A 288,358-nucleotide genomic window follows, 5' to 3' on the forward strand; every position below is an offset into this window, starting at 1 on the left:
CCAAATTTATTTGAATTCATATAATTACTATCTATGGCAGTGGTCCTCAACCTTTTTTGTCCGGCAAGCCATGGAGGACCATGGTGGTGGACGAGCATCTGCCAAAATTCCGCCAACAAGCAGCAACGTTAATAGGCATCACCGCTGAAATGCCGCTGACAAGCGGTGTCATTCAGAGGTGTCGCCGCTGAAATACCACTGAAAATCAACAGCATTTCAATGGCGATGCTTCTGGATGATGCAGTTTGTCGGCGGCATTTCGGTGGATGCTTGTCCGCCAGTCAGTATGCGGGCGCACTTAGACGCCTCGGCGGGCACCATGATGCCCACGGGCACTGCATTGGGGACCCCTGGTCTATGGTGATAAGCATATACTCTCTTTGGCTGCTAACCACTGCGCTATCCTGAACAGAAGCCCACCTGTCCGTTTTTGTAAAATCCTGCATGCACATGGTGACAATTGCAGCCATCGAGAGCCAACAACTTTGTGGCAGAGTTAACCCCAGTTCAGCAGGTAAGTAACCCAGGATATAATTTTAGGCCGAGGTTTCACTGCTGAAACTGAGCATCATCTCAATTCTTGTGTCCACAATGGCCTGACTATTGGACAGTCCCATGGCATATGCATCAGGGTTCCTTTTCCTTTGTTACAGCACCAACAAACATCAGAGAACAAGACCTTTATCTCGGGCAACCTCTGAGGCGTCCAATACACTGAATCAAATCTTTCAGTGTATCCTGCGTAGCCTGAGATCCACAGAGGCGTTTCTAACATGATGTAATATTCTCTGCCACGGGCACACTTTCAAGGGCTGCAATAATTCTCCTTCCCTTGCCTTCACAAAGCACTCCATGCCAACGGACTACTACTTTTTTACAGTACACAGTGGACATGGGCCTGGGGAGTTTATGAAGCATTTCCAAGGTTCCCAGTAGCTCTGGGCCTCTGGCAGTCCTAGGGCATCCAAACTAAATTGATGTTAACAAATATTTTCATTCTAAATACTGCCACTCCACCGAGGGTCTCAGGTCATATTGCTTTAGCATTAGAAAAAGGACAAATCAAGCTCCCTTGACTTTTTCCCCCAAAGGCCATCATATTTTCTCCACGTTGCCCCCTCTTGGCAGATGCAAAACTAATAAGTCTACTTCTCAAATAAGCCCTGAGCATCTCCTGCAACAACCTGTTAGACGATGTTGAAGGATCATTTGTTCATAGCAGTGGTTTTCGACCTCTGGTCCAGCGAACTCCTGGGGGTCTGTGGACTATGTCTAAGGGGCCACAAAAGGTTGTTGTTACCAAAGAGCACTGGTTTTCAACCTGTGGTCCATGGACCTCTAGGGAGCTCTGCAGACTACCTCTAAGATTTCCAAAGGGTCCACATCTCGGTTCAGAATTTTTTAGGGGTCTGCAAATGAAACAAAAAGGTTGAAAACCACTGGTCTATAGGAAAAGGGCAATTTCTGTTTCAATACATTTTTTAAATGAGGATCTATAAAAAGCAAAGGATTAAGTCTCCATCTACATGGCTGTTTCATACCTGGGTATGCAGCTACTCAAAGTGTTATCAGAGCATGATCAGAGATGGCAGTTATATCAGTGGAGGAACCAACAACAGAATTTACCAAGACTGTTCAGGTCAAGAAGAAATCTACACAAGAACAGGACCATGTACCAGAGAAAAGTATAAACAGTCCCTCCCCATTGGATGTATGAGCCACCACACATATAGTCCCAAGTCTTTAACATGCAATTCCAGGGCCATTCCATGTTTGACTGGCTTATGGCCATGAGGGTGAGCTCTGTCCACAAAAGTATCAAACACTTCATTAATATCTCCAACAATCACTACAGGGTTATGGGTTCATATAATTTAGTAAAAAGCCTGTGATGAGTTGGATCACAGAACCCCCCCGGGAGCTGCCAATTGATGTGCCAAGACTACCTCGCTCCTGTTTTCCCTGCCAGGTCAGGACTCCAGCACCCTGTCTTGTTGAGCCAGATACTCCCGTCTGCTCCAACAAAGACCCAGGGTCTGAATTACTTGCCCCAAAGCTGCAGGTTTACCTGAAAACAGCTCACAGAAGTGTGTTTGTCTTTAGCACTCAGATGTCCAACTCCCAATGGGGTCTAAATGCAAATAAATCCGTTTTACACTGTATAAAGCTTATGCAGGGTAAACTCATAAATTGTTTGTCCTCTATAACACTGATAGAGAGATATGCACAGCTGTTTGCTCCCCCAGGTATTAATACATACTCTGAGTTTATTAATAAGTAAAAAGTGATTTTATTAAATACAGACAGTCAGATTTAAGTGGTTCCAAGTAGTAACAGACAGAACAAAGTAAGTTACCAAGCAAAATAAAATAAAATGCGCAAATCTATGTCTAATCAAACTGAATACAGATAAGATCCTCACCAGATCCAGAATGTTCCCTTTTACAGACTAATCTCCTTTTAGCCTGGGTCCAGCAATCACTCACATCCCCTGTAGTTACTGTTCTTTCTTTCAGTTTCCTTTAGGTATCCTGGGGGGATGGGAGGCTCCTTCTTTAGCCAGCTGAAGACCAAATGGAGGGGTCTCCCAGGGGTTTAAACAGACTTTCTCTTGTGGGTGGAGACCCCCTCCTCACTCTGTGTAGAATCCAGTCACAAAATGGAGATTTGGAACCACATGGGCAAGTCACATGCCCATGCATGACTCAGGACTTGCAGGCAGCAGCCATTACGCACATGCTACCTTGAATGTCCTCAGGTAGACTTCTTATGTGGATTGGAGTCTTCCAAGCTCTTTTGTCTGTTAAATGCTTCTTGATTGAGTACGTTCCTTTCCCAAGAAATGACCAAATGTTCCACGTAAGGCTACTTAGAAATCAAGCATTTTACAACCAATGTTCATAACTCTGAACACACAAATGGTGCCTGCATGCAACTAGGATGAACATAACCTTTACATAGATATGTTACATGGCATATGTAGCAAAACTCTATTCCAGTTATATCATACATACTTTTATAAGCACCCCCACCCCATAAAGCCTTATGGGGTACACTATCACAAAGCCTATGAAAGGTTTCAGGATAATTGAGGTTAGGCCCAAACATACTAATGATGATTAGTGAAGATATGTTTGTAGTGACTTTAAGGATTAAAAATCTGCCCTAATCATCTGAAATTGACGCAGAGACTGTTACTGCCAGCACTTTATGAATAAGTACAGCTACCCTCTGGATTTGGATGAGAAGCAGCAAGGCATCATTTTTCCTACCCAGTCACATTCTAATTTAGCAGCCTCAGAAGGGACCATCATGATCATCTAGTCTGACCTCCTGCACATCGCAGGCCACAGATCCTCACCCACCCACACCTGACCCCTAACCTCTGGCTGAGTTACTGAAGTCCTCAAATCATATGATTTAAAGACTTCAAGTTACAGAGAATCCACCATTTACTCTAGTTTAAACCTGAGAAGTGACCTGGGCTCCATGCTGCAGAGGAAGGCAAAAATTTCCAGGGTCTCTGCCAATCTGATCTAGGGGGAAATTCCTTCCAGACCCCAAATATGGTGATCAGTTAGACCCTGAGCATGTGGGCAAGACCCACCAGGTCCATGGGAAAGAATTCTCTGTACCACAGGTGCCGACTTTCCAAATTGCTGGGGGGTGCTCGACCCCCAGCTCCACCACAGGCTCTCCCCCACTCCACCCCTTCCTGTTCCCACCCCACCTCCACCTCTTCACGCCCAGTTCTGCCCCCACCCCATAGCGCACCACCCTGCATCCTCACTCCTCCGCCATCCCTCCCAGCCTCCCGCATGCTGCAAAACAACTGATTGTGGTAGGCGGGAGGCGAGGGGAGGGAAGAACGGGGTGCTGATCTGCAGGGCCCGCCACAGCTAATGGGGGGCTGCCGGTGGGTGCTCAGCATGCACTATTTTTCCCCCATGGATGCTCCAGCCCCAGAACACCCATGGAGTCAGCGCCTATGCGCTGTAGTAGCTCAGAGCCCTCCCCATCTAGTGTCCCATCACCAGCCATTGGAGCTATTTGCTGATAGAAGTCACAGATCAGCTACAGGCCATTGTAGGCTGTGTCACCATACCATTCCCTCCATAAACTTATCAAGCTCAGTCTTGAAGCCAGGTAGGTTTTTGCCCCCGCTGCTCCCCTGGCAACCCTCCTCAGAGTGTCTCCTGCAAAAGCAGACCCTCTGCCTTTGCTCTCTTTAGTAACAAGTAGACCTGTTGGGAGGGTTGAAGTTCTTTACATTCCAGAAAATAAAACTGAGATTCAGGCTGTTCTAAGAATTGTGAGGTGTGACCTTACAGAAGAGGTGATGGTAAGTCTGTCCTTTGCTCTGATGCAGTCATTCTCAAACAAAGGTGCGGAGCAGGGTTCAGGAGGAACATGGCTGGCATCAGACTCGCTACGGCCCAGAGTGGAAAGCCGAAGCCCCACTGCATGGGACTGCAACCTGGGGCCCTGAGCCCCACCACCAGGGGCTGAACTGAAGTCTGAGCAAGTTAGCTTTGTGGTGCCCTGTGGCGTGGGGCCCTGGGCAACTGCCCTGCTTGCTATATCCTAACACCGACCCCGGATTTTAGATGCAGAAGAACAGTTGTGTCACAGCTGGGCCGTGGTGGTGGGCCATAAACTCCAAAGGTCGTGGTAGGGGAAAATCATGATCCAGACCAGGAGCTCCACCAATACCTCCTATTTAAATTATATTTTCTAAGAGCTGTAAGCAGGGGAATGGTCCTGTTATTGTGAGGAACTCTCCTGACTTATACATTCCCCCAGTGGAACTGGCTAGTGAAGGGATCTGAGTCCTTGCTCCCACTCCCTTTACCCAGAGCCCTGCCTGACCTCGAGGGCTCCACTTCCTCCCTGCCGTGTGGCAGAGTCTTCATAACCCTGACAGGGCTGGGCCCAGGATTCCTGGGGGGCTCAACCCCCAACCTTGCTGTGGTCACTTAGGACAGGGGTTAGGGTGTGCCCACTCCAGGGTGCTCTCTTCACACTGGACGCTTCCCTGACCCCTTACATACAGTTCAAAGCAAATACAATTTATTAAACAGAAACCAAGAAAAGAAGGAAGAATGGCAAGCTTAGCGGAGAGACATAACCCCGCTCTGGGGGCACTGCAGCCAGCGTCTCTGGGGCACAAGGGAAGTTCAGTCTGTTCGCCCCCTGCCCAGGCCCTGGCTGTGCTGCAGGGACGCTGCGGGTTGGACACTTGCTCTGGCAGTGGCCACATGCCCTCAGGCTCTAGGTGGTAGGACCCTTCTTCCCAGCATTGCCTCCCCGCCTCCCATTGGGGTCACGACTCCCAAGTCTGGCCTGCAGGGTCTCTTGCCTGGGGGCATCTCCCTACAGAGGGCCCTCTGCCCCAGGTCCCCCTTGCTCTCCCCAGCTGCTCACTGCACCCAGCTCCGGCTCCTCTGCCTCCAGCCCTCCCTAGGCTGCTCCTTGGGCTCTGCTCCCAGCCTAGCTCTGCCCAGGCAGCTCCAGCTCACACAGAGGACCGGGACCCTGGACTCCTTCATTGGCCTCCCTGTCCTGTCAATCAGGCTGACCTGGAGCATTGGCCCCTCCCCACTGGCCTTGGGGACTGTCCCTATAGCTTGGTGCCCTGAATGAGACACATGTTGTGGGGATTATTTTCCCAGGGTCCCATGCCCCCCTCCCCGCCCTATATTAACTGACAGGGACGAAATCTAACTGCTCCCATAAATTGCACATTTCTGAGCCAAAGAACACAACAATCTAATTCAGCAAGTGATTCTTCTATTCAAATGCCATACTCCTTTCCCATGCACTTGTGGTTGAGTTAACAGAAAGTTTAGGATGGCAAAAAGGACTGGAGAAGTGCAGAGGGGAATACGTGGGTGGATGGAGCAACAAGGGGAAAGAGACTGGGGAAATAGAGGAGGGAGAGTAAGGGGAATGGGGGGATGGAATGAGAGGGGACAGGAGGGGAGTGGGGAAAGGGACAAGGGGGAGTGGAAATCACTGGTATGTGTAGCTCAGCATCTCGCCCTGGTCCTCTCTCCTGCATCGCTGGCCCACAGGGGGTATGGCCACATCGCTCAGCTCCTGTGCGGCTTTCTACAATGTCTTGAGGGGAGAAGAAGTGTTTCTCGCACTTCCAGCACTGGGAATGTCAAGTTGTCAGGCTCTGATGACCCCCAGCAGTGACACATGGTGACAATGCAAGGTCTCCCACTGGTACCAATTTTGATAAGCAGAATTGGAGCCCTCAAGTTGCCAGAGTAACCGCTGACGTGAGAGGAACCTCTCATGCTGCCTGTGAGACTTGAAACAGGTGGAAAAACTAAGCAGTCCTTGAAGACTGATGGAGCAACAGACTCATAAAAAAGAAGAAAGAAAGACACTACCATTCAGCACCTGCCTAAACTGGATAGATAGGACTGACGTGTGCAATTCTGTATGTACTGTGCAGTGTTTAAAATGGCAGCATGATTTTTAAAAGTATGTTTGCAGTGGAATCATAAATATTACCTCATACACTATAAATATGCCTCTACACACAAACAAATAATTACTGGCAGCAGAATACTACTGTCATCGGCGGGGGGAGGGAATAAAAATTAATGATTTTTAAAAGTAAGAACACCCCAGATTTTATTGAAATTCTATTTTTTTAAATAAACCTATTTAAAATTAAATTTGATGATATGACATGTTAAAACCTAAACTACTTATATTACAATAATTTAAAATAAATACAAAACCTAATATTAAGCGGTACGTTTGCTGCCAAGTTTTAAGGAAAGTTAAACCATTGAACAAGTGGAAGTCACTGTCCAATTGGGAGTTAAAAAAGCAGAAAAGCTTGTTTTCCTCTTCTAATATATAAATAAAAACTAGGTGCAAGAGGATGAGATCTACTAGTTCTAAAACCTTGAAGGACCTGGTAATCAGGAACAATCAGTTCAGTTAATCAACTACAGATAATACTCCTTTTGTTTAATAAATCAGCTAGTTTTAAATACAAAACATGTTTTGATAAACGTTGATAACCTTTTTTCCATGTATCCAGCACTTGAAAAGTAGTTTTATTTAATTAAAAATTTGTAAAATGCTCTTGTGCATTTTATTTAATCTGAATTTCCATCCAAATAGAATGTGACACAAATCACAAGTAAAAATTAATAATCATCTAGTAAATAAGGAATGTATCACTCACCTTTTTCTAAGCATCAAAAATGTAAAAATTGAGAATCTGAATAAATGTAAGTTAAGCTATATAATTACTTTAATAAATGTGTATAGTAACTTCCGGGTTAGCAAGAAACAGCACCACATTTGTGTAAAGGCTATGTTTAGTTACAAATAATATGATTTACTGGTTACCAACCAAGAAGAATCAACCTTTCTTTAGGAAAATAACTAAAAAAATATAAATGCAAAACACAATTAAAACTGATGAGTTAAATGAAGGTTTACTGCTTGCTGATTTAGCTCAGTGATTTAAACTGTTTTGATTTCAATTAGTCCACCCTGTCTGTCATCCTTACTGTTTAACTTTGAGAAGAGTGACTGCTACCCCCTAAGGTGCAAGGCATCTGCTCCTCACTTGTGATTCCATAAAAAACACACAGACTAGTGTTAAATGCCCTCCCATTCATTATAAGTTAGCCAAACTGTCTATATCCCACTGGTAAGTTTCACAGGAGTAAACACGTACCTATAGAATCTTGTGCATATTTACATTTAGGGTGTTATTTTTATCCAAGAATAATAATAAAAGGCATTAGCCCAGAACAATGAAAACTGAACCAATACTTCGGATTTTTTTAATTCAAAAAACTCCTATCCTTCAGCTTGTGAAGGAAAATGTGACGTCACAACAGATGTTGGTTATCCCTTAACTCGACTTGTCTCTGCAGAAGAAATGTACTGATGCCAGCTTTATAGGATTTATTTTTAAAAAACACCTGTCCCTTTTAGTAATACATTGTCATTGTATTTCTCGTCTGACCCTTTTAACCCATAACACAGAATTCTGCAATGCATGTGCCTCCACCACAATGTCATCAGCTGTATCCCGAGGGCAATTTCTGGTTAGCATTGTGAGGCTGCAGCCCCATTTCCAGCACGCAGCCTGATGGGAATTCTGCTGGTGTATTTCCATGCCAAAGCCTCAGACCACATCAACTTTCATTAAAGCTCAATGGCAAAGCAAAGAAGAAATATACACACTGTGAATGCACTTGCCTCTTTAAACAAATGCTCCTGCAATGATGTATGTTCTCTTGGAACAAATCAAATAAATACTGTATTCACCTCTACCTGCAAACCTGCAAACTCTAAAGCAATATGAGAAAAATCCCCTTTAAATCATTGAGAAGCACAGTGAAGCATTACCAGGAGCTCTAGGTTAACATGCTCCGCGTCTTTTACCCGCTAGTGGCAAGAGGCTGTCCTTCCAGACCTCTTACAAAGTCACAGTTCTCGTTAGCTAATTAAATTAAAATAAAACTCTACATTTGGTAATTTGTACTTGTACTTAAACAGAACTGTTTCAGCTTGACGGTTGCAGGGATGGGGACACACCACATTACTATATACAGTCAGTCTTCAAGCAAACATTGAACTCCAGCAACGAAGAGCCTGTATAAAAAAGCATGTTTGTTCCAGAACCAAACTTCACTGCTTGCCAGGAACAACATCTGAGTAATCCTTCAGTACTCCAGCCAAATGGTCATTGTGAGTCTTAAACCGCCGTTTCTTCTGAGAAGCAGGTTTCTTCCTCCTCTGAATAGGAGCCTAAAAGGAGAAGGGAACAGTACTCACAAGGCTGCCACCCAGGTGTACAAGGATCTGACATTCTTACAGAATCCAACATTATTCACTGAAGTCTGAAATGTTGCAGTAAAACAGTGCTCCGGTGGGGAAAGCAGCAGATTATTTCTAGAAATAAGTGACTGCACTTTCTCTCTCAACTTGTACAAAATGTTACTTGTTTTAAATATTTGCAGTGAGTACTGGGTGTACGGCATATTCCCCTCTGTTTTGAGCACCGTAGCAGAGTCAATATGCAAAATATACTGTACACTGCACAGAAAATATTACATATGCTCTATACATCAACACAATGTGTGGTCAGTGGCAATACTGATTATTTCCAACGAGTTTATATTTAACACCCCAGGGGACTGGTATGAACCTGTGGCAACAGCTATGTGGTGACAGGCACCAAAATATCGAGTGTGGAGATGAACAAAAACCAGGGACAAATTCTTTCTTCACTACCACATTAAAAATCATTCCATGGAAAGGTTGAGAGTCTGAGGTAGGACAGCAGAGCTGTAATACACTATATATGAATTAATGTCAAAAGTCTATTTTACGGTCAATGAGGCCTTTAAGGAGAGTTCATAGCTATGTTCTGATCTCCACACAAAAACACTGATATCTAATCCCCAGCCTTTGTGGTGGGGTTGACGACATGCTTTGTATCAATACTCAAGTTGGCTAGCTGGGAAAAAACCTTCTCCCCACCATTGTAACCGATTTCACCAACCCACAACTGGACAGTACAGTTTTTAGAAAAAGCAACTTGTAAAGCTGCAGTGACTTTTTACTGTTCCCCCTCCTCCTTGATGCCTTTTGGATTACACGAATCTAAACATGAACTCATAAAAGCTGCAAGAGGTCATAGTGCTATAGTGGAAATCTTTAGGTCCAGCCCCACATAAGCAAGAGTGAATATGCGCCATTCCATTTCACTGATTCTTTTCCATTGGAACGAATATCGTGGGAGCTCAGGAAAAGACCCATTTGAAAGGTTTGTGATTTATAACTCTTACTATTTTCTTTGGTCCAGCTTCCTGCATGGAAGAAATACCCTGTCGTTTCAGATACTCTTCTATTTTCTCCTCATCCATAGAATCCACAGGAATGCTCCTCCACAGCTTCTGAAATTCTAAAATGCCAAACAAAACACTCATTCCATAGTCTGGCGAATGATGCATAGGTAAAAAACCATTCCATTCATGGACAATATGAATATGCAAACCTCAACTGCCCAACACTCCTCCATATCATTCTATGACAACATAGATACCAGAAGTCTGATTGCAAACCACACTATCACAGAATGAGCACACAGCTAGCCACTCTGAAAATGCCAGCTGGATTTCTGAGAGAAAAGATGTTAAATTATTAAGGTCAGTTGAAACTGACATCTGTGCTGACTACACCCCAGAGCCTGGCTAGTGGGGAGCACTCTGCAGGCAACACAACATTTTAATATTAACTCAATAATGATTTTAGCCTTTTGCGTGGCACATATGCTGCTCTTTAGATCTTCAATGTGCTTTACAAACCTCAGTTCAAAATATCCTCATGACCCATTAACTCCAGCCAGAGACAGCAGCTTAATTTTCTGAGATTCGGCTGCCATCATCACAAGAGACTTGTCAGCCTCCTACTCTAATTTATTGAAGATTTGAGACATTTATTGCATCAATCTGCTGGATGATATTACCACTATAATATAAACAATGCCCTACAGTTAATGGATTTCTAAAGTCCTTCCTGTGTTAAAGAGAGAAAAGCTACCTAAGAACCGTGGAAGCAGGAAAAAAAGAACAGAGGAGCAAAGTCTTAATTGCAGCAGCTGTCATCCACACTGAAAACACTGTGCATCACTTCAAGTTTCATGGATTCTCTGGAATGCCTTATCCACGAAGCGACTGGTACAATCCCACCTCCCTTCATTCCATGGGCATTAAGTTAGATATACGCTGTCAGCAGGTTTTACTAACAAACCATAAATAAAACACAAGGCACACAATGCTGTGTAAGACTAGATTTTTTGAATTTCCACATACATTTAATATACAGTTGTCAAAACAACTGCAGCTCATATGTCCTCAAGAAGTTTTTTTACGCAGTATGGTTTAAAGCCCTGACGCTGGTAAACACCCACTGACATTACCTGCTTCAGACACACTGGCTCCATTAGCACTTACTTGGTTTAACTCCAGAACACAGTTGCTTTGGGAAAAAAAGGCTTATAGCACTTTATAAATTCAGTTACTGAAACATGAACATTTCTGTTAAAAGACTACATCACACGCTGCTCAGGATCAGTTTTCTTTCTTTTCCCCACCAATAAAAAAGGAACTACTTTAAGCTTTCCACAAAACGAAGATATGGAGTTTTAACAATACAAAATAACTGTTTCTGATCATGTCACCCGTGACGACTGGGCTGGTAGCATAATCAGCTTCATTTAAAGCAATCCTCCTTTTTGTCAGTGGGATGAAGAACCCCACCACAAATGGACTGGCTTTAACTTGAAAAAGTAAACTTTCACTCATTTCTTTCATGTATTTTTTTCAAAGCAGCAATCACTGTCATACTGGAGGCTGAAGCTGATGACTGTACTTATTACAGTCTTCACAAGAGGTACCTGCACCCCCCATCCCCCCAATTAATTAAAATTGAACTCCTCTCTCCCTTCTTTCCCAGACTGTAGGCGAGATCCAATGTCACTTATTTTTTGCAAGAATCACTTCCATAGTCTAGGTCCATCTCCTGGAAAGGGCCCTGTCTCCTATGTCTATGAGACTCTTCCACTGCTCGACACTGCTCCCACTACAGACTTCTAGGGGACACCACTGTTTACCCCTTTCCATTCTGAAAACTGACCCTTTACTCCTACCCTTTGTTTCGTATCTTTTAGCTGGTTATTGAGGACCTTCCCCCTTATCCCATGACTGCTTATTTTGCTTAAAAGCCTTTGCTGAGGGCCCTTGGTAAAGGCTTTCTGAAAGTCCAAGTATGCTATATCTGCTGGATCACCCTTCTTCACGTTTGTTGATCCCCCTCAAAGGATTGTAATAGATTGGTGAGACATGATTTCCCTTTACAAAAGCCATGTTAACTCTCCCGCAACAAATCTTGTTCATCTATATGTCTGACAACTCTGTTGAAACTAATTAGTTTCAATTAATTTGCCTGGTACTGAAGTTAGACTTAGCAACCTGTAATTGCAAGGATCACCTCTGGAGCATTTTTAAACAATTGGAGTCACATTAGCTATCCTCCAGTCATCTGGTACAGAAGCGGATTTAAGCGATAAGTTACATACCACACTTATTAGTTCTGTAATTTTATATTTGAGTTCCTACAGAACTCTTGGGTGAACACCATCTGGCCCTGACTTATTACTGCTTAATCTATCCATTTGTTCCAAACCCTCACTACTGACACCTCAGTGTGGGGACAGTTCCTCAGAAAACATGATCTCCTAATCCCCATAACTTAACCAGTGAGGATCACATGATGTCAGTAATGGGCACTCATTTCTGGAATTCATCAGAATTCTCAATACAAGCCTATTATGGCTGAGAATCCTACCTTTTTTAGAACATGAGGTAAGATGAGTCTCTGGATGTTTCCTGTTCGCCTGACAACTGGTACCTTGGCTAGTTGGTACCAGAAACTGGTATCATCAGGAAAGTGGCGCGGAATGATGTGAACAGGAAAGCAAAGTACTACTCTATAATTTGTGATAAACAATTTCCTCAAAGCACTTATTTCAATGATGTCCATATTCTAAGGTGATAGGCAATTAAGAAATGCATGTAATAAGTATATAGAATAAATTCCAGTTAAATACACGGAGAGCTTGGTTGTGGTATGCTATATTGCTTTTCGAGGCTATTCAGTACATGGTTGCATACATGTGGATCAACTGCTTTTATCATTTATGTGATACACACCCACACAGTCTATAGTCAAAATATTAAAACGTTTACATGAAAATGTAATATTATTTCTACAGTGCTTTATAATGAATACAAATCAGTTGTCTCCTTATTAGAGCTCACGTTGCATAGACAAGAGTACAAGTACACAGCCTACTAACGGTTGTGCCCAACGATGGATTCTGGGGTATAAGGGTGCCAGGGAGAGGAGGAACAGTTAATCTTTTCAAGAACAAAGTAAAAAATTAACACTGGAAAATAGACAACTTCTGATGTTCCAAAAATCGAAACAAAAAGTTGGTACCTATGGTTCATTTCTAACCATGATATTTCATGTCTTTATTTTTTTATACCCTGGTTATAACTTCATCCCCATCTTTGTAAAGCAGATGACCAACAAGAATATAAAATCAATTAGGAGTCAACCGTAAAACAAAAATGGACATTGCATGCAAATAGATAACAAATAAATGAATCTGCTTTTGCAGACCGGTTATGTAATATCCTGCAACTCCTTTTAAAACAACATTGCTTTAGAAAGCAAATTGCATACAGAGCTATTGTTCGAACTGGATATTTTCATCAGGCTGCATTTTTTCGTGTTTGTTTGCAGATGGACATTTGCACCAAAGCATCTCAGAATTATCTTGGAACTATTTAGGACAGTCAGCGTTCACAAGCATGCATTCTACTGCAAATAGCAGACACTAATGGATTTGTTTAGTTCTGAACTTACATGAGTAAAGCAGAGAATGAGTACACAGCTATCATCCTTCTCTAGGCCCATATACGCTAACAATTTGGATTTAGGGTGTCACCAAATGGATACAAGAAATATATTCATCGTCTAGTCAGGGAACAAGGAATCAATACACTGCCAGAAATTAAACTAAACACAACCAGACCTGAAAAAAGAAAGCCATGCTGTTTTACTGGTATAGAACCATCTTGCTCCCCAACTTTGCAACTTAGCTACCAGCTAACAACTGGAAACTGTGAGAGCAGAGTCAGATCTCAGGTGTTCTGGTTCTTGTAAAATTCAGGTTAAAATTGGCAAAACCTGAATAACTAGGTTTTTTAAAATCTGGAAATTTTTCAGAGGTTTTCAATAGTAAAAACAAAAATGAAGGGCCCTACCAATCCCACATGTATTTGCATTTTGAAACATATCAGCACTTTCAGTCTTGATAGAAACCTCTTCACAACTATTTAAGAAGAAAATCCCCCAAAGTACTAAAATCAATACCACCAACACTACACTCAAATGTGAAAGGATGTTATACAGGGGCAGCAATTTCTTAAATGTATTCAATTTCTTTAATAAGTGTATGACTATACTAGCATTTCAGCATTCATCCAGTCCATTGAGACCTGAGATCAAAGGAGAAGTGCTTTAACACCCTCCGCAAAAATGCAAATACTTAGCTTAGCTGCCTGCAGTGCCTGAAATGTGGCATTACTTTTAGAAACCTTTTTTTCCATATTTTAGAAAGAATTGATTAATTACCCAGGAAATTAAAAAGGAACATGTGCCGTCTCAACCTTCTCTGGTTAATCACATTCCCCGTTTTATGAAGGTCATTCCATAATACAAATTGCCCCAGGGTGGTACAGTGAAGAGGGTAATTTAGGTAAGAATTCTGCACCATCCCAAAACTGCAATAATTCACTAGTTTATCCAAACCACTAGGGAAAGTGATGTAGAAAAGCTTGTTCAAAACGTATTTGAAATCCTTCACTTCTATGGATGGTCTCTAACAAGCCATTGAGAACACAATGTCGATTCAAAATTGTAGAACATCCTTCTGTACAACGGTGCATCCAGGAGCACTGAGTCCACATTCCAGGATAAACTATTCAACAATAAACTATTCAAAAAGTTAATCACCTGCTAGCTCAGGCTGAGTATGCCAACATTTCAGGGTTCGGTTTGGTTTTTTGTTTATAACATCAAAGCTACTTACATGTAGATAAGTAGCTGGAATATGATGGTAAGCAGAGTGAAACCTGTCTTAAACCACCACGTATGCAAACAATTTTTGTTGATCCTTTAACAGATGTGGCTTTCCTAACACGGAGAAGAATTGTAGTCAATACACTTGAGGATACTTTGGGGCAGTCTCAGGCCAAGAGATTGCCCCAGGAAGAAGCACTCTCTTGTTCTGGTTTCACAGCATGATTGGCTAATAAGCGCTACTTGAATTAAAATGTCAGTTTGGTGATTTAAAAAAAATTATATTGCATAGATGGATCATAAAAGTCATAGATCAGACACTGTTCAGCCTCCCTCCCAGCCAGCCTAGAGTGGAGGGCAGGACAGACATGCCCTTTTCGTAGGAATGAAAATATGGGGTTATGCTGCCACCTGTGGATCAAACTTTGTACTACAACTTTATATAATCATAATTTCAGTACTGGTCCATTTATCATACATTTTTAACGCCTAATTGTCAGACATCATCACGGGATCTCAGTTAGTTTTAAACTATCTTCCCCCTAGCAGTTAAACAGCTTTTCTCAGGAAACATTACCACCACCCATTGGGAGGGTCAAGTGACCTAAAAAGGGGAATAACTGATCTTAGTAAAAAGTTTCTTTTGCAGAAAACTGCTCAGCCCATACATTTTTTAAAATGGTGTCCTCTGCTATATATCACTGTGAAGCATGGCCATGCCTTTGCTCTAGCCCAACGTACCAAATGTCTGGAACTTCTCTGTGGTGGAAAGAAGCGTTCAAGGTATTTAGAGCATAAGTAAAAGATTAGAAGGTTTTCTTTTTAGCAGCACCACGGTCACATCCAGCACAGGTTTAACAGTATTTCCAGCCCACCAGATGGAGAAAAGGAGAATTCTTCCAGGGGAACTGTATCCATTCCAATCAATTCTCCTTGAAACCAAGCCTCGTTTCCCTCACTCCCTTCTTAGGCAAGGAGCAACAGGCTCAGTTTAATACATGCATAGTTCTGTACACGTGGATAGGGTATAGGCCTGAGTGGGTGGAGGGAGTCACTCCCAAGTCTTTTCTCTAATTTCACAAATTCTAGCCCTCAAGCCCTCTACACGCATGAGTACAAGAATGAGATTCACAGAATTTAAGGCCAGAAGGGATCGTTAGTAAGGCTACAATTTAGTCACAGGGGTTGCGAAAGTCACAGAATCCATGACTTCCAGTGACCTCCATGACTTCAGCCTGCAGCAGATGGGAGTACCCCACTGCTCCTGACCGTCATAGGCAACAGGGGGACCCCCAGAGCTGCGGGTGGCAGGAGTACCCCGCAGCCCCCAGCTCCTGCAGGCGGCGGGGTCCCCTGCAGCTCCCAACCATGGATGGTCGGGGATCTTCAAGCTCCAACATCCAAATCCGCAGTGGGGGCCCTCAGAACTCCTACCACGTGCACAGCTGCCCCACTGCAGGCCATGTGGGGACCTGCAGATCCTCATTTTGTTACAGATATTTTTAATAAAAGTCACGGGCAGGTCATGGCTTCCATGAATTTTTCTTTATTGCCTGTGACCTGTCTATGACTTTTACTAAAAATATCTGTGACAAAAGCTTAGCCTTAATCAATAGATTATCTAGTCTGACCACCTGTATAATACAGGCCAGGGCAGAAAGTTTCACTGTTACTCCTGTAGTGAGCCCAGTAACTTGTGTTTGGCTAACGCACATCTTCTAGAAAGCCACTGAGTCTTGATTGCAAAAAAATCAAGAGACCACTGGGGTGGCTTGTTCTAATGGCTAATCACTGTTAAAATTTGTGCCTTGTGTCCAATTTGAATTTGTTCGGCTTGAATTTCTAGCTATCGGTTCTTGCTTTGTCTCTCTCTGCTAGATTAAAGAGCTATTTAGTACTCGATATTTTCTCCCAGGGAAGGTCACTTCACTGTAATTAAGTCACCTCTCAAGCTTGATAAACCAAACAAACTGAATTTTTCAAGTATCTCACTATGAGGCATTTTCTCCAGCCCTTGAATCATTTTTACTTTCTTCTCTGCACCCTTGCCAACTTTTCAACACCCCTTTTAAATGTGGACAATGTAAGCAATATTGGTCTCATCAACGCCTTATACAGAGGTTAAATCAGCTCCCTCCTCCTACTCATGGTCCCTTCTGCTTATATGTCCAAGGATCACATTAGCCCTTTTTGCCACAGCATGGCACTCTGAACTCATGTTGAGTTGCTTATCCACTATAATCATTTTCAGAGTCACTGCTTTCTAGGATACTGTCTCCTATTCCATAGGTAAGGCTTGAATTCCTTGATCCTAGATGTATAACTCTGCATTAAAATGCATTTAGTTTGAATGGGCCCAGCTTACTAAGCCTTCCAAATCACTCCATATTGACTGTCCTGCAGTGTTCCCTCTGATTTTTTCCACTCATGTGTGGAATGAATTTTGTTATGTGCACCAATATGGAGGTGATGTGACATGACCCCGTCACATAACGAAATTCAGGTGGTGGGGGTGGGGCCGAGGGGTTCGAAGTCTGGAAGGGAGCTCAGGGCTGGGGCAGAGGGCTTGGGTGCGAGGGATCCGGCTGGGAGTGTGGGCTTCGGGGTGGGGCCAGGGGATGAGGGGCTCAGGGCTGGGGCAGAGGGCTGGAGTGCGGGGCGGAGGGTGTGTGGGCTCTGGCTGGGGGTGCGGGCTCTGCGGTGGGGCTGGGTTGAGGGGCTAAGGGCTGGGGTGGAGGGCTCTGACTAGGGGTGTGGGATCTGGGGTGAGGCCAGGGATGAGGGGCTCAGGGCTGGGGCAGAGGGTTGGAGGGGTGAGGGCTCTGGGCTGGGGTGGAAGGTTTGGGTGCAGGGGGGGTGAGGGGTCTGGCAGGGGGAGCAGGCTCTGGGGTGGGGCCAGGGATGAGGGGTTCAAGGCTGGGGCAGAGGGTTTGGGTTTTTACGTTGGGGTCCCTAGTGTAAATGGGCTGCTGGGGTTTTCAGCACTGGGTCACACAGACAACATCTTTTGAAGAGGATTAGATGGCATGGTGCTCATTTTCAATTAGTGAACCATCTGCTCTAAGGTTTCCAACATTGCAACTAATGGTGGAGCTGAACAGTGCTAGCAATGGTGGGAAAAGAATTCCCTGTGGTAGACAAGGCTGAAAGGCCTGTATCTTTGCCTACCAGGCATAGTTTGGGTCGAAAATTTAAAGATAAAAAAAGGAAAACATGGAACTTAAATCTCAGACTCACTCACCAAAAGTTGGAGAGAGCTACAATTTTCTTATGTCTTAGGTGATGCAACTTCTTAAATCTCTTCCCAGAATAAAGCTATTGCTGAAAGTGTAAATGTACCCTGCAAGGAATCAATCTATAATATGCATTTTCACTTGCTGCATTCTCTTAAAATATCAATGAATGGCTCACTATACATTTACTCAACATATTTAACTTTTATTTATTGCTTTAATGGTCCTGTGAATAAATTAAATTCAAAGTTCAGTGTAAAACTGTTTTCATTTCTTCTAACTTAAGATGCTATCTTAGTCACTATTGTACTACATGCATAGCTCCTCTGAAGATAAATTTTCAACATAATTTAATTAATCTTCATCATCTGATGCAAATCTGACATGTAACTGTTTCTCCTGCTGTACCAGAAGAGACCTGAAGTTGCCAAGAGTAGAACAAATGCTATTTTGGCAATTGCTGCACGCACTGTTGTTGCAGCTGTGATGGTCCCAGGATATTAGAGGACAAGGTGGGTGAATTTCTGTTGGAGAGACACACAAGCTATCGAGCTTGCACAGAGCTCTGCTTCGTTATGGCAAGTACATCATCTGAAAGTACGCCTCTGCAAAGCCTCACCCCCCCTGCACCCAAACTTTGTGTGAACACCTTAGCATACAGTCTGTAATTACATGATCACACAGGACGCTGCCTCATTCAGTGCACAGAATGGAGACACACTTAGCCACTGGCTTTCACAGCTATTTGCCAGACAGCATAGGAATCCTCAGGAATCCTGGGTTCAATTCTGTATTCTGGAGAGGACTGTGCTCTAGCAGTTACTGTCCCTTCTGATCTCGGAGTCCCCCACCCCATCCCTCTTCCCTTATTCTGTCCCCCGCCCTCTGCTCTTCATGCCCAGCTCCTACCCCCCATTGCACAACTCTTGACTCTGCCCTCTCCTGCCTGTTTTCCCCGCTCCCTCTGCTCATACCCATGTCCCTAGGCCGTGGTTCCCCATTCCACTCTCCTAACAAGATCCATACTTTGGGGCTCATACGCTGCCCTGTTCTGTTCCATTTGTGCCTATCAGGTGGTGAAAAAGGAGCAGAAGCCATCCACAAGATTTTTGCTGAGGATTACAGAGTAAGTTACTATTTTCATATAAGAGTTCACTAGTATAGTATTATTATTATTTATTTGCATTACTGTAATGCATATGAGCCCCAGTCCTGGACCTGAACCCCATTTGTGCAAGGTGCTGTACAAGCCCAAAACAAAAAGACAGTCCCTATCCCAAAGAGCTTATATTCTAAGTATTCGACCTCTTCCATACAGTGATCCTGTGTGTCCACAGAAAAGCTCTGGGACCCTCCTCTCATCTGGCTGTAAGGAAAGAAGGATGGATGTGACCCTCCTGAAAACTGAGATTTGCTATCCAAGGCTGTGAGCCCACCTCATCATCTATTAGGTCAACTGATTTAACAAAACATGCAATTTGAGATAGACTGGGATTTATTTAGCATTTTGATTAATCGAGGTGTTTTAAGAGACCATAATACCTAAAAATTACTTATGTACAGGTGCTTAAAAAAAAAACAAATGAAATATACATGCAGATCAATTACAAGTAGAAAAGTTATAAAGAACACACCTACCTTCATCTACTGTAAACTGACAGCTCTTGTCGTTGTAGAAAAGGATTTTTTTCTTATCAGGACGAGTAATAAAGGTGATCTGGTCCCCTAAAGCCTCAAATGCAAAATGAAAAAAAGAAGTCAAAATACGAGTGTGTATTTCTGGTATTTCCATTTATAAAATGAACATAGTCCAATTTTCTGCTGTGTAAGTTAGCTAAGGAGCAGGGAAAAACCTTTAACATTATGTCTCGTAAGATGAACTCTTACTTTGCAGTGAAATATCAGTTTTGAAGGATTATTGTGGCATTAGATTGGCTTCAAAATATGCTTCTGTACCACTCTATCAAAATGTGCCAGGGTATTGAATGATGAGTACATTCCTCAGGAGTAAGCCGAGCATCATGGGTGCCTGGCAGAAAAAGGAGACTGAGATACCAATATGATTTTATTGGTCTCTATAAGATCTAGAGCTTAAGATTAAGCAGATCCATGTCTTATGGCTGATATTAAAACTAACAGAACTCAATTACAGAGTAGAACTGAGTACAAGCTTGGTGTGCTTACACGGGTGTCTTTTGATAAAAATAATACATCAGATAAAGTACTAAGAAACTGTATAAGACAATGTAACTATCTCATTCCCAGAAATTAAAAACAAACGTAGGAACTTTTAAAAGATTCAGTCCTGAGAAGGAAAGAATATCGCAACTTTTCACCCATGGTTCTGCAAGGGATGGTGACCTTCAAACCATTCCCCATCTCAACAGAGTGACCTTCCCCAAACTAATCCCAAGGTGAGACAGCTTTGGGTTTATGCATCACTTTGGAAAACTGTGGCTGGCAGCACGGAGGCAGGGCAGGTAGAGCCATTACTCCTCTTTCATACAGTAGAAAATACCACATTGTCTATCTCTCAGCTAGGGTGTATAAATTACATCCTTGCCTTCTGCTCCAAAGATTGTTGCCCCTTGGATGAATTTGACAACTACTATCCTAATGCACTTCAAACGCTAATGCAAATTTATTCGCTAATCTATTCTCTGCCAGACAAAAATGGCTTATGTCCAAACTAACAATACATGACTTCATGGATTTTATTAAGCATCTCCAAAGCACTGATTTTTTTCATTGCCTTAGTGTGTTTCACTTGGTAGAATTCCATATTCCCTATCTGACACTACAAAAGTTCTCTGATTGAATCAAATGGTTCCATTTAATTATAGCCATGAGAAGAATGGGATTCTGAGAGCATTTGCCAGGATGGATTTTTGCCACATACAAAGAAGCCATATAGGGAAGCTCAACAATATTTTCCCATATCCTCATTGCTCTTCAACCTGTCAAATGCTCACTGGTATATGGGATGCAAACATGTGAGACCATGAATGAGGGTGAGGAGGATATGCCAACGTGTAGGACAGTTCAAAGGATGAAGATGACGATATAAGTGGAAATGACATTGTGACGGGTTCCCCCCAGGGTGCCACTTGGAACTAGGGTACCACTGAGTCCGTCTGAGCCACCAGCCTGGGCTCCCTCTCTCACTGTGGTGCTGCGATAAGCTGCCACGCTCTCCAAGCCTGCTCTTTCACCAGCATACGCACAGGTAGGGACACACCCAGCTGAGCTTCACAGATGCTGAGATCAGCTCTGCATGGGAAGGCTCAGCTAAGACACCTCCAGTTGCTAAGTCACGTACGCCTCCTCTGGAGTGTAAACCCAAAATTATACCGTCTTGTGCTGCACAGGGAACTGTACAGCGAAAGCTCATAAAACTCACCCCTCTCTCAATCCAGAGAGAGATATGAAACAACTTTCCGCCCCAAGTTATAATTTCCACACACTGTATTTAGACAAAACACAAGCAAATTTATTAACTACAAAAGGACAGATTTTCAGTGATTGTAAGTGACAGTAAACAGATCAAAGCCGATTACCTTTGTAAATAAATAAAAAAGCAAACTGAGCTTAACATACTGGATAGGTAGGATACGAATTAGCAAATTCTCACCCTGAGCAATAAACAGGTTGGCAGATTCTTAAGGCACAAGAAACTTTGGCTTTCTCAGGTTTTCATACAAAGGCTAAAAATCCCTCCAGCCTGGGACCATCACTTCCCACAGTTCAGTCCTTGCCCCTCAGGTGTTTCCAGGTGTGTTGTTGTAGGGAGAGTGAGGTACCATCATGATGTCATTGTCCCCCTTTTTTTAACTTCTTCCCACTCGCTGGAAAACTCTTTTGCTGTGACCTGGATCAAACAGTTCCCACTGTGTCGTGCTACCTCTCAAAGTTTTCTATTGTACACAGTTCCTGGGATAATCCTTGTGCTTGTCTGCACGTCCTCAATCAGCCATTAACATTGTTTGGCCTGTTTACTGTCGTACCTGGCAGGCTGCTTGTGGGTATTTTCAACCTCACAACGTTTCAATAACAGATACATAGCCAAACTTCATAACTTCACATACAACGACAGCACGTACAATCCAATGAGATATTAATGTCTAGCAGATCAAGACTTTTAGAATGATACCTCACAAGGCCGACTTTGAACAAAACACAACATAATTACATGATAATGGTGAATACTGGGGTGCCAGGGTGTGTCAGACATTCTGGTAAAATGCTGAATACTGTATTATTGGTGATTTATCCATTTTATATTATTGTAGGCTTGATATGTCACTTGTCAATGTAGTTTTGGTAGAACACACAAAATTAGTAGCATTGAAAAAGCTTCAAAAAATCTGGAAAAGCCATTTCTATTATATTATGTAGTATTTAGATGACTGGAATGGTTTAATTATATATTATTCTTTAGATTTAGATTTGAAATAGATGTCCTTCTGATATCACAATGCTCCTTTCTGCTTACTAATGAACAATGTGTTAAATGAAAGTCACTTGAATTATGTTTTATTCAAGTTATTATATTAAAAAATCTTCATATTAAGAATTTTTTCAAAAGTTGACTGCTAGCAAAAAAACTCAGGCTTAATTCTATCGCAGAACCCCAGAGTTACGAACACCATGGGCATGTTTGTAACTCTGACTTCTGAACAAGATGTTTTGGTTGGTCCTTTAAAAGTTTACAACAGAATATTGACTTAATGCAGCTTTGAAGCTTTACTATGCAGAAGAAAAATGCTGCTTTTAACCATTTTAATTTAAACGAAACAAGCACAGAAATAGTTTCCTTATTTTGTCAAAAAAATAATTTTTAACACCCCCCCCTTTTTTTAGTAGTTTACGTTTAACACAATGCTTTTTGAGGGGGTCTCTGCTGCTGCCTGGTTGCATACTTCCTGTTTCAAATGAAGTGTGTGGTTGACTGATCAGTTTAACTCTGGTGTTTGTAACTCTGAGATTCTACTGTGCTACTAAGCTACTCTGCAGGAAGGCCCACCATAACTTTTTATCATCTGTTGACAGAACTATTCAAAATGCAGGAAGAGATTTTGCCCACGCAAACGGTACCCTATTTTTTTAGGGTTCAGCTCACAGACTACTGTGAAGGGAAAATTGTTTTAACTACTGACAGCTCATTGTGCAGCAATCGGTACTGACAGAGGCACAAATAAGGTCTTGTAAGAATCTCAGAGGCCACTGGGCCCTTGAAGAATGTAGGAAGTAGATTATCATTCATATTTTTCCATTCATGTTGCAATGGTGATCCAATGTCTAGTTTACCTATGTGCAAAGACATTCAAATCTTTGTTTGCTCTTTTGACTGGCCCTTCAAACTGTCCTCACGTGCTGGGAGTTTGGCCACTGACCTGTCCTTTTTGATTGCTAGAACCGAGGTGCAAGCAATTCAGGTCTCTGCGAGTCTCCTTTTCTTTCTAGCTCTGGTCATACAACACGGCTACCAACTTCCTTGATGCAGAGATTGTGGCTTGTCAATCACTCTCTGCCAATTTGGCAAGATTTTTGAAGTGGTAAGATCCCTCTGCTTTGGAAACAACAGATTCCTCCCCCCCACAGGAATGACACAAAGTTACATTCTGTTAACGTACATACATCAGGAAGTATGTTGAAGGAACCATGAGTGTATCACAAATTGCATGCACAGGTATAAAATGACACTTGTCAGCTATGCTGATAATGGCACTTGTTTCAATCCATGTTATCTGTGTGTTCCATTTTTAGAAAGTAGTTAACAACAAGGACTAAAACATCTGCATCAGCTGATCAATTACTATGGTGTATAGAATCATAGAACCATAGGGTTAGAAGGGACTGCCAGGGTCATCTAGTCTAATCTCTTCCAAGATGCAGGTTTGTCTGACACCAAGAGACCCAGAAGAAGTCACCTGGCACATACAGCATGCAGAAGCATCCTTGTGTCTGCAGCTTCTTGAGTGCTATACTGTACAAAGGTTCTTCAACACCTCCACCGGTGATGGACTTTGCTACTTCACCACTGGAAAAGCCTCCAGCAAGAACAAAATGTGCACTGGAAGTGCTCCCACACGCTCAGGTGCCTTTTGAACCATATCTTCAAACAGGAAATTTACAAGTGACTGCTTGTTGGATGCCACGTTTAGCATTTTTTTCCATGGAGGTTCAAGGCATCCACCAAACATCTGGTATTTTTTGCTTCCAACCTCAGAACATGCTGTAGGTCTTGCTGGAGCCGCAGGTATAACTAACAGTATGAACCAAAGACTGTGAACCAGAATTGGCCTGGCCTTGGCAAAATAGCAACGCACCAGGTATTAGTTAACACCAAGTAAGCACATTCCTGACCTAAGAGGGTGGTACAGGAACACCTAGAGTTTGCAAGCAATTGTGTAAACACATTCCTGGGAGAAGGTACAAGGTATACAGATTCCCTGTAAGATAAGGAGGGACTGACAGGATAATGGAAGTGGAGGTTTTGTTCCAACTAGCAGGTACAAGGTACAGGATAATAATGAAAAGCATATGGAATGTAACACGTAACTTGTTCGGACTAGTATATAAAAGGAGAAGTCATAGGAGGGGCATCTTTGTGCTGGTCTAGTGGACAGACCCCTGGTGTCCTGAATGAACTAATACCACTGTCAAGGGCGCACACTTTAGTGTATCTGTAGCTCCTATGGGGTGCTGGCACTGTGCCTTGTTGACAATAAACCTGGCTGAGCGCTTTCGCCACCGAATGGAGCCTGTGCCCTTTCTTATGAAGAACATGGAGGTCTCCTAGTGCAGCTGACATCGGAGCTACAAGAACAGTAACACTAGCAACATGAACAACATGGCAGCATTGGCATCATTCCACAGCATTACCACCACATGTCTCATACGGGTTTCTGCAGTTTTCCACAGTGTACTGTTGTCACATCTGTGGAAGACTGATTACGGAATTAGCTTTGTCAAATCTTTTCAGGATCTGCCTCAAGTACTCAGCAGACAACTCATCACATGTGAAATTTGTCTCCAGTCATCAATTGTTTAACAGTCATGGCATCTCTGAGGCATACTGTGCTTTCTTTGTTGCATGCTCTTAGCTCATGGATTTTTTCAACTTGAATTTCAAGATGATTCAGCTCTGTCTGTTCCTCTCATTGTTCCATCAACATGCAAGAAGGACCCAGGCACAGGTTCAACTGGGTGACTAAGAACAGTTACCACTGAAACATCATCTCTGCATCTTACTAAGTACAGAGCTCCGCGGAACACAATTTCTGGACTGATAGCTGCTGTGATTGTCCCTCCATTGCCAGACATAATTTTGGTCTTCTTGGCTATGTCAAGAAATATTTTGATGCCAGTTTCTTGACAAGGCTGAGGAAGCTACCTGAACCATCAGAATCAAAAATACCTCCGGCAAATCTCTATATTTGTTTTTCACCAACATCTGCTATTTTCAGTAGACTCCTGAACATCTGATGTTACATGCAGTCCAGTAGATACGTTGATAAGCACTTCTGGATCTGATTCAGGGTCAAATGGGTTTTGTCACATTGCTGATGACATTGTTGATAAGAGCTGTAACATGCTCTTCACCTGTCTTCAGTGCAGAGGTAAAATTTGTTTGTTGTCTTTGTCTTCACTATTTTTTATTAGGCCACTTTTCTCTCATAACTTTTGCATATTCATAATATGAAGCTGTGTACTGTCATCTCTAATACTAATATTGACCTGTGCATAAGTGTCACTGAATTAAAAATCTAGTTTCTAGAACATTTCAAAAGGCTAGTACTGCATGCATAGGCAATTACAAAATAAAACCTTCCACGAGGCAGACGAAATACTACATTGTATGTATACAAATTTATGAATGGAGAAGCATTACATTAGGAATTCATGTACATTTATATCAACGCATTATGTAGTACAAACTATGGGCATGCAATCCACTGCTGCTGGTGCACAACCTTCAGTGAGACTCATCTGGTCAGCAAATTTCAATTGAAAATATAGAAAACTATTATAATCACTTGTGAAACACTTTGACATTTAAGAATACATGAAGTGAAAACATTTCATGTTAGTATACTGAAAAACGCTGATATTCGCCATTTTCCCCACATGCTAAATAGCTTCATCATTTCTAAAACAATACTTGCATGAACAAAACCAATAAAATGTTTTTAATACTTTGTCATTTGGCAGCTTTGACCAATAAACACTATATTAAGGTGTTGTATGCAGTGTAGCTGTAGCATGTCAGTCCCAGGATATTAGAGAGACAAGGTGGGTGAGGTAATATCTTTAATTGAACCAACTTCAGCTGATGAGAGAGAGAAGCTTTCGAGCCACACAAAAGAAGAGCTCTGTGTAAGCTCAAAATTTTGTCTCTCTCACCAGCAGAAGTTGATCCAATAAAAAAGATACTCCCTGACGCACTCTGACTCTCTAATATTAAGGTGTTGAAATTAGCTTAAACAGTGAAAATTCATAGACTCATAGATTCTAGGGTCAGAAGGGACCAATGTGATCATCTAGTCCGACCCCCTGCACAAAGCAGGCCACAGAACCCTACCCATCCACTTCTATAACAAACCCCTAACCTATGTCTGAGTTATTGAAGTCTTCATAGCCCTGTTGCAGTGTTTCTGGAACTATGAAAAAATGATACTGTCTCATTTTGGGTACCATTATTTCACCTCGCCTACAGACTTACTGCACCACTTTCCAGGTCCACATCATAGCTCATCTACATGTACATAACAACATAAGCTTTCAAATGATATATGGATGTGGGCGTGTATAGGTGTGACAGTCTGTATCCCCATGTTCACCCTTTTTACAAGATTATGATGGATTTTGTACTACGTATGCCTTGTGAGGTGTCACTTGAAAGCTCATAATTTGCTGATCATTCCTGTCCTGGAAAATATGTGTGGAAACATTGTACATAAAGTTTTAAGATTCTACTGTATAACACTACTGAGATATGTTCCAAGTTTAGAAACGCAGCCACAAACCAGTTCCTCAGAGACAAAAGGCAAACCGATGCCTCAGCCAGGTGTCAACAAAATCAAATGAATTATCACCTGGTTAAGTGGACAGGCTTTGGCAGGAAAAAGGGTGCGAGAAAGAAAGAAACATTTTGGCAGAGAAAGAGCTCGAGGTTCCCTTCCCCACAGACCTTCTGTTTCCTGAACCTCAGCTGGAGAGGATTTTCAAAGAAAAAGAGAACAACAAGAAAAGGGGAACAGATGCCTCAAAATACCCCTCCCTTTCCCTCTGCCCCTGGCATCAACAACATCTGAAGGACAAGGAAATTAACTCTGAACTGGGGGAGGGGTCCTGGATGAAAGAAATCCAGCCAGTAAGACTGCTATAGCATGTGGTGAAAGAAACCTTTGCTTTGAATTTATTTAGCTTGTTAAATAATATATTAATTGCGTTTTATCTTTTATTTTCTTGTGACCAACTCTGACTTTTATGCCTCGTTACTTGTAATCACTTAAAATCTATCTTTCTGTAATTAACAGATTTGTTGTATTGTTTTATCTAAACCAGTGTGGGTTTGGGAAACTCCATCTGAGATCAGATTAGTGCACATCATTTTCTATTAACGAAATGACAGACTTTACATGAGCCGATATTGTCCATGAGGGTGCGCGGCAGAACAAGAGACACCTTTCTGGGGGGAAGTCTGGGAGTTTGCTGGTGTTGTCGATAGTGTAATTCATGGGTGGCTGGGAGTGATTTACATACTGGAGGCTGTGTAGGCAGACCAGGAGTGTTGCTCTCACAGAAAAGCAGTTTAAGAGGCACCCCAGGTTCAAGAATTGAGGGGACACAGCTGTTCAACAGTCCAGACTGTACCCTGGGTAATGTCACAGCTGGATACGTACCTTAAATTTTTTTTTTAAAAGGTTCTTTTTGGAGTATTGCCATATACTACCCGATCTCGCAATAGTGAAAGCTGTAACGAAGTGAGAATGAAAGAAACTATAGGGAAGCAGCAATGAGACTTAGACGGTAGCAGCAAAATGGACACCACGTCTGACAACTCTGACAAAGCGAAGATGAGCTGAACAAATTGAAAGGAGCAATGGGATTAAGTGCATAATGTCAGAACAGTGCACAACTAGAGAGTAGGAGACCAAAGAACGTATATAAATAGCAAACCACAGAAAAGTTGTGAAAGATGTGGTAACACACCAATTCACAGCTGGAAAAAAGTCCAGTAAAGGATGCAGTGTGTAAGGGATGCCACAAAACTGGACATTTTGCAATATTATACAGGTCACTAAGAATAGTGAAATCAAGAGAAGAGAAGAGAACAGTCAGTTAATAATAAGTTCACACTGGTGAGGGAAAGATCCTCAGTAGAACAGAAAACACCTAGGATGAATCTGGAGGGGGGAAACCTTTCATTTAAAATTGACACTAGAGCAGCAGTGAGTGCAATTCAAATAATAATAATAATAATAATAATATAAGCACTCCAAGGACACAGCCTGCAATAATTTAATCAGATTCTACACTACACAGGATGTTTGTGGCAATTTCCGTAGGAAACTGAAGAAAGGAAAAAGTTCTTCAACAAACAGCAGCTGTGACACAAGGGCTTTCATCTTCAGTGTGTTCTGATGTAACAAAGGCACTCCTGAGCCGGCAAGCACTTTGTCAGAAGTGAGGCCCTGCAGGAAACTGTTCAGAAGTGAGAATTCGCTCTGGAAGACTGAACAGACCCCCCAAAAGACTTGATCTTTAGAATACAGGCAGTATTTATAAGTAACTAATGAGATGACATATCAATATGTAGTTTTAAAGGATCTGAATTTTATTTTGAATTGTTCACTGATTTCAATTCTTCGGTTGACAACGTTTAACAATTTGAAAGACAGGGAGATGGGGAGTGGAGTTCAACTTGGTCCTCCACTTCCCAGAGAGCACTAGAAAATGTTGCAGGAGGAACTTAGTAAAATGGAGGACTTTTGGATAGGAGATTATTTTCTATTTCTCTGCTTAAGGACATTCAGACATTAACTAATCAGTCATCACAGCACTCTTAGGTGGTAGGAGGTAAAGCAGCACTATCTCATTTTACACACAAGGAAACTGAAACAGAGAGGCGGTTTGCCCAAGGCCACACAGTGAATCAGTGGCAAAAGTCTCTTGACTCCCAGTATTATGGTCACTCCTCCAGACCACACTGCTCTGATGCCAGAGGTGCTGAATATCCACAGTTCCCACTGATTTCAGCTGCCATCTGTTGAGAGTGCTCAGCACTTCAGAAAATAAGGACCCAGGTGTCTCAAGCAAGACACCTAGAAAATTAGGAACACACAATTAGTGGTCATGTGTGAAGTGTTTGGCGTAAGTGATTTGCCCACTAGGCCACAGGAATTCTGTGGCAGAGTCAGAGATGAGTCCAGTTCTCCAGGCGGACACTCGCTATCCTTTCTCTTCCTGCAACCCCCTGCCTTAGTCACTACACCTCTTCCAACTCCTATCCACAAACAAGGTAGGGGTCATACGAACAACTGCTTGCTTATCCACTACACAACCCTGACTCATGCTTAGGTTAGGCCCATCCTTTGCAAAGAATGAAGGAAGGTCCTGGGGAAAAAACAGTACGCAATCATGTAATTAAAGACTCTCTCATAATCCATATGCACATGGGAAGCAGTGAGGTTGCACAGGCCACCTTCATTTTGGCATTTTGAGTTTTGCAGCCTAAACATTTCTTTAACGTAAAGTTTTGTATGTACATTTCCTATGTATGTTTTTAAAAGGAACAAAAATTCTATTCTGTTTACTTCAGCATTGACTTCTAGCACTAGAACTAAAGGATTAACTACAATAGCTGGCATCAAGCTGTTACTTTCTATGGACCAGCTAATAGAGAACAATGCATAATACTGGATTAAGGAACCAGATTAAGCTAAATGAAAATAAACCATTATTAAACTAAAATAGGAGTGTCTACACACAAATTTGCACTGGGTCAGCTGAACCAATTTAAAAACACACTAAGGTAAATGGGTGCAAGTTTGTTTGTAGACAAGGCCTTAGTAACTAATCATGGGTCTGAGACTTAAAAAAGCTGATCTGAATTGAGTACTCAATTCCTATTGACCAGGATCAGGCTACATGGCAATACTAGGGTTGCCAACTCTGACTGAAGCTATTCCAAGAGATTTCCCCCGCAACATAATGTCATTTTCTTAAAATATCCTATTAAAATCTCCTGGACTGCTTTCAATAGTCACCGGGAGATGGATGCTGATTCTGGGAGACTCAAGGCCCATCCTGGAGGGTTGGCAACCCTACAATAGACAGGCAAGGCTATGGCATCATTTCTCCATTAATTTACCATCTTGATTTGATAATTTTTTTTTTACAATTTTTTATTACGTTTTCTAAACAAATACATAATAATTTAGAATTATGAATCATGAGCAACACTACCATAGTCCAGGATTCTTCCTGAGACTGCTAGTTCTTAAAAAAGATCTTCAAGAATCCTTATTTTTTAAAAAAAAAAGATTAAGATCACATATCAATATTTAAGCAAATGATAAATCATTTATCTACAATTTCCTGAGTTCAAGATTCAATGTATCTCCTATGAGTGAAGGGAGATGGGATTTTTAAATATTTAAATTTAACGCATAAGTGCCTTTTGTAATACTCAAGTTTACTTTTCTGTAACTTAGTACTTTAATGCGGTTTTTATTTTTGCAGTGATTAACATAGGCTTTGCACTTCACTGAGCCAAGCCTGCTTTTGTGAAAGTGAAGCAGTTACTGCTATGACAGTTTACCTGAGAACGGAGATAAGTCATTGCAGTATCTTGAAGTACAATTACAGTATGTGAAAAGATTGCTGATTCAGACATTTTTAAGACCAGAAGGGACCACTGTGAAGTTTGACCTCCTGTATAACACAGACCCACATGGCTTCCCTGAATTAATTCCTGCATAACCTAGAGCAGATCTTTTAGAAAAAATCCTGACTTGATTTTAAAATTTCCAGTGATGGAGAACAACAAATCTTTGTAAATTGTTCCCAAGGTTAATTATTCATGCTGTTAAACATTTGCCCCTTATTTCTAGTCTAAATGTGTCTAGATTCAACTTCCAGCCAATAGGTCTTGGTATATCCTTGGCTGCTAGATTGAAGAGACCTCTATTACCACCTTTCTGTTCCCCATGTAAGTACTTATACATTGTGAACAAGTCACCCCCAGCCTACTCTTTGATAAGGCAAATAGATTGAATTGTGAGTCACAAGTGTTACTTACTTTTATGGCTTTCTGTGCATTGGGCAGTCCTTCCTCAATATCTTCCAGAAGGATTCCTCCCAGTCCCCGCTGGTCATGCTTGTCCAAGAGTCTGAGCAGAGCCTTTTTATCTTTCAAATTGTACTTAGGTTTGAAAGCATATTTCCCATCTATAACTTCTATTTTGGGATTGCTGACTAGAGCCTGTAATAGGGACATAAGTTTTAAACTCGAGAAAAAACATGAATGTATATTTATATTTGACTAAACAAACTTGTCATCTGTCAATGACGGCACACCAGCAACATATTGTAGCTGACAATTAACAGGCTCGATTAGGAAGTGGACTTGGGATTCAGGATCTCAGATCCAGCACAGGCAGAATTCATCATGATGGTACTTTTTACTTTACAGGGGAGGGTTAAGCACTATTTATACAATGCACCTTAAGCTGGGAGATCCATAAAGACACTTGTGGCAGCTGTTTTAGAAAAAGCTGCACAGCTCCTTTTTGGAAGGAGATTAGAGAAATAAAAATACCAGGGGATACAAAAATATGAATTCTTCTGGACATAAAATGCAAACAAACTATTTACCCAACGTATTGCACTGATCTCATATTGAGGTTACAAATGTGAAAGACATTACCCTGGGATGAACAAATCTGTAGTCAGTCTTCCCCTGGTGTCAACCGGCACCAGCAGATGCAGAAGAAATTGAGAAGAGCAGACCTCCTGCACAGAAGAACTTTACCCATGATGGCAAATTCAGAGTGAAATTGAACAGGATTGCATGGACAATTGAAATGATAAAGATATGTTCCTGTTTCACAGCCAGTACCACAATGGAAGTTCTTCTAAAAGAGAGAGCAACCCTACTTAGTTTCTTCTGCAGCTGCCAGCCTGACCCTGAAAGGAGAAAGAGAAGAGACACAGAAAGAAGAAAGGAGGGAGAACACACAGTCATCATAAAAAAGTTAACTAACTTTGGTAGCCTACCAAATTCTCAAGAGATTACGTAAGCCACCAAAGCTTTAAAGTGAACTGCCATAATGTGCCTGTTAATAGCCTACTAGACTACCATGCTGTTGAGCCTTTGTTCACACTTTATTATCACTTACAAATGCAATAATAATTTAACAAAGTGTTTTCTTCTTAGTTTAGCATCTATGTGATAATGCTCTAATGGTGAAATCCTTGACAAAGCTGCCATTGACTTAATTGGGGCCAGGATTTTACCCTACAGGTGCACATATCTGGGATTTAGCAGGGGTATTAGTGCCAGTGGAATGTTGCAAAATACTTTTGTTATAGCCACACTACCTTTACTATATCTTGTCTTTTTAATCTAACTACTACATATACTGATTGTTTTCTTGCTATGTGTCTATGTCAGTTGGTATTACACAAAAATGTAAGTAACGTTTCACTCATAAATGAAGCAGCAGAAGAAAAGCAGATTACATTTAAAGACACCAGACTTCAACCATTGTGTTTTATGGAATTTTACTTTGCTAAAGCATACTGAAGGACCACAAAGACATTCATTCTCATCAAGTAAACAGTGTGTTATGAGGAGGAGGAAGGGGGCAACGTGGTTAAATACTCTATTTCCATAAAAGGGAAAAGTATATACAAAACAGTAACCTCCTAACACCCCACCCCCAAATCTTCTGCTACCACTCCATCCTTAGCTCATCAAAATATTATGAAAATTCTAAAGCTCTTAAATAACTGTGAATCTAGAGATATTATTTTAGCCCAACTGTTTTTCTTTGGTTAATATAAGATCTTCAAATGCTGGAGCAGTTTTACATTTAACATATACATTAAGATTCTTTGACAAGTATTGGCTCATTGTATTGCATCAGTAATGAATTAATTAACTTTATACCAAGATTTGTAAATGCTCTTCACGTGACTCCTTCTACAGTCTTTCACAATTTTAGAATCATTTCAGTTTCAGAGCTAGTATCACTACAGCACTGGGTTATTCTTGAGAAAGAATACAGGTAAAGAGGACACAGCATTTTTAGCAGAACAGTTATATTACAGAGTTTAATCATTAAGCAAATGTATATGAGTTGAGTTTTATTATTACTGGTCATTAGTTAGAGTCTGAAAATTTGTTTTCTTTACCTCACTCATTAACCATTGTTTCTGCCTGAGTCCAATATCTAAGTGTTGCGTTTCATCCAAAATTTCTTCTAGAGTTAATGGATGTGTATCACCACGCTGGTGTCGCGTCTGATAAAATAAATACAATCTATTAGAGTTCTGCAGGTACTTAATGAAAGTATGAACTCTATAGCAATTTATTAAGACTGGTAACATGTTATGGCAATCCCCACCGCCCAGAATTAGCTGTTTTAATTTAAAAGAAAAAAATCACGATGCACAGTATTTTAATAAATATTAATTCAAGGACTGGAATCTTCAACAGTTTTCTCTGGAAACCTACTAAGAAAATGAATCTACAACGTCTGTTATGATGAAACACAGCACTTTAAATGAAAGCTGATGACAGGAAATGAGTCAAATTATAAATTCAAGGATAGTTGACATTCCTAAACATATGGAAGAAATTAGCCCTGAAAGAGATTTTGATAAATGGTTCCTGAATCGTTGATCAGTTCTCATCTCTGGTTTACGTCAGCAGACTCTCAACCATCTTCTTACTTTTAAACTGAGCAAACATGAGCTGGAGTTACTGGGATACAAACATTGGGGAATCTTATAATGACAATTTTCATATTAATGACGTTTTTGGTATTAAACAAGTAGTTCTGTGTGTCTGATAAAAGTTCTTAATATTACTGCTACAATGGAAGGTCAGCTTATATAAATGTATCTGAAATGACAAGTGGATAAATATGTATAAACATTTCAGAAAAATTATACTTGAAATAAAATGACTATACCTTCATATAATTCACTATCTTAGCAAGGACTCCAAACTTGTAGCCAGAGCCTCCTGAAAGAGCTTTCAAGTTAAATGACCCATTGCTGTGGTCTGCAAAAGATGCAAAAGAACATTCTCAGAAACAGATTTTTAGTTTTGCACTCAACCCAGCTTCAATTATGCATCTCTTTTTGGTACTACAACCATAAATAAAAAGTATACATAGTTCATAAGTCAAGACCTGGGCACTTTCAGTTGGCTCTTTGTGAATGAAAATATGGTCTCTATGTAATTCTGTAAGTGCAGAAATGTTAAAATTTATGCTTTAAAGAGGAGGTAAGCAAAAATCAATACCAAAGAGGTACATTTTAATTCCTAGGCTTAATATCTCTCATTTGACTTTTTGTTGACACCAACTTTTAAACAACTATAGTTGTATTCACTGAATGTCATCTCCAGGCAAGCTCAAGGTTCCCACCCACCTACATGACTGAATGATGCCTATATGCCGTGACATTGTGAACCAGGAGTAGAAAATTTAATTTAAAATTGGGAGCAATCCAATACCAATTAAAATGCCCTTCTCTATTCCGATGTGGCTTCTAATCTGAGCTGCTTCAACCTAAAATCAATTGCAGTAGCAAACTCCACCAACTGTATGAGAATCAAATGCCACTGCTACTGGTTTCTATACATGAAACAATCCCTCAGGCATGCCTCTTCAGACCGATATTTGTTACCTTCTGACAATCTAGAGCCCATATACTGTCTATACTTTTCACATTTCCATTAACTTGGGGCACGGTGAAGCAAACTTCTGAACAATCTGAAAAAATGTTCCACCTTAGTTCATGAAGAATGAAACATATGAGCAATTTCCTGTTTATATGTAGCAGCTGCTAAGTGGCTGTTATGAAAAAAATTAATCACAGAGATAATATGATTAATGACTCCGCTACTGGAATGGAGAGTATGCTTATAAAATTTGTGGATGGTACTGAGCTGAGAGAGGTTCCTAGCACTTTGGAGGACAGGTTTAGAATTCAACACTACTCTGACAAATTGGAGAATTGGTCTGTATTCAACAAGATGAAACTCAATAACGACCAGTGCAAAGTACTTTATGTAAGAAGGAAAAATCAAATGCACACCGAAAAAATGGGGAATAACTAGCTAGATGGTAGTAAGGCTGAAAAGGATCTGGAGGGCATAGTGGAACACAATTTGAATATGAGTCAACAATGAGATGCAGTTGTGAAATCATTCTTGAGTGCACTAACAGGATTGTCAGGGATCAGACATGGAAGGTAATTGTCCCATTCTACTTGGCCCGGGTGAGGCCTCAACTGGAGCAATGCATCCAGTTCTGGGCACTACACTTTAGAAAAGGATAAACTGGAGAAAATATAGAGGAGAGCAACAAAAATGATAAAGTTTTAGAAAATCTGACCTATGTGGAAAGGTTAAAAAAACTGGGCATGTTTAGTCTTGAGAAAAGATGACCAACGGTGAATCTGATAACAGTCTTCAAATATGATAAGGGCTGCTATAAAGAGGAAGGTGATCAATTGTTCTCTGTGTCCACTGAAGGTAGGAGAAACAGTAATGGACTTAATCTGCAGAAAAGGAGATTTAGGTTAGATATTAGGAAAAACTTTCTAACTACAGGGGTAATTAAGCTCTGGAATAGGCTTCCAAGGGAGATGGTGGAATCCCTGGCAGTGGAGGTTTTTAAGAACAAGCTGGGCAAACACCTTTCAGGGATGGTCTAAGTCAGTGGTTCTCAACCTTTCTGGGATCGGGACCTGTCTGTAAATGTTTATGGCCTGTCGCGAACCAGTAAATAGTCTGGGGTGGAGGCTCTGGGGTGGTTTTGGTCAGTCAGCTGCTGCCCCCAGGGGAGGTTGGGTCCTGCAGTTCCTGTACTGTGGGGCTGGCTAGGCTCAGCTCTCTGCTCTGGGCATTGCAACCTCAGCCCCCCGTTATCAAGTCCAGTCCCTCAATTGGACTAAATTTGTGATAGTGGAGTTGTGACTTGCTCATGGGATTGCAGTGCTACTCAGATTTCCATCACCATGACAGCTGGGCCCATCCTGAGTGGCGCTGGGACCCTACAGGTTGCAATGCCTGGAGCAGTGAGGCGAGCCCCGCCGGCAGGAGATGCCATGTGACCCTTTGAAACATTCTGGCAATCCAGGTTTGGATCCTGACCCATGGTTTGAGAAACTCATGTCTAGGTTTATTTGCTCCTGCCATAGTATAGGGGGCTGGACTTAATAACGTCAGAACAAACACAAAATAAAAGAACTGTCTCTGCCCTAAGGAGCTTACAATCTAAGTATAGGACAGTTCTTGCAAAACTTTCCTCTTAACCATATCGGTCACATTATCTGTCACAAAATTAGTCACACAGGAATTGCAATCAAAAGGTCTGAGAAGGAATATCTCTCTAGCAATTGCTGTTAAATAGTCACATGAATGTGGCTGACCCAAGGTACCAGTGTTTGTCACACAGGTAAACATCTCTCTCAGCAGTTACCGTAGCATGCACAATAGTTTGTGAACATTACATTAAGCTTGTACATTAATATATATATTCACTAGTTTCTGAAAGTACTCAGTCTTCTTGTCTTATGCAAATGAATGTCTCATTTAACATATGAGCAAATGTCAGTCAGAAAAACAGAAATTAAAAATATCTATAGCAGAAGGTCCAAACTGAACAATTTTCACAGAGAGCTGGCTGGCCACATGACACTGGCTCTTCGTTTCCAGCTACTAAATTTAACCAAAGGCAGTTAAAATACATTAAATACTTTCTTATTACTTTTGTAAACAGTTGCTGCAGTTACCACAGAGAAGCAGCAAAATGTGATGATGAAAAAGAAAAAACGTTGTCCTCACAATTTTGAATGGGTCTTTCTATTGTAAATCATGTGCCTCATTATAAAAAATAATCTGAGAACCCTAATCTACAGAGAATTTCACCCAGTGATTCCTGAATATTAACAGATTGAACTATAGCACATCTCTTAGAAAGCCATCTAATCTTGATATAAAACTCCGAGTTAACACAACACCATTTTAATATTTTAAATAACTAGTCAATAACCATTTCTAACCACTTCACATGGCTGGAGTTACACGCTGCACATTTTGTGTGGAAGGAAAAGTCATCTGTGATGTGGATGAGAATATAGAAAAGGCAAACTTATAGGTTGCACCAGGTATATGAGAACTTAAACAGAAATTTCCAGTCTCTCTTATGGTTGGTTGCTGGTATATGCACTGAAGCAGCCTTAAGTGATTTTTAACACAATCTTTGCTTGACAAAATATAAATTAATAAACTGATATTCAGATTCTCTAAACACAGGGCACTTCAGAAAGGGACAGTCACCTCAGCTCTGTTATATAACCTACTGCTATATAACAGGCCTTAATTCACTCCAGCAAAGCCCTTCCCAAACTCAGAAATAGAACTTTAAGTGCTCCAAACAGGGTTAGATAACACACTGTTAAAATGCTGTTGCCCTGTCTCCACTAATGCTTTGACTGATGATTGCACAAATGAAGCACAGGAATGGCAGTTAGGAAAATTACTAGCGCAAACAATGCCTACGTGTCTCTAATGCTATTTCTGAAGATTTGGTTTCCAACTGGGAATTCTATTGTTAGTGGATACTTTTTTATAAGCCATAGCACACATCAACACTCTGCAAAACACATTTGCCCATAAGCACTATAAAAGCAGAAAATGGAAGCTTATTTTCTTACTAAAGTCAATCTGAACCCGGTTCTCAGCATCCAGACACTGAAAATCAATGTTTCCAGTTGGGTATCAAAAATTTAAGGCATTCAAGATCAACTATTATTTTGAAAGTCTTAGTCAGATTTTTTTTTTTTTACCCCCTACTTAAGGTACCACAACAGAGTACAACTAGCAACAACATATTCTGAGGATCTAGTCTAATACACTATTGTATTCTAGGAAATTTATTTGAGACTTTTGCTAAGGACCAAATATTCACAGTAAATTGGGAATAGACTCAGAAAGTGGGTTATCACATAAGTGGTAGACTGAGAGAAAATGTGTTATATTCACTGTGTTTAAATTTAGCATGCCCTTGCTTCTTTAAAGGGAACTGTAGATTAACTCAGTCTGCTAATACACCCACGCTATCCATCTTGGCATTTCTGAAGAGGCAGGAAGCATTTGGTGCACTGCCAGTTATGTACTAATTTTATTTGCAAGTTACTTTCTAAAAAGATTGTGAAATAAACATTCAAAATGGTCAGATTTAAAAAAAAGTATTTACTTTTTTTGTTTTTCATATATACTTTCCTTGACCCATTTGCTAATTATTGTAGAGACTTACATTGAAATCAGGGGCTTTGCTAAGGTTTGGCAAAAGCATAACACCATAAAAATGAACGTCATGTCAAAAATTCATAATCAGATTGTCATGTCATAACTCCAAGATTATGACTTCCCTGAAGAGTAAGCAGAAAGACATGGACCAAAGGAGGAAGCTGAAGTAATAGAAAATGTAACAGACACGATTAAATTGAATAATTGGTTTATATATTATTATTTATATCACAGACCTTACACAGTATAAATCCAGGGATAACAGAACAGGCCCTCTCCAGAAACTTCAGTTTAGACGTTGGAAAACAAAGTAACAAAAGCAAGCCGCTTTTATTTTGTATCAATAATTTTTTTTTTAAAAATACTTTCGATGAAGGAAATTTACTAAAGAAAAAAATCTTAATGGTTACAGACCTAAGAGATCAGTAAAACAAAAATTAGAGAGCACCTCTACCGCCACAACAGAAAATTTATGGTTAAGAAAACACATTATGTAACGGTTCTGTCCAAGAATTAAGTCAAAGGCAGCAATATTGTTTCCTACTAACCTGTTTAATCTACCAGATTGTGGCACATTTACAGTTTACCCTAAGTAAATATAATACTGAACAGAAACAGAAATCTGCAGATATTAACATTTCAGATGTCATGCTCTGACTCACTGTCTTCCACCTCAAAGCTAAAGCATGTTAACAACCACTGTATCACTAATATACCTCACCGTTAATAAGCTCACATGGTAAAAGAAAAAGATACGGGGTGGGGAGGGCGGGTTTATCATCCTATACAATACCATTTAAATTTATGAATGATTTACTCCTGGGGTAGTGGGGTTTGATGCAAATGAGCATAAAGGAAGTTGTCAGCAGCATTATGTTCTGGCCAATAGTAGCAAAGCTCCATTTTAGCTGTGCCATAGGCTGCACTAAAAAAAGAAAAAAAGAAAAAAAAAGAAAAACAGAGCAGACCAGAGCTCTTTCAGCATCCTTTCAGACAAGAGGTAGGTCTGTACCATTTTTTAAAATTGTCTTATGTTTATATTGATTATTGAAAGAAAATATATCTTTAGCTTAGAAAAGAACTTTATATAAAGCCTTTCTCCTATAAAAGCCAGCACGAATTTTCTTTGTGTTAAGCAGGATTTTACTCTCCTACAGTCCTTAATCTGCTACTATCAGACATGCACTTTTACCATCTGTGCATTAATGGAAAATTGATGACCACTCCATCTTACAAGAAACCCAACACATCCAAGCCAATGCGCAGTAAACAAAATGTATTTGATGTTTACTAACCAGCAGCTCATTTCTTGCAGCCTCACGTTCCATTTAGTTGATTCTGACTGTTTTTAAATAGATGCTAAAAATCATCTTTTTATTAAAAAAAAAAAATCTAATTCTGTAACAAAAACCAGAATGTTAGAGGGTGTATTTTTCAAATATAAACAATAAAGCAATCATTAAATTGCTTAAGAATAAGACTGTATACTGCCTAGCTAGGCTACAAATGTGTTCTAAAGAATTGGTTTGCTAGACTAGCATGAAAATCAACCTTATCACTTAACATATTACTGGGGTAAATATCAGAGTGTTAATCCATCTGCACAATGTACACAGACAGGTTAGAATCCATGAGAGATTTCTAGATACCATTACACAAAGATGTTTGTCCAGTTGTTTCTTATATGAGACTTCCTCAGCACTGCATTAAAATGAGTCATTTTGCCACTGCTCCTCTGAATACAATTTCAAGTAAGCTTACATTATCACAGCATCTAAAGAATGATTTTTAGATTAAAACCTATTATAGACATTATAGAATTAAATAAGTATTTAACTGCTACTAGATTTCGTTCATGCACAATACCTGCAACGCAGACTAATCAAATTGGCTCACTGTAAATTTTAAATATTCCTACTGCAATTAGAATTAAAATGCAACTGTGTCGAACCCGAGTTTCTATGACAATTTTCAAAGATGTGTCCTTTCTCACCTTATCAGTGCTGCAGTTAATTTTGATGGCTTAGCAATGAAGTTTATAGTCTTGTATTTCATGATTACAACAGTGTTGGCAGATGACTAAACAGCTGTCTTGGCTTTAATCACGTTTGGGGGATTATAGTCACTAGGGGAGAGCCAACACCTCTAGAACATTATCAAAATCAGCCTACAGCTAAATAACCGGACCATGCCCTAAATATGTTTATAAAGTAGAATTATCTGAAATTCTCTCTTCAATGGAGATATTTAATTTTCCTAGGCACTATTTAAGACAGGGTTGGGCAAATTACGGCCTGGGGGCCAAATCCGGCCCTTCAGATGTTTTAATCCAGCCTTGAAGCCCCTGCCAGGGAGTGGGGTCCGGGGCTTGCTCTGCGCGGCTCCTGGAAGCAGCAGCATGTCCCTCCTCTGGCTCCTATGCATAGGGGCAGCCAGGGGGTGCCATACACTGCCACCGCCACAAGCACTGCCCCATTGGCCAGCAAACAAGGCCAATGGGAGCTGCAGGGGCAGCACCTGCAGGTAGGGCAGCGTGCAGAGCCTCCTGTCAATGCCTCCACATAGGAGTCAGAGGAGGGACATGCCACTGCTTCTGGGAGCTGCCTGAGGTAAGTGGGACCCTCTCCGACACTTCAACCCCCTTGCCCCAGCCCTGATCCCCCTCCCGCCCTCCAAACCCCTCAGTTCCACCCTCCTGCACCCCAGAGCCCTCACCCCCTCCACCCATACCCCTGCCCCAGCCCAGAGCCCCTTCCCGCATCCTGAATTCATTTCTGGTCCCACCCCAGAACCCGCACCCCCAGTTGGAGCCCTCACCCCCTCCCACAATCCAACCCCCCAATTCCGTGAGCATTCATGGCCCACCATACAATTTCCATACCCAGATGTGGCCCTCGAGCCAAAAAGTTTGCCCATCCTGATTTAAGAAGTGCTAAGCACTATCTTCAAAACAGTTGGCATATCATAACTAAATCACTAGCTATCAGATATCAAAGGGGTTAAAAATATTGTCTTACAACTCATGTTACTAGAGTTTAAAAATTAATTATAGCTAAGACACTACCCAAATCGTGGGATGATCTTCAAATAATAGTGGCTGAGTTGTGGACAAGACATGGAAAATTGTGAAAAAGTAATAATGGACCTTTATTAATTGCAGTAATTTGGAAAAGCCACAGCAGACCTATTTGTTTAAGAAAAATTTGCTGGAACAATATAAACACTCAACTATTATGATATGCCTGTGATTTTATTTTATTTTATTTATTTTTTGATAACCAGACAATTTGGTGCAACTACAGGGCTGTAACCAGGACGGGGCAAGTGGGGCAGTTGTCCAGGTCACAAAGCTTGGGAGGGGTGCCCTGGAAAAATGGGACAGAAAAAATAAGGAAAGAAAGAGTAGAGAGTTGAGCCCTGCAGCAAGCATGGTATTGCCACCCTTACTTCTGCACTGCTGCTGCTGGCGGTGCTGCCTTCGGAGCTGGGACCTGGCCGGCAGCCGCTACTCTCTGGCCACCCAGATCTGAAGGCGGTTCCACTGCCAGCAGCAGCACAGAAGTAAGGGTGTCAATACTATACCTGCTACCGGCTCTATCCCCTACATACCGGCTGTTTCCTGTTTTATATTAATAATGGCCCAATTTTATTACTGGTAAATTCATAGACAAACTGTTTAAAATAGGTAACAATATGAAATTTAGGCTTTATCATTTTTCCTTTCAATTATCCATATATTTTGGTTTCCAATTTTGTAAACAAAATATCAGTGTTTTCTTTACAATTAGTATTTTCTGGTCATGTAGCATTTTGATTAAGTAAAGTTAAATAAAAGGTAACCAGGTAGACTTCTTAATAGGCTATGCCTTTATTTGTTAACTTATCTACAAAACAAAAATCACTTTATCTTAAGATTTTTGTAAAGAATTTCAACTTAAGTGAACAAAGTTGCCTCATGTTCAGTGTAGTTATACGCAGTACAAACATACATTTTTTACAATCAAACTGAGCATCTTTCCTTAATTAGCTATATAACTCTGATTTTAATTAATGTTACATCATATCCCATCCGCATGAGTATAACATGCAAAAGACTTCTAGCCTTTCTTACCTAACCTTCAGTCTTCCTGTACCAAGTTTGTGTAGCAAAATTTACATCTTAATTTACATACAAAAGAAAATATTAAGGCTGCACAGTCATGCTCTCGAGAGAAAATACTAGAATGAAGGTTGTCTGTGAGATTTTAATGTGGTGCCATTGTGCGTACTAGTTTAAAGAGAATTAAAGCCACTTTAATTTTGAATGAGGGTGTTCGCTGGGGGGGTTTAATGCAGTTTAACTAATCCATTTCAAATTCACACCTTTAGTTAATTCAGATTAATTTTCCTGGATGTCCCTGTGTAGACAAGCTCTTAACTATGGATTCACTCCGGGTCCTCTATACTATGCAAAAACTAAAATACTATACTATGACTGATGTTTAAAACTGTTCATAAGTCAGGAAATTCAGAGTTAAAAGAAATAAATGCTCTTTTTAAAAAAGGAAAAATGCACATTCCTCCCTTCTCTAGAGGTGATTGATACAATTAACTCATGCATGAGCAGAACCAGAACTCTTCAACTCACTTTTACAAATATTTGTTGGGATGTAAGGGTAGTATATCATGTTAATAACTGAAGTTCCTAAATAATTTTTTTGGTATTTAAAAATATATATTTCAATCCATCTTAAAGATATCCAAAGCAGCCCTTCGCCTGCTCCTCTGCAGATATGACTTAATTCATAGTATTCTAACAAGTACATTTGTCTTTTGTATTCTAAGGTGAGGGATGAGAGCAGAGTAAAATCTGTGCTTTAATCTCTCCCTTCCTCTTTTCATCATCTCTCTCAACTGAGCCCTCTCTCATTCTATCCTCAGAGGTGCTGGGAGACGTAACCCTTCCCCCCAATTTAAGAAAACACCAAGCCTCAGGGGGCTCCCTTTCCCATTTTAGTTCAGTCAGCAGCCAGTCCTTCAATACAATGTTGTTCTAGGCTCAGTTCCAGAAGTTCACGTATCTAAATCCTGCTGCCTCCTTAAAGCAAGGAAAGCAGTTAGACCAGCGCCAAGAAGTGGCAGAGCCAGGTCTTGCAGCTGAGGGAGAGGGAGGCGATGGGTCATTGGTGACGGGCTGGAGAGTGAGCCTGCCATGCACCACCTGGTGGGAGGAGCAGCACTCCTGCAGTGCCAGGCCTAGCTCCCACTCCAGGCGTAGCAACCTAACACATGGGGTCACAGTGACACTCAGCTGCTGCGTGCTGAACACTATGAAAATTTGGCCCTTAATGTGTCAGGAAGCTTGCGTGTTAATCGAAAGAGCAATATTAGTGCATACAGAGGAGGTGAGGACATTGTATTATAAACCTGGAGAGCAGATGAAAGTTCAACCTTGTTTTTGGAAACTCATTCTCCAAGACAGTCACAATTTCTAAATGTCCTGTAATTCCACTTAACCAAATTCAAATGACCCAGACAGCCTAGTTATCAAAACAACACTGTGTCCCCCACGTAGCCCTATGTCGGTTACATACCAACCGATTAACTAACATGAAGGCTGCGGGAACTGTGATGTGGAAGGATTTCCAAATAGGATGAGGAAAGGAGGGAGGGAAACGAAGGGAGGCAAAGGGGAGGGTAAGGGAGAGAAAAGGGGAAGGAAAGAAGACTGGAGAGGTGTTCTTTGAATGCTTCCCAACGCTGACAGCCTGGGCTCTGCAGACACCAATACAAATACCAAAGGGAACGGCCAGCTCCCTCCCCTAATGCTGACGGTGCTGGTAAGCACTAAAGCATAGGGTTAAAACAGGACAGAGGGTGGGGAGTAATAGGTGCTTATATAAGAAAGTCCCAAAAAACGGGACTGTCCCTTTAAAAATGGGGTATCTAGTCACCCTACTAAAGCAGCATTAACAAGGCTCTCTCTCTCTTCCACCCTCCTCTCTGCCTGCCTCCTTTCCTCATCCTACTCAGAAATCCTGCAGCTTAACATAGCACTTCCATTTATCCAAACGCACAGTTACCCAAAGGAATCAGATGGCCCCCAGACAATTCTGATGAATGGAACTGTACTGTGCTTAAAATCACAAATTCTCTCTCATAGAGCTGGAAGAGAAAAACCCTTACAAATGGAAGAACATAGAAGAATACCACACGTTAATCATTCCAGTCACTAGAAAGCACACATTAGTAACAGCACATGGGCCCCTCGTTTTGCTAGAAACGTCACATGCACAGAGCGGGTTTTCAAACCATTAAAAAACTAGAACATTTAAGAGTAACAAATAGAACATGTTTCTAAAATCATCCCATGCAGATGGAAATAATCTCTGTAAGACTGCTTCTTTGCATTAGCTTTGGAATAAGTATGAGATGCTCCTTAACTTTATTGAAACATGCTGCGGTGTATTAGTCTTGCAATAAAATATATTTCAAAAAGTCATCACACAGTCAAGCTGTGCATTCTGATCCAATATATTTTTTTAGTTAAAATAAAACAGAGAAACAGATTAATGCAGCTTCACTTCAAAGAGTATATACATGTCCAAAGCTCCCCAGTTCAAACAATATTCACTGCTTGCCACAGGAAATTAGCTGTCATTCTGAAAGTAAACTCTTCCAAATAGGGAAAATAATTTGAGTTCCAACATAGTTGGTAAAAGAAAAAAACGGACATTTCAGAAGCTAAAAACATCACCTTTGTTTCTCTGTTTGTTTTAGCCTATAGCTCTGCTGCAGTGAGCACAATAAAAGGACTCTCCAAGCATGGCAACCTTCAACAACAGTCACTGGAACGAGACTACGTCCCTTTTCCAATACCTTGGTTTTCAAGTGCAAAAGATTTACCCTTTCCATGATAACTGGAACACTGCCTGCTTTATTATTCTGGTTATATTTATCTTTACTGTCGTTTCTCTGGTGGCGTTGGCTTTCCTTTACGAGTTGCTTGACTGTTGCTGCTGTGTGAAAAATAAAACCATGAAAGACCTAGAGAATGAATCCAACCCAGTTAGAACCATGATGGGCAGCTTTAGAAAGAGAGAAACAGAAGTGGTGTAATAATGATTGATCACTAGAACTCACAGAAGAACCAACAAACAAAATGAAGCCTCTTGCATCTTATGAGCAAGTCATGTGCTTTTTGGGTCTTAACAATCATTATTAGCAACAATTATTCCACTTCTGGATGTGAACTTGAATGGCTAGCAAAATCTTTATGTGGCCCACCTGTTACAATGTTATGTGGGAAGAAAGTTTTTTGTTTTTAAATGAACTTTTGTCATCTATATTTGATTACTAGAGTAAATATTTGTTCATCTGAACAATTCACAATGTTGCTTAATTGGAGAAATACAGATCAATCTGATTGTCACCCTCACCCCTGCCACCTCATGTCTCCTCCTTGGTCTATAGGCTTCTCCCATATGTTTGCCTGCCACAGCCCCATGCAATACACCTTAATGTGAAAGGATACTTCTGTCCATGTGTGCCCAAAATCAGGAGAGGTGGGTTGGATTCCAGAAACTCCTTACCTATCAGCACCTCTCCTTTTGGGGGAAGTCTGCACAAAATTTACCCAAACAATAATAGTCTTCTTAAAAACAAGTTTATTAAAAGGAAAAAATGTCAGTAAAACAAAATAAATGGTTTTCATTACACATTGCATCTGAATATTTTGCAAAGCCCTGTGAGGTAGGCTCTCTTATTAGATTAAAAAAGAAAAATGTTTATTCCCAGAAAGCAAGTACCGCTCTAACCACTTCCACTTCCTGGAAGGACCTGACAGCTTCTCCCTGCAGTTCAGAGAAGTCCCACCCTATCCCTCACCCAAACTGCTTGTCAATCCCTAGATGTTAGAGGCTGTTATCACATCAGAGTGAGGTCACCTCAATATTTCTACAAAGGAGTGTTTAATCAAGAGTACTGTCTGGAGGCAAATAAATATCTTTTTACTCCCCATACAAGAAAATATCACCCAAGATATTCCCTCCCACATTTTCCTGTCTCCAAGTCCATAATTTCACAGATCATTACTGAGCTCCACCTCCCTCCCACACTTCTACCAGTCAAGGGGATTGACTCTTGAGTTACAGATCCACTGTTCTTGGCTACAGGGGTTAGAACACACTTTCATGCTGGATGTATCAAGTTTCTATATTAGGGCAAGCCTACATTACAAAATTAAGTTGACTTAAGTTACATTGACATGCAGCCACCACAGTAATTAAATCTCTTTTGTGTGTCCACACCACCTTCCTTTTGTCAGCAGTGTGCATCCTCACCAGGAGCGCTCACACTGATTTAACTATCAGGGTAGGGCATCGTGGGATGGCTTTTGAAAGGCAGGAACAGTCAATGTAAGCAACCCAGTATCAACAGTGAAAATGCATTGACTTAACTGCATTGACCTAAGCACTATTCCTCTCGCATAGGTGGAGTTATTAAGTCAGTGTAGTGGGCGAGTTACATCGGTGGGAGCTACATTTTAGTGTAGACGCTTACAGAGTTAGGTGAGTGTAAGCTGCCTTATGTCAACCTAACTCTGTAGTACAGACCAGGCCCCAGCTGTCCAGAGTTCGCACGACTTTGACTATTTTAGTCTCTCATCAATCTTTCCTTGCCATGAAATACATATTATTGACAGATCCAGGGACTATCTTGGGTAAAAGTGATCATGTCATGATAGACTTCATGATTCTAAGGAATGGTAGGAGGGAGAACAGCAGGAGGCAGACTTTAGCAAACTCAGGGAGTTAGTAAGATCAGTTCAAGAGAGTTGGCAGTATTTCACAGACATTATTAAGGGCACAAGAACCAACTATCCCACTGCGTAGAAAAGATGGAAAGTATGGCAAGAAACCATACTGACTTAACCTGGAGATCTTTAATGATCTGAAACTCAAAAAAGAGAACTAAAAAAGTGGAAACTAGGTCAAATTACAAAGAACGAATATAAACAATATAACACAAGTATGTAGGGACAAAATCAGAAAGATCAAGGCACAAAACGAGATTAAATGAGCTAGAGACATAAAGTGTAATAAGAAAACATTATACAAATACATTAGAAGCAAGAGGAAGACCAAGCACAGGGTAACTCCATGAAGGTGGGGTGTAGTGAGGTGAAGCAGCCTCCCCCTGAACTAGAGAGCAAGGGACCACTATATTCCTCCAGTGGGCAGACCTAAAACCTCCCCACTCCCCGTACTGGAAGTCCCAGGGTGGGACAGGAAATATAAAAGCAGAGCCCCAGAGCTCAGTTGGGGCTGGAACACAGGAGGAAGCAGACACCTCTTCCAGGATCCCGGATTAGCCCCCAAGTGGAGCCACATCCTGCAGTTGGAGAAGATGGACAAGTATCCCAAGGAACTTCCAGGACTGCTCTCAGATGAATACCCCGAAGAGCTGTGGGGACTATCAGCGGCCAAGGACACATAAGAACGGCCATACTGGGTCAGACCAAAGGTCCATCTAGCCCAGGAGCTTGTTTTCTGACAGTGGTCAATGCCAGGTGCCCCAAAAGAATGAACAGAACAGGTAAACATCAAGTGATCCATCCCCTGTCGCCCATTCCCAGGTTCTGGAAAACAAGAGGCCAGGGACACCATCCCTGCCCATCCTGGCTGATGGTCATTGATGGACCTATCCCCCATGAATGTATCTAGTTCTTTTCTGAACTCTATTATAGACTCAGCCTTCACAACATCCTCTGGCAAGGAGTTCCACAGATTGACTGTGCAGTGTGTTAAAAAGTACTTCCTTCAGTTTGTTTTAAACCTGCTGCCTATTAATTTCATTCAGTGGCCTCCAGTTATTTTGTTATGAGAAGGAGTAAATAACACTCCTTATTTACTTTCTCCATACTAGTCATGATTTTATAGACCTCTTATCATATCCCTCCTCAGTCACCTCCTTTTCAAGATGAAAAGTCCCAGTCTTATTAATCTCTCCTCAAATGGCGGCCGTTCCATACCCTTAATCATTTTTGTTGCCCTTTTCTGAACCTTTTCCAAGTCCAGTATATCTTTTTTGAGATGGGGCGATCACATCTGCACGCAGTATTCAAGATGTGGGCATACCATGGATTTATATAGAGGCAATATGATACTTTCTGTCTTATTATCTATCCCTTTCTGAATGATTTCCAACATTCTGTTCACTTTTTTGACTCCACTGCAGACAAGAGGCAGAGGACCTTTGGACTATGGAGCCCTACACCCAGACTGTGGTAGGACATAAGGGCCTAGAAAGAGGTCCAAGTCAAAGATGACCCCCAGGTTACAGGCTTGAGTGACAGGCATGACGGTGGTGTTGTCTCCAGTGATTGAGAAAGGAGGTAGTGAGGAGGACCTGGGGGGGGGGGGGAGTAATTAAGAGCTCTGTTTTAGCCACATTGAGCTTGAGTGGATAAAAAGACGTCCAAAACAACTGTTCACTCAGAAGTAAAATCAGACCAAATTCATTCCTTTTAGGACACACAGTAGCAGTACTGAACACTTCTGATACTGGCTGGGTCTGACACTGATATCAAAGATGAAATACCTTTCCATTGAGTTGCTTTGACCTAAATACCCAAAATATGGATAAGCGGTTAGGGTTCTTACACACACAAAATACATGGCTCAAATCCACAGAAGCAAGGAAATGAAAAATTATGCCCTTCAACAGAACACAACCTTTCTTCCCCCCCACCCACAGGCATACACTTTACTGTTAACAATACCACCCTACACTACAGACCACAACTTAAACTCTTTCCTGTTTTGCGCACACACTCCTTTCCCAGATTATATTTATCCAACATTAGTACTTGTGGATGTTTGGTATAGTAGCTGGTTATGCTGAGAGAGGGTAGGCTGGGGTAAAGGGGATGATGGAAGGCTGGCAGCCCTACTGGGGAAAAGTTAAGGTCCTGGTGTGTGGTGTAGGGTAGTTGTGGCGATGGTAAGGTGTGTGCCCCTTCCCCCAGTGGGTGTAACTGCTAATCCTTTGAGAATCTGGAGCATTTTACAGCTTCATTGCAAGCATCAACACTGACGGTGCCCAAGTCATCAGTGAAAGAGCGCTGGGGTGGCAATGTCAAAGCCACAGCTTTCTGGCCAACAGCAACATTCTCAGGGCACAAGAGTCCCCCGGAGGTGTCTGAAGGAGGGTTCAGAGGCACACTGCATTTTTCTTCCAGGCACAGGATGACATCTACAGCCAACTCTGATACTCTGCTTATTGTGGTCAATATCTAGGCAGATGGAGCATACTGTCATCTGTCACTAACATAGTTCTGCCAGACAGTCAGGTCTTGAAATCACTGAACAGTCTCTTTTTTCGGCAACAAAGATAGGGTGCATCAAGAAAAAACGGAAAATCAGTGAGAAAGACCGAGGCAGAAGCTGATAGACAAAAATGCACTCAGAAGGAAAAATTAGCAGCGGAGAGGCACACCAGAATGCTAGAGCACCAAAATAATCAATAATATGCTGCAGAACTGCATTGGAGCACTGGGGCAAAGGCCTTTGGCAACCTATCGAGTTGAATGTACAATACAGCTGTCCCCGGGCTCAGCCATACAGGTCACCAGGACCACATCACTTCTATTCACTGCTCTCTGTTAGCTCTTCACTGAACATGGAAGTCAGTTTAAAGATATCTGACATGCTCTGCCAAACTCTGCATGGAACTGGCCATAGCTACTGAGACACCATCTCTCTCTCTTTCCGATTCCAGTGAAACTATTGGCCAATACAGAGCAACTTGTGACCACAGGTTACAGAACCTCCCCAGGCTGATAGATCAAGACTTACTGCTAGACAAAACAAGAATGACCCTAACCACATTGCACACAAAGCAAAATATAAAACACAGTTCTTTCTCCAAGCTTACACCTTTTTATTAAAAAAAAAATCTTAGCTAGCCCATTGGCAAGGAAGGGAGAGAGAGATCACTTTGTTGCTGACATTACTCTTGGGAGACACTCAAGGCTTGTCTCTAGTATGGGAATGACAGCAGCACAGCTATGCAGCTGTAACCCCATGGTGTAGATGCACACTACACTGATGGAAGCGGTTTCCCCATTGCTGTATTATCTCTACCTCCCTGAGCGATGGAGTGAGGTCAACACAAGCGTTCTTCCGTTGACATACCCGCAGCTACACTGAGGGTTTCTATCAGCATAGCTATGGTGCTCAGGAGAGCAGTAGCTATGTCGATCTCAGTTTTAAGTGTAGATGAGACCTGAGATGGTACAGTGATAGGCACCAATATAGTAGACTCAATAAAAGGAAAGACAGGGTGGAAAGCTGAAAACACTGGAAAGCATGCAGTAAAAAGAGCAGGAGTGATGCACAACCATAGCACACCAGGAGCTTCTTCATGAAGCAGGGTCAAGCATAAACTGGATGCAAAGTTCAGAGGCCACCATTTACATCATCCAGAGGGTGGCATGTCACTTACAGTACAGGGCCTGATCCACACTCTACCTCCATCCTCTAGAGTCAAAATTCTTTAAGAGTTGTAGAAGTTCCTGCACTCTCACACTCAGGAGCTAAGACCCAAGTATAAGAATCCTAGAGGATCAGATCTTTGGAGAACGGCTCTGGCCACACAGGCAGTTTACTGAAAGACCAACCCAATAGGGTATGTGGACAGATGGAAAGAAACAGTCAGAGGAACTTGCACCAACCTGTGTTTTGTTTTGAGCCTGATGACCCACCCTGCTCTAGTTTGGCTTTTTTCTTTTTGGAAGATGTTGACTCAGACGAGGGTGCCGCACGCTTTTCTACAGCAGGAGTGGAGAGCGCTCGTTTTTTGAATAGCTCTCGTTCCTTTAGCAGGCTTGGATCCATAATTCTGTCATGAGAAAAAGGAACAGGGAAAATCAAAACCAAGGAGGTCAATGAGGTGAACAGAATTTTAGTATTTTATTATAAATTCCCTTATTTATGGAATTTACAAATGCCTCTTTTTGAGAGGTAATATATGGGAAAAGGGGCACTTTTAAAATACCATTTCAAACGTACCAAGACGTTATTCTCCAAAACAAGAATTGAAAAGCTAAACCATCAGTGCCTGATTTTCTGAGGTCATTCTTAGTAACTGTGTCTACAAATACGAAGAAAACAAAACAAAAACAGATAACGTCTATTAGTTAGACCTGGAATTTCAGGCTTTGCAAAAAACAAAGCTTTTTTCTAAATACAATATTAATAAAGACATTTTTGTGATCTTTGTAATTCAAATGAAACAAATTTTATTCGGGTCTGTTTACAATTCACATACAGTGTATTACTGTGTCACTGCAGGAGAAAAAACAAGACTGACTACAAACAAAAGTGAAAGTGACAAGTCTATTTTCACAACTCAGACTCAAGGAAATCCATAAAACAAGCATATGTGGTGAAAAGTTAATTAGATATTTTCACAATCCTGCTGTTTCAATAATCTCAATCATAACAATGGATGCTTAGATAAGGATACTAGTCTCTCCCAAGTGACCTCTGAGGCTAATTTTCCACTATAACTCTTCCCCTGATTTTTGCACTACTGCCTTCTCCTAACTTTGGGAAAACTGGGGTTCCTAAGTGCTATCACAAAACAAATAATGAACAACTAAACTAATTCACTACAAACTGAACCTCTTATTGCTAATCCTACAGGACTTCTGGCAGCAAGGTGTTTCAATCTTTTTGTTTCATTCTGGAACACCTGAAACAAATCAGCTGGGAGGAAGAATTTAAAAAGAAAACTCTGAATGATAATTGGGAATTGTTTACAAACACCTGACTAGCTGCCCCAAAAGCCAAAATTGCACAATTAAGGAAGGTGGCCATATTTGTTAAAAAACTGATCAGGTTTAGATGGGAGATAAGACAGCTATACCAAATAAAACAATAAAAGGGATAGTAATGAATATAAATCAGAAGTTAGGAAATGCAGAAAATTGATAAGGGAAGCGGAGGAACACAAGAAGAAATCTATGGCCAGCTGAGTTAAGGAGAAGATTTTTTTTTTTTTTTTTAATATTAGGAACGAAAGAATCCTAACTATGCTATTGGTCCATTACTAGAGGAACATAACATAAGAACAGCCGTAGTGGGTCAGACCAATGGTCCACCTAACCCAGTATCCTATTTTCTGATAGTCGCCAATGCCAGGTACTTCAGAGGAAATGAACAGAATACGGCAATTATTGAGCGATCCATCCCCTGTCATCCACTCCTATTTTCTCACAATCACAGCCTAGGGACACCCTGAGCATGGTGTTAGATCCCAGATCATCTTCGCTAATAGCCCTTGATGGACCTATCCTCCACGAACTTATCTAATTCTTTTTGGAATTATACTTTTGGCCCTCCCAGCATCTCCTGGCAAGGAGTTCCACGGATGGACTGTGTGAAGTAGTATTTCCATATGTTTGTTTTAAACTTAATTTCATCAAGTGATCCCTGATTTTTGTGCTACTGGAAAGAGTAAATAACACTTCCTTATTCACTTTCTCCACACCATTCATGATTTTACAGATCTCTGTGACATCCCCCTTCCCTTACTCATCTTTTCCAAGCTGAAAAGTCCCAGTCTTGTTAATCTCTCCTCATATGGAAGCTGTTCCATACCCTTAATAATTTTTGCTGTCCTTCTTTGTAACTTTTCCAATTCTGAGATATGACAACCAGAACTGCATGCAACTAACATTCAAGGTGTGGGTGTACCATGGATTTATACAGTGGCATTATATTTATGGTCTGATTCTCTTTCCTAATGGTTCCTAACATTGTTAGCTTTTTTGACTGCCGCTGCATATTGAGCAGATGTCTTCAGACAACTATGCACAATAACTCCAAGTATCAGAGGGGTAGCCGTGTAATCTAGATCTGTAAAAGCAGCAAAGAGTCTTGTGGCACCTTATAGACTAACAGACGTTTTGGAGCATGAGCTTTCGTGGGAGCTCATGCTCCAAAACGTCTGTTAGTCTATAAGGTGCCACAAGATTCTTTGCTGCTAGTAACTCCAAGATCTCCTTCTTGGGTGGTGATAGCTAATTTAGATCCCATCCTTTTGTACGTATAGGTGGGATTATGTTTTAAAATATGCAGAATTTTGTATTTTTCAACACTGAATTTCATCTGCCATTTTGTTACCCACTCACCCAGTTTTCTGAGTACCCTTTGTAACTCCTTGCAGTCTACTTTGGACTTAACTGGCCTGAGTTATTTAATATTGTATGCAGATTTTGCCTCCTTACAGTTTACCCCTTTTTCCAGATAACGTATGCATCTGTTGAACAGCACTGCTCCCTGTACAGATCCCAGACGAACATCACTATTTACCTCTCTCCACTGTGAAAACTGACAATTTATTTCTACCGTTTGTTTCCTGTCTTTTAACCAGTTACTGATCCATGAGAGAACCTTCCCTCTTTTCCCATTACTTCTTACTTTGCTTAAGAGCCTTTGGTGAGGGCCCTTGGCAAAGGCGTTCTAAAAGTCCAAGTACACTATATCCACTGGATCCCCCTTGTCCATGTTTGTTGATCCCCTCAAAGAATTCTAATAGATTAGCAAGCCTTGATTTCCCTTTACAAAAGTCATTTTGAATCTTCTACCACATATATGTTTATCTATGTTTCCGATAATACTGTTCTTTGCTATAGTTTCAACCAAATTGCCAGGTATTGACGTTAGTCTTACTGGTCTGTAATCATAGCTGCTGGAACCAGGATTGCTGCTGCAACCTCTGGCTTGAAGCGGTTTCTATTATATACAGGGTTTACAGTTTGGTTCAATGGCTCTCAGCATCCCCACTATACAGATTATTCCAGCATCCCTGCCTTTAATTGCCAGGACCACCTCTGGAGACTTTTTCAAAAATCAGCATCACATTAGCTATCTCCCAGTCATCTAGTTCAGAGGCTGATTTAAGTGATAGGTTACATACCACAATTGTTAGTTCTGCAGTTTCATACCTGAATTCTTTCAGAATTCTTGGGTGAATTCCATCTGGTACAGAGGCTGATTTAAATGACAGGTTACATATTACAGTTAGTAAATCTGCTATGTCCTATATGAGTTCTTTCAGAACTGTTCAGCTAATACCATCTGGTTCTGGTGACTTTTTACTGTTTATCAATTTGTTCCAAAACTTCCTCTACTGACCCCTCAGCCTGGGATAGTTCCTCAGATCTGTCACCTAAAAAGAACAGCTGAGGTGTGGGACTCTCCTTCACAACCTCTGTAGTGAAGACCAATGAGGAGAAGCTAAGTGAATTACTTGCAATGGCTTTATCTTCCTTGAGTGCTCCTTTGACACTTTTATTGTCCAGTTGCCCCACTGACTGTTTGGCAGGTTTTCTGCTTCTGATGTACTTAAATTGTGGCTGTTAGTTTTTGAGACCTTTGCTAGTTGTGCTAGTTGCTCTTCGTATTCTTTTTTTGGCCTGCCTAATTACACTTTTACACTTGACTGGCCAAAGTTTATGCTCCTTTTTATTGTCCTCATGAGGATTTGAATTCCAGTTGTTAAAGCATGCCTTTTTGCCTCTATTTCTTGTCCTTTGCTGTTTAGCTATAGTGGCAAGCTTTTGGTCCCCTTAGTATGTTTTGTTAATTTGGGGTATACATTTAATTTGAGCCTCTATTATGGTGACCATGAAAATGATAGAATTATCAATACTAATGCAAAGACAGACATGTTCAATAAATATTTCTGTTCTGTATGGGGGCAGGAAACAGATGTACAGTAGAACCTGAAGAGTTACAGACACCTCAGGAATGGAGAGGTTCTTTGTAACTCTGAAATGTTTGTAACTCTGAACAAAACATAGTTCTTTCAGAAGTTTACAACTGAACAATGACTTAATACAGCTTTGAATCTTTACAATGCAGAAGAAAAATGCTGCTTTCCCTTCATGTATTAGCAATTTCTCTTTAACACAGTACCGTACTGTACTTGCTCTTTATTTTTTTTGTTCTCTCCTGCTGCCTGATTGCATACTTCTGAATCCAAATGAGTTGTGTGTATCCGCAAAAAGAACAGTAGGACTTGTGACACCTCAGAGACTAACAAATTTATTTGAGCATAAGCTTTCGTGGGCTACAGCTTATGCTCAAATAAATTTGTTAGTCTCTAAGGTGTCACAAGTACTTCTACTCTTTTCACCAAATTTAGTGTAAAGGGAAAAATCTACTTTTCTTCAGGAAAATAACTAAAAACTACAAATGGAAAAGAATTAAAACTGATGATTTACATCAAGGTTTCCTGCTTACTGATTTAAATCGTTATTAAAGTGGGTAATTTAAATTTGCTCCGCTCCTAAGTAAGGCCTTTGGGGCACGGACTATTTTTAATTCAGTTTGTACAACATCTAGCACAATGGGCTCCTGGTCCATGACTAAGGCTCCTAAGCACTACGGGAATACAAATAATAAATAGCAATAAGTAAAATAGGCTCTAAAGCCTAAGTCTCACTGACTTTAGGAAGCAGCATCCACCCACTATGCATGTACCACTTACACCAGCCGAGGCCAACCTGAGCCTGAGAAATTTACCACTGTACATTGCCAAAGAGCCACAGTAATATGTCAGCTTCCTGCACCCAGCACCTCCCACTCACCGGCAGCCCTGCCAATCAGCACCTCCCGATCAGCTGTTTCCTGGCATGCAGCAAGGGCACAGCAAGCTCAGGGGAGGGGGCGGGAAGGGGCAGGGCCTGTCACAGAGCCAGGGGTTGAGCAGTGAGCAGCCCAAGGAGCCGCATATTAACTTCTGAAGAGCCACACGTTGGCCACCCCAACGTACACACTCACAGAATGTTTTTCAGTTTGCCTTCGCTTAACGAGAAAACAGTTTACAACCAAAGACAGTTACAGTCCATGCAACGGCCCCATTACAGGACCTTTACAACAAGCACAGGATATTTTACAACTATATTAGCAACTTACTATCTATAAGCTGCTTGGATTGCTTGTGGACGCAGACTGTGGTGGGTGTATGTGTGCGCCTCCCATCCTATGCCCATCTAGCTGTGTGTGTCTGTATGGAGGTGGGGAGGGTTTCCACGATTGCCTTGAAATGTATAGATGGAAAATGTTACTAGATATCCCAGTTGCAGTCTAAATCACCAAGACCCCCACAGGGCTCAAGATGTGAATAAGATGCAATATCATCACATAAGTTCCCTGACCTTACATTAGAGGCTACACAGGAGAGATAGGGATAAAAGCACTGAATACAGGTGGGGACTCCCTTCACTCTGTGCTTCATACTTTCCAGTGCTCATGGATATTTACAAAGGACACCATCAGTTTAATCACTTGTCTGAATTTTTATGTTCTTTCTATTATTGTTACAAACGCTCAATTAACAGAAAGAGAAGATTCTTTTTCTTCGCTTTATTTTTCAGAGTTTGGTTTACTTTGTGCATTGACAAGGTGTAAGCATCTAGTCCATCTGTCAGGTCCCCCTGGAGCATGTGGGGGTGTCTCATGTAGGACAAGGAACAAGAAATGTTTAAAATCCCAGCCACCACGACAGTAAGAAGGCCAAGGACTGGGTGAGGGCCTCGGGTAGGAACCACACACAATTGTCCACTAAGGTGATGTTTGAGTCATAGGTGGTTTGAAGTGGTTTCCATTACAGACAGGGTTTGCAGTTTAGATCAATGGCTCTCAGCACTCCCATTATAAAAATGACTACAGCAGGTCTGGTTTGGGTGACGCTTGGCAACAAGTAGCAAACCCATGAACCCTACTGTCTTCTGCAGTTAGAGCAGTAGAGACATGGCTACAGCAACAGGTTCGCAGAGAGCCCGTGGGCCCCATCCACTCCTTTGCAACTATGCTGGGACTGGTTATGCACAACAGCAAGACCCACGCCTGATGTCTGTGAGTAGGGGGGAAGGAAGGGGTCCCCTTGGGAACATACAGCTATGGGGACGGGGAAGGTCTTTGCTGGCCTACTCACCTCTATGTAAGAGAGAGGGGACAGGAGAGATCCACTTTGGGCCATGCAGGCCCGTGCAGCTCGGTGGGGGGGGAGGGAGGACAGACAGGGCCCCCCCCAGGCCCGTGCAGCTCGGTGGGGGGGGAGGGAGGACAGACAGGGCCCCCCCCCCAGGCCCGTGCAGCTCGGTGGGGGGGGGGGAGGACAGACAGGGCCCCCCCCCAGGCCCGTGCAGCTCGGTGGGGGGGGGAGGGAGGACAGACAGGGCCCCCCCCCAGGCCCGTGCAGCTCGGTGGGGGGGGAGGGAGGACAGACAGGGCCCCCCCCGGCCCGTGCAGCTCGGTGGGGGGGGAGGGAGGACAGACAGGGCCCCCCCCGGCCCGTGCAGCTCGGTGGGGGGGAGGGAGGACAGACAGGGCCTCCCCCCGCGGCCCATGCAGCTCGGTGGGGGGGAGGGAGGAAGGACAGACAGTCCCCCCCCGGCCCGTGCAGCTCGGTGGGGGGAGGGAGGACAGACAGGGCCCCCCCCGGCCTGTGCAGCTCGGTGGGGGGGAGGGAGGACAGACAGGGCCCCCCCGGCCCGTGCAGCTCGGTGGGGGGGGAGGGAGAACAGACAGGGCCTCCCCCCGCGGCCCATGCAGCTCGGTGGGGGGGAGGGAGGAAGGACAGACAGCCCCCCCCGGCCCGTGCAGCTCGGTGGGGGGGAGGGAGGACAGACAGGTGTCACCCCCCCCGGCCCGTGCAGCTCGGTGGGGGGGAGGGAGGACAGACAGGTGTCCCCCCCCAGGCCTGTGCAGCTCGGTGGGGGGGGGAGGACAGACAGGGCCCCCCCGGCCCGTGCAGCTCGGTGGGGGGGGAGTGAGGACAGACAGGGCCCCCCCCGGCCCGTGCAGCTCGGTGGGGGAGGGAGGACAGACAGGGCCCCCCCCAGGCCCGTGCAGCTCGGTGGGGGGGAGGGAGGACAGACAGGTGTCCCCCCCCAGGCCCGTGCAGCTCGGTGGGGGGGAGGGAGGACAGACAGGTGTCCCCCCCCAGGCCCGTGCAGCTCGGTGGGGGGGAGGGAGGACAGACAGGTGTCCCCCCCCAGGCCCGTGCAGCTCGGTGGGGGGGGGAGGACAGACAGGGCCCCCCCCGGCCCGTGCAGCTCGGTGGGGGGGGAGGGAGGACAGACAGGGCCCCCCCCGGCCCGTGAAGCTCGGTGGGGGAGGGAGGACAGACAGGGCCCCCCCCAGGCCCGTGAAGCTCGGTGGGGGGGGAGGACGGACAGGGCCTCCCCCCGCGGCCCGTGCAGCTCGGGGGGCAGGGAGGACAGACACGGCCTCCCCCCGCGGCCCGTGCAGCTCGGTGGGGGGGGAGGACAGACAGGGCCCCCCCCGGCCCGTGCAGCTCGGTTGGGGGGAGGGAGGACAGACAGGGCCCCCCCCGGCCCGTGCAGCTCGGTGGGGGAGGGAGGACGGACAGGGCCCCCCCAAGCCCGTGCAGCTCGGGGGGGGGGGTGATGTCCTCGCGCTCCCTGGCTGCCCCGCTCCAACCGCCCGGCTCGCGCACGAGAACTCACCCGCGAGCGAGGCCGCCCGACGCGCGGGACGGGCGGGCACCGGGGAGCAGGAAGCGACGCAGCAGGCGCCAATCACGGCTGCCGATCTCCTATTGGCCCAGCGGCGCCAGCCGCTCCTCCCGTCATGCCCCGCGCGGCCGTCGGCGAACCCGCGCCGCGCGCTGACGTACGGGCCCTTTGCCGCCGGAAGTGCGAGACTCGGTTACGATGGCAACGCAGGAGCGCGGGGCTGCGGAGGGGCGGACCCGGAACCCCGCCGCCGGCTCCCTAGGAGCGGTAGGTGCCAGTGGGCGCTGCCCGGGCTCCCGCGCCGGTGCTTCCTGAGGCGGCCCCCAGAGTCAGTTGGTGCCCGGTGCCCGCCGGGGTGAGTCCCGCGCTCTTACGGGGCTGGTGTGAGTTCTGCGCTTCGATTTCAGCAGCCGCGTGGGGAGTCAAACTGCCTCCAGAAGGGGAACAGCCTCCGTGTGACTGCGGGGAGGGGGGGCTGTCCCGCGGGGCACACGCGGAATTCCTGCCCCCGCGGCTTCCCTCGCGTCCCCACAGACAATGCCAGGGAAGCCACCAAAGTGGCCATGCCCCCGGCCCGGCAGTGCAGGGGCCAGAGCAGCCAGCGGAGAGGTAAATCACGGTGGGGAGGGGGCAGGGCATGTTCACGGGTACAGCTGGAAGAGCAGAGGGGCACTGCCCCCCCCCCCAGTAGAGGCATATGGAGTCACATGCCCCAGCCCCCCCCGTTTCTGTGAGCAGAGATGCAGGGTGGTGGAGAGCGGTGAGGATGCCATTCTGGCTCACTGACAGGGGCAGGATGTCAGCTCCTGGGTCCTCATGCTGGTTGTTATCCCCTTGTGTGTGTGCTGGGTACCCCGCATGGAAACCATCCTGTTTTCTGTACACTGGTGAATGCCTGTGGGGCAAAGGAGGGGGGGTGGGGGAAGAGGCAGTGGGGAAGGAAGGGGGTAGGAGGAGTGAGGGGAAGGGGATAGGGGAGGTTGCAGTGGGGAAGGTAAAGAGGCAATGGGGAGACAGGAAGCAGGAGCTTGGCATGCGGCACCCCTCAGTGGCAGCAGCAGCAGCTGGGACTCAACCATTAAGCAGGCCCATCGCATCCCCACCCCACTGAGCATCAACTAGCTGCATCTGGACCCCCACCCAACCCGACACTCCCACAGCAGCTTTACACCCCTGCTGAGCTCCTTCCCCCCATACCCAGACCCCCCTCTGCTGAGGCCCAACCACCTTCACCTGGGCCCTCCTACAGAGGCCCCTCTAAATCTGGACCTCCTAATGAGCCCCTGTGCATCCAGATTGCCCCCCAAAAAACTCTCTAGCCCCACACCTGGATCCCCCCCCAAACTAAGCTCCTCCACATGTGGATGCTGCTGGGCTAAGCCTGCCTGCCCACACCTGAAGCAACTGCTGTGGAGGGGCAGGGACCAGCGTGTTTCTGGAGCAAGCCTGACTCTTGCACTGTGTTAAGGCTGGGTGCAATGTCACCATCAAGTCCCTGTCCTGGGGGCAGGGGAGCTGCAGTGTCATCTGCCGCCTCCGTGCAGCCAGTAGCCTGTGATCCCGCACTGCCATGCTGGAGCCTCTGCATTTAATTATTAACAAATAAAACTTTCTGAATTTAAAAATGTGCAGAATTTTTAATTTTTTGGTGCAGAATGCTCTCAGGAGTAACTATGGGAGACATTAGCTGTGGAAGTTCCTTGAGTCACACACAGACAAAGGAGGATGAAGGTTGACTTTGTGGGAGTGGCTTATACTTTCTCTTAACTATTATAGTTAGAATTAGTTATCACAATTTTTTCACACTTGTCTGCTAGAGTGAAGAGGAACTGGTGTGCCAGGAAGCACAGATGCACGAAAGGATGCTGCTCTTTGTTTATTTCACTATAAGAGGTCTTTACCAGATAACATGATTTTGGTTTATTAGGCTGACACACTCCTCCCCCAGAACAGCATGGTACTGTATTGTTCCTTTGGGTGAGGTTTTGCTTTGCCCAATGCTATGAAACATTTTCCTGTATCATACTGTCTCTGATGGGTAACTAAACTTACTGCTGCAGGTGTATGCTGGCTGATTTTGACATTACATTTCAAATCAGAATTTTTAACTTTTATTGATCCCTAATTCAAAAAAATCCAACCCATGCTATCCATACATTTTAAAAATTGAAATTTCGTCTCATATAACTGATGCTTAGAATTACAAACAAGTCTGATTTCTCAAAAAAGGTAAATGAACAGGATTACAGAAATAAATCAACAATAAACTATGTATTGTAAGTACGTTATGCAGCATTTTATTACAAAAAACATACCACAGTGCATGTACAAAGTGCATAATGGCAATTAAAAAAAGTATCACATTTTTTCATATAATTTTTTCCAAATTCAACAGTAATATAGTGAATTCCATACAGTATATCTCACATCAGATATACCGCACAGTATTATCAGATCAAACCAGATCTAACATTAGTAGATGCAGAATGCTGAGCTGACATAATATGTATTAGCAGCAAGATAACACTTATTAATATGGTGACACTGAACCATCTGCAAGATCCCCCATATTCCACATTCTTCCATGCCTACTACCATCCTTAAAAAAAAAAAAAAAAAGCACTGTAAAAACTTAGCACCTGCATAATAAACTCAATGCCAACTGATGAAAATAAGGTTATGAAGGTGTTCATGGAGAAAGTAAATGCACAACAATAAGCAGCTGAGATGGTCTGGAAAGAACTTCACAGAAGTTACCATCTAAATGGAAAATTTGGGCAATAAATGGAATCTACTAATACAGCATCTCTCAAACGGGGGTCCATGGACCCTTGGGGATCCCTGAGAGAACTGCAGGGGGTCTGCGGGCCCTACTGATCAACTCCTCCCCCTCCAGAGGTACAGCAGGGCTAAGGCAGGCTCCCTGGCTCCATGCTTGTCCCAGATGTGGCTGGCATATCTGGCAGCCCTGGGAGGGGGGGAAGGGGAATGCCAACTCCACAGCTCCCATTGGCCAGGAACTGCAGCCAGTGGGAGCTACAGGGTGGCACCTGGGGCACAGGCAGCATGCAGAGACCCCTGCCCGCCCCCACACCTAGGTGACACTGCCAGAGAAATGCGCTGGTCACTTTTGGGAGCCACCGGAGGTAAGCACCACAGGCCAGAGCCTGCACCCTCGTCCCCTCCTTGACCCCTGCCCCAGCCCAGACCCCACATCCAACTCCCTGACAAAGCCCACACCCCCTCCTGCACCCCCCCGCCCCAGCCTGATGAAAGTGAGTGAGGGCGGGGGAGAGCAAGACAGAGAGGGAGAGGGGATGGAGTAAGTGGGAGGCAGGAAGGAGTGGGGCAGGGGTGAGGTCTTAAGGGAAGGAGTGGAGGCAGGGCAGGGCCTAGGGCTGAGTGGAGAGGCTTGAGAGGTCCCCAAAATTTTAAATCAAAATGGGGGTCCTCAGATTGCTGAAGTTTGAGAACCGCTGTACTAATATAATAAACTGACAGTAAAAATCTTGGAAAGTTTGATCCTAATAGTGAAAGTAGCAAACAGGCTCTATAAACAATATTAATATGACCTAATTTAACCCTTGGGTCAGTTCTTTATGTACTTGAACTCAAGATCTTGCTGCTTTATGTGGCTGCTCCCCGCACACTGACAAGTTGTTCCAGCCCAAGCTCAGTAATGGTTTCAACTGTGAACAAATGAACATGTCCTTCAGAATGCTAGTTGTCCTGGAAACTAAAAATAAACCATCTGTAATGTAGTGCTTGCAACTCCATTCTGAATGCCAGTAGAGCCAGAATGCTTATATTATATGCTCTCGCTGAGCTTCTTTAAAAAAGAAAGTTGTTGATATTTCCAAGTTCAACCAAAAAGACCTTTTTTTGCTCCCACTTTGGTTTTCTTCCCAGTAGTAATGGAAGAATCTGTTCCCTTTGAAGTTCCAAACCATCCTGGTAACTTCCTTTTTGCAGGCTGAGTCTGGAAGGAGATAAGTATAACATATACTTAAGGCTGTGAGTCGGCCATGGAAGTCACGGATTCCATGACTTTTCGTGACCTCTGCAGCGGCTGGTGCTGGCTCAGGGGCTGCCCGAGCCAGGCAGTCCCTGGGCCAGCAGCAGCAGTTTGGGTGTGGGGAGGGGGCTCAGGGGTTGCGGAGTCCAGGGGGCACTTACCTAAGGGTGAGGGGTTCCCCAGCTCCCACTGGCATGGCCACCCTGCAGCTCCTAGGTGGTGGAGGGGTCTCCAGCCACCCCCAGAGGGCCCACCTCCACAGCTCCCATTGGCTGCGGTTTCCAGCCAACGGGAGCTGTGGCAGCCGGCACTTGTGGCAGGAGCAGCAGAGCCCTCCCTGCCCTGACCCCTGCCACCTAGGAGCTGCAGGGACATGGAGCCAGGTAGGAAGCTCCTGCCAGCCCCGCCAATCCTCCCCACTGCCCAGCAAGGGTCCCGGGCTGCAGCTGCAGCCCCCACGCAGCACTAGCGGGGGGTCTGGGCCACACCCTCTGCCCCAGAGCACCCGAGGCCCCTCTCCCAAGTTTTAGTCACAGCAAGTACTTTTAGTAAAAGTCATGGACAGGTCACGGGCCTTGAATTTTTGTTTATGGTTTGTGACCTGTCCATGACTGTTACTAAAAATACCTGTGACTAAAACATAGCCTTACATATCATACACAATGTTACACAGTAATCATATGGACTATTCCGCTCCTCAACTGAACAATAAAAATCATGCTCATCTGGAGAAATGTAAATATATGTTACCTTACTGTAAGATTTAAAACACTCCTTATGAGGAAAAGGTGCACGTTTTTAAAACGACTCCAGTGAACATGAAGTACAGTTCACCACCAGAGCAACAATGGGCTGGCACATGCCAGTATCGCATACCAGCACCTCACTGAAGCTGTTAGGCTGTTCTTTAGAATCTCAGCTTTTGTTTAAAAAAAAAGGGGGGGGGAAGGGCAGTCTCTAGCTGTTATGATTGCAAAGAAAACCCAAAAATACGAATTCGTGTAACCGAGGCAGCAACATCTATGAGAGTCATCAGAGAACTTGGAACAATCCTCCTGCCCGACTCAGCTCAGTGAGGGGATAAGGCAGAGGGCCGGGGATGATGATTTAAATGCTGACATTCAGTATTTCTCTTTTGTCGTGACATGTGGAGGGGAGGGAGGGTTACAGATCTGTGCCATTTACTGTGAGTGACAGCTCCTTTTGGTGTCATGGGAGACCACCATGTACATTCCCCCTCTCAAACCCATGGAGACCGGCAGAGCCATAAGCATGTATACGCCCCACCAAAAAGAGTAACCAAGCCCAAGAGAGGGGTCAAAAGCTGCACAAAAGACAGTGAGCACATCTCATTTTGGTGATTCACGGGCAGGCCTTATTTTGTGTGTTGCCACCCATCCCCCACTCCCACTCCCCACCAGTTTGACCCTGTCCAATTAGAACAACGAGAAGCTGGGTAAGTTTTGGTTGTTGAGGTGTATAAGCTTGAGAAGGAAACAATGGTTTCTGCAGGTTAGGAATGACCGAAGTAATCAGAATGTGAGGTAAACCAGGCTTGGTGCCTGGATGCAGCATGCAGGGGCCTGGCTCTTGACTGCTCCTCACCATGCACTGGCTGCTAATAAAATTCTGGGTATGTTTCAGGCTCTCTCTCTTCTTCAAAGCCCTGAAATAGCTACAGCCCAATTATTACAGGAACCATCTCTCTCCATCCCCCATCTACCCTGCTATGGCGAAGTGGGAAAGCCCAGGTTTCATCATGTGAAAGCTGGACATTTAAGCAAACATTCCACCATTATGGCATAAAATTTCCACAAGTCAGGCAGAGTCACCTTCAGATTGTAAGGGGGAGGCTCTCCCTCACCCCACATGGGATGGGCAGAGCCCACTTCCCAAATTCCCCTGCCCCCAACAGCCTGGGCAAGGAATTCCTTTCCCTCCAACCCTCCCTCCCCCAAGCAACTTAGGCAGGGACTCCCCTACCCCACCCAGAGTGCCCGGACAGGGAATCCTCTCCCCAAGACCTCAAGTAGCTCACCCAGAGACCTTCTCCCTCCACAACCTCCTCAGCATCCCTCAGGAAGCTGGACAAGAACCCAACACCCAACTTCCCACAGGTCCAAGGAAGGATGCATCCTCTCAGCCCCATACTAGTCAGGGCAGGGGCCCACTACTCAATTCTACCTCAGTGCCTCACAGAGATCTAGGCAGTGACCTTCTCCACAAACCATCCTCACTCACACACCTGGCTCTCAGCTTCCTGAACGTGAACCCCAGCGACTCCCCGGGGGGAGCGAGCTGGGACTCTAGCCACCCTCTGTGGGATTTTGAAGCTTTCTCCCAAACGTGTGGGATAGGAATAGAAAAGATGGGCCCTTCTCCACTCACTGACTACATCAGCTCTAAAGCTGCCACACCCCCTGCCATGCACAGTGCTTCAACACTTAAATTACTCTGTATGTCCAAAGCACTGCACAAACCTCACTGACCATCAGCTAGTCAGGCTATATCCCCATTTACCGATGGAGAAACAGAATTAAAGCCATGTACCCTAGGCTAGCCCACCACTGTCCAGGTGTTAAACTGTGTCTACAGCAGGTTGCACGTAGCATTTGCAGGCACATCAACGAACGTGAGTTACCCGATTTTAAAAAGTACCTTTTTCCTAGTGGGAACAGACTCGCTGGAGGAATGTGGATAAGAAGAGAGGAGCTCTTCACTCTTAATCCTGTGTTCACTCCTCTAGACCAGTGTTTCTCAACATTTTTGGCACCAAGGACCAGCTTGCTGGCTTACTAAACAGCGTTAGGGAGCTCTCAGGGACCAGCACCCGTCTACGGAACAGTTGCTGAGAAATACTGCTCCAGATCACACTCCATCTCAAGGTGCTGACGCTGTACCATGAAGATGGACACAGTATAAGAACGAGAGAGAGAGATTAGGCAAGATGGGGTGAGACACTCCAGAACTCTAAGTGTGGCTTGGTTAAGGACAGAAAGTCTCCAGTGTGAGTGGGACTTGATAAAACCAAGAAAATACATTCACTGTAGTTAACTCTGGATTCTAAAGAACCTCATCCAAACCCTTATTTTGGGCAGGGAGTGGGAATTGTGATCCGAACTCCAGACTGCTAAGTGATTCAATGTTGGATCCAGATTGGGTTGGGCTGTCTTCCTGCTTGCAGAGTAAAATGATTTCTAATTGGCAGGACTAACAGCTATTCCTTTGCTAATGAGACCGGCTGGAACTGAAACAGCCATACCCAAAGCAGCACCACTAGCATGTTCTTAGAGGCACCACAAAGGCGAGGACAAAAAGAAAAGGATGATACACATGAAGAAAAGCAAAAAGACTTTAGGTGGATTGGGATCTGCATGCTTCCCTATCAAACTACGAGCCAAGACTGGAAACCCAGTATGCTCCCTGCTTTATAAGCTCAGGGTCTTATAAGATCTTTTATGAGATGCTAGATTGTGGCAGAGTATTACTGTATATAAATTGATGGAGTCTGGCATCTTTAGGGCAGAGAGGGAGACTCCTGATGGTTAAAAATAAAGGAAGACTAAAACGTTCTGCTAACCAAAGATACCACAATGCACCAACACTTCCCTATTTACATTTCTGTGGAGGTTAACACCAAGTATTGTAAGAAGTTCTATACAAACAAGACACTAGCAAGGCTAGTGAAGGGGGGATGGGCGGGTAAGCTTCCTACTCAGTGAAATCGGTACCACTGAAGTGACTGGATTTTAACTAATTTCTGCTTTCACAATAATTGTAAATAATCAGTGGCGGACAATACTTGGTGCACTGTTTTTAGAATGTTAACTCTTTGGGGCAGGAACTATTATATATTTGTACAGCACCTAGCACAATTGGACCCAACCTGGCTGAAGCCTTTAGGTCTTATCACATTATAAAAGAAACAACATTAATTACTATAGATCCGAGTTTAAACAGCATATTCTTACAAAAAGGATCAAGTATTTTAATGTATACAGAAACTGAATTAAGTACGCAACCAATATTCCTAAATGGTGAGAAGGTACTAAAGATAGTAAGTGACAGCTTACAAGTCTGTTTGGTTTGTTAGCCTCACAGTAGATTTTTTTCTAACATGTAAGATCTTATATAGGGAACTTGCCTTATCTTCTGAATAGGCACTCCCAGTGCAACATTACAGCAAAAGAGCTAACGCAATCCTTGGATGCATAAACAAGGGGAGCAGTGAGGAGGAGTAGGGAGGGGATTTTGACCTCTGTAAATGGTATTAGTGAGCCTGAAACTGGATACTTTGTGCAATCTTGGTGTTCATATTTTTAAAAGGATGTTGAAAAATTGGAGAAAGTGTAGAAGGGAGCCACAAAAATGATTTGGAGTAAATCGCTTACCGTGAGAGACTTGAAGAGCTTAATCTGTCTAGTTTGAGAGAGACAAGCTTGATTACAAAGCATAATTACCTCACAGGGGAAAAAAATAGTAAGTTGTATGGGTATGTCTACATAGCAAAGACAAACCCGCAGCTGGCCCATGCCAGCCGACTCAGCTCACGGGGCTCAGGCTGCAGCGCTGTTTCATTGCTGTCTAGACTTCTGGGCTCGGGCCCAAGCTCTAGGACCCTGCAAGGCATAACTAAGGGTATGTCTACACTACAGGCCAGATCGGCGGGCAGCGAACGATCCAGCGGGGGTCGATTTATCACGACTAGTCTAGACGCGATAAATCGACCCCCAAGCACTCTCCCGTGTACTCCTGTACTCCACCTCGGCGAGAGGTGCAGGCAGAGTCGATGGGGGAGTGGCAGCAGTCGACTCACCGCGGTGAAGACACCACAGTAAGTCGATCAAAGTATATCAACTTCAGCTACGTTATTCATGTAGCTGAAGTTGTGTAACTTAGATCAATAGCCCCCCCCCCCCCCCCCCCAGTGTAGACCAGGCCTAAAATTATGGATCAGAGCGCTACCTTTGATTGGGAGTCACTGAACAGTTCCTCTTCAACACGATCCAGGGGAGGCTGATTCCAGGAGGCTAAACGAAGGGAGGTTTGATGGCTTGGTACATCCCGTTCTGCATTTGAGGGTTGTTTGTCGTCCATCTTGCTGCTCTTTACAAGCTTCCCATTTTAGAAGAATAAAACACGGTCAGTTAAAAAAATCTTTCCACTTACAATATTAAGATTCAAAATCCAAACAATTAATATTGCATACATAGAAAAGTTCTTTATTTTGAAAATACGCTTACATTATAGTAAGAGAGGATATATAGTGTCTTCTACTTAATTAGACCACTCAGAACATCAGGAAATGGAGCACTGTTATTTTAAACACAAGATGCTGAAACGTATATTTCAACAGCCTTGTTGGTAGGCCTGAGAAGCATGAGGCACTGTATCCCACAGCAATTCTGGAGCCTTTAAATATTTGGTGGTGACTCAAAACTGCTTATTGCTCAGAGGTGTTCTTTCCAGCAAAGGGGTTAGTTAATATATAGAGCTGGACTGAGATGTTTCTATCCACTAATGTTTTTGTACAGTACCTATCACCCTATTATTTAAGTGCTGGGAAATTTCAGCCCAAAATAAAGTTGTTCAGAAAGATATGAACATCAAAAATAGAGTGTTGGAATAGATAGGGTGTTGGGAATTGGTCCTGCTTTGAGCAGGGGGTTGGACTAGATGACTTCCTGAGGTCCCTTCCAACCCTGATATCCTATGATTCTGTGATTACCCATCTCACTCACTACCAGCAAAACTATCACGAATTATAATATAAAGACACAGATTTACCCAAGATAAAGAATCCATATGTTGATGATCTTGTTTCGCTCCTTCCCTGGACACAAACTTATGTGTGTGTGTGGTTGGCTTCACTGAATTCCCCTTTAAAAGCAATAACACATGTGAGATTGGTACTAGCGGGACACTGGGTTACTAGAACTAGCATCTCTTCCAAAGGCACTGAACTTGGCCCTAGGTCATAAATGAACTGGAGCTCAGTTCTCTCATCTTGTTAAAAAATACTATGGTTAATTTATTGTGACTGTTAAAATGCATCATGCCAATAATTTCCCATCACCGGATCTGCTGTATCAGCTACAACTAGAAGTACATTTCTGCATAAATGAAATCTACAGATCTGGCCTGGAAGCAACTTCAGAAAACAAGGGCAGCCTCAGAAGGGAAAGAGGAAGGAAAGCAGGAAACCAGCACAGCTAAGTGGCAAGACTCCAGAGGGTAACAGAGACAAAAGGATACACTTCTGGAAACAGACAGAACCCTGGCAAAGCCAGTAAAATGGATTGAGAGCTTAGGGGTGTTAAGATGAAATCCCCAGCAAGAGGCAATTAAAGAAACTCTGCAGTAGTTATGGGGTGACAGGCAAAGTATTGTCATGGATCAAAAACTGGCTAAGAGACAAGAAATGAAAAGTAGGAATAAATGGTGAAGGTTCATCAGCAAAAGGTTGAGAGTGGGAACCTGAAGGCTCCATATTGGATCCCATGTTCTTTAATATATTTATTATTTAGAAAAGGTGAGAGCAGAAAGATGGCAAAGTTAGCAGATGATACAAAATTATTTAATTTAATGATGACTGGACCAAAATTCATCTTTTTTCAGCACAACCTGGAAAACATTTGGCCTTATTTGATCTCTGGCGAAAGCCTCCACTTTTACTAGCATAGTTATTCTGTTTTCAGAGCAACACAACTCCCCTGCTCATGTAATTCTAATGCCACAGTGACAGCATAGACATTCGTATCCATGTAGATATAAACAGCCCTTCAGCTGCAATCTCACAATGATACATTCCCTTCAGGAGCTGGAATGTTGGGGATCATTAGGAAAGGGATAGATGATAAGACAGAAAATATGTTGCCTCCATATAAATTCATGGTAAGCCCACATCTTGAATACTGCGTGCAGAGCTGGTCTTCCCATCTCTAAAAAGGTATATTGGAATTGGAAAAGGTACAGAAAAGGGCAACAAACATGATTAGGGATATGGAACAGCTTTTGTATGAAGAGAGATTAATAAAAAAGACAGTTACTCACCTTTGTAACTGTTGTTCTTCGAGATGTGTTGCTCATATCCATTCCAGTTAGGTGTGTGCGTGCCGCGTGCACGTTCGTCGGAGAAACTTTTACCCTAGCAACCCAGGCGGATCGGCTGGGCACCTCCTGGAGTGGCGCCGCTATGGCGCCCAATATATATCCCAGCCGACCCGGCCACCCTTCAGTTCCTTCTTGCCGGCTACTCCGACAGTGGGGAAGGAGGGTGGGTTTGGAATGGATATGAGCAACACATCTCGAAGAACAACAGTTACAAAGCTGAGTAACCGTCTTTTCTTCTTCGAGTGATTGCTCATATCCATTCCAGTTAGGTGATTCCCAAGCCTTACCTAGGCGGTGGGGTCGGAGTGAGATGTGGCGGTACTTAGAACTGCTACGCCAAAGGCCACATCATCTCTTGATTGTCGGACTAGTGCATAGTGTGTGGTGAATGTGTGGACCGATGACCAGGTCGCTGCACGGCATATCTCCTGGATGGGCACGTACGCCAGGAAGGCTGCCGACGATGCCTGAGCTCTCGTGGAATGTGCCGTGAGGTGGCCAGCGGGGACACGAGCTAGATCGTAGCGTGCGTGAATGCATGCAGTCACCCAGGAGGAAATCCTCTGAGAGGAGATTGGTAGACCCCTCCGTTCTGCGACCGCCACAAACAGTTGAGGGGACTTCCGGAACGGCTTTGTTCGCTCAATGTAGAAAGCGAGCGCTCTGCGTACATCTAAGGAGTGTAGCTGCTGGTCCCTCCGAGAAGAGTGGGGCTTCGGGAAGAAGACCGAGAGGAAGATGTCCTGGTTGGTATGGAAGGCAGACACAACCTTAGGGAGGAACGCCGGGTGGGGTCGCAGGTGTACTTTGTCCTTATGGAAGACGGTGTAGGGAGGGTCCACTGTGAGAGCTCTCAGCTCGGAGACCCGTCTGGCCGATGTAATGGCCACCAAGAAGGCCGTCTTCCATGACAGGTACGTGAGCGAGCAAGTCACCAGTGGCTCAAATGGTGGGAGCGTGAGCCTGTTTAGGACCAAATTAAGGTCCCAGGTAGGAGCAGGGCGGCGTATGGGGGGGTAGAGACGCTCCAGGCCTTTAACAAATCTAGCGACTAGGAGAATACGGAGCGGCCCCCCTCTTCTGGTCGAAAGGCGGATATGGCCGCTAAGTGCACCTTTAAGGAGGATGTCGCAAGGCACTGCTGCTTAAGGTACCAGAGGTAGTCTAGGACCGTGGGAATCGGGGCCTGCGTAGGGTTGACACTGAGTAGCACACTAGCAAGAGAAGCGCTTCCACTTGGCCTTGTACGTTGAGCAAGTGGAAGGCTTCCTGCTGTTAAGGAGGATATGCTGGACCGGTGTGGAGCAGCTGAGCTCCGCCGTGTTCAGCCATGCAGGAGCCACGCCGTGAGGTGTAGGGTTCGTAGATCCGGGTGACGGAGCCTGCCGTGATCCTGCGTGATCAGGTCTGGGTGGAGAGGGAGGGGATTGGGGGGTCCACAGACAGGTCCAGCAAGGCGGTGAACCAGTGCTGTCTGGGCCACGCAGGTGCGATCAGGATTAGATGCGCTTTGTCCCTGCGTAGTTTCAACAGGACTTTGTGCACCAGAGGGAACGGAGGGAAGGCATACAATAGGTGGTGGGTCCATGGCAGGAAGAATGTGTCCGTGATTGACCTGGGAGAGAGACCTTGAAAGGAGCAAAACTCCTGGCACTTCCTGTTGGACTTGGTCGCGAAGAGGTCTATGCGTGGAAATCCCCACCTCTGGAAAATGGAATGGATGACATCCGGTCTGATCGACCATTCGTGGCATAGGAAGGATCAGCTGAGTCTGTCCGCCAGTGTGTTCCTGACCCCTGGGAAGAAGGATGCCACCAGATCTATCGACTGGGCTATGCAGAAGTCCCAGAGTCGAATGGCTTCCTGACATAGGGGAGACGAACGGGTTCCCCCCTGTTTGTTGATGTAGTACATGGCCGTTGTGTTGTCCCTGAGTACGGAAACACAACGGCCGTGCAGACGTTGTTGAAACGCCTGGTAGGCGAGGCGGACTGCCCTCAACTCCCGGACATTTATGTGGAGTGACAGCTCTTCGGACGACCAGAGGCCGTAGGTAGGTGCCCTAGGTGGGCCCCCCACCCCAGGGATGATGCATCGGTTGTTAGAGTCATCGACGGTGGCTGTGGATGGAACGGCTTCCCCGCGCATACTAAGGATGGGGTCAGCCACCAGTCGAGGGAGCGGAGAGGGTCGGAGGGGACCGTCACCAATACATCTAGGTGGTCCCTGCCCGGGCGGAATACCGAATGAAGCCACGTTTGGAAGGGCCTCATTCGGAGCCTGGCATACTTCGTCACGTAAGTACATGCGGCCATATGCCCCAGTAGTGTGAGGCAGGTGCGAGCTGAGGTGATTGTGGAGGCCTGCAAGCTCCGTATGAGCAAGACGATAGTCTGGAAGCGGGGCTGAGGTAAGTAAGCCCTGGCTTGAGTAGAGTCCAGGGTCGCGCCTATGAAGTCCAACCTCTGTGTGGGAACCAGGGTGGATTTCTCGGCATTGAGAAGCAGGCCTAGCTGGGAGAAGAGGTCCGTAACCACCTCGACATGTTGCCGCACCTGCGACTGGGAGGACCCCTTTAGGAGCCAGTCATCGAGGTACGGAAACACGTGGATTTTCCGCCGACGGAGGTGGGCGGCCACAACGGCCATGCATTTGGTAAACACCCTCGGGGCCGTGGAGAGGCCGAAGGGTAGAACTGCGAATTGGAAGTGCTGATGTCTGACCGTGAAGCAAAGGTACTTCCTGTGTGGTGGAAAGATGGAAATATGGAAGTACGCGTCCTTCATGTCGAGGGCGGCATACCAGACTCCAGGATCCAGGGATGGGATAATGGTTCCCAGGGAGATCATGCGGAACTTCAACTTGAGCATCCATTTGTTGAGGCCCCGCAGGTCTAGGATGGGTCTGAGACCTCCCTTGGACTTGGGGATCAGAAAATATCGGGAGTAGAACCCCTTTCCTCTCTCGTCTAGAGGTACCTCCTCTATAGCTCCTGCTGTGAGGAGAGAACAAACCTCCTGCAGGAGGGTTTGCTCGTGAGAGGGGTCCCTGAAGAGGGACTGGGAAGGGGGGCGGGAAGGGGGTGAGGAAGCAAATTGTAGGTGGTATCCTTGCTTCACCGTGCGTAGCACCCAACGGTCTGAAGTCAACTGGGACCACGCCAGGAGGAAGTGGGAGAGGCGGCTGAAGAAGGTAGGGGAAGGATCCTGTCTTGGGGCTGGTACGCCGTCCCCGGGCGCACCTTCAAAAGCCGGACTTGGAGCCCGGTGGTGCCTTGGAGGGCCCCTGGTTTTGGCCTCCCTGGGAGCCGGATTGGCGTCTGCGGCCCCCCCAGCCACGCCGTCTACTGAAGTCCTGCCTCTGGTGGGGTGGGAAGTATGGGCGTCGTGTTTGGGGCCTGAAGGGTCTACGCTGGGTGGAAGGTGTATGCATCCCCAGCGAGCGTATGATGACTCGATTGTCCTTCAGGTTTTGCAATTTGGAGTCCGTTTTGTCCGAGAACAAACCCTTCCCGTCAAAGGTTAAGTCCTGGACGGTATATTGTAGTTCCAGGGGTAGAGTGGAGGCCTGAAGCCAGGAAATGCGCCTCGTTGTGATTGCCGAGGCCAAGGTTCTGGCTGCTGAGTCAGCCGCGTCGAGGGAGGCCTGTAGAGAGGTCCTGGCCACCTTCTTACCCTCCTCCAGGAACGCATTAAATTCCTGGCGTGAGTCCTGGGGTAGAAGCTCAGAGAACTTACCCACCTCCACCCATATATTATAGTTATAACGGCCCAATAGGGCCTGTTGGTTGGCCACATGGAGTTGCAAGGCCCCAGCTGAGTACACCTTGCGACCCATGAGGTCCATTCCCCTAGCTTCCTTGGCTTTGGGGGCCGGTGCCTGCTGGCCGTGCCGTTCCCTGTTGTTGACAGACTGGACAACTAGGGAGGAGGGCGGACGTATAGGTACTCGTACCCCCAAGAGGGTACCATGTACTTCCTTTCCACTCCCTTAGCCATCGGCGGAATGGAGGCTGGCGATTGCCAAAGGTTATCGGCGGTGGACTGGATAGTCTTGATGAATGGGAGGGCTACTCGGGTAGGTGCGTCCGCAGAGAGGATGCTCACTACCGGGTCCTCAACCTCTGGGACCTCCTCCACAGGTAGGCTGATGTTAAGGGCCACTCTACGGAGGAGGTCCTGGTGGGCCCTGAGGTCTATCGGTGGGGGCCCTGACACTGAAGACCCAGCCACGGCCTCATCTGGCGAGAAGGAGGAGGAGGATACTCCGGGGATGAGGGCATCCTGTGTGGGCTCCTGCTCCTGGACTGGTTCCTGTTCCAGTTGACCTGGGGAGTCTGGTGGCGGCTGTTTATCCGACTCAACCACGGGGGGACGGGAAACAGTGGCCTCTGGTACCCGATGTTCTGAGGTAGCAGAACGGGTCTGGGGCACGGGGCCACCCTGGGTCTGATGATATGCCCAGGGTGTCCAAAAACCCCACTGTTGGGAACCCACGTCCTGCGGGCGGGGGTCCTGGAACACTCCCAGCGGTACCTTGGGATCCTGGTCCCGTTCGTAGTAGCTACCCGCCTGGGAGGATGCCGACGTGCCTCTGGACGGCCATGGTGGAGCAGCGAAAGTTGGAGCCGAGGTTCCGACAGACCTTACACCTCTGGGTTGTGGTGACCGGTGTCGGTATTGGTGACGATGCCGAGAGCGAGACCGGGACCTGCGACCGGCTCGGTGCCGGGAAGTCGACCGAGATCTCGAGTCTCTCTGTCTCTATCTGCTCCTGGAGGTGCGGCACCCACCGCGGTGCCGTGAGCTGGAGCGGTACCGCGAGTACCGGGTTGACGCTCGAGACGTTGACCGGTGCCGGGAGCCTGACCGGTGCCGGGAGCGTGAGTGGTACCGGGGCGATCGGTGCTGGGAGCCTGAACGCTGCCGAGGTGATCGGTGCCGGGAGCCTGACAGGTGCCGAGGTGATCGGTGCGAGGAGTCTGACCGGTGCCGAGATCGAGATCGCCGTCGAGAGTATGAGCGACGCCTCGATGCAGAGCGTCCACGGGACCGCAATCTGGAGCGGTGCCGGTCTGCTATGCTGACCGGAGCTGGTCTGGTTAGGGCCGGTTTGCCCACTGAGTGTAGTACCCGCACCAGCGGTGCCGGGGGTAAGGGCGGTGGCGCATCGGTGATTGCGATCAGATCCCTCGCTGCGGCAAACGTCTCCAGGGTAGATGGCGAAGCAGGCTCTACCGCGGTGGGCACCGGGGAGCCGCCAGGTGCCAGACTCGATGGCCCTCGTGGGGTCGGAGTCAACGGTACCGGCTTAGACAGTGCCGCGGCAGGTATTGGTGCCGGGCGGTCCGTCTTTGGCGCAGGCTCTGACTGCGAGGCAGCTGCTGACGGGATGATCTGCGCCTTCACCGTCTTCAACCTCGGGGAGAGGGAGCGGCTCGGAGCCGATTTTGGCGCCGGCGGAGGCCGGTGCCATGAGTCCTTGGTGGCAGCACTCGGTGCCGTGGCGGTGCGCTTGCTTACCGGCTGACTTGTGCTCGGTGCCGAGGGTGGAGGTGTCAGGGCCGCTTCCATAAGGAGCTGTCTTAATCTAATGTCTCGCTCCTTCTTGGTTCTCGGCTTGAAAGACTTGCAGATTGAGCACTTAGCCGATAAGTGCGACTCCCCGAGGCACTTCAAGCAGGAGTCATGGGGGTCTCCAACTGGCATAGGCTTGTGACAAGCCGAGCACTGCTTGAAACCCGATGAGCCGGGCATGAGCTCCGGCTCCCGGTACGGGGAAGGGGGGGGGTCCCCGATCCCCTCAAACTATAACTAATAACTACACTATTAACACTAACTAACTAACTGACTAAATAATTATATATATATATATACAACAATTAACTATAACTACTATATAACAACGATAGCGAAAAGAGCTGCTAGGGAGTGTGGAGGTCTGCGAAGCCGCGCTCCACAGTTCCAACGACCGACACGGGCGGTAAGAAGGAACTGAAGGGTGGCCGGGTCGGCTGGGATATATATTGGGCGCCATAGGGGCGCCACTCCAGGGGGCGCCCAGCCGACCCGCCTGGGTTGCTAGGGTAAAAGTTTCTCCGACAAACGTGCATGCGGCGCGCACACACCTAACTGGAATGGATATGAGCAATCACTCGAAGAAGAACCTGGACTGTTCAGCTTGGAAAAGAGATGACTAAGAGGGGAAATGATCGAGGTCTATAAAATCATGATTGGTGGGGAGAAAGTAAATCAGGAAGAGTTATTTATGCCTTCTCATAGCACAGGAACTAGGGATCACCAAATAAAATAAATAAGCATCAGGTTTAAAACAAAGAAAAGGAAGTATTTCTTCACACATCACACAGTCAACCTGTGGAACTCTTTGCCAGAGGATGTTGTGAAGGCCAAGACTGTAACAGAGTTCAAAAAAATAATTAGATAAGTTCAAGGAGGATCATTCCATCAATGGCTATTAGCCAGGATGGGCAGGGATGATGTCCCTAACCTCTGTTTGCCAGAAGTTGGGAATGGGCGACAGGAGATGGATTACTTGATGATTCCCTGTTCTGTTCATTCCCTCTGAAGCACCTGGCATTGGCCACTGTCAGAGGACTGGATACTGGACTAGAAGGACCCTTGGTCTGACCCAGTATGGCCGTTCTTATGAGTGACCTGTCAGGTAGCGCTTTTGAAATCTGCTGCCCAGGGGGCACACTGTCCAGAAGTCCACCTTGCTCCTAAATGCCTGGCACAGTCTTCAATCTATCTATCTTAGGCATTCATACGGCTCCATCTCTGAGCACTTCACAATCTTTAACGTGTTTACCCACACAACCCCCCTGTGAGGCAGGGCATTATCCCTACTGTACGATGGGGAACTGAGGCACAGAGAGCCTGAGTGACTTGGCTGAGGTGCCACAGGAAGTCTGAACAAGGTTCTCATAATTCCACAGAGGAGTAGGTAGTGTCTGAACAGTGCAAGAAGAGACACTTCTGAGCATTCATATCATTTACCCACAGGACAGGAAAGCACATGGGATCACAAAAGCTTCCCCCTCTCCACTTGAAGCTCAGAACAGCCCTTCTCATGGAAAACACAGGAGCAACCTGGCTGAGAGCAGGAAAAGTTCCAGGATATTCCTCCTGCACAACTCCCACATACCTTTCCGGAGGAGATAGGGAATGGGGGAGGGAGAACAAGCTTACCCCTGCTGTAGAACAAGCAGGGAGCTCTCCTCCCCAGGCTTGTGGACACCAGGGGATCTGCACCACGCACAGACCACATGCATGGGATTCCTGACCTCTGAGAATCATCTGTACCACCACCTGAATGGAGCTGTGTGGCAAGGAGCTCCCCCATGCAGCTTTCCATGGAACACATGCTGCAGAGAATGGAGGGGCGCAGGGCAAAGTTAGCGCAGGCTTAGGCCTACTCCACACCACAAAAGTTTTTTTCCTCTCTCCTGCTGATGATAGCTCATCTCAATTGATTGGCCTCTTACAGCTGGTATGGCTACTTCAACCTTTTCATGTTCTCTGCATGTATAAATATCTCCTGTCTGTGTGTTCCATTCTATGCATCCGATGAAGTGGGTTTTAGCCCACGAAAGCTTATGCTGAAATAAATTTGTTAGTCTCTAAGGTGCCACAAGTACTCCTGTTCTTTTTACCAGCAATTCCGTTACCTGCCCCTATGCTGAGCACCACATAGCAGTCAGTGTAGACTAGAACTCACAGTGGGAGAGTCTGCAGTACAAGCCTTAAGCTACCTTCTTTTTGGCCAGTTCCCTTGCAGGGCTTGCATGGAAAGAAGAGGATGATGGACAACCCTAAACCCAGTCCAACCTCTCCCCACCCACAGGTCCTTAGCCCCACCGACAGCTCTGCACGATATCTGAAGAAGGGAGGGACTGTGCTGCAGTTCTCCCCTTTCCACTGAGGAAAAAGGTGTCAGCCAAGAAGGGTCCCCTCCCCCTCCACCTGTGAGTCTTGGGGACATCATCTGGCCCAACGTGCCTTGAAATTAAAACATGAGGGATCACTCCCAGAGATGATGGGGGAGACCAGGCTCCATTTGCCGCTCAGAAACTGCCAATTTGGTTGCCATCCAATGTCAGTTAAGATCTATGTACCTTAGACACCCATACTTTCAAGACCAGACCAAATCACAGAGCAAATAAACAGCTATCAGGTGGCACAAACTTACAGGCACTTCCAATGTTGCCCAGAGCTGTATGTGTTTTTTAGGAATACACTTACATTCTGTGGTGTGTCTGGAATCTTAAACATGCTATTTTTAGAGGTTTCTCCTATACAAAGCTGATTTCAGTGATTAACAACAGGTTGAAAACTTGAATTGTGATAAAAATGTAGCTAATTCCATTGGTACCTGATGTATAAGAAGTTAATCAGAACACCACTTAAAGGCATTATAAAAAGCACCTGAAATCAAACATTACGATGTCTCTATGAAATAGATGTTCTTTTTGCAGAAGCAGACTGGTTTACAACTTGGTTTACTAACCTCTGTTTCCATCCGCGACGTTCCTTCCTTGCTCTTCTGGGCTGGCCCCATGCTGGCCGGCAGCCCTTCACACTCAGCTGAGAGGCTTTTCTTGCCTGAGTCACACGCTTGGCCCAGCTGCCCATTTCCACATCCTTTCTCCAGCAGTGCAATTGCCATTCGGATCAGGTACAGCTCAATATTCGCAGGGACCAGTGCTCTAATCGCTGTCATTCTGCTTACATCTTGGAAGGAAAAAATTATATATATTTTAATAAATTCCCCAAGTTCCTGAAGTGCTTCTCCAAATCAGAGCTCCAGGAGCACTCTGTTGAGCTTTGGGGAAGGAAGGTTCAACATCAACAGCCAGTGAATTTTCCCCTCATTAAAGCGCAGCATATTTTACAGCATGGAATGGGTTAAACAATACAATAAAATACAGTTCACAGCGTGAACTTCATCAGAAAGGAAAACATTAGCCCAATCAGCAAATCCTGACCTCACTTACAGCCGTGCAATCCCACTGCAGTCAAATCTGGTCCAACAAGCCATTAGCACTCTTCTCCCCAACTTTCCTTCCCCTACTCCAGCCAGTTGCTGTACTTTAAAGGCAGCTAGGCTCTTCTACAGCTTTCCTCTTATTTTAAGACACTGCATCGACAATTCACTTTCTTAGCGAAGAGGAGCACTGTAGGAGTCTGTCCACCTATGATTGGTAGTAGATGGAGCCAGGGGCTCATGGTAGACAAATCATTTCGAACTCCTCTCTCCCGCTGATCCAGCTGTTTTTCAGCAGCACTGGTCAGTGCAACCCTGGCTTTCTGTCCAACTGAAACTGGAGTTCTCCGAGCACCCAGTTGAGTTTATGCCATTGAAAGTGAGTTGAAGGTGTCTGGATAGCCCTCTAACTGCTCCTAAAAGGGTTTCTGGGCTCATTGAAAAGCAGGAGCGTAAAGGGGTCTGGACATTTCAGAGAAACTAAAACTGACCAAAAGCTAAAAGGACACTTTCATAAAAAAATAAAGAAAAAATATGTCTCCAGTATTTCCTCCTCACAGCCTAAGAATGTGTACCTATAAGTTGGTGCTTAAAAAGGTGGTGTGGCATTTTCGTTGTTTTATGTAAACAAATCATATTCAAAAAGGACCATGTCCAATCACAGTATCAACTTTAACAATAAATGCTAGCCACAAATGTCTATTATTTCTTCATTTTTATCCAGAACAGTGGTCATTGATGTCACTGTCGATCACATACCCTAATGTCATGGCCACCTCCCCATCTCAATCTCCTCCCCCAACTCTCCCTTGCCCCTCTAATCATTACACACCATAAGGTGGCGCTGGTACCTTTCATGAGCAATTTCATAGATTCACAGAGTTTAAGGTCAGAAGGGACCATTGTGATCATCTAGTCTGGCCCCCTGTAGAGCAGATCTTTTATTAAAAATATGCCATCCTAATTTAAAGACTCCAAGCGATGGAGTATCCACCACACCCCTTGGCACATTGCTCCATCCACTGATTGCCCTCACTGTTAAAGGTTGCATCTTCTTTCTAGTCTGAAAAGTGTTTATCATTTAACAACTGCTCACACTCTGCTATCTAGAAATAAAGTGATGCACAGAACACAGATGAATCATCCCTGGGAAATACTGACAATATTCTTCATTTTACTTAAAAGGGACAAAAGTAGTTTACATCCAAAACCTTACAGAAAAGCTTAACAAGTGTTCTCCTGATTTTTGTCGTTAAGTGGAAGTAGATTTGTTGCAGAACTTGTTGAACAGAGTGCGGCAGTCCAAACACCACACATTGAGTTAGCACATGGAAACAAAGGAACAACGGACTATAAACGTAGCAGCCAGGTGTCACGGTCCCAGCTGAATTAAATGCACAGAGTTAAACACTCCACCCTGTGGAAGTCATTCAGATTTGATGGGGCTATCTGTTGGACAGATAAGAAACTTATCTTGACAGTGCTGATTAACAGGTACAATCTGAATTGCTTCTGGGCCCACAAGCCCTAGAAAGTGGCATATGATCACTGACCTACCTATAGGTCAGCTTAGAGTAAAAAGTCCAAAAATAATGCAGCCCAGCTCTACAGCAGGGAATTGCTGAGCTGGTGAGAATGAGCATTCAGACTCCCAGAAACTCCTCTGCTCATTCTAAGCACCTCCTAAGCGTTCCTCTGCGAATGTCAGTGACTCATTATGGCCCCGATAGGTTGGGGGCGTGGAAAGAAGAGAAGACCCAGAGCGTTCTTCCTTAATTTTTACTGTGTAACGCTGACAGACCCCGGTCGGTCGTTGGCAGGTGGGATTGAACCAGGGACCTCCGGAGCTTCGTGCATGAGCCTTTACAGCATGGGTTAAAAGCCAACTGGCTCTTAGCTAAGGCTGTAGAGCAGACTCATTTTTAGCTCTCTCTCTCTCTCTCTCTCTCTCTCTCTCTCTAAGTGATCTCGGTGGCACTAGATGGGACAGAACCCCACACCCAGGAGGTGTGGGGGTTACAACTGTAATTGGTGTCCTTTTAAACAGAATGAAGATCATCTCTATCTAATATGGCAAATATTGATGATCTGGGTTCTATCTCTAGCTCTGCTAGAAGTGACAAATGTAACATCTCCATTACCTCGCCTGCAATATGGAGGGATGAAAAGCTGCTTCCTTCTGATGGGAAAACAATCTCAGAGATGACATGACTCACCCAAGGCCAAACAGTAGATCAGTGGAAAAGCTGAAAATCGAAACCCTGCTTTGGGGCTACCAATTGTGAGCTTAAATCACTAAATCAGGTGCCCATCTAACATTTATCAGAATTCTGATAAGTTTTAAAATGCAGGTAGCAACCTATTTATTAGTTTACTTGTCTGGTTCTCTTTGTCACCCAGTATCTTAAATGACCCAGGTTTGCAATCAGAGGAAATTCAAGATATTTTCAAGGATTCACTTGGCATGCTGCTGGTGCCTAAGCATAACTATTCACTGGGGCCAATGTTTTCAAACTCAGAGGCTGAAGTTAGGTACCTAAATATGGACACAGTTAAAAAATTATGTCTGGATCTTTTTACATATTGTTGAGACACCAATCTTGTGTATGCACTCAACTCAGAAGTTCTTAAAGAAAACTTCCCTCTTCCTCTCTTTCATGGCTTGAGGCTGTAGCTTTCCATGCACCCTTATCTCCCATTGGCTTCACACCTGAGGGGGAATGCCCTTTGCCCTGCCATGCTCAGTTTGGCTCAGGAATGGGTCCTCAGAGTGATGAATTCTCACCAAAGGAACAAACAGGATACACAATGACTGTCATTGAGACCTTCAGTCTAGAGCTGTGCTTCTCACCTGAGTTGATGGGAGGGTTTTGGATGATATCAGTAATAACCTTCTGAACTTCAGGAGTCAGACCCGCTCGTTCTAAGTCGATTGGATAGCCAGCTTTCATGGCTTGGGATAAATGAGAGCCGACCACAGAGAGAGGCAGAGACCTGCTTTCACTTATACTCTTCTGGGGAAACAATGAGAGAAGAGATCTGAAGTGGTAAAAGTATATGAGATCTAACAACAAAAGAACCAAAGCCCTCTTTGAATCCCAGCACTGACTCTTCACTTTCTCTATTATTTCAAACATAACCTTCTACTCTTCACTTTCAATGCCTTTCACAGCCTATTCCCACTTACCTTTCATCTTTCATTCAGTATCAAAAGGTTGGCTCCTACCTCCAGTTGGCCCATGGCTCCATCCTGTATCACCCACTTGCTAAATGTTCAAACTAGCACCTTGGTGCTTTCTCCCACGCTGTCCCGCATGCCTGGGAGGAGCTCCCCATAAACATCTGCAAAACCAACTCCTTATCCTGCTTCAAAACCTTCCTTAGGCTTGGTCTAAACTGCACACTTACTTCACTATAACTGTCACTCAGGGATGTGAAAAATTCATACCGCTAAGCAACATAGTTATACCGTCCTTAACTCCCCAAGTAGGCAGCGCTATATCATTGAGACAGCTTCTCCTGCTGACATAGCTCCCGCCTCTCGCAGAGATGGAGCTATGAAGCCGATGGGAAAGCTCTCTCCCATTAGCTTACAGCGTCTTCACCAGACATGCTACAGCAGCAAAGCTGCATCTGTGCTGCTGCGCTGATGTACATTTGTAGCGTAGACCTGCCCTCAAAAGTCTCCTTTGCTGTGATGCCTACAAAAAACATGACAGTGGTTAGGCTACTGGTGTGTTGCGACCACTGCCTGTAATGTCTTGATGTTTTCCTGTACTCTCCCTGCCTGTCTGTATTCATCTGTTGTTTCTTCTTTTATGCTTAGATTGCTCTGAGAGGCTCTTTAGAGCAGGGATTGTCTTTTTGTTCTGTTTGTACAGCCCCTAACACAGTGGAGTCCTGGTCTGTGACTGGGGCTCCGAGGCACCATGGTAATACAAATAATAAATGATAATGCATGGTGCTGCTGCTGCTTCACAAACCAACCGCAAGAACAGGAGACCACACAACAAGAACTCCAAACCACATCACAAGGCACATTTTTCTGATCTTTTTCAGACACTGAATCCAATCTGTGAAGAGGTTTCATTTCGAAAGATTATTTCTGGCTTGGAGAGCAACTTCTCAATGTGACCCTGAAATCCCATGCGTAGAAAGGATTCTGCTCCGCATTCAAATGTCTAAGGGGACAGAACCCAGAGCTCCATCCTTTAGCAGTGGCCACAGGACTGCTCCAGACTCGCTACTAAACTGTCATGGGGCTGGAGCAAAAAGAGACAATGAGCTGTGGCCAGGACCTACATGCTATGCTGGGCCACTGCATCTCCATGGTTTGTGCTCTACCTCTGGTCTGCTTACAATCGCCCCTACACTGCTACAGAGACAGCCACCACCAAGCTCCACTCTGCTACCTGGAAGAAACAGATCAATCCCTGAGCATGGCAGTCTGCACCATGCAAAGGGAATCATATTTTCACCACATATGGGGCCTTCTACAGCTATTTCTGGGGCTACAGGACTTCACTGGTGATGGAGAGACAGTTTAATGACAATCTAGTAGCTGTAACTGTATAATCAGCTCAGCTCACTTGTAACGTTCGGTTTGTTAAAGCCCAAAACGTCCCTCAATAAAGCAGCCAATTATCTACACCTTAACTGCAAGAGATCAGTAAACGCAGCAACCCTCGCTGAGTCCTAATGTCATTGTTGGCACCACCAGAATAGAAATGATAACAAACAAAGTGTTTCAAGTTCTTTCAGGTGGACTCCATTACCCCAATCTTAGGGCAACCTCTTTGATTTTACAGGATAGATTTAAAATTAATTATTTTCCCTGAAAGAATTAGGCTTTATGTTTCTTTTATTGACTTTCCACCAGACAATACACACAGGGGAAATGCAATAATCATGGTTATTTGATCCTGGGCATCAAATTACCTAGCACTAATTGTTCTATTGCTTCTCGTTAATTAGTCCTTGGGCATTTTAATTTAGCGACTATCTGACAAGGTTCACTCAGACACTCTTGGGAGGGACAAGAGAAATTTGAAGCTATTTCAGCATCATACTAACTGATCAACGAGTGATAAAAAGTGAAAAGCTTAACAAAAAAGATATAAAAGCAATGGATTATGGAACACTCCTTCGACAGGCACAAAGCAACATGCCTATTTCTCCCTGTGTGTTATGGCTCTCCGCCTATACAACAAATTAATAAAGAGTTCAATGCAAGCCCCATGTTAAGGTCACGTTATGATTAGGAAATGAAGGTTGGCTATTTGTAAGTGGAGTTCTTTGAGACAGACTCTTGCATGTTCACTCCTGTGATGCACTGACTGGGAGCAGCCAGGACGGTGCCACCTTCTACCAGCAGTGCATGTCAGCACACATCCCTCCGTCCCCCCCAGCATTGGGGCGCGTTCTGTGGATGCAGCTATAAAAGGGGGGCTTGGCGCTACTGCCCTCTCAGTTCCTTCCAACTACTACAGTGGAATATACCAAGTAACAGTGACATTAGGACACCGCAGGAGCGAGGAATGCAGGTGGGGAGTGTGAATATGCAGAGTACACCTCAAAGAATTCCGATTACAAACACCCAACCTTCACTACTACTTTGAGTGTCCTCTGCACATTCCCACTCTTGGGATAGTTAGCCAAGCAGTACTGTAAATAAGGAAGAAGGGAGCGGAGTTTTAATTAAATAATGACTGAAGCACCACTCTGCCAAACTGTGCTTCAGAGCTGGATGCCAGATCCAATGCATAACGTCTTGTAAAAGTGTGACTTGAACTGCATGGAGCAGCCCTGCATATTTCAATATGAGGAATATGTTTGGAGACTGCTACAGATGTACCTGTCCTTCTAGTAGAATGGGTTCTAAGAGGAACAGAAGGAGCAAGGGAAGCTTTTTTGGTAACATTCCTCAATACAAAGGCTAATCCATCTGGATAGGGACTGTGCTGAAATGGCCTGACCCTTAGGAGTACCAGGTAATATAAGCTAAGAGCGCTCTTGTAAGCAATGTAATCTAGACTCCCCTTTATGCCAATTAGGTTTAGGAAAAAAATGCAGGTAAAGTTCTCCTCTGATTGATACGGAACTCTGAGACTGCCTTTGGAAGGAATTTAGGATGTGGTCTAAGATCACTTTATCTTTATGAAAAGTACTCTGGGGAGGGTAGTCTGCCATGAATGCATACAACTCACTAATTCTTCTAGCGGAAGAAACTGCTGTTATGAAAAGCTGTTTTTATAGAAAGATGAAACAGCAAACAATCCCATACAGCAGGGTAGGCAACCTATGGCACACGTGCCAAAGGCGGCACACAATCTGATTTTCAGCGGCACTCACACTGCCTGGGCCTGGCTACTGGCCTGGGGGCTCTGCATTTTAATTTAATTTTAAATGACGTTTCTTAACATTTAAAAAACCTTATTTACTTTACATACAACAAAAGTTTAGTTATATATTATAGACTTATAGAAATAGATCTTCTAAAAACTTTAAAATGTATGACCTGCACGCGAAACCTTAAATTAAAGTGAATAAATAAAGACTCGGCACACCACTTCTGAAAGGTTGTTGACCCCTGCCGTAGAGGCTCAAACACGGAAGATACAGGTTATATTACTACTACATTCAAATTCCATGGAGGGACTGGGTCACGAACTGGGGGATACAGATTCAATAAACTTTTTAAAAAGTTTTTCACTAGACTGTATGAGAAGGTGGCTTTAATCTTTCCATGAGTATAGACTGCTGCTATTGCTGATAGATGCATTTTAATCAAGAGAAACAAACCCATTGTTTTTAAGTGTACCAAGTGTTCCAAAACCAGTCGTGAAAGGGCTGAATCTGGGTCAACATTCCTATCCGCTGCCCAAATAATTAATCTTCTCCATTTAAACTCTTAACTTCTCTCTGTCCTTGCGCCATCTGCCCACCCCTTGTATGCATTACAGAGATGTGCCTACGTGCTGAGCAGACCTCCAAATCTTCTCTCCTGGATAGAAGAACTACACTTGGGTTGATGCCTGGGGACCTCTCTCTGCTGCAAGGGCAGATTTGCCCTTAAATGCACAAAAGGTCATTCCAAATCACGGTTGCTAGAACTGTGCAAATGGAGTATTTTGTGCACTACCAACTCCCAAGTTCCTGTCTTAGCAATGTGAATAACATGGCTGAGATCCGGGTGCAGAAACAGTCACAGCTTTGGAAGTCTTAATCAGAAAGTTGCACTGATATTTAGTCTTTCAGTTTTGCACTGAATTTTCCTGTGGGGCTTTTTCCAGGCCATTCGACTCTTATATGGAGGTACAATGCAAAGGGTTTGATTTTTTATATCCAGAACAAGGACATGGTATTCACCAGCCCGGGGCTCACTGGCAGTGTAGGTAGAATTTAAGAGAACAGCAGCAACTAACTCAGTCTGGCCCTCAAGTCTTATGTTTTAACAAGTTTGCAATCTCCATACACACAATATTCCCACCCCCTATTTTAGACAACCAGCATGGCCACATCCCCACCAATGGGAAATAACTTACCAAAGACTGGTTCTTCTCATGGAAAAGCATGTATGTTATGAGCTGTGACTGTGGAAGGGGGCTGCACCCACCTCTCTTCTGGAGGGCTGCCGGCTGCTTTTCCCTAGATCCGCAAGTAGGGAACGTGTCTGTCTGTAAGGCGACAAACAACAGTTAACAGGAATAATGCCCAAGAAATCATCCTGTCTGGTCATCTGCTCTGGAATTGGAAATGGAAGAGCTAGCTAGACTTTGAGCAAACTAAACTGTACAGTCAGACTGTGTTCCACACATAAACAGTAGAACAGTCCCAAGACGGGTGCTTATAATTCATATGCACATGCACACACAGGTGTGCTGAAGCAAGCTATGGGATAGTCTGTGTAACATACCTGAGAGGGTCCCAAAATAACTGGTGTCTGGACTGACACACACCAGATTGGTTTGTGAGTTTCTGAATTATAATCATAGAATAGCAGGGTTGGAAGGGACCTCAGGAGGTCATCTAGTCCAACCCCCTGCTCAAAGTAGGACCAATCCCCAGACAGATTTTTGCTCCAGATGCCTAAATCGCCCCCTCAAGGATTGAACTCACAACCTTGCGTTTGGCAGGCCACTGCTCAAACCACTGAGCTATCCCTCCCGCCACTGCACTGTTCAAAGAGTTTGATACACTCTGTATTACAGTATAATCTTTTATTTTTAAATAAATACGTGTTTTTGTGTGTTCTAAGTTAAGACTTTTTTAAAAAACTTGACAAGACTCCTTCTCCCAACCTCCTGCCACACACACACGGTTCTGCCTCATAGAAGGGGCGAACACAGCCTGCATCCCAGCAACCTGATCTGTGAAGCAGAGAGAAAACTCCTCATGACAGTGAGAAAAACTCATCTCTAACCAACCACAGACAATTCAGCAGGCACTCTTCCTGCCTGGACGTATCTTCTGGTTGGGACTCTACAGACGCTAGAATGGAGAAGAAGAATCTTTTCACCTCTAGGGTAGCATAAGAGTGCAAAAACTCAGAATGTGATTTCTGCCACTGGCAGCACAGAAGCTCCCCTGTGCTTTGTCTGTTGCCACAATGATCAGTGAAGAAAGCACACTGGGACGAGGTGCCACCATATGGATAGTAATGGACAGAATAATATCTAGCACTTTTCACCATTAGATCCCCAAAGCACTTCACAAAGGACGTCAGTATCATTATCCTCATTTTACAGTTGACAAAACTGAGGCATGGAGCAGTGAAATGACTTGTCCAAAGTCACAGCAGATCAGCAACAGAGCTGGGAACAGACCTCTGACCTCTCAAATCTAAGTCCAGCACTCTGTCTACTAGGCCAGAAGAAGGGAATCATAAGGTTCATTGAGAGTATTGAAAGAGTGGGTCCACTGGCCAAAGTATCCTTCAGAACAGTCAGGTCCACCATCTCCCAGGATGGACCAATAAAATGGGAAGCAAAGGTGAGTCTTGCCCTCAAACCAGGCCAGGCAATAGTCTGACCATGACAAAGGCCAATTCCATATGTCTCAGTCTTCAACCCCAACCCAAATATCAAATCTGAGATGTAGCCAACTTTGTGTGCTGAGTCAGAAACATCTGAAACAGTCCCATGGTTGTCATGGCAGCAATGAGATAATGGACCCATCCAGACCAGTTATTTTTTGAAAAAGATATTCAAGACACTGAGGACAATCACCTCAGTGGCTGAAGCACCAAACCAGACAGGAATTAAATCAGCTCAGCAAGGAAACCTGAGTGAAGAAAGACAGCATGTACACCAGCACAAGCTAGGACCTAGGACTCAAGAGGGACACTGACAGCAGTTCAGTGATGGTGTTTGTGTCTGTGTCTGTGTGTGTGTGGAGGGGAACCACCTACATTTAAGATCAGATGCGAACAGCACAGCCCCAGGACTTCTGCAGTCCTCCCTATAATTAAAAATATCCATTTCTTTCCGCTACAGATTTGCCAGCCACTATGTTTAGGACCACATCCTGCAGTCTGCCTTTACTGGAAGTTTTGCCTGAGTGAATAACTGCAGGCTCTGGTCCACGTTTACACCACAAATCAATACCATTTAAAAAAAATAAAAAACAACCAATGGCTAACAAAACCCATTTTGCTTGTTTTCAAATATGAACCATTGAAAGTCAAGAGCTGGAATGCTGATTTCATATAAACCAAGCCACTTTGAAGAAGAGCATTGATGACAAAAGAGCTCAGTCTGCAATTCACCATGAATCCTAAAAAACAGGCTGCATAGTTACTAGCTATTTTAGGAAAAACTAGATGCTTGCCACACACTATTTTAGTGAGTTTATATATGATTTCTAAAAGAATGGAAAGCAAGCTTGGGGAACTGGTGAATAATCAGGCCTCCTCTAGGTGTAACAAGATGTGTGCATTGATGCCATATTCTGAAGATTTCATTCCCAGAACTGGCTGGCTAGGAACTACAACATTGGTGTACCCAAGCACAGACTAATTTCTAACCTCTCCACTGCTGCCATCTGGCCTTCCTTCTTGGGGAAGTAACAGTGAGGTTCCTTTCTTTGTTACCAGCAAAAGAAACCTTGTTGTGGGGCTCATCTTACAGCAGGTATTATTGTTCCACAGCTGCCAGGAGGAGGAGGGGGATTAGGCCAAGTGTTTACTTTCTAGTCCCTTCATCAGATAGAGAGATCAAGCCAAGCCTTGAATTGCTGAGGCCTACATGGGATTTAGATGAGAGTCCCCGCCACCTTAGGGATGAGGGTCTCAACACCCCAGGGTTTTGCTTGTTCTCCAGGCCAGCCACGGCCGTTAATCTGTTCCACAGGTATTTATATAGAACCTATCCAGTATCATTATGCACTGTGTAACCTGGAACTTCTGGATCAAAATGATTTCCACTGCATATGTGAAGAAATGAACAGCTACAGGCATAGGTGCTGGAACAAGAGGTGCTGTGACACCCCCTGGATTGATATGGTTTCCCCCATACACAGGGTTTACAGTTTGGTTCAATGGCTCTCAGCACCCCCACTGTACACATTGTTCCAGCACTCCTGGCCACAGAGAAGCTTGTAGTCATGACATGCCAAGCCCAGGGTGTGGGAGATCAAGCTTACCCACTAATCCCAGTAGCCATTTGTCAGTTACTCAAGGAGTGATGAAGATAGCCCCTTGAGTAACCTACTGGATGCTTAGCTATGATCTACATGAGACAGTCGTACCTCAGGAGGGCACCTACTTCACCACAGATAGATTGGGTAAGAGAAAGGAAGAATCCTTAATAAGAGATGGGAGAAAGAACATGGGAAACAGGAGAACATGAAGGGAAAAACAAGGGCATGAAGAAATGAAAGGAGAGGAGTTGATTTGTATTTTGAAAACTTCTTAAGAAACCTGTTTAGAAGCACACTTTCTCTGGTCTACTCGTCATCCTCCACACTGCCAACCAAACGAGCTGGATGCCACTACCCAGGCCCAGCAGTTTCTTGCTGCAGGGGAAGCACAATCAGCCCTGAGGAGGAGTGAGAGGAGAGCTTTGCTCAATATCAGCAACTTGAGGTGATTCAGGAGGACTGTTCACAGGTTACAAGAAGAGTCCTGTCCTATAACTGGAGGAAGGACCGGGACCATGCCAGAAAGACTGAAAAATGGGACTTGTAAATCCCAAGGTGAGGTAGATCATAAATAAGGAAGAAGCAGAAGACCTTGCTGAGGGAAAAATCTTACCGCCAGATTATTTTCATGGCAAAACTCCTTGACATCATCCAGGAGAGGAACCAACATGGCAGATTTTGCTTCAGATACGCCATCAATTCTCTTCACATTTTCAACTGTCGTAGGCCTATTTCGCATAGAACAAGAACAGAATGGAGAGTTACCGGGCTTTGCTGGTTTATGTTTTGGAACATGGAGTGTAGGACAGAACAGGAATGACAATCCCCACTTTAACCACAGATTACACTGACAGGTGATTACTCTGCCATCACAGCACTGTCTGCATTTTAGTCATGTTATTTTTCTAAGTTCTTATAAAAAGGTCTGTGGAGGAAGTGTGTAGCTTTTTGCTAGTGCTTAATATTTTTTGGCACATACATTAGTTCTTAGTTGCAAAATAATGTATTTTTTTTTATGTTCTGTCATGGAAAACTGGCTATAAACTGGGCTTCGACCACTTGCAGGAGTCAAAAAGGGATTCCCTCCACAATGTATTCTGGGTTTTCTGATTTTATCTTCTTCCTATGAAGCGTCAGAGATGGCCACGGCTGGAGGCAGGACACTGGACAGGGAAGACCAGGGCTCTGTGGTGGCACCAAGCATTCAGTCTCTCAGGGCTCGGCTGGCTGGTTCTTGCTCACATACTCAGCGTCCAACTGATCACCATGTGTGGGGTCAGGGAAGACTCTTCTCCAGGTCAGATTGGCAGGGACCTTGGGGAGTTTTCACCTTCCTCTGCAGTGTGTGAGTCTGAGAGTCACTTGCCCGGGTCATCTGGGTAAATCTCATTTATCGTTTCCCTGCCATGCAGGGACCTCAGGCACTTGTGCACCTCGGTCCCTCCTGTTCTCTCCCGGTGACACATTACAGCCTTGTCTCCTATGGACTGTAAATCTTTAGTATAATTTTTGATTGTTGGGTTTGGTGAGAGGGTGGTAGGTGAAATTGGTGGCTTGTGATATACAGGAGTTCTGACCAGATGATCTGGAAGTCCCTCCTGGCTTTAAACTCTTGTGTGTTTGTTTACACAGCATAATAAACCTGTCTGTGTTACCTGCATCTGCAGACTCAGTGTTTCCAAGCCTGCACTTGAGTGTCCATACTGCACAGAAAACCCAAGCCTCACACCTGTGCTGGCACATCCATACTACACTACGCAGACCCAATCACAACTTCAGCTTCTGTAGGTGAATATCATCCTAACCTAGGTTCCTCGTGCCCTCACCAGCTATGGCCACTCTATTGATTGGATCATAGTGCATTATGGGAGCACTTGTCTGTCTATCCCGCAGGAATTGAGCAGAAGTGTTTTGATGGTTTTTGCCTACAAACATATCCAGTTGAGCCATTTTGTGTCTGCACGCTCCCAGCAGCTGGCGCCATCAACATGGATCTCGACCCCGTGAAAGAACTTCTCCACCTCATGCTGTCAGTCCTATTTAGGGACATAGGCAGGGCACCTATGACTTTGCGTTAGGCAACACACTGCAGACCCAGTTGCAGTTGTTATATGCTGGGTTGTCTTCCAATACTTGCTTTTATAGTGGGGAATTATGTAAGGAAGCTCATTTCTTCTCTCTTTATCTTTCTGGAGACTTTTACTGTAACACCCTGATTATTCATTTGTAGTACAGAAGTGCACAGAGTCCCTGGTCAGGTGACGGGGTAAGAGACAGTCTCTGTCCTGAAGATCATACAATCCAAATGAAGACAAATGCAACAAGCTAATAAAACGAACAAGCAGAGGGTGCAGGGAAGGAAGGGTTGAGCAGGGTACACTGCTGCTTGCCCTGCACCCCATCCCCTCTCCAGCCAACCGGAAAGGCATGGTTACAAAGGCTGGATACAAGCAAAATTTGCAGGTTTTAGTTTTTTTCCCAAAGCTACAAGCAAGGGGCATATCTGATGCCCAGGCCCCTGCTGACCACCTGCCTAGTCTTTACCACTTGGCAATTTACCATATGCAGCTTGGTAGAAGTGGGTTGTGAAGAAGGAAGCTACTCTACAGCTAAGTTCAGGGAGAGGCTTCATGCATAAGTAGTGACTTGGAAGAAAGCATGAATTTGCTCGTGGGAGAAGCTGATAAATGGACTACGAAGGCAGACATCACAACATCACTGGCGATGGTAAAGGTTGCATGACAAGATACTTCAGAAACAAGTATTGTAACAGAGTAATTCATACATGCTGCCAAATTTCACCTGTACAGCTAAACCAACATAAGCAATAACTGCAGTGCTGTTCTATCTGCATAACACCTGAGTTCACAGAGCTCCATACGCATGTTGAATGGAAGTAGCTACAATATCCTTGGTGCTAATAAAAATGCTAATAAACTTTACATATACATTTTCAGAACTTATGTGATCACAAAATTCAGACACACACAGCAGAAGCATTGAGTTTGAGGAGTTCATCCTGCACCTCTTGATAGTAACAGTCTACCAAAATGAGAACCCATTAAAGTTTTTCTTCAAAATTCAGTCAGATTAATATTTCGGCTGATGCAGAAAGTTACTGAACTGGAAGCATGTGGAAAAACAGAATTCCTCAATATGTTCATGTACAACACCTAAAATTTATGGCACATGAGAAGTAATGCATCCTCCAGAGGTCCCTTCCAACCCTGATATTCTATGATCATCATTTTCTGTTACTAACGTGGCTTGAAGGAATGAGGATAAGACTTCAGAACATCTTTGGACTTATGTGTAGTTTTCAAGCTGAAGACTTTACCTTATCTTGGCCATGTCCACCAGTATTTTATTAGTTGCCAACACAGCCGGAGGAATATCCTTCTCACTGGCTAGCTTCTGTCTGGCTGCCAGCAGCTTGCCATATAGAACAGTCTGTAAAGAACAAAGCCAAAGTATGAATACATGTAAGGCATAATTTTAAAGAACACTTTAAGTCAAGGACTTAAACGTGATTCAAGTATGGGAAGAAAACTTCTACATGAGAAAGCAAACTAAAGACCCAAAATAAAACAGATAAGCAGTCAGAATCTAAAGCGGGGTCCCCAACGCGGTACCCGCAGGCGAATGCGCCTGCATCCCTGCTGGCAGTCGAACATCCGCCGAAATGCTGCCGAAATTCAGCGGCATTTCGGTGGATGCTCGACTGCCACCACAGTCCTTCGTCTAGCACCTGCCAGACGAAAAGTTTGGGGACCACTGATCTAAACCATATCCATACATAATGTTTAATTATCATCAAGGACTCCAGTTCTAGGCACCTTCCTAAAGTTTACTGTAACAGCTGAAAAATCCAGTTTAATAACAGTTTCTCTGGTTGACACTTTGGAGGGACGAGGAATGGTCTCTAGGATTGTGTTAGATGTACCCAAGCACAATTTAAATGCATTTCTTACACAAGCAGATACCCCTTCTGTTTAATAGACTTACGTGCAGTTCCTTCTCTCTGGATGAAACAGCAGGTTCTGGGGACTTCAGTTTGATTGGTGATGGCACCAAGTCACTACTAAATTAAAAAAAAAAAAAATGATATTGATATTCCTGTTAGATCAATGTATCAATTCATTTTGCACCAGCTCTGCTCTGCTGAGATTGGTTGGTTTGGGAGTCCTAGTGTATATGAGTCAACCAGACCTGTGGTCTCAGCCAGTTTAGTGGCTATTTGCATTAAAACACATCTGCACAGACACTGGGAGTTACCCTGGTATAACTACAGCAATATAATTAGACCACTATAGCTATGCTGCTACATTTCTCCATTTACACCATGTCTACACTGCACACCTTACAACAGCGCAGCTAGGCCATTACAGCCATGCCGTTGTGAGGAGCGCAGAAACAAATGATTCTCGCATTTTATATTATCCTGACCCATCCAAAAAATGTATCACATTTCCAAGTTTTCAAAAAATAGAAACTAAGCAAAAACCAAGTGACCAGCAGAGCAATCTGGAATAAATAAAAGTTATTTATAGCCTGGTTTTTAATTAATGTTTGTTATGTTTATTGTTCTTGCATTTGGATTTAAAATATCAACAAATGAAAAAGTATCTTAATTTTAGACCCCCCTAACATGCCCCTAAAATCAAACCCAAAACAGACTTATTTAACTGTGCATTTAAAAAGGCTCATGGACTTGAGCAGAAAACAATGCCTGTTAAATTTTTTGCATGCTATAAATGTTCAGTTACTGGTTCAGTTCAGGTAATCAGCAATAGAAGTATTTTACAGTCACTTTTTTAAAACTAATGTGGGATGCCTTAAAGAGCCATTTAACACACTGTAACCCTACCTACTTCAGCGCATAACCTAACTTACATTTTGTGACATTTTAGCACGTCAAGTGAGGCAAAATTAAAAGTGTTCACCCTAATTCACCTATCAAAATTATTTGCATTCGTAATGCTGTTTTACTAGACTTTCAGACGGACAGATTATACAATGTTTCTTAAAGGTTAAATGAAGTCTGGCACTCGTAGAGCACTTACTTTCACACTAATGATTTAAGACATTGAAACGAAAAGTTAAGTTTACACCAAACACAGACTTACTTTCTTCTCTGATAGTTGCTCTATAGAACCACCTTCACAACACAGGAAAGAACGAATAAGTAGAGAAAGAGATATGAGTAGAAATAATTTAGTCAATTCTACCTTTCATTTGAGACACTGCCTCTTGCAGAAATTTTACTTGCTCCTTGATAAGTAAACATTTCCTGCAAATATGTCTGTTTTAAAAATAAAAAAAAAATACCAAGTCAGAAAATCAAAGACAGTATCCACATTTTTCCCAATACAAATATTAACAGTAAAATATTCATTTATAATTTTATACCAATCTGTTTAAAAGATATTCAGTGAAGAAAGGGATCAACTTTTTTCAAAACACACTACAGTCTGTCGCATAACAAAAAATTCTTTCCTCTTGGTACCTGGTGTCCCTCTAGTACATTATTACAAAGATACACCAGACACGAGTAAAAAGCAGCTGTGTGTTACAGTATATTGATTCTCATTAGAAAAGAGATTTTAAAAGTTTCTAACCTTAGTCACAGTATAAGAGAAAATTGTAATAAAATAACAAATTTTAAAAAGACCGCCAATTGGAGATGGATGGCAGGAGAGAGATCACTTGATCATTACCTCTTAGATTCACTCCCTCTGGGGCACCTGGCATTGGCCACTGTCGGTAGACAGAATACTGGGCTAGATGGACCTTTGGTCTGACCTACTATGGCCGTTCTTATGTTCTTAATTTACAGAATCAATGAACATACACTTTAAATAAACAAGTCACTATGGTAAAATATATTCATGTTGAGAAAAACTGAGAAAATCTAAGAAATTTAGAAGTAAGGTTCCCTCTCAGCCCCTTGCACTAATGCAGGCATTGGAGTTTCACCCCATTTTCCGAAACCCCTTAGAAACTGTAGTGGTGGTCTTTATATTTAGTTTATGTTTAATTTAATCCCAGATAAATAACTTAATCCAGAGTTATGGCTGAGATTGCACTATACACAGTGTTACAGTTGTTTCTCATTCCCTCATTCCACGTCATCTGTAAACATTTAGGATTACAAAATCCTGAGGAAGGGATTGTGATTTTCCATGTCTTTTGTGAAGTAGGTAGTGCATATTTGGGTGTTAATACTACACTTCACCTTCACACATTAATGTGTTCAGTGTACCAATTATTTTGTTCACCACACAACTATCATACAAACGATTTGTAAATCCTACATTCTGTACTGCTTTACTGTCCATCTTAAGCTTTCAAATATGTGGAGAAGACTTTATAGCTAGATATACTGATCTATTAGCTCACTTGCCCGTCACTAAAAAGAATAATGAAGTGGCTGATGAGTAATATATTTCTCAAATACAGACCTGTTTCTCTGGTGTCAGCTTTATTAACCTCGTATCTGGTGAACGTTGTCCCGCAACTGAAGTTACATGTCTATTGCTGTAAGAAAACGAATTCAAATGTATTCAAAACATATACAAAAAAATCACTCTTTCATGAAGGCTGACATTTCAAAATACACCTTGAGAGAGGATGGTTTCAGAATACAAAGAGCAAAGAAAGGTTACTGGAGTTCTTTGCAATTTGTGGCCCACCAAAGATTTTTTGCTAGCTGCATCCATTGGTCCACATTTGCGCCCTTCTCCTCGTGCTCCAAACGGAGACATAGATGGTGGCATGGGCTGAACACCTCTCCAGTTACCTTTCTACTGCAAATAGCCCTTGCAGAAGGCTCCGCAGCAGAGGGGAAGGAGGGTGTGTAGTGGAACAGATAGGGACCACACACCTTGAAGAACCTGTTACTGTATGAGGTAAATTACCCTCTTTCATCAAGTGATGGTCCCTATGTGCATTCCACGCTGGGTGACTCACAAGCAGGATTCACTGAGAATAGTGCGAGGAACTCTGCTGTAACATCAGCTGGAGGATTACTCTGCTGAAGGAGGCATCAGCTATAGAAGCTTGCACTGAGGGTAATGAGCAGAACCCCAACTTTCAGCTTTACAGATCTCCAGGAGAGGGACATCCTTAAGTAAAGCTACCAATGTAGCTTTGGTCCTGGTTGAGTGGGCCCCCACATCTTGTTGGGGAGAGGTAGCCATTAATTCATAACACATCAGGATGCAGCCCAAAAGTCTCTGAGGAGAGATCGTTTCACCCTCACATGCTCTGTGAAGGATAGTCTTGGGAAAGTTTAAAGGATTTAGTCCTTCGCAGGTAGAATGCAAAGGCCCAATGAGCATCCACAGAGTGAAGTTTTCTATCCTCACTGGTGGCATACAGCTTTGGAAAGATCAGTAAGTGAATGGTCTGATTTAGATGGAATTCCAAGACTACTCCGGGGGTGAATTTTGGGTGTAATCTCAAGGAAACACCTATGGAAGAAGATCGTGTACAGTGGATCGGCCATAAGGGCCACCACTTCACCTACTCCTCTAGCTGAGATGATGGCAACAAGAAAGGCAACCTTTATTGATAGGTGGACTAAGGAACATGAAGCTAAGGGCGCCTCCTTAGATGACACAAAGTACTACTTTTCTGCTGTTTCTGGAGCACGAGCACCAGTGGCCAGACTGTCTTGGCTGGTTGTAAGGGCTTGTCTACACCAGTGGCTCCAAACTTTTTTGATCACTCATCCCATCAGTAAAAAATTTTTGAGCACACACTCTCTGCTGTGCCAGCTCTACCATTTTTGCCTAAGCAAAAAAAGACAAAGACCAAAAAGGTGCTCCTCCTTCTGCACACCCCCAAGGATCCTCTTGCGCACCCACTTTGGAGACCACTGGTCTACACTACAGCTTATGTCGGTATAACTTATGTCATTCAGCGGAGTGAATAAGACACCCCCGAGCGACATAAGTTACACTGACCTAAGTCCCAATGTGGACAGCACTCAATTGGCGGGAGAGCTTCTTTCACCAAGATAGTGAACACCTCTCAAGGAGGTGGTTTTATTATGCCGATGAGACAGCTCTCACCTGTCGGCGTTGAGCATCTTCACCAGACACGCTACAACAGTGCAGCTCCACTATAGCGCTTCAACTGTGGACTAACCCTTAGATGGCATCATTAATGGGAAGTGCTGCCTAACTGGGGACCAGCTCTCCGGAGAACATCCAATCGTTTATGAGGGGTGTCCTGCACTTCCTCCAGAAGGAAGTATGTGTGTGACCCTCCTCAGAAGATTTTGAAATTCCTTGTCTGGGGAGGAAGATGACAATCCTGTTGGAGCTGGTGGTTCCACATGTTCAGGTTCCTCCTCTTCCTCCAATAGTTCTTGAGGAGGTTCATGATGTTCTCTGCATGGAGAGGGCTGTCTACACTCCCAGTGAGATCACAGAGATTTGTGATGTCACATATATGGATCCCATAGCCCCAGTAAGGCCAGTGTGACAGGTAATATGGAAACTGGGGTAGTCCCCAAGGAGGAGGGAACCATTGATACCAGTGATTCTCAGGAGTATAGTCCCTCTTATGCAAGCAAGACTGTGCCCAAGAGACACACCCCCTCCTCCCCCCAAACAAACAAAAACAAAAAACCTTAGTGCAGAAACCTCCTCCTTGGCGCAGTCTCCAGTAGCAGGATTCACATATTTATTCTCCCAGCATAAAAGTGACACATGCATAATATATATGAGTGTAGTTACCTTTGGGTGTGAGGTTTCCTTAGATATAGTTCTTCACTGGGCTGTAGCAGAAGCGTCCGACACAACTCATTCCTAGCTTTACAGAGCCAGTCTCTACCCTGTGGGATACAGACCAAGTCACTCAATTTTACATTCCCAAAAGAAACCTCTGACAGAAAGGTTTTACAACAAGATTACCTTCTTAGTAAGCTCACACAGAGTTGCAAATCTGCTTTGACCAGAAACTTCTTTAAGGAAACCTTCAATGATGAGCTGTCGGCCCAAAGCCTTCCACCAATTCTCTGGCCAGTCCTTTCCACTACCAAAGAGAGCGTGAGTTCGGTACTTGTCTGGGAGACGCTGGGAATTCTGAAATCATTCAAACATTTTGGTCAGACTTCTCAATTCCTAGAAAAACTACTCCACCATAACTAGTGAAGCACAGAAATAGCCACGCAGTCCTGTACCAATATAAACCATCATTACTAAAACGAGGAACTGAAAGCTGAAGAAGACTGAAAATGCCAGAACTATGGGAGAACCCGTCCAAAGATGAGAATATGTTTGGCAGGGTCATTTAATACCCATTAAAAATGGCTGAATTTGAAACTGTTGAATCTGAATCCTTCTCTTTGTTCGTTGTTAGAGCAAGGGCCACGCCAATGTACCTCACTGCTGTCACTTGGAGTAGTGACAGGGTACTTTCCTCTGTGCCTATTCATTCCACTTCGGGGCCTTCTGCCAAGACTGCCTAAGGACTGTGGCCACAATTTGCCTGTCTGATAGGATCCAGGGCCACCACACCCACTAGCATCTCCTGAACCCAGTACAGAGAAGATCCCCAATTCTGAAAGCACAAGGACCCAGGTTGCATCCCTCTTCCCTCCTCCTCTTGGTTGGACTGCAGAGAAGAGCCAGTCACAGACTCCAGCAGGTAGGGCAGAAGCAGCCAAAACAGAGACTGTTGCACTGGGGGGGGACAGAGTAAAATGAGGCCCAGCAGGGGCCACCAGCACCATTCTGGACCAAGAATGGTGCAGGGGAGATGCTACATGCACACACTTGGGGCACTAGACCCAGTGGCTGTGGCCTCAACAAGCCAGCAGCCAAACTGGGGATGGAGGAGGCAGGGTTTGTAGGCAGCGCAGCAGAAGAGAGGTTTAAGGAGGGTTTGAAGGTGGATAACGAGGTAGCTCTTTCCAAGCCTGATGGGCAGCATGGGAGGAAGCATGAAGGGGCTTGTTTGAAAACTTTGTCAACATCCTGATAGTGGATATGAGATAATAGGTCGGGATAATTGGGTGCGAAGGGCCGGGAAAGTGAAGATGTTCGATGTGTAGAGATGGGAGAGCCAGTGGAGGGATTCAAAGAGAGAAGTGACTTGATCAAAGTGATGGGCTAGGAAAACAATCCATGCAGCAGCATTCTCAATGTATCAAGACATGCAGGCAGTCTCCAGTAGCAGGATTCAAATATTTATCATGTAAGATGATGGCGTACCAGGTGTCTAGGGAGTAGCATCATTCCACTCTCCAGGAGACTGAGTCAAGGGCTAGTTGCGTGGAGGGCAGAATTAACAAAGGGGAGTATCACAGATTAAGGACTCTGTGGGTGACATGTGCCAGTTCCTGCACTAGAGACAGAAAAGGAAAAAGGCACCTCCTCCGGGATATGTCTGCTCCACGGTCATTCATGCCTTTGACATCCAAACAGAACTACTTCAACAAGCCTATGTGCATCTTGACTACCTTCAGCCATGGCAGACTGCATGCACATACCTGCTTATTTAGTGATCCCTGCCATATGCAGCACATCTCACCTGCGCTCTGCAAACTGTACTGTCCACCTACCTATTTGCTTCTGGGTACAATGCAAGGTGCTGACTTTTATCTACAAAAGCCCTCTAGGGTATGTGTTTCAGCTACCTCACAGACTCTCTCCCCGAGTGCAACATCTTCAGACAAAAGCATCAGAGTCCTGTGGCACCTTAAAGACTAACAGAAATACTGGAGCATCTTCAGACAGTTCAGATATTTGTGCTGTCCCCAGATTTGAATGCTGAGACACTGGAAGCAGAACAGTCTCAGTAGAGACAGAGTAGTTCTTCTGAGGGTAGACGTTTGGTCTATTGGTTATTTCAGTTTTTAAATGGTTATATATGTGCCCTGAAGGAAAACGGGGAACATTTTTATAAAAGTTAAGCAAACAAAAAAAATTCTGTAAATGCATTGATACATAAAATCACAGGACTATCAAACAACATGAGACACATTCCTGATTTCCCTATCTGTGAGAGAGACTGTATTCCAGGAGCAGCTTGCTCCATTAAGCACTCTGTCAAAAATGGAGAACTCACCTGTCCTAATCTGAGATTAGCCACAAAACAGATGAAAGCGGCCTTGCTTAAAGGCACATGTGCCGATTGAGGAGTGGAGTTCCAGTGGAACTCAAACACCAGACAGCAGAAGTCACAGAATCAGAGAAACTTCTGACTGAAAAGGACCTTGAACAATTTCTGGGGAAAAGGTAAATTGTGAATTGGGTAACTGCACAGAGCACCACATTTGTGTGATCCTGCTGAGATCACTGAAACATGTGCCTTATACTACTACTTGCTAGTCCTTCATATTGTCACACTGAGATACCTTCAGTCAATTCTTTTTTTCTTGCTGATTCTTGCTAGTTCTTTATCTCTTATATTTGATACAATTCATATGTATAAAATATATTGGAAATCTGGCTGCTGATCTGCAGATTCAAAATTTGTTTGCAAAACTGGAATGAAGCATAGATATTTATGTTCCTGATTTTGTTTCTGTAATGCCTTCATTTAAACTTTTTCATTTATGGATTTTTGAACTTTAAAAAGAATGGTCTTTTATTTACAGGTACTATACCATATAAATTATTCTCTAAAATATATATTGTAAGGATATGAAATGTGCAATACTTACTTTCAAGACGTGCTCACTGAAAACAATACTTGCATTTAAAATACATAAAAATGTGTAATACAATGAATTTTTCATCTAGTTTTACAAGATACTGCCATATAAATAGAACTAACAGTATTTCAACTGTAACTGGCTGAAACAATGACTAACATCTTAGATATTATTAAATATTAGAATTATGACTAAAAGGTATTCACAAAAAGATTTTGGAGCCTAGAGTATCTCACAAGAAAAAAGTACCCATGTTATTTCAGTTTATTAATGTGGTCATGTCCTAAATTTGCATATTTTTCTAGCAGTGGTGGTATAAAATTTCAGTCAAGGCAACTTCTTAATTTGAAGCTTCCCAGGAGGACTTGTTCAGTACCATATGCTGACTCAGTTTTCAAATAATAGGTGAAATCTGATCTCTCTTGTGACCCACCTGAAGTCTGTCTAGGAGCCCACCTGTACCTATTTGTTATGAAAAGACACTGCTAGGTTAAATAAAATCCAAGACAACACAATTCTTCATGAACTTCACACAAACTTTTTCAAGTATTTAGATACCTTATGGTGATATGGATGGGTTATTTCCTAGGATATTTTGCCTTATTACACAACTTGCAAAGTCTTATGAACACCTTTTACAAAAAAAAGAAACATTATAGACAGCAATTGAGCTGAAGTTTACAGCTGGAGATATTTTCATTACCATTTACACTGCCATTTGAGGCACCCTGCAATTTTCATATTATAAAGCCTTCTAACGTTAAAAAAACAAAACAAAACAAAAAACAAAAAACCCCCCGAGGCATGTAAACTGTGATCCAGATATTTCATTAAATATATCAGTGCCAAGTTTTTAACATGAGTTATTCCTAATAAAGGAAAAAAAATTAATCAAGAATTTAAACAAGTAATTTTCTTCCAAGCTAAGAACACACTCTTTTTCAAAATGTTTGTTTTGTGACTGTCTTCCTATTTCATTCTTCAGTGATTCTTTTCCCCATAATGTTTAAAAAGCCTTTACATGTAAAGATCTGTATAAATCATTCAGTGCACTTTGCTTCAACCCTACCCATCAGATTAAGTTAGCAAGACAAAAGTGCTCATTAACACAAGCATAATCTTCAACTCTACTCAATCATCAGTCAATAGGCTAATTTAGAGAACAGAATGATGTATTCTCCCTTCACTTTGAACAAACAGCCCCTTTTAGTGTTAAAGTTACACACCTGCATGGAGAGAGGAATACCTCCTCCCATTAGAAAACTATTTCAGTTGCTACAAACAATACAAAAGATTAAATTGCAGGTAAAATGTTCGCAGGTAGTGGAAAAGATTTGATAACCCCTCCAGTATTAGAGGTTACTTCCACCTGTTCAAAAGTTAACTACAAACAACCCAAAAAGAGACAGTCTAGAGGTTTAGAGGCAGCTCAATACACTGCTAAGTCCAGGATCTTAGTTTGGATCCAAGCTCTTAGGCCAGGAAGGGCTGGGAATGTTGAATGTTTAACTTTTAGAAAAAGGAGCCTAAAATTGTGACTTCTTTTGGACAGAGACCATCAACTCATTCTTTGTACACAGTAAGGGACCTGGTCTATAGACACTGCTGCAATACAAACAGCCCATCATAATAATAAAGAGCAGCTCCAGGGCTAACACACCAGTACTGTTAGTCTGTTCAGCCTCTCTCTAGAGGAAGGTGCACTACATCGTAAGACTGGCCTTTCCTGGGGTTGAGGAGAGAGGTACTATTAAGTGAAATGTGTGTATTGTTTCTGGGAGCAGGAAGGGGGGTGTTATCACAGGAATGCTCTCCCTCCACCCCGAAAATACGCAAGGAATTTTAACCACACTTACAGATCCTCGGAGAAACAAAACCGGAACTCTAGTTCCAAACTTCTCGTCTAAGGCCTTCACTGCAGACATCAGCTGGAACGCTTGGTGACCGAAGTCCTGCAAACTCTCTTCTGAGTCACTGTTAATAGTGCAGCGAAGAGTTCTAATATGCACAAGAAAACAAAGAGTAACTGCCAAGTGCTAAACACTCAGAAATAAGGGGTGTTATTGATTAAACTATAGTTAAAAATATAAAGCTTACGCTTGAATTAAAGCTTTTACATTTAATTATGCAATTAAATATACATTTAAATGCAAAAATCTAGTGTTCAAGATACAAAAGTCAAAATTCCATGAGGTAAAACTGCGTTGGCAACACTAACTTGTGCCTGAAGACTTGTAGCAGAGTTAGCACTGTGTGAACAACTCTTAACCCTTAACATCTTGAGTATTCTAGTATGCTACCCAACAGCTTTCAAGTTGCTTTTAAGCTACCTTTTGCATTTAACTACCATGGGGTTAGGGAAGTCCTGAGATACAAGTTTTATGTGGATTGCAGCCACAGTTCTCTTCAGGTACATGGGGGAAAAAAAAAACAGAAAAAATTAAAAGCAGGTCATTTGGTGGGAGTAGGGAGGGCTCTATCTCCCAAACAACCCCAAAATTAACACAAACTTAAGCCAAGATCTGTTACTGGCATTGAAATTTTAAAGCCAACGTGACTTTGCATGTAGGGCACAATGAAAAATCATCTCTAAAATAAAATTCTACTCTAATCATAACTACAGTGCAGCTAAGGGATTATCCCATAATTTGGGAACAGACAGGAAGCATGGCTGAACTGATTACTTTCTTCTGAGAGCAGCATAGTACATCCAGATTGATGGTTTTCAAACTTTTTTTCTGGCGACCCAGCTGAAGAAAATTGTTGATGCCTGCAACCCAACGGAGCTGGGGATGAGATGTTTGGGGTGTTGGGGTGAGGGCTGCGGAGTGGGGCTGGGAATGAGGGGTTTAGAGTGTGGGAGGGGACTCTGGGCTGGGGCACGGGATTGGGGTACACGAGGGGGTCAGTGCTCTCGGCTGGGGGTGCAGGCTCTGGGCTGGAGCGAGGGATGAGGGACTTGGGGTACAGGAAGAGGCTCTGGGGTTTTTTTGAGGGGGCTCAGGGCAGGGGCAGGAGATTGGGGTGCAGGCTTACCTCAGGTAGCTCCAGGTCAGCGGCACAGCACAGGGTGCTAAGGCAGGATTCCTGCCTGTCCTGGCACCGCGGATTGCTCTGTGCCCTGGAAGTGGCCAGCAGCAGGTCCGGCTCCTAGGCGGAGGTGCGCAAGCAGCTCCACATGGCCCTCGCCTGCAGGCACTGCCCCCCACAGCTCCCATGGGTCAGTTCCCAGACAATGGTAGTGTGGAGATGGTGCTCAGGGCAAGGGCAGCGTGCAGAACCCTGTGCTCCCACCCCCACCTAGGAGCCGGACCTGCTGCTGGCCACTTCTGGGGCACACCACGATGTCAGAACCAGTAGGGACTAGCCTGCTTTAGTCAGGAAGCACCACTGACAGGACTTTTAACAGCCCAGTCAGCGGCGCTGACTAGAGCCTTCGTGACCCAGTGCCTTACATTCTGCAACTCAGTACTGGGTCGCGACCTGCAGTTTGAAAACCACTGATCTACATGCCTTATACCAGAATTCTTACACTGCCAGGGAATACAGACACACAGTCTACTACAAGTTCAAGAATGAATGACATTTCTACTTCTACTGATGTTATTCAAACACGTAGTGGTCTTATCTCCCCTTGAACATATGTCCCATTAACGTTGATATTTGTTACATGCATGTGTCGAGTAGCAATAGGAGACTAAATCCCAAACAGCAGAGTTAAGAACACATTACTAGATGCCTAAAAAGCCACAGTCAAGGAAGAAGACTGTGCTGGTTAAAAAAAACACCTGGTTTATAGCAAATGGATGAAAGGGGAAGTTGACAGTAATGAATATAAATAAGAAATAGGAGTTGTAGAAAATTGAAAGGGAAGTAAAAAGCCATAAAGAGAAATGTATGTCCAGCAGTGTTAAGGACAATTAGAATATTTTTTTAAAATATATTTGGAAAAAAAAGAATCCTGAGAATGGTATTGGTCCTCTGCAAGATGGAAATGATAGAATTATGAGTAATGCAGAAAAGACGGAAGTGTTCAAAAATATTTCTGTTCTGTATTTGGTGAAGAAAACTGATGATTAGTCTAATCATATGGTGATTACACTACTCTTTTCACTCTACTAATGTCTCAGGAAGAAATTAGACATTTTAAATCACCAGGTCCAGATAACTCGCATGCAAGCATTTTAAAAGAGCTGGCTGAGGAGCTTGCTGGACCATTAATGTTGATTTTCAATAAGTCTCAGGGCACTGGGGAAGTTCCAGGAGACTGGAAGAAACCTAATGTTGTGCCACTTTTTTTTAAAAGGGTAAATGGGATGAGCTGGGTAATTATAGGCAAGTTGGTCTGACATCAATCCCAGGAAAGATAATGGAGTGACTGATAAAGGACTCAATTAATAAAGAGTTAAAGGAGGGTAATGTTGATTTGCATTAGTTACATGGATTTATGCAAAATAGGTCCTGCCAAACTAATTTAATGTCTTTTTTTGATGAGATTACAAGTTTGGTTGATAAAGGTAACAGTGTTGCTATAATAGTCTACTGTAAGGCGTGTGACCTGGCTCTGCATGACATTTTGATTAAAAATTTGAAAGATATAAAATTAACATGCCACATTAAATGGATTAACCACTGGCTAACTGATAGATCTCAAAATGTAAACAAACAGGGAATAGTCATTGGGCAGGTGTGTTTCCAGTGAGGTCCAACAGGGATCAGTTGTTGGCCCTATGCTAATTTAACATTTTTATCAGTGACCTGGAAGAAAACATAAAATCATCACTGATAAAGATGAAAAAAAAGTTGGGGGAGTGGTAAATAATCAAGACAAGTCACTGATACACAGTGACTTAAGATTGCTTTGTATCTTGGGCACAAGCAAACAATATGAGTTTTAATACGGCTAAATGTCAGTGCATACATCTAGGATCAAAGAATATAGGCCATACTAGCAGAATGGAGGACTCTATCCTGGGAAGCAGTGACTCTGAAAACGATTTGAGGGTTGTGGTGGATAATCAGCTGAACATGAGCTCCCTGTGTGATGCTGTGGCCAAAAGAGCTAATGTAATTCTGGGATGCATAAGCAGGTTAATCTTGCATAGGAGCAAACAGGTTATTTTACCACTCTATTTGGCACTGGTGTGACCACAGACGGAATCCTGTGTCTAGTTCTGGGGCCCACAATTCAGGAAGGATGTTGATAAATTGAAAAGGGTTCAGAGAAGAACCAGGAGAATGATTAAAGGATTAGAAAACCTGCCTTAGAGTGACAGAATCCAGGAGTAGAGTCTATTTAGCTTACCAAAGAGAAGGTTAAGGGGTGACTTGATCAGTCTATAAGTACCTACACGGGGGACCAATATTTAATACTGGGCTCTTCAATCCAGCAGAGAAAGGTATAACACAGTGGTTTTCAAACTTTTTGTATTGGTGGCCCCTTTTGCACAGCAAGCCTGTGAGTGTGCCCCCCACTTATGAATTAAAAACCGGGCCGGGGGGAGGTGGAATTTAATTTAATGGTGACTTGAGGCTGATAGCCCCATGGAGCTGACAGCTCGGGACCCCCATGAAACCACCTTGCGACTTCCTGAGGGGTCAGGACCCCCAGTTTGAGAACCCCTGGTATAACCTGATCCAATGACTGAAAATTGAAGCTAGACAAATTCAGACTGGAAATTGGGCATATATTTCTGACAGTGAGCGTAATTAACCACTGAAAACTTACCAAAGGTCATGGTAGATTCTCCATCACTGACTATTTTAAATCAAGATTTGAATGGTCTCCTAAAAGACCTGTTCTAGGAATCATTTTGTAGAAGTTCTATGGCCTGTGTTATACAGCAGGTTGGACTAGATGACCACAATGGTCACTCATGGCCATCAAATCTACGACAATCAAGCAGTATAAAAAAATTTGCTGGCACATGCAGCTTTTAATCTTTCTTCAGAATTAATTCTGTGAGGCAGATACCAAAGGTTAAAAAGAGGTGAAACGTAACATTTATTTTACATTTTTCGGGAGTATTACAATAAGTCATTAAAAAAAAAATGAAAACATTTTAATAGCAACAGTGATTTTTTGTTACAGACTTTACTACAATCTGAGATTTGGTGTGGTGCATACGCATTGCCTCCTGTCACACTCCAGTACCGAGATGATAAGCCTACAACAACAGACACTGCTGTTCAAACACAAAAGCAGATTTCAGGAGGCTTTTTGTATTGATCAGAATACTCTCAAACATAAATGCACAAAAAAACAGAATATTTTATTAGGAGAAATTACTGGTGTATTTATTTGCATTTGTCTTGTATGTTATAGGGAAGATAGATATTCTAAACACTGTAGTCTTTAGGGAGGAACGTTTACCTGGACCGGCAATTATCACAGCATTTTTCTGTTCCCATGATGCCAGAGGAGGCCTTCCGGAGTTGTTTGTCTTCAAAATGAGACAAGATGATTCTACTCATGGGAATATTGAGAATTAAATAAAAGAACAAGAATTTACACGTTAAATACATTGCAAAAAAACAATGAGTTGAAATCATCATCATTAATTGATTCACCTGGGAGCCAATTATTTGCACTTGATTTCACCAGAGACAAGGACGTTTGTTTTTAAAAAGTAAATCAGAAGTTCCTAATGTTGGTATTTAATTATGCAAAAGATAGTAAATATCACTTTTTAAAATGAAATTGCATTTTTGCAAAGCATTTAAGTTCTGCAGCTACATCTTCAGTTGTTACTGAACTGCAGTGGACAATACTAATTGCGTACTGTGGACTTATAGAAAATGTGCAGTAAAATATAATACTCACTTTCTCCTGCAGCTGTTTGAGTTAAGGTACTTCTCTATCTTTGCCGCCATCTTTAATTTGTATAGTCGGAATCCTTCATTACTTATCTCATTTAAAAGATATCTGCCGTTAAAACAAAAAACAAATAAGCTTAAACACTGCAAGTTTCTTTTTGAACTAATAGTGACAGCAAACTCACAGTACCTACCACAGTCAACTTATTTTACACACAGCAGTGGTTCTCAATTTGTAGTTGGACAGTGCTCCACAAAAAGTCTTTCCCTACAGCACAACACACTAAACCTTCAAGATCCCTGCAAGGGGAAGGGGGAGGCGGATGGAGATGGACATGAGAGAGACCTTTCTGTCATCTTCCTTTCTGTGAGTATCTTTGTAAGAGAAACACTGACATGTTATCATCAGTGGGAACTAGACTAAGGGACTGCAAGGATAGTGCACTGACTATCTAGAAGTCCAAGCCTGAACAGGTCAGTTTTAGGGAAAGACTGAATTCATGTTGCTTTTAAGTATGTGTTTTCCAAAATAACAACAGGTCCTGTACTTAGCATCCTGACCACTACCTTCCTTCACATCATGGACCCTTTCAGGGACACTGGATGGGACCAAACAGAGGACTGTTGGACGCACACTGTGTTTCTGAAAGATATCATTGCATAACGAATGTTTTCACATATATTAAATGAAGGTACCATATATCAAAACAACAGACTATCTTCGCTACCAGCAAACATTTTAAACCCACCCCCTCCTGCTCATTCATGATAGTAAATTTTGGCTACAGAATGAACAAGGTTCCTATGACTCCAGGCTGTTCCCAATACTATACCTGTTAAAAGTCATATCAGCTGTAGTCCAAAATACGTAACAAGAAGCAGGAAGACCATCACGGCCAGCCCTTCCAATCTCTTGGTAGTAGGATTCCATTTCCTTAGGGGCACCATAATGAATAACTCTCCGGATGTCTGCTTTATTGATACCCATTCCAAAGGCCACCGTAGCCACAATGCACTGGGAAATAATCATAACATACATGTTTAACTTAGCTGTAAAAATATGTCTAAACCTCTATTAATGCCAAAACAGTGTGTAATGACTTCTGTGCCACTGATTCAAATTCAGCCTAAAGTTTAGTAGCTTCAAATCACACTCGGCATCTATACCGCCGACATGAATTCAGTCAGGAGTCATGTATTGGTAGCAGCATAAGCACATCATTAATCACAGTCATAACGAGACAGAAGACTTAGAATGCTTAGAGCAGGGATGAGTAGTTCGGAACACTGGGTTCAACCACCAATAGAACAAGTCCCTGTAACTTTTGGTGATTGAGATTATCCCTATATAATACAGATACACACATTTTTACTCCTGAGGGCATTCTATGCCAAAAAAATTTAAAAAGTCTGTACACAGTAGTCTAAAATTCTTTAAGTTTTATTTGTCAATAAATAAATGCAGAGGCTCCAGCATGGCAGTGGGGAGCACAGGCCACTGGCTGCATGAAGGTAGGAGATCACCTTTCAGCCTCCCTACCCCCTACTCCCAGGACATGGATTCAGCAGTGAGGCTGCACCTGACTCCAACATAGCACAAGGCCTAGGCCTGTCCCAGAAACACCCTGGGGCCCTGCCCCTCTGTGCCAGGTACGGGGCAAGCAGCTCAACCAGGCAGGATACAAGTGTGGAGGGGCTCAGTGTAAGGGGATCCAGGTGTGGGGTGAAAGGATTTTGTGTGGGACAATCTGGGTGCAGGCTGCTCATTGGGGGGTTTAAGTGTGGGGGGGATCTGGATGCACACAGGCTCACTGGGGGAGTTCCAGATGCAGGGGCAATGGGACTCTGCCAGGGCTTCCAGGTGAAAGTGGCTGGGGCTCAGCGGAGAGGTCTGGGGGTCTCACTGAAGGGGTGGGCATCTGGGTGCAGCTAGTTGGCAGTTAGTGGCATGGGGGGTCTGGATATGGGTGCTTAGGGGGTGGGCATCAGGGTGGGGGTTTCAGTGCAGGGAGCTCAGTTGGGGTGGTTGGGGTGCACGGGTGGGGGCTCCAGATGCAGGGGCTGAGGTTCAATGGGGGTGAGGTTTGGGGTTGGAGGACTAGGATGGTTCTGGATGTACTGGGTGAGGTTTGGCGGGGGTGTCTGAGTATGAGAGGTTTGGATGCATGCGGGTTGGGTGTATGGGGGAGCAGCTCCCATGCAGTGACCCCTCCCCCATCTGAGAAGCGATGGCGGGAGGAACCAGGGGAAGATGTTGAGCTTCCTGAAGCTGAGGGAGGTTTCTGGGGGTGGGTCTGACATAGCCCCAGCCACTTGTTGCAGGGGAAGAGGAAGTCCCGTCCTCTCCTGCCTCCAGCCCAGCCAGGTCTAGCAGCTGATCTCGGCTCAGGGTAGGAGCCACTGGCTGGGGTGTCCTCAACCCTGCAGTGATTTACCTCTCCGCCAGCTGCTCCAGGTGCCTGAAAAAAGGTACCTGCACTGCTAGGGAGCAGTGTGTGACTGCTCTTGCAGCTTCCCTTTGCTTCCCTGTCAGAAAGTCATTTTTCTGTGGGGAAGCAAAGAAATCTGCGGGGGACATGAATTCTGCACACGCGCAGTGGCACAAAATTCCCCCAGGAATAACAAATACATGTTTGCAAAGCTCCTTCAGATCAGAGACCTAATAAAAATGACTTACAACTTTATATTTTCCTCTAAGAGCGAAAGAGAATCATCAGGACAAAGAGGTCGAAATACTAGAGGTCAATCTTTAAAAGCAGCAAGCTATACCTATTTCTTTGTGCACATGCGATACAGCAGTGATTTGGTAAGCGTAGTGAAAGCAAATTGATTGTTTATCACAGATTTCTGATCATTGTTGTACTAATTTAGATGTGATATACGGACTAAGGGTGTTAATATAAACCAGTTACTGTCTAACATTAAACAGTGTTAAACAAGGTCCATGACTTGGAATGCAAAGATCTCAGCTTGCTTGGCACCATGGCAAATAAACTATTAAAAAAAAAATCTTTTAAACCTTTTATGAAAGAGACAGAAACGGAAAAAAAGTTAAAGCATTTGAAATATAAAGTATTAAATAAGGTTTTCATGTTAACATCTCTTGTTCCCTTTCCATTCAGCTGTAGACAGTTTTTAGAAGGAAAACACCCTCCTCCCCACACTGTTTGACAGTCTCTTCGATACGATCAAAGGTAGCAATAACTGTACTTTGGGGGGAAAAAAGAGACGTTAGTTCAGATGGGCTGATGATGTCGCTGTTACTGCTGTTGTAAAAAATCTAATATTAGAAGGAACCTCCAGCCCTTCCTCGACAGTCTTAGATGGTATGAAAGATGGTAATAACTGCCATCCAAGCCAGTATTTGGGTTTCAGCGGGAGCTGGTGGTGTGGTGATATCATCTGGTTCCCTCCCTCTCTGGCCCATTCTCATCAGGATCAGAATGAGGAAGGCCCAGGGTCCCAGGAAACAATGGGGGTGGCAGCCATGATGGCGAAGCTTGTTCCAGTAGCTTCTGTCTGTTTTTCTTTTGATTTTTCATACTTTCTCGACAAAATCCCTTTCTTTTAAGGACTCATAAAGGGAGTAATGGGTGGAATAGCCCTTACCTTCATTATTTTATCTACCAATTAGGCCTAATATTTGACACATCAATTTGGACTCATTAACTCTCAGCTCCACATCTCTTAAGAAGCATAATTTCAAGACAGTTTTTGAATCATATCAATATGCCTTTTTGTTTAGACCAATTCAGTTACTGTGTCTCCCTGTTACACTTTTTTCTCCATCAACATGTTTTTCTAGGTTTTAGTAACATCTTATGAACTTTTACATACTTTTTACAATTGAGCTCATTTTGGATAAAGTTGTAGGCTCAACTCTCACAACAGCACACAAACGCAATAAGTCACAGAAGTTCCATTCATTAACCCAGAATAGTTCATGAGAAATTTTCTACAGCCTCCTAATGATTTCCCATGACAACATGAAGATCTTATTCTTGCAGAAATACATGGCATTTAAGTGAAATAATATTCCACTTAGGGATTAGTCAAAACCTGAAGATATAATATTATTTTCAATATAAGATAATGGATAGAAATGCATTTCCTGCTTTGCCTTTTTCCTAGAAAGACAAGAGAAAGAATATATGTGAATGAGGCCAAGCGTACACAGAGGAGCTTAGTATGGGGCCATTTAAAAATGCAACATTTACCCATCAAGCAGCTCAAAAGTAGAATGTTATAAAATGATGATATGGGGTACTCTTCATTTCCTGCGGCATTACTGTGATCTATGTGACAGAATGACTGCACGTCAGCAGTGAGAAAAGTCACTCCTAATTATACACTGTAGACTGTACAGCCAGCAAAGACTGAAGTATTTGAGGATGAAGTGTATGTTTAAGATCTTTATAGAGCAAATGAGGTTAACAAGACGGTCAGAAATTATGTCACTGCAGACAGACTGTGGAAGCCAAAGAATAGTTTCTTGCCCATAATGTCAAAGGTACAAAGTAAATTTGAAAGAGACTGATATTTCAAAATTCTCTCACTCTGTACACGTCAACAGAATAACTAACCCATTTCCTACAGAACATCATCCTGTAGTACGAATTTATACCTGAATTTCATCTCTCATGAACCTGTGATGAACATCTTTCCTTGCTTTGATTCCCATGCCAGCATGGTATGTGCCACAGGACAAGTTTAATTTCATCAGCTCAGCAGCTACTTGTTCAGTGGTCTTCCTTGAAGGGCAATACACGATAGTGGGTCCTTCAAACTCGTATGTAAAGCTAAGGAAAATAATAAACAATAAATCAACATGCTGTAAATGCTAAGGCGGCCACTTGCGAACCACACGTTCAACATCTGACTCAACAGACTAAGGGATGTCAGGCTGTAGATTTTGCAGCAAGTCTTCGTTATCCTGGGCATCAGCAGCTTCAAAATCTGCATTATTCTTCTCATTTATTTTTAATATGTTCTCTGTAGGGGGCAGATATCTAGCTGATTTAAATTGTCATCACTCCATAGCCTTCCATGCAGCTATGACAGTTAACACTAGCTAAGGATCTCTTCCTGGATTCTTAGCCAGGGTAAAAATCTTGTCAGATTCAAAAAAAGATAACACCTCTTCCATTTCTATAGTATTTGTTACCTGAAAGATTCTAAAGGTTTACCATCATCATATATTGCTGTCTCATTATAACTCTCCTGGGTGATGTTCTGACTAATGCACTTCTTGTGTGAATCACAGTACTAGTTTCAGCAAAAACAAACAATGAGGAGTCCTTGTGGCATCTTAGAGACTAACAAATTTATTTGGGCATAAGGCTTTCATGGGCTAAAACCCACTTCATTGGATGCATGGAGTGGAAAATACAGTAAGGTACAAATACACAGTGTATGAAAAGATGGAGTGGCCTTACCAAGTGTGTGTGTGCGGGGGGATGTCAGTGCTACTCTCATCTTTTCATATGCTGTGTATTTATACCCTACTGTATTTTCCACTCCATGTATCTAATGAAGTGTGTTTTAGCCTACAAAAGCTTTTGCCCAAATAAATCTGTTAGTCTCTAAGGTGCCATAAGGACTCCTCGTTGTTTTTGCTGATATAGACTAACACGGCTACCACTCTGTGACCTATTACTATTTTCAGATACACTTGCTGTGATTGAGGGTGCCAAGCTTTTTTAAAAAGAGAGTAAAACTTGTGGAAATCTTTTCTCCCTGGAAGGCAGCCTGTGGCCCACATCCCTCAATTCACTCCCCTTCTCTACACCAGGCATGCTCCCCGCCCCCAATCTCCTTCTACACATACACCTCATCGCTCCAACCCGCCCAGCCTGGCACCCTCCTGCCCGCAACCCCCAGCTATACACACAACCCCTCGCTCCAACCCGCCCAGCCTGGCATCATTCTCGTTCCCCCCCTGCATACTCTCATTCCATCCCACTCAGGCTGCCACCCTTCACCCCACATCTTCTCCGATCAACAGCTCTCACATTTTGTTTCCCTACTTTCCAGCCATGCTGCCCTTGTAAACAAAACCGAACCCTCCCCTGAAAAGAAAAGTACAATAAACAAACAGAAATAGCAGACACAAATAGCCATATGTTGCCCATATGAATGGAACCACAACACAACAGTAGTGACCCATCAGCAACTGCAGAGACTGCCATCGAAGCCCAACCTTCTCCCGCCCACCCTACATACATATCATGCTTTCATTTTGGTGTTTGTGTACCTGTAAGTCAAGAAAAAAGAAAAAAAAAAAAAAAGGGAAGAGACTGTCTGTGCCAGCCTACCTGTAAGGAAACACATTTGGGTTTTTTCATTTGCAGCCAAGCAAATGAAAATGTAATGCTAAAAATCAAAATCATCACTCTGAATTTGAATTTGTGCATAATTCTACTCTTATTTTTCACATAATACAGTTTAGAATGTAATCCACTGTACAGCTAAATATTAGCATTTGCATTGCACTGGACACTGTACGAACATAGCAAGAGACTATCCACGCCCTGTAGAACTTATTAAATGGACAACACAAATGGCAGGAGAGGAAGAAAGGCGGAGACATGAAATGATTTGCCCATGATCACCCAGCAGTTCAGCAGCAGAACCAGGAAGAGAACCTAGTCTCCTGGTCCCAGTCCAGTCCAAGTCCACTTTTTTATTCTTGTTTTTGACCCCCAGTCTGGCACACCTTTGATAATATCTGAGATACAACAGCAGCAGCTGATAGAACAAGCAAGCTAGTAAGGCCTCACCTTTCCTTTTTAATAAGGAACTGTTTTAAATCCTGAAAGATCCGTCCAGTTTTTCGTCCAACTTCTAAGTATAGGTTAGGTCGGTCAAAACTAGTACATGTGACCTGAGGGTTCTTTAGGTTTAGACAGTGCACTATATCTTCTCTAACTGAAGGGCTTGCTGTTGCAGTTAAAGCAACAACAGGAACCTGAAATGAAAAGCAGAGAGAAATGATGGAAGGAAAGAAACAAAAACTGAGACCCATAATTCCTGCGTTTTTTATATTTTTTATTTTATTATTGTGATTCAAAGTTAAAGAAAAAAAATGGGATGAGACTAGATATTCTGTTCTGCTTACAGTCCCTGGAAAATTTAATGCTTCTGAAGAATAGAGACAACATTATACTTCCCAGAGCTTTTTATTGTCACAAGGAAATACATTTTAGCAATCCTTCCATAAAGGCAAACGGACATTCACCTGTCTACATGGGGGAAAATAGAAACGATATTTAAACATATTTTTTCAAATTGGATTTGGACAATCATCTTTACATTACAGTTTCTTCAACAGGATTACACAAATTTTGAAATATGGGTGACTAAAGTTAGGTACCTTAGGACAAGATCTTCAGAAATAGGTGCCAAAAGTTAGGCCCCTACGTCCATATTTCAGCCACCTACGGTTAGGATTTTCAAAGATGCCCACGTGACCACAAATCAATGAGATCTGTGCTTCTAAGTCAGTGGGGTGCTTTTAAAAATCCCACCCACAGGCTCCTGAATCCATATTTAGGCACCTAAATTGACACTCCTATTTTTGAAAAATTTTGGTGCTTAGTCTGTGTTTTATCACCTAAATAAATGGCCTAATTTTCAAAAGCACCAGAACTCCAGGATACACAAATTTGAAAGTATGGTGCCATAACGAATATGATATTTTAAGTCTAGCATCTGAGTGAAAAAAAACCTAATCCTGCTTGAATGCTGGGAGCCCACGTATACACCTATACAGACCAATATTTTCCCTATGACTAAAATGTGTCCTTTTCCAAAAAGGTTACAAAAAGAACACTAAGGGTCTGCATATTGACAGCCAGTCACTGCATTAATATAAATGAGAATACATTATAAATCAAGTTCTTCCATCAGATGCACACAAACACTTCCATCTCCTTTGAACCGAAATAGGACATGCAGGTGCATATATCTGAAAGCATATTTCAGCACTGTGAAGGCTTGAAAAGTAGCCACCCTAATTTACGTGGCACAGGAGTATTTCAAGGCACACAATATATCTGGTGTGCATTCTGGATTTATTCAAATTTCTCAGTGCTTCAAGCATGTCTAAAGAATAGCAGTGTCAGGGAAAAAAATCATAACCCTACTTGCAAAATTTACTTTTAAAATATAATTTACAACATCCTTTTTTATCTTATTTACAAATGAGCTATACCCTGGAGCCTCACCGAAGGGAGCATTTTCTTTAACGAACCCAAAGTCCTAAATGAATTTCTGAAGTCATGCCCCCATTCTGAAATACAATGAGCCTCATCGACCGCTATCAGAGTGATACCTGGGATTGGAAAAAAAACACACACACAAAAAATGAACACACAAATTATATAATATTACACTGAGTTAGGAAAGGATACAAAATGTTCTAGAAAATAAAAACCTCATTTACTGAAGTTAAACTTTACAGTGAAGTCTGATCAGCCCTTGGATACTTTGCAGATAGGAGCCCTGATAATTCCAGAGAAAGGTACAATTAGTTTGTGTGGGTTTCTAAAATGGCTTCTAGCATAATGACCAATGGAAATCCATTTTCACATTGACCTCTTTTCATATGAAGCCATGAAAGATTTCGCAGATCTTCCCCCTTTGCTCCATTTTTCCCTTCACTATGTCCCTGGCCTTCAAGCCCACTGCTCCTAAGATGTGTGTCACATCCTCTCCCCACTTCTACACAGCAAGGCATGCTTTCTCTCTCCTTTGCTACAATCAATTTTGTTTCCTTGGTTGTGAAATAAGACCTGAGAGTCCCAGGATTTCTCCAATCCTCTTAAGAGGTCATGTGAGTATAGGTAAATCTGATGGGAGAGGAACTTCTAAAGCAACTCTTCATACTAACACATGCATCACATATTACGGTCTGAACGATCACTATCTCTGCAACCAGTGCTTTTATCAGCCTGTTATAGAAAAGACTGAAATTTAAGGGCTGTGTCCTGCAGGTGCCAAGCACACTCAAATCCTGTTGACTCCAATGGCTTTCAAGAAGCTCGTTGCATCTGATAGCACTGGGCACTAAACTGATGAAATCACAAAAATTGTTTGAAGTTTGAATTATTTTGAGTTGCCCTGATGGTCACTTGGAGCATTAGCCGCATTAGTGTGTTTACTGAGAAAAATAGTTTATTAGCCACAATACTTGTTCCTGCATGCATTTATCAAGTGTAATATTCTGAAAAATTAGAATGTTAATCTATGCTTATTATTTTTAATTTTTGGAGATACTTCTGAGAATGCTGAGTGCATGTTCTGAAGAGCCTACACTGATCCCTCTATTACCCCTGTTCTTAGTAGCTGGTATTTCATGCAGAATGAACATTATGTGCCCTCTCTATACAGGGGAGTCGCATCTTACGAGGGGGTTAGGTTCTGAAGTCAGCGTGTAAGGTGAAAATCGCGTATAGTCAAAAGCTCATTGAGTGGAATGTCAGGTGGAATCGCCCACACTACAGGTATAGCATTTAAATTGTTATTTTTCTCTTTTTTGTTTTGCCGAGCGCATATAGTTAAAATTACGTAAGTTAAATGTGCCTATGATGCAACTCCACTGTATCTGTATCTATATATAGTAATTATCTTAATGTTATTATAACAGAGTCTGCTGACACCAATCAGTGGGGATTGCTATAATGGACTCTGAACTTGCTGTTAGTGTTGAGAAATAGTGCTGAAAAATTCTCAAAACAGGGTATATTAAACAAATTCAGAGAAAAAAAATACTAAAAAACACATCACTAGTAGGACCTTGGAATAAATGCAACATAATCCAATTCCTACCCTTAGAGGGATTCTGCACCAAAAAATTAAAAAATTTCTACTCACGTTTTAAAATTCTGCAAAATATTGCTCCGGCTGTCAGCCCTGTGCAGGCCAAGTGTGGCTAGGCCTGTCAGCCCCGGGGAGGCTAGGGCTCCTGCTGTCAATCCCACACCTGGTGAGGCTTGGGCTGTCAACGGGAGCCCCGCCATGCACAGGGCTGACAGTGGGAGCCTTGCTATGTGCGGGGCTGAAATTTGTGATTTTCATCAACAGGAATTTTGATGGAAATCTCAAATTCTGCGTGAAAAAATAAAATTCTGCAGGGAACAGTAATTCTGTGCAGATTGTGCTGTGGCACAGAATTCCCCGAGGAGTAAATTCCCCACAGCTCACAAAATTAACCTACCACAACATACCAATGGTTTGGTCAAGTTCCTGAAGTAGCGATAAGTTCCCCGAGCAGAACTCTGGAGTTATATACACAACTCTATAGTGGCCCCTACAAAATTGGGAAAATACATTGTCATATGCAGCAGATGAAAGAGATTCCAAACAATTCATCCAACTGAAATGAAAGAGTGCATCAGATAAGAAGAAGGTGGGGACAATACAGACAGGTTGTGAACGGGGAACATGAGAGGAAATGAATGATGCAGAGAGAGGGTAGAGAGAATGGAAACAAAAGACAGAAGGCAGGAAGAGAAAGAGGAAAGGAATTTCTTAGATTTTAAGGCCAAAAGGGGCTAATATGACCATCTAGTCTGTTCTCCTGCATATCCCAGGCCAGAGAATCTCACTCAGAGATTCCCATATTCCGCCCAATAACCTGTGGCTGAGTTAACGAGGTAGAAAGAGATATCCAAACTTCGCTCCAAAGGGGAAAAGAAGATAAGCTCAAATATTAAATAAAACAGAACAGTAATACTGAAAGGGAAATAGACGGAAAGACAAAGGAAAAGTCAGTCACAGGCTGAGCAGGAAGCAATGTATAAACTCAGAAGAAACCTCTGCCACTCAGAGGTGAGAAACTGGCAGCATTACTCTCCAAAGGGTCTGAACTTTGACGGGAGGACTTCTGCCTCACACTGAGAAAGCAGGACGATCAGCGAGTTATCTTAAGTGCCTATACACAAATGCAAGAAGCCTGGGAAACAAGCAGGGAAAACTATAAGTCCTGGCACAGTCAAGGAATTATGATGTGATTGGAACAACAGAGATTTGGTGGGATAACTCACATGACTGGAGTACTGTCATGGATGGATATAAACTGTTCAGGAAGGAGAGACAGGGCAGAAAAGGTGGGACAGTTGCATTGTATGTAAGAGACCAGTAGGACTGCTCAAAGTTCCTGTATGAAACTGCAGAAAAACCTGAGAGTCTCTGGATTAAGTTTAGAAGTGAGAGCAACAAGAGTGATGTTGTGGTGGGAGTCTGCTATAGACCACCAGACCAGGGGGATGAGGTGGGCAAGGCTTTCTTCAGGCAACTAACAGAATTTGCTAGCTCACAGATCCTGGTTCTCATGGGGGACTTCAATCACCCCCATATCTGCTGGGAGAACAACACAGCAGTGGACAGACAAAGCAGGAAGTTTTTGGTAAGTGTAGAGGACAATTTCCTGGTGCAAGTACTGGAGAAACCAACTAGAGGCAGAGCTCTTCTTGACCTGCTGCTCACAAACACGGAAGAATTAGTAGGGGAAGCAAAAGTGGATGGGAACCTGAGAGGCAGTGACCATGACATGGTTGAGTTCAGGATCCTGACACAAGGAAGAAAGGAGAGCAGCAGAATACGGACCCTGGACTTCAGAAAAGCAAACTTTGACTCCCTCAGGGAGCTGATGGGCAGGATCCCCTGGGAGAATAACATGAGGGGGAAAGGAGTCCAGGAGAGCTGGCTGTATTTTAAAGACGCCTTATTGAGGTTGCAGGAACAAACCATCCCGATGTGTAGGAAGAATAGTAAATATGGCAGGTGACCAACTTTGCTTAACAGTGAAATCTTTGCTATCTTAAACACAAAAAAGAAGCTTACAAGAAGTGGAAGATTGGACAAATGACCAAGGAGGAGTACAAAAATATTGCTCAAGCATGCAGGAGTGAAATCAGGAAGGCCAAATCACACTTGCAGTTGCAGCTAGCAAGAGATGTTAAGAGTAACAAGACGGGTTTCTACATGTATGTTAGCAACAAGAAGGTGGTCGGGGAAAGTGTGGGCCCCTTACTAATGGGGGAGGCCAACTAGTGACAGAGGATGTGGAAAACACTAATGCACTCAATGATTTTTTTGCCTCTGTCTTCACAAACAAGGTCAGCTCCCAGACTGCTGCACTGGGCAGCACAGCATGAGAAGGAGGTGACCAGCCCTCTGTGGAGAAAGAAGTGGTTCAGGACTATTTAGAAAAGCTGGATGAGCACAAGTCCATGGGGCCGGATGTGCTGCATCCGAGGGCACTAAAGAGTTGGCGGATGTGATTGCAGAGCCATTGGCCATTATCTTTGAAAACTCATGGCAATTGGGGGAGGTCCCAGATGACTGGAAAAAGGCTAATGTAATGCTCATCTTTAAAAAAGGGAAGGAGGAGGATCTGGGGAACTACAGGCCAGTCAGCCTCACCTCAGTCCCTGGAAAAATCATGGAGCAGGTCCTCAAGGAATCAATTTGGAACCACTTAGAGGAGAGAAAAGTGATCAGGAAAAGTCAGCATGGATTCCCCAAGGGCAAGTCATACCTGACTAACCTAATTGCCTTCTATGATGAGATAACTCGGTCTATGGCTGAGGGGAAAGCAATGGACGTGTTATCCGTTAACTTTAGCAAAGCTTTTGATACAGTCTCCCACAGTATTCTTGCCAGCAACTAAAAGAAGTATGGGCTGGATGAATGGACTATAAGGTGGACAGAAAACTGGTTAGATCATCAGTCTCAACGGGTAGTGATCAATGGCTCCATGTCTAGCTAGTAGCCAATATCAAGCAGAATGCCTTAAGGGTTGGTGTTAGTGCCAGTTTTGTTCAATATCTTCATTAATGATCTGGAGGATGGCATAAACTGCACCCTCAGGGAGTTCGCGGATGACACTAAACTGGGAGAAGTGGTAGATAAGCTGGAGGGTAGGGATAGGATACAGAGGTTCAACAAGGACAAGTGCAGAATCCCATGCAATGCTACAGACTAGGAACCAAGTGGCTAGGCAGCAGTTCTGCAGAAAAGGACCTATGGGCTATAGTGGACGAGAATCTGGATATGAGTCAACAGTGTGCCCTTGTTGCCTAGAAGGCTAATGGCATTTTGGGCTGTATAAATAGGAGCATTGCCAGCAGATAGAGGGATGTGGTCATTCCCCTCTATTCAGCACTGGTGAGGCCTCATCTGGAGTACTAGGTCCAGTTTTGGGCTCCACACTACAAAGGATGTGGAAAAATTAGAAAAAGTCCAACGGAGGGCAACAAAAATAATTAGGGGACTGGAGCACATGACTTATAAAGAGAGGTTGAGGGGACTGGGATTATTTAGTCTGCAGAAGAAAAGAGTAAGGGGAGATTTGATAGCTGCTTTCAACTCCCTGAAGGGAGGTTCCAAAGAGGATGGAGCTACGCTGTCCTCAGTGGTGGCAGATGACAGAACAAGGAATAATGGTCTCAAGTTGCAGTGGGGGAGGTTTAGGTTGGATATTAGGAAACACTATTTCACTAGGAGGGGTGGTGAAGCACTGGAATGGGTTACCTAGGGAGGTGGTGGAATCTCCTTTCTTAGAGGTTTTTAAGGCTCGGCTTGACAAAGCCCTGGCTGGGATGATTTAGTTGGGGATTGGTCCTGCTTTGAGCAGGGGGTGGACTAGATGACCTCTTGAGGTCCCTTCCAACCCCGATATTCTATGACCTCACTGAGCACGCTGTATCCTCATCCGGTTCCTATATGCTGACTGGACTATATGTGCGCCATCCCAGAGTGCCTGGGCTGAGCAATTCCTTCCCTGCCACAGGGAGTCGCAATTGCCAGAGCTGCTGTGGCGTTGTCTGCCAGGACTTGGAGAGCAAGGTCCTTCAGCACTAGGAGAGATGCCCTGAAGGCCAGATTAATTGTTCTTGTTCTCTCAGGTTCTCCTGCTCATTGAGAGCCCACAGGGTCATGGATCTTATCAGAGCGGGAGACCAGGGCCTTCTGTGTGGTGACCTGCTGATGGGATGGCACCTGCTGAGGTTGTGACAGGGAGGGCTCACCATGCCAAGCACAGACCCAAGGCTAATGCATGTCTGGAGAGGATTCCAGGGTTGTGGGGTAACATCACACTCAGGTGAAGATGAGCAATGTTTCTTTGGCACAGAAACCCTGAAATGTCTCTACCTTGAGAAAGTCAGTGCCACCCTTGGGGTGGACAGCTCCCAGATGGGGCAGCCAGGCTGACGCAGCAGCACGAGCTGACGCAGAGCAGTCAGACTCAGACTGTCTATGTCAGGGGAGCCTCGGGGCTGACAGTTCCTCTTTTTCTCCCACCCTGGTTCCAAGGGGGAGGGCCAGTCCCACTATCCTCCCTCTGAATGGCACTCAGGCCTACCATGACAGCAAGAGAGCTGGCTTCAGCAGAGCTGAAGTGGTTGATGAAGTGGTCAGTCTTGGGGACTGAAAGCAACTCCCATGAGCTTCCCTGCTTTTAGTATCAGAGACTCAGGACCACAGGGTAGAATTCCCTGCTCACCAGGCACGAAGGGATTTTGTCTCAGCACAGGCTTAGACAGACAACCCACATCTAGGGCAGAGCTGCTGCTCAGAATCCAACACTACCCATCAGACCACTCCACAAGAAGCGATTCAGGCAGCTACTGTAGTACATCAGGTCCTGGCAGAGAGGGATCGGCAACCCGAGTTTCTATTGAGGCAGGGCCTTCACCTTGTGAGTCCGTCCCTAATAGTCACTAATTCATCACACGAAGGGTCAGGTTTAAACCCTGAGGCCTTTGCCTCAGCCACGAGGTGGAAAAATGTGATCAGAGCCACAGGGACAGCCAGCAATAAAGGAAACTAAAGTCTGCCAATAAAGCAGAGAAAACTATCAAACACTAACTGAGTAATGACAGAAAAAAGAGCACAGGGAGCAGGGGAAATACCATTGCCTTTCGACTCCCTGCCACAGGCAGTAAGAGTTGTGGTCACATTCCCACATGGCCTCCCATTGGGGGTTAAAGGGCCCAACAGACTCTGCTGGCCAAAAGGCCCACATCACAAATCAACACTTGAAGAAAAATTCATACTTATTTCATGGCTCATTAATATGAGCACAACTTAAGATAATTTAGGAAAATTCTTTTAAATTCTTTCCAGCAATTTAAATATCTGTATTCAGAACCTGTGAGTCGAGAGATTAAAAAGTAATGAACTTACGCTCTGATGTCCCCTATCACATTTCTTGACTGAGCTGATCCAAGCAAGCAAGCTGCAATGCCTGACATTCTGTATGAAGAAAGCACAAGCAAGATAGGGTTCATTCATGTGAATGTGTTTCTTGTCTCTTAGCCAGTTTAGGATCGATGACTGTGTTTTGCCTCCCACCCCATGACTAGCCTCTTGTGAGGAACCTTATCAAAGGCCATTTGAAAGTCTAAATACATGTCAACCAACTCTCATTTAACGCTACTTTACAGACCTATTCAGAGAATTCTAATGGATTAATGAGACTTAATTTTCCTTTGCAGAAACCATGCTGGTTAGACCCTATCATACCATGATCTTCCAGGCATTTTACTATTCTATTTAATTATTGTATCAGCCAATATACCAGATGCAGATACAAGGCTTATTGGTCTATAATTAACTTGAGTCACCTCCAGATCCTTAAAAAAATATACAGGTACAAAATTTGCTCCCATCCAGTAAAGTAGCTGTTTTTAATAAGCAATTCAGTATTTTTGCCCCTTCATACTCAAGCTCTTTCAGAACTCTTGGATGGACATCACCTGAGCCTGGTGATTTATTGCTTGTTAAATTAACCATTTGTTCCAGCCCCGGAACATGGACCTCATCCAAACTGACAGCTGAATTAGTGGGTGTCTTAGGCTGCAGAGATCAAAGATCTTCAGCGTCCAAAATTAATGAGCCAGTGGGCAGGTGGTGAATAAACAGACACTCAGATTACATTGATGGGAGCAGTATAAACATCTAGATAACAGGTTAGATACACATAATCTGGCCAGTATTTGTCCCCAGGTGCTTGTGGGCAGCAAGATTAGTTTGTCCAGCCACTCAACTGCATCATAGCCCCTTATCTTCATAATACCATGGTTTGCAGCAGAAAACAGCAAATATAAAGAAAAGTCCTTAACACAAAAATTCCATCTTTGGGAAAGGCTTTTTCCGTGTCTGGTTTGCACAGGGTGGAAGAGACTGCGACAGCGTAATTCTCCTTGAGAGTATGTCTCAGTAATTTAGGAGAAATAATGGCACGTGTTTTGCAGTTATTTAAAAAACAAGCAATATAAATCCAGAAAATTCAACATTAATATTAATAGACTTTAAAGGCACAATGAACTATTGTGATCATTGAGTCTGACCTCCCCTATAGCATGGGCCAGAAAATTTCACTTAGTGATTCTTAAACCTGGCCTACAAAACTTTTAGAAAGACATTGCATCTTGACTGAAAGACTTCAAAGGATGGAGAAGCCACCACACCCTATGTAAGTTGCCCTAGTGATTAATTACCCTCCTGGTTAAAAAACTGTGCTTTAACTGAAGCCTGAATTTGTCCAGCTTCAGCTTCCAACAACTTCTGGCTCAGGGTCTGAGGTATCTCTCGTGCACTGTTCTAGCAGGTGCCATTTTAAGAGAGATTCCCTTGACTTTCTGGTAAAACAGGAGCTGAAGACTGAATAGCAAGAGGGTCCCATGAGATCCCCTCAAGCACAAATGGCATCTGCAGTGGCCATCAGTCCAGGGAATCAGCCCATGACCAGAAGGGCAGAGTTTGAACCCCAAGTGCTTAGTATCCACCATAAGGGCGGGAAGGTGGGAACATCTGAGGAAAACAAGACTCATTGGACAAAAAAAAAGGGGAGCAGGAGCTGCCAAATGAGTAGAACTACTGTTAAACTAATTAACTATAACCTAATCTTTAATGTTAATGATGAATTATTAACAAGACATTCTCTAATTATTTACTAGCAGGGAAGACTCTGGTGAGTTCTGACTGTCACAGGGGGCAGGAGGGAACAGAGATGAGTGCAGCCACACTGCTCTTTATTCCCAAGGGTGAAGTGGTGAGAGCGAAGGCAAGAAGGATGTGCTGGATCCTCCATCACTTGACGTCTTTAAATCACAACTGGATGTCTCCTCAAAGATCTGCTCTAGCTCAACTAGAAGTCATCGGGCTGGATGTTGGAATCACTGGGTTAGGTTTTCTGGCCTGTGATATGCAGGGGGGGTCAGATGAGATGGGCCTAACAGTGAGTGTCAAAGATGCAGCCGTTCACACCAACAAATGATAGATGCAGCATCTGTGGGTTTCTGTAGGAACATGGCACCTGCTTGCTATAGTTATATTACTTACTCAAGCTGCAGCACTTGGTCCTCCATCAAAGAAATAAGAGGAGAGATGACTATTCCTGTACCGCCTGTGTAAATGGGTGGAAACTGGAAGCACAAGCTCTTCCCATATCCTTAAAAAGAAAACATACCTCTAACAACAGAAGTATTAAATACCTAAAACTCTAATTCCTCCTCAAAGCCTCATTTCGCGTCTCACTTTCCCCATTATTGTACTTCCTAACACTCAATCGATCCATGCAAGACAATTTTTAGACCATGTTCCCTACAAAGCAGTCATAAAAGAAGCTTACATATGTTCCTTTGAACATAAGGTGTGTACTTACCAGTTGCCATGACAACGAGATTATCTCTTCTGTCTTGTAACACAGAAGAGATCACTTTCCACTGGACCCTTGAAATTAAATACATATTAATTTTTATTTGCCTATAAAGGAACTGTATCTTGCACTACTATACAACATATCTGGCATCCACATGTGTAACATCAGAATTTAAGTAAAACTGTCAGTTCAATAAAACCACAGTTGAAACCACCTTAGTATTCTAGGTGTGCTCCCTCTCCGCACACACTTACAGACAAACTGTGGTTGTTTTTCCTCCTACTGAAGTCAGACTGGGACTACGTGTAAGAGTAAGGAAAGCAGGATTTGCCTCAATCATTAGGTTGGGTTGCTCCTGCTTTGAGCAGGGGGTTGGACTAAATGACCTCCTGAGGTCCCTTCCAACCCTAATCTTTTATGATTCTATGATTAATGGAACACTACAAATGCAGTAGATGCCTAGTATGTTATTAAAAGCTGATCTTCAAATAGGTTTATCCATTATTTTCACAAAAAAAGGCAAAGAAATGCTATACTGCTGCCAAATACAGCTTTGGTACTTTTTGTGTGCAACTAAAGATAGGGTATCAATGTAAATAAAATTGAGAAAAATCCAAATGTGCCTTATTGTGTCTCAGAATTTACCAAATTGGTTTTTCCCCAAAACAAGTTTTTCATAAAATTTACTCCATGAGCATTCCAAGCCATATGGCATTTTAAGCAATATTTTATCCTATTTATATTGAAAATAAAACCATATAATGATCTAACACTGATAAATTTTAGATGTGTTGCAGTGCACAGAAGTCAAACACATTACTGGAGAGACAAGGTGGATGAGGGAATGTATTTTATTGGTCTAACAGAAGATGTTACCTCACCCATATCTAATAACCTGAGCCCAACACAGCTACAGCAACATGGAAATTTGCACATTATTGTTCCTAGGTTACCAAGTAGTTGCTACACACAGACGGTTAAATTACTACATAATATTCTAGGCAATTTGTTATATGATGTATATAAATCAATACTGCATATCAGTTCCGAGGCCTTAGAAATCTATTCTCTGTATCCTAGCACTGTTTGTAGAGCTATCTGTTTATCACTGCCCTTTGTGCATTGCCACACTCTGTTCTTCCATACTTCATGTCTAACAGACAAATACAAAAAAAGCCAACCACCTCAGTTATGAAGTTTACTGTGACAAGAGTTAGTAATTTAAATTTTTTGCTGTCTGAAATATTTTGAGGTATCTACAATGCCTTTGTTATTTTAGTGTAACATCTTAATTACCCAGGCCTGCTAAGATAAGTGATAAGAACATGGATGTCTATTCTATAAGCACTTTGATGCAAGTAACTCACTATGAGATATACTTTGACAGCTCCTCAAGGCAGGGGTTGTGCCTTTTTTGTGCGTCTTCTACAACACTAAGCTTACTGTTGGTGCTTATCATAAGCAACAACAGAAAATCATTCTAAATTAAACAAAAGATAGGAACTGGACACATACATTATATGATAATTGATAACGCACTTACGGTTTAAAACTAGAATGCCCAAAATATGTCTTTAAGCACGTGACTTCTATTTCATTAGGTACAGGCAACAAAGGATCTGAAGGAAAAACAATGCATGCATATTTAGCTTTATTAGAAGTGAAAAGCCATGGACTGAAAGAGATTAGGAAGCTCATTGCTATTCATTTCCTGGGCCCTGGATTCACACAGCACTAACTTGAAAGTCTAGCAAACTTGCAAAACACTGTTAGGAATAAAACCATGAATCTCTTTCTTCATGCCAAGTTGGTAAGATTACTTCTCTCAATCTATATAACCCTATGAAATATTAGGAACCAATAACCTTAGCATATTCTTGCTAATTTCTATTTGCAACATGTCAGTTAAATATAACTCTTTGGAAATGGCTGGGATGGAGTCAGGTAGTTAATCTGGAGACTCCCTAGCAGAAGGGAAGATTTCAGGGAGCAAGGGTTGGGCAGGCCAGGACTCACTTTGGCAGCACACCCCATGTGCCCTGTCTCCACAAAACCAGTTCCCAACCATTGGGTCAAAATCAACAAGGAGGAGACAGACCAGCCAGGATCCACAGATGGAGTCTTCGGGGAGCTGTAAGGTGGATGTGATGAGAGGAAGACAGGCTGTGCAGAGGGCATCAGTTTGGGACAAACGATTCCCCAACCCATCTACCTTGTTCTGAATGTGTTTCAAGTTTTAGTTTAGAAGGAGTCACATACACTTAGCCAAGGACAAAATTTGAGTCCAAGTTATCTTTTGGTGTCATTAGTATCAGTGAGCACTACTTCAGAACCTCAACGTTTGCTTGGTGTCTCCAAGAACAGTAAACTAAACACAGGGCTTCACGCTACCTTCCGAGTCTGCTTCTACACACAGTACAGAGTTATTGTCAACTTTTACTCATACTTCATAGTGTAATTCAGTATTTACCCCAACTCTCCTCTTCCTCCTCCTCAATGCCTTCATCTTCATCATCATCTGGAGCAAGGTGTAATTCTGTGCCATCAATTCTCTTGGTTTCAATGGAGATAGAGTCAGTCTGCCTGACTTTAGAATTATCTACATCTTCTATAGACTGAAAATTAGAAGTAGAAAGTTAACCTCTATTGCACAAAGGGGAAATAATAATGAACAAAACCTGCTATTTTGTTTGAACCAATATTGCTCAAGAGCATGTGAATTCTACTCTAATTATGGTTTGGTTCAGCTTCTTCAACATAAGGCACAAAGATCAATCATGTGAGAAACTGCCATTATTAGAGGGCAACATATGTTCAAATGTGATTGTTTTATTAATTTAAATCCCACTAAATGTTACCTTTTATAAGAGGCGGTTACTTACCTGTAACTGGAGATTCTTCAAGATATGGTCCCTATTTGTATTCCAACACTTGCCCTCCATCCCCTCCACTGACATACTCAGCGACGATTGGAATACAAAGAGGGATCATCACTTGAAGAAATGGTTATTCTCATTTGCCAATTACATGACACTCTCTCCAATTCTTCCTCGGAGGCTGTCTTTCCAAATTTTAAAAACATCATGTTAAATAGTTTCTTTCGGGACATGTGATTAAACTTCTGGGCAACAGCTTTCATTTCCAATTCTCTCTTGTCCTTTGGGATTCTGTTTTGTGAATTTGATTGGGAGAGGTGGGAACTGAGGTTTTATGGAAAAACAAACAGTCTTGTTAATTTCTAATGACTTGAAAAATAGATGGAGAAAGGATGCAGTTCCTGATGTGATGTGACGTTCAATGGGACAATATAAGAAAAGCTTGAGTATTTTTGCAGTACTCTACTACTAAAATATCACTCACTCACTCACTCACCAGCCAGCATTTCACAGACTAGAATGTAAACGAAGTTCACTCTGCCACATGTACATCACAGAAAGAACAGAGTCGCGATAGATTGTGAAAGGACGATAGGTCCATCAATGGATATTAGCCAAGATGCTCAGGGATGCAACCCCATGCTTTGAGGGTCTCTAAACCTCTGACTGCCAGAAGCTGGGACTGGATGACAGGGGATGGATCACTAGATAGTTGCCGTGTTTTGGCCACTCCCTCTGAAGCATCCAGCACTGGCCTCTGTCAGAAGACGGATACTGGGCTAGATGGACCTTTGGTCTGATCCAGTATGGCCAATCTTATGTTCTTATCAGCAAAGTGCTGTTTAACTTTCGTTATGTGAGTAGTTCAATGGGATGGTTCATGGGCTTAATTTGAAGCCTGTGCTTCAGTGCTTTGCTGGACTGGGGCCAGAGTGAGGGGGAGAGAATGAATATGACGGAATGATTTCTGATTTTTGTCAAAAATATTTAGAATATGCTGGAAAAATCCCCACACTGTAATAAAGAGTCTCTTTCTCCTCTCTCTTACCCCAACCAAAGTGACTAGCAACTACCTCAATGAGGTAAACAAACATTACGGCACCTACTTTAAGCATCTCCATTTCCAGTTCTTCATCACTTTCAATGACACAACCAAGATTTTGCTCATTCTCTCTGGAATATGGTTCCTAAAGGAATATTTCAAAATAAGCCTTTATTTCACTGAAAGTCCACCACCCTTCCATTCCTCTACTAGACACATCATTTGTATGTCATTCAAGTGTTAGTTGCAGATAACTCTTTGCTAAACTGTGTAGCCTGGACCCTTCTCACAGTAAAACGTGTTTGGAAAAATTTCCGGCGAACACAGCAAATTTCCATAGAAGTTTAAAGACTCCGTTTAACCTGAATACAGACAAACCACGCAAATGAAAAAAAAATAAAGTAAAATCAATTATAGAAACTAAAAGGAATCTAGCACCACAAAAGAGAAGTCTCTAAAAGGGCTGCAATTTATGAACTCTGTAGTCCAAATTGTACCCTGTGAGACACCTGCACATCTCCAGTGACTACAATTGGAACTGTGGAAGTGTGTCCAAGGACAGAACTTGGCACGGTACCCCCTAAAATTCATTATGTAAACATACTATTCACAGTAGAAAGAGTGAATCTAGAGTTCATGTATGTAGCAAAGTAACAAGGACCTAAGTGGTAGCGGTGCTAAAGAGAGGCTCAGAGATCGACAGGTTTCCTGGATATTGGCCAGACTAAAGCTTTAAATTCAGCTTCAGGAAAGCAATTCAATATCCTTTCCTCTCTCACACATTAAACTGTCACTCTGTGAGTCAACTCTTTAAAATCCCTTGGTAAATTAACAGTAAGATCACTTTTCCTGGTGATGTTCATCATTTGTATGGATTTTAATCCATTACCTCAGGCAAAGCAGCTTCATTTAGAATTTCTTCCTTGGCCTTAAGTTCCAACATTTGAAGTTCATATTCAGTAATGTCCAGTGACATTATGCAGTCTCTCTCTGTATTGTCCTTAGATCCTCTGTCTGCAGTTCCATCTTTCTGCTCAGACTTACTAAATTCCATTTCACTACCAGTCAGGTCTCTCTCATTGACACTCAGTAACATATCATCATCAATGTCATCATTTAAATCATCTTGAAGTCTTGTAGGAAATTCAGCTGTTTCAGCCTTTTCTTCTTCAACAACGGTAGACACAACTTCAGATTTCATTGGAGCCGCAACACAGCTTCTCTCCAGCTCTGCTTGAGAGTTGGGTTCACCAAGCAACATGTTTCTTAAGGCACCTATACTTTCAGATACTCCACTTAATATTTCTAAGGCTCTATTAGGGAAAAAAAGGAGAATTAAATAAAGCTGTAAATAAATGTCATTGTATATATCTTACCAGTGGCTTTTTAAAGGCAGTTCTTGTCCTTAGTGATAATTCTAACATAATTCTAGCAAAATAATCCTCTCTATTTCCTCAAAACTTCATAGATGCAGCTGTGTTGTTCTGGCTGAAAAAAATCTTTACATACAGAACAAAATTTTCCTCAACCAAAAATCAATATACAATACCTCTATTCCTGGAGGGAAAACAGTTTTCATCATGCAGTTACGCTGCTTAAATATATAAGCTCTGGGCACCAGAGGTTCCAACTTAGGCCATGTAGTGGTGAGAAGTAACAGGAAGGACAGTAACTCTGCCCATCCCTTTTATCCTTGGTATGGAGCATGAGGAGGACAGGGGTCAGATATGAACCAACTGACACTGCTTGCAAGAATTCTCCAGTTTCAGGCACCTGAAGCACACCCATACCCACAACGGAATACCCACAGGAACCAGCACTCGAAGATGATCTGTCACTTTGGAAGTGCCTACACATCTATGAACAAATATTTTCAGCTCACAAATACAAAGTATCAATCATGAAGACTATTTTAGCCATGCTGGTGTACTGTGGGATCATCTCAGACTCAGCTGGAAATCAAGAAGTTGATGGGGTAAAGAAACTTTCGGATGCAAATTATTAGGTAGTTAGTAGTAGCAGTCGTCATCGTCAGTTTTTTGTACTGGGTTTATAAGAGAACTGACTGATTATGGCCTCTCGACTCTCTCAAATATCATGTTGGGCCCTCAAGCTGAAGAGGCCGGACGTCCCTGTGATAGAGTATCAATGCGCAGATGACATTCTGCCCTACATCTTTATCCATCAGGCCTATATGGAACAATTTCTATCAAGCTATTAACAATCATATTTAAACAATGAATGGTAAGAAGCAACCTGCAACTAGTAATCAGCTACATAGACTAAAACTTGTGTGAGACCATCTTTCCTAGGCAACAACCTATCCTGAGATGCAAAGAATTCCCAAACCCACTGAGTAGAGGTACATCCCACCTTGATTAGAAGGCTAGTTGCATTAAGTATCCAAAACTCATTGGTCACTTGAGCAATTGCTTAAGGTAGGTTTTGTCACAGTTCCAGGGCTTACAGGCTTCCCTTCAGATTATAAGGGTCCTACAGAACATGGCTGGCAGTGCCAAACCACCAATCCTCTGTTATTACACAAGGGAAATTTGCATCTTTGTATCTGTGAGTAGAAAAGTGAAGTTTTCTCATGGACTAAAGTTTCTTTAAAGGGGGGGCATACACATTGTGAGGGATGCCCCCACAAGCTCTCACGGGGTCAGCCAGCACTAACAAAACAGACCGCAAGACTTGCTCTGCCAGCTTAAAAAGAGAAAGCCTGCCACAGGAAGGGTGGTGACGAGGGGAAGACTGCTATGCCTTGGATATAGCTGGCAACTGAGACAGTCACAGACTCTACCATCCCTGAGACTATATAGACCAGGTATAAAGTGAGGATTACCAAAAGGAGGAGCTGGAGGCAGACCCTAACTCAGATTAAGGACACCAGAGCCTGCAGGTAAGCCAAACCCTCTCCCAAGCCAGGAAGAGGGAAAGGATCTTTTTTGTTTGTTTATTTTGTTTGGAGAATCCTTTGTATGCCTTAAACCAGGAAAAGACTCTTAGCAGCCCATACTGTGGTCTGGTGGGGACCACAGGAGGCCCTCACCCACCACAATTTACACATGGATCTGTAACTATCAATAGGGTGCACTGGATTCGATACCATTAGTACAGATGTAAGAACATACCACTGACAGGGATGTCAAAGACAAAGAGGAAGCAGATCTGAACAACATCTAACCTCTGCATATTTTTAAGTTGTCCAAAAGTGCTGGGAAGACCATTAGCCAGCTCCACCATTTCTTCAGCTAATGAGGACAGTTGCTTCTTGACTTCATTTGCCAACATCTCCCCATCTGAAAAACTCAGTGTCAGCGAAGTTTCTTTACATATAACTCACCTCTCTCCTCTATTCATATGCATATAAGCTTCTAGATCATTACTGACTCAAAAGAAACAGAAGTTGCTATAGTTAATTATAATTATAGTTAAAGTTAACAGCTTTGTCTAGTTCCCATTTTCAGAAGCAACCTGACAAGATGCTGCACAGTGAGGGGGAAGGGGAAAATGGGACCCAGCAGGGACAAACCGTCCCTACCAGCACCATCCAGACCCAGAACTGCACAGAGGTTACCCCACCTCTTCCTAGGGGCAACAGGACTCACGCAACACTCCCTCCCCTGAGCCATGTGGAGCCAGGCCAAAGAGCCGAAGAAATTCAGCAGGAACGGACACAGAAGTAGCCTCCCAAGTATTACCAAAGGGATAAGCAGATACCAACATAGTCATCATACAGTCTTGACACTAGACTTTCTCTGCCCTGTGTTGATCAGTTGCTTGTTTCGCCCCCCTCACTCACAGACTCTTCACTTTGAGACAATGGGAGACACTGTGTTACAGCACTTTCGAGATGTCAAGCCACTAATGTATGTTCCTCCACATGGAATTAGGAGTCTAGCTTTAAGCTCCTATTTTTTAAGAATCTGGACATAAGGCTCTTTGGGACAGGAAACTTGCTTCATTTAAACAAGTCTCAGCACATTTACGTGCTGTTGCACTACAAACAAAGTGAGCAGCCCACACATTTAGCTTAAATATTCTTAGGTCCTGATCCTACAAAGACTTATGCAACTTTAAACATGAGTAGTTCCACTGACTTTAGTATCATGAACTAAAAGGTGTTTCATTTGTTAAAGCTCATAACAAGTAAATGAGCAGACGTGCAGCTGAATCATGCATAAGCTGCAAACATAGAGACATGGCTAAAAGAGGTCACAAAAATTAAGCCTTGTGATCAAGAAGGCAGCATTGCTGCTGCATGGTCATCACAGGGAAAATAAGGGTACAGCCTGCATAGAAAGAGAATAAAACCTTTTTCAGAGAGCTTTCCCTGGTCAAAAGCAACACTAAGATTTTTAGCTTAATTCATTATTTCTGATGTGAAAATGGGAGATAAGCTCTTCTGAAAAATCTGGGCATATATTTAGGTACCTAAATAGGAACTACCGGGTAACATGCTCTTTAGAAAATCTGGACAAGATCTCTAGCTCAGCAGAAATGAAGCAAACTCAGAGAAATCAGCTGTGACATTTTCCATTAAATCTAATAACCTATATACCAAAAAAAAATCCACCACTGTGTGCCCCCAGGACAAAGCCAAAGTTTACAGTTTGCTAGTATTCCATGGGATATTTACATCTCCTGAGCTATGAGGAAAAAAAGACCAGCTCTGGCAGATCTCACTCCATGGCAGGATGTGAAGCAGAAGACACTATGGTATTTCCATCTCTCTCACAAATGCATGAGATGGCACTGAACATGCTGTAATTCACAAGGTGGCCAATAGTTTATTCAAGCATCTGACCCTGTTACGGCGTGGAATAACAAAATTAAGTAAGAGTGAGATCCCTTACCAGCCCGCTCATAGAACTTGGCCTCACACCACAGAATGATGTGACTGTGCTCCCATATCACTTACTGCCCTTTATGGAAAACACTCAGAAACCCAGTTGATACAGGTGAACAAAGAACCCAAACAGAATACTCTCACAGCAAGCTGTCTGTAAACCCCAAACAGTTCAATGTCCAATTAGGAAAAAAAACCACACATTCTTTATGCTTTTAATTTGCAATTTACCGTTTTTTATACTGCAGAGCCTCTGACCACAGTTACTCATATTTTCAAGTTTTTGGTAAATGAGGAGGCCTGCCTGTGAAGAAAAGCAAAACAAATTTAATGCTTCAGATTCCATACAGATCACATATTATATTTTTTTTCTTCCACAGTTGGAAAAGCCTAAAACAAACTGAACAGGCTACAAATTTCTTCTCCAATCCAAGATGGAAATTCAATTTAACACTAAGTGAAGGATTTTTGTTCCAAAAAATGTTAGTAATGCAACATTAAGTTAGAGAACTTAATACAAAATACAATTTAGCCTAACACTTTCTTAAGGTAAAGTTAAGGGTGCAAGAACATATCAATGATTTTAGTGAACATTACCTCAAGACATTAGAGGTGTGTTCATTTATTTTTTTAAAAGTTAGAAACAAAGCAAATGCTGAGTTAAACTCTTGCTAAACAATGCACCCAAAATGCCTTTGCTCCACACCCATGGGCCCAGTCGGATCAACACATGGGCCACGTCTACACTACCGGCTAAATTGACACAGAAGTCTTCCGGGGGTACTCAACTCATCTAGATATTTGCCTAGTTTTACAACAGGCTACATAAAAAGCTTGTTTAACCTGCTCTATACACAATACATTCACATGTAAGTACAGTATTTATATTCAAACAGATTTATTTTATAATTGTATGGTAAAAATTAGAAAGTCATACACTTTCGTATTTTTATGTCTGATTTTGTAAGCAAACGATTTTTAAGTGAGGTGAAACTTGGGGGTACTCAAGACAAAGCAGACTTCTGAAAGGGGTACAATGGTCTGGAAAGGTAGAGAGCCACTGTTTTATGGCATGGCTAATAGATTAGTATCATTTGTCTCAGTGTTCCATGGCACATAAAATGTGGGCAGACCATGTCCTCTATTTTCATTTAATAAAGAGCCTCATGGATATCTACAGTGCTAAAAAAAAAACTAAACAGAACTACAACAATGACTGTTCCTGGTAACCTCCTGATAAGTCTCGTAAGTGAACTCAAAGATATATATAAATCTATGGTTCACGGCTCATCTCCAGGTGTATTAGAAAAAGCAACATTTACTGAGAATGAGAACTGTACTTTGGTCAATAAGCAACTTCACAGAGTGAGGCTTGGACTCAGTTTTGGAGCTGCTGTTGAAAAGGCTTTTCCTTGTTCAAGATTATACCTAAATGTTGTATAAAACAATATGCTCCTTCAGCTCATCTCAGTAAGGAGACAGGTTACTGCATCAAGCACCAGCTGTAACTTCTTTCCACATTTTGCCTAAACCCAGGGAGAAAGAATTGCAATTGTCTAGCCTGGAAATGCTGAACCACAGACCACTGTGGCCAGGTCATTGTCTGAGATGGAAGTATTATGATGTATATAAATTTGATGCTACTGAGAACAAGTACTCTAAGTGGGCACCTCTCCCCACCTACCCCGGCCTGATGGAGTAAGAGGCCTGTATGGGCCAAAGGGGAGGAGGGCAGGGTTTGGGGGAGAGGGAGAGTCAGGCTCCCGGGTTTGGTTGGTTTCATCAATTTCCTAGGGAGAAGAGAGAGAAAGCATTGGTATAGGGGAGAGATGAGGCGCTGAGATGTGAGGGGACTCCCTGGGGTAGCTGACGGAAGTCGTGGGCAGAGACATTCTATAAAACTGACATGATATTAATCTCCTTTGCAAAGCACTTTGAGATCTGTTGATGTAAAGCCCTAGATATTGTAATTACTTCATTCCCATATGCAACGGTTCAGTGAAGTAAGACCTTTCCACTCCTCCATTTGTCCCCCATCCCCTTTTCTAATGAATAATAAAGCACTGTTTCCAAAACTAACAGAACATTTATTCGATTGGATATTATGCCTGACTGAATGGGCTCTTGCTATTTCTCAGAGGGATAGCTTTTCCTGCTAACAGACTGTGTCCTTAGTGTGCCAAATGATAAACATTTATATTGGGATGGTATCATTTCTGGTCAATAGAACTTGACAAGTTTGATATTTTTCTTTGCCATTCCTATTCTGATTCACAAAACTGGTTATTATTGAAGATGCAGCAAGTCTTTAAGGCAATGCTGCTGTTTAGGCAAATTTAATCCAAACTTTTTAAATTTGTACAATTTTATAGAAGTATTCACAAATCAGACCCACTTGGAGAGAATACCTTGGAGAACAGCCTCCAGTAAATACACGGGTTAAAATGCAATCAAGAACTGAAAATGTTGGACAGTAGCCTACACGTGTCAGGGGCCAACCTTCAGCAGAACAACTCTTCTGGAAACCTAATGAGTGCAGCTGGCCCTGATCGGTTGAAGGAGTCAACTGCACCACTTGATTGGCTGAAGGAGTCAACAGGCTGATACTTAAGCTCAGGAGCTGCTTAACACATTCTAACCCACAGCTGCACTTACCTGCCTTCACTGTCTCTAGCCCTGCTCCAGCCATTGCCTGCACCTGCTCCTGCTCCCAGATTCTTCCTGCCTTCTGACTAACAGCTCAGACCCTTGGCTCTGCCTTCTGACTGACAGGCGTTCACCCTTCAGCTACAACCCTTGGCTTCTCTCCTGTACCCACACTGTCTGGATTCAGCTCTTACTGGTAGGCTGGACTCTTGCTCCAAACTCTCGGCCAGACTGCCCACAGCTCAGTCACCAACATTATGAAGCTTTATAGTGTGTTTTGCGGGGCAAAGATTTAATACTAACAATTTGGTTGCGAGGAATCTGAATTACATGATTGGTGAGTTCCACTGCAGCAAGACATTAAAAAGGTCAGCAAATAATGTATTAAGGGGAATGAAATAGTTAAAACATGGAATGGAGCTCTCTATTTGTACCCACATAAGCGTCAGTGGCTGCATACAACTTCTGCTCCTCGTTGAGTGGAAATTCCTCCCAGTTACTACAGCGGACACACTTGTCCTTCAGAAGCTGCTTGTTGAATAGATGTTTTACCAGGCCATTTAGACTCCACATCTCCTTACACTTCAGCTAAAAATAAAATATTTATTAAGTTCAAATTAAAAATAATTCTCAGAACAAGGTAACAAAACTGATTCAACACCACAAGTGGAGACTCTGAACAGATCATAATTAACTCATTCCTCAACAAAATGACTGACCTTCAGATGTACAGCTTGATTCTGCTCCCATCAGAGCCAACTGCAGTGTTACAACTGAAAAACTACAGCATTGGTGCCCTGACACAGTGTTCCTGCACAGCGCTCCCTTCTTGCCAACTAGATTGCTGCATCAGTGCACCATCAGTATATGCAATGAGAAGTGGGTGTCCACAGCATAGCAAAAAAGGGAGAAATACACCACACAAGTGCTCAGTACAGGTCATTTTAAAGCACTGACTGTAACCTTTCCACTTCACCGTCATCTTAAAAAGCTTTTATGGTGCTTTCCTGAGATGATGCTGTTCCCATTTACCGGCCATTGTTTCAGCCTCCCAGCACATGGTTTCTGGTTCTACTAAATGGTAGTTTCCCTGAGTTTAATGTGGCATGGTTCTCTCAAACCAGGTTCAAAGGCACAGCCTTCTACTAAGTATTAAAACTTCTCTAAGATTTTTTTATTTCTGTATGCCATGCCTATCACTAGGAGAAGTAAGTGTGGTCAGAAGTTATGTTCTCTACATCTGTATTCTAGCAATATGACATTAGACCAGTAGAGACCAAAATAATTCATTCTTATCCCAGATATAGAATCCTCTGCTTCAGATTGCTCCCTGAGCCAAGCTGTCTAGTGCATAGGTAGTTCCCAATGCAACCAGATGCAACAATACAAACGTATGTGCACATCTGGATTTGATATCTGAAGGTTTAATCGATAATTACTAACATCTACATTGGGGCTCTGGAAAGAGGTCAGAGCAGTAAAGTTTTATGCTGGTGGGACAGAGAAAAGGGCAGATGTAGTGGTCTATGCTCAGACTTGAAAATGGGAACTGCATCAGTTGTAGTACTTTTGGGAATTTAAACACTATGCATTATGCTATCTGACAGTCACACAGGAAACAGAAACAAGGAAGAACTCACCCACACCTTCATGGACCCTGCTCCAAGAGAGGATGGTTATTCAGAACGACAGGGAGGAAAACTTAGGAACTGCCAGAGAGGAGCAGACACACAGCTCACCTAGCCCAGCATTCCAGCTCCAATAGAAGCCAGCACCAGATGCTTCAGAGAAAGATGAAGGAAACCCCACAGTGGGCAGATGGGAGATAATCTGCTCCCCACATCAGGTCTCATTTCTTGGTCTCGAATAGTTAGAGATTGGCTTAAGCCCTGAAGCATATTTAAAATCCCTTTCCAACACTGTTTTTATTAGTATTAACTCCTATAATACTGCATATTCTTGTTATCCATATAAAACTGTCCAATCCCTTTTTTGGACTTAATAAACTGTTGGCCTCAACAACTCTATTGTCTACTGAACAGATACCTTCAATGAAACATCTGCTATGACACCCATTTTCCTTTCCTGAGTTGATACAGTTAAACTACCAGTATATTTCACAGAGTTCTAAATTTTACCCTCCATCGTGACTACTTTGCATTTATCCACATTGCCTTTTATTTCACATTGTGTTGCCTTTTCACCCAGTTTGGTTAGGTCTCTCTGAAGTTCCACGCTGCTCATCACTAACAAATAACTGTGTTATCTGCAAATTGTGCTACTTCAGTAATCACTTCCCCTTCCCAGACTGGAAATAAAGAGTACATCCAAAAAACCACATTAAAATGCCATTAAGGGTCAAAGCCAAGCACTCAAGTTAGGAAATGCCAGTATTAAGGTTTCCATTGGAACCCTAGTTCATCCCCTTGTGTGTATGCATTATGATACAGTCTGTAATTACATGAGCCCAATCCTGTATTTTCCACAAGACCCTGTCTGTTTAATCTCCCCTCTTTCCTGCTATATCACATCCCCATATGCTGCTGCCTCCACCCTGCATGTTTTCCCCTACCTCCTCACTCTTGTTCCTTAATTCTCTGCCAGTCAAGCAGCTTGCGCCTTCTCCTCAGTACTCTCGAGGCATCAACTGAGGAAGCACTGACAGCACAGGAGAAACAGGCTCCCTGCTTTCAGTTTCTGTGCCTGGCACCACAGCAATTTTCCTCTGCAAGGAAGAATAACTGCAGAGAAAGTCCTGTTCAGCCCTCAAATGGCACATGCTCAGTCACTCTGTGGGGACGGTGCATGTACAGTCCAGTCACATGTTGGAGCTGCCAGTGACCAGAGCATGTCAGTGAACAGAATTTTTGGAAAACATAAGCTTCTAAACTCTAAGAATCAGAGGCGTAGCCGTGTTAGCCTGTATGCACAAAAACAACAAGAGACTGGTGACACCTTAAAGACTAACAGATTTATTTGGGCATTCGTGGGTAAAAAACCCACTTCTTCAGTTGCATGGAGTGAAAATTACAGATGCAGGCATAAATATACATATACTGATACATATATTTATGCCTGCATCTGTAATTTTCACTCCATGAATCTAAAGAAGTGGGTTTTTTTTTACCCACGAAAACTTATGCCCAAATAAATCAGTTAGTCTTTAAGGTGCCACCAGACTCCTTGTGTGTTTTTGTAAATGCTAAGAAGATTCCACCGAGCATGTGCAAACTGAGATTTTCCAAAAAGCTCACAACTTGGTCAAATTAGGGTGTATTTCAGAGGAACAATAAAAGGCACATTCCTGACACCTGGGCAAGCCCCTGTCAAATTTTGAGCCTTTTGCTCTGAAGCCTTTGCTCAATGAAGCAGCTGTAAGAACTTTAACTTGGATAAATTAATGCATTTTCCCAAAACCTCATTCTCAGGAACAGTTGATCCATTCTAGCTAAAACTTTCCAAAATAACGCAACCTTAGGCAAATACTCAGCATAGAAAATTGCAGCCCAAGATTCCAAGTGAAATCTTGGAGGAAAAAAGTGTTGGGGGAATGTTAACTATAGGTACACTACCTGCACCACCTACAAAATTAAACACTGGACCCAGTATGGAACCTAGAGTCATGCCACTGTCAACCTTTCATCATGAAGAAAACTGGCCATTTATTCCTACTCTTTGTGTTGTGTCTGGATCAAAAACCAGCCAGGAGACTTCTTTGCCTCTTCCCCAATGACTACATTAGTGGCTCATGTGAGACACTATCAAAGGCCTTTCAACAATCTAAATAAATCTTTATCAACAATAGAGGTCCCACTCCACAGCCTGACACCCTCTGTGCTATTGAGAGGGATGAAAGTCTCAAGGAAAGAACATCAAGCTGAAGCAGAGGGAAGTGATCCCATAGCTGGGACCCTCCTACCAGCTGATCTCATGGTATCCTCTCATCCTGAGGATGCCTCTCTGGGGGAGGGGATCCCTGTTATTAGGAAGAGATAAGTAATAGCAATGGGGTATTCATTATTAGAAATACAGACAGTTGGGTTTGTGCATGGATGAGACAATGATGTTGGGAGGATGGATTTTGATTTATCTCGAACGAGGAAACTTTTTGGGAAAGGAGGTGCCTGTATGGGAAGGATGGGCTCCACCTAAACCAAAACAGAACCCGATTGCTGGCATGTAGAATTTAAAAGGTCATAAATGACTTTTTAAACAAAGGCTGGGGGAAAGCTGACAGGTGTGAAGGAGCACACGATGCGACACATACCTTAAGGGAGGATTTATTGAATATGCTACTCTATATCCTAGCAAAGAGAAGAGAAGTTGATAAAATACAGATAACTGAAAATAAAAAACAAACACTTGAACAGAAAAGACTGCCATTCAATTACAGCACAAGAAGATAGACAACTAAATATTAGCAAATTTCATAAGTGCTTGTAGACAAATGCTAAAAGTCTACAAATACTAAGATGGGTGAACTTGAGTGCCTGGAATTAAATGAGGATATTGATGTAATAGGCATCACAGACACTTGGTGGGAATGATGGTAATCAGCGAGACATGGTAATATTACGATACAAAATATACAGTGATGAGAGCAGGTCACACTGGTGAGAGAGGTGCTCTATACGTGAAAGAAAGAGTGAAAAATAGTAAAAATCTTATAAGAATCAAGCAACAACAGCATGGAATCTCAATGAATAGAAATTCCATGCACGAACAGTAAGAGGATAGCAGTAGGAATGTACTATCTACCACCTGACCAGAATCACGACTGTCATTGTGAAATGCTCACGGAAATTGGAGAGGCTACAAAAACAAAAAATGCAATTATCACCAGGGGATTTCAACTATCCCCTACTGACTGGGAATACATCATCTCCATTAATGACAGCTTCTTGGAGCAGCTAGTCCTGGAACCCATAAAGGGGGAGGCAAGTCTTCATTTAGTTCTAAGTGGCACATGGGATCTAGTCCAAGAGGTAAATATAGTTGAATTGCTCCATAATAGCTACCATAACGTAATAAAATTTAACATCATTGTCAGGGAGAAAATATCAAAGAAACTCACCACAAGTAGCATTTAACTTTAAAAAAAGGAACTAAACAAAGACAAGGAAACTAGTTATATTGAAATTAAAAGGAACAGCCACAAGAGTGATATGCCTGCAGGCTGCACAGAACTTTAAAAAAAATATCATAACAGAGGCTCCAACTACGTGTGTACCCCAAATAAAAGAAAATAAAGAAACCCACACATGCACAAAAAGGGGCTAAAAAAGCGCCACCATGGTTACACAGAGTAAAAGAGGTGGTCAGAGACAAAAAGCATCCTTTAAAAATAGGAAGTCAAACCCTACTGCGGAAAATACTGTGGCAAGTCCACGGTAAAAGCATAATCAGGCAGGCCAAAAAAGAATTTGAAGAGCAATTCGCAAATGACAGAAAAACTAACAAAAAAAATATAAAATGTTAAGTACATAAGAAGCAGAACACTTGCCAAACAACCAGTGGTTGGATCAGCGTGCTAAAGGAGCATTCAAGGCAGGCCAGGCTGTTGTGGAGAAGCTAAATGAATACAGTAACTCCCCGCTTAACATTGTAGTTATGTTCCTGAAAAATGCGACTAAGCGAAACGATGTATGTATATATGTATGTGTGTGTGTATATATATATATATATATACACACACACACACACGCAATATGTAAGTTTTAAACAAATAATTTAATACTGTACACAGCAATGATGATTGTGAAGCTTGGTTGAGGTGCTGGAGTCAGAGGGTGAAAGAGGGAAGGATATGGATATTTCCCAGGGAATGCCTTACTGCTAAATAATGAACTAGCATTCAGCTGAGCCCTCAAGGGTTAACACGTTGTTGTTAATGTAGCCTCACTCTCTACAAGGCAGCACGAATGGAGGGAGGGGAGACAGCATGGCAAATAGAGACACATACCCTGTGTGTCGAGGAGAGAGAGAGAGAGAGATATGTGAATTGCCCCTTTAGGTACGCTGACACCACTCTAAGTACGGTGCCTTTTTAAGTAGATCAGCAAGTTGAGACAGCTGCTGCGGACAGCAAGCCCCCTCCGTCCTGAGCCCTGTCAAGTCCACACCCTGTGCTATATGGAGAAGAGGTAAGCAGGGGGCAGGAGCAGGGGGGAGGGGAACACCCTGATATTAGCCCCTCCCTAGCCCCCCTGCACAGCAAGCAGGAGGCTCCTGGGAGCAGCTCCAAGGCAGAGGGCAGGAGCAGCACATGGCAGTGGGAAGAGGGACAGTTGAACTGCCAGCAATTGATAGCCTGATGGGCAGCTGCTGCACAGGGAACTTAAGGGAGTGGGGACTGATGGGGGGCTGCCAGCCCACCCTGGTTCCAAGCCCCCACCAGCAAGCTGCAACAGGCTGCTCTTCCTGCAAGCAGTGGACAAAGCAGGTGGCTGCCAAACGGCATTAGAAGGGAGCATTGCACAACTTTAAACAAGCAAGCCTGTTCCCTAATTGATCAGCAACATAACAACGAAACGACGTTAACCGGGATGACAGCAGCCCTGCCTGGTGCCCCAGAGAAAAGCAATCAACTCTGACTCTGAGGCAACTGAGTCAGGAAAAGGATTATGATCTAAGCAATGGGATAAATGCAAGGCAACTGTGGGGAACTCACCCAGATGAAATTCAGGCTTGATAAGGAATAATCTGAATTCCTCACACACTTAACTGAGTCTAAATAATTAACTTCATCAACTCTGGAGAATGACCTAGGCATCATTGTAGACAGCACAACGAAAACCTCTGGTCAATGTGCAACAGCAGTCAGAAAAATAAAATAGGTGTTAGAGCTCATAAGGAATGGCATGCAGAATACTATGGAAAAAAATTGTCTCATTACAAGGATCAATCATTTGTCCTCACCTGAAATGAGGTGATAGGGCAGGGAAAAACCTCATTTATTAATTGATATTGAAAAGATTGAAACTCTTTACACCTTAGAGAGGGGACATGATACAAGTTTACAAAATAATGAATATCATAGAGATTGCAGCTCAGAAATTTCTCTTCACCCTCTCTCATAATTCAAGGACTAAGGAAATTGAAAGGAATTGAAACTGAAAGATGGCAAATTCAAAACCAATAAAAGGAGAGACTTTTTCACACAATGAGTAATTGGACTATTGCATTCTCTGCCACAAGAGATCACTGAGACAAACAGCTTAGTGGGATACACAAAGGATGAAACATTTACATGGATAACAAATATAGCTACAGTTTTGGAAGGTCACGCTTCATGGCATAAGCCAGCCCATAACTGCTGGGGATAGAAGGAATTTTTCCCTGGGGCAGGTTATCCCATAACTGCCAACTGCAGAGTTTCTTGCACCTTCTTCTGATGCATCTAGTACTGGCCACTGTTGCATACAGGACAATGGACTAGATGGACCTTGAGTCTGATCCAGTCTGGCAATTCCTGTTAGTAAACATAAAAGGGAATACAATTTGATTGATTTAAAAAAAATGGTGTTTCAAATGGAACAAAATGGCCAGAAACTGAGCTGAGGAGAAAAAAAGATCTGTGGGAAAATCAAATATACTGTGCAATGCAAATACAGACATTTAATACTGTAGCTCTTACTTGAGTTCCTTCCAAATTCAAACACTTTAGGAAGTGTCACCTGGTAATATTTATCCCTAGTAACAGATCTACAGTGTGTGACTGGAGCCACATTTGCATTTCTATGAAAATAAAAGCCTCCCTTTATTTAGCATAAGACACCCCTCCCCCATGAAACGGAATTTTTACTTTTTCATTGGCGACATCAGCCAGTTCTACAAAGCTCTTCAGTTTGACTTCGAAGTCACTCATCAGCTTCCACTGATCTCCTTCAATTCCTACTCCAACCTTTTTAACGGCTTCGTCTTCAAGCAATCTTTTGAGTCCCTTGGGAAAACCTAAAACAGATTAAATCCAAATATAATCAACTACATGGCAAAAACTGCCAGATTTTAATTTCATACAGAAATAGGTAGAATCCTATCAAGGATAAATTTGGGCAATCTACCTTTTTTATAGTAATAGCCAAATGGTCACTACATCTGTATCTATAAAGCAATCAACTTAGCCATCAAACAAGTGCATGTGATTTCTAGTATGGCACTTTAATGCCAAGGCAGGCCAGTCAGTTTACATTTTGTGCTAGCTGGAACTCCAACTGGTTGTAGTATAATTTTATCTGGAGGCAAGCAACACTGAAATTATGCAAACTTTTTTTTTTCCTTATGGAAACAACAGATCAAAAAATGACTTCCAATCCAATATTTACTTCTAAATGCCTCATTCATCAGCATGAATGGCAATCAGCAAAAAACAGGAAATTGCTTTTGGAAAATAATTTCTGATCCATATAGCTGAATGATCACTAAAATTGAATGTGTTATTTCAATATTTTCACATATTTAGTCATAAATTATTACACTGTATGCAGTTTTTTATTAACTTAAAACACAGGCAACCAGACACACAGGGACCCATTAGGAGAATAAATTTCAGTACTCTACTAATATAAGAGTACTGTTCAAAGCCCTTGGAAAAAAACAGTTAGGAAAGCAGATTTCCCTGGAAACTCAGGTGGGTTGGAATAGCATACTAAAAACAACTTAACCAAAAACCAAGCCAAGCAGAAGCGCTGCCGCCATCAGCGTACTCTGGGAAAAACGTGATATTTAGGAGAAATCTGAAACCAGGAGTAGGTCTTGCAGTGGTTGCCCAGTGGGGACAGAAAACTCTAAACCAGTAGTCCCCAATCTTTTCATCTGGCAGGTGTCAGACGAAGGACTGTGGCGGCGGTGGAGCACCCACTATATGCCGCCGAATTTCTGCGGCATTTCGGCAGCAACACCTCTCGATGACACCGCTTGTCAGCGGCAAGCGGTGTCATCAAGAGGTGTCGTTCAGTGGATGTTCGACCGCTGGCCCATGACGCGGGCGCATTTAGATGCCCCTGCGGGCGCCATGGTGCCCACGGGCACAGCGTTGGGGACCCCTGCTCTAAACAAATGAGGTAGGATTTTTAGAAGTACTGTACACCAACAGCTCCCAGTGATCCAAGCAAGAGAAAAATATGAGATGCACTTGCCACTGACAATCTAAATATAACTGAGTTGTGAGCAATTATATTCCTTCCTACAGCATTTGCCCAGACACAAGAATATGTGCCTCTTGGACAAGGTCCTTTGCTATAAGTGCCAGTAACAATTACTGAAAGCAATGGGAGCTGTGGTTGCCTCCTCCCAAAATACAATTCATCATGTGCAAAGACTACTCCAAATATAGACACAACATCTTTTGGAAGGAGAGACCATCACCCACCCACAAAATTATACTCATGAAGAGCTTTTGCATTGTAGTGCCAAGTCCAAGATGTACACTGGGTTAGGACCAGACGAGCTCGGGTGGTAGGCCAACAAAGGAAGCCTGGAGTAAACGGAGAACTTAGATAAACTCTGAAAGGCCAAAAATGTGTAACTCAGACTCTCATATTTAATTTTGAAATCATTCAGTGTCACAGAGCATTCTTTTGCACTTTTGACACAGAGTAACACATGCAAAAGAAAAACAGTAATATCTGTATTCCTCAGTATGGTTTCAAAAACATGAGCTAGTTCTTTCTATCAGAGTTCGCACACAGCATACAGAGTTCATGCTTTGGTGGTCTAAAAACCTGAATTTCCATCAAGTGGATCTCATAACAATATTGAGTCATAGAATATTTTTGAAGGTTATAGGTAAAGGGCACAGACTAAAATTTTCAAGTTTGGTTTACTACAGTTCAGCACCTGAATCAGGCTTTAGGTATTTAAACAGAAGTGGCCTATTCTCCACCAGATTTGTGGGTGCTTTGTATTCTGGACATTTTTTTTTCTTTTAATGGAGATATCTCTATCTCATAGAACTGGAAGGGATCTTGAAAGGTCATTGAATCCAGCCCCCTGCCTTCACTAGCAGGACCAAGTACTGATTTTGCCCCAGATCCCTAAGGGGTCCCCTCAAGGACTGAACTCACAACCCTGAGTTTAGCAGGCCAATGCTCAAACCACTGAGCTATCCCTCCCCCCATTTTTTTTAAAGTCTTAAATCTTTATTTAAGCACCTAAGCAGTGGTCTGATTTTCAAGAACTCAGACTGTGGGTTCTCAAAATTAGCACTTTGTTAAGGCCTTGCGATCTAAATAAATGCTACTGAAATTATACAAACTGGAATGTTTTACAGCTTGACCCTGCAGAGTACAAAAAATAATTTACATAAAAATGTGTGCAAGACTTTACTTATTCCAACTTTAGATTGAATTTTCCCCAGAGAATCTGCAATCAATTCAAACCTTGTAGAAGTTTCCATAGGATTAGCGAATGTTGATCCACTTTTTGGCAGAAGAGGGATATTTGATACGGCTAATACGGCACTGGATATTCAGAAATTTACTCATATCCCAAGACGTGAGTGATTCCTGTCAGAATGATGCAGAAGTTTGAAAGCTGGGGATTAATCTCTGGTTTCACATACTGTTGAAAGGTATCCTCTATTTCTAGGGTACGAGAATTTCGTGAAACAATAGGAAATTCAATTATTTCATGTATAAATTCAGGCTGATTGTCCTCTTCACCGGTTGCTCCAAAGTCAATAACACAGATGTAAACATAGTAACTGTCTCCATTGGTGGGCTCCTTCTGCATCAGCTTCTGCTTCTTATAGTAGTTCTTCAACCTCTTTTTCAGTACATCTTTCACTCCCCTGGTTTCAAGTTTGAATTCTGCAAGTTTAGTGCTGAGCTCATCTCTACTCATTCTATTAATATAACCGTTGGTCATAGCAATTTTTTTGTAAACTGGGTCACCGTAGTCACTTGAACTGGAAGTGCAATGTTATCCATTATTTTCTTCACCATCAAGTCTACAACGCTGCTTGCCTGGGGTGTGCGCGGGGGAGTGGGCCGCTCTGCGCGCGCCACTGTCTCAGTGTGGGCTCCCTGCAGCCAGTTCTCTTTTTGCTCCTCCATCGCCCCTCTGCTCACCCGACGTCAGCGCCCGCCCCCTGCCTCTCTCGGCACACTAGGAACCTAATTATGATCTAAGGCCTGACTTCACGATCCCATATTTGACTATTCTGGCCATAATTTTTAAAGCCCTAAACCCCTTATAAATCTGCACCCAAACATATTCACACCTAGAAACTTGTTCAGTTTCTACTGTCCAAACTTGAGCTTTGCACTAGCTTGATAAGTATTTGCAGACTCAACATTTCACCATGTGTGTACGCCTACATTTTATGATACAATCTTGGTACTTGTATGGTCCCCATTCTGAACAGAATCCAAAGTTTATGTTGGATTATTGTTCATGGACGAGGGTTTATATTTAGGACTCTATACTCCCCTCAGTTCACAGGGTATCTTCTACTGATATGAGTGGAAGGCTGGCAAAAAGATCCAAGAGGTAACATACATCCCTTCAACTAGTAACTCAATTTTTATTTATCAGCAACCAATGTTCAATGTCATCACATTTATCATCATGCAGTGGGAAAATTTCTGCCTTTAGGATCACCAGCATGTCTGCCTTTGTTTCTCTTCTTCCTCTACCCTCCTTTCATTGTTTCTCTCCCTCTTTCACATCTTTGTACCTTTCTTCCATCTGAATTTCCTACCATTCAACATCTCTCCCCACCATATTTGCTAAAATATGCAATTAAATACAGAAATTTGAAGTGTCACTATTAAACATTAGCGTGAACACTCCAATGAGAATAATGGCCCTTTTCTCACAGCTTCAGAACGTCTGCAGGGATATGACAACAACACTGCATCAGTTTACTCTCTGTTCATTTACATGGTTTCATTTCCAACCACAAAAGCTTAGGTTCTACAGACATTGTACACACCAGGCTTGCCACAAATACATCAAGCAAGCTAGAACTAGTCTGCACAGCAGATACTTGATACCTCCCCTATAGGAATACAGGACAACACACAGATTTTAAGAACCAATGGCATCCTGACCACTCATCAGGTTTTTAGCCAGTTGAGCCAAGGTAATAAGGGTTGTTGTCAGCAAAATACAGGCCTACAGTTTCATTTCTGTGGGGGTGGGGGGACAAACGTATTATATAGAAAATATTAAACATTTGCCCTATTTTAGTAAAGATAGCATTTGAATTCAGGAAAACTTCCTCAGGAGCACAAGAAAGTGGCTGTGTAAATAAGCTATGACAGTCGTCTTCAAAGAGAAATGAAAACATTAGCAGAGTAAACGAAAAGGAAACTTTCCTTCCTCCTTGTTTGGGAACAGTGGAAGCTGCTGGATACTGAGCACTTTAGAAAATCTGGCCACTTCATTTAGGTGCTCACATAGGACCTTCTGATACTAAACTCTTTTAAAAAAGATCTAGCTCTTAAAATTGATTCAGCCGTAATGTACAATGTTAATAACACCGATAAGGATTTTTAAATTAAATTAATTTTGTAGTAACAGTGGCACTTTCATGATATAAACGACCTATGTGAGCTGACAGAGACTAACATATCCATACAGAATTGGATAGCTGGATATGTGCACTATAGTGGGGGTGGGTTTTCTCCATCAGCTGAAACAGGAAGTACTATCTGCTTCTGGAAGCAAAAGCACAGATCAAGTAACCTGACACAGAGAGGCAAATATGAACCAGAGCACGGAAAGAATGATACTGACCTGACATTGAGGAAATGTGAAACAAGTAGCATTTTTTCTCCGATACACATATTTGGATTAGGGCGACTTTCCCTACTTTCCCTTTAGTATATGATGGCGGCCATTCAATGTCAAATCCTATCACATCTCCACCAGATAGGTTTATTCTGAAGAGAAGATAGGTTGATTAATTCCCATCTAGTAATTCTACTACACATATATCACATATAACAGGGGTCGGCAACCTTTCAGAAGTGGTGAGCTGAGTCTTCATTTACTTACTCTAATTTAAGGTTTCGCGTGCCGGTAATACATTTTAACATTTTTAGAAGGTCTCTTTCTATAAGTCTAATAATAATATAACTTAACTATTGTTGTCTGTAAAGTAAATAAGGTTTTTAAAATGTTTAAGCAGCTTAGTTTAAATTAAAATGCAGTGTGAGCACCACTGAAAATCAGTTTGTGTGCCGCCTTCGGCACACGAGCCATAGGTTGCCTACGCCTCATCTATGACATATGACAACAGTATATCTTACTTTAGAATGAACAACTAAAAAATTTCTTCTCTCACTCCCTGTTCACGAGGCTGTTAGTAGAGTTGTAGTCAAACAGCCTCCATACTGATGGTGAAATTCACCCTACTGCAAAGGGCTCACCTGACACCTTCCAAACAATGTACACCCTTAACTACAGGTCTTATGCAGTACAGACACCCATTCTTTGGCTTGCTGTACCTCAATTAAATTCACCCCAAGAGAGAGAAAAACAGAAACTGGACACTCTTTCCTTAGATATATTTTTGGAAGTTCTTGCTCATAACTATTTTTCTCAATTTATTGATGATTTTATGCTAAGTTTGTCCCCAAAAACATTGTATGCACTATCCAAATCCAGAAACCAACTACTTGCATAATGAATTGATAATATATCTTTAGGCCCCGTTCCTGCAGAGATTCAAACACATACTTTACACACTGTAGTCCTACTGAAATTACTGAAATCCATGGAGTTAGTCACAATGTGAAAAGTTACACACTTGTAGAGTACAGGATTTGCACTTTAAAGAATGCTGTCTCCTGACATGAAGTCTCACAAAAAGGGTACAAATGCAGAATTACATCCAGTCAGCTAAAGTTAAAAGTTTATTTCTAAATTTCCACTCACTGCAGATGTCATTCAGTAGCATTTATGGATAATTTTTAGTCCTAAGAAACTGTAACTTCACTTGGTGCTTGTAAACAATACATAAAACCAGACAGAATTCTGCTACTTACACTAAAAAGAAGACCTCTATTATCTACAGACATTTTCTAGGGCTGAGTAGCTGACCCCTCTGTGTATGAAAATTGCACAACAGGTATATGTGTGCACGTGAAAAACACAAACCCTTCTGAGGTAGCGATAGACACACACACCAAGGAACCATGCAAGCTTTTACCTGATATCTTCTGACAGAAAGGAGCAGTCGCTGGCATCGTAGCTGTAAACAACAGAGCCATGGAACTCTAAAATAGGCAGGTCATTTTCCAGAACACTCCTCTGAACAAGAGACTTCTGTTATAGAAGAGGATCTGTTATAGGGCATATTTAGCCACATTGCAAACACATTCTTTAGCATATTTAGCCACACTGCAAACACATTCTTTAGCATATTTAGCCACACTGCAAACACATTCATTAGCAATACAACTTTCTTAAAGCCGTAGTCATGGCTACCAAAACAATTTTGGGGTTGGTTTGTTACTGTAAAACTATTTAGCAGAACAGTTACAAACTTTAAAATAGACAGCTCATAGCACCACCCTTTATTAAAGACCCTGTCTTCACTTGCTTACAAATTTGCCAAGCTTTAACCATTTGGGCTGAAATTTGCCATGACAGGTGTCAGCCTTTTACTGACTTGTTTTTGTAAAACTTCAGCCAAAAGATTTCATCATTTCTGAGAACAAGACTAGGGAAAAATATGTTTTGTCCAGGTTAAACATTTTCGGCAACCTTTTCTTCAAAATGCTGTAGCATCTCCATGCTTTGCAGCAGGGACCTGAAATGTGTCATTTTGAGTCAGGGATGTGCCTTTTACCATACCTGTAAAAATGAGCCCTATTTTGGCCAAGTTATAAACCTATACAAATTGCACATGTTCAGCTAAGACTTGTTAGGACTTAGCAGATAAAGTCACTTGTGAACGTGAATACAGAGGAGCAAATTAATGTCACATAGGCAACCTAAATTCTGGCATTTCTAGCTTTGGTATATTTGACTTGCAACCTTAATAATGTTATTTTAATATAGTTTTTGTGGTGCAATACATGGACATATGAAATAATTTGTACAGTTCATTAAAAAGAACAAAAAATTTCCTATCAATAATTTCCTTTCTGCAAGCAGCATCTCCCACAATTCTGGATGTCTGGGAAGCAGAAAGCAGTGATTAGACATAAAGAGGGGTATAAAACAAGAGTTTGGTAGAAAAGATGTACCCCCCAAAAGCCCTATATTATTTCTGGGCCACCACCCACAGCACCTTTCTGCCAAAGGAGACCTCTGCAGAAGAAAGTCCATTTTATAGTGATTAATAAAGGTGTTAGCTGCAGACAAAGTGTCTGCTTTTCAAATTCCAAAGGGGACGCATTTTCTCATTGCGCCTGTGAGGTTGCTACAGTTCTCGTGGAGCACGCCTTGATCTCTTCTGAGCTAGGAACCTCCAATGATTTGTAGTCTAATCCACCTAGCAACGGAGGACTTGGAAGCTCTAAGTCCCTGCCATTTTGAGTGGAAGGACAATAATAGAGAGCCCAATGTTCTTGAGGACTGTTTACATTTGAGATAGATGTCAGAGGAGCCTTAAAAACATCAAGTATGCCATGTCTTCTCTGTTTGCTGCTGTGGTTTTGAACAGAACAAAGGAAGCACAACCTCTTGAGAATGAAAGGAGTAGGAATTTACCTTAGTAAAAATAGATTCCGGTGTCCTGAACCCCACCTTGGCCTCATGGAACATGCAGTAAAGGCTGCCGCATAGATAAGGCTGCCAGCTCTGACACACGCCTGCCGGATGCAGCAGCTACTAAAACAGGTCTTAATGGACAAATAAGAACACTGGAGTCAACAGTTCAAGCAGATGGCTTGTCAGAGCCACCAAAACTAGCAGTAAATCCCATTTTGGGAAGAGCAGCCTGACTGTCGGACTGGCTAACCAGACTGCTCCAAGGAATCTGGCTACCTGTGGTTTGTCGGCCATGAGGAAACCTAAGCATGTTGTGAATAGCATGCTACTAAGAGCGGACACCGACAGGCAACTGTACTGGGCTGTCTATGCCTTTCTGAGAGAAGCCCAGAACAGTTGGAATTCAAGGGTTTCTGGGATTTGCACTGGATTGGTGGGTGCAAGCTGCTCCCTCAACATTTCCAAACCCCAGAGCCAGATTCCACTGTTTTTTCTGGAAGAATCTGTGTCCCTTTGCCGGTATCTCTGCAAAGATGAGGAGCAAAAGGAGTATCTCTGTCTGAAGGCTGGTCCACAGTCTCTCCTGAAGACAGTTAATGGGGAAGGGAGAGACTATGTGGATTTTGCCACATTGTCAGCCACCAACATAGCCAACTTTTTCTCCAAAAAGGAGGAAAACTGTAAACTTGGCAGAGCATAGGACTTGCTCAGAGTCAGTATTCACCTTCCAGGGTCAGAGCCATAGGTGGTGCCTGGCTATTCAGCTAGAAGCCATGGCTTGGACTGACAGTCTGATCGCATCCACTGAGGCATCAGCTACAAATGCTGTTATTAGTGAGATGCTCTTTAAAATGGAACCAAAGTCAAGGTGATCTCTGGACTTAAGGCCTTGAGATCTTCGGTCCAGGAAAGAGATGCTCCAGCCAAACAGGGAACTGCCAAAGATGCTTGGAGGGTGGCAGAGGAAACGTCAAAGTCCTTCTGGAGAGTGGGTTCATCTTTCCATCTATGGGATCCTTCGGGGAGAACTCCACTCCTAAGGGAATAACCATATCCCCCGTGAGGGATGCTACTGCAGCATCCACCTCTGATGTCTCAGCAATAGAGGCCTTTGGCTCTTGTATGGTACAGATCCTGAGGTGGGGGGGCTCTTGTGAACGTGCTTGCCCTTATCATCCCTAATTCACTTCCTCAAGAGAATTTGAGACAGAAGGCTGGGTGCAGTCTGGGCACAACTCCCCATCTGCTGAGCCTGGAAAGGCTGCATCACATATAGAGCATCGCTTGGATTTGACCCAGTGCATTCCTGGCTTCTCCCAGGGGGAGAAGAGCAGGCAGGGAGACGCTGCAGTGGAGATTGAAGGAGGATTAAACCTGAGGGATAATCAACCCAGGGAGGAAGAGGATCACTGAAGAGGGAGAACACCGCTCCCCACTTCACAAAAAATGGGCAAAACAAGCGAACACAGAAGAATAAGGGTGGGAGAAACAGAAACTGCCACCGTTTGCTGCTGCAAAGGCAGAGTCTGGCAGCAAGCAGCAGCAGAGAGGGCGTGACTAGAGCATGCGGCACCTAAAGGCTGATCTACCTCCACAACACTGCAGAGAGGAGCACAGCCCAAACACCCAGGAGCATGTGAAACGTTGGGCTGCAGAAGAGTCTTTTTTAAATTATTAGTCAGGTGCCCTGAAGATTAAAAATTCCCTTTTAAATATTAAGTGTAATATCAATTGTAGTTGATATTTCCTCTCATCTTTACTTGGTTAAAATGTTTATTTTGTTCCTTCTTATAAAGCAACTTATGTCTAAGACACGGCTCAGGCCTTGTCTTTGCTACACATTAACAGCACTAGGACGGGACTAAAAATTAGAGTAATCAAACAATGCTGGCTGTGACTATGCGGTCAGTGTAGATCAGGGTTTATCCTTAAACACCTGACACAATGCTGAACATGGCTTGTCCTTGGCAGCATCACATTAGCTAATTCTACTCTGTACAGAACATACAATTTTGTATCAAAGACAAGCCATCAGTTATTTGGCAGCCAGCATAACACGCTACAGTAAGAAACACCTAGCTTTGGAAACAACCTTGAGTCAGACCCACAGGAGACAAATAATCCATAGCACCTTCAAGGCAACACAATCTGGCCACACTGCATATCATGGACATAATATCATCTCCACAGTTACGATTACATTCTAAAGTGGAAATCAAATTGTTCTCTGTAAATGTAGGTAGTAGCCTTTTGGTGTGAAATTTCAGTTTTTATATCCTTTGAATTTTCTTTTCACTTTTGGTTATTTTATTGGGGCGGGGGGTTGGTTCTCTCTCTCTCTCTTTTTTTTTTTAATAATAGAAAGGATTTATAATTTGGCTCTGGCTGAAATTTGTCCATGGCAGTGAATCCATCTCTTGATTGAGAGGTATATCCTGACAAGATCAGCTGCAGCCTTTGGGGGTGAGGGAAACTGCATTTCAGATCTTTGTTGATAGTTATTGATCATAAGCAAAAAAATTTGTACATAACTAGGTGCCACTTATATTCAACTGCTGTCTTGTAACATGCAACTTCTGCTCATAACAGAGAAGTATGGGGTTTTGTTTGTTTTTTGTGCACATCTCCTGGAATATAAGGGTTCCTGTGCACCAGAAACTATTGATGCATGTAGTCTTCTCTGTAAGCAGCTCCATGTACTACTCCTGGGGGAATTCTGCACCACTGCGCATGTGCAGAATTTATGTCCCCTGCAGATTTCTTTGCTTCCCTGCAGAAAAATTACTTTCTGACGGGAAGCAAAGGGAAGCCACAAGAGCGGTCATGCAAACCCCCAACCCCACCCGCAGTATGTTTTGTGGGCCCAGGGCAGCTGGCAGAGAGGTAAATCACTGTGAGGGAGGAGGGACTGGGGAAGACCTGGCTGGTGGTTCCTACCCTGCGCCAATTCAGCTGCTATTCCTGGCTGGTTCTTCTTCCGTGCACAGCATCTGAGACCAGGTCAGACCCACCCTCAGATTTCTCCCCCAGCTGCAGGAAGCTCTGCAAACTCTTTCCCTCTCCGCTCCCCGAACCCATATCTACTCAGCTGCAGGGGGAGCGATCGCTGTACAGGGAGCAGCTCCTCCATCCACCCATGCCCCGTTATCCAGACCCCCTCATACCTAGGCTCTCCTGCTGAGTCTTGCCTCGCACACTCAGAATCGCCATGATGAGCCCCACTCCCCCAGCACCTGGACCACTCCACCAAGCCACCCACACCCAGATCCCCAGCCCACTGAGCCTCAACCAGCTGCACCTGGATCCCCACCCCACTGAGCCCCACTGCCCCAGGATCTGGGCCTCCCCTGAGGCCCCCACATCCATACCCCCTACTAAGCTCTATCCCCCCTACACGCCTGACCTACCCCTCGCTGAGTCCCAACCACCTTCACCTGGACCCTCCCTGCAGAGTCCCATTAGCGTTGCACCCAGATCGCCCCAACAATCTCCTGTGCATCCAGATCCCCCACTGAGCCACCCACATCCAGATTGCCCCACACAGAACCCTCTCAATCCGCACCTGGATCCCCCCACACTAAGCCCCTCCACATCTGGCCTTGCTGAGCCTGCCTGTCCCCGCCTGGTGCACCTGGCACAGAGGGGCAGAGCCCTGGGATGTTTCTGGGACAAGTCCAGTCCTTGGCTGTGTCAGGGTTGGGTACAGCCTCACGGCTGAGTCCATGTCCCAGTGGGTGCTGTAGCGTGATCTCCCACCTCTGTGAAGCCAATGGCCTGTGCTCCCCAGTGCCATGCTGGAGCCTCCAACAATTGACAAATAAAATTTGCTATAATGATAGCAGTTTTTCTGGTTTTTAAAAGGAGGTCATAATCATGATTATAAAGAAGACTCAGCTGCAACTTTAACTGTGGAGCAATTGCTGTTACTCCATAGCACTGAAGTATAGCAAACTCAGATGATCAGATACAGTAATGTATTACCCAGTGTTTTATACACAGTAACACTCATGTCTTGACTGCTATTAATTAATTTAATCCTCATACCATGTTGTTGTTTAGTCACTGATAGACAGACAGAGCGGATTCTATTTGTTGCATGTTTGTGTTAACGACTTGATATTGTTGAAATAAGTTAATCAGAGATAAATACAGCACTATACAGAATACAGAAGTAAATACATTACTACCCTTTGTTGTCAGACTAAGAGCTGTATATGTATCTTACCTGTATCTGGAAGGGACGTGCAGTTTTCATCCCCCTCCCTCCCGCCGCCAAGTTTTCATATCACTATCATTATATAGGATTTCCAACAAAGGAAACCCAGTTTCCAAGAATATTCTCCCAGAAACATATGTTGTGATGTCATTTCTATATATTCTCTCTTGTGTTAAGACATGATTATTTACCGCTGAGAGAACTAACAATTATTCAAGTTAATATCTCTCAACGGGTCTTTCTTATCCCACAATCAGTCTTCTATATTGATTCCCCCAACAGAAAACATATGCTATGACAATAATCTCTTATTAGTTTCCCAAGTCTATATATGCTTATGTCAACATTATATATGTTAAGGAGCTGGTTTCCAAGAATATCTGGAGTTTGAGAGACATGAAAGTGCCTTGAAGTTATTAAATACAGCATAATGAATACATTCCGAAATAGGGTAACTTACTAGTCAAGGACCAGTGTCTGGACCTTAGAATTCAGATATACTCTTTGTTGTGGATACAGATTCTAAAGAATAGTTAATATGTATAAATGAATAAAATATACAGAAAGAAAAAACTAAAAGTATTACTATTTATTAACAGGTACTAACATATTACATGGTGAAATTTATATTAAGATTGTTGTTCTGTCAAATGAAAAATTCTGTACGGCAAAATGGATCATCAATCAAAAATGTACCACATATATACAATTAATCTACAGACAAGCTATAAATACATTAACAAGGAATACTGGAACAACGGTACAAGCTGAAAATGTAACAAAATCAAACATTAGTCCAAACCATCTATGTAATGTAGCACAACTGGATTTTCACATCAGATCCTACCTTTTTGTCACCCACATCGTCTTTACTCTGTGCAGACATCCACTGAGGAAGTTTATGATGTGGCGAAATCATTTTCAATTCTATATGATTAATTCTCCTGCATTTCTGTTATTTTTGTTCTGTAAAATTTAAGGGGGAAAAAAAGGCAGTAAGTGTACAGTCGGTATAGGAATGAGAGCTATTATTGCTGTTTTATCATTCTGAGTTCCCCAGGGTCCTCATTTTAGCTGATCACTTGAGGCTCAAGTTATCTGTCCACAGGGAAGGAAATGTACGTAACTAGGTAAATGCAAGAGTTCTTCATCAGAGTTTCATCATCTGCTACATGCACACACAAATGTATAAAAAACACATGAAAGAAGAAAATCTCAAAATATCCTCCCGAGAGAAAGTTCAGTAAAGTCTTTTGCACATTATGACAGCATCAACTAATTTAGGATTAAATGACTTGTGTATTTTTCCACTAAAGTAATTCAGCCATTAACAGCTGTGGTACTAATATACCAAGGAATCCTAGGGATTTTGTTTAACACTTAATCTAGCGATGAACAGTTCTGTTCTTTAGCTAGCCTTCTTACTCAGAAAGAGTTACATGCTGTTCACACAATTCATGGTTTGAAACTCCCTCTGCAGCAGAGAGTAGGAACATTGTTCTGATGAGAGCAGGTTGCCTCTGCTATGGCGATTAGTCCTGAATGTTCCCACCCCACCAAGTTGTGTTGAAGAGGAACCAATGGAGCAGCAACACACAATACTGGTCTTACCAGCTCTCGGTGCGGTTACACTGCCCATTGTGCTGTCTCCAGCAGTTCCAGTTCAACTCATTGCTCTGTTGCATGTCTGAGTTAATGACTCAAGATTTTCAACCAATGGGCTAAATTGGAATTATTTAATCTAAGATTATGAATCAGAGATTAGTCCAGCACTACACAGAATACAGAAACAGATACATTATTACCCTACCAAGAGCTGGCTCTGCCTCAGTGTATCTGGAGGGAAGCACAGCCCTCATTCCCCCAGTGAAGTTCCCTTACCAATATCATTATATAGGGTTGTAGACAAAGAAACCTTTTTTGCAAGAATATTCCCCAGGAACATATGTTCTGATGTCATTTCTATGCATTCTCACTTTACCTGGTTTATGTGTGAAGGCCTGATTGTTCACAGCTGAGAAGACTAACAATTTGTCAAGATAATCTCTCTCAATGGGTCCTTCTTACCCCACAATCAATCTTCCCTATTGACTCCCCAACAGAAAACATCTACTGTAACAATCATCCCTTATTAGTTTCCCAAGTCTATATATGCTTCTGTAACCATTATGTATATGCCCTATATCAGTGGTTATTTGGGCATAAGCTTTTGTGGGATATAACCCACTTCATCAGATGCATGAACTGGAAAATACAAGTAAGCAGGTATATACAGCACTGACCAAGTTGGGGGTCAGTGCTGAAGAGGCCAATTCAGTTAGCGTGAATGTGACCAATTCTCAACAGTTGACAAGAAGGTGTGTGTCATAAACAGATAGCTAAGGGTTAATGTCTCTTACACCTGGAAAGAGGTAACCTGAAGCACCTGACCAGAGAACCAATCAGGAAACCAGACTTTTTCAGGTCTGGATGGAGGGAAGTTTGTGTCTGAGTTCTTTGTCTTGTGCCTGTCTCTCTCTCGGCTATGGGAGGATTTCTGTCTCTTGCTTTCTAATCTTCTGTTTCCAAGTTGTAAGTACAAATATAGTAAGGCAGTAAGGTTTCTATTGTTTTCTTTTGTATTTACATGGGTATAGTTGCTGGAATGTTTTGAATTGTATTATTTTTGAATAAGGCTGTTTATTCATATTTCTTTTAAGCAAATGACCCTGTATTTGTCACCTTAATACAGAGAGACCATTTTTATGTATTTTTCTTTCTTCTTACAAAGCTTTCTTTTTAAGACCTGTTGGAGTTTTTCTTTAGTGGGGAACTCCAGGGAATTGAGTCTGTGCTCACCAGGGAATTGGTGGGAGGAAGAAGTCAGGGGGAAATCTGTGTGTGTTAGATTTACTAGCCTGACTTTGCATTCCCTCTGGGTGAGGGGGGAAGAGAGATTAGTTCTCGGTACTTCTGTTTTCCAAGGCTGGAAACGGGGAGGGTGGAATCCCTCTGTTTAGATTCACGGAGCTTGCTTCTGGGCATCTCTCCAGGAACACCTGGAAGGGGGAAGGGAAAAGGTTTATTTCCCTTTGTTGTGAGACTCAAGGGATTTGGGTCTTGGGGTCCCCAGGGAAGGTTTGGGGGGACCAGAGTGCCCCAAAACACTCTAATTTTTTGGGTGGTGGCAGCTTTACCAGGTCCAAGCTGGTAACTAAGCTTGGAGGTTTTCATGCTAATCCCCATATTTTGGACGCTAAGGTCCAAATCTGGGACTAGGTTATGACAGTGTATCAACAGAAGGGAAATTATTTTTTGTAGTGACCCAGCCACTCAGTCTTTATTCAGACCTAATTTGATGGTGTCAAGTTTTCAAATTAATCCCAGTTCTGCAGTTTCTCGTTGAAGTCCGTTTCTGATTTTTTTTAATTGAAGAATGGTGACTTTTAAGTCTGTTATTGAGTGTCCAGGGAGATTCAAGTGTTCTCCTACTGGTTTTTGAATGTTACAATTATTGATGTCAGATTTGTGTCCATTTATTCTTTTGCGTAGACTGTCCAGTTTGGCCAATATACATGGCAGAAGGGCATTGCTGGCACGTGATGGCATATATCACATTGGTAGACGTGCAGGTGAACGGGCCCTTGATGGTATGGCTGATGTGGTTGGGTCCTACGATGGTGTCCCTTGAATAGATATGCGGGCAGAGTTGGCAACATGGTTTGTTACAGGGATTGGTTCCTGAGTTAGTTTTTCTGGCATGTGGTTGCTGGTGAGTATTTGCTTCAGGTTGGGGGGCTGTCTGTAAGCAAGGAGTGGCCTGTCCCCCAAGATCTGAGAGAGTGAGGGATAGTCCTTCAGGATAGGTTGTAGACCGCTGATGAGGCACTGTAGAGGTTTTAGTTGGGGGCTGTAGATAATGGCTAGTGGAGTTCTGTTACTTTCTTTGTTGGGCCTGTCCTGTAGTAGGTGATTTCCGGGAACCCTTCTGGCTCTATCTGTTCTTAAAACTACAATACACACCTATCCCGCGAAAGCTTATGCCCAAATAACTGTGTTAGTTTTTAAGGTGCCTCAAGGATTCCTCATTGTTTTTAAAATACGGTATGATGGAGAACATTCCTGCACAGGGTTATCTATCGGTCAAGGGCCAGTGTTCTGTGCCTTAGAATTCAGACACACTCTCTGTTGAAGATAAAGATTCTAAAGAATAGTTAATATATAAATTAATCAAACAGAAAAAAAGAATAGGGTTAATATTTACTAACAGATACTAACAGCTTTCTCTTGAGTTCTGTAGCAGAGATCAGGGGCAACACAACAAATGCACACAGCTCAGCCCACAAGATCCTCAGCAGCTTCCCCTCCACTCGGCCACCAGAGAGGGCAACATGACTGTGACTGGCAGAGGACTGGTAGGCCAGTATTAAGATGAAAGAAGATTAACAACAGGAAGGAGGGAGAGCCTGGGCAAGGAGAGAGAAGACAAGATAGACTAGGTAAATGAGGAAGTGACAGGAGATAAAGAGAAGTTACTTATTGGTGCCTAATGTTTTGAGTCACCTGTCTGCATTGACACTTATGGGAGTTGTCCCCCGGTGGCAAGCACACAGAACCTTCTGGAAGGCCGCACCCACCAGGGTGAGGGGAGAAGGGGAGAGCACACATGTGCAAGTGCCATCTCATGGCATCAAACGTTCAAGAACTAAGGCTATAAGAGACTTCACCTCCTTAACTTCCTGTCCCTTCTCCCAAACCAGTGTCCTGATGTTACACAGGACTCTGAGGTGAAGGGAAAGGTGGTCATTGAGTGTGAAAGAACAGGTGATTAGTGGATAAGCTCTCTTTCTTTGAGCCTCTGTACAGTCCCACTTGTGGGAGATTAGTGAGCAGTATTGAGGAGCTCTCAGCAAAAATACAAACTGCAGCACTGCTCTCCCAAATTGAGCACTGGAGTGCCCTGCTAAGCACATGGAGTCGTGCCTGGTGAAAAGTACATACTGGCCTTCAAGCTGCAGCACTACAGATTTTTCCCTACTGGGATGTACCCAAAATATGCCACAGAAGCCACTGTGGTTCCTGTCAAGTGGTCCTCAATCCCTGCTAGTCCTGGTACCCTCACTACATTGAAATGGTTTTATACAGACTTTAATTCAATTAGATGTTCTGTGTGTGGCAGGATGGATTGATTTAAATCAAAGCAATATAATCATGATTTAATCAGCAAGCAGAAAACTGAGTTAAATAATTTATTTTAATCTTAGTTTGCGTTTGTAGTTTTCATTTTTCTAAAGAAAGGCTGATTCTCATTGGTTGGTAAACATGTTGCTTGGAATTAAATTGGCCTTTACAGCTAAATTTGGGCATTCTTTTTGCTAATCAGGAGGATGCACTAAATCTATATAAATTTATTTAAGCAATTATATAACAATTTATATTTATTCAGATCCTTAATTTTTAGAAAATGGTGAATTATGCATTTCTTATTTAGTAAACAATTTTTTTATTCATTATTTTTTGTCATGCTCTATTTGGATGGAAATTCAATTAAAAACACAAAAAGTCTTACTTTTTTTAATTACTTAAATAAAATTACTTTAAATGTGCTGGATACATAAGTAAATGTTTATCAAAACATGCTTTGCATTTAAAACTACTGATTAAACAAACAATGGAAGTATTATCTGTGGTTAGTGAATTGAATTTGTTGTTTCTGGTTACCAGGTTCTTCAAGATTGTAGAATTAAGTCTCATCTTCTCACACCTAGGCCTGGTCTACACTACAGAGTTAGGTCAACATAAGCCACGTTAGATCGATTTAATAATGTATCTGTCTACACTATCAAGTCCCTTCCACCGACCTAAGTGGCCTGTAAAGTTGACTTCTGTACTCCATCTCGGCGAGAGGCGTAGGGCTTGATTCGACATGGGGACAGCGTAGACACTGCGTTGTGTAATTTGAATGAGTTGGCCTCCAGGAGGTGTCACACAGTGCTCTGTCATAACTGCTCTGGAGAGCACTTTCAACTCCACTGCACATCAGCCAGGTACACAGGAAACAGCCACTCCCCTGTTCAAGCCCTGGAAACTTTTGAATTTTCATTTCCTGTTTGATCAGCATGGAGAGCTCGTCAGCACAGCTGATCGGAGAGACTCAAGGCCACAAACGCGCTCCAGCATGGAGTACAGAGGAGGTGATGGATCTTATTGGTGTGTGGGGAGAAGAGTCTGTGCAGGCAGAGCTCCAGTCCAGCAGAGGAAACACTGACATCTATGCCAAAATCATGGGAGTAAAAGGGCTGCATGAGGGACATGCAGCAGTGCTGCGTGAAGATAAAGGCACTTGGGCAAGCGTACCGTAAGACAAGGGAGATGAACAGTCGTTCTGGAGATGTTCCACAGACATGCTGCTTTTATGAGGAGTAGCATGCGATTCTTGATGGCAACACCACCACTATCCCAAAACTCTCTATGGATACTTCCCAGGAGCTCCGGGTGGCCTCAAGCAACAAGAAGGATATTGTTGATGACGAGGAGTATGCGAGCAGGCAAGCGGAGGATCCATTCTCCTTGACAGCCAAGAACTGTTTTTTGTCCTGGAACCCATCCCTTCACAAGACCAATTGCTGGTGGACTGTGATGCCATGAAGGCAGCTCTGGTGAGTATACATTTCCAATCAAACTGTAGGATTACACGCTGTTGTTTTTTATGTTTAATCTGAATAAAAAAAGTAGGTGTAGTAGGTATCAGTGGCAACTTCAGCTACGCAGAGGGTGCTCTCAGATAAAACTATTTATGTGCACAGAGATGGCCTTGGAATACTCCATGGAGATCTCTAGGAAGCTTTCATGGAGGTTCTTTGCAATACTTTGCAGAAGGTTTCTGGGAACGGTTGTCTTATTTTGTCCACCACAGTAGGACACTGTCCGAGCCACTCCAGATTAACTCTGCTGGCATCATTGCAGTACAGAGAATTGCAGCGTAAGGGCCAGCTCTGTACCCAGACACTTACAGCATCTGCTCTCTTTCTGTCTCTGTTATCCTCAGAAGAGTGATATCGCATCACCTGGGGAAATGGAAGGAAGTTTTGGATGCTAGCCTTTAAGCCAATAACAATTCAATAAGTAATCCACTCCCCATTTGGTGAAATCTGGGTTACACAACCACGCTTTCCCAAGCGTGCTGTGGTTGGAAGGGATCACTGTGTATTGCAACCAGCATTTAAAATAGGAGGTGAGGGGAGAAATGGGAAGCTTCCTGTTTGTCTGCCATTCTTTTCAAAAAAATATACAGATTCAATAAATGCCAATTCCAACACTTCTACTGAGAAACCATTCTGCAGCCTATTAGATCTGTGTCCACATTTTTTTGAAGAGTCACCCAACACATTCCTTTTCCAGTTATAACATTCACACCACCCTACATAATTCATCTCCTCCCTTGGTGTTTACCTGAAAAAGTTTGTAAGAGTTATGTTCCCTTCTCTCTGCATCCCTCCACTGGCTCCCTGTTCTCCATTTCATCTAATACAATGTTTTCACTTCCAAGGCCTTTCATAGTTTATCCCACACTGCTTATCCTCTCTCACATGCTATCAAAATCTCAGCTCCTGCCTCTATCTTGCCAATGAAGGCTGCCTTCATCACCCGCTTGTTACATGTTAAATAAGCACCTCCAGGCTCTCTCTCACTATGCTGTACACATGGGATAAGCTCCCCATAAATACCCTCAAAGCCACCTCATTGTCCTCTTTCACATCTCTTCTTAATTCTCCCCTTTGTTGCAATACCTACCAAACTCTTGACAACCATTGGGCAGCAAGTGTGGTGAGCCCACTGCCTAGCAAGCTAACCAGTCCTTGTTTCTTTATGCTCCCTAGTCTGTTTGTCTGCATTCCCCTGTTGCCTCATCCTGAACTTTGCAGCAGGGACCATCTTTTGGTGTGTTTGTACAGCACCTAGCACAGTAAGTCCCCGGTCCATGACATGAGGTTCTAAAGCAACAAAGAGCCTTCTTCATAAGTCAGTCCCGCCAGCCCACCATCCAGTTTTATATCTTCTGCAAATTTCATTAATGACCTTTTGGTTCCTCTTCTAGATCTAGACCACTAATAAAGAGGTAGAATAGTGTGAATGTGTGATACTACCCTAGTGCACTGCAGTTCATTACACCAAGGGTCTTATTCTCCCGTAAGTCTAGTTCACACAAGTAGGGCTATGATGGTCATGCCAATCTTTAAACATTCCACGGCACAAGTTTAGATAAACAATGACAGATCATGGAAAGAAGAAGAGGGGATTGGAAAGTGAGCCCACCCCATGCTCACTCTGTAGCAGTGGCTCCTGTCCCAGGAACAGACGGGCAAGTTTGATTGGTATTACACCCTAGCACATAATGTTGATGCACAGAAAGTTAGCCAGAAATGAAGGGGCATACATGCCAAACTTGAGTGAACTAGGTCACACTGCCACTTGGTTTGGGGGCATTTCATAGACTTTATTCAAACTCAGTTTCCATGACCACTATGACATCCGTGACAAAACTGTAGCCTCACCCTCAAGCACTAAAAGTACTAGATAGGTACATAAATCCCTGGGAGAAGAGACATTTTACATTAATCTTATTGCATCAAGGTGCTTTTACAAATAACAAATTTGTCTTTTTAGTTAAAACACTATTACTGCTTCATTTTACAATGCTCACTATTTTGATGCAGAAAGAGAAACTGAACCTTGCAGTATTCCATTGCGTAAAAAAGAAAAAAAAGTAAAACACAGCTGCCTCTAGCATCCTAACCTGCCAATTGATTTAATGCCAGCAATCAAAAATTATTCTAGTTGGAAATAAGTATAAAGTTGGGTAAGTAAAAGATTTAGGCAGAGGCCCACTTAATCAGAATCATTCAACTTTTGGTCCAACTACCAGTATTAGTAATTACCATTTTCTTTATTTTAACAGGCAACTCTGGTATTTCTTTTGTCCAAATCTCTTCTGTGATCATGATGAAAGCAACAAGCAGTAATTATCAATATGAAAAGCAATTAATATAGCCTACAATTCAGTTTAAGCCTATGATGTGCAGAAAATTTGCCTCTTTCAGCCAATGCTATTGTTATATTATTGCTAGTAAGTTGTGCTGCTTCCAATCAAAAAAAAAAAAAAATCTTCTCAAACAATATATAGAAATAAAGCATGACTCAAAATATCTTCTGCCTGATCTCATTAAGGCTTGTTATAATTTCTCCGGAAATGTGACCCTACCTTTTTTATGTAGATGCAGAAGTTTGTTCATAACAAAACCATCCTTGAGAGAAAAAAGGATGGCATTTTGCTAACATTTATTTCTTTGCAGTTCTCTGTGGCCAATTATTTCATATAATTATTTCTGTTGTGGTTAATTCATATGTAATCAAGTGTGACAAACAGAGGTAGATACAAGTATAGGAATGAATACAATAGTATTATAGGGGTATAATGCTGACAATTATTTATGAGCGATGAATATGTATTAGGTATATAAACAAAGTAAGGCTGTAATGTAAGATCTACAGGCTGAGGCCTGTAGAACTGTAGCTTAGTCATATTAGGCCAATGGTTCTCAAACTTTTGTAGTGGTGACCCCTTTCACACAGCATTTTTTTATATATTTAACACTATTATAAATGCTGGAGGTGAAGCAGGCTTCGGTGTGGAAGCTGACAGCTCGCAACCCCTCAGCTAATAATCTTGCGACCCCCCCGTTTGAGAACCCCTGTATTAGACTTTAGACCTAAAGAACAGTTTACATAATCCTGTACCGGTGAAGTTACAAGATTACTGTAAAGAATGTGCCAATAGGTGATATTCAGGAAAATGTGCCACAATGTACCCATCTATACCGCATGGCCCCCGATTGTAACATCATGGAAAATACTGCAGCAACCGCATGTTGCCGTGGGGACTTGTTGTCATAAATGCTCATAAAAATAATGGGAATTAAGAGGCTAGCTTATGAAAAGCAAGATACCCCACATTTTATGGGGTGCAGAAATCCCAATAAAGAAAAAGGATTTGGAACCTTCATGCATATGCATAAGAGTTATGGGCATGAGCATAATGCAGCACAAAAAGGGTTCCCCAACACAAATGAAGAGGAAGAATCCATCAGAAGAAGACTCTCCACAGAGTTTACATCAATATAATATGTTTCTGAAACACTACACTCTAGGGAACTGCACTGGTTTAAGTACCCCCCCACCACCACCACCATTTTAGTTAAATTTGTGCAAAGACTGACTATAGACAAGCATCTGTAGACTACCAATGCTTGTGGCATTTAATTTCTATCTATATAGTATTCACAGCTATTATATTAGCACCTGTGTTGACATATATATTGTAATGAACTTCTGCCAGGAATGGTTTTAAATGCATTCCACTTTGAATCAATTTTTCTCCCTTCACTATAACTGCTATAAAAGTGGACCAAAACTTATCAAAATGGTCAGCCAGGAAATAGCACAGAAACAAGTTAGTCCAGTAAGAGATATTACCTAACTTCATCCATCTTTTCTCTAATATCCTGGGACCAACAGGGCTACACTTCAGAACTCCCTTTCATACACAATGCTCCCCCCTCATACCTCTACCTTGAGTCTCAACAGAAAGGCTGATTCTGATTCTGTTCCTCGCCTCCAGACCCAAATACCATAACACCTCTGAACATGCACTGATGGGCAGAAAGCATGATTTTTTTTAATCCACCTGCCATAATTTGCTTGTTATTCACATCAAGGGTGACATATTCTAGATACAGCCCCATCAAAAATAGTCGCTAGTGCAAAGCAAGTGCACATCACTCTATGGAAATCGAAGAGTATGTAACAGTTCCCTTCCCAGTCACAAGGGCTTTGGAGCTGTGCTCCAGCTCCACTCCAGGCAAAAACCTGCAGCTCCACTGCTCCAGAGTTGCTCTGTGCTCCAGCTCCGGTCTCCACTCCAAAGCCCTGCGAGTCACGTATTGTATATTGAGACCCTCCATTGGTAGAAGTCGCTCCAACTCAGATGTGCTGCATAAGTTGAGTCTGGAAGCTGGAATTCTCTAACCAAAAAACTTATTTCACTTCATTTAGCTTTATTTGTGTGTGCACACGTGTCCTGCACACACGTATGCCTAGTAGCAGGACATGACCCTCTTACCGCTCAGCATCCCTGCTCCCAAATAGGGATGCCCGGCCTTGTCCCAACAAAGCTCCTGAGGTTGACTAGGCAATACTAGAAAAGGACCCCCCAACCGGGACTCCCGTGGCCAGAAGTCCTCGGTGCGTTCTTGAGTGAGAAGCAGTGGGAAGACAACCTGTGCAGAAGTGAGGGCCGAAGTGCTCAGCACAGACCTGCGGGGGAAGAGGCCGGGGTAAGGGCAGCCAGAGCAGTGAACCAGAAGCTGCTGCCCAACGCCTCTCCGGGGAGGGCTACGCTGCAGCTAGGGGCGAGTGGCCCAGCGCAGGGAGACGGACTGTGACTAGCAGGCCCCCCGCTAGGCCCACTAAAATTAGCCACGTGGGTGTTCCGGCTCCCAAGCCCACCCGACACCCCCCTCGCCCCCAGGCTTCAGAGCCAGCGCGCCCGCCCGGCGCGAGTCTGTCTTCCCGGCCGCCGCGCAGCCCCCTCAGCGAAGCCGGGGACCAGCTCCTGGGCCGCACGGCTGCCGCGGGGGAGACGCGCCCTGTGCGGCCCCCTCTTCTCCTCACGAGGGACGGGCACAGCTGAAGGCCCAGTGGAGACGCGGCTCGCACGGGCGCGAGGCGGCAGCTCCCGCGGACGGACCCAGCTGCGGCCGGGTGCAGGCAGCCCCGCGCTAGGACCCCGGGGACCACCCGCCCGCGGGGGGAGGGGAGGCCGGCGCCCGGCACTCTCCGCCTTGGGGGTCCCCTGACCTGCTGCACCGCGTCCTACGCTCCCCCGACTCGCTCTGACCCTCCGCGCGCCGGCGGCGCCAACGCAACGTCATCAACCCGTCGCCCATAACACGTCACCTCCCTCCCCCGGGGCTGGAAGGTTACCCGAGGGTACGCGCATGTCCGGTGAGGCCCTATCGCGGTGCATGCTGGGGGTTGTAGTTTAAGGGCCGGCTCGGTACCTGGGAGAGCGGCGGCAGCTCCATCCCCCAAGCCTGTGGCGCTGTGTTCTGCCGCCGTGTTTCTCGGCGGAGTGGAGTCGGCCGCGGGGCCTGCGGGGGATGCTCCTTCCCGGTTCCGGGCGGGACTGTGCGCGGCGGCCGGGAGCGGCGGCCGGCGGCGGTTGGTGAAGGGCAATTGCAGCAATGGAGTAAGTGTCCCCTTCGCCTAGCGACGGGGGCTGGGGGCACGGGCAGTGGGGGCTCAGTGGGGGGCTGCGGGTGGGGGAGGGGGTCACGGGCAGTGGGGGCTCAGTGGGGGGCTGCGGGGTGGGGGAGGGGGGTCACGGGCAGTGGGGGCTCAGTGGGGGGCTGCGGGGTGGGGGAGGGGGTCACGGGCAGTGGGGGCTCAGTGGGGAGCTGCGGGGTGGGGGAGGGGGTCACGGGCAGTGGGGCCTCAGTGGGGGTTGCGGGGTGGGGGAGGGGGTCACGGGCAGTGGGGGCTCAGTGGGGGTTGCGGGGTGGGGGAGGGGGTCACGGGCAGTGGGGGCTCAGTGGGGAGCTGCGGGTGGGGGAGGGGGTCACGGGCAGTGGGGGTTCAGTGGGGGGTGCGGGATGGGGGAGGGGGTCACGGGGAGTGGGGGTTCAGTGGGGGGTTGCGGGGTGGGGGAGGGGGTCACGGGGAGTGGGGGTTCAGTGGGGGGCTGCGGGGTGGGGGAGGGGATCATGGGGAGTGAGGGTTCAGTGGGGGGCTGTGGGGTGGGGGAGGAGGTCACGGGAGTGGGGGTTCAGTGGGGGGCTGCGGGGTGGGGGAGGGGGTCACGGGCAGTGGGGGTTCAGTGGGGGGCTGCGGGGTGGGGGAGGGGGTCACGGGCAGTGGGGGTTCAGTGGGGGGCTGCGGGGTGGGGGGGGGGTCACGGGCAGTGGGGGTTCAGTGGGGGGCTGTGGGGTGGGGGAGGAGGTCACGGGAGTGGGGGTTCAGTGGGGTCTGCGGGGTGGGGGAGGGGGTCACGGGCAGTGGGGGCTCAGTGGGGGGCTGCGGGGTGGGGGAGGGGGTCACGGGCAGTGGGGGCTCAGTGGGGGGTGCGGGGTGGGGGAGGGGGTCACGGGCAGTGGGGGCTCAGTGGGGAGCTGCGGGGTGGGGGAGGGGGGCACGGGCAGTGGGGGCTCAGTGGGGGGCTGCGGGTGGGGGAGGGGGTCACGGGCAGTGGGGGCTCAGTGGGGAGCTGCGGGGTGGGGGAGGGGGTCACTGGCAGTGGGGGCTCAGTGGGGGGCTGCGGGGGGGGGGAGGGGGTCACGGGCAGTGGGGGCTCAGTGGGGAGCTGCGGGGTGGGGGAGGGGGTCACGGGCAGTGGGGGCTCAGTGGGGAGCTGCGGGGTGGGGGAGGGGGTCACGGGCAGTGGGGGCTCAGTGGGGAGCTGCGGGTGGGGGAGGGGGTCACGGGCAGTGGGGGTTCAGTGGGGGGTGCGGGATGGGGGAGGGGGTCACGGGGAGTGGGGGTTCAGTGGGGGTTGCGGGGTGGGGGAGGGGGTCACGGGGAGTGGGGGTTCAGTGGGGGGCTGCGGGTGGGGGGAGGGGATCATGGGGAGTGAGGGTTCAGTGGGGGGCTGTGGGGTGGGGGAGGAGGTCACGGGAGTGGGGGTTCAGTGGGGGGCTGCGGGGTGGGGGAGGGGGTCACGGGCAGTGGGGGCTCAGTGGGGGCTGCGGGGTGGGGGGGGGTCACGGGCAGTGGGGGTCAGTGGGGGGCTGCGGGGTGGGGGAGGGGGTCACGGTCAGTGGGGGTTCAGTGGGGGGCTGTGGGGTGGGGGAGGAGGTCACGGGAGTGGGGGTTCAGTGGGGTCAGCGGGGTGGGGGAGGGGGTCACGGGCAGTGGGGGCTCAGTGGGGGGGTGGGGGAGGGGGTCACGGGCAGTGGGGGCTCAGTGGGGGGTGTGGGATGGGGGAGGGGGTCACGGGGAGTGGGGGTTCAGTGGGGGGCTGCGGGGTGGGGAGGGGGTCACGGGGAGTGGGGGTTCAGTGGGGGGCTGCGGGGTGGGGAGGGGGTCACGGGGAGTGGGGGTTCAGTGGGGGGCTGCGGGGTGGGGAGGGGGTCACGGGGAGTGGGGGTTCAGTGGGGGGCTGCGGGGTGGGGGAGGGGATCACGGGGAGTGGGGGTTCAGTGGGGGGCTGCGGGGTGGGGGAGGAGGTCACGGGAGTGGGGGTTCAGTGGGGGGCTGCGGGGTGGGGGAGGGGGTCACGGGCAGTGGGGGCTCAGTGGGGGGCTGCGGGGTGGGGGAGGGGGTCACGGGCAGTGGGGGTTCAGTGGGGGGCTGCGGGGTGGGGGAGGGGGTCACGGGCAGTGGGGGTTCAGTGGGGGGCTGTGGGGTGGGGGAGGAGGTCACAGGAGTGGGGGTTCAGTGGGGTCTGCGGGGTGGGGGAGGGGGTCACGGGCAGTGGGGGCTCAGTGGGGGGCTGCGGGGTGGGGGAGGGGGTCACGGGCAGTGGGGGCTCAGTGGGGGGCTGCGGGGTGGGGGAGGGGGTCACGGGCAGTGGGGGTTCAGTGGGGGGCTGCGGGGTGGGGGAGGGGGTCACGGGCAGTGGGGGTTCAGTGGGGGGCTGTGGGGTGGGGGAGGGGGTCACGGGGAATGGAGGTTCAGTGGGGGGCTGCAGGGTGGGGGAGAGGGTCATGGGGAGTGAGGGTTCAGTGGGGTCTGCGGGGTGGGGGAGGGGGTCACGGGCAGTGGGGGCTCAGTGGGGGGCTGCGGGGTCACGGGCAGTGGGGGCTCAGTGAGGGGCTGCGGGGTCACGGGCAATGGGGGTTCAGTGGGGGGCTGCAGGGTGGGGGAGGGGGTCACGGGCAGTGGGGGCTCAGTGGGGGGCTGCGGGGTGGGGAGGGGGTCACGGGCAGTGGGGGCTCAGTGGGGGGCTGCGGGGTGGGGGAGGGGGTCACGGGCAGTGGGGGCTCAGTGGGGGGCTGCGGGGTGGGGGAGGGGGTCACGGGCAGTGGGGGCTCAGTGGGGGGCTGCGGGGTGGGGGAGGGGGTCACGGGGAATGGGGGCTCAGTGGGGGGCTGCGGGGTGGGGGAGGGGGTCACGGGGAATGGGGGCTCAGTGGGGGGCTGCGGGGTCACGGGCAGTGGGGGCTCAGTGGGGGGCTGCGGGGTGGGGGAGGGGGTCACGAGGAGTGGGGGCTCAGTGGGGGGCTGCGGGGTGGGGGAGGGGGTCACGGGGAATGGGGGCTCAGTGGGGGGCTGCGGGGTGGGGGAGGGGGTCACGGGGAGTGGGGGCTCAGTGGGGGGCTGCGGGGTGGGGGAGGGGGTCACGGGGAGTGGGGGTTCAGTGGGGGGCTGTGGGGTGGGGGAGGGGATCACAGGGAATGGAGGTTCAGTGGGGGGCTGCAGGGTGGGGGAGAGGGTCATGGGGAGTGAGGGTTCAGTGGGGGGCTGTGGGGTGGGGGAGGAGGTCACGGGAGTGGGGGTTCAGTGGAGCACTATGGCTTTGGGGAAGGAGTCACAGGGAGTGGGGGTTCAATGGGGTGCTGCAGTCTGGGGGAAAGGGGTCACTGGGGGGGCTGGTCTGCCGTACCATGGCTGTTGGGTGGTTGGGGCCCCCATCACTGGGAGAAAGGAGGGTTTGATGGGGGTTTACTGGAGGCTGCATCTAGGGACAAACTAGAGGGTAGTAGAGTGGTAGGGCTGGGGGGAATTACAGAGGACTGTTTGGCAGTAGAGTGGTGCTATGCTGGTGACACCCAGTCTCCTGGGGAATCCCCCAGTCCTGGAGGCTATAATGGTGGAGATTAGTGGCACTATGGGTAGACAGTTGTTTGGGCTGAGTGTGACAGAACGGGGCTATAGGGATGATTATCAGGGAAGGGGGGTTGTGAGGTGGCTGTTGGTGGGAGGGTAGTAGTGACAGGGGCTGTGACGGGATGGTTATTGGAGGAAGTTTGAGGGTTACACACAACGTGGAAGGATAGAAGCAGTCACGGAGATTGGGATCTCTTCCCATGTTGCTGAGTGTCATAGTAGGAGACTGGAGTGCAAGCATCTTTGTGGGGAAAGTAACGCTGAGCAGAGATTTGTTGGAAAGTAGCGCAGGTTCCTGACATTGATATTAAGGTCTGTGTCTGTTTATATATTTGTTATTTCCAGCTGACGGGTAAAGATGGAGAGGGGGAGAGGAGGAGGAGGAAGGAGTGTGGGGGGCTCCAGCCTCCACAGGAGCATTTACTCCCAGTCTCAACAGCAGTATCACTATCCTGCCTCCTCTCAGGGGGGCTGCATGGAGATCCAGGAGCTAGCCTCCAAAAGGGTGGACATCCAAAAAAAGCGATTTTATCTGGATGTGAAGCAGAGTTCCCGAGGCCGCTTCCTGAAGATAGCGGAGGTCTGGATAGGAAGAGGCAGGCAGGAAAATATCAGGAAAAGCAAACTGACTCTCTCCTTGTCTGTGGCTGCTGAGCTGAAGGATTATCTGGGAGATTTCATAGAGCACTATGCCCATTTGGGCCTCAAAGGCAGTCATAGTCATAGACATGAACACAGTAATGGCAAAGAGCAAGATTTGAGAAGGCGGCAACAGCATCATCTGCTTTCGCCTCCAGCATCTGTTGAATCAGAAGAGCATCCTCACAGTGTCCTGAAAACTGAATATATAGAAAGAGACAACAGGAAGTATTATCTAGACCTGAAGGAGAATCAACGTGGGCGTTTCTTAAGGATTAGACAAACCATGATTAGAGGACCAGGCATGATAGGTTATTTTGGCCACAATTTGGGACAGGAACAGACTATTGTCCTTCCAGCCCAAGGGATGATTGAATTCAGGGATGCTTTGGTCCAGCTAATTGAAGAATATGGGGAGGGAGATATAGAAGAACGACGAGGTGGGGGTGATGAACCCCTTGAGCTTCCAGAGGGGACTTCCTTCAGGGTGGATAACAAGCGGTTCTACTTTGATGTGGGATCAAACAGGTATGGCATTTTTTTGAAGGTAAGTGAGGTGAGACCACCTTACCGTAACACCATCACTGTCCCGTATAAAGCGTGGACAAGGTTTGGGGAAAACTTTATCAAGTATGAAGAAGAAATGAGGAGAATTTACAACAGCCATAAAGAGAAAAGAATGGATGTCACAGGTGACAGTGGTGAAGAGCAAGAGGGTCTGGAATAGAGTGCATTTGAACTGGTTGTCAGGCAAAACAGAAAACCATAAATTGACTGGAGGTAGTGTGAATATTTAGTAGTTTGAAGAAGTTGCCCCTCATTTTTTGCAAGTCCTCTTCCTGTTGTTAGTAATAACTCCAGTATATAATACTTCTGAAGTCTGGTTATGTTAAATGACACCCAACACATCTCTCTAATTCCTATTGGAATATCAGCCTCCCAAATCTAAAAGAATCAGCTGTTTCAAGTGTTGAAGGCTATGAAAGTATGCATATCAGCACAAAAATCTGACATTCTGACCTTTAAATAGTCTAGGTAAGGCTTGTGTTGCACAAGAACATGATACAAAAAAGCCAGACGTACCTTATGCTGAAAAGTATTGGTTTCTGCTTATGATGGGTTTTCCAGAACTAAATATTGTCCATGCTGAGTTAAAATCTGAAACGCTTAACTACAGGTCATTTACCACAGAAATTGACTTTGTATGCATTTTATCTACTTATACGAGGAAAGGTAGAAATTTTAAATCAGTGTTCACTAGTTGCTGAATTTTAAGAAATGTTCTTTATGGATAAACTCTTGATAGCAGGTCAAGCCTTTATAAAGGATTGTCAAAGAGTGGAATATTAATTTCTTAGCTTAATAGTTCTGTGGTAACCAAAAAATTCGAGTGCCACAGAAAAGTAAAGCTGTGTTTGAATTGTGATGGGTTATCCCAAATTAATGAAAATAATCCATTCTTCATCTACATATTACATCATGTAAGGTTGAGGATTTTTTTAATGTACTCTCAAAATTTCAAAAACTATTTTTATATTATTGGTGGTTTGGGGGGCTCTAACAAGGAGCTGGGAAGTGGGCATTTTGGTGGCTGAATGATTGTTACAAGTGGGTTTCCAGGGTTTTCTCCCAATTTTATGAGTAACACAGGTATGATATTAAAAGTATGAGGATAGCTTCTGGTTTCGTCCTTCTGCTTTGAGGAAAAATCTTTGGGAGAGTTTGGTGCACCACTTAATTAGTATAAAAATGCTTCTCTAATTTCATACTTATTGGTAGCGCATTTACAATGCTATGGCTAAAGCGGTGTCAGCATTTCCATTACAAATTTATTATTTTTATAGGTTTCAGTATTCCAAGATAATATCTATGCCCCCACCTCCATCACTCCTTCCCCACCATGTTAAAGCTGAGGCCATGATCCTGCAATTTGAATCACATGGGCAGACTGTTAGGCCTGCGTGAAGTCGCCTTGAAGACGATGGAGCTACATCTTCCCCCAGATTGCTTCCTTGAAATCCAAATACTCTGCCTGGAGGGGAAATGTGTAGTATTATCTGTTCAGGAGGGTTGAGATAAGAAAGGGGATATAGAATATTCTAAATGCTTTTGGATCTCAAAGCAAAAACAGATTTATTTTTATGAAGAAATTTTTCAGCATTTAGGGGCCAATTCATCTCTCACTGAAATCAATGGGAGTTGGATTGGGCTATAAATCCCTTGCTTAGACTCCATTTTGCCTGCCTTTTTTATGTATTTTTTTTTAAACTGCTACCGTATATCTACAGAAATTTATCACCACCCAAATCATGTTTTTTAATGAAGTCGCTGAGTGTGCATGAGGGCCAGCTATCTTTTAATCCGAACAGTAAATTTTAATCTGCTAACACACTTATCTGCACCCCAAAATTGTCTCCAGTCTTAATTTTAATCTGCCTGCACACTTGAAGGCCACACTAAATTCAAACACCTTATCATGTTTTGATCTGATATACCATTAGTAATATCAGGAAGGACTGTATGTGGGGTTTAAGTGAATAATCTGGCCTTTAGCTTGGATGCTAAAAATGATCAAACTACAAAAAAGCTTGCACCAAAGTCGCCAAAGAACTATTAGGAACATGTTATGCCTGTGACAGAAAAGAACAGATGTAAAGAAGTTAATTTCACTGTTTTAGGTGATTCCCTTAGAGCTAACAACCAGTTGGCCTAGTGTCAAAAAAAAAAAAAAATACCATAAACTAATCACCAATGTATAGATTGCTGTTTCAGATATTTTCTAATCCAAAGCAAAATTTTCTTATTTGGTCACTTGAATTGCTGATGGGCCATTTGGGCCACGACCAAGTAATTGAAGGTTATAACCTTAGTCTTAAGACTAATGGTTCCTATTGGATAGTGAAGTACTAAAAAAAAATAAATAAATAAAAAAGTGTTTTAAGAAGTCACAAATCGTACTAAAATAACTATTTATACTATTGTTGGCTTGATAGCAGAATATTAGTGAATGATTCATCAAAGCCTAAATTACCATCTCACTGATTGCCGCTGCCCATGACAGTGTCTAAAGTAGTGATGAACTTGTCAAAACTTCCAGCAATCTGGAACTATGAATGTAAGAACTTTTTATGCTCCCTGCTCCCCTTGCACGCCATCTCCACGTGGGTTTTCCCCTCTACACTCAGCATCTTCCAGTCTAAACTAATGTTTGCATCACTTGATATAAAAAGCTCATTCACTGGAATTGTTCCTCCGTAATATGTGCAATGCAGATAATCTTGCATTCCATGTGTTCTTTTGCTCTTAATGGAGAAAAATATTTTAATTGTGCAAGTAATTTAGTAATTTTAAAAAAATACATTTCCTTTACAGGTTTAAAAAACAAACAGGTGCAAAGTGGCATTGTTATTGTTATCAAGTTGCCATTTTGGAGAATTAGAGCCAGCCTATGTCTTAGCTATTGAAAGTGCTCCAGTGAAGATGTAGACGGGTATCAGTTTGCATCACTGCTTCATAATTAGGTTTCCTGTATTTATTAATTGGCCTTCAGAAATGCATTGATGTATTGTAACTGTTACCCCAGGAAGTCAGTATCTGGCTGCTGTACAAGCTCAGTTCTCAGCTCTGATACACAAGTAAGTGTTGCCTGTATTTTGTAAAACCAGCTAATGCACTTACTCTCACAGGGTGATACGCACCTGAGTATCCGGGACGACACTTGAGCTGGCTATCACCAGTTAAAGCACTGACTACTGGTTTTCCATAGAAATGTAAAGCACTGATTGCAAATACTATGATCCAAGCATAACATTAACAAACTCAAAATATAGCAATGCAAACTTACATTGGTTACATTTGGAAACGGATTCCTCATTATTTTTGGCAGTGTGTTCCCAGCTTTAGAGAGCAGCAGTATTATGCTGCTTATGTGCAGAAGGGCCATTATAACACAAAGGAATATTGAATTCCCAGTGCATTCTAAATAGATTGTCATTCTTTAAGCCCTAAAACTGCCTGACCCTTAAACTTGAGAAAAACACAAGCTTGTTTGCACTAAAGAGCATGGCCAAAAACAATTCTAAGAGGACAGGGTGAAAAGCATCAGTCTGAATCTCTTGAATTAATAGGTTCTCATGAGAGAATTTTACATTAAAGCCCTCACCTCTGTTTTAAAGCTGTGTGGTCTAGGCAGAAAGTCTGTCAGTTCTATAATTAAATAATAATGCACTTTATTTTGTAAATAATAGAAGCACATTTCTACTATTAGTTTGGTAGGATGTGTTTCAGTAATATATAGCCTAAATCTGTAAGAGGTGGCCTCCTGCATGCATGTCTGTCAGAGCTCTGTTGTAATCACTTGATCCAGTTACAATGGTATGGTAGAGAAGGCAGGCACTATTAAAAATCCCTTCAAAACCACAAGTCTGATTCCCTCCCCCCCGCCCCCCCGAGGTAGCGTAGCACCCACAACTCCAATTAACTTTATTTGGAGTTGTGGGTGCTCAGCATCTCTGAAAGATCAGGCTCCAGATATTTTGTAATGAATGTATAGCTATGTTTTGTACTCATAATCTTTATAGAGCTGGGTTCAATAACTCCATCTCACTTAGCTTTCTGTGACACTTGCTGTCACAGAAACCCTCATAATCCCAGAAATGTTGATGTGGAGTAGTGGGGGGATTGGGTGGGCTTCTGTGGTATTGAAACTAGCCAGTTTGTATTGAATCCAGCCATAGCGTGTAAACTTCCTTTCTTGTTGAAGTACAGATATAGTATGTTGTTGGTTGTAATAGTGCTATGGGAGAGTTGGAACATTACCTGCACTAGAATGGTAAGGTTCACCACCATGGCACTGTGTAGGACATCTCACCACCTGTGACCAAGTAGACTGTCAAATTTCATGAAATACAGAGAACATAGCAAACTTAAAATAAATTCTTGATTAGGGACTTTCAGAAGCAGCAACATTTACTCCTGCACCTGGGAGTGGGGAATCTATATTTTAATGCAACAAAACTTGAAATACACGTTTAATATAAATATCAATGATGTGTGTACTTTATCCAGAAAGAAACTGTGCTTCAATATATTAGCAATCTGCTCTTTATCATAAATGCTTCCTATGTGTATTTAATATGTATAAATCCAGTACGTGTATATTGTAAATCCAAAGTGAAATAATATATTTATCTGAAGTGCACAGTTTAAAAATGGGACTTAAAAATCAGTTTCTGCCTGGAACACAGTTTGGTTAAATGTGTTATTTCACTGAGAGCCATTACATATATTATTTATTGCATCCCTTTTAAGATTACTGCATTTAAATGTTTTGATGTATTATTTATTTGAAGTTTGGTGGAGAAGGGGATGGTATATGACTCTCAGTAGAGCTGAAGGAAAAATAGGAGAAAAAAATAAAACCTTATTTCAAGGTGTCTCGTGAAATAAATAGTCTTAGGCTTTACTGGCAGCTTTGTATGCTGGTTTACTGTTAGCTGCCATAGTGTTTCAAATCTGTCTTTAAATCCCCAAATCTTTAGTTAGGATAAATGTAAAATCCCAAATATGCTGCTAGAAGAGTTTAAAACAGGTTTATTTGTGTAAAGGCTTAAACAAAATTACCAAAAACAATTTTAATGTTCTTTTTCTGCTAAATGTATTTTAGTCAAATGGCTGCATCCTTTTTCTTCAGTGGCTTATTAAAATTACTTAAATTCTGTGGGGAGGAGAATTAGGAGAACTGTTACTTGCTTGACTAACAACCCTTTTAACCAAAAGTGTAGTAATTTTGTGCAATGGAAATGCATTTATTTTGTTGTTTGTTTTCACTGTACAGTGTCTTCACAGTGTGGAAAATGAGTTAGTAAGCAGGCTATAGTCCCATTGCAACAGTACATATGTTTCTTGTAAATACAATATATATGAAATCTACAAAATAAGTCCTAAAAAAACTATACATCTTGCATTTTATTTTCTATGCTATTTCCTCTAAGGTGAAAATATCTTAATCCTTCTGTGTCATGGCTTTTAAAAATCACCTTGTCTTTCCTATATGCTTTTTTAATAATTCAGATCTGGAACAGTTTTCTTTAGTTAGGTGAGAAATGAAAAAGTACACTACATATAAAATGCCAGCCACAAACAACTTGAAGTATTTTCTTATATACACATGCTATCAACAGAAATCCTAGAATTAGAGCAAAGTATTTATGGATCAAATGTGTGCATGTATTTGTAATAGTGTACATGTCAAATACATGGACAGGCATAGTCACAATTTTAAATACAAATGAAGTCCTAGTCCTGCAACTTTTGCTGAAGCTGACATCCCAATGCTAGTAGTCGCATGACTAAGGATTGCAGAATAGGGCCCATAAAATAATTATTTTTGATAGTAGCTCTTTTGCCTTTAAGTTTTGTCTCATATCCTGATCCTATTGAGGCAGATGGGAATTTTTCTAGTGACTTCAGTGGGAACAGGATTGGGCCAATTTGTGAATACCGTCTTTATGAGCAGTTGGGTACTACTGTATCAAAAAGTTGTATTTGAGTTTGGAGACCTTAATCTGCAGTTATAGTTGTACTGTGTATTCTCAATCAGTAATGGATATAGCTATTTTACATTATTGATACTGTCTAAGGTACTCTTATTGTCCTTTTGCCTTCATCTGGAGTCATTAACATTTTAGTGTACTGCTACAAAAAATGAAAAGTAAGCAAGTATGATTATCGGACAGTAGCATAAGATTTATTCATTAGATTTTTTTGTTTGTTTAGAGAACCAAAACCTACATCTGACTACAATTCTTGTAAAGGTTATTGATTTCTCTTTACATGGCAACTGCTTGCTGTTCATTATTATATTAGGAGTCTATTAGCACTATTAAATCTTAGTTTCTGACTTTGTTTATGGCAGAATTTGTAGGGTCACAGAATAAAAGCATCCATGTTAGGAGACAGGACATTCCTGGGATCAGGTATTTTGAAATATTAAAAACAGGCTTTTAGCCCAGCTGTTTTTAAACAAATAAATAAATACAAATCTGTGGAAGCTCTAAATGTTGGTGACAGCCTATTAAATGTTATGGGATTAACGGCTCTCACTATAACAAAGTGCTTTTCATGAAAACCTTACCACACCTGAGGTCTCTGTACCACCTGTACTTATACGTATACAGGAGAGCAGTATTTTAAAAATACCAAGACCTAGCAAACTTTTATCACTGGAGTTTAGGGTTGCCAATCTTAGCTGGACGTATTCCTGGAGGTTTCATCACATGACATAATAAGACTCCAGGACAATCCTGGAGGGTTTACAACCCTGCTGGAGTTCCAGTGTTTGTTATCCTGAAGTTCCATCTGATGCGGTAACTTGAACACATAACAAGTGAAATTTTTGGTAAACTAGAAAAACTGTTAAATATAATATAGCTGAAAGGGTATGTTTTTGATAGAGTTCCACTTATTGAAATGATGGAGCTTCTGGAGTAGAATAAAATAGCCAGCCGAATGAATAACAAAGAAGACATCCTGGCCCTAGTGAAGTCAACAGGAGTTTTTGTCACTGATATCAATGAGGCCAGGATTTTACCCAGAAGCAACAATTTGCGGTTCAAATACTGTCTGTCTAATGGGCATGAGAAAGGTCATCAGTGCTCAGCTGGGGCAAACATTTAGCCATGGAGTCAAGTAACATTGAAAGCATTTTCTTATTTTGTGCTATGCATCATGTTTATGGTATCATAGTTTCTCTATGTAAGAGAATGTGCCTGGCTGAGCTCATAAGAGGTTCTAAATTAAATCAGCGTTTTAAAAAATGCTAAAAAAAAAAAAAAGTCTCAGCATCAATAATAGCTGATTTTCTAGGAATGTCAAAACCTCAGTTTGAAGCATTGAGAACAGTTTGATGTAAACACAGCATTTCGGTGGTTAGTACAATTAAATAGTTATACCAAGCACTGTTTAATAATTTTAAGTATATGACCAAAGCCTGTCATGTTTTTTTAATTTGTTGGAATCAAGACTTCTTTACAGTAAGTTTATTTCTTATCTTTTCAGCCCTTTCTTGTCCGTTCTATGATACACATTCTTATTTCTTTTTCCTGTTTGACAGGCTTCTTTTTGATGGAAACTGGAAGGTGAAACCTAGAACCTAGAAAGATGCCCCTTTAAACTTTTGCAAATACATCTGTTTTAAAAATGTATCAAACCTCTCCTACATTACCTGTATTTAATATTAAACTCAGAAAATCATGCAGCTCATGGATTTGGGTTGTTAATTTAAATACTGCCAATTAAATTGGCTTCTTAATCACTGGGTGAAATTCACCCAGTGGGCAGAGGGATGTTTCATGGCATAAGTATGTGAATTTCAACCTATGCACCATATGGATCACAAACAAGATAACTTTAAAATGGATAGATTCAGCCAAGAGAGGAAAGAAGTGCATATCAGTTACTCTAAGACTTCTGACCTTGAAGCTTTCCACACACACACACACACACACACACACACACACACCTATATAATATTTATAAAAATACACAAACATACTGGGGGGTGGAGGAAGGGAAGAGTGTGTGAGAGAGCCTGAGAGGGCAGGATGTTAACAATATGTCAATATTCAATAGTATGCTAAAAAATCTAGCAAGTAGATTTTTTTTTTTTATTAAATCAGATATGTTCGGTACATATTGCAAATAGCAAGCTTTTCTTTACTATGAAAACATTTAATTGTTAATGCAAAAAATGTATTTACACTCAGAATGGTGGCACAACATGATTTCTATAACTGATTTGATTAAAATATCCAGCAATATATGCACTCAGTGTTTGGGGTCAACCTTAAATCCATACAAATACTTGTCAAATTGCATTATTAACACATTCTGTTGAAGAGGAGCAGAGGGGGACAGGAACAGAAGCGGCCTGCAGGAGAATGGGAGGGATAGGAGCAGAAGGATTAGTTACCACTAGACCACACTCTTTCTCGAAGTTGGAATTTGAACCCAGCATTCTTCTATCACTAAACAGTTATGTAACCCGTTGCGAAGTGTGTGTCTCATTCCCCTCAAACGTTGTAGTCCGCATAGAGGATAACAGCCTACTACTGCTACCAGTTACTCCATTAGCCCAAATGGTGGAGGTCTGTGTGATGGATTTAAAAGTCCCAGCCCTGTTGCTGACCCAAGTTGGGGAGTCAATAAGGTTCCAAAAGATGGAATTTGGGTTTGTTTGTTTTTTAAATATAGGCAATTCCATTTTTTAAAAGATTTACAGTACGAGAATGTTAAGATTGCAAAGTCAAGTACTCAAAAGTTAAGAAATGCCAGAATTAAGGTTGCACATGCTAGTTGGCACCCTTGTGTGTGTACATTTTGATAGTCTTTAATTACATGGTCATTTGTTTCAGTAGGACCCTGCTTCATTCAGTGCACAAGATGGACGGTGGACAGGGAATGAATCAGGGTTTTGCAGTGAAGGAGAATGTTGTCTGTTGGACCCCTGGTTCATTTGTTGCAGAAGTTGGAAGATGTGTAGTGGGCAAGGCAGAGGACTTCAAGAAGAAAAAGGATAGTCCAGCTGAATGCTGGACTAGAATTGGTGTCTATCCCTGCCTCTGCCAGAGAGTTCCTGTGCATTTCTCTGTAAGTCACTTACACTAAACTTTTCACAGGTGGTCATTAACTGTGTTCACCATTCTCAGGGTGCCCACTGAGAAATGCCTGGGGCCTGATTTGTGGAAGGGCTGAACACAGTTACAACTGAGGTCAATGGGACCTGTATTCTGTGCTAGAACATTGTTACATCTTCTGAAACATAAGTGTCTCAAGTTGGATACTTAAAAGTAATGAACACCTGACAATTTTGGCTTTATTCTGTCTGTGCCTCAGTTACCCATTTGTAAAATGGGGGGAAAAATCTCTTACTACCTCACAGAGGTGTTGTGAAGGATATATTCATTAATGTTTGCAAAGCACTCAGATACTACTGCGATGAGTGACAGGGAAAACTCCAAGATTCATTGCAGGATTAGAGTGTGTGCAATAAAATAGGTGTGGTGTCATACATGGAATGATGAGTATAAAAACAGTCGCTGCCTCATTCCCAAACACGCTGTGCACTGAATGAGGAAGAGCTTCTTTGGGGGGGAAAAATAGTCTGATATTATGAATTAAAGACTGCGTTCACCTGAATATGCACAAGAGGGCTGAATTTAGGTTGCACAGGCAACCTTAATTCTGGTATTTCCTACATTTTGAGCACTTGACTGTTCAATTTTAATGTTCTTTTAACTGCCAATTTTTTTCTGAGGAATACAAACCACAGCCAGCAAATAGTGCTTTTTAACATAACTTAATAGGACAAAGAAAAGGCACTTCACTAGCCTAAGAGTATTCCCTGGCTGAATTTTAAAGACCTGCTGCAAACAATGGAGGTACGAGAAACTCTCAGAAAAAGTTATAAGAATCTCTTATAATGGAAGGTGTTAGGCAAACTAATTATATGGGTCTAGCTCCCTTTATTATAATGCACAAAAAAGGCTGGAGTCTTCCTAACTGTTGCTCCTCCCTATGATTTTCAGAGATGAAGTATTGACTTTACCGTGCTGTCTTATGGGTGTCAAAATGTTTTCACTTAACCACATTTTTAACTGTTCGAAGCTCATACAGATTGTGCCAGCATTTGTGAGTTCAGGCTACATTGCCATAGTATCTGTATGCTCTCCTCCGCAGACAGTGAAAGTCTTGTGTTTAATCAGGAGTATTTTGTTTGGTGAAAAAAATTTCTTCTTGTAAATCAGCCTTTCCAAATCCCACTAATGATGGACCTGGCAATGATCTGACTGCAGAAATAATGTGGTTGGATAAACTGTATGTTCAAGACATCACAGAATTTCTCCAGCATGTAAAGGGTAAATGTTTGTGTCAGTGCAATTTCTAGGGAGAATGTAAAGATTTGTGTGAGGATTTTTTTTAATATACACCTCCTTATGTATGCCAAAACCTTCTAGATTATTTAAACTGAGGAGTAAACTATTAATCTGAAGGGCAAAGAAGTTTCATACTTGGGCAAGATGGTGGTTGCAACTCTGGAGTTTTCATGCAGGTTTGGAAGAAGCTAATGCTGCTGTTGAAAAGATTAGCCTGTTGTTTTCTTGTCCTAGCTGGTTAATGTTGACAGACATGCTGCTGGCTAGAAACTGCTTGCTTGTAGGTGTTAAATCTTAGAAGTCCCAAGATGTTGGAGTACTACCCTTTGGTGGCCAGGCCTGGGGATGAAGAAATCACAGGCTTTCTTGTCAGGAGTGGTGGCATCACATTGCCCATAATCTAGAAGCAACCCAGTTGCACTTTTTTCCATCATTTTTTAAGATGGTGGCCTGGTGAACTTCTCCCCATATACCTACTCTTCAGGAATTCATTGGCAACTTGTAATGGGGCACATCCCCTCTCATGTTACTGGCATCATCCATTGGTTTTTGGTTAGATCAGTTTTTTGAAGTGAAGAATCTCCCCATTTCAGGGTTAACTGTTGGCTTGGAAATTCTGCAAGGTCAGTAGAGCTGCCAATGTATGGCCAATCAGTCACTCAGCAGAGCTGCAAACTCTGCCCTTGAATCTGCACCATTAAGATCATGGGGAGCTTTGCCATAGATTTCAATGGGTGTAGGAGCCAAACCCATTCTAAGATATAGACAGACAGAGTCAATTCACATCAGCTGTTCTTGGTCATGAGATCCACCAAGATCGTTTTTTAGTACCATCTTGCAAAAATGTATTTAAATTTTTTCAAAAATAATTAAAAAATGCAAAGCTAGTATAAAAGTTAAAACTGAAGCGTTCTCTTCTGAGGCCCCCCGCTTGCAACTTCTCTAGTTTCACAGCTGCTGGTCTTAAGAGAAAAAAATTCCCAAGCAGACAACATTGGCTAATTCAACAGCTCTACTGACCTTGCAGAATTTCCACATTCTGCTGGTCGGATCTTACACTATAGAAACAGCATAAAAATAAACCTATAGAAATCCCAACTTAATAAAAGCCTTGCTTTAAAACAAAGGGGAAATGTTGGGGTCTTGGACCCTAAATATTCACAATTTTAGGTTCAATTTCTATGTAGGTGTATTAGGTCTGCACACTGCATGTTCATGTTCTATCTTTCTATAGTTTCATTTTGCAGCTTGGTTCACATGTAACACAGAATATAGCCAGTAGTTGATTGGAAAACATGGTGGCGTGGGGGTGGTTATGCCAAGCAGACCAGCTCTTTGTAACTACTTTTGGGGAAACACTGCCTTTAATGACCTCTTTGGAGATACTCTTTGGTGCAGAGCTTTATACAATTTCATCAAATAACTTGCATCTAACAATTTTCTCTGCTTGCTGTAGATTGACTTGTGCATTTTTTTTATTGTTGTTCCCTCGAGCATACTCATCTATCTTTGAGCTGCTTGCAGTTAGGAATGTGATATCTTGATTGTCAGGAGCCTTAAAAAGGCATCTAACATTAAACCAAGGTTTTTGATGGAGGAAAAAAAAAGTTCTTTTCTGACAGACCAGCAAACAATGACTTTTCTTTAAGAATATTATTGTAACTAATTCAGGATTTTTAAAAAGTGACCATACTACTGGCTGATCTGATTGACAATTGGAAGCAATTTACATTGAACTCATTGGGTGAAATCCTGGCTTCCACAGAAGTTGTGGAGTTTTGACATAAGCTTCGTTGTGGCCAGGATATCACCCATTAGCTTTCCAACTTTACAGTTGAGTCTCCGCTTCTTCCAAAAAACTGCTTTAGGCAACTCTTGCTGGGTCTCAAGTGATATACTGTGTTATACTGTTTGTTCAAAAAGTGTGTGTGTTTCATTTTGCAGCATGTTTCATGTGTAACCCAGGCTAGCCAGCAGTTGATAGGATGGTAGCCTGGGGGTAGTTATGCCAAGCAAACCTTTGTAACTACTTTTGGGGAAACACTGCCTTTAATGACCTCTTTGGAGATAGTCTTTTCTGTGCAGAGCTTCATACAATTTAATCGCAAATAACTTGCATCTAAGGCTCCTTACAATCAAGTGCTCATCCAATGAGATGAGGAATTTTTTTTATTTGAACTGTGGGGGTGATTTTTGTTTTGTTTTGTTAATTTTTTGGTGGGGTTGTAATTCAACCTCCCAGAAAATCTAACTGGGTTGAAAAGTTGATTGGATTCTCCTCAGTCAAATTTTCATCCAGTGTGTGTAAAAAGCAAGGTAATGTGATAACGTAATGCAGATAAAATTAGATAAAATTCCCTTCTATTTGATACTGCCATCATCACCATAATATTTGAGTGCCTTTCAGATGTGCATTTAAGCATGCGACTGCATCTGTCACATGAGGATTGTTCTTTCTCTCGTCCTGTCCCCGGCTGTATGTGCAGTATAATTTTAATGTACACATAGTAACCTGGATATTTATATCAGAGAAGGTAGGATGAAGAAGTGCACCTTACACTAGTAGTGGAGGTGGTGAGGTTTGTGGTACCTGCTGGGGAATTTTATTCCAAAGTCTTGGAATGGCCCCAAGAAAGCTCTGTCTCCTGCACAGATGAGCTTCACCCTGACAGCTCCATTGTGCCTGAGGAGCAGAATGTGTTTCTGAAACTTTCACCAGTTCAGACATTACATAGAAGACCGTCTCAATTACATTGAAGAGGTTAGCACAGCCCTATTAGCTTCAGCAGTCAGTCTCTGCTATAAGGTGACATCTGATTGTGCAGCTCTTGGATTCCTTTGCTTGCCAATCATGTTCAATGCGCTGTTCTCCGTTATCTTCTAATCTCCTAATGCATTACTTGTTAAAAATGGGCTTCTCTCCAAGTTCCAGTGAACAGTTCACTTGTTTGCAGATCAGACACGTCAGTTTATTCATTTTGTACGAAAGGTCACAGATCTTCCATTTTTGGATTTATTCAGACAAAGTGGGATTCACCTACTAAAATTAAGGCACACAAAGGAACCTTGTTTCAATGAATACTTGTTAACAAAATAGACCTGTTTAAAATAATTTGTTTTCAGTCCATCAAAAAAAGCTACAATAATATAACTAAATATTTTAAAAAGAGGCCCTGACCCCCCCAAAAGGGTGCATTTGTTTTTAAAGGAAATTCATTGCATTAAAGTAAAATTACTGAGTAATTGTCCCTGTAGTAATTGTTCTCTTTAAATACTGTGCCCATAAAAATGTTAACTTGGTGCAACAAGTTTCTTTTTTTAAAAAGTTTTCTCTTGTTTTGAATCATGTTGTTAGTACACTGACCATTAGTACACTGACCGTAATTGTATTAAAAATGTCTTGACTAGCTAAATGAAAATTCCTGAACTATTCCAACATGAAAAAGGAAACATGAAATTTTAGAAACACTTAATAAAATAAAAATTCCTTTGCAGGAGATAAAGGAGAAACAAGAAAGAAAAGGAAAAATAATTTTTTTCTAATGCACTTATCTTCTTTGTTCCAATCACCATGCTGATGGTAGTAGCTCATTTCTATAGCTACTAATCAGGTGTGTGTGTGTATAATATGAAACTCATATTTCATTTGAGTGGTTCATTGTTCCAGTTAGACTTTTCTGTGATGCATAAACCTGACTTAGAAATAAACACTTTGAAGAGAAGTTACTGTTCTTTGAAAATCAGTCCTTTGTCATAGTACCAATCTTTCCTTTCTCAGGTAGGCCCAGCGTGCATTTCTGTTAGGGCTAAAAAAAGTTATTTATGGGTGAACAAACCATTGGTCCTCTTGGTATGCCTAATGAATTCTCCCAAGTCCTGGCTGGGGTTTCACTTGCTCGATTTGGTGTCTTTGCTATGCCTAAGTCAGTGTTCTGAGATATGTACCTCCAAAGTCAGCTATTCTAGAGTCTTGCTTGGAAAAATTGTTTGTTTGCAGAGTCACTTCTCACCCACAACTTGGCAACATTATGACCTGTTGTCTTCCAGTCAAACGAGCTGACTTTTGGAATGTTTCTTCTTCAGAAGTACACCTTTGTTTCTCCCTTAGAAGTGTGCGTCTCAAGTTGTTGATTTGTGACTGGCAGTGGCTGTTGGGACTTCTTTCTGTTGTGTTTGTCTCGGTGGTTTCTGTACTGTAGTGCAGCCTTTTGGATAGGTTACCTGATGAGTTTATACATTTAGTGTTCACTTGATTCAGAACTTGTAGAGAAATTGCTAGTGGAGTGTACATATAGTCTAGAACTGACATTAATTTATGGCCTTCATTCTTAATAAAAATTCCCAGTAGCTTTTAAGTCACTTATCGTAAATTCAATTGATTCCTTACATTTTAAATATTCAGGTGACATTCTTTTAAAGCCAGTTCGTGGTATCAAGGCTTCCAAAGGTTGAAGAGATGGCATCCCACTTTCTGTTCAGAGCTCACGTAAAATGTGTTTCCAATTACAGCTTTTATTCCTTTATTTTGGTTTCTTTGGAGTATTTCTCAAGGAGGAGTAAGGAGGCAATAAAGATTTTAGGGAGGGAAAGCAATGAGGTCCAAGGGTGGTATTCCATCAGGAAGCCTAACCTTTGCTTCTAACTGCTGGGAACAGGGAGAGTGCTAAGATTCCTAGCATGCTACCCCTGTACTCTTCTTTTGGGCTGTTTCTTTCATATCCACCTTCAGCTCAGAGGTGTCTGATAAACTTGAAGCTCCTGTCCCACTCTCCTTTATATGTTGGACAAGAGAAGAGTCTCTCTCTAACCTCCTCAAGAGCCTTCTGTCCCTCCCCAACCATTTTGGATGCTGCAGTTGATGGCTTCACTCCTCTACCCTTATCCTGGCCCCTAGCTGCTGCAAGGAGAGATTCTCCACTCCTCCTCTCCCCCAGCCTTCTGAGTGTTTCCTGTCATTCCCCGAGTACCTTTAGTGCCTGATTTTGTTGCTTTCTCATAGATGATTCCTGTGAAACTGTACAATGTCTTGTTGTTTTCATACCGCTACTGGTTGAGACAGCAGTGGGCAGCGGCACAGGCACTGCACCCATTAGCTTCCATAACTCAGAAACGTGGTGCTGCATCACTTCACATCAAGGAGTTCTTCTCAACCAAGGGGCTACACTTTTTTTTAATGTTTAGATTTTGCAGCCTAGCCCCCCCATTGAGTGGGGAAAGCTATCTAGCTGACAGCTGAAAATCCACCTGCTTATTTGCAAGTTCTAACTACAATGTATGAGAGGAAAATCAAGGATTCTTGATTACATCAGTAATAATCCATAATGATGACTACAGTTACTATGGTTTAAGTGAAATTCATTCTGCAATCAACAGAAACTGTTATGTTTAAGATGTATTGGTGGCAACTGCATATTTTCTCCCAAGTCCTTAAATTCTCTGGAGATTGTTGACAGGGATGATCTGAACAGATATCCTTAGAACTTAATAGGTTCTGTTCAGTGGAGTTCCAGGAAAAGCCACTCTGGTAGGAACAGGGTTTGTCAAATAACAACATTTTGCTTCTGCCATTCTATATGAGTTGCCAAAATGCAGAATGCATGGCTCTGTAAAAGATGCCAGCTCTGCGTATCCTCAGAGATTATGGAAAGGAGACAGCCGTTCTTCTGCACTTTTATCTCAGCATCTCCACACTCTTACGTTCTTCATGGCTTCTTGATAGGCTTTACTTCACCATCACCTCTGTTGACATTATGTATCACATTATGTATCAATCACTCAGCAAACATCTGAGGTGAAGCCATGGCCGACAAGCAGGGCCGGCTCTAGGTTTTTTGCTGCCCCAAGCAAAAAAAAAAACAACAAACACACCTCCAGGAGCGCAACTTTCGAAACAAACAAACAAACAAAAAAACACTCCTCCGGGCACACAGGAATTTTGCGCCTGAAATTGTGCCACCCCAAGCACGTGCTTGGTTTGCTGGTGCCTAGACCTGGCCCTGCTGACAAGGGAAAGAAAGGAGGACAGTTGTACTGGGGCTCTGAGCTCAAGGGAACCCCCAATGTGTCTGTAAAGTCTGTGTAAATAAAGAAATGGGAGGAAATGGGGCCCTAGTGAACATGATATACTAAGGCTTCAATGATGAGCCTGGCAGAAGCTATTGTGGAGGTTGGCTTCTAATCTGAAAATGACAGTTTAAGGTGTAAGTCTTGCATATAAACATCATAATATCTTCCACAATAGAATATGGTTACATATCCTATATGACTATCTCATCCAGTGTGTCATATGTTTGTAGTCTTCAGTAAATTCCAAGGACGGGGCTTGTTGTGAGTTCAATCCTTGAGGGGGCAATTTGGGGATTGGTCCTGCTTTGAGCAGGGGGTTGGACTAGATGATCTCCTGAGGTCCCTTCCAACCCTAATAATAATCTGTGATAGATTTCCTTATTGTTGACCCTTTGTTTGATTCCTTGGCAAACCTTACTTAACCTAGTTCATCATGGAGATAATCCTATATTTTAAGACCCGGTTAATGTGAGACTGTTACTTTGCAAATTCTGCACACTCAGCCTTTTCCTGCTAGCACAGGGATTATGCTAGCACACAGTGAAATTTCCAGACAAGATTCTGTGTTCAACAAATCACATTTTTAGTAATGTTTGTATAGTGCTTTGACAATGTGCACCACAATATACAGGCTCAGTAGTAGTATACTTGTACCATAGTTTCATAGCTTTTTAAGGCCAGAAAAGAGCATTAGATCATCTAGTCTGATATGTATATTTTAGACCAGAGAATTTCACCAAGTTACCCGTATTGATCCCAATAACTTATTTCACTAAAGCAGATCTTCAAAAAGGCATCCAGCTTTGATTTGAAAACATAAAGACATGGAGTCCATCACTTTCCTCGGTAGCTTGTTCTAATGGTTAGTGGTAAAGAAAACTTGTGCCTTATTTCTGCTTTGAATATGTCTATCTTTCACCCATTGGTTCTTGATCAAGTCTCCCCTCAGACTTCCTTCTGATAAGCTTTAACAAATGGAGTTCCCTGTCCTTGTTTTCATCCTTCAAATCATTTTTGTGGCTCCTTTCTGCACCTTCTCCACTTTTTCAACATTTTAACATGTGGCCACTAGAACTCCAATGCAGTACTCCAGCATCGGTCTCACCAATGCCATGTACAAGGTCAAAATCATGTCCCTATTCCTGCTTGCTACTCCCCTGTTTTTATATATTAACCGTCTTGCCACTGTGTCATCACTGATCTCATGCAGATGGTCTCCTAGACTTTCACGAAGGAGGACTAGCATATTGTGCAAGACATGGCAGTCTGGAGCATCTTACCAGCATTGTATGTAACACCTTATGAGTAGACGTGGTATGAATTTTTAAAATTTCTTCATCAAATTAGAGCAGTTCAATATTTTGGTTCATAATGCCAGTTGGTCAATATAAGAGTGACAGGACTTAATGCACCACTAAGAAGACTTTGATTTGCCAGGCAAAATATCCCATAGCCAGACCATTTTGTGCTGCTATTTATATTATAGTACCACCTAGAGGTCTCAAGTGACATCAGGGTCCCATTGTGGTAGGTACTGTACACACACATTGTGAAAGAGTCCCTGCCCTGAAGAGTTTACAGTCTAAATGTACAAGACAGACAAAGGGTATGGGGAAAAGGAAGGATCAGCCCCATTTTACAGATGGGAACTGAGGTACATGGAGATTACTTGCCCATTGTGACAAAGGAAGCAGAACTGCCTTACCCACAGCACCACGCTTCCTTTCAGATTTCACACATGAAGAATATTTTGGCCAACGTTAATCATTTGGTGGGAGACCTCTGAGAACTATCTACAAAGTACAAGAAGTGGTTGTGATTAAATAGTTGTCACTTATCTCTGAGTCAGTCCTCAACCAATGTTATAATCATTGGTGAGAGCCATTCATGTCAACATTGTGTCGGAGGGCTGTGCTTCTGAAGGTTCTACCTCCTGATGACTTACCATTGTCAGAGATTAGCCCCTGTTTCCTGGCTGAATTTCAAGTGATTTATATTTTGCCTAATTAATTCCCCCTGCAATTTTAATTACATAAAATTGCATCTGCACTATACTTCTGTGTAGCGTTGTCATGTGCTGTTAAGCAGCTGCTGCACTCCATCCTAGAAGTTGCAGCATTTTGGCAGTAGGTAAAATGATCTCTGTATAACCTTTATGTATTCCCTGCATCATTGTAGCTTAATTAATAATCATAAAATGCTTTAAGATCATCAGGTGAAAGTCACTGTAAGTACAAAGCACTGATATCATTTAGCTGCCATCAAGCACTTCAGGAATGTGTCTCCTAGCATTGGAGGCAAATCTAAATATCTAGCAACAAATGTCTATCTATAGAAAAGACCTGAGAATATATTTTTCAGCCTGAAATTGCTCTGACTGAGGTGAGATGCACTTAGCAGGCATAAAATACTTCCTGTATCAGAAATAGAACAAAGGCTCTGAACTTGGGAGAAAATGCACTTCAAGTGTGCTTAGATGATTGCTGTGACTTGGAGTCACCATTGCCTCAGACCATACAGCAGTAGTGAGCTGATGTTTGGTAATGTCCACAGAGCCACATAGCAATAATGATACGTTGGTTCCAGTGATTGAATCTGTCCTTCACTGGGACAGCTGTACTCCAGGACACTAGGTTGGTCCTTGGTCTTTGACCAAGACTTGTGTGTTTTACAAAGTCAAGGAGGCATTAACTGAAATAGGACCGTTCCATCAACTTTGTAGATGAGTTATTAATTACTGCACCAACATTCCTGGGTGTGCAAGATATGAAGATGAATATTGGATATCATCATGGCAGAAGCTTGTGTGCTGTTTTTGCCTCTTCCACTGCTTCACAGACAGTCCAGGGCTGAATGGAAAGACATTGTTTTCAGTGCTTTGAGTGCCTTCTGCTATTTTCTGCAGAACTACTGAAAAGATTCATTTTTCATCCATTACTGATTTTCTGAACCATGTATAAAAATGGGCATTTTTTTTGGCCTTCATGACAGTTATATTTGTATAGCTACAAAATGCTACATTTTTCATGTAGTATTTAAACTTTGCTGCAAATAAAAGTGAAAAAATTACAAGCCAACTTAAGAATTTTACTTATTTTTATGCATAGCTGGCACTTGCTTATTAAGAATATCTAAACATGATTTTCTAATGCATATTTTTATTTTTTTATTCTCAACTGAACTTCTGAATGTCAAAGTGATACATTGTAGCAATACTAAATGTTGCATTTGACCACGAGCATCAGCTGAATCAAACATTTGATTTACCATACTTGAAGTTGAAGCCGTTCAAAAGTTCAGAGAAAAAGTATACCCTAGAGTACAGTCCATTCAGGATCACAGGGCATTGCCATTCAGAAGATGGATTAAGGGCTCAATCAATAGAAAATGTATCATTCCCCTGAGTCTTGGACAGGCACAAGTATTGGGGGGGTGGGGGGAGAGAAGGAAATATTTCTATGGCAGGCTGACTTTTATTTTAAGTGGTTGCTGTCTGAGGCTGCCCAAGGGGTTGATATGTTAGAATGGTTCCTCAGAGAAATGATTAATGAGTAAAGTAGGAGAGGCAGTCGGAGGTGATAAACTGCACAGCCATAAAGAAAGATTAATCTGTCACATGGACATCTTCACGTATGTGTGTGTGGGGGGGTGTAAACGTATGGTACAGTTAAGAGTGAATGTATTCCCTGAATGGCTTGTGGTTTTATTAGACACTAAATATTTATCTTTGATTTTGAAAGGCATTGAGCACGCATACAACTCAGTGAAGGCAAGAGGATGGCAAAATTTTTGAAAAATCAGACCCCTGGATTATAATGAAAGAACTGCTATACTTTGTGGGTCAAATGCAGTGAGGAAAGGAACTATTTTCCTACTACATGGCCAATTCCAACTCAAGAGCAAAGGCATTTTACAGATATAAAAGAGATGCTTTATTTTTCTCTTTTAGACTAAGCTCAGTACAGCTGTGATGGTTTTAAAAAATAAATTCTAGGAGTACAAAAGATGAGGATCCAAATCCTCCACTGTCCAATAGTTTATCCTTACTGTGAAGTTGCATTTTGTTTCCAATTTGCATTTTTCCTAACTTCAGCTTCCAGATGGTGGATCTTGTTATAACTCAATCATAGTCCAAGTATTTACACAGAAAAAAGGCTGTTTGATATTAGGAAGCCTTAACCTACAGATTGTTTCCTCTTAACTTTCTCTTTGATAACCTAAATAGATTAAATCCCTTTAGTCTCTCACTGCAGTGCAGATTTTCCAGGTCACAGTATTTTTGTATCTTTGATTAGAATCCTCTCTGATTTATTCATCTTCTTTTGAAGTCTAGATGCCCGGACTGGATGCAGTAGCCCAGTTATGGGCTTACTAATGCTGTCTACATAGGTAATAACACTTCCCAACTCCAGTTGTGTATTATCTTGTCTATACATCCAAGAGTTGCATGAGCCCTCTTAGTCCTGTTGGGATCTCATGTTCAGTTGGTTCCCCTCTGTAACTTTTAAGTTCTTTCCAGAATACAGTCCCCCATCCTGTAAGTGTGACTTGCTGCCTTTGTTCCTGAGTATGTGACAACCATGTTTGGTTGCATTAAAACACATCATTTGATTGCATCTGGCTTACAAAATGATCCTGATTGCTGTGGATGAGTGACCTTCTCTAGCTCCTGCGATGGGGCACGGCCAGATGGCTACAGTAACGTACTGAGGAACAGGTATGTTAGCCCCAGGCTAAACAAATCCCTAGTACTGTGGTAACCAAATGGCAGTTGCTCCAGGTTAACCAAGGCACCTGGGGCCAATTAAGATCTTTCTAGAAGGCAGTGGAGATAGCTACATTGATTGGGACACCTGAAGCCAATCACGGCAGGCTAATCAGGGCACCTGGGTTTAAAAAAGGAGCTCACTCCAGTCAGGCAGGGAGGAGCCAAAGGAGAAGAAGCGTGTGTGAGGAGCTGGGAGCAAGAGGCACAAGGAGTTGAGACTGAGAGGGTGTGCTACTGGAGAATTGAGGAATTATCAGACAATCAAGCATTATCAGACATCAGGAGGAAGGTCCTGTGGTGAGGATAAAGAAGGTGTTGGAGGAGGCCATGGGGAAGTAGCCCAGGGAATTGTAGCTGTCATGCAGCTGTTACAGGAGGCACTATAGACAGCTGCGACCCACAGGGCCCTGGGCTGGAACCCAGAGTAGAAGGCGGACCCGGGTTCCCCCCAAACCTCGCAATTCCTGATCAGACACAGGAGGAGTTGACCCAGACTGTGGGTTCCCCCAGAGGGGAAGATCACTGAGGTGAGCAAAGCCGCCAATAAGCGCAGGACCCACCAAGGTAGAGGAGAAACTTTGTCACACTCCACAGTTTCAGTGTCAGGCCTGTAATTAGTTGCAGAAAACTACAAGCTACGGCACAGATGTGCCACCACAGAGTAATGTCTTAGTAAGACGTTTAGCATTTTTAACCATGGCAAAAAAGACATTTTCTTTTTAAGAAGGGAGAATGGTAGAAGAAAATGCAAATCACTGAAGCTGATTTTATGGCACAGCTGCAAATATGTTTTTATAAAGAACTTTGTAGAAAGATTTCAGTGTGGAGCATGTAAGCCTGGATTGCAGTGGTTTGATGTATCGTTTAAACATTTGTTACGGTTATGAGTGATGCTTGCTGCACAGAATACTTTACATAAGTCAGTGGTGATTTGCGTTCACACCAACTGAAATTCACTAGGAGTTCAGGGCCCACCTCCCTTAGGCTTCTTTGAAAACCTAAACTGTAAGGAGAAACATCTTTTTCATGCACATTGAGCTCCTGAAAATAACCCTATGTATTGTGTCTACTCAGCAGACTGTATTTGGTAAAGCAACCCTGAAAGAGGGAGGGAGCTTTTCCTTAGAGCAGTGGTTTTCAACCTTTTTTCCTTTGCAGACTCCTAAAAAAATTTTGAATGGAGGTGTGAACCCCTTTGGGAATCTTAGAGAGAGTCTGAAGACCCCCGTGTGTAAACCACTACCTTAGAGCTATGAGAAGAAAGGAACTCTGACTTTTTGGTGTGTTTTTTGTTTAAGAATATTAGGAGCCAGTTCCAGAAAGAAAATATCTGTGGCTTTTTGGACTGTATTGTCCATAATGCTGTATGCTGTCTGGGACAGGCACTGCCTTCCATTCCCTCTCAGCATGCCGCCTCGCCGGTGGGGCACCTCCATTGCGGTTCCTAAGTGTAATATAATACAAACAATATCAAGTCAAGGAGGCCATAAGTACCAGTGGGCAAAAAGGAAACCCATACATTCCAGAGCAGAGCTTCTCCGGCAGAGTTTAAGTAAACAAGCTAAGTGCAGCAGCTTTTGTTAATCCGGCCATTTCTTCTGCCTGCTGGGGTTTTGCAGCTCATAGAGTTACAAAACACTGGGGCTGTGCCAGCTGCCTGACTCCAAGAGCGAAGGCGCATGGGGGAGCCTCTCTGCAAATAGCTTTTAATTAAATAGAAAGTCCTTGTTGGCCCTGGGATGGTCATTGGGGCCAGCAAGGGTTCCTCTTCTGAGTGTGAAGGAAGGTAGTGGGCTCAGCACGCTGTATGGAGGGTTCTTGCTTCTCCCTAATTGTGTTTTGGCAGAGTCCTTGGCCTGCTTTCTGATTGGGCTCCAGAAGGGAGCAGTCAGCCATGGACACATCTTTAAGACTTTTTTTCTTCTCTGGCTCCCTGCATGTTTACCCTTCACATGCGTGTTGTATCTCTTTCTCAAGCCACAGAATTCCCCAGAGCCGAAATGCTCTGTCTATGGGACAGTCAGGTATGGTAGTGTCACAGACTTTCCCCTGAGAAGGGAAGGTCACAGGCAGCTGTAGTTCCAGCATTCTGAGGCCATTGCCACAGAAGAGTGTTGCTACTGACCAGGGATCAGACTTTGTGGCTGCAAAGCCTCCGAGGACCTCGGGAGCTACTGACAGTTTGAAGTCCGAGGCGAGGCACTGAATTACATTTGGCTTAGAGGGGAGAGTTTTCTAAGCCCTGTGTCTATTAAATAAACTCTTATATCTACATGTAGTTTCAATTTGTATATTTTCTATTTTAAAATACAGCAGGCCAATACTATTGTTTGAAACCCATGTACAGGAATAAGTGGGTTATGTTATGTTATAGTTCAATTCATTGAGTCTTAATTGGCATGACAAGTTACGTGAGCGTTGCCAAACTGAAATATAAATGTCTTTTTTTCTTAATCTGTACTAGTAAGAATAGGGTGACCAGATAGTAAGTGTGAAAAATTGGGATGGGTTTGGAGGTCATAGGAGCCATATTTTAATTTAAAAAAAAAAAGCGCAAATATCGGGACTCTCCATATAAAATTGGGACATGTGGTCACCCTAAGTAAGAAGTGATGACACCAGTCTACTGTGTGTTTTCATACCCCCCTCTCCTCCTCCAGATTATTTTCTCAGACCACACAAGAGTGGCGGATCTTTTATGTATTTAAATGGCTGGTATTCTAGCCGTTAACTGGTATCATACACTTGTTTCTCTCCAGTCTTGACTATTGATGTTTAGATTCTTGCCTCAGATGGTTTTAGACCTTTTACTTTGACAGAAGTGATTACAGGGAACAAAAACGAAAGCATTAAGAACTGAAATGAAATACACTTTGGTGCACAGTGATGTTCACACATCATTTATTTGCAGACTATCTGATAAAGTGATTTCCTGGTTGGATGCTGTATTTTTTTCAACCCACCTCCAAAATATGTGTAAAATGCAGTACTCCTAGAGATCATCCATGCGATTATAAGGGGGTGTCAGTTGTTTTAGATGTTGGTGTTTTTCACACTGTCTTCATGTTAAGTTCTCATTTTCTCACATCTATATAGTATGAAGTGCTAGAAGCTTAAAGAAAATATCTGCTTATCAAAAAACATATGGGATATGCTTTCCTTTGTAGAAATGAAGAGCTAATGCTAAGAATTTCATTAAGATTGCATTCATAAACTTATTTCATTAATTGTCTCTTCACTGCTACAGTGGGCAAGAGACAAAGTAAGTTTAATGCCTGTTCAGAAAGCTGAAAATATATAGGCTAACTGTAAGATAATGTGAAAAAGGAGGCAGTCTCTAATGTGACTCCTCTGGAAACTGCATGTCAAAGCATTTGTGAAGCTTGCTGCTGACATTTGGCAGGCTTTCCAGGAAAGCTTTCACTTGACTTTGAGTATCGTGGTAGCAAAGATTTGTAAATGTTTTGGAAGACTGTTTTTGTAAGTTGTGATAATTTCTTTCTGAATTGGTTTGTGCTAATGAAGTTTATGAAGTGTACTTTATTGTAAACTAGAAGATGTCAGATGCTTGCTTGTATATGTTCATTAGCTGAACAGTGGCTTTGTGCATCTCTAATGATGATGTAATTTGGAGCACTTTTTGGTGTGGCATGCGCAATTTCAGTGTTCTCTACTCCTTTTTTTTTTTTTTTTTTTTTTTATTTATTTAGTCCCTAACTACCATACATGTTCTAACCAGGTTTTGGATGCTGAACCAAACCAACTTTAAAGCTAGCACTTTAAGTATTAATCGTCATTTTGCTTCTGACTATATGGAGCACTGCACTTTTATAAGTACTATTAGCACTGAGTTTCAAGCTATTTGTTTTTCCTACTTTGTGTAGCCTATCACAGGCTGTATGTTTTTTAAATATGTAGTGGCAATCAAAAAAAATTTTAAGTGAACATGACCACTGTCTGGCGCTTTACTTCAGTAAATTATATGTTAGAAATTCTATAAATTAATGAAACAAAACAGTCCAAACGTATGTAATGCAACTTCTGTGTAATGTTACAAACTGAATCATTGATGTCTAGGCAAATGTGGTTGTCCTAAATTTTTTGAGGTAATTGAGTGCATACCTTTTAAAAACACCAAAGATACAGGAGAAACCTTATGGGGGAGAAGAACAGCGCAAGACCCTGTATTTTATATTTTGCGTTGCACAGACCACTGGCTGTGAAATAAGAAATATAATTAAATATATGGCTACATACTCTTGCTTTTGGTACCAGAGTTTTTTACCTTTGTGTCCACCAAGGATAGATAGGAAAGCAAATTAAAAAAACTATTCCTAAGGTTCACTAGACATCATTGTCAGTGCAGACTGTGCTTAAGCCATTGCAATAAAAGCCGTTTGTGTGCCTCTATTGGAAGTTCAACTTACACTTATTGTGGGCTTAAACAAAATAAGATCTTTTTCAAAAGAAGGAACTACCGAATACTAGGCGGGTGGCATACTGGGCAGAATGACTGTTGGGTTTGTTGAATTTTAGGAGTGGCATTAGGAATGTGAAGTACATTGTGGCAGGAAGCCACTTAGATGTACACAATTGTTCTTGTTAAATTTGTATGGTATCCAAATATGAAGATTTTGAGACTATCCTGGAAGACGCTGATTGGAGAGACACTTCATTGAATTTGATATTTCGTCTCTATATACTAAACATAATGCTAATTCTATATGATTCTGAAAACAAAGTGAGACCCTTCAGATGTAGGATGTACATATTTAACAGCACATGCTGTACCCTGTCCAGTCCTTGATGATGTTTAGCTTCTTTTAAAAGCCTTCAGATTCTCATCTAGTGAAGAAGAAATTACCTGGTTGTGAAGGCATTTATGCTGTGGGTATCTAAATATCACTACAGGACATATATTTTTCCCAATTTACTAGTTATGGGTCCAATCAGTTCTTATTTTGGCAATACTCCTAGTGAGAGTTCTTCTCATGTGAAATAGGCTAGATAAGGCCCCATGCTTACTGTAGTAAATTGCATGTTCATTCTAAAGTTTGACATGTAAATTGGGTTTCATATATCACTATTAATTAGTTGACACAGCAGAAATAAACTTGGAAGAGTATAAGCATGATAAAATCTGCTCGTCTGAATATGATGTATTAAAACGAAAAAGTAGATATATCAATTACATTTATTTTTCTGCAGCAATTAAGATATTCTTCCTAATAAACCATAGATTTTTATGATTTCTTCCTCTTGGCTCTGATTGGAGCTTTCTGTTGGAATAGAACTCTATATTGTTTTGGTATCTTGACTAAGTATTGAAGTGATCAAAAACCATTCAATATTAGTGACCAAACAGGATTAGGCTTTATGTTCTATATTTTTAGTTGTGGTGCTAAAATAAAGGACAGGTTTTTTTGATAGCCTAATTCACTCTGCAAGTCCAGGTTTAAATCCGTAACAGTTGAAAGCGTTGGCATGTCTTAGCAGTAAGAACCATAGCTAGTTAGAGAGCAACATTTTCAAAAAGCACTTCCATGACTCAAAGCCTACATCCTATTGACTTTCAAGGTATTTGGACTCCTAAGTCACTTAGGTGCTTTTGAAAATTGAAAGTTCTCAGTGAGCTAAACAGGCTGTAGTATGCCCTTTACTCAGTTAGCTGAGGATAAGCTGCTCCATGCACCCCATATCTCCAAAATAGGATTGCTGCCTCCCTTTACTTGATGTCTCCTCCTTCAAGACATTGAACGTAAACCAAGTTCTTTACTACATGGCACACATGACAAGCCCAAGTGTCATTTATAGCAAAGCACCTTTTTTCACCAGAAGATTATTTCAAAAGGGATAAAGTTCTTAAGTATTTTGTTTTTAGATAGTTAAAGAATAAATTGTAATGGCACACAAGCAGTGTTTTAATGTAATTTATCACTGACTTCCTTTTTTAACGACATGCAAGGTCACTATAAGTATTTAGCATTCTTTTAAAATATATATTGAAGTAATTTCACAGCTATATACTTTTAATAGGATGACATTGAAATGAGTCAAGTTTATCAGAAACCTGTATATAGCAGGTAGTCATTTAAAACTATAGATATATATTCCCCAACAGTACTCTTTTTTTTCAGTAGAATATTATTAACCAAAAGGGGTGTTAAAGTCATGGCATGAAAAATCTTAAATGTAAATCTGAGTACATTGTAATGCTAATTAACAGATTTTTCTGAAACATATGTGATGCTTAATATTTTTCTTAATATTTTTGTTTAATGTTAGATCATTGTTCTGAAGGATCTTGGTCCTACTGGAATTAAAATAATAGAAATAAAATGCATGTGTTAAGTGTAGAAATGGTGAAGAATTAAATGTGAACTTACTGTACGATACTGATTCTGTTTTGCTGTTCAATAGTTGACATATAACAATGCAAATGTACTGTAATTTAGCACTTTTCCCATTGGACCCTGTTCTCACTATGTCAGAGGTATGAAGTGGTGTTGGTGTGGGACTGGCTTCAGGAGTTTACTTTTCTTGATGTGTATCCCCATGTATGATGATATGTTGTGCATCAAGAAGAGAACCTGTTAACCCTTTCTATGTGTATGTTCTACAGTATCTTGCAGGATTCCAGAATTGGCCTAAATGTAACTAAAAGTTCAGGATCTCTTTACATGATCTGTTTCTAGAAAGACATTTCAGTGCCGGCTAAGTTGGTGTGTGGGAACGGGGTACATTCCACTGTCTCAGTAGTCAAACAGCTAGCTTTAGAGGAGTAATGTGAATTTGCCTTTAACCTCTTTTATCCCCAAGTGTACCTGATCAGATGAGCATGTCCACTTAAGCACTGATTACATTTCCTGAGTAAGACTTTATCCCAATTCTCATGGTTATCAGAATCCTCTATACAAATGCTACAATTAAAATAGAAACTGAAGTGACCCATATGGAATTCACTTTTCATTAAGCCTGCAGTGGTCACTAATCCATTTAAACCAGCTTTTCTGTCTCTTTCTCCCCCTCCCTTTATTGTTAGTAGCAGCAGTAGTGACCATTATAAGCTGGCAGTGCCCAAAGGCCCATGTTTTGCGCTGGGGCTGTCCAGAGTAGATAGACCACACAAGGGAATGAATCTGGTGAAGAATTGGTACAGCTGTGTCAGTTACATACTTTGTTTTAGTGTTTTATTGTTGACAAAGTCAACATGAGAGAGTATCAGGAATAGGGAGGTACAGATGTGAGAGAGGCAGACACAGCTCACTCTGGCTGGCCAGGCTCTGTCAACATCACTGCACCGAGGAGAGTAAGGAAGCAGATGTCAGGTGGAGGGAGTTGATGTGGTCTGAGTGATGAGTTGGGGTAGCAGCATTCTTGATGTATCTGAAGGGTGCGAGGCAGAGGGAGTCACGGCCCGAGGTTGAGGGTCTGATCTCTGACATGCTCTGTAGGAAGATGCAGTAGGATGTAGCTATGGTCTGCAGGTGCAAGTCTGGAGAGAAGGCTGGGTCAGACCCCTGGTTATGGGCCTGCATGAGTAGGTAGGTGGTGATCTCTAGGGTGACGCAGGGAAATGGGAAGGGACTGGAGGGAAAGATCAAGGACCCAGCTTGAGGCACGCTGGGCCTGAAAGGGCGACTGGACATTGCAGAACGGTCATAGATGGGCTGAGATATGGGGCTGGATGGAGGGTGACGGTTTGTCAATCAAGAGATGAATTTGTAAGCTGGGGTTGGGGGTGTCAAGGTGGCAGCCAAAGCCGTGTTTGGGGTAAGAGCACCTCCAGATAAGGGGTGGGCAGGGGCAGAGGCAGGGCAGATATCACCAGGAGATGGCAGCAAAGGAGGGAGTGGAGGCATGCTATGGGAGTGAGAGGGAAAAGGGGACAAGAGTAAACAGTAGTGCCAGTGGGAGCAGTAGAGGAGAGAGCGCAGCCGGGGAGTGGGGGAGGGAATGAAAAGAGGTGGGGAGGAGGACAGGTGAAGCGGAGGAGGAGCAATGTAAGAGCATGGCTGAGTGAGACCTATTGGCCAGCGCGGAGGCAGTGATTGTAGAGGCCCTGACTCTTTAAGTCCCGGTTGTCCAAGATTCCTGCAGGTTAGTAGGTGATGTAAAGGGCAGTGATGGAAGCAGGGTAATTCATGTGTTTGAACCTCAAGAATAGGGGGCTCATTACTTCCCAGTACAGCCCTTGGCCCTGGAGATCTGGCCTTAAGACTGGCTCCCAGCTGCAGAGCAGGGCAGTCATATTCATCCTACACGGGGTAACATCAGAATGTTGAAACCCACATCATGACCTCCCGTTCAGACTGAGGCAGGATTCCCACCATCCGAAGCTGCCTCACTCCATAGCACTCTTAGCAGTGTATCCACGGATCCAATCGAATGCACATTGGGGGCACTCCCTCGCCTTCCATGTCAGCGGACTACTGCAAGACCTAGATTTCAGGAAGGCTAAAGCTAAGTGGGGTGGCTGTTTTATTGGGTTATTTTGTGGTTCTAACATTTAATTTGTGTATCCTGACATGTACAAAATACACGTTTGGTATTTGCCCATATTGAGACAGAGACCAACAAATCTGGGCACGCTTTCTGAGACCATGTAAATATCGGACCCTGAATTTTGAAGGTAGGAAGAAGGTAAACTAAGCAACTCTTACAACATGTTTAAATCTACAGCCTATTCTAGTGTTAACAGGGTGCGAGGTGTTACTTGTCATGTACTGTACTAAAAGGGTTCATTGATCAGTGACTGTATTGTACTGTATGAAAAATCATAAATTGCCTTGTATTGTTTATAATAGACTGTACCATGTACCACACAAATGTCCATGTTCCAAGTTTTTTAATGATGCATGTTGCCAGTTAGGTCCTAAAATTACGTGGTGCTAATTCTTCCATATCGAATGGTGCTTTTGTGGATGCTAACTGCACACATGCTGAACAAAGCTTGAAGTTTAAAGTTTCTCTCATCTGTTTGTATGAAATAAACACACAAAATGATAAACTTGAATTTGTTTCAAAGTACCATTGACAATCTACTGTTTTCTATGTGTGCTTTCTTTGGGTTCAGGATTGTTTTTCCAGAAAGCAGCTCTGTTTCTATAAAACACACTCTTGTATTTCCACTTGGAGATAGTTTTGCCATGCTCCTACATAGTTATAGCAAGACCAAGAATCTAGATTACTCCTCAGGTGTTTAAAACTCTTTGACCCTCTGCTGATTTTCAGTCCAGATTCATTTATATGAAAATATCTATGCCAGGTAGGTCCTTACAACAGCTACAAGATAGCCAGGTGACCAGACCGTAATGCAGCTATCTGCCATTTCTAGATGTTTCATTCCTTGTGCCAGTAGAGGATGGGAATTCTACAGAGGCTGCCCACTCAGCCCTGAAAGGAAGAAAGTACTCTGCATCACGCAACAGGGGCTCCTCTGGCCACGGGCAGCAGCAGTGCTGACAGCTTGCTCCACTCTTCAGCTTTCAAGCATGGTATTCCCAGTACAGGAACCTTGCATTGTGAAGGTTGAATATGGGCAACATGGAGGATTTACCAAGACACATTAGAAATCAGTGCGCATCCCTTGTAGTATGTGAGCACCTGTGTAGCTAAGTTAGTCCCAGCTTTGACCCCTAACACTGTCCATAATATAATGGAAAAGTGCAGTAACAGAAAGGTTAGGTAGATTTCTGCTGGCTCTAGATATTCACACTGGAGACCATTGCTTGAGCATAGTATATAGAGTCAAATGAATTTCCTCAGCTCTTGAAAATTAGTTCCTCCGTTTCATGGATTGTTAGTATGCAAGTTCTGTACCAGAGGCAGCTCCATCATAGCTGAACTGCAGATCACAAGAGAATTTATTTTTTAGAGCTGAATAGTCCTTTGTTTTTTGTGAACACATTTTCTACAAATAAGAATTAGATGCATCTGTCTAGCTTGTGAAATTAGTGCTCATTGGTGCCTATCTGAGCACCCATGTAGCTACGTTTGTTCCAGTTTTGACCACTAGAAAGTCCCCATTGTGTGCCTCCTTTTCTGTCAAAATAAAGGCAGTGTCTGCAGTGATAATAGATTTTTCCTTCTGAGCTTCTAGGGCAAGAAGCCAGGAAAGAAAATGGTAAGTAGGCGACCTCGATCTAGATTTGCCTTTGATAGAACATACAAAATGGACCAAACCTACCCTAAGAAAACAAAGCATTTCCATAGCATTTTTTCTGCAGTGCTTTGTTGGTCACGTGCATTTTATGCTACTGTAAAATTAGTAGGAGCTGCAGGGAAATCTCCAGATTACCCATAGGGCTTTCAAAACTCCCTGCCAGCTGAGGAGCCAATATTCTGATGAGTTATTTGGCCTGTTTAAAGTAAAGGGGGGGAAAAAGCTGCTTTTTTGGAGAAAAAATCTGAATATATTTTATATCTATTTGAAAACAAAGTCTGATATTTACCCCTGTTATCAATTGAATTTATATATTGTTTGCCACAATATTTGTTCTGTCTTAAAATAAATTTGCTTACTTGTGTAGTCTTAACAGTCTGTTTGGTTTTACTTTAGAATCTAATTTGATATGGGTGTGTTTCAGGGGAGATTCATTGGGATGTGTCTTTCAATCATCTAACTTGGTTTCTTTCCATGAAAAGGCCAAGGAGACACTCTGCCAAAGAAGAGGGAAGAATACCAGACTTTCAGAGTTAACATGTTTTGCATTTTTGATATTCATTTTGCTAGTTTTCCTCTTCTACTGTTTTTTTAGTAGCTTTCATCTTTGAATTCATCTACACTTTGAACTTATCTGCATGGTAAGTGATGTTGCACAATATGTTAATGAGTTAAGAGCTGATGTAGTTACTAAGAAAGTTCTTCAGGTTAAACTAATTCTAATCGTAGGGGTTTTTTTTGCGTTAGGGGTTAAATTATTTATGGTAATGAGCTCACCGAGAACAACATCAACAAAAAACCATGGACACTGCCAGGGAAAGATTTTGCGAAATCCTCTCTAAAATGCAAATAGAGTACAATTGTTTTTTCTATAGTAACCCTCACACAGAGGAGTTTTACAATCAATCACTGAGGAAAAATCCACCATTGAAAGCAGTGCAGCCTGGGGTAATTGTTAGGGTCCAAATGATTTAGTGAACCCTGGCATCCCCGGGAGAATGTGGTTTTCTTTTAAAGGTAAACATTTTGGGGACCGAGAGGTTGGTGGTGGTGCGTACCCATTCCCGATGCTAACACACATGGCCAAATGTTATAAAATTTTATCTAATATTGACCTTGTTTAATTTTCCCTTACGCAAATACTTTGTTTTCAGATCCTGTCTGTCCTAGGCCAGGAGCCTGGTTTACTGACCAGGAACCAGTTTGATCCACTTTGGAGCACACACAGGCTTGCAGGATACTTTGGATGGGGACTAACTGTGTCTGAATGTCCTCGGCCACACACACCATTCCTTGGTTTGTTGAGGGCAGATGACCACCACAGAATGATGCAAGGACCATGGCTGGTCACAAGGCTGGTCAACTAACCTCTAACAAGACCACAACTCTGAAAGAGCCATATCAAATGTACTATGATTTATTCTGCTTTCCTTCTCCTCTTTTTGATTTCTTCATTCATTTAACTATGTGTGTGAATCCTCTCCATGATTCTCCCCTCCTTTTCTCTTTAAATGGCCTGTGATCCCCTGAATTATTGTACCCTCCTCTGCCTGTGTGTATCCTGCGTGCTCAGGGTCCACATCCCTTCCTTTTCCCCATCTTGAGTAGTGGTTTCTCAGGAGGCTGCATTGTTGCTGCTTGCGCAGGACTGATGTAGAGCTTTGTCCATGGCTAGCCCATTTAGGAAGGTTTGACGATTCCTATCATTTCCTTCAACTTCAGCAGAAGTTCTGCCTGTGTGAGGACAGCAGATTTCAGCTCTCTACCAGATTGAGCCAATGTCCCGGCAGACTTAAAATCAAACCAAGATTCTGGCCGCTCAGGACATTACCAGTCTCACAGTAGTCAATGTATGATGCCTCCACTTCAGCAGAAAGTGTAATGTGTATCTATGGTGAAAATAAAACAGTGCACTGCACCTCTCTCTTCTGGGGAACAATTACTCCATCTCCTCCTGTTTAATCTGCTATGTTTGTGGCTTTGGCATTCCAATGTTTTGCAAGCCCTTCTCCTTTGAGTGTGTGTGTATGTTCAATTTGTTCCTTTCCTTCCTAACATTTAGTTTCTCTCTCCATTTTAATGTGAATGGACCCTTTTCAGCAACTCTCCTCTCACCTTACCCTAACCAGGTTATCTTCTTGAAGTCATCTGTGCTTGCTCCTCATCATATCTTAGTTTCTAGGCTCTGCCGGGGACTTGCTCCCTGACCTTGGACAAACTAACCTCTCTTTGCCTCACTTTTTCCATCCACGAAATAGAAACAGGAAATGACTACTCAGTTTTGTAAAGCACTCTGACATCCACAGCGGGCAAGTGCTAAGTCCTGGGGGCTGATCTTCCAAGGGCCTGAGCACTTGTAGCCCCTGTGGGCTTCAATGTCAGCATCTCTTGAGAACCAGGCCATGTGCTGGTGTTCTTAGATATGATCTTTTTCTATACATGTTTGCTCATGAACAGGGGTTGTAACATTTACCAGACACGTAATGGACAGAGGTAGGCATGGAAGATGCTGCTGCAGTTGTGACTTGCTACGAACTGTCTGTAGTTCATCAAAGCTACCAGCACAATTGACTGATCCTGCATTCTATGGATAACAGTTGTGTGCGATACTGCAGTGATGAGAACAGTATAAGACCTTAGAGAGATCTATTCTGTGTAGGCTCTTATCCTATGCTCATCGCTGCGATATCAGAGAGCCTTCCAGTCATGCATTAAGCGACATGTCTAATATCTATCACATGTTTCTCCCTAGGGGGAAAAGCATGTGCAGGGAGTGTTTGTTTTGGCTTTTTTTTTTTAAATGTCGGAGAAGGCAGGTAAAAGAAATGTGCCTGGCATTTGGAGTAGAAGATGGGGAGGTTCGTGATGGGTCCTAAGTTCCTGGAAGAGTTCAATCCACAGTCTTGGATTGGTCTCCAAGAAAGCTCTTGTCCTGAATTTTAACATTGCTTTCAATGTCATACACAACTGTTAACCATATCCTTTGTGGAGTTAAATTGGTATAACTACAGACACGAACAGGTTTCCACATAACTTGTATTCCAGCTTTGTCATCTTTGTTTATCAGGGACCACACCGTGTCAAGAGCTCTGTATAGCATTCACACAGACATTTAGTGGCTGAATAGTATGATTACAAGTGCACATCATTTACAGGTGGGGTCCCTATAAGTGAAACTCTGGGCAGTGTCCTGGAGAGAAGCCCCTCCCACTGCTACTGTCAATTGCTCATACCGGATTTTTAACATTAAGACTTTAAGGCAAGAAGAAGCCATAAGGTCATCTAGTCTGGTCCTCCTGCATATCACAGGCAATTACATTTCAGCTAATTACCACTGTATTGAGACCAATAACTTGTGTTTGGTTAAAGCATATCTTTCAGAAAGGCTTTCAGTCTGGATCTGAGAGAGAGAGAGAATCCACCAAGAGAGAGAATCCACCACTTCCCTTGGGAGTTTGTTCTAATGGTTTATCATCCTCACCGTTAAAAATGTGTGCCTTATTTCTCATTTGAATGTGTCTGGCTTCAGCTTGCAGCCACTGGTTTTCGTTATGTCTTTAAATACCTGGTATTTTCTCCCCTTGAAGTCACTCGCAGTATAATCGAGTCACCGCTCAGTGTTCTTTTTGATAAGTCTGTCTCTGTACTCAAACTATTTTTATGGTTCTGCTCTGTACCCTCTCCAGTTTTTCAATATCCTTTTTAAAAATGTGGCCACCAGGACTGTATACAGTACTCCAGTGTCGCTCACCAATACCATACCCAAAGGTAAAATAACCTCCTTACTCTTCTACTCCCCTGTTTATACACTGACAGATTGCATTTGCCCTTTTCGCCACAGCATCATATTGGGAGCTGGTGTTGAGTTGCTTGGCCACCATGACCCACAAATGCTTTCCAGGATAGAGCTCCCACTTTCTGTCGGTATGGTCTGAATTCTTTGTTCTTAGCTAGCTGTATGACCCTGCATTTGGCTATATAAAAATGCCTTTTCTTTGAGTGTGCCCAGTTCACCAAGTGATCTGGATTACTTTGCACAACTGCCATGCTCTCACCTTTATTTACCATCTACTGGAGTCATCCACCTATTTTATCAGCAATGATTTTATAGTCACTTTCAATCATTTATAGCAATATTGAATAGTATCAGGCCTCATACCAATCCGTGTGGAACCCCTCTAAAAGCATCCCCAAGGATGATTTCCCCAGTGACAAGTACTTTCTGAGATCTCTGTTAGCCAGTTCTTGTACCCTTTAACACGTTCCCCATTGATATTGTATGGTGCTAATTTTTTAATCAAAATGTTGTGTGGTACTAATTCAAACACTTAAAAATCAAAGGATATTGCAGCTATATAATCTTTATCAACCAAACTTGTAATCTCATCAAAGAAAGAAAACAGGTTAGTTTTATGGAAAATGAGTGTTGTCAAACAGTGTTAACCAACTGGCATTGATTATATTCCTATCTTTTAATTCTTTTATCAATTGAATCATGTATCAGCTTTTCCATTCTTTTGCCCAGGACTGATGTCTGGTTAACTGGCCTATAATAACCCAGGTCATCCCAGTTGTCTTTTTTGAATATTTGCATAACAACATTAGCACTCTTCCAGTCTTCTGGAATGTCCCCAATGTTCCAATAATTATTAAAAATCAATGTTAGTGGTCCAGAGATCTCTTCAGCCAACTCTTTTAGGACACTTGGGTGTAAGTTATCCAATCCTGCTGATTTAAAAGTGCTTATCCCTAGAAGGTGATGGGTAACATTCTCCTTAATTACTGATGGACTGGAAAGTATTTTATCATCATGACACACGTACATCATCTTGCTTCTTTCCAAATACAGAACAACAGAAGTATTGAGTGAATGCTTCCACCTTTTCTGCATCAATATTAATGATTGTATCATCTCTATCAAGTAATTGGCCTATACCATTGCTAGGACTTCTTTTTTTCCTAATATATTTTTAAAAGTCTTGTCCTTAGCCCTGCCAGCTATGGCTTTTTCCCTGATGCCTTTCTACACATCATAACTTATAATTGATATAAATTATTATCTATTTCTCCTCTTTTACATTTGTTACATATTACTTAATTTCTGCCTTCACTTCACCACTGAATCTAGCTGGCCATTTACCAAATGTTACCTAGCTTCTTGATTGTGGAATTGTGGCTTTTTGACCATCTAATAAATTCTTTTTTAAAAAAATGCCCAATTATTCACATTTTTTCTGTCTAAATTTTTTTCTTCTAATCAATTTTTATTGCAATTTTTCATAGGTTTGGGAAATTAGCCCTTTTTGAAGCTCCAAGTCCCTATATTACTGGTTAGGATGGTCCGGTGTTTGCTGATGCTGAATGTAGTGATTCATGGTCACTGCCCCTTTAGCTTGTGTGGGTGCTCCAGCTTTCATATCAGCCTCTGGTTAATAGATGCCTGACACAGCTGAAGCTCCATCCCCTTTTAGATGCTGGAAGGAGGAGGAAGTTTTTATTCCTTCTCACTTCCCCAAAGTCTCCAAGCTGCTGTGAAAGGGGTGGGTCTGCGCTATTCTACGTCTCCACCAATCTCCTTGTGCTTGGGGAGAGGGAGGAGAACAGGTCTCCACTGCGTTACCTTTCTCCAGCTTCTACTTACTCAGGCCACTTCACCATGAATCATATTTGCTTAGGGGTGTTTATTAGTAATAACCCTACCTCCATACCTTCTTATGCCCAGCAGTTCTCAGCAGCATGAAACTGACCTATTTTGACAGCTCCCCAAGACCTCCTGCTCTATCAGCAGTGAAAGTGACTAAGATGTTAAATTCTGCTGCTGTTGCTTGGCAAAACAAAGAGCTAAGAGGCACTGGAGCAGATCTGGCTGCAGTCTCCCTAAGATGACACATCCGTTCAAACTTGAAGCTTTTTTCTTTGCGACCAGAAGGGCTAGAAACTTTCTAACCATGAAAATTTAACATTTCTCTTATTCAATGAGGCAGGCTTCCTGTTGACCTAGGGCAACATAGAGACACTGCATTCATCCAGACTGGCTAGTTCGAATCACTAACAAACTGCAGGGTACAACACAAAGGAAAACTCAGAGTAAAACTTTTCTTAAGTTCAGATTGATCTCCAGGTATTTCTTGATCCCCTTTAAACCCCAGCAACCTTGGCTGTAATCTTGTAAGTTACATTAAAACTGCCACATTTTATTTTAATGTAAAAAAACCACTCTGAGGACATGTATTTGCAGCAGCTCAGACCTCTTATTTGAAAACTAAATAGATGGAATATTCCAGCTAGTCTGTTAAAGCCCTTGAATCTCCCTTCAAGTAGAGAGAAGTGGGGAAAATAAGTCTGCCTGGCTGTATTATGGATCCCTTAACTTTCTAGTGTTCTTTTTGCCCAGCTGTGTGTTTGGGGAATTTTGTGCCTAGTCTTAAAGGGACACTCTCGGGTAAAGATTCATCCTTCCATTTATTTTTTTTTAACCTGAGATTACTAATATTGAGAAATTTAAAAGTCCCCTTTGCTATTCATGATTTGTCTGCAGTCATCTTGTCTATATAACACAGGCTGGAGAACTTCCTGGAAATATGTTCTAATTCAAAAAACTATCTTAAAAAAAGTCCGCTCAATTTAAATATTGCCAGTGACGGAGAATCCAACCGCCCTTGGTGAATTGTTTCGATTATTAATTATCCTCACATTCTTTGTATATGTTTACATTTAGCTGTATTAAGATGCTTATTGCTTGCTTGCATCCTGCTGACCAAGCAAACCAGATCACTCTGTATCAGTGACCTGTCCTCTTCATTATTTATCACTTCCCCCAATGTATGTGTCATCTGTAAATGTAATTGGTGATTATTTTTTTTCTTCCAGATCATTGATTAAAAATGTTAAATAGCATAGGGGCAAGAACACATCCCTGGGAGACCCTACTAGAAATACATATGATTTTCCATTGACGATTCTCCAATTATGATTCTTCATTTACATTTTAGAACTCTCAGTTAGCCATCATTTAATCCATGTAATGTGTGCCATGCTAATTTTGTGAGACAAGATGGCTGAGGTAATATCTTTTTATTGGACCAACTTCTGCTGGGGAGAGACCAGCTTTGAGCCTCACCACAGGAGCATGGCACTTGTTTCAGAAAGAGCTAGTTGCATCCTTCGTCTGATGTAAGGAGCCATTTACAGTTCTCTTGACAAGGAATTGCTATTCTGTGATCCGGCTGGAGCAAGTCTCCCAGCCTGCTAGCCTCCCCCCAGGCTAAAGGCAGTGTGAGAGAGTGCTGTGAACCCTGGAGCTGCGTGGGGGCCTTACCTAGATCATGGAAGCCAGGGCCGGCTTTGGCTTTTTGCTGCCCCAAGCAAAAAAACCCCAAACCTGCGGGGCGGCTGGAGCCAGGGTGCAGAGGGACTCCCTGCGCTGCAGATGTGCCCTGGGCAAAGGAGTGCGCACCCCAGCTGGGAGGGGGAGTAGGGGGGGAGCGAGAGAAGAGGAGGTGGCCAGGGCTTCCTTCAGGGGGCCACTCACCACATGGCCCCTCCCACCGTGACTCTTGCAGACAGAGTGCACAGCCCGCTCCCAGTAGGGCCCTCCCCTACAGCGCAGCCAGAGCGGCAAACCAAAAAAAAAAAAAAAAAAAACTGGCTGAGCGGCGAAGCAAAAAAAAAGGGATTGGAGGGAAGCTGCCCCTTAGAATCTGCTGCCCCAAGCACGAGTTGCTCGGCTGGTGCCTGGAGCCGGCCCTGATGGAAGCCCGTTCCTATCCAGAAGAGATGTCCATGTTTGTGTGACCCTCGTGGCTCCAATTCTGAGTGCTATGAAGTACGAGTGGCTTTGTGCCGGAGGCTGCTCTGTGGAGACTCTCTCAGGGGAAGTTAAGATGTTTTTCCCATTATCCAGGCTCTGGCTATACCATATCCCAGGTTCTCCCTTTCTCCCAGCTACTCCCGATACACATTCCTCTTCAAAGTTTGAAACGCGCAGCACTGGCTTAACTCTGCTTCCAGTGTCCTTAGTAAACTCTCTTGACAATCCCTCACACCCTCCATACCATTATTCTGCCCCCCAGCTGACACAGTTAGGATAGTCTAGGGCAGCTGGGATGGAGCTGTACACAGACTCTGAGTCCTGTATCTAAAGGCTCGATTTGATGGCTTTGGAGGGGCTCTGCTGAGGATGCAAAGGACAAGATATGCAAATCCGATCAAAAGGCCACATATAAGGAAGTTCCTGTCTGCCATCATTTGAAAGCGTTGAAATTAAGGTAAGGCGTTTCCAGAGGTGTCAGTGTTACCTGCCACCTCATCAAAGAAGAAATTATTTCATTTCTATATTGGACTATCCTTGGGAAGCCAGTGTGCTGCACTAGGGAGAGTGGATTCCCACAGCACTAGACAAAATCTGGTTTATTTAAAGGGCTAGAAGAGATCATCACTGAAATTGGATAGCTTTGCAAATGACTAATGCGCACTACTAGCTCTTGCAGAAAACAACTGATTCAACCCACGTAGTAGATGGTCAGCCTTCAGTATGACTGTGCTGTGTGAGAAGAGTTTTAATTAGTGCACGTGTGGTCTATGTAGTCACAGGCCTTATGCTTCCTTTTTGCCTTTGGTTCAATTATAGTTTTACATAAGCTTTGCTATACCTCCCTAGATGGCCAGTAAAATGTATGCTGCTGCCAGCATACGTGATACCTCTCTGTTAACAGCAAAATCAGCAACATCACTTCTTTGTTCCTTTGTAATTGGTTTTCCTTAACTTTACTCATGTTTAATCTCTGTTAGCGCAGGCGCTATCGTATTTAATAATGTCATCTATAACAAACCGCGGTGTTGTTCCTTTCCCAACCTTCTCTTTTAGCTCCCATGGAGGATTGCCCACGTGTGGGCTCCCCAATGAGATTTTCAGGGTAGAGGTTGGGGATGATAAATTTTCAAAGGGACAAATGTATAAAATGTCATTGTAGGGTAAGTGCTGGTATGTCTTACAAGACAGGATTCAGCCAAGGTGAGTCTTATTGCTCCAGCACAGCCAAGGCAACATGGTACACTGAGTTACTCCATTTTTCCAATGGCCATTACAAGATGCCCCAGTTATTGACAGATTTACTGTCCCAGCAGGTGCGTGTGGGGGGAGATCTTTCACCCACCTCTCCAAATATTGCATCTGGTAGCTCTAGCCACAGACCTTTGCCAGTTAGAAAGATCATACTTGGTTGAGGACGCAATGAGTTTCAGTGAATGCCAGAAAGCTACCCACTAGGAAAAGTTGAGTGCAAGTGGAAAAGAGTTGTTTTAGGGGTTACTGATAAAGGTATTGACCCAATTTCAGCTCCTGTACAACTTATTTTAGGATATTCGTTACACTTAAATTAATAGGGTTGTCTCTGCTGCCTGTACACATAGCAGCAAATCATTACTGAAGATAGCAGAAAATCTATTTTTTCACATACATTGGTGAAAAACATTTTAAAAGACCTATTCAACCTGTGTCCCTCAGTACAGGACCCTGTCCTGTTATGGAATTTGAATTTAGTTTTTACTCAACTCATTTCTCACCCATTTGAATCTCTTGTGAGATGTTATTGGTATCATCTCTCTGTGAAGATGGCTTTTATAGTAGCAATTACTTCTGCATTGTGAGACACACACACTGATGGCAAACACACACCCATGCCACTTTTCATAAAGCTAAGGTGGTTCTTGGAACACACACTAAATTTCTTCCTAATGTAGTTTCAGAGTTTCATGTAAATCGTGCTATTAAGTTGTCAGTATTCTTTCCAAAGCCTCTGTCATGGAAAGAGGAGGCCAGGTTACATTTCTTAAATCCAAGGAGAGCACTAGCCTATAACCTGGCTAGAACTAAAGGCTTAGGTCTTCTAAGTTATTTATTTCCGAGGTGGCTAACTCCCAGGGTAAACCCATTTCGTCTCAGTCCCTGTCTAGATGTGTTAGTGCACTGACAAATGTTATAGAGGAGTTTCTCTCCTCCCTCCCCTCCACCCCCCCGCCAGCTCACTTAGAGCTCATTCTAACGAGGGTGGTGGCTGCATTTATGGTGCTTGCTAAACATATTCCTCTTATTGAAACAGCAAAGCTGCTAAGTGGAGATCAGTTCACACTCTCACAAAACATTATGCCCTAGATCTAGCATCTAAGTCTGATGGTCATTCTGGCAGAGCAGTGCTATTTAGTTAGCATTCCACATCCATCCATTTCATTGTACTGCTTGCCAGACTAACCCAAGAGTGGGAATATGCTGAGGACACTCAAAGAAGAAATGATGGTTACTTGTAATTGGAGTTCTTTGAGATGGACTCTGCATATCCGTACTTCCCACCTGCCTTCTATGCTCTTGTGGAGTCTGAGTTTCAGTATGTTGGTATTATGGTTTAGTACTGCAAGGAACTGAGGAGGCAATAGGCACCATGCCCCCTTTTTACTCGTGCCCTCAGAGTACGCTCGAGTGCTAGAGCAAGGGAGAAAGGGAGGTCAGGTGGATGCCCAAATGGGCACAGTTACCAGAAGGTTCTACTGTCCTGCTGCTCCAGTCAACACAAATCCCATGAGTGTGAATATGCAGAGTCCACCTCAAAGAACTCCAGTTACAGGTAAGTAACTGTCATTTCCATATGAGAGGAAAAACCCAGAAGGTGCAGAAAAGCAGAGATTCATAAACCTATTTTAACCCATTTAGACACAGAGGTACTCCACAGGGAGCAAAGCATTGCACAAAACAAACATAACAGATGGGCAGGGTCATGTGGAGAAGAATTCTATGTTGTCAAAGTACCTGCTCTTTCCCCAGTGTGAGTGAGGGGTTGGAGTGCATCGGGTACGGCTCCTGTTCCATTTCTTCAGTCATAGAGTGGCTCGCTCTCCAGTCAGAGTACTTCATAGTTTGCAGAACATGGAAGCAAGATAGCAGGAGTGGGAGCAGTCACAGGGAGGAGAGATTGTGTGGCGGTGAGGTGAGCTAGCAATAGTGGGTGGGGCCAGATGGAGACAAGGTTACATGGAGGCAAGGTGAGGTGGTGGGTATGGATAGGGCCATGAGGAAGTGAGGTCATAAAGAGGCAAGGTGAGGTGGCAGGAGTGGTTGGGACTCTGTAGAGGCAAGATCAGGTGAAGTGGCAGAAGTGGATGGAGCCATGAGGATTAAGGTCCCAAGGAGGTGAGGTGGTGGGAGCGGGCAAGGCTGGATGGAGAAGAGGTCTTATAGAGGTGAGGCCACAAGGTAGCAAGGTGAGGTGGTGGGAGCAGGCAGAGCCATGTGGAGGCAAGGCCAAGTGTTGGAAGTGGGTGGGGCTATGAGGCTGCAAGGCCACAAGGAGAGGAGATGGTGGGAGCAGGCAGAGCTGAACGGAGACATCGAGGCAAGCGGGTGGTTCTGCATAGAAGCAAAGTGGGGGCAGAGGAAGGGTTACATGGAGGTGAGGCAGGGGAGGGGAGATAACGCGGCATGGGCTCTGGAAGACTCTGTGTGTGTGTTCTTTCCAAGAAAAGTTGAAACATTATTTAGACATATCCTGAATCTTCCTGTCTCTTTCTCTCCTTTTCCTACCACGCTGCAAATAACCCGCTACCCTCTTCCTCTCCACAGAGGCCTCACTCTCCCTGTAGCGGTCCTGATACAGCTTTAATTTCTTCCCCTCCATTCCACAGAACTGGTCAGAGGGCTGCCTCTCTAGCTCTGTAAGATTCACCACGCAGGAACACAGATGATTGTAGTGGAGGATTCCCTAACTGGTGACTGCTGGACTAAGACATACTGTATCCAAAATGCAGGGGTGAAAGTAACTTACAGGACTTATAGGTACTGCCAGAGTCCTGAGGGGGCGTGGCCTCATTTGGAAGAGGCGTGGCTTCTCAAGATTTAAAGGCCCTGGGGCACCAGCTGTGGCTGGGAGCCCCAGGGCCTTAAAATCAACAAGGGGCTCCCAGCTGAAGAGGTGGCTGGGATCCCACCCCGGGCTCAGGGGCAAATTAAAGGGCCTGGGGCTCCGGCAGCCGGAGGGGAACCTGGAGCTTTGTGGGCTGGGGCAGGGATTTAGGGCCCAGAGCTCCTGCCGCTGAGGGGAGCCCCAAGCCCTTTAAATCCTGGCCCCAGCCCGGCCACCAGAGCTGTGGCCAGGTTCAAAGGTCTCTGGGCTGCCCACAGGCGCTAGGAGCTCTGAGCCCTTTAAATCTCAGCCGCGGCTGGGATTCAAAGGGCTCTGGGCTGCCCGCAGGCACAACCCTTTCAATCCCTGCCGTGGAAGCGGTGTGGTCCAGCACAGCGTACTGGCTCTTGCTGGTATGCCATACTGGACTGGACCGGCTTACTTTCACCTCTGCCAAAATGGTATAGGCACTGAAAGCCCCACCTGGCAGCTGATTCCTCTGAGGCCTGCACCCCTGTTCCTCTGTGGAGTCCACCAACTCCCAAATGTATAACCTCTGCCAAGCTCTGATTGGCTCAGCTCTCAGGCTCTGCCTATGTAAGACAGGCAAAACAGCTTGCCCATAGTGGTGATTTTCTGTACATCTTCTGAAACAAGTACTGAGCATGCCCAGTGCCTACCATATCCTTCTGGATGTTTCTGGTTCCCTGTAACTGAGTTATCCTGCGCTGCTCTCTTCATTTATGCAAAGACACAGAGGGTATGCACAGAAGTCTGTCCCCTTCCCGACTGCTTCTCACCCTTTCTTTGGGGAAGGTGGGGAATAGATGACTGTAGGATAAAGCATGAGTTACACTAGCAGCAGAGCAATGGCACTGTAGGCAGAGAAGGTAAGGATGATGATGTCACAGGAAATCATAATAGCCCAGATATAATTATATGACCTTTCAGTTCTGGGGCCCCGCCTAACCCCATGTGCCTCCCTATTCCCAGGGGGTAGGCTCACCTTGCCTAGGGAGGGAAACCAACAGGATTTTCATGGCAGGCCCAGAACCCCTGAAGTAGTTACTGATAAGTAGCACCTCTCCCATACACAGCGAGAGAGACAAGGTGGGTGAGGTTGTTGCCGGCACAGAGTGCCCGAGGGTGGTAACGGTTCGGTCGGTTGCCTGGTGTGCTTTGCAACCAATTAAACACACCAGGGTGGAGAAGTAACCAAACTTTATTTGAGCTCAAATAAGATGCCTAGAGCCACACAGGACTCAGATCAAGCCAGCAAACAAACAGCTTATCTAACTATTTATACTGGAACCAAAACTGATACACATTATAACATGATCTGCCACTCACACTGTCCCCACCCAAGGCTAAGTCGGCCTAGCAACAGTCAAGTTTCCTGTCCAAAGGTTAAATCGGCCCAGCAACTGCAGGAGTAGGAGCAGCCCCTCCCAACAAAAGCAACCTGAGGTCAAACATGGAGGAGTAAAACTCAAAATGGAGGAGCTGGTACACTGTGGTTTAGAACAAGAGGACTTCATCGGCTCTCATGGCCTTTCATTCTCCCGAATTACCTGGGTTATACCAAGTGTGTCCCCAACAAGATAATACCTTTAGTTGGATCAACTTGTGTTAATAAGAGACAAGATTTTGGGTTTCACAGAGCTCTTCTTCAAGTCTGAAAAAGGTAACCAATGTGTCACAGCTAAATACAAAACCTGCAGATGTATCTCCCTGAACTCCATTTTAATGATGTTTTTTGTTAATGTGTCCTTTGCAGGCATGAGATAAGATGATTGGCCAACGTTCCGCTCAGCAGAGGGCAGTGGTAGATGTGGGCTGATACAGCTGCTAATGGGATTTTATAAACACTTCACAGAGGAACGCATCACACACCAAGGTGGAAATTACTTCTCCTCCTAGGAATGCTTTGTATAACTGATCAACACCATATCCCTATATGTCATTACTTACACAATTACACTGAAAGAAAAATTTTCAGTCTATTCTTGGCTAGAAAACTAGGAGGACCCTAGAGAAAGCATTGCATTTATAACCATGCATAACACGGTAAGACTTAGACAAAAACAGCAGTGTAGAAGTTATGTCTTTCTTCTGCAAGGTTGGATGAGCATGAACTCTCTGCAACTTCTGAAAATAAAGTCAGTCCCTGGATGGTTTAAACAGCAAAAGCTAACAAAGGGCTTTTTTAAGGTTGTTGTTGGTCTTTCTGGTGTGTCCACTACAGTAATACACACATGACAGCATGCACTTACATAGCCTTCTATATTAGCTAATCAGTCCTCACAACACATCTGTGCAGAGGCAACACATAACTATGGATAGTGCGGGGTGAGGGTGGGGGCACAACTGAAAGATTTTGTACACCAGCATAACATGAACATCAACAATCAACATCAGTGCACTAGTGCAAATTTACATTCAGCCTGGTATAAACAGGAAAGTTTTTTCAACATATTTTTCAGTATAATTTTACGGGTATAAGTAAACCAAAATAATTTTATCCAGACTGTTTTGTCTAAAGCAGCTTCAACATCTTCCCTTGTGAATCACAGTATCCACACAGCACTGCACTTCTAAAATATAAGCACATAGCATTCTGGACAGGTATTCCAGAGTGCAATAGGACCTGAGAGTTATATTTCATACTTCTAATTTCAGATACAAGAATGATACATTCATACAAATAGGATGAACACACTCAGTAGATTATAAGCTTTGTAATGATACCTTACAAGAGACCTTATGCATGAAGCATATTCCAGTTACTTTATATTCACACTCATTAGCATATTTACTTAAAATCAAATGGAGTGCAACGTCACAACATCCAATTCTGGAATCTTTGGTAAGTATTTAAACACTAGCTTTTATTACAGAAATTAAATCATTAACACTGGAACTGTGTTGGTCAGGCAGAGTCACAGTGGGGCAATCTAGGTAGCAGATAACTCCTAGCCAGACAGTTTCTTAACTTCTAGCCAGATAATGCCAAAGAACCGGTAATGGCATACAGTATTTTTATTAACAGCTGACCAATCAGTACAGAGCATGAGGGAGTTCTTGATAGGTAAACAGATTCACAAATCATGAATTGTTGCTGGGTAAACTCATAACTGTTGCTGGCCAGAGTCAGACTAGTACCCTTCACATGAATCATAACCATAACAAGACTTTGAGACCCACACGCCTCAGGCCAGGAATCCCTTCTGCACATGTGCAGATCCAAAAAGTCACACAGCAGACATCTTAATTGACAACAGTATGGCCCTATGCTGTTAGCACAGCCTCCAAGGACAGTGATCAAACTATGTCTTTATGTGCACTTTCTACTGGGGTGTTTCTTGCTTTTTCTTTTGCTACAATAAAACTGCCTTGGATGCCATGTGTATTTTTTGTTTGTTTGTTTGTTTGTTTTTTGCCATGTGCATGGAAGACAGGGAAGCAGAGATGGTTGAGAGGTAGAGCTAGGAAGCATCAATTAGTGGGGTGGTAATGGCACTTTTTGGTCTATCGGTATGGGATTACATTTTTTTTGGGGGGGAAACTGTTCCTCATAGTAGAACAGATTGCACCTATGTGGGTGGAAGGACATCAAGTCAAGATGACCGTGGAGCAATGGAGAATCTCATAGGTAACCAGATAGGCTAATCCAGATGTGAAGCAATGCAGCATGGGATAGCAGTAGGGTCTACCTGAAACAGTATAGTTAACTTGAAATGGGGCTGTGTCAACACAAACGTTAACATGGTAGAACTAAATAGTTATGTCACCCAAAATGGATTACAGCGAGATAAAACACAAGACAAAATGTAAAAAAACATTTATGTGTAGATGTAAGGTAGATCATGCTGAAAAAATTAAAGGTACCGAAAAATTCTCCTGTGTACACGAGGCTTTGTACCAGAATACCAGAGAGTTACATCAGTAACTGTATTGGTACACTGGTAAAACTTTCCCATATAGGCAAAGCCTTACATAGCCAGGGCCTTAATCTCTCTAGATGTGGGCTGGGACTCTGGGAGTACTGTTAAGAGCTGGTGTAAAGAGTAGCCAGAAGAGTCATTTGCAGTCCAGAAGTACTACACACACAGCCCAGGAACTATGTGTACTTGAGTGCCATCTACTGACGCTGTATTAATTATTAACATATACTGTATACGCACATCCAGTGCTCCTGAAACATTCTTCCTGCCATGGAAACTGAGTAATACACTACACAGTATTTCAAACGACTAGGCAGCTTCTTCACAACTCTCCCAGACTGTCTGTTTCTACTCTGAGCCCTTTCCTTCTGCTTTTTTTTCCCCGCAAGATTTTCTGGCACCACTTTTACCAGCTCTGGAGGGTTCTCACTCTTCCCTGCGTGTGCACATACCCCTGGGTGAGGGGCCTCCCCGGGTTATCTCTTAAGAGCAGCTGCTCCCTGAGTGATTGTAGGAAAGGACCGTTGTGGTGGCACAGTTCTCCCTGTAGCTCTGCCCTGTATGACCACTACACAGTGCTACTCTTTCCCTACCCTCTGTCTCCTGTCTCTGACACTAGGCACCACTCCCCAAGGGCACTCCTACTTGCTGTCCTGCCTAACAAAGGTGAGGTGAGGGTGCTGCAGAGAAGGGGTGCGATGGGAGCAGAGGGATGTGAGGGGGCTATATGGGGATTCAAAGGAGAGGAGGTGATCTGGGTGGGGTGTTGGGTGCAGTGAGGGATGCAGCAGGCAGGGTGTAACCGTTTGCTGCCATTAACATTCCTTGCTATCATTAGTCTCTGCTCTTTGTCAAACATTCTTATGCTTGTTTTCACTGTAAACCAAGCTAAAGGCTGGGTGGGAAGGGGAGCAGGGGTCTGAGGCCTACCCAGCCAGCTAGCCCTGCGGTTCCCTTGGGAATGGAGCACCTGGGAATGTGGGGAGTGTCCAGCGGTCAGGGGCTGGGCACTGCAGGGGCCCCTCGAGGGCTCGGGCGTTGCAATAGGCCGATTGGGTGAGTGGGGGCGCAGCAGGGAGGGGGTGACACGGGGTGGCACAGGAGGCGCCTTGGGGATGCAGTGGGAAGACCCAGGGTGCATGGGGGGAGCTGACACGGGCCAGGCGTGCAGTGCAGCAGCATGACACCGGCCGCGCTGCAGCGGGGAGGCAGCGAGCGAGGCGGCCGGACCCCGCCCCCCGCGGGCTGCCCCGGGCTCGCTCCCGCCCCGCTCTCCAGTTGCCCGCCGCACGTGGGGCGGCCCGGAGCGGCTGCGCCGGGCAGGAGCTGCTGGAAGCAGGTAACGGGATAGGGAAAGCGGAACTCCGGGCCGGGGGAACGCAGAGCCCCGGGGGGGAATCTCGGGCCCGGTGTCCCGGGCTGCAGCGGAGCACGTGCCCCCCGGGGGAGCGGTGCTCTCCCTCCCCCAGGCCTGCTGCAGAGCGACTCGCCCCGAGTGAGTCCCCCCCAGTGCCTGTGCCTGGACCAAGTCCTCGTGGAAGTGCAGGCGGCTTGAGTGGGGAGATGCAGAGGGGTGCACCGGGGAGAGGGGGACGGCCGGGGCTGCAGAGGGGGTGACACGGGTGGTGCAGCAGAGAGGGGGGTGACACGAGAGCTGCAACGGGGAGAGGGGGTGGCGCGGGAGGTGCAGCAGAGAGAGTGTGACACGAGAGGTGCAGCAGGGAGGGGGGTGACACGGGAGGTGCAGCAGAGGGGGTGACACGAGAGGTGCAGCGGGGAGTGGGGTGACACGGGAGGTGCAAAGGGGAGGGGGTGACACGGAAGGTGCAGCAGAGAGGGGGTGACCCGGGAGGTGCAGCAGGGAGGGGGTGACACGGAAGGTACAGCAGAGAGAGGGTGATACGGGAGGTGCAGCGGGGAGGGGGGTGACGCGGAAGGTGCAGCAGAGAGGGGGTGATACGGGAGGTGCAGCAGGGAGGGGGGTGACACGGAAGGTGCAGCAGAGAGGGGGTGACCCGGGAGGTGCAGCAGGGAGGGGGGTGACACGGAAGGTGCAGCAGAGAGGGGGTGACCCGGGAGGTGCAGCGGGGAGGGGGGTGACACGGAAGGTGCAGCAGAGAGGGGGTGACACGGGAGGTGCAGCAGGGAGGAGGGGTGACACGGAAGGTGCAGCAGGGAGGAGGGGTGACACGGAAGGTGCAGCAGAGAGGGTGACACGAGTGGTGCAGCGGGGAGGGGGGTGACACGGAAGGTGCAGCAGAGAGGGGGTGACACGGAAGGTGCAGCAGAGAGAGGGTGACCCGGGAGGTGCAGCGGGGAGGGGGGTGACACGGAAGGTGCAGCAGAGAGGGGGTGACCTGGGAGGTGCAGCAGAGAGGGGGGTGACACGGAAGGTGCAGCAGAGAGGGTGACACGAGTGGTGCAGTGGGGAGGGGGTGACACTGGGGTGCAATGGGAATGGAGTGATGGGCAGCGTATAGCATGAGTTGTGACCCAAGGATCTCTTGATGCCAGCTAGGAAGGCAGAGGCATGTGTATGAGTTACCCGGATTCCCTGGATCTGGTATGTACATCCTAGTTGTTCACTAGAGAGCTTCATGTCAACTTTGTGCTGGCAGCCCGTGTCACACTGCTCCTTGGCATCCGTGCGAAATGCATGTGCGGCTGCTAGGCACGGTGATAGGTGTGTATAGACTAGACTGGGTTACCCAGAAGCAGCTGCCTTAAGGCAGATTTCACCAGGAAGGAGGTAGGCCCCCCCCCCCCATTGTGTATTGTGTGGCTGACAATCAAAGGCTCTTGGGATACTGGCTTAGCATTAGCCAAATGCTAATGAAGAGACTGCAAGGAGTTCAGAGGAGACTCTGAATTTCTGGAAGAGGTGAACAGCACAGAAGGGGGCCCTGTTTTCATGTGACGATCAAAGGCTGGGTTTGGTATATCTGGTGTAAAGCAGCCTAGCATCATTCTGTTGTGAAATCAGCCTGCCAGGGGGCTTGATCTTGTGGAAGGAGGGTTTCTGACCAGATCGTAGTTGAAAAGTGTGGTGGAAAAGACTTTGGGTGAGCAGTACCTTACTAGACAAGAGGCAGGCATCTTGTTAGTTACATGTAAGCTCTAGAATGTGTGTTGTGAGATTATTTTAGGTGTAAACCTGTTTCCATTAATCTTACTTGCTATCATTTGAATCTGTTATTGTTTAAATAATCTTATTCCTGTTTTCACTGTAAACAAATCTAAGTGCAAGGTGTTAAGCGTAGCTGGGGTCCACGGTGTAACTAGCTAGCTGTGCTGTCCTGTTCCTTTGGGAGCAGAGGATCTGGGAATTTGGTGAGTGCCCAGTGGATCAGGGCCTGGGCACTCCAGGAGGATGATGGGGGACTCGGGGGTTGGAGCATGCCTGTCAGCCTGTATGAGGGACATTGGAGCCCACAGGGGCTGAGAGGGGAGTATGTGAGCTGTCTGTGGTTGGGGTGCCCAGACAAGTCTCCCCCATGCTATGGGCAGGTGGTAGTGAGGTGCCTCACAACCCTGGGTACTTGGGAAGTGTCACAGAGGTGTGGTAGATGGGCCAGGCTGTATCTCCTTCTGTGGTGGGTTGCTTTGGGCCCCACCCTGATTTCATGCAAATTGTCCTTGGCATGGCAGTGACATGGGGTGGTGGTGATCGTTAATGGGCTGGGGGAGGATTGGAGGAAGCAGCAGCCTTGCCCTGCAGGGCTGCCAGGTGGGCTGGGGGGTGTGGAGCCTGGGCATATGGGGGACAGTCCTGGGTCCGTGGTGCTGGCCAGGGTGCCCTCACCTGGCGGTGTGACTCCCCTTGCGTACTCCATGCCTATGGATTGACTCCCCATGTCTGTTGCCCCTGTCTCTAGTGTGACCTTCCCCCCATATCTGCTGTGTGCCCCTGACCCCCCGCCCCCCAGGCCCTGACCTGGAGCTACTCCCCTGTGTCCCCAAAGCTACTCACTCTGTGCCTTGGGGAGCGGGGTTGCATAGCTGTATGGGGGGTGGTATGGGGTACAGTGCAGCAGGGAGAGGGTAACATGGGGCTGCAGTGAGGGGATGCCTTGGCTTGCAGGGTGCAGTAGAGAAGGGTGACGGGGGGCCCAGTGGGCTGAGGGAGGGCAGTGATTGTACAGCAGGGAGGGATGCAATGAGGGGGTGCAGTGGGGAGGGGGTGCAGTGAAGGTACAGTGGGGTCACATGGGATACAGTGGGGCAAGGAGCAACGGGAGGTGGGATCACATCAAGTGTAGTGGGGTGACAATATAATGGGGTAGTTTGACATGGAGTACGGGGGAAGCATGCAGTGGGCTGACAGCGCAGTGGGGCAGGTCCACTGTGCCCTCCCTGTGATGTGTTTCTGTGGGCCTCATGCTGCCCTGCGTCGCTTTCACACCAGTTGTCTATGTCACGTGGGGCCAGTTCGCTGCTGCCCCGTGTGTGCTGCGGCCGGCAGGAGGTGACAGTAGTGGAGGGGGGGGGCACACAGATAATAGCTGGGGGAGGATTGGGGAAGCAGCAGCCCCTCCAGCAGGGCTTGGGGGTGCCAGGGGACTGGGGGGCGTAGAGACTGGAAATAGGGGGGCTGAGCCTGGGTCCACTGGTGCTGGTGGCTGATACGGGAGATCCTGAGTGACTCCACCTTGTGTCCCTGGCCTCCATTTTGAATGAGCAAGAGTCACTCCACCCATAGGCGCCCACTCCATGGGTACTCTGGGGCTCAAGCACCCACGGAAAAAAATAGTGGGTAACAGAACCCACCAGCCACAGCTGTTTGGCGGCAGGGTGGAGAGCGGAGGGTGGCGGGACTTCAGGGGACGGGCAGGAAAAGGCGGAGCGAGGGTGGGGCCTTGAGGGAGGAGGTGGAGTGAGGGCAGGGCCGCAGGAGTGGGGCATCCCCGGGGAAAAATAAAAGTCCGGGCTGTGACTCCACCGTTAGATGAAAGCTGTAGGTCAGGGAGGGAACACTAGAAATTGGTGGGAAAAAGGTGGCAAACAACGATGACTCAGCAGATCATAATACTGCAAGGAAATAACTGGTGCAAGTTTAAAAATAGAATTGACTTTGCAAAAGTAAATAAAACCACTGTCAATCAAGCCTGTCTGCAGCGTGTGTATGAGTGTGTCAGGAGCTTCTCTGTGATGGCTTCTGTGGTGCGTTGTGGTGCAGCGGTGACAGACTCTAGACAGAGAAAACAGAATCATGCGCCCACAGCTGGTATGCCTCGCCAGACCACCCAGCAGCGGCGTGAGAGTCAACTTGCTTGCTCTCGTTGTAGCCTAGGATCATATATTTAGGTCCTATTGTAGTTTTCAATAAATTGTTAAAACTACCTGCTCTCTCTCGAACTCGACTGAATTGCTCTGGGGGAAGGGCAGCTTGTAACACGCAGACACCCGCCACAATATGTTAAGGTGTATAGCCAGGATACATCTCTCTCTCACAGTCACACGTATTGACACAGCCATGGGTCAGCATGTACAGCTGGGATAGCCAGGCTGACATATACACACAAGAGTTCATACACACGCAGCCATGGGTCAGCATGTATATAGCTAGGAAGGTCTGTCTGTCTCTCTCACATCAGCCTGTGTAGCTGGGCTGTATCACACATGCACAGCCAGTGTATTGCCCAAATAGCCTGGCTGTTTCCCCCACCCCTCCATAGTGTAGCGAGTGTATCAGTTCGCTGTATTGTTTGGAAAAAAGTGTACTTCCATGTGGACGAGGGGGTGCTGGGGCTCAACCCTCCCTGGGGAGGAGGGGAGCCACACCGGCCTCGTCTCGTCATCCGAGGGCCTCTGCCCTCGGGGCCGCAGTCCGCTCCAGCGGTTCGGGCTGTGTGTGTGGGACCGAACAGTGACACAGTTAAATAATAGGGGCCCAGCCCTTGGATCGGGCGGGGCACCAACAAACGCAGCAGTAGTTTCTCGGCTCTGGCCCTTTGAGGCAGGGCACAGCAGTGGCAAAGTCAATGGGGGCCCAGCCCTTGGTTTGGGCGGGGCACCAAACACAGTTACAGTTAGCTCTGGCCTCTGGAGCAGGGCAGAGCAATGGCAAAGTCAATGGGGGCCCAGCCCTTGGTTCGGGCAGGGCACCAAACACAGCGACAGTTAGCTCTGGCCTCTGGAGCAGGGCAGAGCAATGGCAAAGTCAATGGGGGCCCAGCCCTTGGTTCGGGCAGGGCACCAAACACAGTTACAGTTAGCTCTGGCCTCTGGAGCAGGGCAGAGCAATGGCAAAGTCAATGGGGGCCCAGCCCTTGGTTCGGGCAGGGCACCAAACACAGCGACAGTTAGCTCTGGCCTCTGGAGCAGGGCAGAGCAATGGCAAAGTCAATGGGGGCCCAGCCCTTGGTTCGGGCAGGGCACCAAACACAGTTACAGTTAGCTCTGGCCTCTGGAGCAGGGCAGAGCAATGGCAAAGTCAATGGGGGCCCAGCCCTTGGTTCGGGCGGGGCACCAAAGACAGCTACAGTTAGCTCTGGCCTCTGGAGCAGGGCAGAGCAATGGCAAAGTCAATGGGGGCCCAGCCCTTGGTTCGGGCGGGACACCAAACACAGTTCAGTGAGCTCTAGCCTTTGGAGCAGGGCAGAGCAGTGACACTAGGCGCGAAGAGGGGGAGTCTGCCAGCCGGTTACGGGTGGCAGGGGGAACGCAGGCCCACCCACTCCTCTGCGTTCCAGCCCGGGGCCCTAGTAGCGGCTGACGCCGCTAGTGGCGGTCAGTGGGGAGGTCCTGACCGAAACACACTGACATCGGCGCAGGGCCTTCTGCAGCCGGACTGTAGTCAGCTGCCCCCGGGCTACTTCCAGCCTCCCCCCTGGTTCCTACCTGGTCCGCTGGGGCGTCCAGTACCATGGGTTTCTCCCAGTCAGGGCAGGGCGGTAGGTCCGGGAATACCTCCGGGACGGCGGGCCAGGTCTGGTCTGGCGGCTCCTTGGGGCCGTAGTAGGGACGGGGTTAGGTTCTGACATCTCCTCGTTGTAGCGGGCGCGGGGCGGCTCCGGCAGCTCCTCGTCGTAGCGGCTGCGGGGCGGCTCCGGCAGCTCCTCGTCGTAGCAGCTGCGGGGAAGCTCCGGCAGCTCCTCGTCGTAGCAGGCGCGGGGAAGCTCCGGCAGCTCCTCGTCGTAGCGGGCGCGGGGAAGCTCCGGCAGCTCCTCGTTGTAGCGGCAGCGGGGAAGCTCCGGCAGCTCCTCGTCGTAGCGGCTGCGGGGCGGCTCCGGCAGCTCCTCGTCGTAGCGGCTGCGGGGAAGCTCCGGCAGCTCCTCGGCGTAGCAGCTGCGGGGCGGCTCCAGCAGCTCCTCGTCGTAGTGGCTGCGGGGCGGCTCCGGCAGCTCCTCGGCGTAGCGGGCCCGGGGAAGCTCCGGCAGCTCCTCGGCGTAGGGGGCGCGGGGAAGCTCCGGCAGCTCCTCGGCGTAGCGGGCCCGGGGAAGCTCCGGCAGCTCCTCGTCGTAGCGGGCGCGGGGAAGCTCCGGCAGCTCCTCGGCGTAGCGGGCCCGGGGAAGCTCCGGCAGCTCCTCGGCGTAGCGGCTGCGGGGAAGCTCCGGCAGCTCCTCGGCGTAGCGGCTGTGGGGCGGCTCCGGCAGCTCCTCGGCGTAGCGGCTGCGGGGCGGCTCCGGCAGCTCCTCGGCGTAGCGGGCGCAGGGAAGCTCCGACAGCTCCTCATCGTAGCGGGCGCGGGGAAGCTCCGGCAGCTCCTCGTCGTAGCGGGCGCGGGGAAGCTCCGGCAGCTCCTCGTCGTAGCGGGCGCGGGGAAGCTCCGGCAGCTCCTCGGCGTAGCGGCTGCGGGGAAGCTCCGGCAGCTCCTCGGCGTAGCGGCTGCGGGGCGGCTCCAGCAGCTCCTCGGTGTAGCGGCTGCGGGGTGGCTCCGGCAGCTCCTCGTCGTAGCGGCTGCAGGCGGCTCCGGCAGCTCCTCGGCGTAGCGGGCGCGGGGAAGCTCCGGCAGCTCCTCGTCGTAGCGGCTGCAGGCGGCTCCGGCAGCTCCTCGGCGTAGCGGGCGCGGGGAAGCTCCGGCAGCTCCTCGGCGTAGCGGGCGCGGGGAAGCTCTGGCAGCTCCTCGGCGTAGCGGGCGCGGGGAAGCTCTGGCAGCTCCTCGGCGTAGCGGGCGCGGGGAAGCTCCGGCAGCTCCTCGGCGTAGCGGGCGTGGGGAAGCTCCGGCAGCTCCTCGGCGTAGCGGGCGCGGGGAAGCTCTGGCAGCTCCTCAGCGTAGCGGGCGTGGGAAAGCTCTGGCAGCTCCTCGTCGTAGCGGCCTCGGGCCTCAGCGGCTTCCCGGTGATGAGGATCAGCGGGTACATCTGCTCCTGCCAGTGGCCGAGCCCTGACTGAGGGCTGGGGCCCGGCTTTTGTCCTTCCGGGTCGCCGCCTGACCCTTTGAGGGGCGGGACTTCCTCCCGGCGGTTCCGCCCTGGGGGGTGATTGGCGGGGCTCAACCCTCCCTGGGCGGGGAGGGGAGCCACAACACCTCGCTACATTCCATCATGTGGGTGACTTAATAACGAGACCTTTGGCAGTGCATCTTAGGGCTCAGCTCCCATGATAGTCATGATAGGCACATGTGAACTTTAAATGATTTAGTAGAATGTGTGTCAGTCCTCAGACAGTGACCTGTAGCCAGGGGTGAAAGTGACTTACATGACTCACCGATACGCAGGATGGCCAGGGTCCTGGGCAAGGTGGGAGCAGGGGGCCTCTGGGTCTCAGGAAGGGGCAGGGCCTCAAGCAGAAGTGGCGAGGCTAGGGCAAAAATCCCCCAGCCAGCCCTTCAGCTCAGCCGGGGCTCTGGTGGCGATTTAAAGGGTACCTCCAGCCACTAGCACGGTAGGCAGTGGCGAGCAGGAGCCAGGGGCCCTTGAAATTGCTGCCGGAGCCCGGAGGTAGCAGCGGTGTTTGCTGGGAGCCCCGGGGTTCTGGCGATGATTTAAAGGGCCTGGGGCTCCTGCTGCGGCTGTGGTAGGCAGTTGCGTCCGAGAGCCACGGGCCCTTTAAATCGCCGCCAGAGCCCCAGGGTAGCAGCGTTGCCGTCTGGGAGCCCTGGGGCTCCTGTGGCAATTGAAAGGACCCAGGGCTCCAGCTGCGGCTGTGGTAGGCAGTGGCAGCCAGGAGCCCCGGGAAAGCTTCCCCTTTTGCCCCACCCCCATCTACGGTCCAGCCAGTACAGTCGTAATTGTCTTATCGGTACGCTAGACCGGACCGGCGTACTTTCTTCCCTGACCTGTATCTCTCTTGATGAGCTAAAAAGGGTTATCAGTCCCAGGGACTCCTGGGCCCCCTTCAGCTGGCATTGAAAGTAATTTGGCTACTGGTGTCATTGGGAGGGGGAGCCCAAACAGTTTTCAATAGTGTTACTATTACCAAAGGAAAAGTGACTCTCCCTAGGTTTTCCCTGGGTATTGTGAGTCTCTCATTCTGCCAGCTGATGTTATGTGTAGACTACACAGTTTATGCAGTCTGGAATTTTAATGCAAATATATTAAAAAAGAGCATGCTTGTGAGACTAACACAAGATTAAATATAATAGACAGTTTGGCTGCAACATTTACCAAACCCTGGCAGAAATAGACCCTGGTAATATAAAGTTTACTTAATTGGTAGTTTTAAGTAGAATTTACATATTTTAATTTTTGTGTTGTAGTGTTTTAAAAATAGTTCTCAACACATGCCACATTCTGCCAGAGGTCATTTGCATATGCAATAGGACTTTATTAACTCTGTTAATCTGCAGCCCTGAAAATTTTCCTTTGGCAAATGTTTAGTAACAGAGGTAGTGCATAAATGAGGTCTCCACGTTAATATTTCTGTAGCACCTTCCATCTCAGGCTATCAAAGCACTTTACGGACAATTAATTTGGTCACGTAACCCCTTGAGGTAGGAAAAAATTATTAGTCTCTTAATCATTCTGTGCCTCAGTTTTTCCATGTGTAAAATTAAGAGGTTTACCTAAGAAAAGAGCTGGCAATAGAATCCAAGTCACCTGTCGGGTATGTGCACAAAGATCATCCTTCCTCTTTATTTTCCTGTTACTACAACTTAGTTGTTTTTTGAAGTATTCTACAGTGTATTTTATTAATGTACTGTGAGGTATTGGTAAGAATAATCAAACCTAAATTGTATTTGTTACAGTAAGTAAACCATGTTGTCAAAGTTAGAATCAGGACTCACAATTTGTCAGACCACTCTGTTTATTAGCGCAGCGCTCCGCCAATAACATTCAGAATATGTGAGTGGCCATGCAAGGCCCAAACAGTCTTATTTATTTACAGATAAAAGAGCGGGAATTAGACAAAGGGACAAAGAAAGCAAAACAGGAAAATTCACCTGGGGCACAGCATGCATATCCTATTTCCTTACTAACTGTTATCGATTTAAGGCTAATACTTCACCAATTGCCCTCAAACGGTGCAATTGTTCAATGTTAATGTCTGTATTCCTGACACCTGGATTGCAGCATTCCAACAGTTTTGCTTAAAGGTACAGACAGCATTTCTTTAATCCTTTCTATTCTTACTATATAATTCATTCTACTTTCACAATGTACATCTTGATTTTTTTTAATTGCTTGCTTTACTTGCTGATGTGCAAAAATAGATCACTTCAGTAGTATTAATTAATGAAGGTTTTCTGTGAAAAGTGGAAGCCAGCCGCCTGCTATGTGTAAATCACTTTTTCATCTGCTGATTTAAGGTTCACTCCCAAACTCTTGAAGTCAGTGGTAAAACACCTATAAAATTTATGGAGAAGGATTTTGGGAGGCCCCTATGTTTGGCGGGGGAGAGTGGGAAGAAGAAAGAAGAAATGCATGCAGGGGACTCCTATATAAGTACTACCTGATCCTGCAGAGAGTCCCATTGATTTTGAGGAGTTTCTGTGTAGAAAGAACCCCTCAGGGCCAAGGCCAAACAGAAGAATTGAGGAATGAAATGGTCTATTTGAGAAGATATTAATAATTTATCCCAAGGTAGTGTTAAGAACCTAGATGAGTTGTGAATTTGTTGACATGTTCCTTATAACTAGTATTGTCAGATTCTTTTCAAGGGTGCAGGCAAATTAGGGCCCAGTTTCACTCTGAAAATCAGTGGCAAAATTTGCAGTGACTTCAGTGGGATTAGCGTTCTGTTCTCTGATTGTTAAACTACCTTAGGTCAAATTCTGAGAGATGTTAAGTTCTTGCAACTCCCATTTTAGAATATAGCTCAGCACTTTTCAGGATCTTACATACTGGAGGCAAAGAGTTTTGTATGCTTTAGATTACAGGCTAGCAGTGACTAATCCTTGAGGAATGATTTCTGTTTTTTCCTAATACCTATCTAAGTTATCACTCCCTAATTTTGGCACTGGCATGCATGTGATTATCTGTCTAGGTGCTTTCAGAATTACCATTTAGGAAGTCAATTCAGATGTTGGTACTTCAAATTTGTCTGGATGAAATCTGAAGGCTAAGAGTAATCTTTGTTACTTGAAATTAATATCACAAGGGGAGAAAATAAATCAGAAACTAGGCAAATTTTCATGCTTTACCATGCCAGGCTTTAAGAACTAATGATAGTTTTAAAGTTAAGGTATTGCTTGTAGTGCAATAGGACCCTTATGTCTGCAGTGTGCAATCTCTAGTAAGAAGGCTCTGATTATCACACTGTAAAACTAATCTTGTCTGTTCCTGGGGTTTCCTTAGTTAGTACAGCTGAAAAAATAACAGAAAAGGGAGCTGCAGCTGTCAGCAGTGTAGCAGTGAATAATATGGTCTTGATTTAAACTTTTCATTTTTGCTCGTGTATTTTGATAGCTTAGTGCTCTGTAAGTCTCAGAGATCCAAAATTATTTATACACTTCTACGGTTCACATACAGGTTTAATGGTTACTGCCTAATATGATACTTTGAAAAGAGAGGGGAAAAAAGAACCTATGCAAGTATATAATTAGTTCGTGATAAGTGTTAATCTAGTGCTAGTGCACTGAGCTAGTTAAAATCTTCCAGAATACAGCGTTTTGTACTCATGCTAATCTTTATTGTAGAAATGTATTAGTTAAACTGGCAGAAGCAAAATGTATCCTGCTGAGGGATGCAAAATATGGATTGTGTGCTAGGTACAGTTAGTGCAGGCATCTCTACTGACATCGGGAATGGGATGTATAAAACTAGATAAGAAAAGGTGCTTAAGTTCTGTGGTTGTACAGTGGAATCTGGAATTTTCTGTCTGTCATAAAGGGAAAATAATTATGAGTGGAACTGAGCTCATACTTTGCAACAGGGAAGACGTAGCCACTGCAGGATCATTCTCCGTGTTGGTAACGTATTGACCTTACTGTATTAGGCTGACTTTACTTCCTATCAATAGATCAATGGAGCCTGTTTATCTGAAATCTCAATATACTAACACCTCTACTTACACCCCCCCGTTCCTTGTTCCCTGACTGCTCCCTCCATGTCCCTAATCACCCCCAGGACCCCACCCCCTTTCCAGCCCCCCTGTCCCCTGACTGCTCTGACCCCTATCCATCCCCCCCACCCCCCGACTCACCGGCAGCAGTGGGAAACGGAGCAGCCCGGTCCCAGCCTGCTCCATTCTGCCACCTCCCAGCCGCGGCTCTCCGCTTCCTGCCACTGGTGAGTGCGGGGAGGTGGGCGAAGGACACCCTCTGCACTCACTGGTGGCGGGAAGCGGAGCAACGCGGCCCCCGCCCGCTCCACACTGCCAGCTCCCAGCCACGGCGCTCTGCTTCCTGCCACCGGTGAGTGCAGGGAGGTTGGGGCAAGGATGCCTCCCCCCTGCACTCACTTGCAGCGGGAAGCGGAACGACATGGCCCCAGCCTGCTCCACTTTCCTTGCCCCATCCCCAGCCATGTCACTGGGGGGGGGAAGAACTGGGGAAAGGTCCTGCACTCACCTGCGGCGGAAAGTGGAGCGTCGTGGCTGGGAGCTGGCAGAGTGGAGCTGGCTGGGGCTGAGCTGCTCCACTTCTGCTGCTGCCAGTGAGTGTGGGGGGATCCCTTCCCTCAAGCCCCCTCCCCCAAGCGACACGGCCGGGGCAAGGGAAGTAGAGCGGGCTGCTTCTGGCCCCCTGCTAATCCCCAGGGCCACTCTGGGCGTGTGGGGCCCCCCAAAGTGCCACCCACACCTCCTGCCTCCCAGACCCTGGGGGAGAGTGGAGCCTCTGACCACCCCCAAGACCCTCTGCCCCTTATCCAGCCCCTCGGCCCTAGCATTGCCCAACACTCTTAACACGCTGCTCAGAGCAGCATGTCAGAGCTTTACCGTGTTGTATGCGAACCCGCTTTATATCGGGTTACGTTATATCGGGGTAGAGGTGTGCTGTCAAACCCCAATAGCTGACACTTGCCCGAGAAAGTATCTCAAAACCCCTTCCTGGCTAAAGAGAACATGATTCTGCAGCTCTGATTCAAGTAGACTGTCCTATTGAACTGTGTTGTAATCTAGAAGATCATCAGCATATGAATTTTTTTTTTTTTTGGCCTGGCTTAGTAGTCATACCAAAATTTATCTAAAGCAAAGGCAGATATGTGTTTATCTGTGCTTGAAAGAAATTCCTTCCAAAAGACTGTGGAAGTGTAGGATTTATTTGTCTGGATGAGTGTTAGCACAGCCTTGTCTTCACTAGAAAATTACATCATTAGAGCATGGCCTTGAGGGAGTTGTGTTAATTAACATGGTGTTTACTACAATTTAGCAGTAAATGTAAACACCTAAGGGGAGGTCAACAGTTAGTGGAGGTTAGTTAGTACACAACCTTGACAAGTTATGTTAACTTTGGAAACTTGGACTGGAGTACCTCAAGTAATGATAAAAAGGTACTGCTCTTCTCTCGTGTATGAGATACCACTTTTTTCTAGTGTATGAGGACTTCTGGAAAATCAGAAGACATGAAGAGATCGGTGCCCCCCAGGTGGAGGGACAGGACATTACAGTGGCTCCCTGGTTGTGCTCTGTTAGCACTGTAGAACAATCACTGAAATGTCACAAGCTTTTTTAGTGTATGCATCTGTAGAAAAAATACTTTTATGGAAACTATGAATGAAAAGCTTTATTTTCATTGCAGGTCAGAGGATGCAGGCATTTCAGGGATCCATGTTCTACCCTCTTTTCTTTCTTCCTTTTTCCTTCTTGTGTGACAGATTTATGTTACCAATTTGCCTGAGGCATCAGGTGATTAGGCTGAGGCTGCAGGATCGTTAGGGGAGGAGATGAAGGAGCACACCAAGTGACTAATCATAGAATCATAGACTCTAGGACTGGAAGGGACCTCGAGAGGTCATCGAGTCCAGTCCCCTGCCCTTATGGCAGGACCAAATACTGTCTAGACCATCCCTGATAGACATTTATCTAACCTACTCTTAAATATCTCCAGCGATGGAGATTCCACAACTTCCCTAGGCAATCTATTCCAGTGTTTAACTACCCTGACAGTTAGGAACTTTTTCCTAATGTCCAACCTAAATCTCCCTTGCTGCAGTTTAAGTCCATTGCTTCTTGTTCTACCATTGGAGGCCAAGGTGAACAAGTTTTCTCCCTCCTCCTGATGACACCCTTTTAGATACCTGAAAACTGCTATCAGGTCCCCTCTCAGTCTTCTCTTTTCCAAACTAAACAAACCCAATTCCTTCAGCCTTCCTTCATAGGTCATGTTCTCAAGACCTTTAATCATTCTTGTTGCTCTTCTCTGGACCCTCTCCAATTTCTCCACATCTTTCTTGAAATGCGGTGCCCAGAACTGGACACAATACTCCAGTTGAGGCCTAACCAGCGCAGAGTAAAGCGGAAGAATGACTTCTCGTGTCTTGTTTACAACACACCTGTTAATGCATCCCAGAATCATGTTTGCTTTTTTTGCAACAGTATCACACTGTTCACTCATATTAAGCTTGTGGTCCACTATGACCCCTAGATCTCTTTCTGCCATACTCCTTCCTAGACAGTCTCTTCCCATTCTGTATATGTGAAACTGATTGTTCCTTCCTAAGTGGAGCACTTTGCATTTATCTTTATTGAACTTCATCCTGTTTACCTCAGACCATTTCTCCAATTTGTCCAGATCATTTTGAATTTTGACCCTGTCCTCCAGAGCAGTTGCAATCCCTCCCAGTTTGGTATCGTCCGCAAACTTAATAAGCGTACTTTCTATGCCAACATCTAAATCGTTGATGAAGATATTGAACAGAACCGGTCCCAAAACAGACCCCTGCGGAACCCCACTTGTTATACCTTTCCAGCAAGATTGGGAGCCATTAACAACTACTCTCTGAGTACGGTTATCCAGCCAGTTATGCACCCACCTTATAGTAGCCCCATCTAAATTGTACTTTCCTAGCTTATCTATAAGAATATCATGCGAAACTGTATCAAATGCCTTACTAAAGTCTAGGTATATCACATCCACCGCTTCTCCCTTATCCACAAGGCTCGTTATCCTATCAAAGAACGCTATCAGATTAGTTTGACACGATTTGTTCTTTACAAATCCATGCTGGCTATTCCCTATCACCTTACCACCTTCCAAGTGTTTGCAGATGATTTCTTTGATTACCTGCTCCATTATCTTCCCTGGCACAGAAGTTAAACTAACTGGTCTGTAGTTTCCTGGGTTGTTTTTATTTCCCTTTTTATAGATGGGCACTATATTTGCCCCCTTCCAGTCTTCTGGAATCTCCCCCGTCTCCCATGATTTCCCAAAGATAATAGCTAGAGGCTCAGAGACCTCCTCTATTAACTCCTTGAGTATTCTAGGATGCATTTCATCAGGCCCTGGTGACTTGCAGGCATCTAACTTTTCTAAGTGATTTTTTACTTGCTCTTTCCTTATTTTCTCTTCTAAACCTACCCTCTTCCCGTAAGCATTCACTATACTAGACATTCCTTCAGACTTCTCAGTGAAGACCGAAACAAAGAAGTCATTAAGCATCTCTGCCATTTCCGAGTCTCCCGTTACTGTTACCCCCTCCTCATTGAGCAGTGGGCCTACCCTGTCCTTAGTCTTCCTCTTGCTTCTAATGTATTGATAAAAAGTCTTCTTGTTTCCCTTTATTCCCATAGCTAGTTTGAGTTCATTTTGTGCCTTTGCTTTTCTAATCTTGCCTCTGCATTCCTGTGTTATTTACCTATATTCATCCTTCGTGATCTGACCTAGTTTCCATTTTTTATATGCCGCCTTTTTATTTTGTAGGTCACGCAAGATCTCAAGGGTAAGCCAAGGTGGTCTTTTGCCACATTTTCTATCTTTCCTAACCATCGGAATAACTTGCTTTTGGGCCCTTAATAGCGTCCCTTTGAAAAACTGCCAACTTTCCTCAGTTGTTTTTCCCCTCAGTCTTAATTCCCATGGGACCTTGCCTATCAGCTCTCTGAGCTTACCAAAATCCGCCTTCCTGAAATCCATTGTCTCTATTCTGCTGTACTCCTTTCTACCCTTCCTTAGAATTGCAAATTCTATGATTTCATGATCACTTTCACCCAAGCTTCCTTCTACTTTTAAATTCTCAACAAGTTCCTCCCTATTGGTTAAAATCAAGTCTAGAACAGCTTCCCCCCTAGTAGCTTTTTCAACTTTCTGAAATAAAAAGTTGTCTGCAATGCAGTCCAGGAACTTATTGGATAGTCTGTGCCCCGCGGTGTTATTTTCCCAACATATATCTGGATAGTTGAAGTCCCCCATCACCCCCAAATCTTGGGCTTTGGATGATTTTGTTAGTTGTTTGAAAAAAGCCTCATCCGCCTCTTCCGCCTGATTAGGTGGCCTGTAGTAGACTCCCAGCACGACATCACCTGTGTTTTTTACCCCTTTTAGCCTAACCCAGAGACTCTCCACCCTTCCGTCTCCTATGTCCATCTCCACCTCAGTCCAAGTGTGTACATTTTTAATATATAAGGCAACACCTCCTCCCTTTTTCCCCTGTCTATCCTTCCTGAGCAAACTATACCCATCCACACCAACATTCCAGTCGTGTGTATTATCCCACCAAGTTTCAGTAATGCCAATAATGTCATAGTTGTATTTATTTATTAGCACTTCCAGTTCTTCCTGCTTATTACCCATACTTCTTGCATTTGTATAAAGACATCTAAGATACTGATTTGATCTTGCCTCCCAGCTTTGCCCTGACCCTCCTTCCTCTCTGCCATTATAGCCCGTGCTCCCTCCTGTTTCCAACCCATCTCCCAGGTCTTGTTCCCCACTTACCTGTGGGCTTTGCTCACCTGTCCCCGTCGAACCTAGTTTAAAGCCCTCCTTACTAGGTTAGCCAGTCTGTGCGCAAATAAGGCCTTTCCCCGCTTCGAAAGGTGAACGCCATCTGTTCCTAGCAGTCCTTCCTCAAATAGCATCCCGTGGTCGAGGAAGCCAAAGCCCTCCTGGCGACACCATCTTCGCAGCCAGGCATTCACCTCCACGATGCATCTGTTTCTGCCCGGACCCCTACCTTCAACAGGAAGAATCGAAGAGAATACCACCTGCGCTCCAAACTCTTTAACCCGTACTCCCAGAGCCCTGTAGTCACTCTTGATCTGCTCAGCGTCACACCTCACAGTATCATTTGTGCCCACATGGATGAGTAGCATGGGGTAGTAGTCAGAAGGCCGGATAATCCTCGACAATGCCTCTGTAACGTCTCGGATACGGGCCCCTGGCAGGCAGCATACCTCCCGGGATGAACGGTCAGGGCAACAGATGGGTGTCTCCGTCCCCCTCAGCAGAGAGTCTCCAACCACCACTACCCTACGTTTCTTATCAGTGGTGGCAGCAGACCTCCCAGCCTTAGGGGTACGAGGCTTCACCCCCTTAACTGTTGGGGGTGATTTCTTCTCTCCTGTATCAAGAAGAGCATAATGGTTATCTTTTACCACAACAGGAGGGTTCGCAGCAGCGGTGGAGCACTGCCTGCTGCTAGAAGTAACCAGCTGGCTGTGTCCACCCTGAGCCTCCTCCTCCACTGGTGTGTCAGAAACACCCTGAGGCATCTCCTCCTTCACTGGAGTGTCAGTAGTCCTGTCAACTGGGACAGCACCGTCAGCTGTCTCCACATGGATACTGTCCAGGAATTGCTCATGGATACGGATGTTCCTCAGCCTGGCCACCTCCTCCTGTAGCTCTCCCACCTGCTGCCTGAGAGATTCCACCAGTAGGCACCTTTCACATTGGATGCCACCCCCAGCCTGGATATCAGTAAGTGGAAATTGCAAATTACAGTCTTTGCAAGCCCACACCAGAATCTGGGTAAAAGCATCCATGCTTTGGTGCTCTGTCTGGCTACAGGCGCAGGTGGAGGAGACAGAAGCAGTGCTGGCACAGGTGTTGCGGGTCCTCCTCACCATTGTAAGCCTCCCTCTGTCAAACTCTCTCAAATTCCTGTCTACAGCTCCCTATCCGCTCCTCTCTGCTGTAAACAGAAAGGTTTTCGATGTGGCTCAGGTTATGGGTTCAGGGGACCAATGGGTCACAGATGAGACTGACAAGGGACCCCCCCCCTTCCTAACTCCCTTGCAAAACTCCCTGTTAGCAGCTCCTGTTCGCTAAGCTCCCTGGTCGCTTGTGCGCAGCTTTATAAAGCCCTGGCCTGAGTGAATGCCCCGCCCACTGGTTAAGGTTCAGCCAATTACCAGAGGCTTCTAGCTTTCAAACCTTCCTAGTAGCTCCACCTCCAACTGCCAGCTACAGCACACGGTCCTTCAAACAAACAAACCAAACAGACTGACAAACACAAGCTCAGCACACAGCAAGTAACCCCCAATCTTAAATCTTTAATCTTAAATCTTTAATCTTAAAGTTTTGTTAATTAAATAACAGTGGTGAGTTTGATTTTAACCAACAGGGAGGAACTTGTTGAGAATTTAAAAGTAGAAGGAAGCTTGGGTGAAAGTGATCATGAAATCATAGAATTTGCAATTCTAAGGAAGGGTAGAAAGGAGTACAGCAGAATAGAGACAATGGATTTCAGGAAGGCGGATTTTGGTAAGCTCAGAGAGCTGATAGGCAAGGTCCCATGGGAATTAAAACTGAGGGGAAAAACAACTGAGGAAAGTTGGCAGTTTTTCAAAGGGACGCTATTAAGGGCCCAGAAGCAAGTTATTCCGATGGTTAGGAAAGATAGAAGATGTGGCAAAAGACCACCTTGGCTTACCCTTGAGATCTTGCGTGACCTACAAAATAAAAAGGCAGCATATAAAAAATGGAAACTAGGTCAGATCACGAAGGATGAATATAGGCAAATAACACAGGAATGCAGAGGCAAGATTAGAAAAGCAAAGGCACAAAATGAACTCAAACTAGCTATGGGAATAAAGGGAAACAAGAAGACTTTTTATCAATACATTAGAAGCAAGAGGAAGACTAAGGACAGGGTAGGCCCACTGCTCAATGAGGAGGGGGTAACAGTAACGGGAGACTCGGAAATGGCAGAGATGCTTAATGACTTCTTTGTTTCGGTCTTCACTGAGAAGTCTGAAGGAATGTCTAGTATAGTGAATGCTTACGGGAAGAGGGTAGGTTTAGAAGAGAAAATAAGGAAAGAGCAAGTAAAAAATCACTTAGAAAAGTTAGATGCCTGCAAGTCACCAGGGCCTGATGAAATGCATCCTAGAATACTCAAGGAGTTAATAGAGGAGGTCTCTGAGCCTCTAGCTATTATCTTTGGGAAATCATGGGAGACGGGGGAGATTCCAGAAGACTGGAAGGGGGCAAATATAGTGCCCATCTATAAAAAGGGAAATAAAAACAACCCAGGAAACTACAGACCAGTTAGTTTAACTTCTGTGCCAGGGAAGATAATGGAGCAGGTAATCAAAGAAATCATCTGCAAACACTTGGAAGGTGGTAAGGTGATAGGGAATAGCCAGCATGGATTTGTAAAGAACAAATCGTGTCAAACTAATCTGATAGCGTTCTTTGATAGGATAACGAGCCTTGTGGATAAGGGAGAAGCGGTGGATGTGATATACCTAGACTTTAGTAAGGCATTTGATACAGTTTCGCATGATATTCTTATAGATAAGCTAGGAAAGTACAATTTAGATGGGGCTACTATAAGGTGGGTGCATAACTGGCTGGATAACCGTACTCAGAGAGTAGTTGTTAATGGCTCCCAATCCTGCTGGAAAGGTATAACAAGTGGGGTTCCGCAGGGGTCTGTTTTGGGACCGGTTCTGTTCAATATCTTCATCAACGATTTAGATGTTGGCATAGAAAGTACGCTTATTAAGTTTGCGGACGATACCAAACTGGGAGGGATTGCAACTGCTCTGGAGGACAGGGTCAAAATTCAAAATGATCTGGACAAATTGGAGAAATGGTCTGAGGTAAACAGGATGAAGTTCAATAAAGATAAATGCAAAGTGCTCCACTTAGGAAGGAACAATCAGTTTCACATATACAGAATGGGAAGAGACTGTCTAGGAAGGAGTATGGCAGAAAGAGATCTAGGGGTCATAGTGGACCACAAGCTTAATATGAGTGAACAGTGTGATACTGTTGCAAAAAAAGCAAACATGATTCTGGGATGCATTAACAGGTGTGTTGTAAACAAGACACGAGAAGTCATTCTTCCGCTTTACTCTGCGCTGGTTAGGCCTCAACTGGAGTATTGTGTCCAGTTCTGGGCACCGCATTTCAAGAAAGATGTGGAGAAATTGGAGAGGGTCCAGAGAAGAGCAACAAGAATGATTAAAGGTCTTGAGAACATGACCTATGAAGGAAGGCTGAAGGAATTGGGTTTATTTAGTTTGGAAAAGAGAAGACTGAGAGGGGACCTGATATCAGTTTTCAGGTATCTAAAAGGGTGTCATCAGGAGGAGAGAGAAAACTTGTTCACCTTAGCCTCCAATGGTAGAACAAGAAGTAATGGGCTTAAACTGCAGCAAGGGAGATTTAGGTTGGACATTAGGAAAAAGTTCCTAACTGTCAGGGTAGTTAAACACTGGAATAGATTGCCTAGGGAAGTTGTGGAATCTCCATCGCTGGAGATATTTAAGAGTAGGTTAGATAAATGTCTATTAGGGATGGTTTAGACAGTATTTGGTCCTGCCATGAGGGCAGGGGACTGGACTCGATGACCTCTCGAGGTCCCTTCCAGTCCTAGAGTCTATGAGTCTATGAGTCTATGAGTGCTGGGTGCTTCCCATCCCACATCACTCAAAGGAAGGAAGAAAGCATTAGTGCCCAAGCCCTCACCTGCATTAATACTCACACAGACACAACCCAGGGCTGGCCAAGCCTGGGTGTAACGTAAAAAGAAGAGAGGGCAGGGTGGACGTAAGTTCTGTCCTGTGCACAGGCCAATCAGGGTCCGCTGTTGATCTCCAACTTGCTTTAACTCTTGAGAGGGTTTTAAGCCCTGGGTTCTTTTGGGAGTGTTTTTGTTTAGGGATCTTTGTCCCGAACTGGCCTTCTGCAGTTCCTCTAAGTTCCCAAAACACACCATCTTCAGAGTTGCGAGACTGTTGTTGCTTAACTCGCTGACCTTTGCAATCTTTTTTGTTTTGCACCCCCTTTTCAGGTCTGTCTGGTTCACATCTCCTTTCCCACAGGCTTTTGGCTGTTTGGCAGCAGGGAGCTTGTTTGTGTGTGCGTTGGCCTTGAGCGACAGTTTCGCTCCTTATCTTTGAGCCTAGCTGGATTGTCCAGGTAACCTGTTCCTTTCTCCCTTCCTCCTCCTTCGACCTCTCACAACCTGCAAAGGAATCTTTTACTGCACACTCACACCTTCAACTCTTCCCAAAATCCTTTCCAGTGCATCTACAAGCATTAGCAATATACAATGCTGGTGCTTACCCAGGGGACCCCATGGGGGGCAATTTTACTGTGACTGTGACACTTGCCCTGTCAACCCTGTCCATGTTCCTTTCTTATGTCCTCATTGTCTCCCTCTCTGTTTTCCCTTTCCTGTCTTGCTTTTTATAGTAGCAGCAGAGAGGAGCTCTTGGACCTTGTAGTGAGCAAACCTGCAGGTCTGCCTTCTGGTGGCACCTCCTCCATCTTTTGTGCTGCCTTTCTGGGTATGTCTACACTGCGTTAAAAAACCTGTAGCACTAAGCCCAAGTCTGGCTCAGCTGACTTGGGCTTGGGCTGAGGAGCTAAAAATAGCAGTGTAGCTGTTTGTGCTTGGGCTGGAACCAGGTCGCTGAGACCCACCTGCTCATGGGGTTTCAGAATCCAGGCTCCAGCCTGTGCATCTACACTGCAGTTTTTAGCCCCACAGCTTGAACCCCTGTAAGCCCAGATCATTTAATCTGGGCCAGTTGTGTGGCCGTGCCGTGGGTCTCTTAGTGCAATGTAGATGTACCCTCTTGTGACCACAATCAAAGGTTGCAATGCTAGAAGGAGCCAGGCTAAGGAGCAGGTGCTGGCAGGAAAGATAAAGAGAAGGGTTATTCTCCTGCTGCATGAACAAGAAACTTTAGTTTTATTGCAACATAAACTAGGTGAGGTCACCCCAATGGCGGGTATAGTGCTGACATCATCTAGCTACCTCACTTTAGACAAGGCCTGGTCTATGATACAAAGTTAGGTCAAGGTAAGCTGCCTTACATCGACTTAGTCGTGCACATGGCTACGCTTAAATGTCTCTCTCACTGATGCAGTAACAGCACCTCCCCTAGTGGTGTTGAGCCATCAGTGTAGTGAGGTCGACACTGCAAGTGTAGACACTGCATTACTTATATCAACTAGGGCGGAAGCAGTAAATTGCCCGCCAAGTGCTCTCCTGCCGACTCCAGTACTCCACCAGAGCGAGAGGCGCAGACGGAGTCGATGGGGAAGCGTCAGCAGTCGACTCACTGCAGTGAAGACACCGCGATGTGTAGATCTAAGTACGTTGACTTCAGCTACGTTATTCATGTAGCTGAAGTTTTGTAACTTAGATCGACACCTCCACCTCCTCGTGTAGACCAGACCTAACAGTCCTCCAACAGCTGTTGCATAATGCCTGACGCTGATGGCTCTGGTCACATTGTGAGCTCCACTGCCCAGGGGTCACTGAGACCATAAGGCACCCTCCCCTTTAAAGCCCTGCAGATTTTCGAAATGGTGGAGGAAGGGCAGTGGGGGTGGGGGGGCCGGAGTGTCCAGTGTTTCTGCAGGCTAGGAACTGTTTGAGACTCCACTGCAGTGCCGTCAGTCCTGGGAGTTGAGCACGAGTGAGTCTGATGCCTTGGGTAAGTGTTAAAGATTTCCACTTAGCAAAGTAGGTTTCGGTTTGGTTTTGATGTAGGAAATTACACACAAAAGGTTGACGTTAAAAGATCATTAGGATGCAAAGTCAAACACTCAGAAATTGGGAAAGTCAGACTTTAAGTTGCCACTGCAACCTGGATTCAGCCCTCTCATGCATATGCATTGTGAGCGCGTACTGTTTTTCCACAGGATTCCCACCTCACTCAGTGCAGATGATGATGGTGCTTAGGGAGTGAATCAGGATTGCGCAGTGATGGAGGCTGTTGTCTGTAGGACCCCTGCATTATTTGTTGGAGAAGTTGGAAGGTGTTTACCTATTGTAGAAATTGGGGGACAGGCAGGCATAAGCACACCCATAGCTAAAGGCCTTCTCCCTTAGTTGTGGGGAAGGGACCAGTGGATCTAGGCCACAAATGTGTACTGGGGACAACAAATGAAAAAAAACCAAAAACAGGAACAGGAGTGAAGATTCACAGGGCAAAAATTAGGGATTCAGAGGGGGACACCAAGCCGAGCCCCTGACAGTGCCCACTGCTCCCAAAAGGCCTCCAGGGATTCAGTGGACACCACCCTGAGGAACTCTGCTTGGAGGTGTGAACGAGCAAGGGACCAGAAATAGGCCAGCACCAGGAGGTGGCTGATGAGCAGGTCCCGCTACTTTATGGGATCAGAGATGGGGTGTGACAGGATCAGGAGGTGCAGGGAAAAGTGCAGCCAGAACCTCAGCAAGAAGTTCTGGAGGAGCCAGAAGAGGGGCTGTAGCCTGACACACTCTACACAGGTGCCGTGGGAGTTCATGAATCACACCAGGTTCACACCTGTGCTCACAGATCCGTGAAGGCACCACCAACTAATATAGGGCCATATGAAATCTGTGTTAAGGAGAACACGGATGGAATTGTGGAATCAAAACAATAACATGGAATCCAGCGATTAAAAAAAAAAATCCAGCAAAATGCGAAAAAAAAAGATGCTTTTCCGTCACAGCTCTGGGGTCAGAGAAGATCTCTGCCTCCCTGCCATGGCCCTGGGGCCAGAGAAGATAGAATTAATCTTTTAAAAAATGTGAAAGAACAAAGTCATAAAATAATAAATATGAAAATTCACAATAATAAAATGGATTTCATGGGACCCTACTAATATCTCTGCTGGGCCTGGGACCACAGTAGAGTACAGACTGGCCCACCAGGGTTCTTTGCCCTCCTTGGGTGGAAACAGGTCCTGCTACTTGTTAGGGTGGGATTTGAGGGCAAGGAAGTGAATAGTAGAGAGCATGAGCACATACAGATGTTTCCAGGTGCGGTTCAGAGGTGGACAGGCTAGGTATTGTGAAATTGGCTTAGGTGGCGTGCTGGGGTGGCTGGGCTGGTTCATGGGAAAAGGGCCAAATGGCAAGGTCCGGAGGGCCAAGGGTGAGAGCTGGGCCGGGAACACCCTGCTGTAGACTTGCTCAAGGAAAGCAAGAGAAACAGGAGGCAAGGGTCTTCCCTCACCTCCTGAAGCATGTGACATGGGACATGCTGAGTGGATGGCCCTAAGCAGCAGAGGGTCCACCCAGTCCCTCCAATTGTAGTCCAGGAGGTCTCCTACTCTGGCGGTATCAGGACCAATCTATGGTGCACAAGTAGGACTCTGCTACCTGCACGCTAAGATGTGGCTTGTGTTGCAGGGGCTCCACAAGGAGGTCCTCCGCCTTGGCAGCTGCTACAGACCTGGTTGCCGAGATCAGCTTCCAGATCCTAAGTAGGTCCTGGTAGAAGATCAAGGGCTTAGAGAGGTCTTGGGGAAACCCTCTCGGGTGGAGATAAAAGAGCTGCTGGTTATGTCGGAGCACTTGGAGGAGGGGGAGGAAGGCATGTGCCAGCACGCTGCCTGCCAGTTTACCTGCACTGTATGGGAGTCTCTGCAGGGGCTGAAGGTTGAAGGTGTAGACCTGTCTGCCCACCTCCAGGGGGAGGTTCAGGAGCCCTGCAGAGACCCAGTGCAACCTCGGCCAGAAAAACTCTTCTGGAGGCTGACCAGAGTTCCCAAGGGCAGGCTCAGGATGTTGAGCTGGTGCCAGAGCATTGACAGGGCCAGTTGGTTAAGCACCAGCACTCTGCCCCAAAGGGAAAGGCACCAAACATCCACCTCTGCAACTGCTTAGCCATCTTGGCCTATAGATTGCTCCGATTCTCCAGCAGAGGATGATTGGTGGCAGAAAGATACATACTCAGACAGAGCAGTGGACCCAGTCCCCATCGGATGGCCTGGAGCGTGGGTGAGAGGAGGCCCGAGGTCTTGACCCAGTTGATCCAGGTAGACGAAACTGCAGAATAGATGGCTTGACAAGCCTTCATACACACCAGGTCTCCCAGGTCTTGGATCATTAAGAGCTCATCGTCGGCATATGCTGACAGGACCATCCGCAAGTCCAGCTCTCAAAGTGCCAGCCCCAGTGGTGATGGTATACAGCTGACTGGACAGTGGTTAGCCTTGACATAAGCCTCGCCTGAAGCTGAGGGGTTTGGTCAAGGCCCAGGTGGGCTTGATCAGACTCTCAGCAGAGACGTACAGCAGCTGAGGAAAACCCATGAAGCGGGCCCCAAAGCCGACTGCTCTCAGAGTGCCCACAAGATGCCTCATGATCTTTCCTGATCTTCTGGTCTAGGGACACGAGCGAGCGACTGGCTAACCCTACATGCAAGATGAAGTAGATTTTGCACCAGATAGAGATTATTGAAGATAATTTGGCCTGGGATGGTGTAGGTCTATGGGGATGGATCATGTCCGCCAGCATGGACCCCAGCTTCAGCAGGATGGTTTTCGCTACCACCTTGTAGTCTGTGCTGAGGAGCGAGGCTGGTTGCCAGTTCCTTAGGTTGCGGAGGTCCTCCTTCTAGAGCAGCAGAGCAAGCATGGCCTGCTTGCATGACAGTAGGAGCATCTCGCTTCCTAAGGACTTGGCCTAGATAGTGATGTAGGTCTATGTCATTGGAAGGTGTGTAGTGAGTGAGGCAGGAGAGCATGGTTTCAATGCTGTCCTGGATAACAAGATTCTAACCCTGCCACAGAGTTTGTATGTGGTGCTGGGCAAGTCACTTAAACAAAACTTTTCATAGATTTGAAGGCCAGAAGAGAGCACTGTGATCATCTAATCTGACCGCCTGTGTCACGCAGACCATGAATCTTCCCCACAATAACTCCTAGAGCAATTATTTTACAAAAACATCCATTCTTGATTTAGAATGGTCAGTGTTGGAGAATCCACAAGGACCCTAGAAGTTGTTCCAATGATTATTTACCCTCACTGTTAAAAATTTACACCTCATTTACCAGTCTGAATTTGTCTAGATTTAACTTCCAGCCATTGGATCGTGTTATACTTTTCTCTGCTAGATTGAAGAGCCCAGTATTAAATATTGGTTCTCCATGTAGGTACTTATAGACTCTGATCAAATCACTCCTTAACCATCTTTTTGGTAACCTAACTAAATAGATTCTCCTTGGCTCTGTTGCTATAAGCCATGTTTTCTAATCCTTTAATGCATAGGTTCCCAGATTCTGGATCATGATCCCAAGTGGGGTCATGCCATCAGCAGATGGGGTGTGGGTCCAGCAGGCCAGTTTGGCCCATGAGACAATGTTGTCTGTCCCTATCTAGGGAGGTTGTGGAATCTCCATCTCTGGAGATATTTAAGAGTAGGTTAGATAAATGTCTATTAGGGATGGTCTAGACAATATTTGGTCCTGCCATGAGGGCAGGGGACTGGACTCGATGACCTCTCGAGGTCCCTTCCAGTCCTAGAGTCTATGAATCTATGAATATGTCTGTTCCTGCTCCACAAATGCTGCACCAGCAGGCCACCATTTTGATCTGCACGGGCTGCCATTTTGCAAGTCAAAATGGTGGTCTCCTGGTGAGGTGTTTGTGCAGCAAGTCCAAACACGCTGGCTGTGTGGTGATGGTTCTGTGGACGCCAGTTTGGACATTTGCACTCTCTGGCTTTGTAAGCATCCACTCAAAGGACATGAATGCAGAACATCCTTATCTATCGGCAGCAGCCTCATCAACCGAGCATCCTGTCTGCCTGAGCTGGTAGGAGCCCGTGCTAGCATTTTCTGAGATAGGAAGCTGCAGCGGCTTGTAAGGCAAGACCCATATCTTCTTTTATGGCACCCTGAGTACCTTGTTGGCGCTCAAGGATAAAGGACCATTATAAGTCTCTGTCTCGGTGCTATCCTAGTATCACCACACAGGGCCTTTCTAAGTCCTGGCCTCGTTTGCTTAACAGTGAATTCATTTTTCTGACTTGTGATCATTAATTGTAGTTCTCTGATCACCTCCTCTGTCTGTCAGGATAAGGTCTGAAACTGATTTCCTCTGTGTTGGGTTCAACACTTTTTTTGAGTAAAGAAATTGTCATCTATTATATTTAGAAATTCTAAAGGTGGTCACTAGTTGTGTATGTTCCTCATTTTTTGGGTTCTCAATGTAAGAAACTTGAGATCTGATTTGCAGAAGTGCCTAGCGCTAGGAGCTGTGGTGGAGGTCAGTGGGAGCTGTGCTCTGAATATATAAAGTGCTATAAAATGTTAAATTCTCTGATAAGTCAAGCCGTGAAGAATTGCCGCTTTTAAGTCTGTTACTGAGTGTCCAGGAAGACTGAAGTGTTCTCCTACTGGTTTTTGAATGTTACAATTCTTGATGTCTGATTTGTGTCCATTTATTCTTTTGCTTTGAGACTGTCTAGTTTGGCCAATGTACATGGCAGAGGGGCATTGTTGGCACATCATGGCATAGGTCACATTGGTAGATGTGCAGGTGATATATGCCTTCGTGTGCCAGCAATGCCCCTCTGCCAGTGCCAGTACACAGGACGGACACTGTTCTCCCTGAATATTTCTTTTTATCCTTATCATTCAGTCCCTCCTGCATTATTTACTGAACACCATCGAAATGCTCCTCTGAAGACAGAATTATTAATTTCATCATAAACTTTTGTATGGTGTACTCATCTGAATATCTTAGTACTTTACACGCATTAATTAATGTATTGTGAGCTGGGATTACTGGGCCCATTTGACTCATGTAATTTAGGCATAGCCATTAAAACCAGAATTATCAGAGGTGTCTGTTAATTCTGGTTGTTTTTGCTTAATTTTATATGTGTTAACTCTGCAACCTTAATGTCCTTGTAATGTAGGGTTGTTTTGGTTTGGTTTTGTATGTAATTTCCTGTATTTTTTTTAAAAACCTTTAAAAATTGGAAAAACAATTTCATCTGATGGAACCATATTGACCCCCCCCATGTGGTGGGTCATCATCAGGGTGGGATTGTTAGACCCATAGCACAGTCCTCTATTACTTGAGCTGAGTAACTGGTAGCAACAGAAGGTTGTTATCTTCTGTATGGTCCTGCCACCAGAAAGGAGCTGGACAAACTTTCAGATCAGTTGATTTCACAGACCTTATGAACACAATGGTACCAAACATGAAGGTTTTAATACTGTACCCCAGAATCTAAAGATTTATTTACAATTTACAAGTGATGAACCTATTAAGAGGCATATGTCCTATCTTTCTAAACTGCCTTTAGAGAAGTTTTTGTTTGTTGTGGTTTTTTTGTTTCTTTTTTGTTTTCTTATTGTCTAATTCATTTAGGCAAAACTTCCAAACAAGCAACCCATTAAAGGTTGGCATACTATATTTCTTCAACTCTGTAATATCATTTTTATTTCAATAGACCTATTCCTCTTTGGTTAAGATGAAATCAAACTTGGACAGAGGGAAGCTCAGGACTTCTGCCTTGCAGCAGGGTGGTGAAGTAGGGGCTTCTGCGCAGCGAGGAGGAGGGACTTGGGGCTTCAGCCTTGTGGGGCGTCCCTGCCGGGCTCGGGGCTTCAGCAGGAGTGGGGCTGAAGCCCTGAGCTCTGACAGGTGCCTCCCATGGGCCAGAAGTCCTAAGCCCCAGCAGGTGTGCCCCAGCTCTTGAGCTTATGAAGATTGTCTTATGTGCTTTGAGGATCAGTAAGTTTGGCCACCCTGATCGATAGCAAGGACTGGACAAAGTAGCTACCATTTTCCAATCACTGAGAGAAGCCGGGTTAATGAAAACCCCACTAAATGTGCAGTAGGAAAGGAAGAAGCCCATTACCTTGGGAACAGAGTCAGTGGAGGACAAATCCGCCCCTTCGTGGATAATGTTCATGCCTCACAGATATACAAGGCACCTATGACCAAAAGGCAAGTGCATGGTTTCCTAGGCTTAGCTGGCTACTACTGCCGGTTCATACTCCATTTTGCCACCAAAGCATTCCTGCTATTGACTTAACTAGGGATACCACATCAACACGGGTGCTGTGGAACCTGCAAAAGTATCTTTCACTACCATACTCTGCAGACCCCTAGTGCTGTATAGCCTGAACTTCAAAAAGGAATTTGTACTACAAACACACACACAGGCGGTAGAACTAGGGATGGGTTTTTCTCCAAAGATAAATGGAGAAGAACACCCGAGAAATATACTGAATGATAGAAAAAGAGTGCTTGGCTTCCTAATGGGAACTAGAGAGTCTTTGATTCTACCTCTGAGGAAACGAGCTTACACTAATTACTGATCGTGCTCCGGTGTGATGAAAGAGACAAACCTGAGGACCATGAGATGGTACCTGTTGCCAGAACCATACCACGGAACCCGTCACCTTTTGGATACAGCAACAGGCAGGAAATTTGCTTCCGAACTTTGATTTTCTGTCCAGGAAGTAGCCTACGCCAGCCAGGGCCATGCCTCAGCCTTGTAGGGAAGAATATGTAATGGAGTCTACAACGCCATACGGAACACAGACAGCTGGGGTGAAGAGCCTCTCTTGTTTATAAGCAAGTAGCTTGATCACAGCCCCATTCAGCTGCCAGAGCTGCCAGTCATGGATGCCTGCACTCACAGCTGCAACCACTAGACAAAACATGGCCTGCTGTAAAGGGAAGAATATAGAGAAGGAAGGGGAGGCAGAAAAGCCTGGGCTAGCAGAGTCGTGACAGCCCTGCACCAGGCTGCCCCATAGGTGCCGACTCCATGGGTGCTCCAGTCCTGGAGCACCCACGGGGAAAAATTGGTGGGTGCTCTGCACCCACCGGCAGCCAGGCTCCCCTCCTAACTCTGCCCCCCATCCCACCTCACCTCCGCCTTCACCTCTTCCTCTAAGTGCACCGCATCCCCGCTTCTCCTCCCAGTGCATGCCACTGCAAAACAGCTGTTACACAGCGTAACAGGCTCTGGGAAGGAGAGGGGAGGAGCGGGAATATGGTGTGCTATGGGGAGGAGGTGGGGAAGAGGCGGGGCTGGATCGGGAATTTGGACTAGGGGTTGGGAGGGGCAGAGTTGGGGCGGGGGCTTTGGGGAAGGGGTTGGAATGGAGGTGGGGCAGGGGCGGGAGGGAGTGGGGCCGGGGGCAGAGGGGGGTTAAGCACCCTCCGGCGCCAGCAGAAGTCGGCGCCTATGGGCTGCCCCCCAAGAAAACAGCCAGGAGACTAAAGCTGGCTACAAGCCATAACATTTGTAGGGTTGATAGACTTATTTGGAGGTGTGGGTCCAGGAACTGCCCTGGCTGAGAACAAACTAAGGAGGGTCATTCAGGGGAAACAGACCCCTCCCTTCCTCGGCCTCCCCCTCTCCCCGCGCCCAACAGGACTAAGTGTTATCTAGACCATCCCTGACAGGTGTTTGTCTGACCTGCTCTTATATGTATTAACACTTCTTTATTCTGCTATTACTAAGATTTTGTAAATTATGTAATGACTTTAAAAATACGGTAAAGGCCTGGAATCATATTTTTTATAAGAATGCATGATTCTATCTATGTATTAAATGCTTATCCTTTACTCTCTTAGCCTTAAGGCTTTCTTTAAAATGGACTAACTGCATATAAATATTTTTTCTCTAAAAATGCCTGTTATCACATATGTATGTGTTAACAATGTATTTGGTCATTACTAAGATTTTTGTGAATTTACTGAGTTTATTTAGAAATGTACTTTTTAAAATTATTTTTTCTCTAAAAATGCATTTTAACACCTCTCCTTTAATCTTCTGTCATTCAGACTTTGTACAATAAATGGCTAAAATGGACATTTTCTTCTAAAATATTAAAAGGAGTGAAAGCTATATTTATTCAGTTATTTCTAATACACCCAATAAAGATAAACTTAAATGAAAATTTAAAAAAAATCAAATGACTGACGCCAAAAATGCAGGTCTCCAAAAATGAGACCAAAAGGCAAAAAGGAGCGTGTGGAAATGTTAAAACTTATATGATGAGAAAAAAATAAAGAGATAAAACTACTAACCTCAAAATATAACACCAGCAAATAAATCTTTAGGATAAAGAATTCTTAAATCTTTCGTAACACTGTGACTTCCTTTCTTCTTTGAATCTGCTCTTCCAAGGAGCTTATGTGTTTTGTTTTTGTTCCTTCAAGGACTTTCTGGTGATGAGATGGCTCATTAAGCCTGCACAAGCAAAATTCTTAGACATTACAGAAGAACAGTCACCCAGACATGTAAACCTCTGTTTAAAAGTTTTTCCAGCAAGAGAGAAACAAAGAGGTGTGATAAGATAAACACAACTCCTTTTTGGGGAATAATGTCCCTAGGGAATTCTTACTTCAACAACAGCAGAGACAGGAAAAATGCTAAGTGAGAAAGATTCTTTGTACAGTGTATGTTCTATCCCGATATAACACGACCTGATATAACGCGAATTTGGATATACGGTGGATATACTCCAGGGAGGCGGGGCTACGCACTCTGGTGGATTAAAGCAAGTTTCATATAACACGGTTTCACCTATAACACAGTAAGATTATATCAGACGGCGTTATATCGAGGGTAGAGGTGTACTTTAAAAATGTAGCAATAAAGTGCTGTATGATACACTAGCAGAAAAGTTTCTAAACAGAATGGTTTTCAGAATTTTCTCAGAGGAGGAGGTTGGCTATCAGTTGGCTATTGATAATTTATTAATTGTAGTGTGATAGTGCCTAGGTATTCCTTTAGCGGATCAGAGTCTCAGTGTGCTAGGTGGTGTACAAACATGTAAGAAAGAAGAGAGTTCTTGCCCCACAGATGTTATAATTTACAACATGACAGGCAGGATGCAACAGCATGTCAGGACAGACAAATGGGGTGGGGAACAGTGACATGGAGATGAATTAAACTTGTACAGTTCTTGGTCCTCTATTTCCCACAGAGCATGAAGATGTATCATTGGAGGAACTTAGTAAAGTTAGAGACTTCTGGATAGGAAGTGATACCCTAGTTGGCTGCTGTTGGAGAAAAACATAGTTCTCACTCTCTTGTTGGGTGCAGCAAGTCAGATACTTTATTCTCTAGCAATTGCATGGAGGGAGAGAGTGCACTAGGACACAGGGTTTCCCCCACCTAGGCAGGTCTCTCTATAGGTAAACAATTACAGCAAGCATTTATACCTTTGATTGCATACAATAATAAGCAACAGCTGCATTTTGTTTATACATAGGTCATCCTGATATCTTATTTTTATCACCGCTATTTAGGCTAGAGTCTACATTCCATACTTATCTAACACAAGGTCGCAACAACTTCTCACACAGTTCTTTCCCAGTCGCCTCACACAATCCTCGCTTCTACAAATCTCGTGTTGTTAGGATTACAGTTAGCCTGACTCTTGCTCCCAGAGGGGACTGTTTGCATTGAATCCCCTTCAAATCCCTGTCAGTTCTTGCTTTACTTCCACACTGCCAAGCAGGTACAGTTTGATGCCTCTCTGAGCCACACAGTACAGCTGGGAGGATGAGATGGCAACATGGATAGAGTTGAGCAGAAAAGCAGAAATACCAATGGACTGTTCCTTAGGTGGTTACTTATGTCTTTCGTTCCTGTTTTAGGCTGGTGTCAAGATGGAAATGGAAGAAAGTAATAGAGTTAAAGTGCAGACAAAAAAATGAGAAGCACCCAAACGTGACAGCTGTTGGTGCAGAAACAAATCCTTTGAAAAAATTTACCATCCCTAAAATAAGGAGGACTGCTGATAAAGGTACAGTAAACTGGTAACAAACATCAAAACTGAGCATTTTTGTCAAGTGAAAATTGTGCATAGCCGTGTGTAAGTGATGTGTGTTATTCCAAAGCTCAATCAGTAAATGGTAAAACCTCAAGCCTTGAAATCAGTTGACTTGTTTCATATTTAGCACTTCCCAGACGTTGTGAACCAAGTTGAGTAAAGCTCAGAAAAACCTACGTCTTACTTCAATCACCCTGGCATCTGCTGAGCAATACAGCAGTGCACAGACAATCCAGGAAATTTTGGAGAGTGTTGGGGCAACTTCCTGGTGCAACTGCTGGAGGAACCAAGGAGGGGGCCATGTTCCTCTTGACCTGCTGCTCACAAACCAGGAAGAATGGTAGGGGAAGTGGGTGGCAACTTGGGCAGCAGTGACCATGAGATGATCGAGTTCAGGATCCTGACAAAAGGAAGAAAGGAGAGCAGCAGAATACAGATCCTGGACTTCAGAAAAACAGACTTTGTCTCCCTCAGGGAACTGCTGGGCAGGATCCCCTGGGAGGCTAATATAAGAGTGGGAGGAGTCCAGGAGAGCTGGCTGCATTTTTAAAGAAGCCTTATTGAGGGCACAGGAGCCAACCCAGCCCAATGTGCAGAAAGAGTAGCAAATATGGCAGGTGACCAGCTTGGCTTAAGAGTGAAATCTTCGGTGAGCTTAAACACAGAAAGGAAGCTTACAAGAAGTGGAAACCTGGACAGATGACTAGGGAGGAGTATTAAAATATTGCTCGAGCATGCAGGTGTGTAATCAGGAAGGCCAAAGCACAATTGGAGTTACAGCTAGCACGGCATGTGAGGGGTAACAAGAAGGGTTTCTACAGGTATGTTAGCAACAAGAAGAAGGTCAGGGAAAGTGTGGGACCCTTACTGAATGGGGGAGGCAACCTAGTGACAGAGGGTGTGGAAAAAGCTGAAGTACTCATTGCTATTTTTGCCTTGGTCTTCACAGACAATGTCATCTCCCAGATTGCGGCCACTGGGTAGCACAAAATGGGGAGGAGGTGAGCCGCCCTCAGTGGTGAAAGAACAAGTTAAGGTCTGTTTAGAAAAGCTGGACATGCACCCAGTCCATGGGTCCAGATGCAATGCATCTGAGCGTGCTGAGAGAGTTGCTGATGTGATTGGAAAGCCATTGGCCATTATCTTCGAAAACTTGTTGTGATCGGGGGGGGTCCTGGATTATTGGAAAAAAGCAAATATAGTGCCCATCTTCAAAAAAAAGGAAGAAGAGAATCGGGGGAACTACAGACTGGTCAGCCTCACCTCAGGCCCTTAAAAATCATGGAGCAGGTCCTCAAGGAATCCATTTTAATGCACTGGAGGAGAGGAAGATGATCAGGAACAGTCAACATGGATTCACCAAGGGCAAGTCATGCTGGCCAACCTGATTGCCTTCTATGATGAGATACACTGGCACTGTGGATATGAGGAACATGGTGGACATGCTATAGCTGACTTTAGCAAAGGCTTTTGATATGGTCTTCCACAGTATTCTTGCCAGCAAGTTAAAAAATATGGATTTGATGAATGGACTATAAGGTGCCTAAAAAGCTGGCTAGATCGTCAGGCTCAATGGGTAGTAATCAACAGCTCAATGTCTAGTTGGCAGCCAGTATCAAGTGGAATGCCTCAGGGGTCTGTCTTGGGGTCCGGTTTGTTCAACATCTTCATTAATGATCTGGATAATGGGATGGATTGCACCCTCAGCAAGTTCGCAGATGACACTAAACTGGGGGAAGAGTTAAATACACTGGAGGGTAGGGAATTGGGTCCAGAGTGACCTAGACAAATAGGAGGATTGAGCTAAAAGAAATCTGATGAGGTTCAACAAGGACAAGTGCAGAGTCCTGCAGTTGGGATGGAAGAATCCCATGCACTGCTACAGGCTGGGGACTGATGGCTAAGCGGCAGTTCTGCAAGAAAAGGACCTGGGTGGATAACAGTGGACGAGCAAGGTAGATATGAGGTCAACAGTGAATCCTTGTTCCCAAGAAGGTTAACAGCATATTGGGCTTGCATTAGTACAAGCATTTGCCAGCAGATTGAGGGAAGTGATTATTCCCCTGTTCGGCACTGGTGAGGCCACAGCTGGAGCACGTGTCCAGTTTTGGGCTTCCCCACTTCAGAAAGGATTGTGGTCAAATTGGAGAGACGTCAGCGGAGGGCAACAAAAATGATCAGGGGGCTTATGAGGAGAGGCTGAGGGAACTGGACTAGTTTAGTCTGCAGAAGAGAAAAGGGAGCTGCGATTTGATAGCAGCCTTCAACTGTCTGAAGGGGGCGTTCCAGAAAGGATGGAACTAGGCTGTTCTCCAGTGGTGGCAGATGACAGAAACAAGGCGCAATGGTCTCAAGTTGCAGTGGGGAGTTCTAGCTTGAATATTAGGAAAAAACTATTTCATTAGGAGGATGGTGAAGCACTGGAATGGGTTACCTAGGGAGGTGGTGAAATCTCCATCCTTAAAGGTTTTAAGGCCCAGCTTGACACAGGGATGATTAGTTGGTCTTTCTTTGAACATGGGGTTGGACTAGATACCCCGTGAGATCTCTTCCACCCCTAATCTGTATGATTTTATGGTTACAGATATAATGAATATCTTGAATTTAAAATTTTTTTTTAGTTTTTCTCCAGTTTGCTAACACATCCAGAAAACCCTGCTCAAATGTCATATATTCTGTTACATCTGAACATCAGTACATGGAGTTAAAGAGGAGAGAGAGTGAGTTTTGTCAGTTCTGAAATAGAGGAGATGCTTTCTGTTGAAGTCAGGTCCCTACAAAGTGGTAACTTAGAACCATTGGCCTGACACATACCCACAGGGTCATGGACCATGATGAAGGCATGGCCACACACTCCTCAGTTATTTTCTCTGCCTGCCATTGGACCAGGATGTGTAGAACTATTTCTTGTGGGTACTTTGTGTATTTGGTATTGTGGTTTTTGTTTGTATTGTGTAGAAAGGTTTAATTTTAGCTAGTTATGGCAGTTAACACATTTCAAGATGGCTCTGGTGATGTGAGCTGTGTGTAGCCTCCTGTCAGGCTCTTGTTGGCCTGCCAGTTATATAGTTCAGTTTGTCACATTGTGCAGTATTCAGTTGTCCTGCCTCTTTGCCTGACTTTAGTTCAGTCCAGTGGAGCTCCAATCCAAGGTGCACTCCTCACTCACTCTACCAGGCAGTGTGGGAAGCAAGCAGACTTGGCTCTGTGGGCTCCACCAGGTCTCCCTGACATGGAGAGTTCCTGAGGAGCTGTGGGAGAGGAAGAGACAGGAGTCCTATTCCCTCCCGTAGTCAGGAGGAAGGGAGGAAAGCCGAAGACTCAAGGTGAAAGGAGAAGTGGGAATAACAAGTCCCCAAGCCTCCCTAGTCTGTCGTGTAAAGGAAAAACTTGTGTATGTTCTTTGCTTATATATTTACTCAAGAGTCTCCTCACTTGTACCTTCTAGCTTGATTTTTTCTTATAATACTTCAAACCAGTATTGAACTCTCCTGTACTGGGGTGTCAACGTTTGGCACCCCAGACCCTTTCTCTGGCCCACAGCTTCACCTTCAGAAGAGTCAGATCTGCAGTTGCCGGCTCAGCATGGTAGATCCTAGCTCCTACTGAGTGCCCAGATTACCATACCTCCCCTTCCTGGGGGGACTGGCTGCTCCCAACACAGAGCAATTCAATTTCAGGCCTCATCTGACAGACAGAGGAAGTGGTCAGAGTGACCCCTTTAGAATTTCTAAATATAAATAGATGACAGTTTCTTAACTCAAAAAAAAGTGTTGCGGCCCCTTCCTAGCAGCTGGGGACTTGGCCACAGCCATCCACAGTGAAGACCTCCAGGCCTGATTATTGTAACTCACAGGCCCTTAGAGTGGAGCTGCCAACCCTGAACATGGTCCTGTGTTAAAGAATGCAGATCTCTGCCTACCTAGGACACCATGGTTGTGTCAGCCCATTGCTCTGCTCTCTGTAGCTGACTTTCTGTTGAACAAGAACATGGACCATACACTTAATGCTGATATTCTAAACCTCCCCATGGGATTGATCCTAGCTCCCTGGGAGATCTCTTTCCCTCTCTATGAGCACCATCTCTTACAACAGAAACCGTCCTTAAGAGCACACGAACTGTACCATTATGTGAAGACATACGAGACTGAACTTGCTCAGCAGCTGAGCCAGGATCTCTTGGACAAAGTAATTAGCATGACAATGGTCTCAGACAGGCAGCAAAGGCACATTGTTTTAACGTATTCACTGTGCCATGCTGTCTCACCCTTGGTTAATGTTTGCCATAATTAATTTAACGGACTTAGGGCTTGTCTACACATAAACCACTACAGCTGTAGTGCATCTGTGAAGACACTCCCTATGCTGACGGGAGGGGTAATCCATCTCACCGAGAGGCAGTAAGTAGGTTGACAGAAGAATTCTGCCATCAACCTAGTGCTGTCTATACCGGTGGTTAGGTTCATTTAATTGCATTGGTCAGGGGTTTGGATTTTTCACACCTCTGAGTGACATAGTTATACTGACCTAATCTCCTAGTGTAGACCACAGCTTAGTGAATTTGCTATCAATGAAATCTACTTATGTCTGTCTGCAAAGGGTATTGGAAAATGCATCCTATGTTCACCATTTCCTTTGTTGTGTTTCTAGTTTCTTTAACATCCTGCTACACTAATGAGAGGGAGTATAGCAGTATCAGACCATACTCTGAGCCAGTCTCGTCTCAACACAGGATGTGACCTGCAGTCTTCATGGCAGTTTGGTGAGATAAGACTAGTACACAATGAGAGCTGGAAAAAAAATTTGCTGCAAAGAGGTAAGTTATTGCAAAATAAATGGCAGGTGAAGTCACCATGGTGACTTTTCATGACATATCTCTTTGCTCTTAATATTCATTCATCATTTCTTTCTCGTTGCGAACCAGCTTCTTCTAAAGGCAAGTCAGGGTTGCCAGCGCTACTGTGGGGCTCACTTTACGAAGCGTCCTTAGAGGTCATTTGCTTGCTGGCATAATATGACTTCCATTACTTTATTTTGTTTTAAATCTCGTGCCCGCTTTTCCTGCCTCTTTTCTGAGCTATGTACATGTTCTTTATTACAAGATCTTCAGGAGACTGTGAGCCAGGTTCTCTGTCCTGCAGAGTCTGGCTTTGTCTCTCACCGGCCTGATGATTCCTACGGGTGCTGCCTGCAGACCTAGAACTGTATCCTCCTGGCAGCTCCAGGCACAGGGAGCGTGTGGGTACAAGGGAATGGAGAGACGGTGCGACCGAAGTGCACTCCCCTCTGGCTGTCTGCGGACAGTTCCTTGGGCACCATCCGTCAATAGCTGCCAATAAGAGCAGACCCCAGGCTTCATTAACCTGTGCCAGGTAGAGGATCAGGGAGCCATAACTGACTGTGACAGTTTTCCCTCAGCTCCAGCCCGTCTCCTTAATTTTTGAACAGCATAGGCAAGTTATGCTGTGTGGACTTGTGATGGGGCAAGGCCAGATGGCTACAGTAAAGTGGGTGAGGAACAGGTATGTTAGTGCCAGGCTAAGCAATCCCTGGTACCATGGTAAACCAAATGGCAGTTGTTCCAGGTTAATCAAGACACCTGGGGCCAATTATGATCCTTCTAGAAGGCAGTGGGAGAGAGCTACAATTGATTGGGACACCTGAAGCCAATCAAGGGCTGGCTGGAACTAGTTAAAAGCCTCCCAGTTAGTCCATGAGGTGCGTGTGCGAGGAGCTGGGAGCATAGAGGCACCAGGAGCTGAGAGTGAGAGGGTGTGCTGCTGGAGGATGAGGAGTACAAGCATTATCTGGACACCAGGAGGAAGGGCCTGTGGTGAGGATAAAGTAGATGTTGGAGGAAGGCCATGGGGAAGTAGCCCAGGGAGTTGTAGCTGTCCATGCAGCTGTTACAGGAAGCACTATAGGCAGCTGTGATCCACAGGGCCCTGGCTGGAAACCCAGAGTAGAAGGCGGGCCTGGGTTCCCCCCGAACCTCGCAACTCCTGATCAGACACCGGGAGGGTTGACCCAGAGACTGTGGGTTCCACCATAGAGAAGATCACTGAGGTGTAGCAAATCCGCCAATAAGCGCAGGACCCACCATGGAGAGGAGGAACTTTGTCACAGACTATTAATAATGTCCCTGGTTTTTGCCAGAGTGCTGGGGTAGAGCAACACCAGTGTCCTGAACCACCAACAAAGGACCTCTTGTCTTTGTCATTTGATGAAGCATCAGGAGCCACATCAGATGGAGCCCAGAGAGCATGATTTCAGAAGCTACTTTGCCCCGTTCCGCTGGATGCTGGATGTCGGACAGACAGATGTTAGAGATCATCGCCCATGGCTACCCCATCCAATGCACTCATTACCCGTTACCCACACCCCGACCTGTCCTGCTTCTGGGACCCTGACAGCTTGTTACAAGTGGAAGTTACTGGAGGAGGAGGGTCCTGTTTTCCTCCCAGCAGAGAGTTGGCGAGGGGAAGGGGTGTTTTCAGTAGCAAAACGTGGAATACAGGGTGTACTCATATCATGGAGGTTAGCTAGTGGTGGAAAGTGGCTGGGTTAATTTTCTGAGTGACGAGGAAGGGAGCAAAGTATAGTTAGTCAAGTATGATAAAACACCACATCCCCTGAAATCTTTAAAACGAGATCTGAGGGTCAAATTCCTCCCGATAATTAGCGTGACTCCCATTGTCACCAATTATGCCACTGTGACTACAGAGGAGTGCTGTCTTATCATTGTTCCAGCTCTCTGAACTTCTGTAACCTTTCTCAGCACCTTGGGATCTGTTCATTTGTTCTTTTCACATGCTTCACCCTCAGGGTTTTACATTGCAGACACCATCCTGGCAGCAGAAGACCCTAAAATCTACCAATAGGACTTTTCAGTGTAGCAGAAGGGTCACTCTTGGCTGTGAGCAGAACTGTACAAAGCCAAGCCTCCCAGAGGGGAGGGCAAAGGAGGGCCAGTAGGACCCTGGGATAGTATAATATTTACTGTATTGCTATGCACGTCTTTGAAACCTGATGGCTTTGTTAGCTGTCAAAGTGTGTAACCTCTTTTTATTTCATGCTAGGGCCAAGATGCGTGAAGAGGAAGGCAAGGCAGAGAACTTGAGGAACATTTTTGCTTTTTGGTGCTGCCTTGGGATGAGGTCTCAAAAATTTACCACAGTGGAATACATACCAGCGAGTCTGCAATGAAGGAATTAGGAAATCCCCTCCTTGGAGTTTATTTATTCAGACATGTTGATGTTGCTTTGAATTATGCAAATAGATTGATCAGTGCAGAAAACATCCTTGTTTTCAAGGTAGGTGCCATGTACAGAGTTAGGGGAACATTTTCAAAAGTGCACAAGAGCTCTAGGCGCCTGTAACAGTCAGGGCCGGCTCCAGCTTTCTGCCGCCCCAAGCAGCCAAAAAAAAAAAAAAAGCGATTGGCGGCAGCTCAATTACGCCGCTTCATTCTTCGGCGGCAATTCGGCGGCAGGTCCTTCACTCCCTGTCTTCCTCTTCGGCGGCAATTTGCTGCAGTCCTTCACTCCCTGTCTTCCTCTTCGGCGGCAATTCAGCAGCAAGTCCTTCACTCCCTGTCTTCTCTTTGGCGGCAATTTGGCTGCGGTCCTTCGCTCCCTGTCTTCCTCTTCGGCGGCACTGCGGAAAAGGAAGAACTGAGGGACCCTCCGAGTTCCCGCCAAAGACCCGAGGTGTCACCCCGATACTGGACAGAGTGCTGCTCCTTTGTATTGGCCGCCTCAAGCACCTGCTTCCTTCACTGGTGCCTGGAGCTGGCCCTGGTAACAGGGCAGGCTCCTCTCCCACCTTGGGGTCCCTCACACACTGTCTTGGATGCCTCTTGATTGTCAACACCTGAGTGCGTTTTTATTTGTTACCACCGTCACAGTCCCCGTGAAGCACTTCTAACTACCATCCATATCCTTCCGCTACTGTCACGATCCCCACGAAGCACTGCCCACCTTCCGCATCCTTTTGCCACTGTCAGAGTACCCAGGCAACACTTCTACTTGTGATATTCTTCCACCACTGTAAGTTCTTCGAGTGATTGCTCACATCCGTTCCAGTTAGGTGTGCGTGCCGCGCATCAGAAACTTTTTACCCTAGCAAACTCAGTGGGCCGGCAGGTCGCCCCCTAGAGTGGCGCCGCCATGGCACCTGATATATACCCCTGCCGGCCCACCCGCTCCTCAGTTCCTTCTTACCGCCGTGTCGGTTCATTGGAAACTGTGGAGCGCAGCATAGCTGTCCTCCACGTCCCTAGCTCTCCTGTTTCTACGGTTGATAGTTGTAATTAGTAGTTAAGTGTAGTTTAGTTCTATAGTTAATAGTGTAAATAATATTTGTAGATATTTGTTAGCCAGTTTGGGCCGTAGCCCTTCCCGGCACCCGGCACCGGGCTCATGCCTGGTTCGCTGGGCTTCAAGCAATGCTGCGGCCTCTGTAAGAAGCGATGCCGACCAGCGACCCTCACGACGTGTGTCTAAAGTGCCTGGGGGAATCGCACAGATCGAGACAAGTGCCGCATTTGTAAGGCTTTTAAGCCTAGAACAAAGAAGGAGAGAGGGACCAGAGACTTAGGACTCTCCTCATGGAAGCGGCACTCGACCCGGCAGCTTCGCAGGCCGTCACTTCGACACCGGCAACCGGATTGCGCCGGCATCCGGAAAGACTCCCCGGCACCGAACCTTCCCTGGCACCGGGTGCAGAAGCAAGACCCTCGAAGTCTGCAACTCCATCCAGGCAGACTCGAGGTGAGCTCCCGGCACCGACATCGCCGCAGCGCTACCGGCACTGTCGACTCCGGGCCCGAAGGGTCCATCGAGTCCGGTCCCGCCGAGCTCCCCCATAAGATCTGGGGTTGAGCTATTGGTCCCATCGACGCCGGAGACCTTCGCCTCGGCACGGGACCTCATTGCCCTGACTGAGTCAAACTCAGCCTCCACCCCCGGTACCTCCAGTGTGTGGGTAGCGGTTGCCAGGGGGCCAACCTCATGATGAGAGCGCCCAGTCTCGGGACTCACGCTCGCGTCGAGGGTCCCCGACACCATGGTCACTCAAGATCCCGCCGCCGCTCGCACGTCCCGGCACCACTCCCCTCGGCCGGTACCGGTCCGTACTCGCCGGCATCGATCGGCCTCCAGGACGGTCACGGTCCTGGTTCCAGCACCGATAACGGCACAGGGACTCTAGGAGCCAGTCCCAGCCGTTGATCAGCGCCCCGGTCGACCATACCGGCACTGAGCTGGTGGCAGGTCCCGGTCCCCGGTCGACCTCCTTGACCACCGGCGTCTGGTGCAGGTCCCGGTCCCGATTCCCGGCACCACGATAGTCAGCGGCTGGTATACCAGGGTCCCCGATCCCGGCACCAGAGTCCAAACAGTGACCCCGGTCCCGATCCTGGCACCGGTGTATGACTCCCGGTACCGCGTCCCCGGCACCGCGAAACATCTTCGGCCCAGGACGCGGAGACTCTTACCAATGCCGCAGGCGGCCCTCCATGGCCTTCCAGACAACCGTCGGTGTCATCGCAGGGCGGACAGTGTATATGCGCTGGACACTGACAGACAAGCTGGCCCTTTTCAAGACCATCCGCAACATGGACCAGGGTCCGCAGCAGTGGGGGTTCTGGACACCCTGGGCGTATCACCAAGCCCAGGGCCCCCAACAGCTTTCTCCTAGGCCTGCAACGGCAGAGCACAGGGCGCCGGAGGCGTCGTTGTCTCGCCCTACTCCCTCCCCGGACGGGGAGGACGGGTCAAAGCAACAAGACCCTGATCTCCCTCCTGAGCCAGAGGCGAGGGCTGAGGCAGACCCCCCGCTGGACACTCTCTTGCTGGGGGTCTCCTCATCGTCTTCTCCCGATGAGGCGTATAGCTGGCACTTCCTCTAATAGCCCTCCTCCGCTAGATCTCAGGGCACATCAGGACCTCCTCAGGCGCGTAGCACAGAATTTGAGCCTGCAAGCTGAGGAGGTCTCTGAGATCGAGGACCCCGTCGTCAGCATCCTCTCCTCCGATGCTCCCACCAGGGTCGCCCTGCCCTTTATTCGGACGATCCAGGCCAACACCAATACGATCTGGCAATCGCCGGCCTCCATCCCCCCTACTGCACGGGGCGTCGAAAGGAAGTACATGGCCCCCTCCAAGGGCTATGAGTACCTCCATATTCACCCGACACCATGCTCCCTGGTGGTACAGTCGGTGAACGAGAGGGAGCGTCATGGGCAGGAAGCCCCAGCCCCCAAATCCAAGGAGGCCAGGCGTATGGACCTCCTCGGCCGCAAGGTTTATTTGGCGGGGGCCCTTCAGCTCAGGGTTTCCAATCAGCAAGCCCTTCTTAGCCGATATGCCTTTAACTCTTGGGTGGCAGCGGATAAGTTCAAAGAGCTGCTGCCACAGGAGGCACGTCAAGAATTTGCGGCGATTCTTGACGACGGCAAGAAGGTTGCACGAACCTCGTTGCAGGCCTCCTTGGACGCTGCGGACTCGGCTGCCCGTACCCTCGCCTTGGGGGTGACGATGCGCCGCATCTCCTGGCTTCAGGTTTCTGGCCTTCCACCGGAGCTCCAATACACCATCCAGGACCTCCCGTTCGAAGGCCAGGGCCTGTTCTCGGAGAAGACAGACCCCAGACTGAAAAGTCTTAAGGACAATCGGGTCATTATGCGCTCCCTTGGGATGCACACACCTGAGACGCAATGCAGACCCTTCCGGCCACAGCAACAGCAGCAGCGTCGGCTGTACCCCCAGTTCCGCCAGCGGCAGGACCTTAATAGGCGCCGCGGCAGACATGGCAGGTGCAGGCTGTCGGGCAATCAAGGGGGGCAAAACCAAAGCTCCTCTAAAGCCCCACCTGGACCCAAACCTTCGTTTTGAAGGTGCGCCCGAGGGCGTAGTACCAGTATCCCCCATGGATCCTTCCCCCCCGTTTCCAACCGCCTTTCGTTTTTCCTCCAGGCGTGGTCCTGGATAACATCCGACCGCTGGGTCTTACACACAGTGCAGACGGGATACCGTCTGCAGTTTGTATCTTTTCCTCCCTCCCGCCCCCCACCCTCGTCTCTCTTCAGGGATCCCTCTCACGAGCAATTCCTCCGCCAGGAGGTACAGACGCTCCTCGACAAAGGAGCTATAGAGGCGGTTCCGGAGAACGAGAGAGGCAAGGGGTTTTATTCCCGCTACTTTCTGATCCCCAAGGCCAAGGGAGGCCTCAGGCCTATCCTCGACCTGCGAGAGCTCAACAAATATCTAGTAAAGTTGAAGTTCCGCATGGTATCCCTGGGGACCATTATCCCATCCCTGGATCCTGGAGACTGGTATGCCGCCCTCGACATGCAGGACGCTTATTTTCATATTGCCATATGGCCACACCACAGGCGTTTCCTTCGGTTCGTGGTCGACCGCCATCACTACCAATTTGCGGTCCTCCCATTTGGCCTTTCTGCGGCTCCGAGGGTATTCACAAAATGCATGGCTGTCATTGTGGCACATCTTCGGCGCAGTCGCATTCACGTGTTCCCTTACCTTGACGATTGGTTAATTCAGGGCACGTCGGAGCTCAAGGTCCGCAGCCACATCCGCAGGATCACCGGCCTGTTTGCTACCTTGGGCCTCATGATCAACGTGGACAAGTCCACTCTGCTCCCCTCGCAGAGGGTGGAGTTCATTGGGGCCGTCCTGGACTCCACCGTGGCCAGGGCCCTTCTGCCGTTGCCCAGGTTCCAGTCGTTGTCGGCGATCGTTCAGCGCTTGCTGGCAGCCTCCCTGACATCGGTACGGACATGCCTAACCCTGTTAGGCCATATGGCAGCCTGCACGTTTGTGACCGGGTATGCACGGCTCCGCATGAGGCCCCTCCAGTCTTGGCTCATCGTACATTACCGGCCGGCAAGGCAGTCACTAGATATGCTGATCACAATCCCCCAGGGGGTGTTGGATTCTCTCAGTTGGTGGCTAGACCAGTCCGTCGTGTGTGCGGGGCTCCCTTTCCACCCACCCCAGCCCTTGGTGTCCCTAACGACGGATGCCTCAGATCTCGGCTAGGGGGGCCCACCTGGGAACCCTGAGGACACAGGGCCTGTGGTCCCCACAGGAGGTGGAGCTACATATCAACATGCGGGAGTTGAGAGCGGTCCGCCTTGCTTGTCAAACGTTCTGTCACCAGCTTCGGGGTCGTTGTGTCGCGGTATTTACCGACAACACGACGACCATGTACTATATCAACAAGCAGGGTGGCACCAGATCCTCTCCCCTATGTCACGAGGCGATGCGACTCTGGGACTTTTGTATAGCCCACTCCATTCACCTCACGGCTTCCTTCCTCCCCGGAGTACGGAACACGCTGGCGGACCGCCTGAGCAGATCCTTCCTCGCGCACGAGTGGTCCCTCCGCCTGGACGTCGCCCTCTCGATTTTCCAGAGGTGGGGTTGTCCCCGCGTGGACCTCTTCGCGTCCAGGGGGAACAGGAAATGCCAGGCGTTCTGCTCCTTTCGGGGCCGGGAACCCGGGTCTATAGCGGACGCCTTCCTTATTCCGTGGACGACCCACTTGTTCTACGCGTTCCCCCCGTTCCCGCTGGTCCACAAGGTCCTTCTGAAGGTGCGCAGGGACAGGGCCCGCGTGATCATGGTAGCCCCAGCGTGGCCCAGGCAACATTGGTACCCCATGTTGCTGGACCTGGCCATAGCTGACCCAGTTCCCCTGCCCCTTCACCCGGACCTGATCACCCAGGACCACGGAACTCTGTCACCCGGACCTCCAGTCGCTGCACCTAGCAGCGTGGCTCCTGCGTGGCTGACCAGTTCCGAGTTGCGCTGCTCCACCCCAGTACGTGAGGTACTCTTGGGCAGCAGGAAGCCTTCCACTAGAGCGACATACTCGGCCAAGTGGAAGCGTTTCTCCTGTTGGTGCGTGGAGAAGGGTCTCCTCCCGATGGAAGTTTCGGTGGCCAATATTTTGGACTATATTTGGTCCCTTAAGCAACAGGGCCTGGCGATATCGTCCCTGCGGGTCCATTTGGCGGCTATCTCCACCTTTCACCCGGGTGGGGATGGCCGCTCCGTTTTCTCTCACCCGACGGTGACTAGATTCCTTAAGGGGCTGGAACGTCTATACCCTAACGTCCGACCCCCTGCCCCTACCTGGGATCTTAACCTGGTGTTGTCTCGGCTTATGGGGCCCCCCTTTGAGCCGTTAGCTACTTGCTCCCTGCTCTATCTTTCTTGGAAGACTCCCTTTTTAGTAGATATTACCTCAGCTAGACGGGTGTCGGAACTCCGGGCTCTCACAATAGATCCCCCGTATACAGTCTTCCATAAAGATAAGGTGCAGCTGAGACCACACCCTGCCTTTCTCCCCAAGGTGGTCTCAGCCTTTCACGTCAACCAGGAGATCTTCCTCCCAGTTTTTTTCCCGAAACCTCATTCTTCACGCAGGGAGCGACAACTCCACTTGCTTGATGTCCGTCGGGCTCTCGCGTTTTATGTGGAGAGGACCAAACCGTTCCGCAAATCCCCTCAGCTTTCATGGCAGTAGCGGACCGCATTAAGGGGCTTCCCATTTCCTCGCAGAGGTTATCCTCGTGGGTAACGTCCTGTATCAGGACCTGCTATGACTTGGCTCACGTTCCTACGGGCCGTGTGACTGCGCACTCTACCAGGGCGCAGGCATCGTCGCTGGCTTTCCTCGCCTGTGTGCCCATCCAAGAAATCTGTCGGGCAGCGACCTGGTCATCGGTCCACACCTTTGCTTCCCACTACGCCCTGGTCCAGCAGTCCAGAGAGGACGCGGCCTTCAGATCTGCAGTGCTCCATGCCGCTACTTCTCACTCCGACCCCACCGCCTAGGTATGGCTTGGGATTCACCTAACTGAAATGGATGTGAGCAATCACTCGAAGAAGAAAAGACGGTTACTCATCATTGTAACTGTTGTTCTTTGAGATGTGTTGCTCACATCCATTCCACACCCGCCCTCCTTCCCCACTGTCGGAGTAGCCGGCAAGAAGGAACTGAGGAGTGGGTGGGCTGGCAGGGGTATATATCAGGTGCCATGGCGGCGCCACTCTAGGGGGCGACCTGCCGGCCCACTGGAGTTGCTAGGGTAAAAAGTTTCCGACGAACGTGCACGCGCGGCGCGCACACCTAACTGGAATGGATGTGAGCAACACATCTCGAAGAACAACAGTTACAAAGGTGAGTAACCGTCTATTCTGTGCAACTCTTCTGCCTGCAGCATCCTTCCACTGCAGACCCCATGTAGCACGCCACCTGCAGCATCCTTCTGCTCTCAGCTGCAATCATGATCCCCGTGCAGCATGTCTGCCTGCAGTGTTCTGCCACCATCATAGCCTCTAGGTAACACTTTTACCTGCAGTGTCCTCTTGATACCAACCCAGTCGCTGTGCCGCACTTCCACCTGCAGCGTCTGTTTGCCCCCGTCACAGTTGCCATGCAGCATGTCTGCCTGCAGTGTCCTTCCACCCTCAGTCTGTCCGCAGCTTTCTGCTTGAAGAGGAAGCAGTCTCACCAGCCAGAGATCTGGATACCCCTGGGATTTGCTAGTCTTCTCTCCTCCCCTTGTGTTTCCTTCTTATGCTTTTTAACCACCTTCTCATCTGATTGGATAATTAACTCCTTAACTCATCCGCCCACAGTCTGATTATAGTCTTCTGCTCCTCAATTAGGGCTTCTCTGGGGGAAGTGACCAGAGTGCTGGGGCAGCTGCTGGCTCTCAGCACTCAGTCACAGAGCCTAAATCTTGTTTTCAAAAGTTACTGAGAAGCCTCATTGACTTTTATTGGGAGTTAGGCTCCTAAGTTGCTTCTGAAGATGAGACTTGGGTTCCTAGGTCACATAAGCACTGTTGAAGTTCTTACCCCCGTGAATACTCTTTCACGCTAATTGCTTTGTGGTGCTCATGAGTCGTTTGCCTCGTGTTTAAGCTATGTATTTGGAAACTGATGCACAGTTAGTGATACATCCCTTGTATTTTGTACATTCCACAAAGTATGTAAACAGGAGAGGTTATGGAGATAATTTAAAATAAGAACAGGTGTGCAGGTAGTACCATTTCTGAGTATCTAGCTATGCTGACAACAGAAGCCTTAAAAACTGTTTTATTTTCTTAATACTTATATTTCCTTAGACAGTTATTATTTCTTGGAAGCCATTCCCTTTGTTGTGTTCCTAATTTTCCTGCCTTCCTCTGAAAGTGAGTAGTGTACGTTTGCTTTAACCTAAACTCTAATAGATTGATTTTGGCACATTCTTGTTGAAATCTTCTGCTTTATTTGAGCAGGTTCTCTTTGGAAAGGTAAAAAAAATTCAGCCTCCTATGGGTAAAAAGAAAGTTGCCCTGGATCCTACCCCAAACTTTGATTGCCACATGTCTAGAATTGCTCCTACGCTTAAAGATCCAGTTGATCTGCAGGCCATTGGCTCATCGGTATGTTAACCTTTTATTTCACTTGATTTGTTTATACAGGATCTAAATAGAATTGTGTATATCGTCTTTCCTTGTTCCCACCCTGGAAGCACAATATGAGAATAAAATGCTAGGGCCAGATTCACTGGTACTCTGTCTGCTTTGTGCCACTCAAAGTAACTGTCAAGTCAGCTTGACTGGATGGTTAAGATGGGTTTACAGCCTGCTGGAGTAGTGCAACGGAGCTGGAACATACCAATGAATGTGGCCTCCAGATTCTTAGGAATGGTCTGATGCATTAGATTACATAAATAGTAAATCACTGTATAAAAAAGGGTGGTGATCCGTGTCATGGCTCCATAGGATCGGTGTTATGCCCCCCACTTGGGACAGTCTCTAAGAGGAACCCCTTCAGTGTGCCAGCCCCCTTTTGTCACAATCTGAAATGTCAGGAGTTTAGTCCCTTGTTGCAAAGCTGGCAGGCAACGGGCTGAAGATCTGGCTCCACATCTGTCTGTATGGGTAAGATAGTGCTAGTCGAAGTTGAGGGCCTGGGGATTTTCCTGATGAAATAGAAATTGGTGATGGAGTCTGGTATTTTCTTTGCAGCAATCCTGTTTATTTATAAGGAATGTTCAAAACCCTGCTTCTCCTGATGGAGCAGGAACCAAGGCTAAAAGGAGCAGTTTTTTTAGCTTACAGCCCCAAGCCTGTTTAGCTAACAGACAGATGCTCACAGGCTATTGCCTGACTTTCTTACTTTTGCCTCTGCATCCCTCTTTTCTGTGATATCATTTTCACCACACACACACTCACTCTGTCTCTGTCCCTCTGTCTCAGCAACCCCCCCCCCAATCTAAACTCCTGGGTGGGTTCACAACCTCCATTTGTCTTAGGTGGGGGCTTCCTGATTTATTCATCCTGACAGTTATGTTAGTTGAATGGCTCAAGAGGTGGGTGCCCCCTCGTACCTGCCTGTAACACTGTTCTTGTGTTTTGCTTACAAAATGCTATGCCAGGGGTAGGCAACCTATGGCATGTGTGCCAAAGGTGGCACACAAGCTGTTTTCAGTGGCACTCACACTGCCTGGGTCCTGGCCACAGGTCCGGGAGGCTCTGCATTTTAATTAATTTTAAATGACGTTTCTTGAACATTTAAAAAAATTTATTTGCTTTACATACAGCAATATTTTAATTATATATTATAGAATTAGAGACAGAGACCTTCTAAAAATGTTAAAATGTATGACCTGCATGCGAAACCTTAAATCAGAGTGAATAAATGAAGACTCAGCACACCACTGCTGAAAGGTTGCCGACCTCTGTGCTATGCTTTTCCATTGGGTAGTGTGAGACTTTTTGTGTTTGAGGAGTAAATATACTTTACAAAGTGAATCGTGTAGTATTTATTCTGTGAGTTGTTTCATAAAACCTTTATGATTGGTTTGGCGTTTTTCACTGGTGTTTTTCAGTAGTTGTAGAAAGTTAGGGGAAAAAATTTCAACAGCTTGAATATTGATGTGGTCTTTGCAAAGCTGAAGAAATCTTGTTTTTTGCCTCTTGATGTCTGTAAGCTCAAGTTCCCAAAATGGAAAACTTGATTGCTGATGACAGTAACTTCAGCTCAAAGAGTAAGCAGGCTTCAGGCTTTAGATTAGTGGTTTTCAACCGTTTTTCATTTGCCTACCCCTAAAAAATTTCAAATGGAACCCTTTGGAAATCTTAGGCATAGTCTGCAGACTCCAGGTTGAAAACCACTCTTCTATGGTAACAACAATCTTTTGCTGGACCATTTAAATATAGTTTGCAGACCCCCAGGGTCTGTGGACCACAGGTTGAAAACTGCTGCTTTAGATAGTGACTGCATGACTCTTAGTTCAATACTTACAAAAAACCATTAAAAACATTATTTGGGTTGCAAAGTCAAGCATTCAAAAGTTAGAAAATGCCCCAGTTTTATGCTTGTCCATCTGTGACACAAAGCGCCTCTGTTTTCACACCCTACACACTATTGTAATAATCTTTGTACAAAATATGCACTGTGATGTATCATTTGAAAACTGACAGTTCACTTATTAATATTCTTGTGTGATGTGTGTACACGGCAGTTATTAAGAGTTAAGGCTAGATGCTAGAATTATGACTGAAGTGTTGAAACCAGGCGTGTTGGGGGAGCTGGTAAACAGGTCTATACTAGACAAAGGAATCTGTATTTGTTTCTCTGATCAGCCTGATTGTCAGCAAAGATAATGAAGGTCTGTATGTACACGTAAGCAGTAAAGAGGATTGTCAAGGCAACCAGGGGAAACTAAGTCATAGCTGGATAGTGCTATAGCCCAGAAACTGCAGATGCAATGAAGACTCTGGCACAGCTGGGAAAGCAGGGCAGACTGCGTGGTAAGAGCTGAGTAAACACCTTCAGGGGTGACAACTGTTCAGTGGCTTGAGTGACCCAGATGATGTGAAGCAACCACTGGTAGAAGTATGGATGTTAATGGAGGTGGAAAGGTGCCCCTTAATCTGGGTTTAGGATGGTCACTTCAGACGTAAACCAAAATCACTGAATTGATTTTAATTGACAGCCTTTGTTATTTTAGTGCAAATCTCTGTGAGTGCAAATCTCTGTGTTGATCCTCGTAATCTAGAATCAGAGTACCCACAGAAAGATTTGCACCAAAATAATGAAAGGTGTGAACTAAAACAGATTTAGTTTTTCAGTTCAATTTGTGGGTAGAATCGAGGGGCTATCTGATCACATTTACACAATGTAAATTCAGAGTAACTCTACTGATTAATAATCTGTGTAAATGAGATCGCATACTGGCCCCCAAAATCCAGAGTGGGTGGCTAAATCAGTTGCTACCCATACTTGAGCATTGGGTGTGCCGGAGTTAGCTCAAACTTGAAATCAAGGGATGAGGTGAACCAGTCACAACTGCTGAGCAAAAAACCAAGAGTGGTGATCTCTGGTAGCAACTATCTACAGAAAACATTTTTCCCCTTCAGCTTTATTCATCTGTTGTAAAAACGTTCAGTTTATTCACAATACAGACCTTGTGTTACTTTCCGATTATGGACCATTAATGATATGGTGATCTTAAAAAAATTAAATTGAATAATAATAAAAAGACACACTTCCCCCTTCTCCATCTGTGCTTGTATTCCATTGCCTTCCATGTTTATCTATGCCTCCTGACAACATAGGGGCCTCCATCTTCTCAGGGCAGCATAGCTTGACTCGAGAGGCCCTGGGCAGTCTAATCTTTCATTGCACAAGTAGGGAGATGGCAGCCTGTGACTTCAGTCCCATTGCATATAGTGGGAGATGGTAGCTGCTTTGGAAAGAGTGCTCCTGTGAGTGCCTGGGATGATTTCAGTTGCCAGCATGTGCTGAGACACAGACTTTCAGTTAGGAAGAATAAAGGCAAAAAGGACCCTTAATCCTAAATATTTCTTTTAAAAAAATTACCAGTTGTCCTAGATCTCCTTGTGGTTTGCCTCTGCCAGTTGTTCTATAGATACAGTGTTGTTCAATATTTATAACACAGTAGTGCCTAGTGGAAGGCACAGTCCCTGCCCAGAGGCACTTGCAAGCTGTATAGACAAAACAAGGGGTGGGAGAGGACATGGAGGTACAGAGAGGGGAAGTGACTTGCCCAGGGTCACCCAGCAACACAGTGGCAGAGCAAATAAAACAGTGCCCTATCCTGTGGACCTTGTTGTGTCTCCCAAGCAGCTTCTGCCCCCTGCACTCCATTTAAACAGCTCTCAACAAAGTCTCTAACCACACCTTCCTGGTGAAAGCTCATCTTTTCAACTTCTTGGCTACCTTTGACTATATAGCCTTAGAAATGCCGATGATACATTCTGTAACTTTTTTAAACTTGTTATGTTTGTCGTATGTGTATGTCAAGTATTGTAGGTGGCTCAGACAGCGACACCTATAGTTATGGCCTTTTTAAGAAATGTTTTCTTAAGGACCGGTCTTACAAGAGGAGATTGGAAGAGCTTGGCTTGTTTAGCCTGGCTAAAAGAAGGCTAATACATTGGGGTGGGGGGAAGGTTAATGGGGGAGGAATGTGAGCTATTTAAGCTGAAGGACAGTGTTGGCACAAGAACAAATGAATCTCAACTGGCCATGAACAAACTCAGGCTGGAAGTTAGAAGACAGTTTCTAACCGTCGGTGAGGTGAGGTCCTGGAACAGCCTCCTAGCTGGAGTTGTAGGGGCAAACAACTTGATTAGTTTTAATAGAAGGCTGGCAACTCCTCACTTAAAGTCGTCCCCATTAACGTTGTTTCGTTGTTACGTTGCTGATCAATTAGGGAACATGCTCATTTAAAGTTGTGCAATGCTCCACTCTTACGTTGTTTGGCTGCCTGCTTTCTCCACAGCTGGCAGCCTCCCTACACCCCCGCCCTTGCCACAGCACTTCCCACCTGCCAGTAGACCCTGCGGATCAGCGCCTTCCCCCTCCTCCCTCCACCTCCTGCCCAGGGCAGTCAGCTGGCTTGCGGAGGCAGGAGGGAGGTGGGAGGGGCGAAGACTCGGCGCAGGCTCCCCCTCCCTCCCCTGCCTCCTGAACGCGGCAAGCCAGCTGATTGCTCCGGGCAGAAGGGAGGGGGGAGGAGCGAGGAGTGAGGACTCGGTGCGCCTCCCCCCTCCCTCCCAAATGCAGCAATCAGCTGGCTTGCAGTGTTTAGAAGGGAGGGGAGGGAGAGGGCAGGAGCCAGGATGCAGCGAGCGAGATAAAGGGGGAGGAGTTGGGGGGGAGAAGAGGCAGGTCAAGGGTGGGGGTTTGGGGGAAGGGGTGGAGTGGGCAGGCTGAAGGTTGAACCCCCCCCCCGCCTCTGGTGTTTGCAGAGTAGGGGAAGCTGCCCTGGAACCTAACCCCCCCTATTTACATTAATTCTTACGGGGAAATTGGATTCGCTTAACATCGTTTCACTTAAAGTCACATTTTTCAGGAACATAACGACAACCTTAAGTGAGGAGTTACTGTGTATGACAGGGTTGCCTGGGTGGAGTGAAGGGCTCAGCAGCCCTGGGGCTCGTTTCCAGTTTGTCTGATGTTTTTAAAAGCTAATGCCTCAGGGTTACAGCTGGCCACCTGCAGGAGTCAGAAAGGGATTCCCCTCCCCTCAATGTATTCTGGGTTGTTTTTTATTTATTTCCTCCTTCTGAAGCAATAGGGATGGCCAGAGCTGGAGATGGGACACTGGGCGGGGAGGGCCAGGGCTCTGAGGTGGCACTGAGCATTCTCTTGCTCAGGTGCTCGGCTGGCTGGTTCTTGCTCACATGCTAAAGGCTTTAGCTGATCACCCTGTATGCAGTCGAGATGGAATATTCCCCAAGGTCAGATTAGCAGTGACCCTGAGGGTTTTCGCGTCCTCTGCAGTGTGTAGGTGCAGGTCACTTGCCAGGATTATCTAGGTATATCTCAATCTTTTCTCTCCCACTGCAGGGGCCTCAATCTCTGGTACACCTCAGCCCCTTAAAATCTCTGCCTATGGCACATAATAGTCTAGTCTTCTGTGAGCGGTAATACTTTGGTCTAATTTTAGTAGCTGGGTTTAGTGTGTGGGTGCTGTTGGTGGTGATATACAGGAGGTCTGACTAGAGGATCAGGTGGCCCCTTCTGGCCTTAAACTCAATGACTCTAAATCTAACCTCTCTTCAGATCCCTGTAGCATATAAATTACTGAATTCTAAGACTTGAAAACTTTCTCCTCTCTGGATTCTAGCAAAATGGATAGCATAGCCTACTTTTGAAGTTTATTAATATTATTTACAACAATTTCCTTCCACAGCTCAATGGCAGTTGAACGTATTGTGTTGTGTCCACTCAGCACGCCATCACAATAACTCAACCACACCAATATGCTAATAGTATCTCCAACACACTTTCCATTCCAGTAGTACTATTGCATGTATCCAAGAACTGACAATTGCTGCAACATACAACCTAAACTCCAACCTCTTAATTTGTTTAGTTGCATAATACATTGTGACTATACATATGACGCATGTATGGATTTCAGTATTTGCGGACAGTTTTGTTTACTGTTCAATAAATAAGGTTTTTTTAATACATAATCTGATCAAAATCAGATTTATATTTGGTTGGACAACTTTATAATGAAGATATTTATATTTTGAATTTGAAGAATAGTGCTCATCTTTTAAAAAGATTGTTTCCCTTCCACCTGCCCCCTCACCCTTAAATTTTCAGCATAATGGATTTGAGATCAGGGTGGAACAGTTTAAATCAAGGTGATTAAATCACTGATTTAAATCATGTTGAGGTGTTGTAAAATCAGTTTTGAAAAATTGTGCTATTATAGCTTCAGATTAAAATGTAACGATGTATGATTGTTTTTGAAATATCATATTTTGGTTGGGCATCTTATATGAATTTCACAAAAGTGCTGTAGGCAAAATACAAGATATGGCAAATTGAGGCCCTGATCCTGCAAACACTTAAGCAGGAATGTAACTTTACGTACATGAATAGCCCATTAATTTAAATGGGATGACTTTTGTGCTTAACATCAGGGCTATTGTTGTATTTTTATTAACATAAGAACATAAAAACAAAAGAATGGCCCTATTGGGTCAGACCAAAGGTCCATCTAGCCCAGTATCCTGTCTTTCCACAGTGGCCAGTGCCAGATGCCCAGAGGGAATGAACAGAACCGGTAAATCATCAAGTGATCCATCCCCTGTTGCTCATTCCCAGCTTCTGGCAAACAGAGGCTAGGGACACCATCCCTGCCCAGCCTGGCTAATAGCCGTTGATGGACCTATCCTCCATGAATGTATCTAGTTCTTCTTTGAACACTGTTATGGTCTTGGCCTTCACAACACCCTCTGGCAAGGAGTTCCACAGGTTGACTGTGCATTGTGTGAAAATAGAACAGAAGTACTTATGACACCTTAGAGACTAACAAATTTATTTGAGCATAAGCTTTTGTGGGCTACAGCCCACTTCTTTGGATGCATAGAATGGAACATATACTTCCTTTATTTGTCTTTAACCTGCTGCCTATTAATTTTGTTTGGTGACCCCTAGTTCTTGTGTTATGAAAAGTAGTAAACAACACTTCCTTGTCTACTTTCTCTACACCAATCATGATTTTATAGACCTAAATCATATCTCCCCTTAGCCATCTCTTTTCCAAGCTGAAAAGTCTTTTTTGAGATGGGGCAACCACATCTGCACACAGTATTCAAGATGTGGATGTACCATGGATTTATATAGAGGCAACATGATATTTTCTGTCCTATTATCAATCCCTTTCTTAGTTATTCCCAACATTCGTTTAGCTTTTTTGACTGCCGCTGCACATGGAGTGGATGTTTTCAGAGAACTATCCACAAGGACTCCAAGATCTCTTTCTTGAGTGATAACAGCAAATTTAGACCCATCATTTTGTATGAATAGTTGGGATTATGCTTTCCAATGTGCATTAAATTTCATCTGCCATTTTGTTGCCCAGTCACCCAGTTTTGAGAGAGCCTTTTGTAGCTCTTTGCAGTCTGCCTGGGTCTTAACTATCTTTAGTAATTTTGTATGCTCTGCAAATTTTGCCACCTCACTGTTTACCCCTTTTTCCAGATCATTTATGAATGTTAAATAGGACTGGTCCCAGAACAGACCCCTGGGGGACACCACTATTTACCTCTCTCCATTCCGAAAACTGGCCATTAATACCTACCCTTTGTTTCCGATCTCTTAACCATTTACCAATCCATGAGAGCACCTTCCTGCTTATTCCATGACAGCTTACTTTGCATAAGAACCTTTGGTGAGGGACCTTGTCAAAGGCTTTCTGAAAATCTAAGTACACTATATCCACTGGATCCCCTTGGTCCACGTGCTTGGTCTTGATCTGACATCTTTCATCTTAGTGACACAAAATCCTTGTCACTTCAAACACAATTGCTTCAGTGTTAACAACATGTAAATAACTTCTTTGTTTAGACCTTGAAGACATTAACAAAGTTAATAGGAACTTTTTTTATACACAAGGGCCAACATGTTTAAAAATTAGAGCTTAAAGTTAAGCACCTACAGGCGGGATTTTCAAAAGCACTGGTATACTATAGCCCAGTCAAAACTTTTCTGATGTGTAGAAGTTCGGTATATTGGAAAGTGGTGTTGGTTGAAAATGTAGCACAGGCTATTGACTCGTCAGTTTTGTGTGTACATTTGTGGTAATCTCACAATAAGGATGTTAATGAGGAGCTGGGTTTCTCATTTTCAATACAGATGAACATTTTAAGTGTGAGAGTGACTAATAAAACAACAGCTGTGAAACTGATTCTACCAATTATTAGGAAACTAATTAAAGAAACAGGTGCAGAAGATCCACTTTAGTGGTCTAAGACTAGAAAGTGGGAAGAAAGAACTAGCAACATGAAAATAAAATAAACCTAGTTTAAACATGATTTAATTTTTTAAATATCTTGTTTTTAATCCCCTCTGAGATTAACATTTTTAGATGAGGTTTTGCCGGGATTATAGTACCGTAATACAAAATTACTCAAAATAATTAAGTCCAAAGCAGACTGTGAAGGGCTACAAAGAGGTCTCCTCACAAAACTTGGTGGCTGGGCAAGAAAATGGCAGATGAAATTTAATGTTGATAAATACAAAGCAATGCACATTGGAAAACATAATCCCAACTATACATAGAAAACGATGGGGTCTAAATTAGATGTTACAACTCAAGAGCGAGATCTTGGGGTCATTGTGGGTAGTTCTCTGAAAACATCCACTCAATGGGCAGCAGCAGTCAAAAACGCTAACAATGTTAGGAACTATTAGGAAAGGAATAGATAATACAGAAAATCTAATGCCTTTATATAAATCCATGGTACACCCACACCTTGAATACTGCCTGCAGTTCTGGTCACTCTACCTCAAAAAAGTTATTAGAATTGGAAAAGGTACGATGAAGGACAACAGAAATGCTTGGGGATATGGAACAGTTTCCGTATGAGGAGAGATTAACAAGACTGGGGTTTTGTCATCTTGGAAAAGAGACGACTAAGAGGGGATCTGATATAGGTCTATAAAATCTTGCCTGGTGGGTAGAAAGAGACTAAGGAAATGTTATTTATTCCTTCATAGAATGCAAGAACAAGGAGTCACCTAATGAAATTAATAGGCAGAAGGTTTAAAACACGCGAAAGGAAGCACTTCTTCACACAACACACAGTTAGCCTGTGGAACTCATTGCCAGAGAGGTTGTGAAGGCCAGGACTATAACAGGGTTCAAAAAAGAAGTAGATAAATTCATGGAGGATAGGTCCAGCAATGGCTGTTAGCCCTGATGGTGAGGAATGCACCTCCTTGCTCTGAGTGTCCATAGCCTCTGTTTGCTAGAAGCTGGGAATGGATACCAGGGGATAGATGACTCCATGATTGCCTGTGTTCTCTTCATTTCCTCTGAAGCACCTGGCATTGGCCACCGTTGGAAGACTGGATACTGGTCTAGGTACACCACTGATGTGACCCAGTAGGGCCAGTCCCATGTTCTGTAATAAAATGCCACAGTTCATGCAATTTTAGCTGTTGATAAAACAAACCACTTATTTTTGTGACCTTCTTCTTTAAATTACAGGTTTACTTCTATGAATACAATATACACTCAAAACCAGTGGATAAGCCTAGGCAGTGTCTTCCATATGCAGTAGTAACAGTAAGATTCGTTGGCCAGAAGGTGGAAACTGACCCTCTTGTAACATCTGTGAGGTTTCTGTCTAAAGGATTTCCTAAGTATTCTGGTAAGATTCATTTAGCTGCATGTAGTAACTGTAGGATGTTAAAAGTGCATTGGGGAGCTAATTCTCTAAACAGCTTTATGTTATCGTTGTTCTCCTTCCACAATGGATATCTCACCCCCTTAATGTCAAAATTATGCTTTGCAGCACCCCATGCTACCACTTCAAGATGGAACAATATGTTTCTCCCAGTTGCAGCTGCTGATGGCAGCAGGTATGCAGAGGAGAAGGGAGCACGTCCCTTCAGGTCCCTGGAGGGCTGCTGCATATGTTATCCAGGGCAGATGCCTAATTCTGAGAGCAGTGCTCAGCCTTATTATTCCACTGTTCCTGCACAAGACAGGCTAGGATTTTGCCTTCAGACTTAAGTGTTGATTGGAGGACGGAATCTATTCCAAGAGCTGTCGCTACAAATAAGTAAACTTAATTTTTATTGCTTTTATTTGCTTATAGCAAATATTGATTTATTATCTTTGTAAGAGATGATGATGCTTATTCTTTAACAGCTTGGAATGACGTTAGAGATGGACTTCTAAGAGTTAAAAATTCAAGTTGCTCTTCAAATAAATGGAAGCATCATAAAATATTTAATGCTAAATATCCAAAATATGTAAAAGATCTTAAAGTTAAGTGAAATGGCACTTGCTCTAAAGAATGGAGGAAGCCGAGGTGAAAATTGTTTCTAAAATTTGGAGGTTAATGTAAAAAGATTGTTTTCAAAAGTATGTTTTCACTGGGGGATTTTCCTGTGCCTGTAGTGTGTTTTGGCTAATTTCCTTTATGATTCTCTGCTGAGATGCTTTTGTGTTACTGCTCGTGCCTTAGTGATGATTATCTTTCACTTGGATCTTAGACCCTGGACTCTGGAATTACTCTGGAAAATAATCAAAAGGGAAAAGAAAAGAAGCGAGCTGAGATATCTTTCCTTCCATGGGTTGATGCTACCAGGGGCTAGGTTAGGTGCATAACTGCCACTCACAAAGCTCCCACTCAACTACCTGAACCCTGGTAGACACCTAAACTCTCTTGGCATCTTAATTTTCGTAGTGAAAGTTCCCCAGATGCCTGTGTTTTCAGGCTTTTAGTGGATGCTGAAGGGCCAGAGTGATGTGTGAACCAGGGAAGATAGGTGTTCCTCCACCTAACACACCTGTGGAGCCCGATCCAGTTAGTGTGCTCAGACCTTGCCTACTGGAGTGGAAAGCCTCTACAGAGAAGCTTACACTAAACATCAGGAGAAGAGGAGGGTGACTTTCCTCATAATTCATAGCCCAGTGGTTAGGGTATTCACCTGAGATATGGAAGACCCCCCCCCCCGGTTTAAGTCCCCACCTCCAAATGTGGGGGAGAAGGGATCTGTCACCTCTCATGTGAGTGCCCAATGCGTCTTTCATTTTTTATCCACCAGGGTACAACTTCAAAACTAGGCCAGAGAGACAGTGTGTAAGCATGAGAATGACTCTGTAGCCTAGTGGTTAGTGTACACATGTGGGAGTACCAGGATCCAGTCCACCTGCTCTAGTGACTCTTTATCTAGAGCGCAACACTTCAACAGGAGAGGCTGAGGGAGTGCCACATCGAAATACCCCATCACCCAGTGGTTAGAGCACACCCCTGTCAGTGGCAGATTCTTGTTCAAATCCCTTCTCAGGTGGAGGGGGGACTTGAACTGTGGTTCTCGGACATCTCAGGTGAGTATTTTTAGGCCAGTGGTTAGGGTAATGAGGGAGCTCCTTTTCCAACAGTGTGGGCACCTAACACCAAGAGAGGGTTTGCAACTGAGTCCCAAGCAGAGGGAGGCACTGCCCTGCAGCTCAGACTTAGGTACCTGTCTTTGTTAGTGGGACAGGGGCTGACATTTCCCACTGGCTGTCTTAGACTAGGAGCTGCCAAGTGTGCTGGCCTTTCTATATCCCATTCTGAATCCCCATCTCTCCCCATTCATTCTATATAGAGCCTAGTCCTGCACTCAGGCTTTGTGAATCCCAGTGATTTTCTAGGTGCCTGAAAGTTAGGCATGGCAATACTCAGCATCATTGCACCTAAGTTTGTTTGTGAATGTAACCCGAAGTGTGGAGGGGATTGAGTTTTGAGTCACTGATATTTGATGTTGAATCCTTTATTGTTTTATAGAAGAGATTAACAAAACCTCTGACCAAAGCAGTAACTGCTTTTGGAGTTAGATGCATAACTGTACCTGGTAATTGCAAGAATAAACATTGTAGAGAGCAAGACTGCTGTTGTCAAGAAAGTACTTACTTAAGTGTACAACAAAAGAAGCAAAGTGCACCATTAGACACTTACATACAACTCCGCAGCAAGGTGAGACTCACTGGCATGGCGCCTCCTGCTGGTCATCTTGAGAATTAGCTCAACTCCGGATTTTCTTCTGGTCGGTGTCTCACCTGCCTTAGGCCCCGTGTCCCTCCTGGACGCTGGTGCCCCTTTCCTCAGGGTTCTGCCCCCAGCAGTACCCCCTTACTCTGGGTCTCCCCTCCCAAGGGCATAAGTTTCCACTCACTTAAAACTACATGCTTACAAAATCAGACTTAAAAAACCAAAAGTGTCACAGCGCGCTATTATTGAAAAATATAAAATAAATCATTTGGCATTTAAATAGCGTACTTACATTTAAGTGTATAGTATATAGAGCAGTATAAACAAATCATTGTATGACATTTTAGTTTGTACTGACCTCGCTAGTGCTTTTTATGCAGCCTGCTGTAAAACTAGGCAAATATCTAGATGCGTTGATGTGCCCCCAGAAGACCTTTGCATTCGCTCAGGGGGTACACGTACCCCTTGTTGAGAACCACTGCCTTACGGAACATGAAGTAAGAATATTACCAATTTTTTTTTTTTAATCTGGGGACTACCATGCTTCTGTAGGGAACTCCTTCTCCTGTGCTCTCCACTGAGGGCGGGTATGTCACTGTCAGAGCAGGGCCTTCTGGAGCATCACTGTGAGTAGCTGTAATCTGTGGCCTGTGCTTAGTCTGTCCTTCGCAGACCAGTAAAAAGAAAAAAGTAAAGTTTTAAAATTGCTGATGTACTTAATACCCCTCTGAAATCTCTCTAAGGCCTCGTCCAGACTAGGGGAGGAAAATCGATCTTAGATACGCAACTTCAGCTACGTGAATAACGTAGCTGAAGTCGAATATCTAAGATCGAATTACTCACCCGTCCAGACGGTGCGGATCGATGTCCGCGGCTCTCCATGTCGATTCCGGAACTCCGTTCGGGTTGATGGAGTTCCGGAATCGATGTAAGCGCGCTCGGGGATCGATATATCGCGTCTAGACTCGATCCCCGAGCAATCGATACGGCGGGGTAGTCTGGACGTGGGCTGAGTGTGCACCATATTGTGTTAGTGTTGTTCACTTTATGCCTTTTCACATTTGTTAGGTCATTTTACAATCTTAACAGTTTTATCTTCCTTAGTAGTGCCTCCCTGTTCAGCTCAACAATTTTGCTTTGGCCCCAGTAAGAAATGTTTGGCTGTGGATAGAAGCTGAAGCAGAAATGCTATCTGACATTTTGCAAAACAGAAAGGTTTTTTTTCTGTGATTTGGCAGAGTCGGACTGCTTTTTGCTGAGTCAGGTGACTGTCATATAAGCATTATCCAGTAGGATTTGTACTTTGTATAGCTTCTTTCCTAAAAACTATATTCCAGAATGCCCTGCAGAGTGAAATAATGTGTAGAGTTAATAAGTAAACAGAGCGAGAGAAATTGGGTTGCAGAGGAACAGGAGAAAAGAGAGGTTTTCAGGTGAGATTTGATGGTGCATCACTGAGGCAGAGAGATGCAGTAAGTTTTCAGTGGCTTGTGCTGCGGCGGCTTTTGCCCCAATATCAGTGATATGTAGGAAGGGATATAAAATAGGAGAGGAAAGTGTAACTGTACAGAACTAGCTTCCATCCGCTTGCAGTCTGTGGTATCTTAAACTGAGTTACAGTTTGTTCAATGAGTCTCCCTCAAAAAATCTCCTGAAGGATGTTAAACAGCAGCTACTAAAGTTAGACACTTTTAAATCAGCCGGTGCAGATAACTTGCATCCAAGCTTTATAAAAGAGCTGACCGAGGAGTTTGCTGAACCATTAATGTTGGTTTTTTCCATAAGTTTGGGAACACTGGTGAAATTCCAGACGATCAGAAGAATCTAATGTTATGCCAATGCTTAAAATGGAAGGGTAAATGGAACGACATAGGCAATCATAGACTTGTCAGTCTTGCATCAATTCTGGGCAAGATAATGGAGTGGCTGATAACAGGACTTGATTAATCGAGAATTAAAGGAGGATAATAGGGATTTCAGAGTCAACATGTTTATGGAAAACAGATCGTGTCAAACTAATGTGATATCTTTTTTTGGGGTGGGAATAAGATTATAAGTTTGTTGATAAAAGGTAATAGTGTTGATGTAATTATACTTGACTTCTATAAGGCATTTGACTTGGTACCACGTGACATTTTGATTAAAAAAGTAGAAAGATATAAAATTAATATGGCACACATTAAGTGGATTAAAACCTGGCTCAGTGATAGGTCACAAAATGTAATTGTAAATGGGGAATCATGAAATGTGCGAGTTTCTTGTGAGGTCCCACACTGATTGGTTCTTGATCTTATACTGTTTAACATTTTTATCAGTGACCTGGGAGAAAACATAATATCATCATCACTGATAAGTTTGCAGATGACCCAAAAATTGTGGGAGTGGTTAATAGTGAAGAGGAAGGGTCACTGACACAGAGCGATATGGATCATTTGGTAAACAGGGTGCAAAGCAAATGATACATACATTTTAATATGGCTAAAGGTCAGTGTATACATCTAGGAACAAATAATGTAGGCCATTCTTGCATGCTGAGGGGGGACTCTATCCTGGGAAGCAGTGTACAAATATAAAATGGGGAATAACTGTTAAGGCAGTAGTACTGCTGAAAGGGATCTGGGGGTTATCATGGATCACAAATTGAATATGAGCCAACAATGTGGTGCAGTTGCAAAAAAGGCTAATATTCTGGATGTATTAACAAGAATGTATGATATGGGTGGTAATTGTCCTGCTCTGTTCAGCACTGGGGAGGCCTCAGCTAGAGTACTGTGTCCAGTTTTGGGCACCACACTTTAAGAAAGAGGTGGACAAACTGGGGGAAGGCCAGAGGAGAACAACAAAAATGATAAAAGGTTTAGAAAACCTGATCTATGAGGAAAGGTTAAAAAACTGGGCATGTTTGTGTTGAGAAAAGAAGGCTGAGGAGGGGACCTGATAAGTCTTCAAATATGTTAAGGACTGTTATAAAGAGGACTCTGATCAATTGTTCTCCACACCCACTGAAGGTAGGCCAAAAAGTCACGGGCTTAATCTGCAGCAAGGAAGATTTAGGTTAAATGTTAGGAAACTTCTCACTTTACGGGTAATTAAGTTCTGGAGCAGGCTTCCAAGGGAGTTTGTTGAATCCCCCTCATTGGAGGTTTTAAAGAACAGGTTAGAGAATCGCCTGTGAGGAATAATATTAGGTGTAGTTGGTTCTGTCCCAGTACATGGGGCTGCACAGGAAGACTTCTCAAGGTCCCTTCCAGCCCTGCATTTCTGTGATTCTATGTTTATGGGCGGCTCCTCTCATGTGTGATTGGCAGAACAGAAGACAGCACTAAGGTGCTATTTTTAAATGTGGATGCACTGATGATAGACAAGAGGGAAGTAAGGTGGGGGTTTGCCATGAAGGGCCAGGAAGTGCAGACAGGGAATTTATGTTTGATGTTATGGAAAAGAAGGTGCCAATGGAGGGATGTAAAACAAGTGTTGACATGATGAAAACGAGGAATAAGAGAATTGATCTTTGCACAGCAGTGTTTTGGGTGGATAAAAGCGAAGCTTATATCAAGGCCAAAGGAAAGATGTTGCAGTAAGAAAGATGTAAGATGACAAGGGCCTGAATGAAAAAAGGCGTGTCTTTATGTAGGTGTTAAAAAACCACCCCCTTCACTTGACAACCATTTTGAATTCTCCTGTGCTTTAGGCAGAACATTAAAATAATTCAGATTTAAGTGTTTGGGCTTTTCATAAGTTAGAAATGGGTCACAATCGTTCTTGCAGCCTTAGGTCTGGAGTATTGTCACTTTTCTCTTCTTGCTTTCACAGGAAGACGAGGCTCATGGAAAAACTGTACCGTAGCCAAAAGGATCGGTAAAGGTGCTCAGGCTACAATAATCTATGAGCATTTCAGGCAACCTGTAAATTTACTTGCTTCCAGACCCGAGGAAAGCTCTTCTTGCAGTGAAGTAAATTCAGAGGAGAATACTTCTGGCCCCAAAATTTCTTCCTCCTGTGAAAATACACAGAACAAGAATGGTTTGGTAGCTGAAGCCCGTGATACCCAAGTGGAACATAACATACATGGAAGGTGGGATTCATCACCAGTGCAAGGAAATGAGTCAAGTCTGCCACTTGTGGCTGCTGTAGATACCAATGGAAGCATTAGTAGTGACCACATGGTGAATCTAAAATGCATTATTCCAGATGATAATTTTGCCACAGTTTCTGCTGCCTACAGTAGTAGTGGCTCAAGTACTGTAATTACGTCAAGACTCATTATGGATCCAAGACTAAAGAAAAGAGAAGGAAACTCAGGAAAACAAAACACTGAGGCAGTTTTTCATGGGAATTCAACACCTGAGAATGGGCTGGACAATCTCAACTCAGAAATGAAAATATCAGCCACTTTAAATATACCTTCGCCTGAAAAAACCCCTCTGCTTAATGACCCAGAACATGGTCAACTTAGACAAAGACATGTGGAGCAAGCATCACGGAAAGAGGCAGCTTTCATAAAAGAGTTTAAATCAACACTAGATGCGGACAAAGAACATGCTGTGGAAAACAAGCAAGTGGCTGGTAGCATAACAGAACTTCCTAAAGAAATAGTGGAGCCTTTTGCATTGCAGGATGTTCACACACATCCTGCTTCAAAAACCTTTATTGAAGAAAAGCATATCACAGCAAACGAGAACCATATCTGTGATAGAAAAGACTTGAAAATGCACCAGATTACGATGGGAGAACAACTGAGGAACTGTTCATCTTTTCCATTTGGGGACACACAACCTGAGAGAGACTTGCAGGAGAGTTTGTCCGTGAAAGACAAAGCAGACCACTGCTACGTAGAAAAAAGTTCCAATCTTCATAAGAACAATATAAAGCATTTATCTGTTCATGATAGCAAAAAGAACTTAAGTTTCACTGAAAAGTCAAGGCATAATGATCCTCCTCCTAATCAAAAGTTCCAGTCTGTGTCAATGGGAAAGTCAGTTTCATCGATACTACCTGCTAACTTTGCCTGCAGCACACACTCCGAAGCCATGCCTCACAGCATTGCAGATTCAAGCAGCTCTCTGTATTCCAGATCTCAGAAGGGTTCCAATCCCCATATGCCATCATTACTTGGGAATATTAGCTCTTCCTTCTCTGCAGATTGTCAAAACAAAAATTCAAAGAAAGTACCTGCAGAAGACCTAAAAAAAGAAGAAGAAAGGTCACACTCATCTCTGTCTCATGCATGGAGGCAGGGCAAAATGTCAGTAGCACAGAACAAAAATAATGCAGATAAAATATCTGAGATTTCCCATCAAGTGTGTAATGGTCTTTACTCACTTAAGAAACATGATGAAGGGAAGGGTTCAGCACAACTGAACCATTCTAAAAGGGATAAATATGCCTCAGTGAAAAGAGGGCAGAAATTTCAGGAATCACAATCTATTAATTTAACAGTACTTGAGGATAATCAAAGACATACTCCTGAACAGTCTTTGCATGATGATAAAAGCATGAACATAGGCATACAACATCCTGAAAGTATTAAATCTCATGAAGGAAAGACAAAATATACTGGGAAAATGCATAACCAGTTCCAAGAAAATAATTATACTTCTGAAATAGGAAACAGTTCAACAGATTCTTACTTAACATGGATTGAAAATACTTTGGTCTCAGACAGAGACTATGAAGTTAATAGTGAGGATTTTGATACACAGGATCATACTTTAGACATTGATGTCCATGGAAGAATGCATCTTTTTAAACATGCTATGAGAAAACAACATGCCAAAGTGGAAGAGGACAAGGGTGCCTGTCATCGCGTTGCTTGTGAATCTATTCCCAGTGATCAGATCGTTGGTGAAGAAAACTTTCACCAAAGTAAGCTTCAAGACACTTTGCTTTCTGAAAAAGCCAATGTTGATGAAGGCCCTGTAGAGGCCAATAAATTAATATATTCAGCAACTGAAATTACAAACCAAAATTGCATAGGTAAAAGAGAAGATCCTACAAAAGAAGTAAAAGG

The 288,358-nt window shown here is 44.4% G+C and overlaps 5 protein-coding genes across 17 annotated transcripts in view; 3 read left to right on the plus strand and 2 right to left on the minus strand.

Moving 5' to 3' along the window:
• Positions 1 to 6,972: 6,972 nt before the first annotated feature.
• On the minus strand, positions 6,973 to 59,119 carry GTF2E2 (general transcription factor IIE subunit 2). Of its 2 annotated transcripts, none has more exons than XM_030565275.1 (8): positions 59,024 to 59,119; positions 51,212 to 51,378; positions 34,145 to 34,236; positions 33,363 to 33,470; positions 31,246 to 31,428; positions 19,575 to 19,668; positions 9,840 to 9,955; positions 6,973 to 8,796 (listed from the first exon to the last, which is right to left on the minus strand). In XM_030565275.1, the coding sequence occupies exons 2-8, from the start codon at positions 51,372 to 51,374 to the stop codon at positions 8,677 to 8,679; spliced, it is 876 nt and encodes a 291-aa protein (XP_030421135.1). In that variant the 5' UTR covers positions 51,375 to 51,378; positions 59,024 to 59,119; the 3' UTR covers positions 6,973 to 8,676. The 2 variants fall into 2 exon arrangements, with proteins under 2 accessions (XP_030421135.1, XP_030421136.1); XM_030565276.1 differs by lacking the exon at positions 59,024 to 59,119 and adding an exon at positions 56,466 to 56,550.
• On the plus strand, positions 39,396 to 46,111 carry SMIM18 (small integral membrane protein 18). Of its 2 annotated transcripts, none has more exons than XM_030565278.1 (2): positions 39,396 to 39,500; positions 45,256 to 46,111. In XM_030565278.1, exon 2 carries the CDS (start codon positions 45,301 to 45,303, stop codon positions 45,592 to 45,594), a length of 294 nt encoding a protein of 97 aa, XP_030421138.1. In that variant the 5' UTR covers positions 39,396 to 39,500; positions 45,256 to 45,300; the 3' UTR covers positions 45,595 to 46,111. The 2 variants fall into 2 exon arrangements, with proteins under 2 accessions (XP_030421138.1, XP_030421137.1); XM_030565277.1 differs by having other exon boundaries at positions 39,396 to 39,496.
• A 3,230-nt stretch (positions 59,120 to 62,349) lies between the features above and the next one.
• Positions 62,350 to 169,237, minus strand: WRN (WRN RecQ like helicase). Of its 11 annotated transcripts, none has more exons than XM_030565283.1 (38): positions 169,150 to 169,237; positions 163,591 to 164,300; positions 161,512 to 161,699; positions 158,102 to 158,220; positions 151,531 to 151,646; positions 150,114 to 150,259; positions 145,177 to 145,325; positions 137,811 to 137,960; positions 134,958 to 135,030; positions 133,062 to 133,176; positions 130,764 to 131,187; positions 129,939 to 130,019; positions 128,427 to 128,571; positions 127,500 to 127,575; positions 125,960 to 126,027; positions 125,638 to 125,746; positions 123,478 to 123,546; positions 118,512 to 118,594; positions 116,511 to 116,617; positions 115,065 to 115,252; positions 112,910 to 113,084; positions 109,119 to 109,300; positions 108,293 to 108,394; positions 107,843 to 107,935; positions 103,326 to 103,467; positions 98,723 to 98,893; positions 98,546 to 98,643; positions 96,263 to 96,338; positions 95,030 to 95,103; positions 93,807 to 93,882; positions 93,139 to 93,251; positions 90,415 to 90,529; positions 86,708 to 86,839; positions 82,015 to 82,177; positions 78,687 to 78,910; positions 68,835 to 68,927; positions 68,013 to 68,162; positions 62,350 to 63,011 (listed from the first exon to the last, which is right to left on the minus strand). In XM_030565283.1, the coding sequence occupies exons 4-38, from the start codon at positions 158,171 to 158,173 to the stop codon at positions 62,895 to 62,897; spliced, it is 4,467 nt and encodes a 1,488-aa protein (XP_030421143.1). In that variant the 5' UTR covers positions 158,174 to 158,220; positions 161,512 to 161,699; positions 163,591 to 164,300; positions 169,150 to 169,237; the 3' UTR covers positions 62,350 to 62,894. The 11 variants fall into 11 exon arrangements, with proteins under 11 accessions (XP_030421143.1, XP_030421142.1, XP_030421145.1 ...); XM_030565282.1 differs by lacking the exon at positions 169,150 to 169,237 and adding an exon at positions 168,413 to 168,821; XM_030565285.1 differs by lacking the exon at positions 163,591 to 164,300.
• Positions 169,238 to 173,454: 4,217 nt separating this feature from the next.
• On the plus strand, positions 173,455 to 195,506 carry PURG (purine rich element binding protein G). Its single transcript, XM_030565293.1, has 2 exons — positions 173,455 to 174,281; positions 193,476 to 195,506. The coding sequence occupies exons 1-2, from the start codon at positions 173,473 to 173,475 to the stop codon at positions 193,477 to 193,479; spliced, it is 813 nt and encodes a 270-aa protein (XP_030421153.1). The 5' UTR covers positions 173,455 to 173,472; the 3' UTR covers positions 193,480 to 195,506.
• A 66,380-nt stretch (positions 195,507 to 261,886) lies between these two features.
• Positions 261,887 to 288,358, plus strand: part of TEX15 (testis expressed 15, meiosis and synapsis associated) — a 129,895-nt gene continuing 103,423 nt past the window's right edge. Inside the window, 2 exon segments of the mRNA XM_030565292.1 lie at positions 261,887 to 262,093; positions 270,097 to 270,243. Of these exon segments, the coding sequence (XP_030421152.1) occupies positions 261,983 to 262,093; positions 270,097 to 270,243 (258 nt within the window). The 5' untranslated portion in view covers positions 261,887 to 261,982.

Source organism: Gopherus evgoodei, chromosome 5 (assembly GCF_007399415.2).
Source record: "Gopherus evgoodei ecotype Sinaloan lineage chromosome 5, rGopEvg1_v1.p, whole genome shotgun sequence".
NCBI classification, from domain to species: domain Eukaryota; kingdom Metazoa; phylum Chordata; order Testudines; family Testudinidae; genus Gopherus; species Gopherus evgoodei.

Bases quoted from the DNA above. Each gene is read 5' to 3' on its own strand.
- SMIM18 (XM_030565278.1), top strand. From the start codon at position 45,301: ATGGCAACCTTCAACAACAGTCACTGGAACGAGACTACGTCCCTTTTC.
- GTF2E2 (XM_030565275.1), bottom strand. From the start codon at position 51,374: ATGGATCCAAGCCTGCTAAAGGAACGAGAGCTATTCAAAAAACGAGCG. The intron at 33,471-34,144 runs GTATAGTCATTT...TTATTTTATCAG, and splicing joins AGATAGTGAATTATATGAAG to ACGCGACACCAGCGTGGTGA. The intron at 31,429-33,362 runs GTAAAGAAAACA...TCCCTATTACAG, and splicing joins AACAATGGTTAATGAGTGAG to GCTCTAGTCAGCAATCCCAA.
- WRN (XM_030565281.1), bottom strand. From the start codon at position 158,173: ATGATTTCGCCACATCATAAACTTCCTCAGTGGATGTCTGCACAGAGT. The intron at 135,031-137,810 runs GTGGGTACAAAT...TTTTCTTCACAG, and splicing joins ATGCAGCCACTGACGCTTAT to GCAGGCCTCCTCATTTACCA. The intron at 82,178-86,707 runs GTAAGTTATTTC...TTGTTTCCCCAG, and splicing joins ATGAGAAGAACCAGTCTTTG to AAGAGTATAAGTGAAAGCAG.
- PURG (XM_030565293.1), top strand. From the start codon at position 173,473: ATGGAGAGGGGGAGAGGAGGAGGAGGAAGGAGTGTGGGGGGCTCCAGC.